This window comes from Anas platyrhynchos, chromosome 5 (assembly GCF_047663525.1).
Source record: "Anas platyrhynchos isolate ZD024472 breed Pekin duck chromosome 5, IASCAAS_PekinDuck_T2T, whole genome shotgun sequence".
Classification (NCBI taxonomy): Eukaryota; Metazoa; Chordata; class Aves; order Anseriformes; family Anatidae; genus Anas; species Anas platyrhynchos.
The window spans coordinates 5875065-6162799 of record NC_092591.1 but is presented as its reverse complement, the minus strand read 5'-3'; the positions used below and the strand labels follow the sequence as shown (position 1 = coordinate 6162799).

General features: G+C 42.8%; 5 protein-coding genes and 3 long non-coding RNA genes across 20 annotated transcripts; 4 read left to right on the top strand and 4 right to left on the bottom strand.

Moving 5' to 3' along the window:
- Positions 1-8567: 8567 nt before the first annotated feature.
- On the bottom strand, positions 8568-42405 carry PPM1A (protein phosphatase, Mg2+/Mn2+ dependent 1A). 3 transcript variants are annotated; one of them, XM_038180040.2, is made up of 6 exons: positions 42264-42405; positions 27760-28611; positions 25921-26038; positions 20814-20922; positions 18692-18749; positions 8568-16463 (listed from the first exon to the last, which is right to left on the bottom strand). In XM_038180040.2, exons 2-6 carry the CDS (start codon positions 28591-28593, stop codon positions 16416-16418), a joined length of 1167 nt encoding a protein of 388 aa, XP_038035968.2. In that variant the 5' UTR covers positions 28594-28611; positions 42264-42405; the 3' UTR covers positions 8568-16415. The 3 variants fall into 3 exon arrangements, with proteins under 3 accessions (XP_038035968.2, XP_038035967.2, XP_038035969.2); XM_038180039.2 differs by lacking the exon at positions 42264-42405 and adding an exon at positions 41328-41616; XM_038180041.2 differs by lacking the exon at positions 42264-42405 and adding an exon at positions 41328-41615 and having other exon boundaries at positions 8568-16391.
- DHRS7 (dehydrogenase/reductase 7) lies at positions 42358-77660 on the top strand. Of its 2 annotated transcripts, XM_027458297.3 has the most exons (10): positions 42358-42498; positions 44029-44147; positions 55244-55409; positions 56394-56461; positions 64293-64445; positions 70036-70142; positions 70979-71218; positions 75044-75166; positions 76521-76736; positions 77443-77660. In XM_027458297.3, exons 3-10 carry the CDS (start codon positions 55351-55353, stop codon positions 77476-77478), a joined length of 1002 nt encoding a protein of 333 aa, XP_027314098.1. In that variant the 5' UTR covers positions 42358-42498; positions 44029-44147; positions 55244-55350; the 3' UTR covers positions 77479-77660. The 2 variants fall into 2 exon arrangements, with proteins under 2 accessions (XP_027314098.1, XP_005027808.1); XM_005027751.6 differs by lacking the exons at positions 42358-42498; positions 44029-44147; positions 55244-55409; positions 56394-56461 and adding an exon at positions 58821-59022.
- Positions 58023-64293, bottom strand: LOC110354152 (uncharacterized). The gene is made up of 3 exons (XR_005266150.2): positions 62923-64293; positions 61657-61811; positions 58023-60318 (listed from the first exon to the last, which is right to left on the bottom strand). It is a non-coding gene; the product is annotated as an uncharacterized lncRNA (long non-coding RNA).
- Positions 77661-79542: 1882 nt separating the features above from the next.
- PCNX4 (pecanex 4) lies at positions 79543-95581 on the bottom strand. Of its 3 annotated transcripts, none has more exons than XM_005027747.6 (12): positions 94809-95581; positions 92427-92482; positions 91056-91782; positions 89239-89418; positions 88633-89147; positions 87729-87829; positions 87457-87579; positions 86952-87315; positions 84237-84340; positions 82746-83782; positions 82072-82258; positions 79543-81700 (listed from the first exon to the last, which is right to left on the bottom strand). In XM_005027747.6, the coding sequence occupies exons 3-12, from the start codon at positions 91775-91777 to the stop codon at positions 81449-81451; spliced, it is 3585 nt and encodes a 1194-aa protein (XP_005027804.2). In that variant the 5' UTR covers positions 91778-91782; positions 92427-92482; positions 94809-95581; the 3' UTR covers positions 79543-81448. The 3 variants fall into 3 exon arrangements, with proteins under 3 accessions (XP_005027804.2, XP_071894263.1, XP_027314096.1); XM_072038162.1 differs by having other exon boundaries at positions 88633-88772; positions 94809-95580; XM_027458295.3 differs by lacking the exon at positions 94809-95581 and adding an exon at positions 94414-94754.
- A 24560-nt stretch (positions 95582-120141) lies between these two features.
- Positions 120142-169194, bottom strand: LRRC9 (leucine rich repeat containing 9). 5 transcript variants are annotated; one of them, XM_027458929.3, is made up of 33 exons: positions 169110-169194; positions 168165-168266; positions 166585-166803; positions 165903-166043; positions 164474-164537; positions 163822-163892; positions 161889-162071; positions 159641-159796; positions 158120-158316; positions 156740-156871; positions 154893-155069; positions 152018-152135; positions 151108-151243; positions 149821-149967; positions 148713-148834; positions 147480-147689; positions 146036-146155; positions 144949-145140; positions 143651-143776; positions 142099-142236; positions 137919-138096; positions 137315-137535; positions 136444-136566; positions 135750-135880; positions 134065-134173; positions 133572-133711; positions 130567-130703; positions 129809-130026; positions 129507-129575; positions 127552-127674; positions 123750-123927; positions 123072-123229; positions 120142-120659 (listed from the first exon to the last, which is right to left on the bottom strand). In XM_027458929.3, exons 2-33 carry the CDS (start codon positions 168216-168218, stop codon positions 120645-120647), a joined length of 4503 nt encoding a protein of 1500 aa, XP_027314730.3. In that variant the 5' UTR covers positions 168219-168266; positions 169110-169194; the 3' UTR covers positions 120142-120644. The 5 variants fall into 5 exon arrangements, 3 of the variants coding, with proteins under 3 accessions (XP_027314730.3, XP_071894260.1, XP_071894261.1); XM_072038159.1 differs by having other exon boundaries at positions 151108-151240; XM_072038160.1 differs by lacking the exon at positions 129507-129575.
- A 72-nt stretch (positions 169195-169266) lies between these two features.
- Positions 169267-179464, top strand: LOC119717149 (uncharacterized). Its single transcript, XR_005266195.2, has 3 exons — positions 169267-169701; positions 169793-169894; positions 178815-179464. It is a non-coding gene; the product is annotated as an uncharacterized lncRNA (long non-coding RNA).
- An 8911-nt stretch (positions 179465-188375) lies between these two features.
- Positions 188376-287311, top strand: RTN1 (reticulon 1). 4 transcript variants are annotated; one of them, XM_072038158.1, is made up of 10 exons: positions 221118-221132; positions 221588-221711; positions 241543-242286; positions 244410-245192; positions 282265-282472; positions 283374-283512; positions 284381-284450; positions 284831-284877; positions 284969-285027; positions 286505-287311. In XM_072038158.1, exons 3-10 carry the CDS (start codon positions 241548-241550, stop codon positions 286545-286547), a joined length of 2088 nt encoding a protein of 695 aa, XP_071894259.1. In that variant the 5' UTR covers positions 221118-221132; positions 221588-221711; positions 241543-241547; the 3' UTR covers positions 286548-287311. The 4 variants fall into 4 exon arrangements, with proteins under 4 accessions (XP_027313850.2, XP_071894259.1, XP_027313852.2 ...); XM_027458049.3 differs by lacking the exons at positions 221118-221132; positions 221588-221711 and adding an exon at positions 188376-188734; XM_027458051.3 differs by lacking the exons at positions 221118-221132; positions 221588-221711 and adding an exon at positions 240734-240758.
- Positions 245217-260191, top strand: LOC140002565 (uncharacterized). Its single transcript, XR_011809420.1, has 3 exons — positions 245217-251646; positions 251864-251915; positions 253524-260191. It is a non-coding gene; the product is annotated as an uncharacterized lncRNA (long non-coding RNA).
- Positions 287312-287735: the final 424 nt, after the last annotated feature.

Sequence of the window (287735 nt, the reverse complement as noted above, 5' to 3'; positions counted from 1 at the left end):
GAGGAGCAGGATTATGTTTGGTTTTGATGTAGCACGTCCAGACATGGATGAACTGGGCACTGACAGGTGTCTAAGTGCTGCCTGCTTAGCCCTGGCTGTGCAGCACAGATGCTACTACACAAGAGGCTGCTCGCAGCAAAATCCCCTCTCACCAGCCTAAATCAAAGGTGCCTCCTGTCTTTCCCTCCCCCAAAAATCACAGGGTCACAGGCCACATGCAGATGCAAATAAACCTACTGAGACAATGATGTGAACACTGTCTCTCCCATCATTTCTCATTGCTTCTCTTCCCTGAGAAGTATGAGCAATAAGCCAATAACCCAACGAGTCCTGGATGCTCAAGGGGGGACATTCCTACTTCTTCAACCTCTGGGATACTCCCTCCATCCCCCAGTCCACCCAACAGTTAAATGGCCAAAAAAAGCCTCCGTGACTTTTCTAATTTTTCAGTTTCTTTTCCTTTTCAATCCGTTGCCAAACACACAAGTAAAATTCAGGGGTGGTCAGCAGGACAGAAGTCTCTTCCTCTGAACATCCCCAGAGTAGTAGCCCACAACAGACCTCAAGAGCTGCATGCTGCTGATGGCACCAGCAGGCAATTTTGATAAATTTGGCACAACTTTCTGCTGAAGCCCCTGCTGCTGTCTGACCCACCCTGCCTTCTTCCAGCGTGCCCGCTGCTTGCTGTGAAATCCGCTATGGAGGCACCTCTCTGCGCTTCCTGCAGATGCTTCTGACTCATGCTGATCTACCAAAGATTAGGCAATCCTGCCTTTGAAGTGCCCCGAAACATGTGCTTTAAAGGAAAATAAATTAATTGAAGCAACACTGGTCTGAGCCCTATCAAGGCAGAAATCAGACAGAGGCAGAGGGAATGGCCTTGAGCCTTTTTTTTTTTTCAGCGCTTCCTCTGACCCGCGGGGCGGAGGAGGAAGTGGGCAGATGTTTCAAATGGCGACATGACATCAGCAGGGTTTTATATCCTCCATCTGTATGAACCGTACGGCATAAATGAGGCCAGGCATAATTATTCTTAAAGAAATTAAGGCATGAGCAAGGCACGTGCACGGCCCCAAGAGGTAGCTTGTGACATGGGGGAAGTTTGGCTTCCCTTTGAGGCCAATGAAGATCTGTCCATCCTGCCCATCACCATCCCTTCTCCCTCTAGAGATGCAGTTGTCCATGGAGCTCCTGGGACACCCAAACAAGCCCCAGACAATCTGTGGCAATGAAAGAAATCCAGGAACGTTGCCATTTCTCTGTGCCACGTACGGTAACTCAAAAGCTTTTCAGAAAACAGCTTTCTTGAAGGACACTTCTCTTCTAGTGCATTTGAAATGACCACCTCAGCCTTGCTGTTTGAAGCAGCAGGTATCTCTCATGTGAACAAGATTTAAATTGGAAAGGAATAGTATTTAAAAAAAAAATAAATCCTGCCTATCTCCAAATTGTACTTTATCTTAAATGCTGTAAGAAACTGGCCCACTGGTGGGATGAGGACTGTTCAGTACTTGAGCCATCACTACGCTGTTGCTTGCCCGTTTCTGCATGTTTTCCTCAAGCCACCACGCAAGCAGCCTTAGAGGTGTCCCTTACCACCAGCTGCTCAAAGGAAGAGTGCAGAAATGGGCATGAAGCTGTGCTGCAGCACTTTTGGACCTTCCAGATTCACTATAAACTGTGCCTTGGATCCAGCCATGAGCTGCTTGTCCCACCCCACCACCTTGTCTGAGCACCTCTCACTGTCTGACTCTTCCAGAAGTGCTGTTTTACAGCCAAAGAACAGAATTAGAGGCATCCTGCCCTTGGAAAGGCTTTGACATCCATAGGTGAAGGCTGTTGCTCAGTAAGGCACTGGTGTAGGTTTACCATATTGCAACATCCTGAATTTTGGAGCACGCTGCAAATGCAAGCTTCTTACTAGAGACTGGAGAATTAGCCTGGAGATCAGCAGGAGACCACTAGCATCTGATTTTCTATTAACTTCTCTGTTTCCTCTGCTATTTTTTTCATCACTACTCATCACAATCAGATGAAATGAATTGACAGTTGTGGCCTCTTCCAATTTATCACATGGGATTGTTTTCTTTTTCATTAACTTGTTTTGATCTTTGCTGCTTTTTGTTCTGGCAAGTATACCCTGTCTGCAAAAAGAAAAAGCAGGTAAGTGAGTGTAACATTTTGACCTTTTTTTTTTTTTCCCCAGATTTCTACTAGTAACTCAGAGGAAGGGCGCTGCTGATGCTGAGATGGCCGGACCTTGTTTTCACACTGCCCACATTTCCAATTGCTCAGTCCTGCAGCAGCCAGCCTTAGTGGCAGCAACCCAGATCCAGCACTCACCACTAACCAGGAGAAAGAGGCCATCCTATTCTAGGACATCTCCCTGAGAACAGACAGACAATTATTTGGAGCATAGGAGGGGAGAAGGCGAGAAAACTTCACCACTGACAGCCTGTTTTACAAGCATTTGTAAGTCCCACTTACAGGAAAATTACAGCAGGAAAATCCAGTGTTCACAGCTGGCTGGAAAAAATCCCTGAAATCCTTTGATTCTCTGCTCTGCAACAGTTGGGACTTGGTCTGAAATTCAAATTAACTCTCATACCCTGCCTAGAATTCCATTTGTGCCCCAAAGCAAAATTTCCTGCATAATTGTGTGTATTTAGGTCAGTTCTCCATTGTTCGCTTGTGCAAAAGAAAATAGATGATTTGCTAGTGGAGAAAATTCCTAATACAGTTTTCAAAGGCATTTTTGCAATTAGAGATTATGCTCCTAAATGAGACCGGGTACTGCCTTGAGACTTTTTGTGTCTCTTTTTGACAGCAGGGTGACTCTTTTTAAGCACAAACCATATCTGACATTCATACAGGAATGAGCTGGTTTGCCAAACTGTGCATTTAAAAAACTCGTCCCATTTCATACTTCTACCAGATATTAACCAATATTATGCAATATGTGCAAATATTACCATAACCAATTCATGTTTAAGCCAAAGAAATAACACTGCTCATCTTTTCCTGTTCTAAGGTTCTTTTCCCTGCAATTTTTTCCTACACTTAACTTGTGTGAAATCCCTTTTATTTCTAAATTTCCACTGTGAGAAGTACTCCATTAGTTTCTTCTGTTTATGTCTGCCTGTAAAGCACAAGCCACACACATGGACAGACATACATAAACATGTATAAAATGTATAAACATTTTAACTTGTGGAGGTACAGAATTAAATCAAAATATTCTGAGCTGAGTGTCATGAAGGAGAAAGCTCTCTTAAATGTTCAGTTAATTGGCTTAGGCCAGGGATCTATGCAAAGCAATATCTTTATCTCTGTATCTTGCTAACGAGCAAGGAGCATGACTCAAAATGTGTATTTTTCTCTACATCCTAGTGGCTTGGTCTTGTGACTTCATCAATATTTTTGTGAATGAGCTGCCAGAACAGATCTAAACAGTCTGAACAAACACATCACAAAAAGGCCCTGTTGGGGCAGAAATTCAGGGCAGTGACACCAAAGGCTGGGCAGTGAAAAGACAAAAGCAGATTCCATGTGTAGATTTCTAGGCATGAATTAAAAAAATAAAAATAAAATAAAAAAAAAATAAAATATATATATATATATATATATATATATATATAATCTCTACTACCCCCTCTCCCCTCCAGAAGCTTGTGAGGGACGACAAAGCATCACAAATCTACTTCGGGATGCTGGGAGAGGGGGGAGAAAAGAATCAGGTCAAAGCACACAATATACAAATCCTTGGGATGCCTTAGGGCACAGAATGCAACGACCTCAGACGGTTTTGAAAATCGATTAGAGAAGGCCTTCAGCTGCATGGAGTCAATGACCCTATCTATGCATATCAGGAGGAAAACAGCTAAATCTCCTCTGAGCTAACACTCGTAAGGGTTTCTGGCCCAAGACCTGCTTGGTGGCTGGCGAGAGGGGACCTAAGGAAACAGTCTCACCCAGCTGATCTTCCTCAGACCAGATGAGGAAAACATTGGCTTTTTTTCCATAAAGATCTGATTTCCACAAGATGAAAATAGACGGTCCCTGGTCTTCCTCCTCCCCTTCAAAAAAACATCACCAGCTGTGCTAGGGGTCACAATGTAATAGACAAAGAACGTGTGTAATTCAGGAACTACAACTGCCTAATGAAATATATGTCAAAAGAGACAGCTGGCCTGAAGGCTCGGGGTGCCCAGTGTCTTTGTCTTAAGGTTTTCTCTAGCTAGAAGCACAGGAGAATTAGGAGTGATGAAAGGGAGTGAGCTTTGTCTGGTATATCCAGTTGCCAATGTTTCCTTTTTTTGTATATATGCTTGCACCCATCAGGATTTGCTAATCCTGTTCAATTAAAGCTGTTCTGCACAGACAGTACAAGCCAGAGCCAGGGCACGAGAATGAAGGGCTTTGCTCCCAGTGAGCAGACCATTCAGACACTGGAGGAAACCACTGAGTGTGATTTGGAGAGCAAATAAATGGCAATATTAAGACTTGCAGTGCTCCAGCAGACACAGAAAAGTGATTCTTGTGGTATGACTGGCAAGAGACTTCCAACAGCTGCTTCAGGTATCCTTAACAGAGCAGAACATAAGAAGTTCAAGGTGCACAGACATGCGTTGGGTCTGCTCCATCCATCAGTGCTTGGACCACAAGCAAGATATTTATGCTAACCATATACAAATATTTTAAAAGAAATAAAGATAAAGGAATTGGGCATAAACTTGGAGACAAGTACTGCTTAACAACAGGTAAAATTGGGGCACGGGGATTACATTCTCAAAAGCCTACATTTTTGTAACACGGAGAACGTGATACACCAGCACTGGTTCACTACATGAACAAACATGTTCCAGGCAGCAGTGCAAAACCTTTTGAAGTCAAGCAATACTGAAGAGTTAATCAAAAAAATAAAAAAGGGTCAAAAGTAGCTCCATTAATTTTCTTCTCCTTAGCTAATGTAGACTGCGCAAATGTGTTTTCCTTTCTTTCTTCTTTCAAAAAACCCCATAGCAACGGCAGGGGAAATGAATTGTGGGTTTAGCTCCACGAAAACATATGGCCAGGCTTACTTTTAAGCACGCGAGCATCTTGCTGGCTTCAGCTGGCACTGAGCAGTCAGTGCCTACTGCAGGACACTGCCAACACCGGGCAGACTGGGTGGAAATGGACAAAGGGTCTAAGCACTGTCAGATGAGCTGAGACAAGGTATTCGCACTACAGCATGAATTAGCTGTCTGTAGAAATGGAAAGAGTTTCGTTTTTTAGCAGTGTACCTAAAAGCTTCAAACCCTCTCAGAGCAGGCGTCAAAGAATGGAAGCACAAACTATTGCTTGCAGCAGAAAATGTACAAAATGCAAGGGTGAACATGGCAACACCTTGAGAATTTGCAGACTTCTCCAGAATACTCTGTGAGCTTCAGGCCAAAAAGAGATGGTTAAGGAAGAAAAATCAAAGGAATCAGGCGTATGCGAGAGGTGGCAGAAAGGAATGCACTTCACTGCCTACAAAGCGAGAACCGACCGCAGAACAAGACCCAACTGATTTGTGTACATAGGGAATATCGAAATTAGGCTAAAGGTTACAGTCTACCTAGAAACACGGTGATAAACTGAGTGCAGCCCCTTATCAAATTTTAATATGAAAGCTTGTTATTAGCTATTAGATAACAAAAGCTGGGCTGTGGCCTGGAGCAGTTTTCTTCTAGCTGAGCTCACATCCATGCTGAGGTTTTCTGGTGCAGGTAAATCAAGACCCTCACCCTCAGCTTAACATTTGAAAATGGGTCAAGACCCAGCCCTATTAGGCTGGCCACCTGCTAATGTTCCCTAACAGAAAAATAAAGCATTTTTATATTGAAACTCCTGTAAGTTTTAAGAGTATAAAATCATTAAGGTAATATATTTCTGTAATTAAATATTGACATTATTTTAATTCATTCTGTAAATTTCATCATTAGTATTTTCAGTATAAGTTTTCTAAAATCAGCCTTCAGGTTTTTGTTGCTGCAATTGGTTCCTGAAATCCAGGCAGTCTTCAGACCATTACTGGGATTCAACAGCAACAGATTAGAGGGTGGAATTGGAATAGGCAAGCAAGCTAAGATAACTGAAGGTGAGCATTAAAAAAAAATATTAATAAAATAAAATAAACAAACAATTGCAAGGACAGGAAAAAAAATCTGAAATGCATTGTTAAGCATAATTATAATATGAAGTAAAAGATATTAGGTTTAATATTGATTTATTTGATTGTGTTACTTCATATTCTTTAAGTAATAGACTCCCACTACACCCATGACGGGGTGGGTAATTTATTACTCTTCTAAAGGACTTCTGAAAAGCTTCTAGCTTTTTAGAAAGAGTAATTTTGGTAAGTAGGAAATGCAGAAAAAGCACAGCTACAGAAGACCTGGAGGTCAGCCATGTCCAAATATCCTATTCCTACCATCTAGATCTTAGTTTAGCGATGACATAGGTTATTTTAAAAACAGACCAAAAAAGATTTTGTTTCCTTAAATGCCTTTTTTTTTTTTTTCATGCTTGTGACATCCTTTGAATTATTTTGTTGAAGTAATTTAAACATAGCTGTTTTATCCTGTACCTTTTTATAGTTTATGGGACAGGATTCAAGTTTCAGAGGAAGGTGACTGTTCCCACCAAGTTATACTTGGTATGCATGAGCCAGCAGCAAACTCTGTTGTGCTATTTCAGAGGAAAGGGGAAGAGCCCTGGTGCAGCTTCGGCAAGATGATACTTCCTCGGAGAATCAGCTGGACGCCAGGCACTGGCACAGACTCTTCTACTAAGGGGTAAAGACAAGAAAAGACATAGAGCTACTTGCGGTTGATTCATAGTTAATTCATATCTGCTCTATTCTACAAGCACACTCGCTGGTTTAAATGTGGATTCAGCAAACTTAATTCAGGACAAGTCTACATTGTAGGTCATGGCAAAGTTTGCAGTCCTGTATAACAGGATTAAAATCCTGGCAAGCGAAAGTTTTCTTAAAGTCGAGGATGAACACCAGAAAGCTGCTAATGGGGCAAAGAAAATAAATCCTTTTCACAACAGCTGTGGCTCAGAAGTAGGATCTTTCAAAGGATGTGGCTAATTTTAAGTCCTCCCACTTCTAGTAAAAAAAAAAATAAAAAAAAAATTGGAAAGTCTCCAATAAAATTGAGGAGTACAAGGTAATTTGATCAATACATGCATTCTAGTTATACTGATGAGATTCCAGTCCTGCAAGCCCACAAATATGAGCCATGCACCAAGTTCACTCAACACCCACTCTCTTGTGTATGCATATTTGCAGGAATAATCGTCCTAATTATTTGTAACAGCAGCTGTAAACAACTCTCTTTGCTCCTCCTTGCCAAACTCGCCTTCATTCCTTCAGAACTTTGTTGCATTAGAATGAGCCCTTGCACTCTTTAAGAATGCTGAAGTGAAATCGCAGTTAAATGATTTAACTGGGCTTCAGTGTTTTACCTTTTTAAAATTAGCCCATGTAGATGGTGTTTGATTGAACTCAGCCACAACAAACTACTTAAGTTAGCTGAAAACATCTGTCTAAACACTGCTGGTGACATTCACATTTATTATTACCTATCAAGCATTACAAAAGCATTTACATGAACCAACACTGCTATTCAGGGGCATATTATTCTTTGCCTCTGAGGAAAAAATATACTAAAACTTAAATTTCTAATCAGAGGGGATAAAGCATTCTTTCCACTAGCTTTGAGCTAGAAATCAAAGGGACATACCTTATCTCTCTCCCATGTTTGCTCCATTACTGTGAACCAAGGCTAACAGCCAATTGTATCAGAGCAAGTTCATTTTTTTAATCCCCAGAAAACATTCCCTCATTTTGCTAGAATCTCATTAGTTTTGATTTTTAATCCTTAAAAGGATGGGGCTGAATCTGTAGAAAAGGCATTGCTCCAGGTAACAGGCAATAACCAGATACCCTCCCACCCCCTTTGCTGCTGTAATTTGTACAGCCTGTGTCAGAATCCTACCAGCTCTCCGGCTAGCATAAAGACTTCGGGGAAGACAAAATGTGAACCGATAACATATAAGATCATTCTCCCTTCAAATTATACAGGTTAAAAGGAGCGTGAGGATTTATTTTATACCTTAACATCATTAAATTCTACAAATTACAGAACTCTGTCCTGCATTTTACAGTACCGAGTCAGGACAGAAGATGCAAATAGATCTCGCTCCTGTGTGACTTGGTTTTCCAAAGGTTGGGCATCCCCAGCTCTCCTGAAAACCCCCGACCAGGTGACTTCTGGGGACGGTCACAGCTGGAGCCAGGCTCGCTGCTTGATCTTGGAATTTCAACATGTGAGGGGAAATCAGTGAAGAGGGGGATTTTTACTTCTATGACTATCCAATGATGACAATAAGCACTTAACAGTCTGTTTTAATAGCACGAACTTGGATTAGAAAACTGAATGAGGCCTGATATCAAGTTTGATATCAAGTTTGTAATTTAGTGACAAAACAGAGGTGAAAATGGTTTATAGCATACCACTCAAATACACACACACGATGTAATTGCCCGTTTTATTTAGTGGAATCACTTTCGTAGATTAGAAATATTTCCAATTCCCATTTACTCCAATGCAAGCCTCCACCATCAACAGGCATAACGCAGTTTGTTCAACTGATTCAAAAAGAAAAAAAAAATACAATCTCAAAAGTTAAGTTAGAAACTAAGTTCACACATTTTCTTTGGGACCAGGAATCTGTACATAGTACAAAATATACATTTATTGAACTTTCTGTAAACACACAGTTTGAATTGTGTAAAACTGTAAATAGTGGGTGAACTACGTGGAGAATAATTTATTATTATATATTGTTATACATTCTACTTAAGGAAAATAGTTATGCTCTTGTATATTACTCTGTTAAATTTATAAATTCCATAACGAGGCTGCAAACATGCTTTTCAAGCTTGAATCTCTCCATTCGTAACACACATTTATACAAGTCATCAGTGAAAAAGTTACACTTTCCACAAAATAGATATAAAGAAGTCATGAATTTTCTAAAAAGACAGGCACAGCATGTCACTACAAACGAGACTCTTTTATGAGACGATGTGGAGTCAATCCGGTGAGAAGACAGGTGAAAACTCTCTAATTCAGCATGTTTGTACAGAGCCTTAGGAACAAGACAGATGCTAAAACCCCAAATCCCTGCTTTGAAATGTTTATAAAGCAGCCGGTTCTGGAAATCATACTCGACTCCGCACTTCTCAAATATCCCATATTCCCTGGCTTGTGTCTTGTATTACCCAAAGCCATTCTTTTTCGTGAGCAGTGATCTACCCGGCACGATTCGCCACGAACATTTGCGTAATTCAGCACTTCCTCTAAAAACTAGATTCCTGGCACCAAAGAGTTAGATCCAGTTAATAAACACAACTCAACTCTTGGTACTCAAGGTCATTGTGAGTCACACCACCACATATAGCACACGATTAAATGTATGCTAGGGAAACCCAGCTGCCAGCATCCGAGTGCCTACACAGCCTGAACCAGCAGAGCAGTGGTAACAGGCACTGCAGCATCCCACGTGGGGGGACTATTTCATAACACCCAGCTTCCAATGTACACGTCTGGAAATTTCAACCTGCAGCAGACTTGAGTCTAGCAGCAACCACTCAGTAAGAATAAAAGCTCCCCTAAAAATGCCGGTATGCCCACTACTGGACATGGAAGCAATGCCATGTGTATTCACAACATGTATTCCTAGAGGTTTTGGGCTTCATTGCTTTCCCATCCAGGTGACTCATTTTGGGTTCCATCCTTTTATCTGTTTTTTTATAGCCAAAAGCACTACATGAAAGACTGAACCTCTTAAATCATGCCCCTCTGATGTTTTAGCTGTTGACTTACACCTTCAAAGAATTAGAACATTGTTACATCCAATTTACCTACCATTTTACTTTAAGATTGCCCCTTCTTCCTCTTTGGCTTTGAAAAGCTTTTTCAAAACCAAAACAGAATAAAGATTATATTTCTCTTTAATTACAACAGAAGTAGGGCAGTTAAAGCTCCAACAATACTTGTGCAAACTTTATATATTGCGAGTGATGCTCCATCCACATCAGCAGGCTGTGAAGTGTATGCCTGATTTTCCCAAGATCATCTTAATTCAGTTTTCCTTTGCAGTTCAAACAAAAATACCATGCTTCAGCCTGAAATCCCAATAGTGAAAATGAAATTGGCTACTCGTGTTTCCACTGCTCAGATTGAGTTGAATTCAGTAATACAAGTGAAATTAAACTCTGAAGACCTCAGTCTACAGGTATCAATAGAAGTAAAAGGATGTAATGTTTTCTGACCTGCCAGTCTCAGTTTTCTCATTTTTCTTCACAAAGATATTTCTCAAAAGAAACAACAATGACATCTCCTTCACTCTGAAGGCTTACTCACAATATGTATCAAGTCCTGTCTACTTTAGCTGCACAAAACCACATGCTCCCACCAGCTCTTCAGAGCCATACAGTTAATGGAAGCAAAAATGAATTTCAGTTTTGGCTCAATGTTATTGAGTGAGCTGAGAAGTACAGATGTAGTGCTCTTAAAGAAAAATGCTGCTATCTGACATAGCACTCACCCTTGCAAACAAATTACTAGTTACGCAGTAGTAAGGACCATTGGGTTTCTTTTCTTTCTTTCTTTCTTTTTTTTTTTTTTATTTATTAATTTAAACAACAAAAAAAGCAGATGCCTAGTAATAATTTAAAAAGTGTTCGGGCAGGAATCAATGAGTTAAACATGAAAATCTGGCTAGGTTAAAACAATATATGCTGTAGAAATCTGACCTATCATCCCATCCCTACTGAAGTTTTGTTACTTTCAGAGTAGAACTATTTCATTACTTCTATAAAAGGCAATCTTTAAGTTAAGCTCACTTTTCCAAACTTTGTGGTTGCAACGGTTATGATTTTTTGCTGTTTTATTTAAAGCAGTCTTCCCTTATAACCCTTTTCCTAAGAAACCATTATCACTCCTGGTCTCTTAGCTTGCAAGCAGACTTTTTTTTTTTTTTTTATAGAAGTGTCTACAGAACAGGGAAAAATGTTTCAATGCTATGCAGGAGTATCAAATGAAAACATAGATAAAACAAGCAATAGGCATAAAACCTAGCCCACTGTAGGTCGACAACTAAGACACAATCAGATTAAAGCGCCAGACTTTTTAATGTACTAAAAGTAAGTCGTAGAAATATTTGTAGATTTTCCTGGAAACTGTTTTTCAGCAGGAGGTGATGTAATCCCTACTTTTAGCATGCTCTGTGTTCTTTTCTACTTGAAAGCTTTTAGCGATCCAGGGCTGTAATGAAACGCTTTACATTTTCCTACAGCTTCTTGAGCTTCTGGGATGAAATGTCGCAGCCCAGCTGACCGCTACCTCATTTACAAAGCAACAACTCTATGAAGCAAAATAAAGGTACAAGAAGCTTCAGAAGGCACATGCCTGAGACCTGCAGACTGTGCAAGACCTCTGCAGAGGCAGCTCAGGGAAAGCTCAGCTGAGAGCAGATTCTCTGGTCAACACTCATGGACTGGTCAGTCCAAAATACTCAGCCCAGATTGGTACCTTTCAACTTTTCTTCATTTTTGCACTGCTTTATAGGCTCACGTTGGGAATCACATGCATTTTATGCACTACAGCATCCTGGAAATAGGATGTACATAAACAGTTAAAAAATCTATTCAGCCAAGTAGAGACTTCACACCCTGTGATAGCATATGAAGGCTCGGGTCATGATCATACATAGCTGTAGGAACAAGGAGCTATACCAGTTATCTTGAAGGCATTTTTACACCTCAAGAAGCTTGGCACAGAATAGCAATTCCATTTCCTACAGAAAACTGTAAAATATAGCTCTACATGGCTTTGCTGGTTCTTAACCTAAGCAAGATATATCAGGTTTGCATTAAAAACCCTGCGTTTGCCAAACGAGGAGGAAAAGGGTAACATTTAATTAAAGGTTAGCCTGTTTCAGAGAGGGCCAACTTTAAATATCAAGAAATTTAAATATCCCAAGTCATTTGTGCATAAAGCAATTCAGGAACGTGCATGTAGAAATGGAGCTGAACACCTTGGCATGATGAAATCCTGATGTACATTTAAAGAAGGTAAACTCTGACAGCCACGTCATTAATCTAATTGTGACAGCCATGCTCACTATCTCTTAAGACGGAGCTACAAACACACAGACAGCCAACAAAAAGCAAGTCTGCCAGCAGGGAACTCGCATACAAGACATTAAAACCGAAGTTTCACGATTCCAGTTTTAAGAAAAAGAACGCTGACTAAACTAAAATGTTTAAGTACAGTGTGGAAAAAGATCTGCAAAGGCTTTGATACTCCCTACACAGGCCCATCATTTATCTGTGCTTTGGGTCCAATTTCTTTGACTGTGGTAGAAGAGGTGGTGCAAGCTTTCCTTCGCTCATAGCCCTGTCTTCGCCCCATGTCCTGCCCTGTGCTAGCACTGGGTAGCTGGAATATCACTTTGTCCAGCTGAGAGTACAGATTTTCTTTTCTGCTCCTAGCTGCATGGCCACAGAAGCGCTACTGCTGGCACAAGAAGGGCAGTGGGAGCAGACTTACAGTGATAGATAGTTCAGTCTTGATATCAACTGACCACAAAACTATAGCCTTAGTTCATAAACAATTAGGAAAATGCAATAGGAAATCTATGCTACCCCAGTGTAACAAGTCAAGATGAGATTCTTAGCAGGGAACGAATTGCAGTGAAAACCGTTCCCAAATTTGGTTCAAATCCTGATGATCCAATTCTTGAACTAAGCAATGTGGCTCAGATCTAACCGATACAGCTGAGACAGTCTCAGTTTTTTGACAAACAGTTTAATTGACATTCAAGTCAGCATCATAAGGAGGTGTTAAAATGATTAGCTTTGGCACCTGCATGAACTGCCAAGGTCAGTGCTACCCTTACTCATCTGCTGCTTAATATTCTTCGGGCATTTTGCTACTAGGAGACAACCTAGGATTACCCCAACTCATCACAGTTTCATGACAAGTAGATGAAATTTCTCTCTCCGATTCTGACTTCTGAGGGAAGATTAAAATGAGTGATGGCCACACATCAAGGCCCGTGCAGTGCCGCCTGCTGACCAGGCAAGAGCAGCCACCAGAAAGGCCCCAGCTCCACGACTCACCACACGTACCAGGACTCCGCCGATACAACGGGTTTACAAGGCCTCGCAAGTCTAGGACCCTGCTTAACATAATTCCGTTTAGCTAATCCAACACTGGTTCTAGGATGTTTTTAGAAAGCCTCTGTCTTGAGCACATTTCAATGCTGAATTAGTGAGAATTGTTTGAAACAGTGGTCTATAAAGCAGTACAGGTAATTTTCCCAGAATGATCAGTGAAACATTTAATCTGACTGTAACAAAACTCACAGAAACTGAAGCCAGTGAAGCTGTCAAATGTAGAAGGAAAACAAAATCGCATGGCATACGAAGTGAAGTAGCTTTACAAATATCATTTCCTCTTAAAAAAACAAGCAGATTGGGACCATCCTAGTTGAACATGTATTTAAAAATACATCTTTTAACATCACACAATTTTCATTTTTGTCACACAGGAATAGTTTTTCCATGAGGGAAATAAATAGCACACAATACTTCAAAAAAAAATTGCTGCCTTGCCCCTGAGGTGCTAATGTTTTTAGCAATTAACAAAAAAGTTTCTGGTGCAAGAAGGAGATGCACAAAGGTGCAAAAGTGCCTTTTTCTTTTTCTTTTCAGAGCAGTGAAAAGTACAGCTTGCCTCTTTTCTAGGATGCTTTATATATTTAAGATTTCATAATCAAACTCTGTATCTAAAATGGCAGTGTTTGTGCATTCATCATAGATTCAGTGCTCTGACCTCATCAAAATGCTGCACGTAGGTGGTAGGGAGAAAGGCCTGAAACGGGCTTTCTTCTGCTACCCTCAAACCTTGTTACAGCACCTGCAGCAATAGCAGAATTATTTTCTTCCTAACCTTTAGGAGACCTCATAGGAAGAGGCTTCAAATACATCATTTGTCACTGAGACACTTTAAGTGATTATGGTTCGAAGTATGGCTTTTCACACCACAGTTTTGCTTCTGATTCTCAAAGTTTTAAACTCAAAGTTTCCACAGTCCAGTTCAACGTTTTGCAGTTTCCAAAACTAAACTTTAGTCTCTACGAAAAAGGACAGAACTTTATCCGCCTAGTCCTAAACTGAGTTTAGCTTTTTGCACTAATACGCCATGTATTAAATACGCTTGTTAATTAGGTGCCTGTGAAGCTATAACTTAACATTATTATAGTTTTGCACTCTACAACAAAATTAGACATTTTAAGCATTTATTCATAGGTAGGTAAGGAACTGGTTCTTTAAGCAAAAATTGCTATAAATTTATAAATACAAATAGTGCTTATGTTTTCTTCATTCATGCTTGAACAGATTACAAACTGAATACAATGAAGTTACGTTTTAAGCACCCCACATAGACAAGAGGGATAAAAGAAAAGTTTGCTGGTATATACTATACTTAGTTCCAAGACACTATAAGTTACTTTTTCACTGTTCAGTGTTCCCTAACTCTGCATTAGTTTTAAGGCTATATATACAAATATGTATATTTCAAAGTTAGGGAAAGACAAATATAGCAAAATGCATTGAACTACATTTTCCTATCAAAAAGTAATTATACACCACGTCTTGATTCTGTTTAACCGCAGTAAATGTTACAATCTACTTGTTTTACTGATTTTCCTTTTGGGGAATCTGCCTACTAAATGAGTAAACTACATATTAAATACAATATTCTCAACCAAAAAGACAATACAAGGTGCACAAAACAGCAGTTTTGCAAACACGACTGACTTGAAAACTTAATTTTGCATGTTCAATGGGAGAAAGCTAGGCTTAAATCAAATTAGTTTATTATCTTATAAAATTTTAAATTAGAATTTTAAACAACGAACAGTTAAATATTGTCAACATGCTACATCTCAAATCACAAGTACTGTTTAACCACTAGTCTCTCATTCTAAGTAAGTGGGTCAATTAAAAACACACACCATAAAACGTTAAAGATTGTCAGGCTTTGACAAATGTATTTTTATCAAACAGTAGGCAAATTCAAACCAATGCACATCCTCAGTGGGGAGAAAAAAAGCCTGAAAAAAACCCACACTCGTAAAAAATAGGGTAACATTAATCCCACTTCATCCTCTAGCATATGGCTATGTCTTGGGCAGTAATTAAAATTCTTCCCATTTTAAAAATGGGCTACCAATTAATAAAAATATTCTTCCACATGTAAAATATCATTTACAATGGCACTGACATTTCAAAAGGCAGGAAAAAAGGAATTACACATTTATGGATAAATTTCTTGTTTGTTAAACCAAGCTTTATTGATAAAATGGAATTCAGAGTATTTTACTTGGAACAGCAGCAGACCCAGCCAATCAGTATTGTAAAAATGCTGCAGACTCCTACTGAATGTAGAAAGCTGCCTGTTCGTGCTCAGTGATTAGTAGTTTCAGGTAAGGGTTAATGAAAAAAGAGGTGCAAAGAATCAAGGCATTCTAATCCCAAGGTTCATATGCGTATGAACACGATACTATTAATAGGGCATGATTCAACTCCCACTGAAGTCAAAATCGGAACTCCCTTTAACTCAATGTGAGAGCAGGAGTGCCTCCAAGAAAACGTGATACGTTTGTTGAAGAAAGTGCACTACTCTTCGCTGTTCGTCCTTTGCCGAGCAAATTCACACACTGATTCCTGGCAAGTTGCCCACGAGTTCAGCTTTCATATAAAACGAGAAGTTGTCTTTACAGTTTTGTGCACCTCTTGAGCACCTAGCTGGCTAGGCTGCTGCTCCTTGCAATCCAAAACCACAACATGAATTTAAAGGGATATATATATTGTTGCATCACACAAGCCAAACATTTCTTCTAACCTTTATAGTGATTTAAAGCAATTCATAATTAAATATGAGCATTTTGTACAAAGACAATTGCACTTTACAAAAACAAAATCATACAACATAAATTGCTGGAGTCTGATTTACAACATGAATTATGGTTTGAAATCACGTTTACAGAAGTCTGTTTTACAAAAAAGATCAGTTCCTGGGCTAGATGTCGTACTGCTGTAGTTTTCTGCTGTAGTCACTCTCACCAACACATCATATTCCCTTCTTTAATTAATATTGAGGATGGATGTTAAGAAGGGTCACTGAGGTTGGGCTGCACTTTCATTTGAAGGATGAAACATGAACTCCACAGCTAGATGAGCAGTTTTACCACATATCATCAGTTGAGGCAGAATCCTTAAAGAAAAAAGAAGGAACCCTTTAAAGTCTGGAGTGCCCATAGTTACAGCAGTTTCTGGATAATCCAGACTGAAAAGGGAAAAAAAAACTTAAATCATTTTAGGAGCTTGTTTTCTCTCCCCTTTCAGAAACAGCAGAAATAACATTCACAAACATCTACAGAAATCATACATTTAATTAATGAAGCACTAAGGTACAAAGATGTTTCAAAATCTGACCACGTATTTTCTAAGATGCTTACCAATTGTCATAACAACATCCCAGGAACAATATTCAAAAGCACTCCCAGAACAGTTCGAAGTAATAACACAAAAGGAATATACTTATTATACAGGTGTGTCAAAAGATCAGGATGTGCCCCATATATTTTCTTATTACCATTACCATCTTTTATGAATTCAGTCCTTCCTCACTGCATCAGAAGACAGTCATCAACTGACACCTTATATTAATTCAGATGAATTTTGCCACTTATAATTTAAAGTTAAATACAGAAGTGTAGTTTTGGTAACTGCAGGAAACCCTGACTTTCAATTGTAATAAAACCGTAAGAAGGAACCACATAAAAATTCCCTAACATAGAACTTAAAACAGAGACATGTCATACTCTAAGTCGTAACTGTATGGCTACACAGCATGGTATTACATCCATGCATCCAATATCTGAGTATCCCTAAAATTTGGCCTATTAGGCCCAAAGACAATACTGGAGCTTATATAGCTGAAAAATGAAATCACAGTAAAAACTGTTTGACTGATTCCTGCTATCAGTTAAAAAAAAAATCCTAGTACAAATCAAATAGTTAAGTCCTAGTGGTTTTTATTCCATTTACCTTTGTGTCCATTTCCTGTTCTCTCGGTTATATAAAGCTGAATACAGAACAATCTAACAGCCTCATTTCACGTCGGGTACGTACGTTAACACCACAGCTACGAAGTGTGACCACAGCTCAGTAGCTGAAGCAGAAGTTAAGTCAGCAACACAGGCAGCAGAGCAAGCTGCTATGTAGCTGCTATGTACAGCAATCTTTGGTTGTTCCAGCATGACAAGCTACCTTCCCTAATAACTAAGAGACATGATGGGCTTTAACAACAGCCTCTGCTGGTGCTTCCATAACTACACTTCCCTGTCGTTAGTGAGACTGCAGGAGGTAGAAATATTACTCTTCTTTGGAAGCACTGCCTTACTGATTCCTTTCAAAGGAAAGAGGCTAATTAAGTCTCTAGCAATGCCACATATGACAATTTTTTAGCATTAACTTTCTGCACCCTTCATTCAAACTTGCACACAGAATTCATTACAAACCCAAAAGAACAGTTGGCACGGAGGTGTAGTAAAAAAAAAGCCAAGATCACTAAAATTACTCTTTGCAAGAGTACCACCTCCAGATTTTCCTTCAAGGCCAGAAGTAGCAAAGGAGAACCATTATACGAAAGACTAAAATGGCTATGTTTGTTCCAATTGCAAGGATGAGGAATAAAAGCAGCAGTGAGTAAAAATGCAGGAACTGCATGCCAGCTATTCACTATGCAAATTTCTGAATCCGACTTGACAACATCATCACAAAACAAAGTTTACTGTACATTCATAGAGCAGTAGCTTACTACAGGATGTATTTTGAAACTAAAGCATCCTCCTTCAGCCAGTATTAAGGAACTGTTATGCTAAAGATACTGTGACAATGGCCAAACAGAAGCACTCAGCTGTAAAGCCAATGTACAGCTTCGTGTTTGGAGGCATTTCACTTTATGTCACATCTAAGCACATAAGGAATTTTAACTGAAATGTAAATCATGAAGTAAATACTACTTTATGAAGTAAAGCACCTTCAGTGACTGAACGCTATTCCCAATAATCTAAATGCAACTGAGACCACTGTTCATATTTAGAGTTGTTCCCTCCATCACCCTGACACTGATTCATACCTGATCACTGACATACAAGAACCTAAACCATATGCTCACTATAAGTCTTATTAAGAGAGTGCTTCCCACAGCATTTGGAAAATGCATATATCCTCAGAACTGAGAGTTATAAATCCAGGCAGGGTTCAAATCACAATATGCCAGAAAACCAGCACGTCAATGAGGCTGGAGTTCTGAGACTACCATCAGCAGAAGGCATCAGAAAACAACCCTAAAACAAACCCTGAAGAGAAAGACCACAAGAAGGTTATCACTTTTTTTGGGAAGGGGTCTTCTAACCAAGAAATGGCAAACTTAAAATAAATAAAGCAACAAAAAGCAGCAGAAATTACTGGGGTGAGAGGAAAAAATGCAGGGGAAAAGATACTTACAGTATCATCATTCCTGTAGGGGTTCAGTCTGTTATAAACAGCTTCAATCACACTCCGTCTAGAGGGAACAAGAAATTCAAGAAACAACAAGATTTTAAGGCTCTGTCTTTTTAAGTCAAAGTCTCCAAGCAAAACTGCAATTTCAAATGCAAACTTTTAAAGGTTTCAAATTCCCAGAATCAAGTTTACTGCTAGTTACTGCTGAGTGTCACTAAACATAGCTAAGATAATCCTTTAAACCCTTATGAAAAACAAGGCTGGATAGCACTCTGCATTCAGAATGAGAAGAGCACAGACATTCAGATGAGGCCGCAGTGCTGCTTGGTAGCATGTCTCTGAGGCTTTGGAAGCGGGCATCTGAGTACGTGATAGAAGTTGAATGCCACGGCGTTTGTGTGCCCAATGAATACTGCAGTAGCACCTTCAGATATTATGATGCCTCCAGAGGGTTTCAAGATGTTTTCTTGAAAACTGATACACAAAAAAATAAGGGAGGCTGAAGGAAGAGGAAGCCTGTGCCTTGCCCAGCACATAAGGAATAAATTTTGGAGGGGAAACCGGGAAGAAAGAAGGGAGCAAAAGGGAAGAGCCACAGACAGGACTTCAAAAGCGATTTTCTTCAGATAGCCTATCTGCAGAACCAAGTATGACAAAGCAGCAAACTACAACTGTGATAGAAAACAAACCTCAAAAACACTTCTTAACTGCTCATGAATACATGCAGAGGAATCACAAAGGAGTGGTTTAGAAGAAAAAAGCAGATGACAGGCTTTATAATCATCCTGCAATGATGAAAAGTCAAGAACTATCAGGCAGCAGTATAAACATCACAGCGAATCTAGTGAATGATTATATAGCACGGAAGAAGAAGTTGAATTTAAAGCAATAAAACAAGCAATTATACACAAAGTACATCGCGCGTATGAACAGGAAAGCTGTTCTCATCTTTCAGCAACAGGTATCTTTGATCCTAAATAAAGCCAGGTTTTTGAAAAGCATTGTTTTCCTTCCAAATTGTCATTACTGCTTTGAGTTATGCTAACATTCAATTAAATCCATACTTTTGTCAATCTCTATTCAAGCTAGCATCACTAAAGCACATAATCACACAGAAGTCAATTGCTTCGGTGACCTCCTCACTTCCCCGCAACCATGATGCTAGAGCTAGCCAAAGGAGCTCAAGATAAGCAATTTGTGTGCCATCTTTCATGAATAACTGACTCATCGATACTTCAAGATGACTGCAACACATCCTAAATAGATGCTACTATTATATATAAAACAGCAATCTCTTTTACTGGTTCATATAAGAACAATTTTGTAGAAATCATCCTTACAACTCAGTCATCATTTACTCACTTATGTGCCCACAGACCATGTTTTGGTGCAATAATATAAAATTATACTCTGAAGCATTAAAAATAGACTGTTCACAGCACATGTGCTCAATCTGCACGGTACAGGTTCATGAATAATCTTTTGAACCAAAAGGCACTTGGTGTGCAAAAGAGCTAAGTACATCCCTCCCTTAAGTGCTGAACATCTATTTATGAGACACAGCACCAGCCCTGAACGCAAGGACAAACCCAGCCTATTTAAAATTTTAAATATAACATTCTACTTAACTTTGATAGACTTCTGTAGAGTTTTCATATTTGTCACAAGCAGAGAGATGCATAAGCAAACTTTCAAGCATTGACAATAGTGCTTTAGCTGCAGACAAGAAAAACTGCCAAGCAAAACATCATATGCACATCTTCCTAAAGTGCAGAACCACATCTCCAAGTAGCTACTACAATCAGTGCATTATTTTTTCATCTTCAGACACAACCTCCCACCCAGATAACCCAGTTAATTACAAAAAAGAGACACTCAGGCCACCCTTAAAAAAACAACCTTCCCCAAAATACATTTTGGCTTTTAATTTTAGTAGTGATCAACAAGTTAACTCTGTTTTGTACTGTCTTTTCTCATTCAGAGCAATTCAAAATCAGAATTGGAGAACAGATCATCTTTTGTACTGTATCTTTTCTTCCCTCCCCCCGCTTTTAAGAGTGGCCTTAAGTTCAAATTTAAATAAAATAAAATAAAAAACAACACATTTACATTGATGTGAACTCACTTGCTTGCCAATTCACCCCCTGGCGGGAGGTTTGGGATGCTCTCAGTTGCTAACGTACGCATCACATGGACTAAGTCTGGTACTCCTTCACCCTGCTTCTTTATGATCTCTGGGAATCAGAAGTACTTTTTTTGTAAGTGCAGTCCAAATTTAACTTACAAAGATTGAAACACTCAGTTTTATAAAAAGGCAGCTTAACGTCTGTTAATATAAGAAATCAATGACAGACCAGACTCAACATGGTAAACGTTAACTTTGGTTCAGTCAGAAAAAGAACCTGCGATGGTTTTGACACAAGTATCCTGCTAACTGTTAACATGCATAATGGTTTTAGAAGTACACAGCTACATAATACAAGTGGAAACAAATTTTCATGGCTTTCCTACTGTATCATTATTTTATCTTCCCAACAAAATGCAATGGGCATGAGGCAAATCTTAATGTCAGCTTTATCACTGCAATAGAAGGTAAAAGATTATTGCCATCATACAAAGCACAGTACTTTCAAGAAACAAAAGTTTATACACATGAAAAATAACTCCTGTGACTGGATGTGTATAAGCCAGCATTTGTACCTTACCACATGACCGCAACATGCAAACATTAGGAACTATTATGTAAAAATTAAAAGCCAGGGACATCAGAGTTAAGAGACAGCTCCATCATTCACTCAGCTTGGGGAATGTGTGACTATTGGGCAGTTATTTAAAGCTGATCCACTCCAACTTCTGGCTGAAGAGACATTTTACTGCAGCCACAGTCATATTTGTTAGGGAATTAGTTCTTTAATTTTATTGAGACCTGTTTTTTTTTGTTTTTAAAGCAAATAAAATTGTGTGCTTACTGAACTCTCAAGAGATTTCATTGTACCACTCCTGGAAAGATTTTATGAAATTTAAACACGTAACTTTTTAAAAATGCATCTCATCAGTTCTTCTGTAACCATGAGCTCAGAAATGAGAGGAATTAAGACTTGGCACTGTTGATCTTCAAGAGAATACTGCAGCCCACATACAATGAGCATGTCTGTGCATATATACACATGCGTATATACACACACACTATTCTTCACTTCGTAAAGTATTTACACAACTTGAAGAGTAGTTGGAATTCACCAGTACCATTTTGAAATAAACAATTTAGCATTTAGCTTTTACCCTAAACAGTAATTCCAGATAGCATACCAGGTTTCCATTTTATAGATTAGTGAGGTATGGCACATTGAAGCTTTTAAAACGAGCACATATCCAGTCCTCCTTAGTAAAAAAAAAAAAAAATAATAATAAAAAAAAATTGTGCATGCAATTGTTTTTCATGGCTACGTGTATTTACAAAACCAATCAGGTCTATTTGCAGTCAGGCTGTGTAAATTATTTGCAATGTACACTGAAAACACTGTCTAGTCTTCAAACAGTGTCAGACTGCAACACAAAGCTTTACCCTGGTCAATTCAAAACCTACATTTAAAACGTTTGACACCACACACCATCGGTACCTTAAAAACTTGCAGTTCCCTCAAAAATCTAAGGCCAAAATTCATTTTACCATCTAACATTTAGCAAATAATCTAACACTCATAAATCTGAATAAGAAGCAAGATCTCAGATTTGGTTTGCCAAGTTCCTTTATTGTGCAATTTTGAACATCTAGTATATTCTACATTGTGCTAGAGCTAGAGTTCTGCTGTACAAAAATAAGGAATTTATATTTTACCTATACTACACAGTTTCACAACCTGTAACTGCAGTACATTTAACATACAGTCTCCACTAAATGAATACATTTATATTTTGAGAAAACTAAAGATACAGACTGAATGAACACTGATGACACAACAAATGGAGTCGGTCTGCTAGCTGTGTTTAATTTATTGGAATACCTTCTTTCAGTACATCTTCCAAGCCCCCCTCCCTCTTCAATTTACTTTTAAACCTTCTACACATTTCCATGGCATCATGTACTGGAAAAATGTACTTACAACCCTAAAGTAAAGGATTTTAAACATATCTGCTTACTTCATATTCTGAATTAGAATTCCACACAAAGTTTAAGAAAAAGCCAAAGTTTCAATGTTGTGTAAATATGGGAGGGCACACATAACAGCTAACTGAAAATTATTTATCTCTACATAGATATAAATATTGCAAGGACTATCTATTACTGTATGCTTATATGTAGTGAACTTAGAACAGAAAAAGAACCTTAGACAAGTGTCTTTTTAGAATCAACACGTCAATAACTCACATATTAGTGCAAATAATAGCAATTCATTTTGGAATGACTAATTAGGATATAAGCTACCAGGAAGTTTACATGACATTTTAGGAGCAACACTGATTTATTGCAAGTAATGGCACAACGATGCTTCTCCACACTTGCTTCTTCTTCCATTATTATCTGTTGCAGCTATGAATCTGGACCACAAACACATCAAGAATTGATAAAAGGAGAGTCCAAGGTGACACAGTGAGTAGGAAGCTCTCTTATTTTTTTAAAAACAGAACCAACTCTCCTTATTCTAAGAATGGTTTGGGCTGGAATGCACCTCAAAGATCATCTAGTTACAACACCCTCTTGTTCAAGAGGCCCATCAGTAATAAGCCCTGTTCAGTCTTATAACTTGCACTACTTCTTCACAGTATAAAGATATGTTCTAGGCCAAGGGAATAAAAGCACAACCAGGAAAAATGCACATTAGTAAGTATCAAATCTCATTACCTGTTAGGTCTACACCGAGTACCAAAGTGCAGAACACATTATATGCATTTTTCACCAGGTTTCTGCTTTAATGAATTTGAACTTTGATATTGCAAATTAGTAAGGGAATTCTAAAAGTAGTCTTTATATTTCCTAGATCCTTCAGCTACAGGTTAGGCTTTTAAAGTCAAGATGCTTTAAGTGTGGCAGTGCTTATGTTAAGAGGAAGAATATTTACTGTAGTGTTGAAAACTTCAGAGGCTGTGACAGTCTTACCTTACTAGCCAATTCTACATAATCCATTTCCACCAAGAAACAATATAATTGCACAAGAATTATCAAGTTAAACATAACAAAATTAATCAACACCTATACTTGAAGTTCTGCTTTATTTCAGCCTCTCAACTTCCCTCACATGTAAGAGCTAAAATGACAAGTTCTGCCTACAGCTGATATAAATCACCGTGGGGTTGAGTAGTGTTTACTACATGTTCATTAATTTAAATATCTTTGTGCAACAATAGACAAAAGATTGAGGACAACTCTAAAAAGAAGTAAAGTCCCTTGAGGGGAAGTACAATGCATTTCCTCAAGTAGTTCAGATAACACATTATTAAATTAGTATTAAAGTGCTTTATAACTACATACAGAATCCTTCTGCCTCTATTCAAGTATGACACTTCACTCATTTCTGAAATGTTATATTTGTATAAATGGAAAGAATTGGCAACCAATTTCATTGTATGTACCATAATCACATACAGTTCCAGTGTTAGGTTCTTCATTTACTGAGGAGTCTGTACAAAGGTGTTAACTTTCCCCACTGTTAATATTCTGAAGAGTACAATGGGGTCAGCTGAAATGCAGCCTAAACTTGAAGCTATCTTCATACTCCATGTCATGGGTTTGTCTGAATTAAGACAAAATAGCTAAGGTATGAAGGTAATGAGGTAAGGTAACTAGGAGAGTTAGCATGCTATAAATTAACGTGTGAATTTACAGCATACTTGCTCTTCACCAGTTCTGTGAGTGGGTCTATATAGTGAGCTCTTCAAATGTCTGCTGTTCACTGCTCTGAAATGGAGAAAGCCATCTGACACTCAACTCATGCAGTGCTACTGTACGTGTGGATACTCCTGCTACGCTGTCAAAAAGATTCACACTGTAGTGCACCAACTTCTTCTGTTAGGGAGAAGTTATATAAAACACAGAAACGTTCTGTGTGGACATTTATTTGGGGGCATTAACAGCTGTAGTTTGCCAAAATTCAGGAACAAGGCCCTCAAAAAAAGCAGTACTTCCTGAAGGAGCACCTACAAGGTAGCAAGTGCTTTAAACCACACGTTAATTTGTCTGAACCCAGAATTCCCACATAAACAAGTCATCTGTGAAACTTCTGAAGTTATACTTCGCGTTACCTTCACACAAGTTAAGGAGGAAAAAAGTGCACAATATATTCCTGTGGTATAGTAATCACTGATACCATGTTGCTAAGTACTGTGTTTCGTGCCACATGTGCTGTTAAGGATTCTTGCAGTATATGTACATAACTAGACTGGTAACATATAGGTCTAGGAGTCCACTTCAAAAATAGACTTAACCTATGCAAACAATGCATACGGTTGTGTCTTACGTTTCAGAAACAAAATCCAAGCTGTGATCATCTTTAAATATCAAAAGGCACTGTAAATCCAGTTTTAACGAGAAATCTCTTAAGTGAAACTGATTTTAAATGCCATTTTTAGTTAGGTGAGCCAAAACACCTAAGATTTGCAGTTTCAGCTAAAAGTTTAAGAACTCCAGAAATACGTATTTAGACAAAATTTTGAAGTTATTATCAAAGATGTGCTCCCAGATTGTGCTCATCAGGAATGCTTAAAGATTAGCTTTAACAAATTTCTGACATACTTTCAAGTAAGTATACATGTTACCAGGTGCCTTTAAGATGACAGTAATTAAGATGTAACCCTACCACAATTGTGTAATAAAATATTTTTCTGGCTAATTTGCAGACAGAGCTACATAGAAAAGTGGCACTCAAATTACCACCTTTGTAGATACCGTACAAGATATTCTGACTATTTTATTTAACTCCATATAACAGGCACAGGGACTGACTGGGCTGAAGTTAGTGCTGTCAATGGACTCACGAAGAACACTGAGTATAAATGAATCCTCTCTGCCATCCTGACCAATTTTCAGAGCTACAGTCTGCTGCACTTTCATAGCAGAATTTTGTCAGGACACACAGCAGCACTGTAAGAGTGCCTTTTTCAGAGATGTACACTAGATGGCCAATGGCACTTGAAAGTCTATTAAAAATCCTGTATACAATTAGTTGTTGGAAAGGGAAGGGGGTCAGGGGGTCTGTTTAAAAACAAAGTTACTTATTTTTTTTTAAATGATCCACCTTCTACTCTGCTTTCCAGGTACTTGTCCAACTCTGCCTCTCTTTTCACCGCCTCTGGTGATACCTTTGGTGCATTCAGAAAACAGATCAATATCACACTCATGTTGTCTCGACTTCCCTGGTGGAAAAGAAAAAACGATTTGAGAATGCATACATACCAGACTAAATCCACATCAAAGCACTTTACAAACAAGAATTCACCAATCATGGTACTAGAATACAACTTTTGCTCCCACAGATTATCATCATCAACCTAATTTTTTTTTCCTTCCAGAATTCCAGAAATCTACTTTTTGTAGTTTGTTCAGTAAAAACTACCTTTTAAGTCATTTTGGTTTTTTTTCCACTTTTATGGTCTGAAGACTATCTGGAGCCAATTAGACAGCCCATTGTCTTTTAAAAAATGATGTTATTAATAAGTGATGTTCAATTACAAAGCTGTGTTCCCTCTTGTTTTAAGTACCATCCGATCATTCTGAGAAAACAGGTGAAATATTAAATCAGTAAACAAACCCTGTACTGCTTAAAAACAGTACATAATAAATTGAATTCAGACAGTTGTTCCAAAAACAAATCAAAACCACTGCTATTGATTTGTTTTTTTTTCCCCTTTTCTAAAAAGACGAATTACAGGTTAGAGGATCTATTAAAAGACCAGCTGGAAAGGGCTCTGGCCTTTACGAAAACATTCTTTGAAATGGAAATGTTTAAAAATTAAATGCAACTCTAATACTCAAGTATATTAGAATACAGACACCTTCTGCTTATCAAAAGTAACCGTTTAGTTTGCTTTCAGTATCCCTGAGCTCTTGTCTACAAACACACATCTATACGCTTAGCAGTTAATGCAAATTAAATGCAAATAAGATCAAGAACAAGCAGAAATGTTTTTAAAAGTATATATGGGTGTATGAGGAGGTGCTGAGAACTGGCTACTGCAAAGGTTACAGCATCCACGAGCCAGTGTTCATTCCCTTGTTTTCAAGGCTACCAGACAAAGTTGTAAACAAAACTATATGCATTATTAATCTTCCAAAGTGTTGGAAAGTGATTCCTTTTTTCCAAATGGGAAACAATGACCTTTGTAGCCACGTGGCAAGAGCTGAGATGCTCTCTTGCCTCTTTAGTATCAAAAATGTTGGGCATTTTGCCTTATGACTTACAGCGTGCCTTTGGAAAATTAAGTAATAAGCCATGAAACTAAATATTTCAAATCTCTTAACTGCACCATCCTACACAAGGTGGAAGTCATTGTACACAAAATTGCATAGATTTGTTAAACAAAACAGTCCTATCTTTTTCTGCGTTAGCTTCACAGCTGTATGACACAACGCTGAATGAGAAGTACAGCAATTAAACCAGAACAAAAGATGACTTAAGAAGTCAGATCTTCATATAGTCGAGAGAAAACTTTAAAATAAGTCAGGGTTCAATCACTCTGCATTTAACTTGATGTAATTACGGCAGTAAAGTTACGAGAGGAAGGAAAAAGCAGGAAGAATATCTTCCAGTCTGATGAAAGAGTTAAGGTTTTGTAAGGTATGTTGTGAAATAGAAAAGGACAGTTATTGTCCTTGGCTTGCCCATATGCTCCCATTAGCTTCTAGTTTCCCAGGTATCACAACATATCTGTACATGATTTTCAACTCTTCATCAAAGATGCCCCTACTGTTGCATGCTTGTTTTCTCTCTATCACCATTTTTATGGGAATTTAATTGGATTCAAGGTCATATTAACATAGAACATACTTATCAACTGAAATCAAAACTTATTATTCTTAACTCATTCATAAACATCTAATAGTGGAAACACAAACTTTTCCTCTCAAGTCTTGCTACCTTGTACAAGCAGGTGTCAACTATCTCATTGCAAACTTTCTCAAGGTCATCAGTGACTTCAAGTCTGGATCTTACAAAGTCACACAGCTCTTCATTTCCCATAACATCCCAGATACCATCGCAAGCCAGTATGATGAATTGATCATCTTCTTCTGATCTCTCAATTTCATAAACTTCAGGCTCGGGTGAGACTAGCTGTTCGGTAGGACCTTTCCCATGGACACATTTGTAATCAAAGTCTCCAAGTGCCCTTGAAACAGCGAGGGAACCATTCACGCGCTGAATCATTACAGAGCCACCTGCGTTCTGTATACGCTCTTTCTCCAGTGGATTACTCGGTTTGTGATCCTGTGTGAAGAAGTGAACCTTCCTGTTTCTACAAAGTAAACCTCTCGAGTCTCCACAGTTGATGAAGTATGTGTGTTGGGGAGAAATCATGACACCCACAGCTGTTGACCCACTTCTGTCTGCGCCATGTTTCTTCTCGGAGATGACTCTCATGTGTTCATCAATTTGCAGAAAACCTGTTCTGATGCCGCTCTTTACACTTTCCACAGATGGGGGCCCATCTGGCCCTTTAAAATCCTGGTTGCTTGTGATGTGATCTAATAAATGCTCACAGCAGTACTTGGCAACCTGGGATCCAGCGTGCCCGTCATATACAGCAAAAAATGACCATCCATCAAGTCCATTTGGCAAACCAATCACAGCTGTATGTGCATCCTCCATTTCAACTCGCCAGCCTTGCATACTACTCAGACCGTAACGAAGCCCATTCCCTTGCCCTTGGGCATTATGCTTCTCCATCTTTGGCTTGTCTAAAAATGCTCCCATGATGACTTTCCTTCAGTTCTGAAAAGAAAGAAAAAAAGGATTAAGATATTATTGAACATAAATAGTAAATACGCTAATGAAAGCTATTAAGTAACAGAAAGTGCAAGTAATGCTAAAATGACAAATACAAAGCCTAATTTTCTCTCAATTCAAATTTGCATCGCTTTCATCTCATTTAAACAAGTACACTGCTACTAGCTTTTGTACTTTTCATGTGTTTTATTTTTTTAAAGTATTTCCAGCTATTATACTTAAAGAACTTTATTCCACTATCATTGTTTTGATAAAAGTCTCTGGTATCAGTATATATAAAAGGAGTTTGATATAAAATGAGATTGGCACACATCTGAATGGTAATGTTCTCTGCAATTACTGGGCCAAGGAAAGAGTTCAATGTTTCCAGGCCAGTGACATTTCCTAGACCCCTACTGCCTGGCCATGAAGTACTGCTCATGTTCTGTTTTTATGTTAGTGATGGGTAAACAAAAGGAAAATGATTAGGTTTTCCTTTGGGAGAGGAGATTTGTTTGTTTATTAAACAGGTAAAGTGATCTGGAGAGTCCAGATGAATGCCAGAGCCTGCATAAAAAAAGTGACAAGACTGGATAACTAGGAGCAAGACACAGAAGGAACAGAGCAGCTGTCCCTTTAGGCAGCAGCAAGCCATTAGCATGGCTCAGCCATCTTGTGAAAGCTCATCCTTAGATTTTCAGTTAAATTACACAGCAAGCTTCTCAGATGTCTGTGCTGCAGATTTACTTAAAACCTTAATGTATTCATGCTTCAGCGAAAGACAACTACCCCTGACAAGTTTAAAGAAACCTGTTTAGAAATAAAAATCACACACGTAAATTCATGCTGCTTTCTTTTTTTCAAGCCAGCCCAATATATTGCACGCCCAATCCTCCTTCACCTCAAATCACCAGGATGTGATGCAGCAAATATTCATGCTTAAGAAATGAAGAATTACATTTGCAAACTGACTGGTTTATCCTCATGGCTCTCACACCCTACCCATCCAACCCACCCTTCTAATCCACATCAGTTTATTTGAGCATTCATTATTAAAAAAAAAAAAAAAAAGAATCACACAAAATAGGTCGCACATTTTACATACTTGCAAATTCAGCAGGCACCAAAGAATGTGCAAATCACTGTTATACAATACAACGTAAGGGAATAACACAAGCTTTGCTATTGGAAGACGGCAGACAAAAAGCAACCGAGATGAATCTCAAAATAAGATTTTACCCGAGGCCCTAGCTAAGCTGCTGTACTAGGAAAGAAGTTGGTTTACTAGGGATTTTAGGAGGTTTTACCATCTATGTGGAATATGTTAGATCAGCTCACCAAGTGATAACATCACTTTTTGCTCGCATGTTATTCCAGCACAACCCCAGCTAGCAATGAAACCGTGTACGCAATAAAGCCTTCCAGCATGTCTCCTCCAACCCACTATCACCCTTTTTGAAACATCTGTACGTGTTAAAATAAACAGGCAAGAAGTGTTTATATTTGATCTCACCACGACAGGGATCCAAATGCGAGGCACACGCGCTGGTTATACGCTTTTGCTCACATGCTTTGCTAACAAAAACAAAAGCCACGCATATTTCAGCTGCATGGGGAGAGATGTCAGCAGCAGCACACCTCTGCTTCCTCTCACGCCAGCCCCTGCTCTTTGGTTCTGGCTCTTCTCAAGGGAGCACGAAATGACGATGCCCGTGCAAAGTGGAACTAGGCAGCAAAACACAGCGCACGCCGCTCTCGTATCCTGAGCACATGCATGAGGTTCACGTTACTGCAGTTGCTAGGAAAAAATACGACTTAGATGTTTTTATCTTGACATACAGCTCTAATGAAGTCAGAGTGATCAAAATAATTACAGAACGCTGCCATAGATCAAACGGGGAATTATTTCACGGAATGGACTTCTTATTCGCCCCTTCGTCAGCAGGAGAGTTTGAACTAATGTACAGCACTTTTTTTATTGTTGAAGAGATCACAAAGCAGAATTCAATTGTCTAACCTGAATTTAGAGCTCAAAAAGCAGAAAGTGCCCTGGCAAATGCCGCATTTTGCAAAGTATTTTGCATTTTTTAATACTCTGTTTAAAAAACAACCAACCAAAAGCATTAAGAAGAAGATATAGTTAAACCAACCACAAGCACTGCCAAATTTGAAGCAGAAAAAGCAGTTTTACTTCAAGTCTCTCACATTAGTAGGTTCCCAATACTCAGAGTTGTGCTCTGGAAGCTGTTCATCCCCCTCAGCAGTTTGTCACCTAAACCACAATTAAAAAAAACTCAAGGAATCTGCTCTCCATTTAAAATCAAGCTGCCTTATCCCTTCCCAGGAGGCAAAACGAAAGCTGTTGCTATTCTTCTAAATTAAGCCTCGGAGGTGAGATGTTGACACATGATTCTTCGAGGGTGTGAGCTACCCACCAGAGATGTGAATACAACCAGAGAGCAGGATAACCACAATGTGGTCACACATACCTTTTACTTAGGAAATTATTCAGAGCCCATGGCATGAAGCATTCACCTTCTGGAAACGGCAGCAACAGACCGCGGTTACCTTCCTCGCAATGCTCTAGCTACTCGTACTTCCACCGTAACACCACTCTACACCTGGAGGCATGCAAGGCCAGGTTCTCAAAATCCTTGTATCTGAAGGGAAAGCATAGTTTACTAGCAGGTGGGATGAACGTGCCAAGCCTTCGAGTCTTCACGAATTTCAGTTCATGTTCAGAAAAGTGGGTTTAGTAATGACCAGTTTGTGAATTCTTAGGAAACGCAGCCTACCTGCTACTTCCCCCTTATGCAGTCTTAAAGTTACCTTTTTTTTTTTTTTGAGTTTTAAAGGAGCAGAAAAAAACACGCAGACTGACATAAAGCTGTGCTGCCTCCCTACTAAAAAAAGAAATCTTAAACCTGCTCTCGAGTCCCTATCTATAGACATCTTTCACACATCAGTGCCTACCTAACTCACCAGTACCTCATACATTCTTTCACGAGGAGCTGCGAGCACTATGCTGCTTAAGCCTGAATGACACCTTTAGTTCAGCATATATAACCACGTATGCAAATCAGGCTGACCTACAGCACTGCAAGCAACCAAGTTACAGCAGGATTTCGTTAAGTAACACCACTAACGAGAGGGAAGTCAGGCCCAGAAGAGTCTGAACGCACCCAGACTCCACGCACAGCTTGGCTCACCCCTCTGCCACAGTTCTTTAGTCACCTGCAGCCATCTGGTCATCTCTGGCACCGGGATACCAAACCTGGATGCCTTCACTTTCAGGATGCTTGAGCAATGTATGAACGACCAAGGGAGACAGACAGCATTCCTGTCCCTACTACAGCCAAAGTCTGAGAAAATGTACTTTAATCTGGATGCTTACCGGTGCATCTATTGGCAAAATGTAAACCTCCTGTTGTTTTTTTCTTAGAGGAAGACGATTCTGAACAGTACGACAGCAGCAGTGCCCTGTAGGAACATTGGAGGTGCAAGATTTTCTTCAGGAGGGTAACCAAAACACCATCAGGCACTGCAACTGTCACAGCAATCGGCCAAACAACCTACAGTTTTAACCAAGGCTGACTTTTGATTCACCATCTCAGTGCCTTGCCTTCCATAAGTTACTCCTGAAAGCAAGAGATTCCTGCAGTCAGAGTTCCTGGGTTTTGGCTCCCAAGAATAATTAGAGGCTTCTGATTTTTATTTTATTAAATAATTTCTTAATTAAAAGAAGTGAGACTGGACCCTGTGCATAAATATGAATGCCCAGGGATGCATCTATGAGTGCATCTGAAGCATGACTTGAGGAATGCTGACTCCATAGAGGTCAAACTGAAGGAGAACCTCTACAGCAAGTGCATGAAAAACTCAACTCGCAGTTTGCAGACAGAAAAGCGAGAGTACTGTACAGGCCTAGAAAAATCAACACAAGTAACAAGATCTGGGATAAAACACAAGAGTGCCAAAATTCAAAGGACTGCAGCATTAGAAACAAAACCGAAATAATGAATGGAGCATGCCAAAGAGTCAGTAGCTAAAGCCCTTGAAAATAGATGCAATTGGAGAACTGAGTGGCAAAGAAAAGGAGGGTAATTAGTATACCAGACCATGGACAACCACGGACAACCGCAGATACACCAGTGGAATGCATGAAATCCCTTTGCCCCTTTATTTGTCCCTCAAATTACACTATCCAGTCAGTGCAACTGTATTAACTCCTGGTACACAAGAAAATAAATTCTACATATGCTTTTTCATTTGCTTGAAGGTTCAAACATCTTAAATCGTTCACAAAGGAAAATCAACGTAAATCCATATACCCCTGCAAAAACCTTATTGATTTTTCCAAAGATCTCAGACTATGAACCAAGCATTTTGTCCACGAAAAGCCACCCCCCCCACCTGCAGCTTGTACTTTAACAATATATAATTTAATAATCCTTTTAAAACAATGCTCGAATTGTACTCCTTCCACTAGAATAAGCTGCTTATAGGAGGCACACTGCAGCCGTAGCTATTTGTCCAACCTAAGCTGAGAAGTGTCCCCATCCTACAGTTTCCTGGAACAATTCTCCGAGTGACATTACGCCCTGTATGCTGTAATGAACACGCATAAAGCGAGATTACAAGCTTTACTTGAACTAGAGGACACAGAAGAAGTCAGCAGCAGTATGTATAATTTGGTGAATAGAAAAGGGGCATCCAAAGCCTTCAGCTCCAACCTGATCCATGGCACTTTGCCCCCCTGCCTTGGATGCAGTAACCAGTCAGGATATAATTGTGCAGGCACAGAAACATTTCTCAAGTTAGCTCCTGCTGAATGAAAATCTTCCATACTGGAAGCCCCAGATCAATTAACATTAACAAATAACATGTCAGAGATCATCCTGGGGATCAGAAGAATGACTAAAATAAAACAGAACACGCGGACGAGGAGACGTAATTACACCACAGTCATGGGCTGAATGAAGTCATGAAAAAGCTTCTTGCCAACGAAAGTATTTCAAAACTATCAGAGGCTATATGACGGAGTCCTGGCATTCATGGCTCGACAACATCAATAAAGTACTGAAAATTAGAGCTGATGTTTCTGAATGTCTACTTTCAAATGCAGGAATAGATGGCCAATAAAGAGACATGTGAATTGTCTCCAAAAAAGAAGTAGGACAAGAAATAAAATGAAGATTTTGGGCTACTTTTTAATAAACCATTTCATTGAGCTTTTATTTATTTAAAGATAACTCCCCTTTGGGTTAAAATCTGCCGTTCATGCTAGGGGCTGACAGCCTTTCTGAATGCCTCCTCACATTAAATAGCAAAATATTTTATCCCACTTGATTTCCTACATCGATGCATTTGTTGTTTGTGTTGGAGGTGATGGTAGGACTATGGAGAGGATTGGTAAAGTCTCCAAAAGTCTTCTGGAACATCGAAAGCAGCCATTCCTAAGCTAGCACCCTGCCTCCTTTCACCTTTTTCTGCTGTTATCTGCCTTTTCTCCAGACAACCAAACCTGTTCCAAGGTTAAACGAGGAGCTGTTCTTCTCAACATGCATGTGTGCTGGCAGAGGTCCAAACTTTCTTGAAAGATGTTTGTAATCTGATTTTCCAAAAAAGACAGTCCTGAACATGGAAAAAGATAACCCGTCTAACAAATTGTTCCTGCAGAGATTTAGAGAGAGGGTGATGCAGCTTCAACATTTCTTTATGGAGTTCTTTTGCTCTGTGGTCAGTTACTGAAGAAAATAACTTCTTCCCAGAATAACTAGGACCACTGTGGGGAATAGCAAAATCACTAAATTGATTCTGAGAGGAGATACAACTTGCATCCACAAGTACCAGTCACTCATCAAGATCCTAACAAGACTTGCATCCTCAGAAAAAATAAATAATATTTCTTGGCCCCAAGAAATTTCTTGATTATTTCTAAACATTTGTACTTCAAAGTAGAGGTGGGAGAGTCTAAGAAAAAAGCACTCGGCAGCAGTATCAAAGTACAAGCAGCCCAATCACTATGAAAAAAAAAATCTCTGAAAATCAATGAGCTAGCTCTGCACCATCATATGCTGCTGCCTGAGCAGTAGGAACAGAATGAAAACCCCAAGGTCCTTGCTTGAAGAAATTAATAATCAGAAAACATCCCCCCGCTGGTGTTTAGCTGCAGCCCCTTTTTGGTTATACAACATTTTCCAAAGATTTCTTATTTAAAATGTGTTGGAAGATAAACAAAAGACACCCATTTTAGACACCGAGATTAAACAAATGCTTTGTTAAGAGCACACAAACTCCTGCAGGCTCCAGCCAAAATTCAAAGCCCCATTGAGGAAAGCACTGTAGAAAGGAACTGTGAGATCCAAGGAAGCTGCAGTCTTTGCAGACAGAAGTTGGGAGAAAGAAAGCCCTTGCTTCATTTTGTTTCAATAAACAAGATGCAGTAAAATTCAAAATCTCTCAAAGAGTAAGGCAAGCAAGTAAAAATAAGAAAATTGGAGCTATATTGTCATGAAGTTGAACTATAATTTTCCCCCTATTTCCAATACCAACAGAGTATTGCCACTAGCACCGTACTATTACCCCCTTCCTAGACACAGTGGCCGTAATATCCAATTCTGGAGTACAAATAAGCCTCAGAAAGTCCAAGAACTGAACAGACCTGAACATATCAAATGCTTCAAGGAACAGCTAAATAAAACTGTTCTTTAAAACTTCATTCTTCCAACCTCTCATTCACAGCTTGAAGTCTCAGCAGCTTTGTTCCCTGCTAGTATTACCAACCAAACACTATTTGCCATTTACAGAAAGATATTCTGAAGATTCATCGAGGAATGTTTTCTTTAGTGGAAGAACTGCACTATTTCACTGCTATTTCTGACTCAGAAAGAAAAACAAAACACGACGGCATTTGCTTTTTATCAACTTCAGCTAACCCCACTCAGAAGAATCAGGCAGAATTTGAGTCCAGCCCTCGCCACCGCTACCCAAAAGAGGGAAATGAAATTCTTGGTAACAGACCTCGAGCCCAGAATGGCTTATTAGGACCAGGACTGCCCAGGTTCTTCAAAGGCCACTGCAGTAAAGTCAAGGGACTGCAGACTCCCCCTCCCAGCACCCCACAGTGTTTTAGCTAAAGTGTTAAAATAAACGAGGAAAAATATGCTGCATGGAAAGAGGTCCTGATGGGATTATTCGCTGAGACTACAAAAACAAAGTGAGGCTTGAAAACAGTAATTAAAAAAAACACCAAACATCAAATGCATTAATTGAACCATTCCTGAAATATAGAAAAAAAATTACACACACTTGTGATGAAACAGTTTCCTACTCAGGAAACTGCCGCTTTTTTTTGAATAGTTAACGTAATTGCGAATTGTCACTGGTGGCAATGGAGATGTAGCTGAGGACAAGCCCTTACAGCACCGCACCACCTTTCTGTGAGGAATGCTCTTGCAGTGTTTAACTGACACCCTCACCACAAAGGCTGCTGTGCTATTGCTACTCCCTACAACCCAAAGACAATCAAACATGTGGAATCACCACCCATCTCCTTCCGAATTTTCAGTCTTTATGTCCCAAGCTGTTCACAGCCAGTACACGCCTGATGATTAGATGTTTCCATGAGGGTCACAAAACCTCCTGCTTCGCCAAGCATTATTATGAAATTATTTAATGTAAGATACATAAGCAGTTTTCCAGACTCTTCATTTTACGAGAAAATATTTGTGGTTCCTATCACAGCAACGTTACCACGATTCTGGTGAGGATATAGGAAAAGCAGCACGCGGGACATCAAACCTGCTGACTACACATGAGAATCAAATGGGAATAAAATAGGAAATGTTCTGAAGTACACAGCTGTAACCTGGCTTTGCTTGCAAGGAAATTACATCAAAACTATGCCAGAAGCACATTAAGACCTGGAAGTCAAATCCTCAAAGCTTAGGAAAAGCTGGAGTTTGTTCATTTGTACACGCCAAGAGCTTTTATTTACAAAGCCATGTTGCCCTGACATCCCCAGCATTCCTATCTTGTTTAAAAAAAAAAAAAAAAAAAAAAAAAAGTAGAGAATGACTGATGGAATAATAGTAGATTTTTTTCTTCCCCATCAAGACAATTTAAAAATAGGAAAAATAGAATCTAAGGGGAAAAAAACGGCCCTGTTGTAGTCCTTATTAATTTTTGGGACAGAAGGCTTTCTCTGAGGGTCCAACCAACTGCCAGGCTCAGCCCTGGTACCAGCAGCGCAGCCAGAGCTGATGGAGTTGCCTTTGATGGCCAAGACAGTGAGGTGATGCTCTTCTGAGTCCAAACCTGAGCTTGTTGCAACTCTAAATATCCTGGTCACCAAACTAGGACACTGTACAATCCTCCTGTTTTTCAATGTCTAAGCAGTGTGAAAAACAGCAGTTCCTGAGCTTAAAGGGCCTCACTTCGCAGCCCCAGAACAGTTCCCTACAGACAGAAGGAATACAAGGTCTGTAAGAAGGGTCTGTCCAAATACTTAAGATATTTGATTAGGGGAACCAGAAAATTATTTATTGATAGAAACTGATTCTTTCTTCATGAAATGTTCCTTCAACCTAAGACTTAACCGCTTACTTGCCCACATTTCCCTGCTTTCTGCACCCCTTCCTAAAGATTGGGTTTATGTAACTTCGCAGACAACTGGTGAATTCCTTATAATCATCCCCAAACACAAACAGCTTAGGCACAGATTACACAGTTCTCATGGCTACTGCATTTTAGGGTATTTCCTTAATCTAAAACCGGCAGAGTGTTGTGCACAAATAGCCACGATCCGCGGCCAAGAAGAATACAGATTGGCATTCAAACTCCAGACCCAAAGCACAGACAGCAGTTAAAATGAATTGCACGCATAGCTACAGAAAATCCTTCAAGTTACAGCTGAGACCCAAACATGAAAGCACATTTCATCCTCTGGGTCACAATCCAGCAAGGCATGTAAGTATGAGGGTTACATCATGCATCTGCGCAGTCCCACATAATTCAGCTGCACATCGCCAATGCGCGTAAGGACCTTTAAGTGCTTTGCTTTATTTAAACCGCAGCTACCAGAGCACAAGGCACATTACGCTTGAGTTTCTGGGCTTTACAAACTATTTTAAGATATTTTAATCAATTAAAATATTCTTACCTGAACTAAGAACTAAGACGTTAGCGATAAAGAGATTAATGCACTTCTCTAGTTGTGAACTTCTAGCATTTCTCTGAATTTCAACACTGGAATCTGATTACTCAGCTTTGTTTTTCCTTTGCATCCCTCTGAGATGCTCTTCTGCTAGTATGCTGCTCCAAAGTTTACACTCTAAACAGTGGAAGCGTACTTTGTTGGTATTATTTATAGATGAAGGAAGTGTTTATTCTGTTGGTTTGGTCACATACGAACACCTTTTTAGACGAGCTGTTAAAAAATCTGAGCAACTGTTTGATATATTTATAAACACGCTGTTCTGGAGACTCCAGCAGCAAGCTGAAATATCCATTAGTTAATTTTACTGGTATGTGAAAACAACAACAAAAAAAATTAAACGAGCACCCAGTAAAACAAAGGCCTGTTCAGTTTAAACACACAAAGAGAAATGCAAAAAGAAGAAACTTGACAGACATCTTTAACTTCGTAGGTGGTTTAACAGGGAGCACAGTTTGGTAGGTAGAAATTCAGAAAAGCAGCCCTTATAGCACTGCCTCAACACCTCCAGCACTCAGCTGGATACTACCTCGATCCAGGAACAAGAATCAGTCTGTTCCCTCAGTATGGCATCTCGCTTTTTTCTCTTCTGCCCTGATTACAATTTCCTTGGACTAGATGTTCTCGCAAACCTTAAGATTTAAATGATTTACTCTAGAAACATGATAAATCTAAAATTGTTCCTTCGCAGACAGATAGGAAGAAGAGCAATGTAAAAAAGCCACAAAGAGATAATGTTATCACCACTCTGATCCCTGCTACATCATGGTTCAAATACATGAAGCCTTCTGAAACAACTGTTTTATGCACCAGCTTTTAAACTACATTTTATGTATGTTCCCTGGATCTTAAAAACACTTTTTTTTTCAGGCATTACCTGTTTTTGATGTAAACTTTAGTTTGCAATTTGTCATTCTTTCAATGAAGAGCATCACAGTTAACTCTATTTAAGTTTTAGAGAAGTTTAATTCTTATCCTAATATTTTTTTAACTGAAATATTGATCGTAAGACTAAAGCTAAAGATATGGGTTAAGATTTCAACAGCAAAACACTATCCAGAAACAGCTGAATTTTCAAAAAGGATAAACGTGACTATAGGTTGCATCATTTAAAAAGAGCTACAGATGACACAGATACACCAACGTTTAAAAAAAAAGTAAAAGTGAGCTATGGTTTAAGAGAAGAGAGGAGAACAATTACAACCACGTGCCACAGTATGAAGAAATGTTGCATGGCTCAGGTGCAGCTCTGCTAAGCCACTATTGTCTTGACTTCAAACATCATTAAAGTCTTTAAAGTGAGTTGAGGTCTGCAGGGACAAACTGAATAGCTATTTTACAGCACTTCCCATTCCAAAACTTGCTTATTTGTAAATAACTCGCAATTATGTAAAAATATTTTGACATTAGCATAGGCTTCAACATGTGAAAACGAAGCCAATATTAATGTCAATATTTTAGTAAGAAATATACCGTTGATAAATGACTTATATGTAGGTCATCCCGTGAAAGCAGCTGCTTTATATTCCCAGTTCCACTAAAAAGGGAAAAGTGCAATGAGATCTTATTGACAGCTGCATTCAAAAACATACCAGTTACATAAGTTTGCAAATTACACTGTGCCAAAGTTAAATATCTAAGCTTTTTAACGATAGTTCTTAAAATGCCCTCTCAGCAAGAATGACTCAACGGCACCGTATAAGCTGCTCTCCAGATAAGAAGCAACCAGCTCGAATTTTATAGAAAAGACTTTTTTTGTGTGCTGCTTTAATTCAAATTGCACCGAGTGAGTTCTGCTTGTTTGGACCTGCAAGCTTCACCAGTCCCTTGGCATTTCCAGCCCTGCTCCTCAGCTCCAACAAAGTATCTCAAGCTCACCTAGACTCGGCGAAGCACTTGGAAAACAGGTATAGTTTTCTGCTGTACCTCAAGGGGAAATATTTACCAGACAACCACCAACCAAAGGACTAAAGCTTTTTAACCAGAGCTAGGCCTAGAAAAACACAGCTCTACCAGAAAAGAGTGAGGGTAAAGACCAGCTCTTTCCAGTACAAGCTACGTTTATCAGGAGGTTTTATCAGATGAATATGGCTGAGGAAAACATTAATAACTGGCACAACGCATCAGCAAGACTTTTACTTTTACAGCAGTCCCCTGCACAAGATGTAGGCCCAGAAATACGGGCCTGGAGGGGAAAGCTTTAGGAGCAGCTCTCCCTGCCCCTGTGAGAAATGCTGCTGTACCTACCAAAGTTGTTCCTCAATACCTTTCCTTTGCTCAGACAGGGAAAATGTAAAACTTCCCTGACCCGTGCTTTCCCCACCCCTTCCCTCTGTCTCTGATCTTATTCATAGAAAACCCATGAATAGCATTAAAAGCAAAGCTGTCAGAGAAGAAATGTGGGTAGAACTTGCTCAATTCCTGTTAATTTGGCAATTCGCACAGGGTCCTGAGTAACAGCGGTCGTCTTTAATTGCACTGGTGCTTCACTAATCCTTTGCCAGCCACCTAAGCAGTGCGTGTACAGGCTCAGCAAAGCGTTACCGAGTTAGAACCAGGACTTCACGAAGTGACTCCACTTATTTTGACGTTCCCCATTGCAACCCATGGAAAACGTGCCACCTACCCCTGGGGAAGAGAGCCTCCAACCTACAGTTCTCAGCATCTCTTTGAGAAGAATGAATTCTTGAAAGAATTAAAAATCAAAAATTCCTCGGTATGGCATGCTCAGCCCTAAGGTTACCACGCAGGTCATCTGAGCCACCACCGCTTTCTCCCTTGACAAAAGGTACAGCTCGATGGCAAAGCAGTTCCTCACAGGTTGGTTTTGCAACCACAGAATTTTGCCACACGCGGGGCACAACCCTGAAACGTTTTAACTGTATGAAATGAAAACAAATACGTATCAGGATAGATGTCGCAGACATCCCTTTGACCTGCAGCCAGCCCCAGAGCTGTGTGGCTACCACAAGGTAACGTAACAGAAGGGTCAGATGGGAGCTCCAGCACACAGCACCGAGCCCAATTACCTCCCACATCTCCGGGCAACTTCTCCACCGAGGACACCGTCCTCTCACCTCCGCTTTCAATGCCAGATCACAGCTCCCCGCCAACCTTTGCTCCCCGCCGCCGTTCCCAAAGCCTGGCTCCAGCTTCTCCCACCCCACAAGGCGAGGGCGAGCTGTGAGGCAAGGCCAGCACCCCCTGTGTGCCCCGCACCTCGGTGGGGCGGGTGCTTTATAAATCAATAATACCCCTTATGGTGCTGAGGGGGTGGTTTTTTTTATTGTTTTTTTTTTTTCCCTCGTGCCCCACGGCTCGGGCGAGGAGGCTGTTTATAGCCTGTGGTAAATGAACTCTGGAGCAGGGAGGGGGCGGAGGGGAGCTGCTGCCGCCTCAGCTCGCCTCCCTCCCCCTCCTCATCCTCCTCACAGCCCCTCAGGGACCCCCACACCCTCAGAACCCCCTCAGATCCCCCTCAGGACCCCCCCCAGTCCCCACTTACCCCTCTCCGGGCCGCGGCGGGGACGGCACCGGCGGCTCCCCGAGGTGCGCGGCGGGGAGGAGGAGACGGAGAAAAAAAGGAGGAGGAGGAGGAGGAGGAGGAGGAGGGAGGAAGGGGCCCGGCCTCGCCTCGCTTCACTCGCAGGCCGAGGGCGGCTGGGTGCGCAGGGGGAGCGCAGCGCTCATGGCGGCCCCGCTGCCCCCGGCCCCTCCCGCTCGGCTCCCCCCCGGCCCCGGCCCCGTGCCCGCGCCCAGCCGCCCCCCGCCGCTGACCGCGCACGCGCGCCGCCTCCCCCCGCTCCGCTCTGCGCATGCGCCGCTCCCCGTTTACCACCCACCCCTCCCTCCCCTCCTAGCGCCTCCCCGCAACGGGGGCCGCCGCCGCCACCGCGCGCGCGCGCACGCTGCAGGGGAATAGAGGGGGGGAGGCGGGAGCGCGCACGTGGGGTGCCCGGATGTAAAGGGGATAAAGGGGAGGGGGGGAGGTATTACATCACCCCGCGCCGCGCCCAGCGCGCATGCGCGAGCTCCGGGGGAAGACGTCATCAGAGCCCTGAGGGGAGCGGGGAGGAGAGGAGCGGGCGGGAGGGAGGCGGCGGGGTGGGGAGGGGATGGCGGCCGCTGGGAGCGGGTTATCGGCTCCTTGAGAGGCTCCTCGAGGAGGGGATGGGCTGAGGGGGCAGCCCTGAGGCGATGGAAGCCCTCCTGAGGGGAGGGGAGGCCGCCCGCCGTGAGGGAAGCGGCCCTGAGGGGAGGCCGCGCCGCCCCCCCCCCCCCCCCGAGGCGAAGGGGAGGCCGCGCTCCCTGAGGCGCTGCCCCCACCCGGCTACACCGACCCCCTGAGCCTCCCCCCTCACTGCAAGCCGGTAAAACCGAGCGCTGCATCCCCCGGCTCGTTTCATAACCCCGCCCCCCCCCCCCCCCCCCCAGGCCCTACCTCCTCCGCGGACGCCTCTCCCCGGCCCTGTCCCATCTTCTGCCTCCGGCGAGGAGTCGGCCGTGGGCCCCCCGGCCCCCGGGAGCAGCTGCCGGCCCTGCCGCCCACCCCCTCCCCTAGCGAGCCATGCGGAGGAGAAAGGGGAGGTGGGATCCCGGCTGGCTCTGGCAGGGAACGCCGTGTGAGGCTGATGCCAGCGAGCCGCGGTTAAACCCCGGGCTGAGGATTTTAAGAGGTGGAGTGGATGTGGGAAGGACTACTTGGAAGGGGAGGGTTAGGGATGCGGGCTGGTGTTTTGAGCCCGTGGAGAAGGAATGGCTGAAGCGGGCGCTTAGCTGAAGAATCAGGGAGGTTGCCTGGAGGGTTTCCATGTTTGACAGGAACCGGAGCGCACAGCCATATGTGAGGGTTTTTCTACCCTGAATGTTCGGAAAGCCCTCAAATTGCCGGTTAGCTTCCTCTGGCCATTGTAGGTAACAATCAGTGTAGCTTCAACCTGCCCGTGCCAGCGACCGAGGGCAGTTAATTGAGGGCTCTTGTGCAGATAAGACCTACAAAAACAGAAAAGCCTTACCTAGAGAGGGCTGGAAAAGCTGTAACTGTAACAAAACCTCATGGTTGTAGTGTTTTTTTGCAACAGCTAACTTACTGTGTCTCAGTGTGATACAAAATATCCAGTTCCCATTGCTGACTGTGAGGGAATGGTATGTTTGGACCTGATCTTACTCCATTCATCCGAATCATGTTAGCACGAGCATGAACATCACTCAGCAGCGCTCAATGTTGTTTGAACTATTTCAGGCCTTGAAGTTGCAGATAAATGCACCATGAGTTGTTAAACTAACCTTTAGGGAAGCTTCACTGCAAAATATTCCAAAAATATATTGGAGGTGGGAGCAGAATATATGAAATCTATTCCTCAAGGGGAGATTTTTGGAAGGTCACAAAGAATTCTCATAACCTTCGTTAATGGTATTTGAAATTTCTTCTTGGTATTCAAAGGCAATTAGTTATAATTTTGATGCAGTTCAGATATGAAAAACTGCATTTTTTTTTTCCTCAACACTTCTACAATATACAGTCAGGGTAAAGGTTACACAATTTTTTTTCCAGAATGCATGTGCTGATGTACATGTACAGTCATGCTTCTTGAACCTCTGCACTTAAACATAAATTCAATAATTTTCATCCTTCTTTTACACTTTAGCTTTAAAGCATTAGGAGAGATTTAATAAATCTCTCAAACTGAGCTGTCTTGGTGGTTAAAGTGGAACAGTCTTGACAGAAAAGCAGTGTGTCATGAGCCTGCTCTACAAACAGGGACAAAACAGATTTAATAAATCTCTCCTAACACTTTGAATTATATGCAATTGCAGATGTTATTGGATTCTATTTGGCGTTACCTGCACCTCAGTTTTTGCATTAAAAAATAAGTGAACAAAAACCTGGCCTAGCTTTTTAGTGATGCCCTAGATTTAAGCCACAGGAATGGAATGACAACAGAGTTTGCTCCTGTTCTTTTTATGTTTTTCTTGGGAAATTGGATGGAGTCAAATTATAACAGTATTTTCTTAAAGTGTAACTTGTATTTAGTTTGCTCCTTTTGCCTGGCCAGTTGTACAAGCAATGGTAATCAGTAGTTACAAGAAATTCAAACATCACATTTAAGTAAGATTAAACAGAGTTCTGAGTAACATGTTTCTATGCATATTTGTAGCTGATGAAGCTACATCTCCCAGCATACAACTCTTCGTTTTCCCTTTAGTGAGACATCAAGATTGGGTACAGATGACTGGGACCTGTAATCACTGGAAACATTGGCTCCGCAGCTGAGGAGACAGTAACAAGAATTGTTGTGAAACTCCTTCAGCACTGCATCATCAGGTATGCCTGGGTTATTAAGAAGAATCACTGTTCATTGTTGGGAACAAGGAATTTTGATTATCTTAAGAAAGCATATTTAAAATAACATGCTGCTCCAATGTGTGTTTTAAAGAATATTTTTCTGCTTCAAACCAGCTTTTAAAAACTATTTAGATGGATGTTTCTCCCCAAAATATTTTAAAATATCTATCTAAATAATAGATATTATCCAACTATGTACACTTGATTACTGCAGGCAGGAGGATGATTTTCTCCAATGTATTCCCTAAAGCTGCCACCTTGAGAAAAGTTCCACGCTTTGATCAAGGTTCTCCATGACATCATTTCTTAAAAACCAGAGCAGAGCACTGCAGTTGCTACTGGGACCACGTGGCGATGTAACTGCCTTTTGGGATCCGTTCCCATTGTACTGGGCATATTCTGTATGAAGCTGCTGTAGTCTGCAGGTTGGTACTGCCACCGTTCCTTTTAATTCTTTTAGTTTTAATGCCAGTTAGAGTTCTGGTTAAACTTTTTGTATTACAAAAACATGAATTATCAGAAGTTTTTATGTTCTTTAAAGAGGGGACAGCTAGTGCAAATATTTATTGTTGTGTTTCATGATTTCAGTTTCTTGATCCCCCAAGTGAAAAAGCTGCACTTCTTTCAGTGTCTCTCATTGTGTTTTGCCCAACAGGTTGGGAAAAGCAGAGAGCCTTATTTTTTCAGCTTCCCTTATGTATCTTCACTCTTTCTCCTTCTGCCTGCCATGAATATTAGGCACAGATGGGAAATAATATATCTGAAGTTACTTTGCAGCCTAAACAGACGGTAGACTGTAGATGTATGTTTTATTTGGAATAGGTTTTGTATCACTTAGTAATATTCATTTAAATAATGGACGTGTAATCAAGCTGTTGTCCAGGCTGCCTTGAAACAGTGGCAGGAGGCTGGCACCTTCAGAGAGCTTTGCTGCTGTGCTTACCCTGGTGTCTGCAGCCAGCTGAGCGAGCTGCCTGCTGGAGGTGACTTTTCCTCTCTGCAGTTTCTCTGACTACAGAAGAAGCTGAGATGACAACCTAGACTGAGTGCTTAACTTTCAGATGGCTCAAATGAATTAATTAGCCATGATGCTCGGAGGTGATCTAATACAAATCTTCATACTAATGTGCTTAGCCTGTAATAACTGCGATCTTGAACTTGCAAGATTTTTGTACTTGACTTGTGAAGTACCCATGCCCTGCCCCATCTCTTCTCCACTGGGCGCTAGCTATTTTTAGAATCCAAAAGCCAGCTGGACGACTATGCTGCAGGCTTTGCATCTTCTGAGAACTATTGCTGCAACACCCTGGTGTGATGACATCTGTAGGTATCTGTTCAGGCAGCTGTGCCATTGGGAACTCCATAAAATGCCAGTGCTGTAGCTATGATTAATAATCACATGATGTTTAAATCATCAAAAGCGCACACCTAGAGTGTATCCTGTATCCAAACTGAATTTATCTGAAAGATGTCACAAAGACTTTGGACTTTTGAAGAACATGGTATGCAAAAGTTCTGCATCCTTGAAGTGCAGCAGTTCTGATATAATTTGCTTTCTGCTGGAGTCTTGAGAAGGGCTAAACAAACTGCCACACTTTGCCTGAAGATTTATGCTGTCTTGATAGTTTCTAAAAACAATGTTCAAACAGCAAGGACATTTTGTAAAAACAAATACTAGTACTTTGCAATCTACGAAATCATTAAGGCATCACAACGTTGTTTTCTGATTGTAGCTTAACAGAAAAAAAGCAATTTTCAGTGATGAGTTTTATTTTTCTGGTGAGAATTTACTGATGGAAGTAACGTGCAGTTCAGGAAAATCAGCAAAAGCAAAGCAGAGTAACTGTCAATAGAAGGAAAACCCTTTAATATAAAAAAAATTATATAAAGTTTTATTCTAGAATATTGTTACTGTTTTTGTCCCCCTTTTTCTCCAACTCTTCATATTCTATTTGTAAATTTCTTATTTGTCAGTATTCATTAGGCACCACCTTTACACTGACACTCCAAATACAAATAAAAAAGCGTATTTTGAATCTTTCCTATTCCAATTCAGCCATCAGTCAGTGGCTCCCAGCCAGTAAGGCGGGGAGCCACCAAGTCTTGTTGGACTGTGCTGGCTAGGATTATTGTGCTGCTATGGGATGTGGTTGGGTATCCCAAACAGAGCTTGGCTATGAAAGGCTTGGGAGCTATGGCCTTGTGCAGGAAACCTCTGCAATAAAGATTTTCCAGATTTAATGCTAGCATTGGTCACTACTGTGGCAGCTGACTAAACACATGAGATTCAGAAGTTCAGTAACACTCCCTCTATTTTCCTTTACTCAGAAGAAAATCTTGCTGGAGATGCCAGACTGACAGCTGTGACTCTGAATCTTTGTCCTTCGTTCTTACAAGTTCTCAATGTGCAACGCATTTTCTGTACGTCCTAAATAATGCATTTTTGTTATGCTATGTAAAGGACAGCTTTAAGTGAAGAAACAAGTCATTTAATTAGGGAAGCAAGTTTCATTTTCAGTACAAGCAGCACTGTGCTCTGTTGTCAATAAGAAAGTCATTTTAGAAAAGGATTTTTTTGTATGTGAAATACAGGAAAGGCATCACATGTCCCAGTCTCTCCCAAAGTCCAAAGCCTACACAAAAGAAGATGACAAAAAATCAGGCAGCTCAGGAGGATAAATGCAGTTAGTCAGGAAGGTTCTCAGAGCAAATCATCTTTGTTTCACATGGCTCCTTCTACCTATAGCAAGATATAGCTATGTAGTATAGAATATAGCTATGAAGTACAGAACAATCAGAATATTTTATCAACTTGGTTTTAGACTATTTCATTCAGTGGATAGTTCTTCTATTTTAAAAATGTGAGGGTGTATTTAAGTTGCTGTTTTCATTTGACATTAGTAGTCCGTGCATGAAGGCCTGTATCTTCACTGAAGTCAGTGACAAAGCTTCCATTGACCTCAGTGTTGCAGGATCAAACCCATCGTCATTAGCATGTTGTAAAAACGGCTGTTGTCCCAGCCAATTTTAGTGGGCTTGCCTACAATTGTCAGTTGTTTAAACTAAAAATTAGCTTAGCAATCACAGCTGAAAGTGCATGTCAGACTGTTGATGTGGAAGAATACTTCATACTGAGTCATTGGGAATCTTATGATGCTCTTAGACTTTTATAATTATTAACACTCAAGCATAGACTCTGAAAATCAATAAAGATGTGAACTTCCAGATGTGGAAGAGATTCATATTCCATAAACTCCATTTGTTCTGTTACTAGTCCTTTTCTTCTTTCAATAGCCATATCTAGTTGCCTTCTTTGTACAACCAAACACAGCTTGCTTTTTGCTAAATTCATTCATACAAATATGGTCATTCAGTTGTCTCCTTTAAGTAGCCTGTTAGCTGAAACACAGCTGAGGAGATCAGGTTTTGTGTATCAATTAGTCACATTAAGCTGGAGATTATTTAAAACCAACATGCCAGAATCAAACGGCCAAGGTCTGGAGATATTGACATCTGAACGCTGCTTAATATTTTGCAAAATAGGTTTATGTAGTACCAAAGATTCTGGAGAATCCAAGTTTGAAAGGAAAATCTGCTTCTGAAGATGGATTTTGCCACTCTTCCCTTTTTAGCTGACAGCATAACTAAGGTTTAAATTTAGTTTGATTACGTAGATGCTGATGTGGTACAATTGTACAAAGTAAGACACGGTTTCATGTTTGCTGGTATAAGGAACACAATAAAAATGGATGTGAGATCAAAGCTAGATATGACGGTTTTCTTAGGAAAGCAAGACAACTTCTAGTAATTTCAATTTTTAACATTTTTATGTCAACCCCTACCCCTGTCACAGTGTTGTGTTTCTCCGGGGATGGAGCAGAACAAAATATTAGCAAAGCAATAGAGATAATTATTAAAACTGCACCTCCATGTTGTGCAGTTCAAACTCAGTTTCAGAAGGAGGAACCTATCAGGGAAGGAAGATCTCATAAGGCAGGATGCATTAGCTTATGTCCTTTTGTAAAAATGTTTCACATCTACTGCAAATAACGTGGTGCAGTTTCATATCAGAGTGTAACTCAAGACATGAACAGCACTTGGAGTTATTCTGAGTCTCCACCCTAAACAGAATGGTATCCTTTCTTCTCAGGAAATTTCAGTTGGTCCAGTGGACTTGGCATCCAACTACTTCTTAAGAGATTTGGCAATGGGATTTCTTTTAGGTATTTGAAATAAGTTTGCTTTCTTGCTCGTTGTCATTCATTGTAGCGTATCGCCTACGAATTTATTTAGATAAATATCTGTGCTATATTTGTGTGTGTGTAAAGGCCTACAACATATTTTTATAAGCACATTTGTTATTATATCTTTGTAGGAATAATCAAAATAATTGGTTTGTAGCTGAAATTTATCATGTCGCATTTCTAATTCCTCCCTTGGGTTGTTTTACTCTGTTTTCTGCTCAAAATAAATAGTATAATCCCTTGTAAGAGATGAGATAAGGAAGATGAAAAAAGCCTGCCTTGCAAAGATGAGAAAAACGATGAGGTAAAAAAGGAAAGGATTGGTGATGCTAATTCACGGCAGTCAGCTGAATACTAGATGGGAGTCATTAGCTCACTCTACAGAGGTCACAAGCTTGCCCTTCTATGACACAAATTTCAATTAATATAGACACTGTCTCAACATGAAAGCAGCAGTCAACCTGAGCTGAACCCAACTTAGGTGAGAGGCTCATTACCAATAGCAGTTAGCAAATAGGAATATTCCTACAAGTGCAAACTGAAAAGCAGAGTGATATACCTTCAGAGCACTGAGCAAACACTTCAATCTGCTACTCATTCTCTAGGTAAAATCTGTTAACACTCAAAGATAGTGGTTGTGGAATGCTTCAAGCTCATCTAGCTGCTACTGAGTAACCCGAAGGAAAAAACAAACAAACAAACCAAAAAAAAAAAAAAACACAACACAACAAACAATACCCTGATGCTGCCTTCAAAAATAAAATTTAGGATATTTCCTGAATGCAAATCTTAGAAGTGTTGAAGTTGATCCAGTGCCTTTCTAGTTAAACTAAAGATTCCCACTAACTTCAGTGAGTCTGGGTTGGATTTAAATTTCTTACTTGCTTGGGGAAGCATTAGTACTGTCAAAATGACTTTCATCACTTTAAAATGGATTAACGATGCAGAATCATAGAACAATTTTGGTTGGAAGGGACTTTTGGAGGTCATCTAGTCCAACCTCTGGCTTGAAGCAGGTCCTAAATGATGGGGTTGCTGAACTGTTTGTTCATGTGAGTTTAGAATATCTCTGAGGTTGGAAATTCCACCTCTCTGTGCACGTTTCAGTCTTTCCAATCAGAATTTCCTGTGTTTTGATTTGTGTCTATTGTCTCTTTGCTTATCACAAGGTAATCCTGAGAAGAGTCTGGCTCTGTCTTCTCTATATCCTGTCAGGCAGCTGAAGACAGCAACAAAATCTGCCCTTATCTTTCTCTTCTTACAGCTGAACAAAGCCAGCTCTCTAAGTCTGTCTTCATCATGGTGGCCATCCACTGCACTTTCTCCAGCATGATGAATTACTTACCCAGGAAGGATAGCAGGAGGCTGCTGACATGACTTCTATATTTAGGTTAGCATCTTGCTCATTGCTGTGACATCTAAAATGCTTGTTAACATCATTAAAAAATTCAGCTATGCAAAATAAGATGTTATCATCTTTTGCAACTCTGCTGATCCTCTCTGGGTTGACACCTGTGCTGTCATATACAGAAAACTGACAGATCTGCAACAAAGCACCAGGTTGCTTGCACTGAAGCTTAATGTCAAGTAAAAGTTGAATTCAGAAAGTGGAATAGGTGAAACTTTCCTAGCGCCAGCATGTCCTACCCTTCAGTAGGTTAAGAAAGCACTGTGCTCTAATTCACTTCTCTGATGTCCAGGGATTTTCTCAGATGAATAACAATGTCAGCTGTTTTATTGTGTAGCTGGAATGGAAGCTATTTACACACTATATTTTCTTAGCTATTTACCCCCTTAAAATATGTGCTATCTATGTAGGACTACTACCTATGATTTTTGCTAACCAAGATAGACAGAGTCCATGGTAGTGTATGCTTCTAGAGCTCCCTACACAACAATGTCATTAAAATGCCAGTCACAGGTTTCTGCTAAGAGTCAGGTCAAACTGTGAACAGCTTCTTAGGCCATGCTCACTTTTGGACTTTTTGCCTGATAAATTCCACAGGTTCACATGCTTGATTATGCAATTATTTTCTTGAATTCATTAAAACACTTCACACACACTGAGTTTACAGCCCTAGAACTGGTCTTCCTTGTAATTTATATTCTGGTAGTAAAAGGTTTAGAAACACAAAAATCTGGATTTTTTTTCCTCTGAAAACCCATTGTTGTGGATGAAGATTCTAATATTTTGTGTTTTGCTTTGGGAAGACCAGCAGAGGGTGCCTGAGTTAGAGAGCAAACCCCATTCCCAGATTTGTACTGAAACTGTTGACAGTATAAGAGTAAAAAAAGAGAAGTAAATTTTAATTTAGAGCTCTTTTGAAACCAAAGAATACATGAATGAAAATAAAGGGAAACTAAATCACTAGGTAAATTGCACTATTAAGAGATTGTAAAATAAATAAATAAATAAATAAAAATACTAAGAATTAAGAAAAAAAAATCATAATTTTGATTAGGAAAGGAATTTCAGTTATCTGACCTGTCATTGGCTACTAAAGGACAGGTTCCCTGAAATATCTTTTCATGGGATTCAGGAGACTTTCACAGGTTCTAGCTTTAATTCAGGAAGCTATTCTGTAAGTGACCTCTGTGTAAGGAGATGGAGGAAGAGAAAATCTTTCAGTGCAGGATTCAGAGCAGGCTCCTACTTCATTTAAGTTGAATAAATGTTGCTTTATATACCTATGTATATATTTTAAAAATTACAAATGTGGAAAATGGGGCCCAAATCTTTCCATTGACTTTGGTGATGCTGGAACCCAGCCCAGGATGATAGAAACAGAATAGGGATCTACGAATCAGAATATAAATATTGAAGATAATGTCCTCCTCTTCACCAACACAAGAGATTTATCCCACATCAAGAAAAAAAAAAAAAAAAGGCTGCTTTTTAAAAAAGAAAAACATGAAATATTTACTTACCCTCACTGGATATGATATATTCATATAACTTGTTATGTTCTAACCTTTAGGAATGTCCTAACCTTTACCTATACCTAGTCCTCCTGGTAAAAGTCATCCATATATTTGTATCTTGACTTCTTCTAATATTGTCTTTGAATAATTGTAAGGAATTGCATAGCAGTAATGTCACACAAACAAAACAACGTTAGCATTAGATGTAGTTTTGTTCAATTAACGTGAACATGTTCTGTATTTTTAGTATTTACATAAACACAGTGATTTAGTCACAACTGTTAATGTAAACCAAAGAAAGTACGTTATGAAAAGTAAATGGATAATACAGCTTATGGACTCTGGGTTCCATTACTTTCCTATCATGCTAAACAAATCTTACCTTCGTATAAATGGCACACGTCTTAGAGAAAACATTGGAGTTTTTCTGGATTTCTCTTTTTATTATTTCTCTGGGTAAAAGTGCTTTTAAAGTCAATAAACAGGAAGAAAATACAGATTAGTGTGGTCTAAAGGAACAGAACTGATACAGTTCTCATCTTAAACTTTTGAATAAAATTCACTGTTATGTGAAGAACCTGCATAACATGTCTGCAATACTGAAGTCACGTTCAAATATCCGGTTAGGGCATTGATGGAAACTTTTTAGAAGTAAACGGCCTTTTTAGTTTTTTTAATGTAGGTGTCAGTAAAAACACGCCAAGCACTTAGAAAACAAAAGGCCAGGCTGTTTATAATCTACTTGAAAAGTCATGGATGTGAAATCTGGAAGAAGGACAGGGCCAAGTATAGCTGCAGGCAGCTGGGATCACTGCAGAGTTTTATAGCTTCAAACCAAATGTCACAATGGTGAGAGGGTAGAAAATGCCTCTAGCTTATTATATTGAGAAAGTCCTTCCCAAAGGATGCCACAAAAAGTGAGTGACCAACAACCAAGAGTCATCTACTACTGTCTATAGATGCTTCCTATATTTTCCTGTCTGCCACTGTGTATATTACAAACTTGTATTTTTCTATGATGATCTGTTGTTGTCAGATGTTTTGTTTGCTACCTATATTTTTTTCTTGTGGAGGAAGCAATGAGGTATAGGGAGAAGAGAGAAGAAAAGAATGATTTACAGACAGTTTCACCAGTTTAACATAGGGTTTGCTTAAATAAATGGTTGCAAAGACTTGTGTAACCATTTTTGCTATGCCTCTGCTAGGAAGCTGAACAGTCTGTCAACTTTCTGGTCCTGAAGCCTTCAGGCTGGACCTGGTTTGTGTCTGTAGCTGATGCCCCTCAGACATACCACATTGTTTGGGAGTGCGTGTGTGGGCAAACCATACAAGGAACGTTGACAACAGTTTAAAAGCATGGATGGTCACGTGCCAGTGCATAACTCTGTGCCTTGGCCCTGTTTGACCTACTGGTATAGATGTAGTTTAGCCTGGCCAAAAAAATGATTTCTGTGGTTTACCTATTGTTGCCTGGGAACAGGTTGTACTGAACTGTAATGCAGTGGCCAAGAAAGCAGTATCAACAGTTTTAATTATTTTTTTTTTTTAAATAGCTAGAAGATACAGCAGTTCAGCTTGCCCTATTTAGAATTGGTTTACATTTGTAGTCTCCAGGTTTTGAACGGGTGCAGGCTCACACACAAAATCTGAACTAAACAGACTGAAATGAAATGGATGGAAGGAATAAGTCAAATTAAAGAGAGATTTGAAGTAAGAAAAGATGGATATTATTACCTTCAAGTAATAATTGAATAATACTCTGGCCAGAGTAGGAAGGCAGGGAGAAGGGGCTATGTGTGAAAAACACGAAGATTGAACAACATGCTAAAAGTTGAAATGAGAAGAGATTAGGGTAGCTAGGAATGCAGAGGCTTAAATGCACAAAGAAACAGAGACCTAAACTCAAGAAGCTAATTCTGGTACAGAAAGGAGAGAGCTTGTGCTCTTTGTATGCAGTAGGAAAAAAAAAAAGTCCCAGACATACTGAGAGCAGAATTGTACCTCAAATCAGTGTCAGAACAAAATGATTCCTCTCATTTAAAGGGTTTGAATAGATGTCCCTTACACAGGGTATGTTTTTACATTTTTTTTTTTTTAAATAATAACTTACAGTTGAAACAGATATAAGACAGAAACTGTGGAAAATGTGGATATATCCACTGTCTGACCAGACAGGTTTATGTAAGAAATATTTTCAGCACTCAGTTACATTTACATGGGGTGGTGTCTGCCTTGATGTGCATTTGTTAGTCTCCTCTTACAGCAACACTAAACCTATGGCACAAGTATCATTCTGATACAGATAGCATGGAGTCAAAACTGGCCTTATTTCACTTGTACTCATTTTATCATGGGCTCTCCCTAAAATTTTGTTTTCCTAAACAGAAGAAAGCTTTTCTCTGTAGAAGTCATTCGGTTTGCTCACACTGGAAGAAGAAATACTGGAAAAGGGAATCCAGTGCTACACTGTATTTTGTTACTCATTTAAATGTTACCATACCTACATAAATAATATAGTGAAGCAAGAGCATTTTTCAAATTTATGTTTTACACAGACGCTGAAATAATCTCAGCTAATTGCACTGGAGCTTTATTTACTATAACACGGATCAAAGAAATTGCATCACATTACTGTGGAAAATATTCACACCCATGCTCACAGTATTATTAACGGGGCTGGCAACAAGTCATCTGAGGCCCCCTTGTGAACAATCAAAGAGGAAGCACTTCACCCATAAACCTGCGAAAAGTTTACTTATTTTATATTGAAGTCTCTTGGCAATGTTGTGTTGTCAGACCTGCTGAAACCTGGTTCATTCAGACTTAACAAAGAAAGTGATTTTAGACCTTAGAAAGAAATGAAAGACCAACTAGCTATGGAGGAAAAGCTTGACTGGCAAAAAAAATCAGCAACGCCTCAGACAACTAGCAATGTATATAGCTGTCAGACAGAAAGTGTACAGAAAAGGCTTAAGCGCAATAACCCATAGGCCCTGCACATCTTTTGTATGCATTTTTGGTTGTAATTCATGCTTAAAGCAAGCAAACTACTCTTACCTATTACAGTATATTGTATGCTATGTATACAGGGGAAGGTGTCCCTGCCTGTGGCAGGGGGTTGGAGCTAGATGATCTTTAAGGTCCCTTCCTATCCAACCCAAACCATTATATGATTCTAGTATTTGAGACCACTTTTATTTATATAATTAGATGTGGATTAAAAGATGCAAGACTAGGCAGGGTGTGTAAAAAATCTGTTTGTTTTCCCCCATTTAATAAGCCAATCATAATTCAATGGAAATAATTTCTCAGTCTTGCTCTGTGATCATGGCAGTGCCTATAGTGTTGGACATACACAGCTGATACATCATAAAACAATTATAAAGCTCTGCAAGTCTTTTACAGTGAACCTAGAAAAAATATATAGTATCAAAGTTATTAATAATTTGGTAGTAGGCCAAAATTATTTCTTTCTGTTTTGGAAATATAACCAAATTCTAAATATGTCTTTTTGTAACTGTAGAACTTGGCTAGATCACCTGAACCTAAGGAAGGTGTATAATTCACTACTGCAAAACTAATTCTTAAAGGTAAACAGCTTAATCAGATTATTGTCACAGGCCTATCTTCAGAAAAATAAATAAATAAAGCATATACTTTACAGATCATGTCCCACTGAGCCGAAAGACATGTAAGTGCATGCATATTGTTTAAAACATAGTTAAGCACCTCACTGAGTAAGGATGGGTTGAGACAGATGCTGAAATGCCTTGCCAAATATGGTTTAAATAATACCCATCCATACTTCCTATAATGCAATGTTTGCAACGTGAACATCATGTTTTTTTAAGCTATCACAGGAGGATTTATGAGAGACTGACACGTCGTTTACTCATTTCTTTTGTGCAGCTGAAACTTGTATATTTTATGCACTATTTCAAGCTGCTTCATCTCCAGCACCAAAAACACAACACCCATCTTACTTCAGCTGAAGTTGGTGGGAACCCTGAAGAAAGATGAATGTCTGTCCAAGCTTGAAATGGGACAAGGAAACAGATACAAGGATTGGAAGAAGGTCCGTACCTACAGCATGAATAAACCATTTCAGTAACAGTATCAAACATCAAAACCAACATGATAAAATCAGTTTGAAAACAGATGTAAAGTAAGGTGCAAAACAACAAGATCATGGGCAGGATGAGAAAGAGGACTTGTCATCCTCCCCAGTATCTAGAGAAAAGCCTATCCAGTCCTACTTGGGTGTGTTTACTTGGCACTATGAAAGAAACCCATATACACCCTGATGATACATTCTGATAGGTCTGATATGCATGTGTTTATAAGCTTATATCTGATAGGTCTATGCATTGCATAAATTTGCTCTAAAATAGGATGAATTTATGATGCTATTCCTGAAATTCATTCCACTCACCTTTGGCTTTGGGCTACAATATGGTTATTGGAAATACAACTAAAATATGAAATTATTACAGTTCACATGACTTAGAAGTTCTAATGTGGTGGCCAGATAAACTGTAAGATAAATCTCCACTTAATCTTTTTTTAGTGTTGAATTCACATCATTCTGATTTTACTTCTTACTCTTTTTGTTCCTGATGGTTCTAATGCCATAAACATTGTCCAACAGAAAAAGCTATGCACATACTTAAATAAAACCCTACCAAAACAAGTCTAATTGGAATCAGAAAGCTGAAGAGCATTACTAGAGTTCCAGATTTTCAGTCTACTGTCACATTTTTTGTCTCCATTTAGCAGCATGAATAATACTGCACATTTATTATTCATTTATGGAGGTCACCCGAGTTTATGTCTTTGCACTTGCGCAGAAGGTCTTCTTAATACTGCATGATTGCAGAATAAATATACAGAAACAGTAATTTAGTCAAACGTATTTCTCTCTTATTGCTTAGGGGACAAAAGGGAACTTATTTTGCTTTTAATTACATCAGGTGCCAATATAATTCGTGTAACTTTCAAGAATAATGCATGTTATCGTGTTATGTTCAGAGTTTAATTGATCTGTTATCTGCTGCCACAGAGTCAACAAAGGGAGCCTCACCAAGGTTCACAACAGTGCATGGAGCAAGACTGTGACCTCTCATACTGGTAACTATTTCCTATTTTGTTTTCGGAGCATTGCACTTCAGCTTCTCTTTGGCTCTTGCACTTCACTATTGCATTTCAGTACTTTGTATAAATATCAGAACATGTTTACTGGACTCCAAAGTGTCATCTGCATAAATCACTGGATAAAGTGCATTCTGTTGATGTTTGGGTTGACTTTGGTAGATTGACTTTTTAATCCTCAACTAGACTTCTAAAGACTTAGCAGTAATGGCCTCTTCAGAAAGTGAAAATTAGTTTTGCACATGGAAACTAAACTCAGGCTTAAAAGGAAAATACTTTTGGTTTTCCTTGGGAACTTAGTTGATCAAATCTAACGGCTTTGTTACATTGTGATCCTTTACGAGATGTTTCATTTTGCTTTGGTACTTTGTCAAACAGCTCTTCTCTAAGCAGTTGCTATCTTTGAAGCAACAAAAAGAGTATATGTTACTGTCAACGTTCAACGTTGTGCTTCCAGTATGGAAAGCTAGAGCACTGCTGGCCATCAAGGTGAGACTGGAAGCAGGGAGCCCTGGGCTCCCATCAATCTTTTGCCTGTTGCTTTGGGGGTTAGAAGAAATCATCTCGTAGTCTGGCATGATGCTGATGGCTTACAGCAAACGTGTAAATGCCACAGCCTGTGGTAGCTTTGCTGCTTTTTAGGATATCTTTGGGTTTCTCAGAAGAATTTTTTCGATAGGCTTGGGTGTGTATAATTAGTATAATTTCTTAATTATCTTTATTTATCATTCAGATAATTCATCTACTAAGATGAGCGTATTTAGTTTTTATAAGTTGGCAAACACTGAGAATGGATATCACCTTGTGAAAGACCTTGTAACTTTCTTCAGTGCTCTTCTTCCCATACTCAGTATGACACTGAGCAAGCACTTCATGTCTGTCTTCGTAATCTTGGACATAGGCAGTAAAATCTCCACTGATAGTGACTGTGCAAGTGTACAAATGCACAAGATTAACAGGAGAAATCTGTTTTACTCAATTTTGTTGTAAAAAGAGGGGTCAAATATGGTGTTATATCATGAATTCTCAGTATTCTCCAACCACGGGATGCTGGGACCTCGTGAGCTTCTCCTACGTATTCTGTGTTCAGCCCGAGCCACTGTACACCTGTCCCTTTGGGGATAACTGGGAAAACTCCACTGGGAATATATTGTGCAGGTGCAGTGTGCATCATCTTCCCATTTTATACTTCCCATTCCAGTATGCTGTGACACAAAGCTTCGCAATCCCATGTGTACCACCTGCACTTACCACAAGGAGAAAAAAGTCCCAGAGTATTTTTGCCAGAGAATATAAAGATCTGGCAAGTGTAGACAGATGAATTTTGCAATGAGCAAATTTGTTCATGTCCTGATTTTCCACAGAGAAGGAAACTATATATATATATATATATATTTTACTTGTTAGTTATTTCTTTAATTAATTACTTGTTAGTTATTTGTTTCATGTGGCATTAAGGTTCCATTATGCTATGTGTTGCGCTAACACAGAATAAATAGTTCAGTAACAGATGAGAAAGAAATACAAAAAAGAGCTCTCATCATGACACACAACTGTCTTTATATAGCAAAGTTCCTGAGTTACTATGGGTTCCCCTTTTATATCTGCCTGCTGCTGCAAAAGACTTTGAAGCACAAAGGTTACACGAGTTACAAGCTCTGCACTTACGCACTAGCAAATCTATGGTGAAGAGCAGCAGGTGAGGCTGAGGTACTGTTCTGAAATGCCAGTTTCTGGCACTCGTGGCTGTCCCACACCACTCCATTCAGAGCCCAGTGTCTAAAACCAAGGTTTGAAGTGTTGGGCAAAGCGTTTGCCTCCTGTCAGCACAGGGGGAGGCTCGGCCAAGAGGAGGATTGCTGAACAGACCTAGGTAGGGAAGACCTCAGTGCTGCGCTTCCAGCTGCAGAAGGGCACTGAGAACCACCGTTGAGCCTGAGAAGAGGGTTCGTAGGTGTCCCCCTGAGGGGAAGGGGGTTCATAGGTGTCCCCCTGAGGCTCTCCTCGTACTGGGCACTGGGTTTTGCTCTCCAGGCACCAACCCCAAACCAGTGCCTGTTCAGCCTGAGGACGTGCGGCATCCAGCGCTGTTTCCAAGCCCGAAGCCAGCCAGCCCTCCACTCCCCTCGGGGGCACGTCAAGTTGGGAAAAAAGAGTCCCCGGCTCCCAGAAAACAACCTTCAGCCCCTGCCACACGCACGGCCCCTGCCCTATAAACCCAGCCCTTATCGCCGCAGCCTTGACTGCGCCAACCCGCGTTACCACACCGTGACGGGGGGGGACCCGCATTACCACACCGTGGCGGGAAGGCGGGGAGGAGGAGGCGGCTCTCGCCTGCCGGGGGACCTCATAAGGGGCGCAGCAGGAAGAGAAGGGGAAGGAAGGCGGAGGGGAGGTGTCAGCCATGTCGTGGGGCTGCGGGCTGTGCCAGCTGCTGGCGGGCGGAGTCCTCTTGGCCCTGCTGGCGCAGCTGGTCCGCTGGCTGCGGGCCGATGGCGACCTCACGCTGCTGTGGGCCGAGTGGAGGGGGAAGAAGCCAGGTAAAAATGACCCCAAGGGAGAGGCTGCCCGCCCGGAGCGGCCGCCACCCCTGAGGGAGGCTGCGGGGCGCCGAGGGGTGGCGCCGCTTGAGGCGCTCCGTGAGGGGGCGCGGGGATGGCGGCGTGTGGGGGCGAGGGGGGACCGAGGCAGCCGGGCTGGAGGCACCTCAGCTCGGCCGATCCGACCACAGCTGCTCCCGGGGCTCGCTGAAGAATAACCCTAAAAGTTATTTTAGGGGTTGAAACACCCGGTGTTTTCAGCCCTCAGCAAGGTGTGGCGATCCTCTCATGCGCAGCTGCAGCTCGCTGTAAGGCGGCAGCGAAGAGACGCGTTGAATAAAGTAACGTAAAAGCAGCCTCGCAGAGCTCGCTCAGCCCCAAAAATGTTGTTTGGCATTGTTTCCGCTCTGATGTCTGGTTCTGGCGTCAGCCTGTGGGATAAGCGAGGCTGTCGGGTGTGTTGTTGCTCCAGGAGGCTGTGGTGTGCCAGGAGAGGCACAGAAGGGGGGACAATAAGAAAAGGGAGTGCTTAATATGAGGCAGGAATGAGTTAGTTCCTCGATTTCTGACCACCATGGAAGGGATTCTTCATGGCACCCCATGCTAGTGTGTGCAGGTGATGCATGTTCCTCCTTCAGGTGCTGCTCAAACCTCTCGGGATCCTGCTAAAACCTGCAGGTGAGGGATGGACAGTGTGGGTCAGAGAGAGAAACTTTCATTTTTTCTGGAAGAAAGAAAAACAACAACTCTTTACAAGATATAAACAACTCTTTAGTTTCTGTTCCTTCTTGCATCTTAAAGCAGATCTCAGTTTCACAGTAGTGCTGAAACTGTTTACAGGATAATAAACATGAATATTAATGCTTGGGTTAAATGGGTTTCCTCTTCAGAGGTTTTTGCCCCAAAAGGTGTGAGGGAGCAGCACCACATGATTGCTGTCTGTGGATTTTCCTCACTTTTCTGTAAGGTGTTGCTTTCCACACTTGTGGTTACAAAGATTCAATAAAACGCCTTCAGCCAGGGATTTACAGCTCTTGCATGTGTTGACCTTTCTAATCTGTCTGCAGTTCTGCTTCCTTGTAGACAGCCAAAGATCTGAAAAAATCCTCAGTTTTACTTGCATAAAAGAGGCTTTGATTTGAAGAGTCATGCATTTCTGAATATCCCGCCTCAGCTTAGCCAGCAGCTGCAATTTGGGATGTTGTTAGAAAGCTGGGTTTGGGTGGTTGAGGTGAAAATGGAGCAGTGACCACGCAGAACCTTCTTGTGTCTGAACAGCTGGGTGGAGAAGCTGATCTGGGAAAAGATGGGATAGGGAACACTATGAGTTGTCCTGTGTATGAAATGAAATTGGATGATGGGTTGAGATGGGGAGATAGGACTGTCTTGGATGAAGGAGGGTCGTTGTGTTGGAGGGGAACTGAGGAGTAAGGATTTGGGCTTGACACAAGGATGCAGTAGGGAATGATGCTGCAGGTACAGGTTGGCATTGGGAAGGGGCTGAGAGAACAGGGCAAGTTCTGTGAAGAGTTTGTCAAGAAAGCCATTTGAAACAGGAATTTGGGATGTTTTTTTTTTTAGTTCTAGCCTAGTGGGCATGCAGCAAACCAAGGGTGAGGATGGAGACCACTGCAGGTTGGACAGAAGAAGTGGGAGAAGGTGGGGATCATCCCACTGTGGAGTTGGGTTGGGAGTGTGGCCCAGACTTTGAGATCAGTCTGACTTCTGTTTTCAGTAGAAACTTGCTGCGAAAGTACCAGTCTGTGTGCTGGAGAACTGGAAAGTGTGCAGAAGTAATCCAGCTCTAAGAATACTAAATTTAAATATGCAACCAATCTGTAACTGTATGCAGGATGAGTCTTACAGCAAGTCCATCAGGCAGTTCCCTCTCTATAAGAAAAGTACGAAAAATACCTGTGTGTGTTGACTTTGCAAATATCATGGAAAGACTCAGGGCAGAGAAACAGGATAAATCTTGATAAATGTATACGGAACTGAAGCTTTGTCTTGAGGTATCTGTGTGTAATGCATGTGTACACTTAGGAGCTCTCAGGTAGACATAGCATTATTTGAAAGTACCTTTCAATCTCACTGGAAGCTTGGAAACCTTTCAGTTAGTCTCTAAAAATTCCCACGTACAGAGCAATGTAGTTTTAGCTGTTTCAATATGTGCTATAAGGAGGATCAGTGAGAATTTTGTCAATGTTTCTTTGCTCTGCAAAGTGATGAACTGCGTTTTCCCCCCACCCTGGGCCTCAGTGCTTGTAACTAACTGAAATATGCAGCTGAAATGGGAGCATTTAAGTAGCATTTTGCCATAAGTTCAGCCTTGCACATATGTGATAGTGCTGTCAGTGCTGATCCTATCTGCTCAGCGACGAAAACAAAAGGGACAAACACTAGAAAAGATCTTTCTTCAAGTATGTTCCTGCTTGTCCTCCTCCCCACATTGTGCAGGCAGCATAGCATGTCTGCAGACATCTCCAGGTGAGTAGCACATGGGTCAGGTGGAGAAAACGTGAATTTTAATCAAAGCTGTTGATAGAGCTGTCACTCTTGCTGTCATTATGCTTTGTTACAGCTTCCACAACATTAGTATGGGTGTTGGAAGTTTTTGCAGATAAAAGTACTTACCAGAAAGCAGACTCTTATCATGTTTTTTTATCTTGAAAACTATAATTATAAAGCACAGCCTTCGCATAGGTAAGACGAGTTCAATTCAGTGATTCACTTCTATAGGGAAGCATCTGGATTTCATCATTGGCAGATGCTGGATTATTTCCCGTGATCTAAGTATTTGTGAGATCAGGAGACAAGGGTTATGGGGTGCTGGGTGACTTCCCTTATGTGTTGTATTTCATTAGCTGATGAGCAGTCATTTTAAGTGGTGCGCTTTTCACAGACACTGTGGTATTACCGAGCTTAGTAGGATCCTTTTACATATGAGTATATACAAACTGACTCTTTAAGGTAATAATAGTGTGATTCTTCACGGGTCTGGGGAAAACGTTCTGCTTTAGACTTCCCCACTCCAAATATTTTCATGAATGAAATGAAGTGGTAACCTTGTGCTGTGGGAGTTATAAAATGATGGAGAAAAAAAATAAATCTGAGCAGAGCTGAACTACAGAAGCACTTGGAATATTGCAGTAGTACTCTGTGCAACCTCTCATTTGCTATGTCTTTTAACACAGTAGTTAATGGTTAGTAAAAGTATAATCTTTTATTTTTCAATTTGGCACAGTTAATTTTTAAACTTATTTCCAGTTACAACAGGACATTTATTCTAGAACAAGCTAGTTGCTTGATAATTGTTCTACAACATTTCAGCTAGGTTTTGCACTGTACTAATTTCCGGTAGATCAGCGTAGGGTAACTATCAGCACTGAGAAATCAGTGAAAAACCTTCCTCATCTCAGTTAATTATTCTGTCCACAGAGCAAGATCCTGAATAACTACAGTGAACCTGCTCAAGGCAGGTTCAGAACAGGGAAACTGCGTGGTGGGAGGAACTGCATTTGTTTTCAGTAGCAAGAGGAGATGAGTGTGGTAAGCAGGGATGAAGGCATATCCATGTGCGCTTCTGTTCAAGTACTGTTTGTTTTGACAGGAAACAAACTGTGTTTCAAGAGGAAACAAACTGCCAAAAAAATAACAAATTAATCTGAGAGGTAAACTCCATGTTCCTTGTAGTTAGTTCAATGATTTGGGAATGTGTTGAAATAAAACACTTGGAAAAGAGTGTGAATAAGCCTTAGTGACAGCAGCTTTCTGATATAATTATTAATAAAACAGTTATTCCTACAACTTTGTTTGGTTTTAGGAAGGTTTTTTCTTTGGCTAAAAAAGTCAGCTTTCTAAAACAAAAAATAAAGAAAATAATAATGATAATAATAATACCTGGTGCCAGTCCTACAAATTCAAGTTGAGCTCTGATAGTCAGTCTTGAAGTCTTCAGCAAGGACGAAGGGAAACAAGATTTTGGTGCTTATCTCTTCAGTGGATTTATCATTAAGACTCAAAAGTAGAAATTCGAAACAGAGTAGTGGAGAGAGAACCAGGAACTGATCCTGAAGCAGGAGGTAAAAGTTGTCACAGCTACTGGCTTCAGTAAAGACGTATTTTTGCTAAACCAAGTGAATGGGTAAGTTTCAGTAAGTTGACAAATGCTATTCTGGCCTTTTTTCTGAATTAAATAGGCTTTAAATCCCAGGAGCTGAATTTGCCTCTGCTATTTGAATTATAATGTAAAATCTTTCTTGGTTGGTTAGAAATAGTTGGAATGCTGTGTACAAATGTGTTAAATAGAAGAAAAAGCCCTTCTCAGCAGCTGATCAGTCCCAGATTTTTTACTGGGACTGATGATGAAGAAGATGTGCAAGTTTTAGTCAGTAATACGTTCTGGAAAGTGCTCTGATATTAGTGATCACTCGTCCTTAAATCGTGTTTCAGAATTAAATGGGTGACTTTCATCCATCTATTTTGTTTTGATGACTTTGGATGTACGTGTGGAAATCTAAACCTTTTCCCAGGTTCTAGGTGTTTCATAGGGTCAGGAGGGGGGAATGCCTGCAAACCAGGGGGAACAGGCTCCAAGCAGAGGAGTGAAGGAGCAAGATACCACGTTTTTTACTAGAGGTTTAAAAAGCATGCCTGGGCAGGAACTGCGAGTACGCAGGAAATTCATAGATGAGCTGACGCCCTGGGAACTCGGTGTACTGTATTCTGAACAATGCAAGAATTAACCTGCATCAGATCTAAAGCAAAGCAGATGAACACCCATTCCGTTTGTTCTGATAAGCCGCCTGTGATCAGAGAATTTTCTTCTGTCAGCAATTACTTAGGACCGTTTTTGAGGTAGAACATCTATTGGGAAAGGTTGGCTTAGGCTTTTGTTTGGATTTGCCATACAGTAACCGTTTACCTGCTGTTTCCAAGAATTCTCTTCTCCATTTTCCTCTGAAGCTCTTTTTGATGAGGTCAGTGGATACGCTCTGCATGGATGAGTTGCAGAAACGCAATCCAATTTCTTCCATCAGGTAGATAATTTGTGTTTATTCAGATTAGCCGTGGAACAAAGTTCAAGTAGCAGAACAGCATGGAACGATTTCACAACTGCACATGACCAAAAAATAAAGAAGTCAGGATTTTGTAACAGCCGATATAGTGGAGCATATGTCTTAACAGTATCAGAGTTTACCTCTGCAGGGACTTAAATGTTTATTCTAGCATTGGCAATGTGTGAACTGCTGTCTTGATTCTCCTGACAGAAACTGAACTACGTGGCAAGGTTGTCTGGGTGACAGGAGCTTCGAGTGGAATTGGAGAAGAGTTGGCTTACCAGCTGTCAAAGATAGGAGCTTTCCTTGCCATCTCAGCAAGAAGAGAAGACGAACTAGAAAGAGTGAAAAAGAAATGCCTTCGTAAGTATAAGTTACTACTTCACGCGAGCAGCTCCACTCTTGCTGTGGCGGGGTTGCCACAGAAATACTCACCCACAAAGCACAGGAATAAAATTAATGATGAAAGTGAACTTTATACATAATTTCACTGTATATTTGAAGCCAATATTTTGTTTTCTTGAGAGAAGGCTTTGTATAGGTTGGTGGTACAAGAGCCCTTATAAGCTGGTGTTACCCTTATTATCAACTGCAGCTGGTTTTGTAAATTACTGAATACATAGAGTGGGGAAGGGAGGTAAGAAATTGAGGGGTGTCATCCTTTTCAGAAGCAAACAATGTGGCTGCATGCTACTGAGAAGTCTTCTCCCTTTGGGTTTGTGCCTCCTACAGTCAGATTGACAACTGTCAAGGAGTTTCCCTTGGAAAAGGAATGAATAGAAATGTTCAGGAAAAGCCGTTCTGAGTACGTGCAGAGAAGAGGATCTCCTGTAAATCGAGAGGAGCATGTATGATGCAGGATGTTTAACTGTGCCAGTTATCTTTCATATGCCTGCTGTGTCAGTAGTGTAACTTCATTCCTCTTCTTTATCTTTTTTCCTCGGTTTTCTGGCAGGCTGTGGGAGGGATAGGCAATAAATTAATGTCGATAAATAGAAGTGTTGAACATGATTAACATATCTCTTTCTGCCCATTTGCCCTCCATATTGTTTAGTGACTGTATTATCACACTGACAGTTTGTTCCTAGTAATGTTGATCAAATGCCTGCAGCGTACTTGGAACGCTTGCTAGTGAATGTTGAAATGTTCATTTGGCTTAGCACAAAAATTCCTTGAAATCTCAAAGTTGCAGCAGGTTACTCTGAAAATCTGACAAGGACGTTTCAAAAATGCACTGCTCCTTATTTCCATTTCCTGACGCTTCAAAAAAGCTGGTACTTAAATAGATGTCTTCAAAAAGAAAGCAGGGCTGTCAGATGATGGTGTGGTTAGACGGTAATTATGGCAAAAGTCAAATGATATGATGCAATGTTTAGTGGTCACTAAAAGCACACAACTGCACTTACGTCTGCGGACGTTTGTTGTCATTATGACACTGATGGCACTGGATATGCTGGCAAGAGCTGCAATCTGGATGTCCATTTTCAGGCAACGTTTGTATAAGAGCAAGGTGCTAGAGAATATTCAGAAAACTTAGTTCAGTTGATAATGTACTGAGAGCACAGATTTGACTAAAATAATTTCTGCCAATTTGAAATAACTGTGAATATCATGGCTGTGCTATGTACTAGTCTTATGTAGCCATGTGTTTTGGAGAAATATGCTACTGAACTTTTTTAGTTATGGGTTAGATTAGTAGGAATATTGGAAACTTCAGCAACATAGGTACTCTGTATTTTCTATAGCCAGCCTTTAAGTAGTGGAAGACAGTAATTGGCTCCCTTGCCCTCTTACTTCTCTCTCTAAACTCAGCCTTCCACCCCTTTCCTTAATTATAAGGTGTGCTAGCTCCTCTAGCCATCGTGGTGGCTCTGTGCTGCAGATTGATGGTATTTGTCGTTAATGAGAGTCCCAAATTGGACACTGTACTCCAACTGCAGTCTTAGAGTTCCGTGTAGTGGCACTTAACAGCCTCTTCCCTCAATCTTCTCTTGCTGTTGCAGCCCAGTAGCATTTATAATTGCAGGAGCTCATAGCTGCACACGGAATATAAATCAGCAGGCTTTTCATCAGGACCTCAGGCCTTGTGTGGAGATCTGATACCTCGCTTTTTGGGCACTGGTTTGCTGTACTGCATAATGCTGTTCTATACCAGCTGCAAATTTTTTCATTTGACTTTGAGCTTAATGAGGTTTGTCGGACCATTATTACAGCTGGTTAAGATGCCTCTGAATGGCAGCCCTACCCTCCAGCACAGCAACTGCTCCTTTGAACTTGATGTTACCTGAAAATGTGCTGAAAACCAGGGGTTTTATCCCATCATCTGGGTCATTAATGAAGATGCTAAAAGTTACTGTCCATGGAGGGCTACCTCTTGGAGCTAACTGGTCACCTCTTGGACTTTGAGGGGTTGGTTGATCCAGCTTGGTTTTCACTTACACTGTAATCCACTCGCCTAGGCCCCTCACATTTCCCCAGCGTACCTATGAGGATGCTGTGGAGGACAACACAGAAAGCTACAGTCAAGATACACAGCATCTGCTGCTCTGCCCTTGGCCACAGAGCCAGTCGTGTCAGTGCAGAAGGCAGTTAAGTTGGTCAGGCCATGCATGTCCGCAGTACATCTATGTTGGCTGGTAGAGTCACTTTCTTGTCCTTCATATTCTTGGAAATCACTTTCAGGAGGAATTGTCCCATTGTTTTCCCAAGGACTGAGCTTAGGCCGTGTGACATTTGCTTTTTTCAGTTTCTGGTGACTTCCTCCAAAGATCAGTAGTGTTGCAGTGATATTGATCAGCTCTCATAACCCCTGGATGCATGTGTTGCTCTGTTTATATGTCAAGTTTGTCCCTAACTTAGTCTTCCTCTGATGTTTGTAGCATTTCTTTCCCCCAGAGGCTAGTGTCAGTGCTGTGGGAGACCTGAGAGATCCTGCCAGTGAAGGTTAAGGCAAAGAAAGCAATGAGCAACTTATGTTTTTCTGTCACTTCATTGCCATCTCTCCTTAGTGCTGAGCTCACTCTGTTTTTCAGTCTTCCTTTTATTGCTGCTGTACCTGTAGGAGCTGTCCTTGCCCTTCACATTCCTCAACAGCTTTGACTTCTGAGTTTCAGCCTTCCTGATTCCTTCCCTGCACACCTGGGCATGTGTCCGAGCGCTTGCTGGGTGTGGTGGTTTCACCCTGGTGGGGCGCAGAGCTCCACGACACTGCTCTCTCACTCCCCCTCCTCAAAAGGATGAAATATGATGGACAAAAAAAAGCTTGTGAGTTGAGATAAGGATGGGGAGGTCACTCAACCATTACTGTCACGGGCAAAATCAACTCAGTGTGAAGGAGATTAGTGTAATTTGTTACCCATTAATAATAGACAAGAGCAGCGAGAACTGAACACAGCACTGCTCTGGCCAGCAGCGGGTCCCCTGGTGCCGGCTGGGGCTGGCCCTGCTCTGACACAGGGCAGCTGCTGGACTCTGCTCACAGAGGTCACCCCTGCACCCCCCTGCTACCAAAACCTTGCCCCATAAACCCTATAAACTGGATGGCTTGTCCCTTGTCCCTGCTCACACCTCCTGTGTGTTTCCGTTTTGCAACTGAGTTCAGGAGTGTTCTGTAAGGCTTGAGCAGTGCGGGATGGGTCAAGAGTGAGCTGCTGCACGTTACATCAACTTGAAGTTAGCTGAATTATATGGCATAATTGGAGCTAATAAGCTTTAACTTGACTGTGGAACGCGGTACACAGCAGCAACATAACTAGATGATTTACATATTAATGTCACAAGCAAGCACAATTATCTAGTGTATATCTAATGTCATAAGAAAATGCTGTTTTAAGTCAGCTTACTTTTACAGCTGTCTTGCAAAAATATACTCAAAAAAACAGCTAGTTGGCTTTGGGTGACTGTAATAATTTTGTAGATTAAAAATAACAAAACTTAATGAACCATAGGAAAAAATGTTAGTCGGAAGACCTGCTGCTTGGTGGTTGGGCAGTTTGATCCTGCCCAGATGTAGCAGCGAGCTGCTGTGTAAGGAGACTTTAAAGGGTTTCCAGAAAATACAGCGTATCAGGAATGTGCACTCACAGCTGTGTGAAAGTGGCTTGTTCTGGGCAGGCTGAGCACTCAGTTTCAGATATGGCATCTGGAAACTGATGCCCACATGCAGTTTGTTTTGCCAGCAGCTGGAGACGTCAGCATAGGATGTGAGCAACATCTGGTAGCATTTGTGTAAAATGGTGAACCCGAACCCAAGGTCTCCCACTTGGGAACATAGTTTTCTTTGCTTTTCTTGAGTAGACAGCAAAAGAAGCATGGAAAAAGGGTAACAAGAATGTGTGAAGTTTTCTGAAAGCTGTCTGAGGAATGACTACAGCAAGGATTCCTCACCCTAGAAAAAAAGTGACTGGAGGAGGCTGATAGAAATCACAGAATCCCAGGTGGGTTTGGGTTGGCGGGGACCTCACAGCCCATCGAATCCCAGCCCCTGCCATGGGCACAACTCCTGCCCGCAGCCCAGGCTGCCCCCAGCCCCATCCAGCCTGGCCTTGGGCACTGCCAGGGATGGGGCAGCCACAGCTCCTCGGGGCAGCCTGGGCCTCACCCTGCTGCCCACACTGCTGCTGGTGCAGCCCAGGACAGGGGTGGATTTCAGGGCTGCAAGCACACATTGCCAGCTCGTGTCGAGCTTCTCATCCACCACCACCTCCAGGCCCTTCGCAGGGCTGGGAGCGTGATGTAGAGGTGTAGTTTAACCTACAAAGATTTTCCTGCTGTCTGTAATGGTCTGAGGGAAATAGATGGAAAGGTAGGGGGGAGGAGGAGGGAGCACTGGAAGCAGCAGTGCATGGAAATATGGTAGTTTTAAACCAAACATGGCTTTATTGTATCCAGTTACCTAAATACAAGCGACCTTTGAGCAGAGGCAATTTGTGGATTTCAGTAACCTTATCTGTACATCACTGTAGAGACAAGGTTCAACCGTACCTGTGTGTGCAAGACGTGGTAATGAAAAAATAAGAGCTTTAGGCACTCTCTAAAGAGCACAGCTGGTCAAAGGGGAGCAGATGTACTTAACTGTGGCTAGGAATCGATTTAAAAACAAAAAATAGCACCATCAACCTAGTATGCAGATATTAAGAAAAAAAAATAGTTCTGTCTGGTTTAAAAAATGGAAAGATTAACATTGAAGGTTTTATTTTTGTGAGTGATCTGCCCCCAGACCCCAGGGGTAGCAAATCACTGCTCAAGAAACGCTTTCTGTGGGAAAGGTCAGATGTTCCAGAGAGTCAGTGGTGAAAACACTCAGCATGAAGGCTTGAACTTGATGACAACTGCCTTTTATTGCAGGAGGTGGATGTGTTGAAAGGTCTTCGTTAAACAAAAACCTTCTTGCAGAATATCCCAGGTTGGAAGGGACCCATGAGGATCATCCTTCTTCTACCCCCTACAATGAACCATATTCTCTAAACTTAGCCCTAAAGCTTGTAACTACTCATGTATACATGTTGTGGTTTTGGTCTAATCTCTGCTGTTCCTATTGTCAGAAATAAGCACGCTTTAATAATTTACCTACGAGGAAAATGTCAAGGCTGCCAATAAGCTGAGCTTCAGAATGGCTCAGTGAAGTTTCAGTATCAAGTAATCCTGTAACAATCCCAACTATTGCAATTTATTTGGAGAATTGAATTGTCTGTGTTGTGATACCCAAGCCTGTTTAATAAAGTCAAGCTTATTAAAAGCCAAAGATAATAATGAGGAAAAAAAAATGGTAGGAACAGATTAAAAATGGATTCTCTGTGTGGAAATTAAAATGAAAACAAAGCATTTTAGTTCCAACTTAATGTTATCACTTCTTGGTGTCTTTTTAGTGAAAATGAGGGGTTTAAAAACCCACTTCCACAATTGTTGTATTAGTGATCTTACTGGTTCCCGTTCACTTTATGGCTGTCTTTAGAGATCAGCACCTTGACTGAAAAAGACATCCTTGTTCTGCGTCTGGACTTGACTGATAGAAGCTCTCATGAAGCTGCAACCAACAGCGTTATTAAGCATTTTGGCAAGGTAAGGTGCGCCTCTGGGGCTGAATTTCTTCTCTATCTCCTATCCCTGCATTTAGGTCAGTATTTCATTTTTATTTTATCATATGGTAAATTCAGCAATGCTTAAATTCACATCTTGCTCAAGTTTTGGTATCAAATGTGACAAAAGTACTTAAATTCTCATCCTTTCTATTGCTTACTTCTGTTTTTCAGCGGGCTCTGAAGAGATGTAGCAAGGAACAACTAATCAACTGGCCAGTACCAAGAATTAAAAATTAACTTGCTTGATTTGATTGATCATTTGCTTGATTGATCACTGAAATTCTGCTCCAAATGGAGCTATCCTCAGTTGTATATTCTGAGCTTGGAGCTGTGTCTGAAAGTCAGAACCTTTAGTTTGTAGTTTTGGTGAGGCACGTAATTTGGGTTCAGAGCCATGTGGGACAAAACTGGACATGAGGCCCAGCTGCTTACCTTGTGTGGTGCGTAGTCTTTTCGACTGCTGGTCCAGAGTTAAGACAACAGCAGTCAGATCTAACACTATGCACAATGGGCAAAGCTTCAAGTTAGGCCTTTAGTCCGCTGGTATTTTGGTGTCACAGAGAAATTATTGGCACCGGATTTGTCCCTTCTGTTCTTTTATCTAATTGGTTTCCAGCTGCCAGTGTTCCTGTGCACTGTTTGGCATCAAACACTGTTCCTTTGTTGTTGTCTCCACTGAAAGTCAGCCAGCCTGCAACTCAAAGGGGGAGGCTAGTGGGCGATACTGGAGGGATGAGAATAGTCAGTTAACAATTGCCTGAGGAAGTGCAAATATTAAAGAAAACGTGCTATATTTATCGCTGTATCTTTCCCGAGATTGATGTTTTGGTCAACAATGGTGGACGTTCCCAACGCTCCCTGTTCATGGACACAAACCTGGACGTCTACAGCGCGATAATGGAACTTAACTACCTCGGCACGATCTCTCTCACAAAGCACGTCCTGAAACACATGATCGAAAGGAAAAGGGGAAAGATTGTGACTGTGAGCAGCGTGATGGGCATCATGGGAGCCCCTCTTGCCTCTGGGTACTGTGCCAGCAAGCATGCTCTGCAGGTAAGTTACATTTCTGAATTTTATTAAGTCTTGTGTGCTATACCAGCATTGGTTTTAATGCTGTAGCAGGGGACTTTATTCTGTGCAGAAAACACAAGTCTCACCTGAAATTGCACACAGCATATATAACTTTCCCAGGTGCTGAAAGTTATATAGAATTGCTCTGAAATGTTCTGAAACTCTTAGAGAATGATTCTGGACTGAAAGAATTAGGGGAGAGTGGCTCTTTCTCTGGTCTCTATTTTTTGCAGCCTCTAAAATATCCTTGAATTGAACTTCAAGCGCTTCTTCAGCTAACAGCCCTGTAAATTCCTCGCTACAGATTCTGTTTTGTTTTTAGCAAAACAAAAGGTGAGCCCAAGGGGACCTTGACTCAGAGCTTAGGAACTGACTAGCCATATGCCCGTATGTCCAGGACATAACCCAATCAAAGCAGAAAGAGATGAAATAGAGACTAATATATTAAAAAAAATAATAATAATTAAAAAAAACAGAGCTCTCAACTGCCTTTTTTTTTCATGCTTTAAGACTCATCTTAATTCAGTTAGGGAAGAAAAATCCCTGGTGAGACGGTTTTAGACTGTTGGAAATCCTTAGGACAGTAAAGTGAGAACAGTGATTGGGAAAGCAGACTAATGAGGAATGAGGCCTCCTGTTCTAGCTAGGAAGCTCTGAAAGAACCTCCCCAACAGTTTTGAATGTTGCTGTGCTGTGAAGAACTGGCAGCTCCTAGTGCCTTAGGAAGGCAGACATTATCTTCTGCATAACACAGAATTTTCAGTATTGGTTGGAAAGATTTTTGAAAGCCATTTCTCTCATGCAGAAAAACATAACAGTTGAGAAAAGTGTCTGGGGGGAAAAAAAGACTGCCTTTATCATTGCGGAATCAGTTGTTTAACTAGCAAATTTATTTAGACATATTTGTCTTTCACCACTGTTTGACTTCCCGCTAATGTACGTTTTGATCTCAGTAAGCTAAACTTCAGCTGTGCTCAGGGATGATTTTAAAAACAAAAACTGGCACGTTCCTACTCCCTGCTGGCTTTAAGCACGTGAGCAGAGTAAATAACTTTGCTAAACCTATTGGATCAATATCTTTTTGACAATTTGACTAACAACAAACATGTAACTAGTGGCTGACACTGCAAAGCCATTAGATGCTTGAAAGAATGAAGATGTAAAAGACTGTGGCAGGTCTCTGCTAACAGAAAATTTTCCGTTAATGACAGGGAGAGAGCTGCTACCCTTCATTTAGGTGGCTGCAATGAAATTGCCCATTAGAAGCCAGCCAGCCTTTGATTTAGGTCTAGTAGATTTAAATTAGAAGGATGCAATGAGCAGAAGTGTGGGCTCCATTTATGCTCCTTTATTTTAAAGCATTCTTTCAGTTGAATTATCTCTTGGCTGTGGTGCTGTTGGAATAAGCACTAATTAGTTGCAGAGGAATTCAGGTGTTGCTTTAAAAATTCACAGAACGTTGAATTTCATGTTAGGATTGAGAATGTGGAAGAAGCTTAAAAGAAATAGTTCACTAAAATGTCAGGATTAGTTAAAAAGAAACTAACTGAACTGCTCATACCTTTGTTATCTTCTGCCTCTGCTCAATAACCAGTCCAGGCTCCAGAACACCTTTCTTGTTTCTTTCACAGTAATCCTGTAAATACTGATTCCAAGGGTTAAAATGTGATTTGCAACACAGATTTTGAAATCTAAATTGCAAATACAGGCTTAGTCTGAGAGTGTCTTACAGTTAGCAGTCTAGCGTTAGGGCTAGGTGTGGGCGTGAACCCCCGCAAAATATTAAAGCTTTTTTGAGATACTAGACTTCACCAGTGCACTTCACATAAAGGAAGCCTGTCAGAACAGCCGTCCTCTGCAGGTAGCCGAGTAGCCCATCTCTGATGATGACCAAGAAGAAATGACTAGAGAAGTTGGGGAAAAATAGCACAGCATAAAGCGATGCTTTTCATGTTGTCTTCCCAGCATGTGTTAACCTAGGGTCTTCTTGAACTGCAGATCAGTATTTTAGCCACTGGTTATTAAATGTATGTCCCCATCTGCCACGAATTCATCTATTAGTGGTTTTTAAAATTCACGCCTTGAAGTCTACCACAGCTGACACAGTTAATGCTGCAGTCGGAGGGGGAAGGACGGAAGGAATTCTGTTAAGAATTAAACTTTGTTCTTGAAACAAGCATGCCTCGAGTCCTGCCAACTGGAATTCTTCATAACAACATTGTACTAATGAAATTACCCTTTACTTAGTTCTGCAAGGAGAGCTGCAAGAGCATGAGTTGCGTCCACAGGAGGCTGCGTCTGACAGTTGCAGTTTCTCTCCTGGTGTGACGATGCTCGTGGAGATCATACACTGTTCATCTAGCTGTAATTCATATAATTGGTGGCATGTGGAGTGGGTCGGAAATGGTGATCTTCAAAATGTTCCTTAATCAGGAACTTGTCTAATAGGCACATGGACTGCACTGAGCAGCAGCTGCCACTGTCTTTGTTCAGCCTCTGATTGCTAGGGGAATTTCTGAAGTACATTTTTGTCCTATTAGAAGTCATTTCAGCCTTTCCCAATCTTTCAGGATTGGGTTCCTAAGCTGACAAGGCCCAGAGATGGGCCTGGGTACTTAAAAGTTTAAAGACATGGTCGGTGTTTTTACAGACTGTTGCTGCAGAGCCTGAATGCAATCTGCAAGCTGAAATTAGCCACCAGCAATTGGGAAGTCAGAGCCCACGGTCCTTTCTTGGTTGGAAGTGTGCACAGGCACGGAGCTTGTTGCCTAGCTGTACTGGGTTGTCCCCGTTGTCCTCTTCCATGTCATCGCAGGAGCGGGCTGACTGATGCTAGTCCTATATTGCAATTTAGTGAAGAGCTCTGGGCCGGCCAAATCATAAATCTGTACTGCAGCGGCAGTTTATCAGCCTGTGCTGGCCTTCTGTCTCTGTTGTGACACAAAATTATGTGCTAGAATAAATACAGGGAACTGCTGCTAGCCAGATCGAAGATAAGCCACGGTATGTTGTTTGCTAAATCATACCTCAGTAGTGCTTGAGCAGCAACTTTGGTAGGTGGCGCATTCCTGAATTGGTCTTGTTCCCCGTCACAGCTGCTGCCTATACATGGATCGCTAGACATTGAGAAAATTTGTATCCTGGTAGTTTAAGGAAAATAAATACTTGCAGCTTTTGTAATTGCAGTTTAACTTAGCATATCCTTGAGCTGAAAAAAGTTTTTTGTCTATGTGGATGCAAATTTAGCACTGGAAGTGTATTCAGTGGTGCGGAAGTATCCCCTTAAAATAGCAGGTTGCTCCTTTGACTTGATATGATGAAAGCTTCTTCCTCTTTCTCTTTTATATATACACCACCTAATGGAAACACTTTAAAAGCTTTCATCTCACCACAAAGAGTAATTGACCAGCAAAAAATAATTTCCCCAATATTGCAGTTCGTGCTCAGCAGGGCTGAACACTTGTGTCCAAGCTACTTGCAGCAGGAGCTAACGATGTGCTGCACCCCCAGTGAGGAGCCCCACGGGGCTCAGAGAGGGGCTGGCCCTTGGTATGGGAACAGCAGAGGCTGGCTGCGGTGTAGAGAAATAACTGTGTGTTTGGGAAGTTGGGGATAAGATTCCTCCCTGATAGACATAATTGCAGACAAAATTGTAAATTACCCATTGAATGTCAAAATAATAGGAATTGCTTTCAGTAGAATACTGCTGTCTTTATGGCAGAGAAATAGAATTAAAATCTGTAGATAGCGATATCTTTCTACATGGGGAAACGCAGCAGATGATCACATTACAGCCTTTTCTTCTAGGGCTTTTTTAATTCTCTTCGGACTGAGCTGACTGACTACCCTGAGATAAGTATTATCAACATCTGCCCAGGACCTGTACAGTCTAAGATTATACAAAATGTCTTTACGGAGAATCTTGCAAAGGTAAGGACTCTGAATTCTATTGTGCTAAAGCCAACTTTTTGCTACAGCCATCCTTTTGTGGTTTCCTTTTCTTTTGCTCCTTCTCGCAAACACAAGCCTCATCTCCTCACCAAGAAATGCTTTGATTAATGCAGAACCCTGTGTTGTTGTGTAGTGCTTTGTGGTATCACGTCTATATCAAATGAAGTTGGGGAGTTGTTATGCCTTCTCTCTTCCAACATATACAGTCCAGCTAGTAAAATTTACCATATGGCTGCCCTGCTGCAATTCTGGGGGAAGGGTCAAGATTTCCTAGACACAACTCCACAGCGCCGAACAGCGTTGTGTCTGCACAGGTAGCTTTTTGTTTGCCCTAGTCACGATGTCCTCTGTTCGGTTGACTTTGGTGCAGTTGTTGGCAGAGCCACTGGAGTCAGCTGAGGCGAGGCTTGCATTCTTTTCCTGTTAGTAGTTCAGTTTTTAGTAAAGGCTGTCTAACAGAAGAGCTGGCAGAAATTATTACTGTGATACATATTGATAAACTGCCATAAAGTCAATTGATCTGAAGTTCAGAAGAACCCAGCAGTAAAAGGGGAGGAAAAGTCTCCCATTGTTCAATGGAGTTCTGAAAGAAATGTTGTCTTGCGAAGCTGCATACTTTCACAAAGATGTACTTTTTCAGCAATCTGGAAATCTTGCAAAAACAAATTCCTCAGATTTCAGCATGGCAAAAGGCCTAGGACGAAGGCGGAATCTAGGCCATAATTGCTTTTGCTCTGGGAAATAGCAGAACAGATGACAGAGCAGTCTGTTATTGCTGGAGTGAAACGCACATCAATTCACAGGGCTGTGGCTTATTTTACTATGGGCTACATATGGACAAGACATCACTGCCACTGAAAAAGCCTCTTGCTCTTCTCTTGAGCGAACTGCATAGGGCAGAGCTGACAGGAATATTAAGTTAATGGGGGACATGTCCTCAGGTACTCATTTGATTACAGAGTAACTTCTAAAGTATAATGGGGCAGACAGCTGGGAAGAGGAAAGTTCACATTTCTCAGAGCCCTCTGCTGCAGAATGGGTAACTTGCTGATACATCTAATTTGAAGTCTAAGTCAGTGCAAAGCAGAATAGATTTTGAAGGTTGTCTTTTTTTCAAACTTTAAGTCATCAGTCAAGACACTAATTTAGAGGTGCTTTATTGAAGCATGCGTGTTAAAGGAAGGTGGTAAGCATTCTCACGCTTACTCAACTTTTGCACTGTGGAGAAACTCCAACTGCGTCTGCTGTGCAAAGCCTGGCCCTTCCTCACCCCCCCCATCCTCCACAAACAGAAGCCTCATTTTACTCCCTGCCCTCTCTCTGCCTCCTCCAGTCACTGGAGAACAGCGGTGACCAGTCCCACAAGATGCCAACCGACCGCTGTGTCCGGCTCACGCTGGTGAGCACAGCCAACGACCTGAAGGAAGCCTGGATCAGTGACCACCCCTACCTGGCCGTCTGCTACCTCTGGCAGTACGCGCCCACTTGGGCGTGGTGGCTGATGAACAGAATGGGCAAGAGGAGAATACAAAACTTCAAGAGTGGTGTGGTAAGTTTATTCCTATCTCCTCCCCTTACTTGCGTTTCTTTACCCTGCTGACAGCCTCTTTAGCTGCAGGAATGTTGGGGCTGCAGTTTTGGATCCATTTCTTTTCCTCCTCCTCACATTCCTAGCAGCTGATGCCAGGCTAGACCCCGTAGCTGCACGCCTCGTAGTCTAGAATTACTGCAGCGCCGTCACAGCGCAGCGCAGCAGCCAGTACATCTTGCAGTGCCAAAGGTCTTCCCTCTGATCTTTATCACACCGGCCACGAGCTGAGAATTCAGCATTAATGCAGAGCTGAGCTGTAAGTCAACGGCCTGAATTATTTAATGCAGGTTGAAATTAAGACTGTTGACAGGCTCTCCCCGAGGTCTGTCTAGTTTTTATGTTGGGCGTGTAATCTGAGCGCCTCCCCAAAGTACGTCAGGCAGCACCACTGCCTGTCAGGTCTCTTCCCTCTCATTCACCTCCCAGAAGACAGCCGTGCAGCGTGGTTTGTTCTCACAGTGCTGCTTGGCGTTCTCCTCACTGTGCTGTTGTACCATGTTAAAGTACTCCAGAATCAAAAAATGGAACCTGTGCAACTTCCTACCTTCACATTGAACTAGTCTCTGACAGCGGGCAGTTATGAGAAAAGTAACACTGGGTGAAGGACTCCAGTGCAGTAGAGGGCAGGGAGAGGAAATACTGACTGAATAAATTCTCACTCCAGGATGCTGATGCCTCTTACTCGAGAAAAACAAAGTAAGGAGAAACGGGCAAAATCCTGCTGTACTTGTGCTAACGCAGAGAGAAACTTTTTTCGTATTGCCTGACTGCAAGCAAAACCTTTTTTTTTTTAAATCTGTTGTACCTTTGTCGTCATATAACTTGACAAATCTATCAAGCTGTATACGCACTTGGTGAAATAAAAATCACTTTCTAAACATACCTGGTTTTTATTATTTTAAGCTTACAGAAATTGAGACAGGGGCTAGGAATTTTGTTTTTCTGCTGCTGTGATACTAACAAATACTTGGTGAGCAGGCTACAAATCACTTACCCACAGGATCCCGTTTCCCTCATGTTCATACCTAATGGACCTTGAGCAAAACAAGCAAACAAAAAACCAAAACAAACCAAAACAAAAAACAAACAAGTAGAAGCTTGTGATAAAGGATCAAGGCAGTGTCTGCGAAAAGATGATATTTGATCTTTGCCACCAGCTGCAAGGCTACTGTACAGTTGGTCTGAGCAAGGTGTGTGTTATCAGGTGTTTGGGGGGCTACATTCCTGAACTTCTGTCACTTGATCTTTAGGTTTCTAAATGCATTTCTGAGGACCACTTCAGAGTCCACAAACCTCAATGTGCTGGTTGTTGGGTCTGAGAAGTGGGCAGTGTAGAGAAGCAGGGAGGAAGGACCAGAGCATGATGGTGTGCTTGTAACCTGTCCTAGGTAGTGCTCAGCTTTGCACTAAACCTTGCAACAACAGTAGACGACCGATGACAACTTTTTAATACTTACACCAGCCAGTTAAAATCCAGTTCAACTGTTAGCTAAAAGTACCTCTCTGTAGTGGTCACCTGTGGGTGTTTACAAGCTTGGCGACCTTCCTGCTGTTGACAAAGGCCCCAGTAATGTTTTGATGCACCTCTACCCACAAACTGTGCAGGTAAAAAAACAATCCTACTTCGTGATATCTCATTCAGCACTAATAAAACCCTAACAACCCAGTTATAAATTACTGAAACTTACCAAGTGTAGCAGCGCTTAAGTCAAAAGTGACATTTTTCCCATGACATTTAACAAAGATGGAAATACTGTCTAGAAAAAAGATGACTGATCAAATGACAAGTGTCTTTCCTCATGCGGTTCTGGGAGAACAGAAGGTTCATTTCACTCCATTAAACTGATTCCCGTTGCTTCATGGCAACGTAAATGGGACTGAAGCAGTCTCCAGGACTTAATGTTTTTTGTGAAGGCTAGAAAAAAAATCTTGTTTGGATCAAAGGGTAGAGATCCTCCAGTAAGCACTGACATTTGTTAGAAAATTACTTTAATTAGATCAGTTTTAAAGATTCTTTATCAAAGACCCAGTAAAGGTGTCTTACGCTTACCTTGCGTGATGAAGGTCACAATCCATAAAGCAGGTAGGTTTTGGTAAGAATGTCAGCACAGCTGATGCACACCTGGTTAAAATGGTACAGCAGGAAAATGGTGTGGTGGCCTGTCAGAAGCTCAGCACCAGATACTCCATCCAGTAGTACGCCATCAGTGCTGTGAGTAACAGCGTACAAGCTTGTGAGAGCTGCAGACACCGCCAGACTTGCAGGTGCCGTAAGTTCTTGATAAATCAAAGAAATGCTCCAAAACAAATGGGACAGTTCGAGGAACGTGCACACAAAATAACACACTTAACAGAGGCAGGCAGTTGCATAAATTTGGTACAGAACAAGAGGCTGTAACTTGTAGTTCTGCCAAAAACAAATCTGAAGAGGGTTAGAAAATCATAACATGAATCAGGGTCATACTGTTGCAAAACAGCCTGAAATGTGTGAATTGGCTCAGTGTACTACTGAATAAGGGACTGCAGAACACGCTGCCTGCAATAGCAGGGGACAGGATGTTACAATGCATTAGAGCCTAGCTTTATATTCCTGTCCATAAACAGGAATTCTGCACGTAAGTAATTCTATTCCTCCATCTGGTACCAATCGAGATCTCGGCTGGAATACCAGGGCCAGTTACCAGCACCGCTTTGTGAAAGGCTGGGTACCAGATGGAGAGAACTGGAGGACAGCAAGAGAAAATGATCACAGCTCTCTTCAGTCTCAGTTCTCAACTAGTTTATTTGGTTTACAGAAGACAAAAAATGAGGGCAGAAATTATAACCATCAAATAACAGACTGCTGCTGCTGAAAAAAAAAGTAATTAAAATTTCTGTAACCACACAGAAGACAAAGTCGGTAGGAGGTGTACAACAAGGCAGGGAGCTTTAAATTAATTTTAGGGGGGAAAAAAAAAAGACAAACCCTCTCCAACCGTTGCAAAAACAGCAAAGAACTGTAGTGAACTACTTGATAAACTCATGCTATACTTGATACTAAATTTTAAGTTGGATTATACATTTGCCAGGAGTAGTTCCTTTTGACAGCGAGCTGAAGCATGAGCTCTCTGAAAGCCCCTTCCAGATCTGTTTCCACAATTCTGCATTGCTGGATACAGTTCGTGGCCAACCAAGGATTTTTTCAGGTTATCAGCACTCGGCTATTTATGCTCCTGCACACCAATCACTTTCTAAAAGCTGATTCCACTAATACTCTGTGTGAATTTTTATGTGCTGTTAGAGGGCTCTACCCTGGGGTCTGATGTTTATTTCGTTACCACTTCTGAATTCCATTCCAAGGTTGGCATATTTCTTTAAAGTAATTTAAGGGCACCAATCAAAACAATCAGTTAACAGCTTGGCATGTAGCACACAGTCCTGTGACAAATTTTATCCAATAGCAAAAGGTCTTAAAGGTGAGGTGTAGAAGTAATAAACATGCTCCAATTAAACAGGACTGGGTTTTATAAACCAATACCAAAACTATTACAGAGCAGATCTCTGTGAAATTGATCCTAGTTAAAGACAGACAATTATTTACATCCTGCTGCGCATACACCAGCAGTAACTACACAGTAACTACTGACCTACAGAGAAAGTACACTCACGTGCTAATGGCGGGTGGGAGTGATCAGGAGAAACATCGCTGGAGAGATGACCCAAACCTGTTTTCAAGGAGACCTGTAACACTGCAAACCAACTGCCAAACTCTGTTCTAACCTTTGCAAAGGTTAAAAAAATAAAAGTTCTCTCAAAGACAGCTGGGTTCCTCTCCTCCCACCCCTCCACCCTCAATCATCAAGCTGTTTTCGTGGAAGACTGGATAGTGGTATGGACACGGGTTACACACAACAACTTGTATATATATAAATATATATGGATACTGGAGGAAGGAAATAAAGTCAATCCATTTGGACTTAAATTTCTTCTCCCCCCTAATGAGACATGTTCACGTTCATCAGTAGGTCACAGGGGTTATCAATGTGTCAGGCCGCACACTGTTTTATACAAATTGTCTTTGACCCCAGAACAAGCACTTGGTAAAAATCTTCCCAACTTCTTGCTAAAGCACATAACTGATAAGTTACTAGAGCTAACGAGGATCACCTAAAGTCATACATATTATAACAAATGCTAAAACTGAACTCAGTCCCATATAAAATGGCCAGAATAAAAAAATTCATATAAATAGTCATATATACACTTTGGTTACCAACTCTGTGGTTGACGGTTCTACAATGAGCTGTAACTTGGCAGCGCAAGTCACCTGTCCAACTATTAAAAAGAAAAAAAAAATCAGAATGCACCAAAAATAGTTAATGATCAGAATCATGCTGCTCTCCTCTAACCCAGAGAAGAGAATTTCAGCATTTCCTGGCTCGTCAGCCACACAGGCAATGGTGTCTCAAATGTTCCAGCAGCAAGAAAACCACTCGCAATGTCCTGCCTGCCGAAGGTTCTGGCTAGCACCATTTCTGTGCAAATTGTGGACGCTGGCTTGGCACTGCCACCCAACGCCATTACGAGAGTAAACTCTTACTTCTAGCGTATAAACGTAGCATGAGCATGTTTTCCAACACGCAGATGGAAAATACAAAACAATAATACTACTACAAAGTGCTACAGAGAGCCTAGAACAAAGGCAGATGCAGAAACTCGGATGAATAAACGGGGTAGCCAAGAGGTGGGTCTGCCGCTTGCACAGTAAGGTTTCTCAGAAGAACTGGGTGTGCCTGGATGCTGTAGCGCTCTTCATCATCATTCGTAGCATACAGCAGCTCCCAGGACAAATTTGCCCACTGACCCCGGATAGCTTCACTGTTCAGTTTTCCCACTTGTACTAACAATTCCTGGAGAGTGAGGACTCGCCCAGTGTAAATTCCCTTCAAAAACAAACAGATCAAAACATTCAGTACATGCTGAAAAAAGACACACAATGCTTTAGTTACAAAGCACTACAAGCAGCTTTGGGACTTCACATGCTACGAACACCAGCCCTCTGAAGTAGCAAGCTGTATAAACTGGTCTCCCTGATTCAATTCTTCCATCTTGGAACACAATCAGCAATTTTTATTGCATCTGACAATGCCTTGTTATTTCCAACAACGGTGATGTCAATTTCTGTTTAGTACAAACACAAATTTGGTAGCACAGCTTCATGTTTTGGAACACAACAATGGGGGAAGGAAAAACAAAAAAACAGTGGAAAGGAAACCAAACCTTGACATTGCTAATCAGTAATTTTTCTTCTTACCATGTTTGGATCATGTCCCAGCGAAAAAAGGTATGGCTTTTCCTGAAGAACTGCTTGCTGCCACTCAAGATCCGATACCAGCCCAATGTACCAATCATTTTCGTATTCTTCCAGATAGTTAACTAGTTCTTTGAAGTTCTCAACTGGCCCCAAGCTTGCTTTGTCAACCATCAGTTTAAAAGTGTATCTGAAACGTACAGAAAGACCTACAGTAAGCACTGCTGCAAAGACAGGAGGAAGAAAGCCTCTCAGCAGTGCCAACTTGCTAAGTTATCACGTGTCAGCAGAGGAATTGGAAGTTAGTAGGCACAACTTTTAGCTAACCCAGATGTGAAACACATTTGCTGAAACATCTTTCCTTCACCTCAAACACTGTTCCCTCTGCCTGATAATGGAAAGTGCCAAACATTGAACTCCATCACAATTCTATTAGATTTTGTGTTTTTCCCCACTTAAGAAGGCAGATTTCCAGTACTAAAGGCAGCTGCAGCGGGAAAGGGACTAAGGAAGGACATCACAGGCTTCACGGCTCAGGGTTACATGCAATATTGATGTAGAAAGAAGCTACAAATATATTTAAATGTTATGGTTTTAAAATGATCTACTCTTAACAAACTGATACCTTCAAAGCCCAGTACTCCTGTATCACTGTTTAGATCTGTGAGTCTGTTTACCTGAATGCTTTCAGGGCAAGCTGGAACAGCTCTGGTTTGCCCGTTAGCCAGTCCAACCCAACAGACCACGGGATGCCACCGGTGTATGCTCTGAACACATGGCTTGGGGCTGGCACAGTGTTATCCAGTCCAAACAGACCAAAGCAACACGACAACACACCGTGGACGTACAAATCTTTCAAAGCTTCATCTTTCATGAGGTCTTCAAGTAAATTGGAAGGCTTTTCTGTCAGGTGAAAAAAGTCCAGCTGACTCAAAATGAAATGGTACCACTCTTCTGGAAACCTCTGCCGCATTTCATTGACTTTCGAAGTAGGCACCGGGGCTGTTCGCCATTCCTCAGGGATGCTCAACAGCTCTGAGTACGAGCAACTGAACTCAACCTGAGGTAATATTTCTTCCTGTTTTCCTTTGTCTACAGCAGGGAGCCCAAGGACAACAGCCCTGTGTAACTTATCGTCTGGTGACATTTCCTGTTGGAGATCTTGGCTCTGTGTTTCTACAGATCCTGGAATAGAGAGATGTGCTTTTGGTGTCATTCCCAGATGTCCAGGTTCTTTTCTGTCTCTCATTTTGCCCCTGGGTTCGAGATCAAAAATGTCACTATCATCAGTCCAGTCCTCAATTGTATCAACAGTAAAGCTATCTTCATCCCTCAGAGGCCTGGGTGTTCCTGCTGCACTGCTGTGCTGATTTTCTGGAAATGATCTTTTTTTGTTCTTGTCTGCACTGCCCAGGTTGTCCCGTGTTTTTGATTTCTTATAACAATACTGGACAAGCATCCATACAAGCACTTTAATGAAATCATCTTTCAGGCGCTTCAAATTCTCATGGGAGTCGATTATTCCAGATAACACATTTCTGGCGTCGGAATACAGTCTCACAGGTAAAACAGTACAAGGAGTCAAAATGTGTCCAAAATGGTCGTTAAGAGAGAGAATCTTTGTGTGCTCCTGGTGTTCGAAGGCCATTTCAAAAATCTCATCAACTTTGTGAGCTTCAGCAGCATGACAGGATGTTTCCTGCAATTCTAGCCCCTAAGGCACAAATGAGAACAATTTGGGTTTAGTCTTCACCAGTACCTATGCTTAAATACTAGCAAGTTCTGTTTTCTTGCAGCATTTTTATCCACAAATGAAGACATGCTCCATTATCAGCATTTCCAGAAGTGAGTTACCTACAAATCTAACCAGACATAATGATAACCCCAAAGCACTCACTACGCTGCTAGGCACAGATAAGAGTCTTAGGAAAAAAGCCAACAACTTTGCCTCATGCAGATCTGTATTAACGAGTTTACTAAAAATGTTATGTTACAAGGTAGATGATAAATAATTTCACAACTGCTAAGCACGTCAGCTCTAAGACCAGTTAATATAGAAATAACACTTATCATAAAAAAAATGACTGTAACATAAGGTAAATTAATGACATTGCATAAGTAACCAGTAAGTTACTTATACAGTGAGTTAATCCTCAGCATGCACTTACCTTAATGTTAACACCACAGTAAGTGAAGCCTTTTTCTAGCACCAATATCCACATCAATCTATCCTGAAAACGGCACAGGTAATGTGATCCAGGTAGAAAGAGACCTAGACAAGAAAAAAAAAAAAAATACCCAGAAGCTGTGGTATAACTGTAGCATTATATCAACAAAAGCCTTTTCCACGCGCCAGCTAAGAAATTGGACTGTGTACACAAAATATTCAACATAAAAAAAATAATTAAAACTGTCTAATTAATACCCTAGAATCTTTAAGGAATTAGCTGCAAAGATACATGTTGAAATTGTGGTGCTATCTTTGAAAACACTGTAGGAAAGCATGGTACCATTACAGAACCACAGGACAACAGTTTTCATCCTGGACCAGGGTTAAGCAACCCCACCCTCAGTTCCCTTTGTGGATGTGACTGTCACGATTGTCTTTGGCTGCATTTCCAAGTGCACAGCTCCCACGGGGGTCACTTGGAGATCTGAAATTCTTCTGACTGCTGAATACAATAAAGAATCATGAGCTAGCACATGGGTACCTTGATGGTCCTGCTTACTGTGAAGTATATTGTTTACTTGTCATGGGGGAAATAAAAATCTAACTCAACACAAGTTGGTACCTACACTACCAGTTCCTACATTAATTTGCCTGCATTCTGGAGTGATTAGAAATATCCCCCAGGATGCAAAATCCAGAGTGCTACAGAACTGTCAGATTACCAATGACATGGTGTTGCACCCATTTTACAGATCCATAAATAGAAGCAGAGAAATGAAGACCTACATTTTCAGGAACACCTATTTCTAAGGGCTTCTCTTTAAAGATATGTGAGCCAGTATCATACACATTGAACACCAGCAACAGATAGTCGGAATCACCTGTGGTCTTTCTGAAGTACCCCCATAAATAAATAAATAAATTCCATCACACTTTCTTGAGTTTGACATCACTAAAAATGCAGCCACACAAGAACAACTGAAATTTCAGAATTAAGACCTGAACAGTTCAGGTCACAGTTCAAATTGATTAGTATTAAAAAAAAAATCCCGCAACCCAGCTCTCACTGTAAAAATTAAGTGACTTATGTCCAAAAAAACATAGTATTGTTTTTCTCTTCTACCTATTTCAGTAGAAAAGGTAATACCAAACTTCTGAGCAACTGGTGGTTATGATCTAAGTTACAGCCTACTGTCAGCTCCTCCAACACGCTGGTGCTGTTCTTAGCACAAGGTACCTTTAGTGCCAGTTTAGAACTTGCTTCTGCTCTCTGTCACGTCCAAGTGATCGCTCACTTGCAGGGAGAATTTCAGCTTTAGAATGTTGTAAAATGGAATTAGTGAAACCAACCATTAATCTCTAGTTAAAATTTAAGTAACCTTTTCTATCCCAGTGAGCTAATGAAGTGCATTTTCTTGCTAACATTTTGCAAAGATTTTAATATTTTTCTTGCTAGCTGTTAAAGCTACTAAAACTCCTTAACATAGAAAAAAGTATGATTTTAAATTAAAATAGAGACACACAAAGTGGTACTTCAAATTTTAACTCAGCTCAGAACACAGCATTTTTTCATGCTTGAAGATGTTCATTCACAGATTTTCCCATTAAAGAGAGGACATTTTTACCATCAAGACTGGTGTTTTAAATTATTGAATCTGAGGTCACCACAGTCATAATGGCAATGGGGAAATAGAAAAACACACACAGAGGCTGATCGAGTAGACAGTGAAGCATCTCTCTATACTTTAGAGAAAAAAAACTTACTAGTTTTTAATACCTTTCCACCTGTACTAAAACTGCAGCAATATTTCCTAGTAAAGCACTTGCATACATTCTTCAGGAAAGAGTGATTAAGGTTAAACTTCCACTCTCTTTAAATATCAGTCCAACTTTTCCAGTTGCAAGCCATTTTCTAAGAGGCTTATGTAAATGTTTATCTTCTGTCAAAATGCAACAAGCTCTTGATTATTTATGTTATACAAAGACTGTTTCCCTAGAAAACGAGCTTGTATTTTAACAGTTATCCTGTCTCCAGCTGGGGAAAAAAAATCAGCATTTCTTCACCTCTGTTTATATAAATCTGTGAAATACCCATCTTGATGTCTTTCACAGGCTTTATGACCAGAAATGTTGTTACAACCTCACCCTGACTGCCTGCGTGAGATATGACACTGTCTCATTAACTGTTTCTGGTCTCAGCTGTGTTAGTCTACAACATGTATTTTACAAATGTCCAGTCCATATCCATCCTACCTAATTAATGTATCAAAATTAACAAAATCACCTTCTTGTCCTTGAGCAATAGAACTGATGAAAACAAAAGCGCATACATAAGCTCAAAGAGCAGTTTGAAACCTCCTTCTCTTCACTGTTAAGAGAACTCCTCAATACACTTGCCTCTAATTAGGTGAGATAAATCCATAGCACCTTTCTTGTTCAGTATAGAAAAATTAGGATTGATACTGTTTCATCACAGTTTTGTTTCTGCTTATTTCAAAGGCAACAAAGAATTATTTTCTTACGAGAACATTTGAAGCAGAGAGGTATGAATAGTAATCACTTATTCTTCAAATGAACAATTGCTCAATATCAGATTTAACCTACGCATTTGAAGTACGGTTTCAATCAGATGCTGCTTCTCATATTCCCCAGAAAAATCATATTTCTCAAAATATTTATATACATTCCATCACAGTGCTGCTAGCACACCTACCTAGGCTACCGGCTGCTAATGCAGACTGCAGAGCAACAGCCAGACTTGGAACCATCTGCTGGTAGTACACTGTATCGGAGCAAACACATGCTGTAGCGCCCACCGGTCCTGGCCAGCTTCGGATAGGCCTAGGAAACCCGATCAAAAATACTGGCAGCGTGAAGAGTGGCAGCAGCGGAGAAGAAAGGAGTGCAGAGAGGGCAATGAAGATCAGCAGGATTGGGAAGAAAACCACATTCAGAGTGATTAAGGTGGCAGTAGATTTGCGACGTTGTTTTTTCTCTGTCCACGATGTCAGAAGAATGGCAATGGCGAACTGCAGCTTGGAGACAAACTGAAGCAGTCGATCCCGTAGGATGCCAACCTGCAAGATGTGTACAACAAGCACGTGCTTATTTATCCTCTGTATCAGAACACATTCAGCACTGCTAAAGCTGCCTTATCTAAAATAACTTTGAGAAAATGAAGCATGATTATCATTGATAATGATAATTATGGCAATTACCAGCAAGAGTCTGATTCCTGTATCAAGGCTCCTGTTCCACCAGAGGTCTGGACTGAGCACCAACATTTGTACCACTGACACAACCACTATGTCCAGCAGGGCATTCTCTGTGTTCTGCCATACCTAAAATGGAGATACGTTAGACATACATTTAAAAATGCCTTTATCTTTTCTCTGCTTTCCTGACCTGGAATATTTCTTCCAAGTCATTTTAATACTTAAACCACATAGAAAAGAATTGCTTAGGCTAATGTAATTAAATTTTGAATTACCATCCTAAATATTCTTGTGAATCCAATGCAAACAGACACAGAATGAAGATTTTGTAGCGAACGGTCTAGTGACAGGAATGCTATCATAGCAAATGGAGACACTGTAATTGAAACAAAAGAGTAACTGATTTCCTTTCAAAAACACAATTCAAGTTTACAGAGGTAAAGTCTTATTGCAGAATGGAAATCTTAGTGTAAAAAGAGAACTCCTCCCTTCATTATTACAAACTCCTCTTTGTGTTACACTTGCAAGATATCAAACAATGTATTTGCACTACTGGCCTGAGATTGCAACCATTTATGTCAATGCTTAGTTTTTACTTATTACTTTGCTCGTTTCCCTAAGGATAATGGGAATACTCATATTAACAAGTAAAAATAAACATGGAATAGTGCTCATCAATCCACTTCCCCAAAATGACACTTTTTTAATGAAATTAAATGAATTTAGGTCTAATTTTGGTTCCTCCAAAGTACACAAATTTGTCCCGATCTCCACCAGCAAGGGGACTGTTCCCTTTAGCTAACAAGTACAGTCAGCTTGAAGACTCCCAGTTCATTTTTATTTACCAAGTGTTTTTGTTAAAATCTATTAGAGACATTTTTTTCAAGTGAATACTGATGTAAACAAAATCCTTTAAAAGGCCTTGCTTTCTGAGCTGGAGGTTTTAAAAGCTCATCTTCTTATGTGTACCTCTTAAAAAAAAAATCAGTTACCACTTTCCAATATTCTGAACCAATATTAATTACCTCAATGCATAATCAAGCAAAATATCAACCAATATTTTCAGCTACTTGTTTTTTCTTAGTTCATTCACAGAGTCTTGCACATACAGTAATTCTAGCGTTGTTTCAATCTCCCTAAAACATCATCTAACAAACAACAGATAGCGTGTATTCCTACCTAGCGTTAGTAAAATCCTCCTGACAACACCAACTTTCATTAGCCTTCTTTGCTTCTCCATGAACACAGTCACAGTCCTGATATCCTTTGGATAAAAGGGGTTTCGGAAGGTTCCAAACAAGTACACTCCCTGAATCTCTCTAAGAATCCACATAATTACAAGTAATACAATCAGGATATAACTTGCTATAGCCTGAGGACTGGCTTTGGAAAATGATGAAAAGCCTGCAAATTGATGCAGCAGGCCAGCTTCTATGAGAGCGAGTGTCAATACAGTCAAATAAAAAATAAATTCCCTCCACCCAAACTGTATTCTAAGACCACTGCGCATATATTTAGATTTTTTGGAGTCTAAATGGCTGATCATGGTGTGTTTGAAGGCAAAACCAATCTCGCTTAGGTTAAGACTCAGTATGAACCCAAATCCAGTCATGAAGAGGATCACACCGAGAGTGCTGGGAATGAAATACGATGCTATTGCTGTTCCAGCAGAAATGAGAAACATTACTAATAACCTGTGAAGGAGAAAATAAAAAAGATTTGCTTGAAAAGAAAAAGGTTATCAACAATATTGCTATATTTTACCATTATATAAACAAAATTTACTTTGTGTTACTTGACATAGGTGAACCTCCTAGTCCAAACTCCAACAGTTGTTCCATTCCCCACAGAAAAAGTGCGTCAAGCGGGGGCAGAATTCCCATTGCCCACAAGAACGGCAGAAAAAGAAATACGATGTGCAAAATCTGGTTTGTCTGCTCTATAATGGGTGCGTTGACAGCAAACCTGGAAAGAAGAAATGTATTTGACTTCTGTGAAGGAAAACATAGCTGATGTGTGGGAAGGCTTTTTGTTTAACTAGTACAGTAAATCCAGAATTATAAACAGTACACATTCAATCTACAAAACCTCAACTGCTATTTTTTTTAAAAGGAAACATAAGGACATAAATTTATGTTTTGGGCAGTAATGCATCAGCTAGAACACTGGAACATTGGCTTTTTTTTTTTTATTAACAAATTTGGAAGCTTTTAAATTACACAGATGAGCCAAATGTTCTAAGTATCCTAGTTATTTTTATACTATTGTGACTATAAACTTAGAAATACTTGTACAAAAGAAAGTCTAGAAGCTCTAAAACCTCAACCATTTTACCAAAAAAAAGTAAAATATCATCTCAAAACTACATAAACAAAACTTTTATGCACGTCCAATATCCAAGATGCAAGATTTAACATTGAAAGAATTGGCACGTTGCTTGCACATCAAGGTATCTACTCTCTTTAGGAACGTAAAATGTAATTTTGTACATAAAAGCTTTTAAATCTTTCTGCAAAAAATATACAAATCAATATTAGAAGTCTGCATACATCCTAAGCCATACATAGTTCTTCAGCAAGCTCATTTACTTAATGGTGGACTGCTACGATACGTGACTTCTCTCTACTTCTTAGTAAATAAATAAGGAAGTCTCAAAAGAATTTGGTCAGGAATTTAAAGGTTTTTGTCCTCCCGAATTTAGATAGAAGAATTTGGTGTCCAAGACCATGTGTGTAATTACCATATTGTAACTGAAGAAGCAGCTAGGGTAAATCACTAGCGAAGATATCTCCAAGTGCAAATCTTGTAAAATCAAACATGCTTTTTTAAATGCATTTGATACAACCCAACTACAAAATACATACATGTGACAAAGTGATATTAATATCACCTGACAAGGAAAAAGAATGCATAAAGTAAAATTAAAAGCATCTTGCTTTAAGAGATTCTACAAATGCTTCAGCTAAGACATTCATCTGAAAAGATGAAATATAAAACAGTCTCCCATTTGCACAATGATGCAGTTCTTCCTTATTACTAAAGCATTTAAAAATCCAAGTTCAAAATCCACATAACAAACACACAGCAAGGTTCACAGTGGTTTATCCACTCATTAAAAGCCAAATTCCTGGTATTTTGGCCTGTAATTTATAACCCTCCACAGTGACTTTGCACAGACTAAATTAGAAAACATTGCAGGACAAAATTTGGATATAAATCTGGTACTCCTGAAGTTTGCAGTGTTTAAACTTACAGTTCCAGATCAGGAACATATTTTGAGAACATATTCTTCAAAAGGATGTTGACGCAAATGCTCTTGTACAAAAATACCGAAATCAACTCTGTAGAAGACAATTTTAGCTGTCCCTAACTTAGAAGCCTCTCAGGGGCTCTCTCAGGGGCTTCTGAATTTATATGGAACACTAAAAAAAATTAAGAACAACTTTTTAAGCACAGTGCAGACATCATTGTCTGCTATGTGTTCTTCTAGCTTCTTTTGGACTTCCTATAGCTGATTAAAACCTCAAATTTCATCTTTCTTATTAAAATACACACACACAATAACCATTCCTTTAATTAGCAAAATGCTGCATTAGCTTTACCTGTGTGCAAGATCCACTGCAATGAAGACAAAAATGTAGAAAGGTCTCATCAGAGCAGTGATTTCGTAAGTATCCAGTGGTTGGAAAGTAGCTGTTTCGGTAGCTGTGTTTATGATTAGTGAATACTCTGCTATACATACAGTCACCCATCCAAATACAAAGATCGTAACAGTTCCTCCAATGTTGCTATACAGCAAGGTTATTCTGTTTGGTAGCAGATACCAAGTTCCCAGCCCACACAATACCCCTGCCAGAAACGAATGAAACATGGTGTTGATTATATACTTCTTGCCAGGAATAATAAATTTTACTGTCTCTGAACCTAAACAGCTGGAAAATTCAAACTCATCTTCATCTGTTAGTGTATTCTGAATTTGTATTCTTTCTACTGTCACTGTTTTCTGTTTTGCATATATATTTGCCATCTGAAGGATAAGTGCAGTAACAAACATCAGTCCTCCTGAAAGTGCTGCAGTGTAATAGTCTTTCATAATGTCTAACTGGTACAGAAGTGTTCCTACTCCTCCCAAAACCCATGGCATCAAGAAAAGAATAATCTGATTCACATATATGTAAGGAGGGGCACAATAGCCTAATTTAAACCGGGGACCTCCCAGCACAGTCTGTGGAAAGCGCTTCAAGAAGAACTCCTGCTTGTAATCATTCAGCAGAGGTACATCTGGACCCATTCTTATTACTCCGTAATGCTGGATGAATATCATTTTTCCTGTAAAAAAACAGAAAGAAAAAGAAGGAAACATTACCAAAACTGGAACTCAAAACTTAACCAGGGATTTTTTTTTGTCCTATTTTCATTTACCGGATTGTAGTGGAAATCTAATATGTTAGTGTTAGTAAACATATCTTAAAGCATCCATAGAATCTGCTACCAGAATACAGCTACTAAGCAAACACCTAAGATAGAAAAAAAAAGATTATTTTATACATAAAGAATTAAAAAAAAAAAATCGTTTTTACCCATCAGCATTTTTAGTGTCCTAGAATCATCACAGAAGAGCTTGGGTTGGTAAGGACCTTAAAGTCCAACCCTGTGCCATGGCAGGGACACCTCCCACTAGACCAGGCTGGCCAAAACCCCATCCAGCTTGGGTTGGAACAATTCCTGGCAGCCTGTGCCAGGGCTTCACCACCCTCTGAGTAAAGAATTTCCACCTAACATCCAATCTAAATCTCCCCTCTTTCAGGTTAAAATCATTCCCTCTTGTCCTATCTGCCTGTGTAAAATGTGCTCCCTACACAGCCTAGTCACAGAACAGGATCTCAGCATGCAAAGCACCACATGAGACAGCGACAACAAACAGTTCACTTTCCGTATCCTAAAACATACAAAAAAAAACCAAAAAACAATACTTGTGAGTTGTAGCAGAATTGGCACATCAACATCTTCTTTATGTCAATGGAGAAAGCTGAAAAAAAAAGGAAGAAAACATTCCTGTAAACCTTTACAGTGAACCATCAAACAAAAATCAGACATTTAGAGGGCATTAGGCAACGCAGAAATAATGAATGCAAGAAGGTAACTACAGTATTCAAATATAATCTTATGCTACTGGTCTCAAAAGCAGAAACCCATGAATGACAAGTATGAATACTGCAGGTAAGACACAGGGTGAAAAACAGCACAAGGAATGCAATGCAAAAGAATTTCATAAACATTACTACTTTAAAAAGAGATGCTGAATTTTGTTGTGCAAGTACTGAAATTCTGACTTCCTTCTACTGCACCTGTATTATCTCATGAACATCCCTTAGCTATCACTGCTGATATAGTAAATATAAACTCTTTACTGCCATGGAGTTTCCAGCCACCGTTGATTTCTTTGCTCTACAAAACCAAATACGTTCAGGTGCTTTTGAGCACATTTTACCCCTCACATTTAAACAGATACTAATGATTTGACTGCAGGCAGATACTGGTTATCACAGGTCTAAGCTAGAAACAACACCAATGAGATATCTTAAAGGCCATTGATAGGCATCATCACAAATGGAAATTTGCTTTCAGGGTACACCAAATCAACGCACACCGCAATGAAAAGCACGACCCTACCGGCTTGTTAACTACTCTCCATGAACACAGTGGATTTTAATTGTAAAAGTTAAAAAACGGAATTTGTAAACATAGAACATGAAACACTGAAACCATAAAGATTTTTTTGGTCTTCCTATTTCAAGCCATTGTATGTTTTTATTTTTAAGGGAAGGAGAAGGCAGTAGTCAGTCATAATGGAAAAGACACATGTTGACAATGGAGAGGGGAATTCATCGCAGCCAATTCAAGAATTTGAAAATGTAACAAGGACACACCCAATTAAAAACAATTTTAAAATGTAATTAAAAAAATATAATTCAGACAAGCTTGTCTATAAAAAGAAACACTGCTTAAAGAGCTACATATGCATGAAACAAAGTTGCTCTGAAAGTTAAACACAGTAGATTTATGTGTCTGTAAAGGACAGATGAGTTTAAAAGAAATGAAGAACCAAAAGGTGCATAGTTTTCCCTTAAAAACAGTTTTCTGGCAGCTGTGATTTTCTGCTCTAAAAAGGTCTGTTTTTGTTTCACATTTTAGCTTGCATTTGTGTTTGTCACTTTATATTGCTAACAAAATGTTAACAACACATTCCTCTCACAGTTTCTGTGTAAACAATAGACATCTTTGTGCGAGACAAAATCTATGCATATAAACAATAATGGTTCTACTCCAAAACCTAAGAGCCATAAAAGGAAGTGAGTTTATTTATAAATGACAAGTCAAAGAAATATGGAAATGATACTGTCAGCTACCCTCCTGGCTTCCAAAGTCAGGTAACGCATTAGGACTTCAAAGAGGCACTTGTGCACGTCTCATTATTTCTGTGCAAAGCCCTAGCAACAAGACTCCACACATTAGGAAGTGTTTACAGGACCTGGCTTCAATATACATTCCTAACATACAGGCCTGGCCCGACTGTGACAACTTGCCTGGTTACCCAAACACCCTGCACGACAACAGTTTGTCATCACTGGCAGGAATCTAAGTGACTTAGATGCTATCGTAACACGGATGATAAAAGGACTTTAACACCATGAAACCATTTAACGTGCTATCCCCGCGATATTCTCCCTACGTCCACATTGCATATAAGAAAGTGAGACAATACAAATCTTGCATAAGTTCAGGCAGCAATTCACATGAAGGTGTGAATTTTTGTCTAGGTAAACATCATCATCCTTCGTATACACCGATGACAGATCGGTGTGGTTTGGTTTTATTTCAAGCAGATTACAAGAGAACATGTGTACAGCTCTCAATTCATCTAAGCCGCTGAAGCGGGTAAGGCTTAAAACTACTTACCTAGGTGGTCTTCTTTTCACGCGAGACTAAGCAAGGGTTATAAGCCACCTGCTAGCACAGATTGGACAAATGCAAGCATGAGGGCGCAGGGGAAGCTGCAGACAGCCCCTGCCTGGGCAAACCCAGATGCACCTTTGCGAACCTACATGCTAAAATGCCCACATTTCCACCCATTTCACCCCTCTGCTGCTTTTTAACAACGGAGAAGCCAGGGCTACCTGGGGGCAGGCACACAGGGCGGGGGGCACCGCCGGTCTGACAGAGCCGGCCCCAGGGAAGGGCCCGGCTGCTGCTGCACCCCCCGGGATGGCCGCACCCCCTCTTCGTCCCCGGGGGGCCGCTGTCTGCGCCTCAGCAGCCGTGATGGAGATCGCCTCAATGAGGCGGGCACCTACCTCAGGGCCGGGCTCGGAGCAGCTCAGGGGATTTGCGGGGCGGTGGGGAGAAGGGGGAACGGGGCTGAGCCTGCGGCAGAAGGAGGAGGAGGAGGAAGGACGGTTGAGCGCTCGCCCTCCACACACACCCCAGACCCACAGATTTCCACAGGGTGCACGAACAGCACAGGCCGCGGCCCAACGCTCCTCCCCGCTGCCGGGGCCCCTCCGCCCGGCTGCTGCTGCCGCTGAGGACGGCGGGGAAGGAGGAGGAGGAGATGATGAAGGAGGAGGAGGAGGCGGCTATGGGCAGCGCCGAGGCCCGGCCTCACGGCGGCGGCGCCCCCTCCCCTCAGCCCCCGCCGCCATTTTGTCTCCGCCTCAGGGCCGAGGCCGCGCGGGAACGCCCGGGCTGCCCGGGGGGGAAATGGCCTCGGCCTGAGGGGAGGTGGTCCGGGCGGCTTCTCGGTGGGGCTGGCACACGGGGTGCGAGGCGGAGGCGAAGGCGAAGGGCTGGCCGCCTTCCCCACCCCGCTGCGGATCGTTTGGTCCCGGGGCTGGCCGGTGCTCAGCGCCACCGCTTCCCTCAGAGGCTCTGTGTGTGCCTTCCCCACAAAGCTGTCGCCTTCCCGCTGTAAAATCAGACGTGTGGCCTTGTGGCGGACCCCCAGAATTAAATGTGAAGAGAATCCCTCAGCCCACACAAGAGCTGTGCCAGGGGACGGTCGCTGCTGCTGTCCTAAATCCTGTAGTGCTGCTCTCCGAGCATTGTCTCCCTTCCTCTGCTGAATTCATCGCCTCAAGCTTCTTTCTGTCCCTCTGAGAGCAGCCGTAAAAATGTCTGAGCCTGTTTTTTCATCACCTATTTTAGTTATTTCTAATCTTCCCATAATAACGGACTTGTCAGACTTCCCGTAATAACCAGACTGGTCTGTTAATCCTTAATTCTGACTTTTTTACATGAATATTCAATATGCAACATCCCAATAGTAAATTAAAACATTTAGCACAAATACTCAATCAACAGCATCCTGAAATCATATTAAAATAAAATGTTTTTATTCACGTGGACGTTAGTCACTTTAATGGTCTTTCTCAGTTTATGTAAATCAAACTAAAGATGAAAATACTGGTTCTAGCCTCAGGTATAGGAAGGTGCGTTCTCAGTTTTCTTTTAGGTTAAATAAATGTTAGCATTCACTGGCAAATTGAAATTTTAATCCTATACTTTAAATACTTCTCTATATATATTTTTATACTTTTCATAATTTAAATCCTTAATGCAATACTATTTAATATTTCAAATTACACATATTAAACATTGAGAATATTTAATAGAGTGTGCACGATATAATTTATAGCTAATAATGATAAAATGTGTAACTGTATTCAATAGGACATGCATAAGTCTACTTTAATATCCATGTTATAACAAACACTATATAAATTCTTAGAAATAATTACATCCATTTTAATCTGAATCTCTAATAAAATTTAACACACTGGCATATGCTTAAAATTTCAGATAGGCCAGAAGGATTTCTGTTATAAATTTAATTTGAATTAGAAGCATTATAACCTTTTTGTAAGCTTGTTAAACTTTATTATTCAGAGACAATAAAAAAACAGATTGGGGTATCCAGTGTAAAACCTTGGGAACGCTACCAAAACAAAATGCTGATTAACATTTACTGAGTTTCTTTTAAATGAGGCTCAATGGTATAAATAATAACAAGGGTCCAGCCTGCTGGAAGATAAATGCACATATCTCAAGCTCTGTGTGTTCTCCAGGTTCCTTGACTTAAGATTTATTCACCCTGACCTTGAAATACATCTCTGGCAATCTGATTAAAACTAAATGTAAGGTAAATAGCTTCTCTGTACAATTCAGTAGGGTCTGTGGCAGGTATTTACTTTTTTGGCTGATGAGTTTCAGCCAGTCCTCATTTACCAAATCAACTACAGTTTTATAAAGGTGATGATTCTGTTCTGGAATATGTAAATCCAAAACAAGAATTGCAGGGGAAAGCAGACATTAGCTTTATTTCTTCACAAGCTCTGCAGTTTGTGTTTCAAAGCTCAGAGAAGGGTTCTTGCCTGCTCTCATTTCCCATAGTTTCTCTTATACTCAAAAGAATAAGAAAGAATTTCAGTCAGTGCAAACTTCAAGCTTTCTAAAGTAAAGGGGAGCATGCGAATTTATTTCTCTAAAAGTTCTAAGAGTTTTCCCAGTCATATAAAATAAAACTTATTAAACAGAAAAGTGTTCAAATTAAATTCTGCCAACCTCTGGCTGCCTTTTCCAGATTTTCATAGAATATATAACTGCAAGCATGTGAATAGTCCTACTGAAACTAATAGGAGTCTTCATCTGCTTAATTTAGGATGTACATAAGCTATTTGCAGCCTTACGACTTGCTTTTTGGCTTGCTTCTTTTTAGTTTGTGAAAGGGCTATTAATCCTGAACCTCCAAGTAATCATTGTGTGTATTTCCATACTTTTTGTGTTTACTTTCTTCAGAATGATGAATGCAGTAGCGAATATTTTTCTTACTAACCTTTCTCCTCTTTAAAGATAAACTGAAAAAGTGATTTTGGGTTTTGAATGCATCTTTATATGTATGGATAATAACACCAGAAACAGGTGCTTTATTGCATTTACTAACCATTAAGGAAGATGGAGCTTGTAGGACATTATTCTTTTTAAAGAGAATTAGTGTAAGTTAAAAAAAAAAGCTTTCTTTCGAGTCAGACCGTGGAAGTTATTTATTCTCTTTCTCCTGATGCCTGAAGTTAATTATTGCTATTTCAAGATCTGTAAGCTGGCTTTCCCAAACAAAAGATGTCAGAATGAAATCTGATTCCTCAGATTGACTCAGTCTTTTTGTTCTCCGTTCCATACCAGACCCATCATTTGTATAGCGGTGTGGCTTTCTGGAAAGCTGTGTGTACTGGATGTATGTTATCCACAACTACTTTTTTTTGTGGCTCCCTTGGAAGTAATTCCTTTAGACGATATGGCCTTAGGCTGGCAGAAAAACGTTGCATACTAGGTAGTTTCCTTCTTTCTGGATGACTATCCCTTTAAAATAAAACCATCTACTTTACAAAAAAGTGCCCTGTTCCTACATGTGCAAGATACCTATGTTTTCCAGGGGGCAAAGGCTTCTCATGGCATTTCTGAACTACTATAAATTGTGCAAGCATAACAGTCATCCATGTAATTAATGAGTTTTATTAACTGAAGTATAACCTTCCATTTAGCTACCCTTCCTTTATGGCAGCTAAACATATACTTCACGTAATTTGAGAGTTGATACATAGCTATTTATTGTGACATTAAATCAAGATACAAGTATTTCTTATCAATTTATTTTTGTGCATAATGTGGTTTGGACTTTTTTGAGAACGCTAATCTTCTTCCAGTATTACTGCCAGTGGGGGATAAAACAGTCTGTGAGACTGAAGATGCCCTTGGCTTTTAGTTTGTATAGGATATTGCTAAAATCAAGAGCTGTGAACTGAATTCTGTTTGTTTAACAAAGCAAGATTTTCCTGCTTGCTGTTAATGCTGAAAACATCTTGATTATGGAAGCAATCTAGTTAAATATTTTACATTTTGGGAAAGACTCACTTGCCTTTGAAGTCTCTTTCAATTGCTGTGTTTTGAGAATCTATCACTGATCTGAGGAGAAGGGGACAGAGAAAGAATTACAGATTGCAAATTTGTGTACTACTTGAATCATAAGTGACAACCCAGGATTGACTATGGGATGTTTAGTCTGACAGGGTGTAACAGTCCTGTGGCCATACAGGCTTCACAGTTGTCATTTATACTGCAGTCCATGGCCACGTAGATTTTGTGGTTATAAATGGAGACAGACTGTGTGCAAGACATGCCACACACACTAGTTATTGAAGACTGCGTTCAGATTGCCTCCATCAGGCATCGAACTTCAGAACAGATTGTTGATCCCCCAAATTAATGCAGAGACCTAAGTGGGATATTTGAGAGGAGTAGGTATGTGTCTGGAGGTCTCCAGAGGATGTCAGCACTCACTAAGTGGAGAGCTGCCAATGTTAGCCATCAGGAAACATCACTCCAGGAGCTGGTCTGAGCTGCTGGCTTCGTGCCTCTGATTCCTGGCTGTCCATAAGGTGCCTCCATGCACGCAGCAGTGACACCCTTGGCAGGGCCAGCAGCTGCTTGTGAATGTTTGTGTTTTTGTTTTTTGTTCTTTTTCAAAAAAGCAGACTGAAGATCTCAGTGTGAAAATTCTCATGTGAAATTCCCACGACGTTTAGGAGTGCAGCTGTTGTTTCTTGGTACACACCGCAATCATCAGTTGTTCCTATGGCAGTACAGACCATTAGGCCCGCTGCTGAATCTCCCACTTCATGTAAAGAAAAGCATTTTTAGCGTAAGAGTTAAAGGCCTAGAACATCCATCCACATGCTTCACCTTGCTAGCAGCAACGAATGGATTTTTGTCACTGCTAGAATCACAGTTAGGAAACAGGACTGTGTTGGGGTGCTAGGGGTTAGGGGAAGAGATTCTTTGTTCTGGAACATGAGCCAACCACCAAAATGCTTCCGAGGAGCAGAGCTCTTACAGGTGACAGTACTTGGACGGTAAATTAATATTTTGGATCAGTTGGTTGCTCTTTAGAAGAAGTTGTGAGCATGCCTGTGTTTAAGCCTGTCCAGGTCTGTCCTAAGTAGTAAAAGTAGTAAAACTATATATATATATATACACACACATATATATACACATATATATACATGCACACGCATAAATGGTAAAGTGCTGTTCTTTACTGGTGCTCAGGATACATCAATACTGTTAATTAAGCTTCATTAGTTTGATGTCCAGCTTTTCTGACATGGGTTTTGATCTAATCTTTCAGAATCCTAAAAACCCTGCCTTTTTTTTCTTTGTATGTGCAAGTACATTTAAAAAGGATTTTCATAATTTCTTTGTGTCCAGCTTCTCTAATAAGGTTGGACAGATTCTCACAGTTTCTGTTGCTAATATGATTCCTGGCAAATAGAGCAGAAGGTTCAGGAGAACAAAAGAAATGATCTGATTTTAGTAATGGTGCAGACTGAGTCTGTCATTTTTCTTTCTTTTTTATCCTCCTACCCTTTCTGAATGTCAGAACCTTTCCCAGCACTGCGTCTTTTCAGTTTGAATTGAATTCTTGTTCTTTGTCAAGGTCTGGGCATGATGAGTTTTTAGATATTCCTCTGAACAGCAGCTGTAGTATTTGAGAGGCTTATCAGTGAAATTCTGACTTGTCATAGGCAATTTTCAGAGAATGAACCACTTCCAGTGGAGCTGTTTTTGGAAGTCAGAAAGCCATATATCTGAAATTTCACTTAATATATTTAAATCTTAAAGTCAGAGTCTAAGAAATACACTACAGTGTGAAGACAATTAGAGAATTTAGCTCCTGAAAGACAAAGAGGGTTACATTTAATGCTGTAGGTCTATTCAACTTGTGAGGTGGTCAGACAGAGGTCTGACTGAGGTTCTCTGCCCTGTGCATAATTTAAGAATTTCTATTAAAGCCTTAACATATTATTTCAAAGGCAATAGGAATACTGTTATGTTTTAAATTAAAGATATGCTTACAAACTTTGCTAGATTTGGATCTAAGGGGATTGTTCTCATGAACTACAGTTATGTTTGTCTTAAGCAACCTTTATTCATGTGCTCCTGTTTTGGATGTGAAAAATTAACAGGCTGTATTTGCAATCTGGAGGATGGCAATTACAGATAACTGATGTGCAGAACTGTACAAGAAAGCAAAGAGTAAAGAGCAACATGGTTTGAAGTGAAAATTGCTTGAGCAGTAACAAAATGCCAACATCTTTTCCCATATATTTATTTATTGAGTAGACTGCAAAAACACCAGTATGATTAGAAATGAATTATAGCTCAACATTTAGAGACATAATATATTCCAAGATGAAAAATAAAGCCAGCATAAAGATTTATTTTGTTCCAGAACAGGTCTATCTAAAAAATTAATTCAGTCTTGATTAAAAATGGACAATCATGTTTTCAAATAAATCATTCCTAAACATCTAGCTTCAGTTGGTTTCATTTTGTTTCATTTCATGTCATCTATACAGAAGGGAGCTGGCAAGCATTGCAATTAAATCCGTAAAACCTAAAACCATATTCATGTTAAAATAACTTCCTTTGATGTAACAGGCCACACTATTAGGACTAAAATTGGGTTTTGGAATACACTCAATGTACTTTAGAATAGTATTTTCAACTGAAAATTCTCAATAAATAATTAGGCAGACCTCTTACCTTAACTGGAAGCTGGCAAGCATCATTCTGATTTTCAAGGGCAAGAAGGAAGACCTGGGTAATTACAGGCTTGCTAGTCTCATTTCAGTGCCTGGCAAAATTATGGAGAAGATTATTCCAGGAGTTAGTGAAAAACACCTGCAAGACAATGCCATCATTGGTCATAGACAACACAGGTTCAAGAGGGGAAAGTCCTGTTTAACGAAATTAATTTTTTTTTTTAATGACAAGACTACCCACCTAGTTGACCAAGGCAAGCCAGCTGTTGTAATTTTGAGGTTTCAGCAAAGCTTTTGATTCTCTTTCTCATAGTACCTTCTGTGCAAAAATGTCCAGCGTACATCTAGATAAGTACATAGTGCAATGGGCGAAACATTGACTGATTGGTCAAGATCAAAAAGTTACAGTAAAATGGGATGGTGGCCAGTCACTACTGGGGCTCCACAGGGCTCCATTCTGGGGCTAGTTCTTTTCAGTGTTTTCATAAATGACACAGGACTTGAGGGTATTCTAAGTAAATTTGCAGATGACATTAAATTAGGAGGAGCCGTTTACTCCCTCAGGGGTAGAGACATCTTTCAGAGTGCTCTTGGCCAATTAGAGGGCTGGGCAATCACCAACAATATGAAATTTAACAAGAGCAAGTGCTGGATTCTGCACCTAGGAAGGGGCAACCCTTGCTATATGTACAGACTGGAGGACAAGAGGCTGGAAAGCAGCCCCACAGAAAGGGATCTTGGGGGGGCTTGGTTGACAGCAAGTTGAATGTGAGTCAGCAGTGGGAGCTAGGAGGCCCAGCCATGTCCTGGGGTGCATCAGGAAAAGCATTGATGGCCGGTCAAGGGAAAGGATTGTCCCACTCTGCTCTGTGCTGGTGTGGCCTCACTTCCAGTACTGTGTGCACTTTGGGGCACCACAGTATAAGAAGGACATAAACTACTAGAGTGTCCAAAGGAGGGCTACAAAGATGGGGAAGGGTCTGGAGGACAAGACGTATGAGGAGCAGCTGAGGTCCCTTGGTGTGTTCAGCCCAGAGCAGAGCAGGCTGAGGGGAGGCCTCATGGCGGCCTGCAGCTCCCTCACGAGGGGAGCGGAGGGGCAGGCACTGAGCTCTGCTCTCTGGGGACAGCGACAGGACCCGAGGGGACGGCATGGAGCTGGGACAGGGGAGGGTCAGGCTGGGGGTTAGGGACAGGTTCTGCACCCAGAGGTGGTCGGGCACTGGGACAGGCTGCCCAGGGCAGTGGTCATGGAACCGAGCCTGATGGAGTTCAAGAAGCATTTGGACAATGCTCTCAGACACGTGAGCTGATTTTTGGGTGGTCCCATGTAGAGCCAGGAGCTTGATTCAATGATCCTTGTGGGTCCCTTCCAACTCAGGATATTCTGTGTTTCTGTGACTATGATTCTAACTCATGTGACTGGTTTAAAAACTAGGCTGAGCAATTTTGAGATCGAAGGGGTATTTCTTCTGAATTTTCTGTCTTTAGGAATATATTTACATTGCTTTTCCTGGAATCATTAAGCCTGAAAAAATTGAAAAGCTTAAATGCATCCATTAAATGAAGCTTTAAAAAGCCCTGTGCTAAATAGAGTTTGCAATGAAATATCCCATGTCTCTTCAATACCTTGTACATGTTTCAGTCACAGGATGATTTTTTTGGCCTAGCTAAGGCATCTATAGCCCTTTTGGTGCAGCAGAGCCTGTGGCATAAGCTCACTCACCATTTCAGCTAGCTCTTCTCATTGCTATCCCATGCGGTTCTCATCAGGGTGCTAATCCTGTGGCTAATGATGTTCATGTTCTTGAAGCACATTAAAAAATACAGCGTATAACCCACACATAGAGCTCAAATTCTGCAACAATAATGTTTACTTTGGCAGGACTTTGAATACAAACTCACTTTGACTCCAGCTGGCTGGTGTGATTCTAGCAACTAATTCAGCTCTTCCAGGGGCAAGAGTTTGTTGATACAGCTTGTTGTTCTTCCTGTTGAAGAACACATCGATAACCTGGAAAAAAAAAAAAAAGTTTAGGCAATCACAGAATCACAGAAGTGCTGAGGGTGGAAGGGACCTTTGGAGGTGTTTTATTCCAAGCCCTGCTCAAAACAGGGTCTGCAAGAGCAGGTTGCTCAGGGCTGTGTCCAGTTGGGTTTTGAGTAGCTCCAAGGATGGAGACTCCACAACCTGTCCGGGCAACCTGTTCCAGTGTTTGACCTCCTTCACGGTATTTTTTTTTCTTATGTTTAAATAGAATTAACTGTATTTCAGTGTGTCCATTGCTTTTTGTCCATGTACTGGGCACCACTGAGAAGTCTTGCTCTATTTTCTTACTCCTTCATTTCAGTTGTTTGTACACATTGATAAGATTCTCCTGAGCTTCTCTAGGCTAAACACTCCCAGCTCCATCAGTCTCTCCTCATCCAGTAGATGCTCCAATCCCTTAACCATCATCATGGCCCTTCGCTGGACTCATCCCACTATGTCCTAGTCTCCTAGTCCTATGTCCTAGTCTCGGCCTTACCTCTGCACAGAGGAGAGGATGAGGATCACCTCCCTTGGCCTGCTGGAGATGCTCTTCCTAATGCAGTCTTGGAGGCTGTTGGCCTTCTTTGCTGTAAGGGCATATTAATGGCTTATGGTGGACAGCTTGTTGTCCACCAGGACCCCCATGGCTTTTCCTGCAAAGCTGCCTTCCAGCTGTTTGGTGCCCATCCTGTACTTGTACCTGAGGTTGTTCTTCCCCAGGTGCAGGGCTTTACAATTCTCTCTGTTGAACTTCATGAAATTGCTGTTTGCCTGTTAAAAGTCTTTATAAAGAACCATTCAGGATAGAGTTGGGGGGATGGAGATTTAATTATCTCAGGTTCTCACGAAATCCACACACCATTAGTTAGCTGTTTTTTTATCTCATGACCTCATCTATAAGACCATGTCATCATCCTGAGCTCTGGATGCTGTCAGAAATCTGAAAAGAAGACAAAAACAATCCATAAAATTATTAACGTCTAAAGTTTATGCAGAAAAGGAACTTCAGGTATTTAATTCTCCATGTTGTTACCTGAGTTCTAAAATATTGTATTTGTAGCATTTCTGTTTTAACAACAGGAAACCTGCCCCAAAATTAGTGTGTGCAAATCAAAGTCTCTTGGTTATGAACGTATTGATTATTTTCTTTATATTTATACAACTGAAAATCGTAGTTTTCTTCTGTCAGCCATGCTTTTTCTGCAAGGCTCTTCCCAACAACAGGGCCTCACTGATTTTGTCCTTGGCTCACCTATGGTGAGGAAGTAGTGTATGTTGTTTCCCGAGTATATGAAATATTGGGAAATGCTGGCTGCAAAATGTCACAGGCTGCTATCTCCATCAGGTTGCCAGATGTCCTGAATACATCCAAGCTTGCCTTTATCATTGTACATGTTGTTTTGGGTTAAATGGGACTTAGAGCCTCAAGGAGCAGACTCAGAGGGCTGCCGTTCTCTTCCTTTACCTTGGCCACTCACACTGGATAGGCATCGATTCCCAACATGGATTTACATCCAACTGTGAAGATTTCTTATGCCGGGCCCTACCTCAAATCCACACTTTCCGGTCTATAATGGAAGGCTCAGACAGTGCATTAAAGACTTTGGGACCATAATCCTGGTTTCTGGGGCTTCAGCAGTGAATATGCCTTTGTGTCACAGGCAGCCTGTATTTTTGACCCATTTGGAGGTCAGGAGTACCCAAGCCTGTTCTTTCATCTCACCGAGAAATTGAAGTCCATTCAAAACCCTCTAGTCTCCTCTCGTCTGAACTCACCGAGTATTTTTAACAGATAAATGTAGTTTACTCACTTTTTAAATATACTTCTTTGGCTTGAAATGTCTTTGGTTTCCTTCAGTTTTTATGTTACAATATTATCAATAACACCCCAAATTAGATTTGTCAGTAAGATATGCAAGGATAATGTTATCAAGTGGATGTATCTAAGAAAGGAAGTAGAAGAGTTGCTAAAATTCATTTGGGGTATTTACAATTAATCTGCTCACTCCTACCTCCTCTGTTGGAGCAGGTCAGGCCATAGGGTATTCACAGCAGGGTGCTATGAATCTCTTTGTGTTAGAATTGTTTAAATTAAAAGCACAAATGCCGCTTCATAGACACAGCTCATTTGTTGTAAGTAGGTCATGGTTGTCACGGAAAGCATAGCAGCAGTCACACTAGCGATAGGTTTCGGTTTGTTGAATAAGTCCTGCTAGCAGTTAAGACTTTCTCCCCCTTTTAACAATCCCATTTTGAAGTCAGGGGATTCACGAATGATGTTTTTCCCTTCAAGGCTGACACGCTGACCTGATATCTCGGCAGCAAAACTACGGAAACCAGGTCCTGCGGTTGCTGAAGGAAGCGCCCATGAACTGGACCGTGGGATTAAGAAGAAAGCAGAGGTTTTAATGAAACAGACTCCATTCTTTGGAGTGGTGAAGGGAGGTAAGGGAAGCTCCTGTTGCTTATGTGATTATTGCTAATTACTGTGATTGAACATCATGACATGAAAATGTAGTGCCTGAGGTAAAGCCTGCTTGCTTCCGTTCCTTTTTTCAACTGTCTCGTGGTGCCCTCTCGAGGTAGGAGAGCAGCCCGTTTCATTTGCTGTTTTGCAGCAGCTGGAACTGAAACTGGAAGCACGGACCTTGGTGAAGAAACTGAGAAATCACCATTTGCTTTGAAAAAAAAAAAAAGATATAACTCCATGTAACATCAGTGGTTTTGGGATCCTGCTTAAAAGCGCATGCCAATCCCTTTGCTTCCAGTGTTTCCGTGAGATCGAACTCGAGGACGGACACAGAAAGCACAGGGGATGCTTTTTTTTTTTTTTGCAGTGCCCTGAGGCCACAAAGGTGCATTCCCCTGTGTGAGCGAGCTGATCATTGCAAGGTTAAAGGCTGCCGGCTTCCATGAAGGAAGGGACGCGTTTCCCACAGTGTGCTCATTTCCCTTGGAGTCTAGCACAAAATGCATCAGGACATATTTGGATACTAAAGCGGATTAGGAAACTTTGACACATTAGGAAGGCCAGCATCTGAGCTCACATTTTAGAGCACTGTGCTTGTGGGGAAAGCACCCTGTGCATGTCCCTCCTGGTGTCACATCTTGCCAGCTGACAGCAGATTGTCCTTCCAAAAATGCAGCTTAAATCCAACAAGGAGCAAGGATTGGCCATACGGTGGGTCCTCTAGAGTCATTGAATTAATTACGTTTGTTTTGGACTGGGATGGGGTTGAAGGTGAGGATGTCCTGAGCAAGGACATCCCATTTGGCAGGTGAGTACACTCTGGGTGCATGCTGAGTTATTGGTAGGCTCCCCTGCTGCTGAGTGAGATAAATTTAACCTCACCGTGCAGCCTCTGCTGTCGCCTTACACGGGATCCTTCTGAGTTACTCCAAGATACTTCTAGCTGATCCCTTTTGGTGCTGGCACAGGGTTCTGAGTCTGTCCATTTGACCCCAAACTCTTTTTCTCTCTTTCTGACACTCCCTTCAGGCCGGATAGCCACAGAGGGCTCGATGCAGCCTCACGTTCAGACCTGGAGCAAGCAGAGGCTGTGGCACCCCGCAGAGGTGGCTCACGCAGAGCCTCTGTAGCCACGCAGCCCACCAGCGTGGTGGGATGATGAGCACGGCTCTCGTTGGTTGCTCTAGCAAACAGTGCAACACCTTTTTTCCTCCTGACAGCTGCGGTTTTCTCAGGCACCTGAACTGGCAGGCACCTGGGGAGCAAGATTTTCTCAACGAAGGGTTTTTTGTTCTGATTTTCCTCCGCTGTTAGCATAGAGGGCAGCCTTCATGAGCTGCAGCCCCTCCTCCATCCCATCTTTTATGTGCAGCTTGGTTTTGGAGTTTGGAAAGCTTTTCACGCATTGATCTTGTGCCCATATTGGACACATTTTAAAAATACCCTTTTTAAAAAATAGCCTCTGCTGCTCATAGATAACTTTTGATGGGGACGGTTGGAAATAAATGTAAACAAATGCTGAACAACATGCTGAATCTGCCAGCATAAATCCCCTCCACAGAGCTGTAAATTGAAGACTCAAAGCTCCTGTTGTGTTGAAAAGAAGGACTCTTGGGCCCAACAAGGGGTAAGATGTTAATAAAACCTTTGTTCACTGTTACAATAGGGACCAGCTAAGTGTGGTATGGGGTTTCTGCCAAGTTAACCCTGACTTATTCCCATTGTCACAAGTACTGCTAAGAAACCCTTCAACATCTTGTTAAAGGTAGAGAATGAAAAACAGTTGATACTTTTCATTTCAAATGTTGTATTTAAATCAAAAGTGTTCATTTTAAAAACATCCTTTATTCCCTTCCCCTGTTGCTACACTAGGTGCCTTAATGAAAATTCACATTTTATGTGGCATTAATTTTTTTTCTTGTGGGAAAAAAAAAAAAGAGCTGGCTTACGTGGTTGAAATTGCCAGTCTTTAATATTGCTGGAGTCTTATTTTCTTTAGGATGAAAGTGCAGGTGTTCCGAGCCCCCCTGAACACATGCAAACCTGGCTTATTTGATTGTTTCCTTCCCTGTGGTCTGTTAGTTCTCTGCCCGTCCGTGGTCTCTTGCCCTGTTGTTGTTGGCTCCTTAGGGCAGCACCCCTGTCCAGCACGTTCAGATCCATGAATGGACAGCCTTGTTGTGATGACATGAATAATACCAACAAAAAGCTGTGAAAAATAAGACACTGTCCAATGAGCATTTCAAATTTTTATTTCTTCGGTGAAGAAAGGTGAAAGAAAGACAGCTTCTGCTAGCTTTTGCAACGATGCTGCTAGGGAATTGGAGGCTACTTGATGCTACATGACCTTGGAAACCCTCTGGATGAGCATTAGGATGTATAAGGCCTTATTTTAGATGCATCTCCACTAGAAGCCAACGGTGGTATGACGGTCAGTAGTACCATCATGACAACTAGGGAAACAAGGAAGGAGAGACGTGGCAGGTGTAACCTGGGCACTCTGGTTGGGTCAGGGTGTCTTGAAGATTAGGGCCACAGAGGTCCAGTGGTGTCATGTTTAAAACCAGGCTGGTATCATAGCTGCACCCCTTCCAACCCTCATGTCCTCCCCTGCTCGCCTCTGTGCCACCCATTTGTCTAAGGAAAGGTGGTATCTTTCTTCTGGTAGAGTTAACTAATCAAAATACACTTCTGGTGAGTTCAATTATAAAGGTTTCCTCCCATTCTTAAAATGTTTCCACTTGTTTTCTTGGCAGGACCTTAAGGATCTCTCCTGAGAGTTCTTTTCACGTAGATGTGCAGAGAATGAATAGTTTATCTCCAGCTCCCGTTGACTTTCATGAATAATTTGATATAAAAAGCTAAGTTGGACTCCTGCTGTCTTGGATAACTTAGGAGTACCTAAGAGTACCTTCAAATAGTCCAGCCACAGACCAAAGCACCATTTCAACTTTTAGGGGCCACTCTGGCCTCCACTTACCTTTTCTTTTTCTTTTTTTTTTTTTTTTTTGGCAATTTTTGCTACCTTACCTTTCCCTCCTTTTGGGCTCCTCTCAAAAACAAGAAAATCTCTAGAGCTTCCAACTGGCAGAACTTCTCTTCTGAATGCACGCTGCTTACTTAAACAAAGACGATTTGGTGGGATGTATGACTGTGATTTTTACTGTTTCTTGTTCACCTCGCCAGGTGTATGCCAGAAAATACGGTGCTCGCTCCTGAAGGTGGGCAGCTGTTTTATGGGGTTATTCATCTGGCCAGTCTCATTGCAGGCAGACAGAATTGCTTATCTGAGTAATGTCGCACATGTGCCTAAATGATTGCAAGAGACTGAAAGGAGTTGGGAGGAGAAATAATAGCACTCCTTCATCTCTCACAGAGCAGCGCCAACAAAATAATGAAGCCATGTGAATAAAGAAACAACATAATAATCAAGCTCTAACCATTTTTGGAAAATTAGCACTTCTTCCATAACAGTCACGGCTGCTGGGAAAATGGTACAAAATATTAACTGTCAGGTTAAGCACACCTTAATCAACATGTGCTGGGTCCCACTGATGTGTCCTCAAAACTGTTACTTAAGTACTTGTTAAGGCCAATTAAATAAACAAAATTTTAAAGCCTAATAGCATAAACCACATAAATAACATAAAAGAGCCATAATGGCTGAATGGGTGGGTGTTTAGCCCTCCCTGATTTAAAACAGTGAAGTGAAAAATGTTGGAGCCCTTGAAGGTGATTTCGAAGACGAGGAAGTGACTGTGCTACACAAACAGCAATCAGAGACAATTAAGAGAACTGGGACAAGTGCCTCATTCTCTCCACAGACTGCATGGGAAATTGCACTTTACATTTCAGTCTCGTTGCATTTAAAATAAGGCCCCCAGCTATGTCATTTTTCAAGTCCAACTCAAATCAAAAGATATTGCTTAAAATCTTCCTATTACTCCAGAAGTGAAAGGAATGATTGTCTATGCTGATGAGCCTCGAAGATTGTCTCGGAAAGAATTTGACAGTTTTGTCTCCTGGTCCCATTATAATGTTATTACTGCCCCTGAAGAAGACTGACAGGGCCTGAATACCAGAATAAGTACTGGGGTAGTGTGGGGTAGCTCTGCCGCTGCAGATTCCGTGTTGTTTCCCTGCACAGGGGAGGAACTGTGTGCTACACTGTGCGTGTGCTTTCCTTTAAAGCTTAGTCTGATGAAGAATCTTAGAAAGACTGTGTAGTAGCAAAAATAACAGAAAATAGGGAAACAGAAAATAAAGGCAAGCTGAAAATAGTCCTTAAAAATGAATGAAATTAGGGAATTTTGGAAATAATATAATTAGATACTTAACTAATTATAGCCCTATTTTATAACCCTATTTATAACCATAAGTTCTTTTTCAAGAACTTTCTGGTAAGCACAGAAAGGTTTCAGTACATAATTGAGAAATGTTCTGATGTGGCAAAGTTTTTGCAGAAACAGGAGCACGTTGAGCTGTCAGATATCTTGTAGCTGGTTTGATTTGTCATAATATGGTGCCTAGAAATGAGTGCCCCAGTTTTTAAAGGCACTTAAAGGCTTAAGTGACCAAGTTTCCCATGATGCAAACCATAGAACCATCTAGGTTGGAAAAGACCTCCAAGATGACCAAGCCCAACCATCAAGACTTCTGCTTGATTCTAGCCAATGCACTGGCTCTGCCAGCACCTTCTGGCTCTAGTGAAGTCCCTTCTTCCATTTTGTTTGGTATTTCATTGGTCTCTGTAGCATTTAGGTATAAATGCATTCTTTTTTCTGCTGCTATGTCATGACAAAGTTATGTTTTTAAGACTAACTACAAAGTCATCCTTTATCAAGCTGAGAATGAAAATAAAAAAGAAAAGGGAAGGGAAGGAGAAAGGAAAAGGGAAGGGAAGGAGAAAGGGAAGGGAAGGGAAGGAGAAAGGGAAGGGAAGGGAAGGGAAGGGAAGGGAAGGGAAGGGAAGGGAAGGGAAGGGAAGGGAAGGGAAGGGAAGGGAAGGGAAGGGAAGGGAAGGGAAGGGAAGGGAAGGGAAGGGAAGGGAAGGGAAGGGAAGGGAAGGGAAGGGAAGGGAAGGGAAGGGAAGGGAAGGGAAGGGAAGGGAAGGGAAGGGAAGGGAAGGGAAGGGAAGGGAAGGGAAGGGAAGGGAAGGGAAGGGAAGGGAAGGGAAGGGAAGGGAAGGGAAGGGAAGGCTTGTTGATTTGTGAAGACTACAGAGCAAATATGCTTCTTGAAACTAAGAAGAGTTTGGGAATGAATGAGGTTGTTTCTGAGGCAAGGATTGCAGAAGTCATTTATAAATTGTGATGAACCCAACAACACCTTTCCCAGCATGCTGTCAGAAAGTAAGTGCATCTAAATAATCATTCATGTACGGAACTACACAAAAGAAAGAGAAGTGCTGAAAAGCCACATGCCCTGCTCTCAGAAGCATCCCCTGATACCCAGACTCACATTGGATAATGTCTCTACCAGGAACCTCATTCATTTCAACGGGACTTCCTTGGAGCATCCTGCTGCTTTAAAACAGCTTTAGCAAAAATAAATTCAGGGGGCAAACGCTGCTCATGGTAAATCCAATGGGAGTTTTGTGACTTAATTTGCACATTACACGATAACAGCTTTTCTTACATCTTCATGTACCTCAAATACATATATAAAAATGCAACGCTTTTATTTTATACTGAGTAGTAACTATGGCTCTGAATTAATCTCTGTCCTTTCCTGAAAGCTGAAAGGCCACCGGGAGCAAGATACCGACCAGGGGCAGCAGTCTAGCAAGAGAAGCAGTGGTGTCACTGTGGAGGGACTTCTGGCAGACAAAGCAGCACTTGGGGTTACCGAGACTGTCAGTCCAAATCCACGTTGCTTCGGATAAAGATCGGGCCAACTTAAGAGCTGGCGCCGTGCCATGCAGGCAGATGGACAGATTGGTGAGCAGCGCAGGGACTGTGCAGGAGCATCAAGTGTGAATTCTGAAGGCAGCGTTCCCAGCTGGGAGACTCCCAACAGCTGGCCAGCCTGAATTTTTTAAAAACAATTTCTGTTTTAGGAAATGTTGCAGTTTGTTTGGTTCTAGATGACGTAACGTACCGAACAAAACAGGGAGAGGAAGGGGGATTGTTAATTTATGTTGCTAGAGTTGGCTTGAGCTGTACAAAAAGAAAGAAACGAAGAATGGGCATTCTCTCTGAGTCCTGAAGAGAGTGAGAATGAAGAACGGCAATGATTTCCCCTTTGCTTTGCTGTCATAGGGCAAAAGAGATCCTGTACACTGCTGTGTACAGGAGTGCCAAAGCTTCTTGGTAGCGATGGGGAGGACGATTCTCACCCTAGATTCAGAAGCTGGAATTTGTCAAACTCACACTTCAATGTTTTTCTCCAAAGAGGGTCAGGGATGGGTTAGGAGCACTGTGGGGCAGCTCCTTTCCCAGGACAAGGGTTGTGTTTACCAGACAGGATACACTTGGACTCCTGCCTTATTGCAAGCTGGAAAACTGAAACTCAAAGGCAAAAATCTGGTGCAAACATATTTAACTTCTGAGGAAAATAGTTTAAAAGAGATTCTCTGAATTTAAAATATTTAGCTTTAAGCAGTTTCTTTCTTGGCACACTGAGCTTTAGACAGGAAAATTAAAGCATTCAGCCCTAGATAAAAGTGGGGCTGCTAAGCAGGAATGTGAATGATTGGCTCTCACATGGATCAGCATCCCTCTGACTTACAATACTTCATCCCTTCTGTTTGCAAAATGGATAGCATCTTCCCAGGTACTCCACTTCTACTCCTTCTCTATAATTCATTTGTTATTTCTTTGAAAGTACAAGGTTGTTCCATATATTTTGCCAATGTTGATGCATGTTGGGCAGTCAGGTTTAGAGTCATCCCAGGTTTCTCTTGTTCGTGCTTTAACTCAGTTTATATTTAACCTGGGAATAATTGACATAAACCAGGACAAAAAAAAAAAAAAAAAAAAAAAAAAAAAGGAGATAAAACACAATCACAAATTGATATCATGTCCAATCACAAATTGGGTTAGAATGGAACAGGATGAGTGAAGAGATTGATAAAGGGCACAAACTTCTAATTTTTGGAAATAGTTTAGATTTACTAAATCAGAAAATCATTACCACTTAAGATTATTAATGTGGGATATGAGTAGGGCCATACATGTGCCAATCACAAAACAACACACTTGGATTGTATTATGTTAGTGGAAAAAAAAAAAAAAAAAAAAAAAAAAAGCAGCAACTTTTAATGAATACTAACATGTTATGGATCTTTTTTTTTTTCTTTTCTTTTTTTCTTCTAAGTTTATGCAGAAAGAAATGCCTTTCCTTTAATGTGCTCTAAAGCAACTGAACCAGGAATGCTTCTGGTACCACCTTAGGACAAGACCTTGGTGTGTTCCTCCATCTTCTGTGACCTTCACAGTTCCCACATAGAGGTAACACGTGCAAAGCCTAGATGGCCGAGTTGTTGTGCTCAGGAGGTGTCTGATTTGGAACATCAAAGGACCAAGACTGTGGATGTAAGCGTGGACATTGTCTGACTGTTGGCCCTGTTTTGGCTTGCAAAGACCAAGTGCAGAGCATTGTGCACTGCCAGCACAGAGAAAGAAAACATCACCATGACCCCACTGTTGTTGCAAAAGGGTGAACCAGGGTTTAAGTCTTCTTTCGCTTGTTTAAGGTCATGGATTCTCTCTAAAGAAACAAAACAACACACATACTTGTGCGTACACACACACTAATTAAAAGAATTAACGCAGGACTTTGTGCCGTAAATCGTGATTCCTGTTAAGTGGAAATTTGCCATATGCTCTCCAGCACTAGACACAAAGAGCAGCCATTTTTCAAAGTTAAACCTCAGTTTTGCTGTGGGATTGCGGCGCACAGTGCTGCCTATTGATTGGTTTAGCTTAGAGCATTACTGTTTGTACCAGGGACTGCATGTCAAGGTTACTTGGAAGAAGGTTTTGGAAATCCTTTTTCTCTCAGGCTGCTGAGCTTTTATTTTGAGGAGAAAGTAATACAAATAATAAAATGCTGGAGGTGCCAGTAGGCTTAGTAAAGAAGACCGGGGGGTTTATGTCTTCTTTTTTTTTTTTTTTTAGCAGTCCAATTATGTACCACATAGCAGCAACTGGGCTAACAACAGCCATATGATGGAATAGCTCGTAATCCGGTTGTGGGTCTAGCTCCATGAGACAGACTCCAAGTAGATGAGTTTTAAATCTCCTTAGAATTAAGAAGGGTTTGGCAACCAAATTAATTGTTTTGGAAAAATCCTCCTTTATGGATCGCGAAGAGGATAAAAAGGGAAAAAAAACATGTCATCTGTAGTGGTTAGTCAGATGTTCTTTTGGAGTTACAACGATTTCCTCTCTAATTCCTCTTCTTGTTGACATTCCCCTTAAAAGAATAATGAGGACTATGTTCGTTGCCTTAGTGCTACTCATCCCTGTGTACATTACGAAATCTTTGCATTAAGCTACCCAAATGGATTGAATCATGGTGTAAGGCAGGCATTAAAAACAACTGCACTCAACTGTAAGCATGCATAAAAGCAAAGTATAACTGATAGGCTACGATACAAGTGATAATAATTGCTGGTACCCTGTAAAGTAGTTTGTTTCAAAGAGGTGATTGGGCCAAGACAACTGAGAGTATGCATCCGTCGGGTTTAGCAAGACTGAATTACTTTAGTCTGGATTTTTAATATTTATGCCATTACCCTTTTACTAGCGAGGTTGTGATGCTTTGGAAAAATATATTATATGTATTATTAATGCTATGTTTAAGTCATGGGAGGCAATTAAACAATCACTGTGTAATTGTTTCCCAGGTGTATTTCTTTTGTGTATGTTTTGCAGATATATAATGTATACTCACAGAGGCCACCTTACTTAATTACTCAATGCTTTTAAGGTATTTTGGTTTTTAAGAAAAAAAGAAAGAAAAAAAGGTGCACAAAAAAAGGTATTATTATTTCACAGGTGGCATAAAGGGGGCTTCATTAAGGAGGCTGGTACTAATAGTCCTTTAATACAGAAAGCCAGGAGATGGTTCTTCACATGGTAAATTGAACAGTGAAATATGCCAATTTTGACTTGATTTCTATCCTGCTAAACTACCCTACATTCATTTGCTTCAGCTTTAAGCCCTTCCATTCTCGTATTCTCTAGCCCCGGTTGCAGAATTGCAGCTTGCTTTTCACCTATCTTCTAACAGTTTAACATAGATGTCTGGGTCCAGTCCATTGTTCCAATTGTATATAGTTTAAAAAGCTCTGCAGTATTTTACTCTTTCCATTATATCTTGGCTTCCCTGAGCGCTCTGCTCACTGCATTTTGCTTGTACTGGCTCTGTTTTCTAAACCCATTTATGCCTTTTTTTTCTGTACACACTTGTTCATTGGGGAGCTTAAATTGACTTCTCTCCATTCTGTTTCCTTAACTAAAAATGCACCATTAAGGTTGATTGAAGTCTTTTGAAAACACTTCATAAAAAATGAAAGGCCACAAGAAATTAGGCTACCAGTGTTTGCAAATACCTGTTTTCAGCCAAATTGATGGGAAAGAATAAGAACTGAAATTTTAAAATGCTACTGATATATATTTGTTTGCTACTTAATTTTATGAGAATAGAAAAAGCATATGTAAAATATTTTGAGGAATAAAATATCAACACGTTAACAAAATATGTTACACAGCAGCGTTTTGTCACAGAAAGCCTTTTCCCCCCAAAACATCAGGCACAGTTCTGAAGAGAGAAAATGGCAGAATGAACAGAAATACCTTGACCAGCTATTTTCATACTATTTTTTTAAGTTCTCTTTATTCTCAAATACTCCTCTTCAGAGAATACTGAAAACTATTTATTTCTACAAAGGATGTTTAAACTATGGAATAACGTGTTTATCAGGAATAGTTCTTAAGAAATCGCTTTCCAAATGGGAGAAAATGAAAGGTTAATTAAATCAGTGCAACTTTGAGTCTCCTTTCAGCACAAAAACATCTGTGCAGTGGTTGAGGATGTTAAGTATGTTTTACATTATTCTCATGTACACTTAATAAACAAAGCAGCCTCATTTCACAAATCACCCAACAGGAATAAGGCAAGTCATTGCCAACAGCATGCTGAATTGTCAGGGAAACTTTTATGGACATATGGAAATGCATCTTACTTTAAAAAGAGAAATATCAAGAGGGATTTGCAGAAAGTTAAAAGCAAAGCAAGTGCTTTAGAATCAAAAGTGATTACACTGAAAATGGCAGCTTGCTTGTCAGAGCAGCTGAGACTGCTCCCTCACCACTAAAATACTAATCGTCCAGCTGTTTCCAGACCCTCCTATTACAGCTGCTTATCATTAAGAACTGTACACTTTGGAAATGTATAAATCTCTAGAAGAATAATTATTCAATTCTGGTTCCATCTTAGAAAAATTGTCAGACAACTGCCAAACATGCTTTATTTATAGGATATATTGCTTCTCTGGCTTTTTCTCTTTTCAGAAATATATATATTCATTCTGACAGGCATCTCACGAAGTGGAGACATCTAAAATGCAGAAGCCTTTCAGTATATAATGTATGTTACAGAACAGTAGCAAAAAAATCTGTAAGTTTTTGCTTACAGAACTGTAAGTTTTACAGTTTTAATAAGAGTTTTTCCAACAAAAAAAAATTAATATGGGGGGGAAAAACTAACCCCAAGATCAAACTTATGCTTAAACTCAAGATCAAACAAACTTATAAATGAAAGCTGTTTGCAGACTTTGCCTTTAATAGTACAATCCATTTAGGATTTGTGTTCCTTTTTATTTTATAAAAGCAAGAGACTAAACCCACCAGACCTCAGATGCAGTAGTATTTTATGGTGTACGTGAACAAAAATTGTAGCATACTGTATCATTCCCTTTAAGAATTCTCCCGTTAATGGAGGAAAAGAGCAGCGAGATCAACAAGAAAAGTAGCTAAGTACAAGGAGGTCATCCAGAAGCTATGAGTTCTGTAGCAGAGGTACAAGAAAACCCTGTCAGCTTCCATCCCATTAAACAAGCTATGAGCTATGTGTTAGACTCGCTGGGATTACCAGCAAACCCCTACCAAGATGTGTGCTAGCTCTTGCTCACATCCTCTATCAATTATTCAGCTCCTTTTATGCAAATAATGTTTCATAGAAGCGATGGAGGTCCATAATGGGAAGAAGAGCAACATCCATTTAGAAGAATTAAATGGCAGATGAAAAGTGTGACACTTTACAGTCAAAAGCTATTGAAATGGTGTGGTACCAGTGCCTCTTGAATGTCTGCACACATACACAGATGGGGAGATTCAAAGTTTTGTCTGCTTTTTTTTTTGACGATCAACTTTATACAAAATTAAATAAGAAGGCAATAGACAAAGACTCCTGCATTCACAGCTCTGCCCAGGGGACTGCTGCAGACGTGAGGCCTCTGTAGCAGATCTGCCTGTGCTCTTCAGGCTCTAAGCTTTCATTTTCTATTTTACAAGGAATGTTTGCAACAAGCCAACGCAAATGGTATTTACACCTTTAGACTCAGGAATCAGAAGAAAAAAGGATGCAGGAGTGGCCCTTAGTTATCAGGAAAAACATCCCATTGATTTCAATGCATGTACGAGATCAAAACTACTGTGCTGCAGCACCACTGCAGTTCACTGGGCCAAATTCACTAACGGTGGTTGCAGAGGCAATGTCATTCCTGTCACTGGAAATAAGCCTGCTGAATGAGATTCAACAAAGACGCTCCGAGAAGGCTTGCTTTCTTCTGTGATCCTTCCCACAGAAGAGATTGATAAGTAAATGCAGACAATCCTGGGTGCATCCAGCCAAAGAACTGAGTGTGTCACTACTGAGAGCCTTTAAATCCTTGTCTGGGATTTTACTCTGAAGGTTTATCCCTTTTCTTGTCAGCAACCTAATTATAGCCTTCCTGCTGAACTGTCTGTGGGCTGTTTGACCACCTAAATCTGGGTCTCTGCTGGCAAGATTGGGCATGGTGATACCCCACTAGTGCCTCACCACTGCCAAGGCTGTGGTGGAGCTCGTCGTGAGCATAAACAGGCAGGTAAGTGGTGGTGAGGAGTGTCCATCATCCTGTGTGCTCCAACATCGTTTAGAGAACCTCAAAATAACCCTGAATTTTACACCAGAAAAGCAGTGATGATATGGTTTGAAGGTACAGAAGCATAGATATAGGACTGCTGTCTCAAGGCTTTTCTCTCTTCCCTGCTGCATCCCCTTTGAGACCTTTTACTCCTCCTCCTCTTCCTCTTTGCATGCTTTGCAAACAATTAAATATTAAATATTTTGACTTGACATTAATCTGTTGTCTCCCTAAATTAAGAAGTTTTTCACTGCTTCAATAAGTATTTCCTGGAACTCACCTCTCTAACTGTTGTAACAGTCTCCCCAACATGGAGAGATCTTTTCTAAAAGCTCTGTAAAACAAGTGTCCTGTATATTTATTGTGCTTCGGCATTTAACTGTCTTTAAGAATATCATTTCTCACAAAAGAATATTTTGCTAAACTAGGACTTACTGGAAGTATGGAGTTCAGTTAGCCCCCAAACCAGAATTAGACTTCCACTGTAAAATACTGCACTTAAAAAAGCCCTGGCAGTCAGCCAAGGTGGAATTTTAAATTGCTGAAAGATACTGAAATTTAAAAGAATGCATTAATGTGGATAAGTTCAGAGAATTAAAACATAAAGCTAGAGGGAGTACGCACATATTTCTAATTTTATGTTCACCACGTTGTGCTTCTACAGCCTACAGAAAGGAAAGCTATTCACCTGTTACAGGCTGTCATAGAATGCTCTCTGTCTTGGATGGAGATAACATGCCAAAGGATACTTCTATTCAGGATTATACAAGGGGTTTTTCTATAGGGTTCAAATTTACATGGAGAACACAAGCAAAAAGCTGCACCGAGCAGTCCCTGCAGAGAACAATATGAGCTCTTTTTCATCCCTCTCCTCCTCCCTTATTCCTCATTTAAGGCCAATTGTTAAGACTTGCCTTAAAATTCAGCTGTGACCTATGCAGGGCTGGGACTGAGCTTGAACAGAGATCAGTAACACAAGGCCATGAGCACCACCACATGCTGCATAAGCAGTCCTAGTCTTCATTTTCCTCAACATGGGACTTCTACAACTGGTTCACTCATTAGGGGCCATCTTCTGTTCTGTGCTGTTGGTCTACATCCAGTAGCAGCACATGTGCTTCTCTCTCCCTCAGGCTCAACTTAAGGTATGAACTCTTTTAGGTATGAAATGTTTCCCCTGTAAACACTACAGTTCCCTTCTTCAGGTCCCTCTAGCTCTCCTGCAATGAACAAACCTGACTGCTAGCTAGCGGTGACTTTTAGATGCAATGTGATTCAAACTGTACAAAAAATAAACTAGACGCACTCAGACCCATTTCCCAAGAAGTCAGCTCCAAATTACTCAGAAAACAAAAACCTTCCTAATGGCTGTGCCGCCACCACAAACTCCTGTTGAGCTCTGCAACACTACAACTGGCTTTTTCTTGCCTTGTAAAATGCAAGAATGGGACCAATTGCTGTGGCTCTTTCTGGTGCAAAGCTGCCTTAACCCGTCTGAAGAGAGAATCTGTTATCCTGGGTAGTGCAGGCACAGCGGCCCTGATCTAGAAAATCAACAGTACAACAAAGACACCTTGTGGCTGTCCAGCAAACCGCACAAGAGACAAAGAAAATTTACCAGCCAGGAAGGGGAGCTGACTGCACGAATGCCCGTGTCTGCTAACAACCTTCACACTTACTACCTGGCATATACTTGTAAGTAAAATTAACACTAAAAAGCTCTTTCAAATCACCTAGGAGAAACAAACAAACAAAAAGTTGTAATATTCTAGATTATAAAAAAAAAAATAAAAAATAAAGCATACGGCTAATAGAAATGTGATGTTTGTTTCCAAATTTAGCATAGAAAATTTTAGAAATAAATAAATACCTACCTTCAGCAGCCATTTAATTTAACCTGAAAGGTGAAAATGCTATGGGAAATTTATCAAGACTGCAAGTAAGCTCCGATAATAAAGATAGTACTCTAAATATCTAAGTCCTCTACTTTCATAGTAATATGGTAAATTACCAACAATTACTTTTAAAATAGTTAGAATTTTATTAGAAATGAGCAGATATATAACGTCTATAATTTTGTCATGTATACCAGTGCTATCTTATATTTTTAAAAAATAATCTGAGAAGTGAAATGCATTTTTTCTAAAAGATCCAATATTAAAGTCCGTAATTTACACTCAGATGTAATTACATTGCTTTTCCTTACATCAGTGCATGCACACACCCAGATATAAATAGATACATGAGATAGGTGCTATAGGTATAGTAAAGGCATGTGTTATAACCAATTTTTGGAATTGTCTAAAACTGTGTTTCTGAACAGCAAAAGAAAATTTTGCGCAGTAAATGTACCAGTGCAAAACCTTGATCTGGTATGCACTGATTTTGTTGCTTTTAGTTCCTCACCTTTTCAAGAAAGTGCACGTAATGTAACCCATGATATTTTCCCAATTTAGTAAAAATCGAACAGTAATTAAGATTATGAAGATATTGGAAGAAAACACCACTACATAGTAAAGATGGAGAGATCTGACTCTATGTATTTTTCCGGTACAAAAATGAAGAAATCATATTGAATTCAGACTTCCTGTCAACTAAATTCAGAAGGTTGACTCCTGACTTATACTGGTGTGAGTTAGAACAAGACAAAGGGATCCAGATATTCTACATGTGTGTAAATGGTTGCTTCATTGAATTAAATAATTTCATTGCTTAATTGACATTTCATATAATTCATTATGCATTCACAATCACAGCATTAAAATGAAAGTACAAAATGCCACTTCTGTAACACCACTCAAGGCTGTGTAGTAATCCCAAGGAAGAATTTTTCCTGTAATTTCTCTCATTTTCACAGTTACTACTGAATCTTATGGTTGATTTAGCTGGGAGAGGCTACTGGCTGGCTTCCTGGAAAAAGAAAGAAAAAAAAATATAAAAAGAAAAAAGAGAATTTCAGTTTTTTTTTTTTTTTTTTTAATATATATATTAACTTAGAGAATTAATTATACATATTTAGCACATTAACATGATACTCAGTCCTGTCATGTGCTCCCATGACTACAGCTTTATTATTCACTCTTAATGGATGAACATAGGACTTTGCTAAAGGAACTCTGAGATCTACTACTAATATAGAAGCAAGATTCTACCACATACTTCAGTACCTTTCTTTGTAAGTATTTTAAAATCTTTTGTGTGTGTGTTATGAAGAAATTATTCACAAAAATATCAAATACTGAAATCAGATTTGTGACCATAGCAAGCTATTGCTCTATTAGTGCTGCAAACCCTAAATATCGTGAAAATTTTAAATCTGCTAAAAGGCAATTATCACTTTGTCCATGCAAACAGGTGACTTAAAAATGACAAGCAAAAAAATATGCCAGTAGGTTCATAAACATCCTGCTGTATCTGTTAATTCCAATCCAACTTGTGGATTTCTCTTGTGGATATGGTGAAAGCTTTTAACCTTGTTCCAGTTGTGATAACATCAAAACCACTGACCTAATGCTAGGGGGCACACGACCTACAATGTGACCTGAAAGAACCCTTTAGATAATAACACATTATCTTATTATCACTCTCATTTACAAGCAGCTGATAGAGTGACCCCCTACTGTTTGGGGGCTAGGAAAGAGTAAAAAGCCAACACTCTTAAAACAAACAAACAAACAGGTGTTTTCATTGGAGTCCAAATTATCTGGATCAGATAATCTCTTTTTGGTGGAATTTGCCTTGTATTGAAATATATAACTACAATATTGAAAGTGGAACACACTGAAGTCTGGAAGATATTCATATCAGGCAAAAAACATTGTTAGTTTTTTCTGCTTTGATGCATCAGTGAATCTTCCCAGAAGTTCGAAAAATACTGACTAAAGACAGAACCTGTACAGTAGAAATAAAGAAAAAATATTGTGCATTCCTGTTTCATTTTTAATTTAGGAATGTATGCAGAATTTATCAGTATTTTTAAAAGTTCAATTAAAATAGAAATTAAAAAGCAAACATCAGTAACTTAAATGGAAAACGTCCTACAAATATCCTTTAGCTATTCATTACAAAGTGAAGAAATTCAAGGAAGATAATATTTCAAAGAAATCTTAATGACAGCCATGTAAGAAGAATGATGTTAAAATACATGAATAGCTTTAACTCTGCCTGAAGCGATGCCATGAGGGAAAAGGAGAAAAAAGGCCTAGTCAGTCCTAAAACATAATTTCTTCTTAATCAGGAATGACATGACTAGTGTTGCTTTATCAGAGGCAAACATTTGCTATATCTACCTGGCTGCCTTTGCAGTGTTTTTCTAATTTTAGCATGTTGAATTTATAAAAAAATAAGATTAAATTTGAATCACCTAGACTCCATGCATAGTTCTGCTATGTTACAACATGCTGAGAGAAATGGGACGAGATCAAAGAACATGTGGCATGAGAAAAAATGAAAACACAATTTCTAATAGAGGATGCTTGCTATAACATTTCATCGACCTTGTTTTAAACTACATGGCCTCCATGTGAGGGTTGCTTGTGAGGATCAATCTACAACACAGGGAAACAGTCGTACTTGCTGCTTTAACTGAAGAAAAACCCACTTTATAAATGAAAAAGAAGTGCCTGTAGAAGGATGCTAAGCAGTATGCATTAAAGGTAGAATACATCCCTGTGAAGAGGCCAGCTTAAATTTAGATTAAGGGGAATTTTATACTGTATAGATCAGTCTTAGTGAGTAACGTCACTTCCTCTGACACCACTGTTTTCTCACCTGTAATATCTGAGACAGTACAACACTACCTGGTTAAATAAGGTTTATTTAAAGTGTTTCACCTCCAGAGCTTTGGCGATATGGGTCTACAAAAATATATAATCCTTTGGAAACTACTTCTATTACTAAACATAATAACCAAACAAAACTAGAATTCAGGCAACAAATACAAAAAAAGGGGGGGGGGGGTAACCAACCAACCAACCAACCAAAAAACAAAAACACAAAACAAACAAGCCCCCCAAAGTCTTGAGCTAGTGACAGAACAGGACTAACCATGGACTTAGGAGATATGAGCTTATCTTTGTTAGATGTCTGACTCCATTTAATAGTCATTGTTCTAATGGTAAAATTTTAAATTGTTTTCTATGATGCTTTCCTAGATGCATTGCAAGTTTTATAAGAAGAAAGAGAAAAAAATTTTGGTGGATGTGGAATTCCCCATCAGGCAAAGGAAGGAGGAAGAGAGGTGCTTTGGTTCTGACACCTATACACCTCCCCTTAACAAAGCAAAGAAAAAGAAGCTGTGCTTAGGGCTGGTAGGAGCCTCACCTGCTGGTTGCTCTGATTTAGTTGGCTGGTCTTAGAAGTAGCACTGTGATGCACCAAACGGTTTAGATTAGTTGATGCTCCTTTGGCTTGCCTAAGAGTTCTTTGTACATGGATGCTTTGAAGATTATATGTTCTAATTCCTGGGATCCTAGACTTACCTGTAACACAAAATGCACATGGATTTTCTTCCTGTACAACCTAAACCCGTCTACCAGTCATCAAGAATTGCACTCATTCCTCTTTTCTTAATTTTCCTAGCCAGATCAATTAGGTTACACCATTTCCTTTCAATTTCTAGCATAGTTTAAGTTCTAGTTTACAGAATTAAATTGGTTAACAAATTAAAAACAACAACAAAGCTTTTGAAATCACTGAAGGGATAATTCATCTAATGGTGATTCAGAATGAATTTGAAGATCCATCCCAATATGAAGAACACCTGACAAAGATGTATATTCTTTCAGAAAACACAAGCATTTTCCAACTTTGGGAAGGCTGTTTGAAACTTATGGATTGCAGGAACTTAAGAAACTTAGACCTGCAAGAGTCATAGGAAAGACAAAAATGTACTTGTTAAAACTGCTCTATACAGGCCACAGAATATACAGTATGACAGAGTATAACAACATTAAGTACCATGGAAAAGGGAAACTAGTAATGATGTTTGCTTATGCTTACTTTTATTTGACTTATTCAGTAGAGGTTCTTTAAGTTCACGGCCAAATGTAAAATCAAAGAAACGGTTAATGTTTTCATTCAGATTCACATTTGCTATTCTGAGAGGAGTTTGTCTTGTAAAATTTGCTGGTAGTGCAGGAAATCCAGAGTTCTTTGGGGAATTTGCAGCTTGGAAATCCTCCATAAGGGGGAAAAGAAAAAAAAAAAAAGAGATTAAGTATCTTGGTCTTTATGATAGAAATGTCTTTTTTTATTTGTTTGCTTTACGGAAGTATAAACAGTAATGATCAACTTAAAGAACTATAGGACCAGTTCTTCAAATTACTGTTGTGAGCTTATGATTTCACTATTGCACTTTCTAGATAAGCTTTCAGACAAACACAGAAGCTATGCAAGTTGTATACCTCAAAAAGAATCAGTAGCTATGAAACCAAAATGCTTGACAGAAAATTGTAAGCCCTTAAGAACAAACCTGTAATGCACGGAAGCTGTTTTTATTGAGAAAGATGGAAAATAATACGTTTTCAAATTTAAACCAACTATAGCAGATGGCTGACAGGGGGCTGATAATAATTAATTTTTGGAAGGTTCTTCATAATATCTAGAAATATTTAGTAGTTCCTAAGTCTCACTTTGAGGCTACCACTTTTTGTAGCAACTGATTTAAAGCTCTATGCCAGTCTGTGCCAATTTGTTAATTTTGATAAGACTGTACACAGTACAATGACAATAGTAATTGATTGCCTCCTGTAAATCATCTGCAATTCAGCAGTGAAAACTTTAAAGGGAGATTTAATCAATAGCATGAAAAGAGAAAATAATATTATGTACAGAGTGTTCTGGTGTCCACCTAAAATAGTACTGAATAAAGTGCTAGCCTACTCTCTGCTGGGAAAATCTCTTTTGAAGCTTAAGATCAAAAGCACTTTTTAAGCTTAAACAACACCATACGGTTTCAATTCTTGCTTTCTAACAAGCACTTTAAAAAGCACAACTAAAATGCAACTGACAAACTTGAAAAATCTTTTGTGTTGTTCCACTTGAATGATCTAATGAGAAAATGGCTCAGTTCTGTTGTAGCTAATGAGGTATAACATCTTCACTGAACCTGAATATAAAACAGAGATTTCTCTAAAGATATAGCCTTAACATGCTTCTATTACTTTACTTGTTCTGCCATGTTTTTATTTAAGTGATGTCCAATGAATGAAAGCACAGGTCAGTTTTGAAATAAAGCATTTACACGTGAAATTACTCAATCTAAAAGTGCTTTGAACTCTTGTATACAAGCATTGTGGCTTCAAGTGGGAAAATGTATTTCACTAGGACACTAAGATACTAAGGTCCTGAGTCTCCAAACAGAGATTAATGTAACTGTGGTAACGCACTCTTGACAGATCAAGTTCTGAAACAGAACCATGTACATGGATTTTAACCTATATGGTTTCATCTGTGACCTACTATCCACGTTAAGACAGATCTGGCAAAACAATAAAGATACCACTAATATCAGTGCTCAGTAATAGCATTTATTCCACTACCTAGGAAGCTATAATGCTAAAAGACTTTATTTATACAGTGACATACTTACACCAAGGAATTTATGACAAGCACTTATAAATTAAGGACCAATATGGGAATAACCCATAGATGGGGAAGCATAAGATAACAGCAAAAGGGTTACATGCAGTGCTGCAAGTAGTATTTTCAACTCAGCAACACTTTAGCTGGGTATGCTGAGGGTACTGTGGCAATAAAAGAAATCTGAAGGAGATAATTAGAGTAGAATAACTTTGTGATGTAGATGTCTACTGGCAGAGCTTTTCTTCTATAAAGAACCATGCAAAGAGGTTTGAGGAAAAGCTGGCCAGGATGATGAGAATAAAGCCAATCTTACTGAAGCTTCTTATCATCCTTAGTACTTGTGTTTCAAATGTGTAAAAGCTGTTTCTGTGCTCCATAAATATGAAAGAGAAATTAAAAGAGAACTGCCTTGTGCAGAGTGGGAGCAGACTCTGGATCTCACCATTAATTTCAACTGATCCTTGTGTGGAAAAGGATGGCTAAAGTGAATACTGCAGTCTTTTGAGCTGCAAGGAAAGAATTCTGTTCATCAAACAAATCTCTAGAGAAGTTTCATGCTGTGATATAGAAAACACAGGTCTGCTGTGGTGACAACAAACTCTTTCAGTGAGTGGAGTCCTAGTGATAAAGAGAACCACAGAGACAATGAACCTTCTGTTTGTAGGAGACACGTGCTGAGCTAGCCTTCTCTCTGACTCTTTGCTGTTGTTATAGTTATTATTGTATTTAGAAAACCTAATAGTGAATCCTACAAAAAATCTCTGTTCCAGTGAGTTTACGTTGTAAAATGAGATAAGGCACAACCAATGAACGCAGACAGACTGACAGATGGATGAGCACAAGAAAATAATGAGCAATAAATTTGGTCTGTGTGACAGACAATGGTCAAAGCAGATGCAGAACTGTTTCAGGCTTTATTCTGGTTCCATGGTCAGTGAGAATTTCAGGGCAGGGTCTGCAGGAGAATAACAAGGTAGCTGGTCCAGGGAGCCCCTTCTCAACACCACAAATACGGCAATGAAAAAGGCATGCTGATTAATGGTAACACTACTCAGCTTAAGGTATACAATTGCATTTCAAGACATTAGGAGATGACCTCACTGTCAGTAAGCACGGTGATATGCAGGACTGAAACACAAAGATGGAGTACGTGCACTTCCATGAGGAGGACAGGGAGAGCTAACACAAAACAACAGGCTTATAGGCAAAGGAATAAGTGAAGAATACTATCTGTGCCAAAGTATTTCCAATGGATGCAGATGGTACAAGATGGACTCTTTAAAGACTAGATATGATATTGCATTATCAAAATATGCTTACATTCATAACTATTCTCAACTATCATCAAGAAGAAAAACTGTAATAAACTGTGGTAAGAATCTTATTTACCAAGGAAAAATAGATAGAAGTTACAAGTGACTACTGCACCTTGAAACTGTAGTTTAAAACCTTCATACAGCATTGCTGATACTGCATTACGTAATAACATTATGAGTTAAGAGAATTGGCTTTCACTGAAAGTTACAAAAATGTATCAAAACCCTATGAAATCATGAATACTTATAAATACGTATGTTCTTGTTTACCATAGACATATTTGAATGACATTGGCACTGCTTCTGCTTAACCTTTGTATAAGGTTCATCAAGCCTGAAGCTACAAAATGAATTTCTCCCCATGGCCTCATTCCACCTGTGGTCTAGACCATCCAAAAGTTGTCTAACTGCATGTATGAACTGAGGGTGAACCTGGCTGGAAAAATGAATGAATTTGCTGAAGCATAGAACCTCAGGATAAATACAATTTACTACCAGGGGTAAAATTCACATTTCTGGACCATAAAATCAATGGTGTCCTGTATATCTATAAAGAGATGAGCCTAAGACTCTAACAGGTCTTGTACAGCTTTTAAATGTTTCGTTTGCATTGCAGTCCTATCACAGGCCACTCAATGAAGGTAGCACAACACCCAAATTGTAGACATCTTCCTGTCCAGATGACAGAAAAGAACCTGTTACATGTTTGTACGCTCAATAAATTTGCTGATGAAGAAAGGGAGCAGATATGTCTTTTCTTTTTCTTGACTTTACAAAACCTGAGAGAGGTTCTCTGAAGAAATGTAGAAAGAATTCTATTTTAATGTTACGATAACCACATTAGGCACCCATTATAGGTGACATTAATATTGTCTTTGGAGTTTAAGTAATATTTGCTATACTTGTTCTAGGCACTGATAGTCAGCTTTCAACCTCTCTTCTGCATTTACTGCTGTTCCATCGAGCACTTGTAGCACTGGCAGTCGAATCACAAGCAGCGAACGATAGTTCTTCTTGAGAGAAACCTGTATAAAGAAAATATAAATTAAACCAAAAACTGGCTCCTTGTCCAAAAAAATGATAGTATCTCAGCCACACTACTAAATGTCTAAACTAAACCTTATACCCCTTCTCTCCTAGAAACGTAATCCAAGCTGGGCATAAATGACTGTTCATCTTGAGAAATGGTTTTCAACTTTAAGCGCCCATGTACTGACAAAGTGGCACTCTGTGGGAATATTTATACCTTTGTCATCGTGTTAGCCTGGACCCCAGCAGCTTCTCATGGCTCTCAGCACATATGAGAATTCAAATGCGCTGTGCTCCCTGTAGAGAAGTGACTAGGAAACTTGGCCTTACAGAAGGCCAAGTGTTGAGATGCAGGCTGTGCTGGAGGCAGAAAGCACGAGCAATATTTTTCTATTTTAATATAAAATGTTATTGAAAAGGAAAGATTATATAACACCTCAAGTGTGGACCACAGTGGCAGATAACTGACACTTACTAATACACTTGAGACATACTTCTCCTCAATGCCATGTTGTATGGGAAGAGTTGAGACTACCATCTTCATCCCCTTAAGGGGGAAGTCTAGACCTACAATTTTAAAGAAGTAAACTCCAGAACAGCAATTTCCCAAAAGGAATCGCTATTCTGGCCATTAGTGGGTGACATTCAGTTTGCTCGACACGCTCCTGCCATTTCATCATCCATTTCAGAAACCAATTAATTTACTACTCTGTATAAGACTTTGAAAGTTAGTTTGAAAAATGTCCTAAGTGTGAAAATATTCTTTTGAGTCAATCACTGAAAATAGAGTCCATGACTACACCATGCCTATCCAACATGCCTATCTTCTCTCTTCCATGTGCTTCTAGCTGTTGTTTTATACCATAAGCTGCAGAATTAGTTAAAAAAAAAAAAAAAAACAAAACAACAAAAAACATAAGAAGCATTTAGAACTTGGGCTTTCAGGCCAACCTTCAAGGGTCCATTTACGAAAACAAGCCCTATGAGCTATATTTTTAACTGAAATTTAGAAAGCCATATTTGTTCTCAAACTAACTATATATATTGTTTAGTTCTCAAACTAAATATATATATTGTTTTTATTTACATTTAATGCTACTTTAAAGCTCAGCAGTGCTAAGATACATCAATACATAAAGCTGAGATAATACAAACTTTATATAGTTGCCCCCACTGAGTTGCACTTCAGAAATAAAGCCTTTTCCACTGTGTGAAAGTACATGTCTTCTGTACCATATTCTGCATTCATAAAATCAGAAGGGCTACAGTCTTCTTTACCATGTTCTAGTAGTTTGCCATCAGAGAGAAAGAAGGTAAACCAACAAATTCTACACTGAAAAATAGTAGCATGTCTGGAAAGAAAGAAACCTCAAACTTCCCTTCAGGACTTTTTCAAGGAGTGCTGTGCAAAACAACAAAAAAGATTGCTATTGAGCCATTTTAAAAATAAAATCAAGTATTTCAGAGATCCTTTAACGTTCTTTGATCTTTCTTCACAGATCTGGCCTGTATTGGAATATTGAAAGGACAGCCCATCACTGCAATACACTCATGCAAACACATGCATTTTAAATTTATCTTGCAGCACTATGAAGAACAGTATGCTGAAGAATAAGCGCCTTCTGATTACAGTAGGGCACTGAGACACGCAACAGTGAGGCAATGTCATCATGCATGCTATGAAGCTTTCAACCTTAAAACAGTAATAGCAGAATGTGCTGCTTATGGGGAAATTCTTAATAGTCTCAATTATTATAAAAGAGTAAATACTCTGTATGAAGTGAAATACATACCTGGTTTATGTAACAATGCAAACTAACATACTCACTGGATTTCCACGTACTGAGAGCACCTTGAGACTTGGAATAACTTGAAGTTTTTCTAGTTCAGATAACTCCTGTCCAAAAGTTAAAAAAAAAAAAAAACAAAAAAAAACAAAACTTAAAATAAACAATAAAAAACCAGCAACACACATCAAGAATTCTCAGAAATCTTGCAGCTGGTGTATATATTTTAGGGAAAACACAGGTAATTTTACTGAGGCAAATCCACAGAGGACAATGGGAATTTGTCTCAAAAAGTGGACATTTAGTCCACTGAATCTACAGCATTAACAAAAATAAACTGTACCTTAATTCTGTTGAAGTCCAGAAAGAGTTCCTGTAATTTTACTAAGGGTTGTAAACTCTTCAGTTCTCGTATTTGGTTTTGCTTTAGATGAAGAACCAAAAGACTACTCTGTCCAGCAAAGGAGTCCTGTGAAATTGTTTTAATGCGGTTATGGTCCAGCACCAACTCCTGCAGAAACTGGAGACCTTCAAGTCCTTTAATGCGGCTGATGTAATTTCCTAACATACCAAGAGTAAATGCATGGAGTTGTCTCTAATGGATTTGGAGTCCTTTCTAGCAAAAAATCACCATAAGCAAAAGCAGCTCAAACTTTCTGCACTACTCATTTTTTGTTTTGGACCACTTCAGTGACGCTAGAAGACAGTGTATTTGATTTCTTCTATCTATGGGCCACATCTATTTAAAGCAAATCAACTTCCTCATTCAAATCCGGGCATCTTGAGATGTGAATCATTATCTTCACTATTACTTATAGCAAGGAGGAAATTTCTTACGGTGGAACTTCTTGCTGGCTATAATATGACAAACATGTAAAAGACAAGCGTGACACACTGGTGCACTATGGAAGAATTTCACTGTTCAATAACTAAAGGATCTTGGAACCAGGGCGAGAATTAAAGCTACAGCATAATTGTTACTAGGGTCATGACCAGAGAAGACCATCTCCCACAAATCCAAGACACAGAGTGAAGACTGGGCATAAGGGAAGTACTGTCATATGCTTGAATGAATGTACAGAAAAAGATATTATCACCTACCCTGCAAATACAGAAGCTTCAAGTTTTTTAGCCTGCTAAGCTGTAGCTGGGCCATGTCAGTAATTCCATTATGACCCAGATGAAGAACTTCCAAACTCTGCATTATTGGAGGCAGGTTTTCTCCAAATCTTGCATCCCTAAACCAATAAAGTAAACAAGAGTGTTAACACCACAATATCCCTTGAACAAAAAAACTTCCAGCATTTCCCAAAAGAAAAAACAATTACAAAAAATATAAATGGATGACTCCACTTTCACTAATCACTAAAACAGGTTTTGTAAGAATTACACCCATATACAGAAAAAAAAAACACTGATGAGAAATGAAAAATCTACTACTTGGAGTTAGAATTACTGCATACACTAGGTCAAGTTTTCTGGATCCAGACTATGGAAATCAAATAAATACAAAAATCACTTTTGCATGAAACCTGAGGACATGAAAAGAAAATAGCTGTAAACTGCTGCTTAATTTAGGAAAATATTTATGACAACTATTGGGTGTATTCGCACAACAGCTGGATGACAGTAGGGCAAAATAACATGCACGGTTCCACCAATTTGCTTGTAAAAGCTCCATTTCAGTTACCTCTGACCTGTAATTAGGTAGCATGAGTTGTTAAACTGAGAAAGAGAAGGGTAAAAAAGGTTTCAATTTTAGCTTTGTTACTTCGTCGCAACCCAGCTAATTACACAATGTGTTTAGCAACATCAATTTTCATAAAAACACTAAATATTGGTGATCACTGAGCAGCTAATGATCATGACTTGATTATATTCATATACTACAAACTGATATCCCAACTGCATGTTTGTGTGTAAAATTAATTTGTGTTTAACATATGTTAATATGTAATACATATGTTTCATCTTTTACACAAGTTTGTCTCACAAAACCACAAAAAAAAAAAAAAAAAAAAGAGCTAATTCAACTTGTGGAGAAAATGTCAATGAGGAAACTGTCAAACGTCAACTGGGGAAAGCTTAAAAACATTTTTGTTCCTAGAATGTCCCACAACTGAGAAAGAATGCAACTGTCATTAAGAAGCCAGTATCCACCTAGTGGGAAATTAAAAGCAGCTATAATAAATAGGAAAATAATTGACAGTGAGAAGTAAGAATATGTTAAAAAGTGATGAAAAGAGCAAAAAAAAAAAAAAAAACTTAATGGGATATCAATGGCTTGTAGCATTACACACAACAACAAAGCTTATAAGTGTATCAATTACAAAAGCAAACCTGACCATGGTATTGGATCATTGTTAGCTGAAGATAGCAGAACTATCAATAAATAAACCTGAAACAAAGCATAGGTGTCACTAAGTACTTCTGTGCTACAGCTATGGGGAAAAAAAAGGGGCAATGTCATTGATATAATACAGTAATAATGAAATAATTTCAATTTCAATATTGACTTCAAGGATTTTAAGTAGCAGCTATTGAGCTAGAATCTAACATGGTTAAGTCAGTGACTCTGAGTAAGTCACATTTGAGAAAGCTGGCTGAGAAACATTACAAACTATTTAAGTTGACTTGCACTAACTTATGAACCAAGCAGCCTGTTCAGCAGCCTGTACAAAAGCTAAAGTTATCAATATTTAAAAAGGAAAAGGGGAGAAAGCTAGAAGGTATTGGTATAAGCAAGTAAACAAAACCAACCAACCAAAAAAAAAATAAATCAGAAACCCTTCTGTTGACAAGAAGGGCATTCCTACAGTTATTGAACAATTATTGCAAGCCCTTTTTGAGTCCCCAGTCTACGTAAAGAACATTCATCTCTCACAAGGAAGCAGACGTGCAAAATGAGCACACTATGAGGGAAGCCCAAATAACCTATATCTACATATGCTTCTGCCCATGTCCATTTCCCACAGAAAATCTGAAACCAATTCATGTTTTCCTACACCACAGATGTTGTGCACATGCAAAGAATAAAGATAAGAGCTGGGTGAGCTCTTGAGAAGCATGCACACAACTGCTAGGTTTTCCAAGATTCTCTGATGTTCTGTTACTTTCATAAAACTTGACCAAAGGATAGATGGAACTCTGCATAGTGCCTTACAAGACTTGTCTGATACGATAAAACTGACTTTGATTATGGGTCTTGCCTTATCCGTGCAGAAGAAAGTAAATGGATCCTGACAGATTTCAGAAATTTTAATCCTGAAAGAGTATACAGATGAGAAATGCAAACTGAAAAGTAATTTGAAAATGCTCTTTAGGACACAAGCTGACCTACAGTTGATGGAAAAAGAAGTAAGTATAACCATCTCCTTCAGAAGATGGATAAAAGAACCTCATTTACAAAATGAGTAAAGGAAAGGAGATTTAATGGCCGAATAAATGACTAGACAACGCTGCAAAAGAATGTTGGCTGAATACACAAAAGCCTTCTTTTGGGTCACAAAAGTACTGTATCCTGAACTGGCTGAACTCATTGATTCTAATAAGTGGTTGTGACTGCTATCAGAATACTAGACAGCACAAGACAGCTTTATTTTCACAGATCAGGCTCAAGTGACTGAAATGCTACCTCAAAATATTTCTTATACTGATAAAATTTTGTAGTTTAATGTTGTATAATTTTATCTAAAGAACACAAACACAGAACATCAATGATCAATCTGATCAGACATACATGTCCACACTGCCCCTGATCAAACGAGCAGCCAGAGAAAGGTAGATGGTTCTCTTACTTAAAATTAAATTTTTTGTAAGGAAGGTGAATAAACTTCAACATATTCATAAGTGTCTATGTAGCAAGATTCAAAGAATGGGGAGCAAAAGCCTGGTATTGTTATTTTGATGAAGAACTAGCCTAACAAGTTGTGGAAATTTGGGAAAGCAAAACCAACAAGATTATATCAAACATGCCACACGTGCAAAATGAATAAAACAAAAAACAGAAAAACAAACAAAAACAGCAGATCTGACTCTGAAGAGACCTCTTTCCTCCTCAATGGAGTGAAAGAGAGATACAAATATATTTTAAAAGCTGGTGGTACCTTCTTTCTTTGGCAAGTTCTTGCTGTCCATACCCGCTAGAGGCCACCCTTCGGTGCAGGTGCTGCCTATTTGTTACCTGATTTGGAAACTTCTGTCCAGGCAGTATCGATTCAATCTGATTGTAGTTCAGACATAATACCTTACAAAGGAAACACAGTAGATCAAATGAATGCTTCTCTGCTAACTCATTAGCAGAACTGCCAATTACATTTTTCTGATCCAGAAATTTCATTGTATTTTAGAAACATGATTGGTCAACCTGCAGCATTTAAAAAAATCTAGTGCAGTTCATTGATTTTTTGAATTAGTTTACTGCAACTATATTGTAAAATTGCAGTAGTAGTTGCAATCAACTTCGGGCTGATTGACTACTGTTGTTACAAAAACACAAACAGCATATTAGTGATTAAAGATACATTTTCAATCAAAGGAAATTAGTTTATTTATTATTAATATTATTACTAAAAAGAGAAAAGACTGTCATGAACTCACCTTGACATTAGGAAGGAAGATTAAACCACTGAAAGATGTGAGATTATTGTTCTGTAAATTTACACTGTAGACGTTTCTAAACTGATCTGCTGGCACCAGCTCTATGGCTCTGAATCAAGGAAAGGATATAATCAGAAATTTAGAATACACATAACAGAAAAATAAGCTATAAACAACATACGTTGCATGAGATCCTTAACATATTGTCTTTTTGTTAAGAAACGCAACAAGCTCCTATGAAAGATGCACCCTAATGAAAGCCTCACAACAAATTCACAGTTCTTTTTCCACTAATAAAAAATTGGCTTGATTCTGACATCAAAGGCAAGGACTTGCAACAATCTGCTCTGTTTGCTTGTACAGCTCATTGCTGGAATACCAGCTCCACACCTCATAGGCTGTTTTCACTGCTTCTAACTGCGCACCTCAGCTGAGTCAAAGACTGCTTTCATATTGTTTGTTCCTAGTTAATAGTAGAAACAGGATACTCTACTGGTCAGAGAGACATTCCTCAAGTGATTTTAGGGCATTCATAATTGAGCTTTTGATAAATCTCTTCAAGAGCAATCAAGGTTGGCAATCTTAATACCCTAAAAGGCACACAGTCGATGTGATAGAATTGCTCTACAACCTTTTACAGAAACTTTGATGGAATTAATGTCCTTGAAAATAATTCTGACATTAGTGTTTAAATATTTGCATCTGTCCTCACATCTTAAAACAGTCTGCTGAAACCAACAGTCAAATTTAAAGGACATGCAATCTCATTATGAGCAAGATCCTTCTCAATTCCTCCAGAATATTGACTCTGATATTCCTGACATCATGGTTCCACTGTTGTTGAAAGTCTTCTAGGCTGTTTAACATCAACAGATGAAGACTGTGGCCTGTGCCATGATAAATGACTTCATGTTATGTGAAGTGCAGGACTTTCACTGACAGATTTAAGATACTGGGAAAGACGAAAATCTAAGTATATCTCTAAGACAATAAATATGTGGACACAACCCATTGAAATACTTTCCTAAAGATTATTATCAGGGATGATAGCTGCAACTTAGTGTGACTAGGGCTCTGTAAAATACTTTGCTGTAAAACAGTGACCATCCTACTATGAATATATACTATGAATATATACTAGTGCTCAGTTAAGAATGCAATTAATGCAACCAATCACAGCCCATTCTTGCTCTAAATGCTTTTATATCTACAACGGACAAGCAGCTTTTTAAAAAATCCAAAGACTGGAGAAGCAGCACTGAACATGTATAAGTGTCTGTTTTCACTTTGACTGAAGTTGTTCTGAAAGGAATCAGAGCAGATGGGTTCTGATCAAACAACATTTCTCTTCTTGATATTCTTTGTCTAGAGTCAGTATGCTACCTCTCCTAGACATTTTCTGTCAAACTGCATACAAGCAGTACCACTCCCTAAATGAGAAGTAGAAACGTCTAGGGAAAGAATATTTCTTCAGTAAAACTCTAGACAGTAACTGTTTGTGATGAAAAAAACTCTCATTTTATGGGTAAGTCGAGATAATTCAGCCTCCAAACAGTACAGAATTATCAGGCGCATTTGCTAAATGTAAGTCCTAACTTCAGATTTTCACATTCTAACCACAGTATTAGATGACACTTTTAACAGATAATGCATTTCTGCAAACAAAACAACAACAAAAAATGTACCTAATATTAGAGGTTGCCCAATTTAATTCTTGCATTTCTGTGAAGTTTGAATGACCCAGTCTGTCTGCAATCATATCAGAGGTGAGTTTGCCTCCAAACAAATCTCTCGCACTTTCTCCTTCTGTTGGCTCCTGTTAAATGCATTTCAATTGATTTCTGCTACATTAAGACAGATCTAGAACTATTATAGTAATATAGGCAAGACACTTTTTAATAATTTTAATGATTTTAGGATAATCAATGATTTAAAAATGTTTAAAATCAAAGTAACTTAAAAAGTGTTATTTAGTCTTCATGACCTGGCTAACATTTTCCCTTGTGCAACAGATTAATGGAGACAGTCTGTGTTCTCTCAGTTCATCCATAAAGAAGATTTGTAAATAATACATACTGATTTCATAAGTGTTAGAAATGCTGATGCTCCACAGTTACACTTAAAGTCCCCAGAACTCTAGCAATGTGTCAGGACACTATTGTGGTTGGAACTTTTACAAAAAAAGAAAAAGAGGGGGGAGGGGGAAAAGCAATTTCTACCCCAAAATGATTTTAAGAGACAGAAAGAAAATGGTGTATTATTAAGCACATTAAAGGATTACACACATGATATTAATAAATCTGATTATTTGTTAAAATTGCTCTTCTATGAATCAAGACCTGAAAATTGTAGTAATAATTGACATACAGAATAACTTACTACTCTGATACCATCTAAAGCTTTTAGAGAGGGAAGATGGAACAATACAAATAGTCGGTAGTTATCTTGTTTCCAGACTATTGCATTTCCACTTATGTCCAAAATTATCAGATTAGTCAAACCCTGAGAAAAGAAAAAACACACATTTATTAGTATCACTTTATAATATCCATATATACATGCTTTCAGGCTATTTTTTCAGCTATTTATTCTCAACCTCCTCTCCTCTCCCCCCCCCATTTTTAGCTATTTCTTCAGCTCTCATCTGCATGAAACACCAAGAAACCAATTAACAGAACCCAGATATTTTCATTTAGATGAAAAGCACTTGGCATCACTTAAGCCACAAATAAAGCCCTTAATGTAAGTGAAAACTATTCCCTAAAAAAGCCTTTGTGATTTCACAAAGTTTTAAGAGTGTCTGAACATAAATAAGAACCAGGGCCTCCGTCTCCCATTAGTAAGCGTCTGAATCCAGCCAACAAAGTTTGTCATGCGTATGTTAGTTGAAAAGAACTGGAACTGCTGCAGGTGTGGTTTGTTGTTATCTGACATGAGTTGTAGAATTATTCCATGTTTTTTAAGCCTTAAAGCCTATGCAGTGTAAGTGATGTTTAACTGTAGAAAATTTTGAGCCCAGTCCAGCCAGAAGGTTTAGTACCTCCTTCTCAGGAGTAAGTATAATCAATCAAAAGAGGTTAGAGTATTGTTTGTGGTTTTTTTTTGTTTTGTTTTTTTTTTTAATCACTTCAGATTCAGCTATGTTTCGAAGTAAAACTTTGCCAGTTCCAAGTGGTGGAAGACTGTACTTATAATGTGCTAAAATAAATAAATGAATAAATAATCTCTGAAACAGTAAATCTATATTTACCTTTAAATGATACATCTCTTGATTGGTAGAAACACAGTTATTGCTTATGTATAGTTCTATTAGGGAGCAGGTTTTCTTTAAACCAACTAAAGATGTGATCCTGTTGTTCTCAACGGAAACATAATGAAGATGACACAGATTTTCAAACACATGTATTTCGAGGCTGGTAAGATGGTTATTATTTACACTAAGTCTTGTAAGTTTGGTGAGCTTTGAAATTCCTCAAAAAATAAACAAAATGCACTTAGTGTAAAGTGAGCTGTAATAGAAAAAGGTCTGATACAGATGGTAAAACACATTATAAGTGACAAAGGTTATGCTAGTAGGTCCAACTATAACCAGATTATTAATCTTTAGATCTAATGGCATATTTATGTTTAATTAAATAATTATTTTGCTGCAACGTAACTGCTCTACCTCCCACCCTTACTTCAGTTCTGTAAAAGATACACTCAGAAACTGAAGATCAGATTTTTCAATATTTGAAAAACTCACACAGTTGCCAGCAAATAAATCATAGCCTCTATATTTTGCTGTAAAGAAACATTTCTACTGAGACCTGGCTTAACAGCCTGAATTACCACTACCATGGTAAATATAGTACCATCCAGTGTTGAAATACAGTTTTCATCTAAAGTGAGTTCCTCAAGGTTGAGACAAGAGCCCAGTCCTTCTATTTGTGTGAGATTGTTGTTGCTAAATGATGCCCATCTCAAGTGCTCCAATTTTTCCAGGTTTGAAATTTTGAAGAGATGTTGGCCATCCAGATTTAAAACAGTAATCTGCAATAAAATAAAATAAAATAATAATAACAAAAACCCTTAGTATTAGAAGTGAAAGAAACTGACCAGTCAGTTAATCTGTAATTTAATTCCACCTGCTTACTCTGTGCTGTTTCTGCTTGCACATTTCCTACTGCTACCAATAGCAATTTATTAGATGCAGGATGTGACGTTTCCTCATTATGCAACAGAAAAAAAAAATCTTCAAAAAACCTCAGCTTCTCCTCCAAAACCAAGGGCTCTATAACATAAGAATGCCAGTTCCCAAATGTACCTTTGCAGTTGAAACTATCTGAACATAGCTTTTTTTTTTTTCCTCATTTGTGTCAGACCTTAGATAGCTTTGGTTGACTTAAAATCTTCTGTAAATGTAATGAGATTCTTGATTGGTAAGTATGCTTTACAGATCCAAATTCTACAACAGGACTGCAATGGGAAAAGGATTTCCACCCTAGTGCTAAAAGATTGTTATTCAAACTTAGATTTAGCAGAGGCTGAGTGAGATCATAATTTTTCCTAAGTTCGTAGTACTTCATTGATTTTATATACAAAGTACTCTTTATATCACAGATTAACAACTTCAGTAATTTTCTTTACAATGGTCTTGAACAGAAACAAATAAAAGTAGATAGCAAGTAGATATCTTGCTGCCCACATTGTCAAAGGACTTTCTTACACAAGATCTGACTTCAGACACCAGGCAGCAAGCTTCCTGAGCTATTAACAAACCTATCCACAACCTGTCTGTATGACGATGACTCCCCTGCTTTTTGATGATATGCAGTATGTTAGCCGACCATTGCACAATGAAGAAACAAAAGGATCATAAAGCCCCAAACAAAAAAATCAGATTGTGTGGTATGGACCCAAAATATCAAGGATTGTATTTAGCCTAAGATAAATAATCATGAAAACACTCAGTGCCAGTGGAGTTATTTTGCTGATGACTGAAGAACATATTTGAACTTTTTTTTTTTTGCTATAGTATTTTATTTTTCAAAATATGTATCTTACCCTCTATGAATCTTTTCTCTCCGATGTCACAAAACATATATGACATGCTAAAGCATTAACTTTTCTGGCAATTTCTGTAAACATGAATTCCCTAATGCACAGAGAATGAAATGCTACGCTCATCAACAGAAATGTGTTTTCCTCCAGCCATTCCACATTCTAATAACAAATCAAACTGACAGAGAAGCTTTTAACTTTTCATACTGGGTAGCTTAACATGATTTCAACTGATGGGTCACAACAGGTTAGGATGACCTTGAATCTTCCTCCACAGACTCTTATGGCTTTCTGTTAGCTCAGTTTCCTGAGAAAAAAAAAAAAGCTAGCATGATTGTGCTGCCTGCATATCCATCTGCTAACCTTACAACTAACTTTCAAACCTATTGGTGATGTTTGGCACAATCTGTCAGACAAGCACTATGCTGAAAGATACTGACTTCCTCCAAACTCCATGAAAATGAACAGCTGAGCAAAAGACATAATTTTATGATCCCAGTGAAGGAAAGGCTCAGCTACAATGCTACACACTAGAGAATCCAGAAGAGACCTGTTATGAATGACCTAAGAATTTCTGAGAGCAAAGACCCAATTAGGAACTGGTTAGTTACTGCTTAATTAGTTCACAATTTGACATAATCTTTCAAGGTGAGAGAATATTCAAAGGGTTGCTGTCAACGTTTGTTAGTTTGAAATTAGACTTATTGGCTCTTTTCTTGCAAGACAGTTTTCATGTTGATATTTAGTAGAATTCTCCAAAAACGTTAATCCTGCCTGACCACGAGACATTGATTAGTACAGGGATAAATATACATGTGGAAAAGATCATTTGGCTTTAGACTTGGAATATGATTAAGTGTCTAAATTTTAGTGCAGACTGTATTTCAAGGGGTAGTATTAGAAAAATTGTGTCATTGTATGTAGTAGAGATTTTAGGATTATATAATTTACTGGAAGAACTCATACTTCAACATGTTTAAATATTGTGCTTTTGTGACATCAGAAACAGAAAGATTAAAATTAGCAGAATAACTAAGCTAAGCATAGCTACTGAATTTTCTAATGAAAAATTCTTAGAGCCAACCTCTACTGATCAGGGAGATAATGCAAAGGAGCTGACTGCAATTTCCCAAATCAGTCTGGTTCTCTCATCATCCTTGCCACCAGTGTCCTTGCTCTTTAAAAACTTGCTCAATGTTTGTGAAGCTTTATTGTCACTTTCATTTGAAATACTTATAGAACATTTGGGATGCCTTGAATTCTTAAATGAAGCAAGTAGATTAGGGACTTTGTCTTGCCTTTAGAGATAGTTCTTTGGAAAAAAAAAAAAGACACAAAAACATCAGCACCACAGAACCGTGGAAGTGCATAAAGGACATATATAAAGGACATAGCATGTCCTTTATATACCCTTATTGTTGTAGGAAGGGCAACTTTCATACACCAAAAGCTGTTGAGCAAAATGAGTGACACAAAAACGTAACTAAATATGTGAAGGCTAGTTATGAGAGGCTTAAATATGAAGAAGTTTAAAAAAAAAACAGTTCATTATTACATACTTTTTCACTTACAGTTAAAAAAATCTTCATCCTTTAAAGTTTATAGACAAAAGCAAATGTTCATGAGCCCTACTGGATCAGGCTTTGGCCCTTTGTTTCCAGTAGAGCGGAAACAAATGAAAAATAAGAAAAATGACAGCCATGAGAATAAAACAGTTGTGACAAACAGATTGCTGATAATGAAAGCTAAGAACATCAATAAAAATTTAACAGCCAATATAATCAGAGACATCATAATCAGAACCTAATGAAATTCAAGCAATGCTACAGGCTTGATCCTATCTAAGGATTGTAAAATAGTCAATCAGAATACAGAAGAGAAGGATAGTTTCAGTGTATGTTTTTCTCTGCCTTTGGGGAGAATCAGAATGAGATGCTCATAACTTACATGGATAAGGAAATACTTTGTACTTCGTCAGCTACTAAAAAGAACCCAAACCTGGAACTACTCACGTTAATGTTTCTAAAAGACATTTTTCATTTGAGGACATTTATGAACCCTGAGCCACTCATCAATTCATTTAATTACAATCATAGCATAACTCAAGAAATTCTAAAGGTTTATGAATAAACTGAAGTTATACTAGTAGTAAGGATAAATAGGATGACCAGAATAACTCAGTTAGCTTGATGTAATCCTTAGGTACCATAGAAAGTCTTGTATGCCACAGAGTAAATAATCAAAAGCTAATGGCTTTATTACTGGATTACAGCACAGTTCACAGGAAACAAAAACTAATATTGAATTGTTTTTAACGATATTTTAAGTGCATTAAAAAGTTTAATAGCTACTTTCTGAGAATGTAATAAAAAGTAATGATATCCAAAAGCAAACTTATCTCTGTTTAATAGAGAAAAACTGGTTAGAGGATGGATCTTAGGAAGAAGTGGGATGATGTGGGTGAAGTAACAAAAAGATTCCTGGTCCTTTAGAACATCTAGTTCTAGTCCTTTAGAACATTGGAAAGAGACAAAATGAGTGGGTGAAATTTGATAGTAGCCAAATTTGTTTCAGAAAAAAAAGGTAGAAATAATAGAGAGATAGGAGAGACCTGGTAGATCGACTGTTACTTGAAATGGACTCAGTGATCCTTGTGGGTCCCTTCTAATTTGGATATTCTATGATTCTATGAAAATCAGTCTAGGGTATCTTTTTGGGTCTGCTTGGTCTTAAAGATCTATTAACACTCAAAAGAAAGCTGCATTGCAAAAACAGCAATTTAAATGCCCTCTTCAGGGTATTTGGAGCTTCCTGTGAGGCATCTGGAAATGGCTACCAGAGACAAGATAACTATTGGTTAGACTTGCAAGTTTTCAGTGATATATATATAAACAAACAGCATAAAACTTTTAAACTAACATGACAAAAGAAAGCTTTTATACAGATTAATCTAAACTTGGACATAAGTATATTAAACAGCCTCAGCCTTACCATTGAATACCAGTTGTTATGATACATCTGTGAATCCAGTTTGTTTTTGCTGATTTGAGACAGAATTGTAGCACAGGAAAATACACTGAGAATAGGGGGTCTCTCTTCGTCAGTCCTAGAATATTTCAGTAGTGATGCCTGGGGGAAAAAGAAAGAAAATACTGTATTAAGTAGATAATATAACAAGATTTACTATATTGGAGCACCTTTCCTATGAAGAAAGGCTGAGAGAACTGGGGATGTTCAGCATGTTGAAGAGAAGACTCCCGGGAAACCTCATTGTGACCTTTCAGTACTTAAGTGGGTCTTATAAAAAAGATGGAGAAGTTCTCTTTACTTAGATAGATAACAATAGGACAAGGGGGAATGGTCTTAAACTAAAAGAGGATAGATTTAGACTAGACTCTAGAAGGAAACTCTTCACTGTAAGGGTAGAGAGGCATTGAAACAGGTTGCTCCATCCCTGGTGGTGTTCAAGGCCATACTGGATGGAGTCTTGGCCAACCTGATCTAGAGGGTGGAATCCTTGCCTATGGCTGGAGGGTTGGAATTAGATGATCTTTAAGGTCCCTTTCAACTCAAGCCATTCTATGATTCCATGATACATAGTTCATATCTTAGCATATAGCAAAAAGCATAAAAGTTCTGCTGTTCTTGAAAGGGAAAGGTGATATCAGCAGATAAATAGATTATATAATAAATCATAGATTTATTACACTTAATAGTTTGAAAGATTCCTATAGAACCTTCACACATATATATATATATATATATATATTTAAAAGAGTTTTCAGTACATAAAACAGAGAAGATAGACTGTATTAAACATTCTGTTTTAACTCTAGTCAGTTTTCTGGGAAGACATTTGTCCTTTTCTTTGCAGGAAGTCACAACCTTGCTCAGCATTGACTCAGCAGACAGTTTCATTGGGACTGTGTTCTGATCATATAAATGTTGTGTCAGCATGATATTGAGTTCCAACCTAGACAGCTCATGAAGGGTGTTAGCTTAGGCTCAGCCTAAGATTCAGGAGAGTATATAGTCCAAAGCTCTAATAAAACAAGTTTGTGCTCAGGGGTTGCAAAGAATTGCTTCATAAATGCTTGTAAAATACTCTAAAAATTTACCCATTGAAAAGACCTTCAAGCAAGGGATTAGGCAAAAGATATTTAAAAACAAGCATACAGTACGATTGTTTTAGCCTGTTATTTTTCCCTCTATTGTTTCCATTTGGCAAACATAGTAACTGTCTTGCATTCTGAATTCAGCAGATCCTAAACACGGATTCCAACATCATGCCAGAATACAATTTTTGGTACCAAAGATCTTTGTAAGATATGTGTTTATTGAATAATTTCTGGCCTACTGCTAGAAGCAAAAGACAAAACAATTGCTTTCAGAAAAAAAAATCAGAGAGCCAAGTTGTCTTTAAAAAACAAACAAAAAAAAACCACAACAACACAGCATAGAATGACATCAAAAATGTATATATTCATAAAGCTTTCCTTTTCTGTAGTATCCATTGTAAGTTTCAAGAAAACAGATATCAAACCTGGGTTATATTTGATCCTGCAATGTAGCGTAATGCTTCTGCAGCTTCTTCATTAGTAATCATGACTCCATTTAGATTAGTGAGAGCTTTTAATTGACCAATGACACTCAGCCGCAAAGAGGCTGGCTTGAAGAGAGAAATAAACCGTCAATTATTTAAAAAAAAAAAAAAAAAAGAAAGAAAAAAGTGACAGTACATAACAGAGACTTCTATTTCCTTTCTGCTTAGCATACTGTCAGCTCATGGATGTCAAGAGTTAGAGCTTTGTAGTGATCTTCAGCAGAGCCACTGTGTCATCCCAGCTTATGTAGTTTGCCAAAAACACATAAGACAAGGTACCTTTGGGCCAATTTTGATTATTCTGATTTTATGTGACACTGATGGTAATAAATTGCTCTAAAGTCACATGGTCTAACTCAGAAGGTTACTAATCCTACAAAGCTCACTAATATATGAGCTGTATTAGTGTTTATTTTATAATCTGAGAGTTTCATTTATGATCTAGAAATATTGCAAAAGACAAAAGCTTCATAGGACATATGAAAGATGTTTAAAGGATTTAGAGGTGCCATTGAAACCTCAAGACATCACCACAAACTTACTGTATACATAGGGAATAGGTTAGCCTGCCCACTAGTTTAACATAAAATAAATGAAATACACATTTCTCACATGCTGAATAATAATGTTTTTATGGATGGCATAAAGATGTATTTTGACAGTGAAGTAACCCAAACGCAATCTTTTATGAGCTAGATGGTAGCATGCGTCCTCTGAAAGGTAATAAGGATTTTCTGCTTTGCTCTGAACTGATGTTTAAATGTACTGATTCAAAAGGAATAAAGAACAGAGAGAAACATTTGTTCCAGAAGCTGTTTGGGCAATATAAATGTACAAGAATCAGTAAAAGGACTGAGTATTGGCTCTCTCTCTGAAGCTCCAGCCAACACATCTGTGCTGCTGCTGAGAGATGCATGCAGTAAGAAAGAGACAAACTGTATGTAATCAGCCCCAATGCTAGGAAGGATCTCTGGTCCCATCCCTTATTCAGTGCAGCTGAGCCAGCAAAATTAAAGCCATGGCTTGATTTTTGATATCTGGCACCAATAAAATTCTTATTGGAAACTGAAAAGAAAGAAATTATGCCTCAGAGACATCTCTGAATAGAAGTGCCACAGAAGTGCTACAGAATGAAGTCCTCATGAGAACAAAGACTCCATAATATGATCATAAGGCTTTTTTCACAGTAAGGGCCTTAGAAGTATTAAGGTGCAGGACCAGATTTTAAGCCTACGTACCTTATACCATGGGTTGTGTGTGATGTCAAGACTTAGTAAATTGGGAGTGTGTTCATATAAAATTTTTATAACTTCCCAGGATTTTTTCAGCCGATTCCAGCTCAGGTTGAAGAACTGCAGTTTGGTTAAGCCTCTTATGCCCTCAAGAGTAATCACATGGTTATGGCTTGCATCAAAATACTCCAGGTTGGGCTGCAAAACAACAAAGGTTTGAAAATAGTTGCATGGCCAAAACTGTAGCAAGATAAACTTCAGCTGAAGTCATCAGACATGTTTAATCTTTCAACAGACTTCATCAAATCTAATGCTTTGACTCCCTCAACAGAGACACTTATGAGTGAGATCTTGCATGCTCCAGCCATGTCCCAGTAAAGACAACAGAGGAGCCATTACCTGGCAGAGCACTTTGGCTTACCATGTCTACTTCACTGCCTGCCAGGAAGTTGTTGAAAGGGGAAGACCATATCTAGAGCTCATATCAAAAGCCTCCTAAGTGGCCTAAAGACAAGCTAGGAGCTGGATCCCTGAATCCCCAGTGGTAATACAGAAAAGCCCAGAGGTCCTGGCTAGGACTTATCAGCCATGTACCATGTAGCATTCTCAGGCTGAAGATGAATTACTTCTTAACCGTCCTGCTCCAAGTCCATGTAGTTCAGCTTTTTATTCCTATTAATCACCTCTACTTTGATATGTTTTGCACTTATTTCATTCCACATATTTGGAAGGAAGGGGGAGAAAAGCAGTGAGACCCAAATCATCAAGTAGGCCAATGCTAAACCAGGTGGAGAATTCCGTTATCCCATTCACCCCAAATGTCACTATTTGTTAAAATGAAATGACAGCTACAAAGGACAGATGGGTGATAAAGTGATACCACTGTAATATTGTGATTCAAACTGGAGACAGGCATCAACAGGCACCAAAACTGCTGACAGCATTCACGATTCTAGTTCAGCCCTAGCCCTCTGTTTTGTTCCACAGTGCACCTCCAGGCCCAATTCTATCCTGTAAGCCCACTCCACGATGCAAGCATATTTATGTGAGTAAATGTTTCTTTTAAACAAGAAAAAAAAGCTTAATTTCTCACCAAGTCATAAACATCCATTAAGGAGGTAAATTCATTAAAGCTGATGATAAGCTTTCGAAGTGCTTTAAGATTAGAGATGTTCTGCAGCTGACTCAGGCTGTTCCCGTGCAAGTTCAAAACCTAGGTCAAAAGTACATCGGAAAGTGTGATTTTACTAGACATGCAGACAAATTCTGTAATACTTCACTGCTGCCTTAAAAATGAAAAAGCTTCAACCATTGGAGTGCAATATAAACACTATCCTACTGGCAAACCATAAAAAGACTACAAAAGGTGAATGCAAAAGGTGAATGTAACATAAAATAATGAAAACACAACTGAAGGCTATGATTACTCTTTTTTTGCTTATTTGAAGACTATTTATTACTTCCCAAAATAAAAATGGCCTGGGTAAGATGGAGAGTCAGACAGTCAATCCGTTCACAACAGAAGGAAACAATCAATCAGTTCTCTGTTTAATGGAGATGCTGAGAAGGAACTGGTAGCTTTTCAATTCTTAGAAAACAGGATAGGAAGAATGGGGCCAAGCAGACACAGGGAAGGGATCCTTAGAAAAAGGCTGAGTGAGGGAGAATTGCTAATGTTTCTCTGCAAACAGATCACTGTACAGATGGCATTTTGATAAAACAAGAACAGAATTGTTATGCTCCTTTTTCTTGTCTCCAAATAAATTTTAGAAAATAAAAAGTTTATTTGAAGATGTATAAAAATGGGATCAAAAACATAACCAGCAGGTATAAGAAACAGTATTGGCTCATAAACTGAAGTTAAAAATGTGACAGTTTAGAAACTATTTCATAATTTCAAGTATCAGATATTTAGCAGGGCTACTTCATCAGAAAAATGGTGCTACTGAAGAATCCACACAATAGTTATGCATATGAATGCAATGTCAGAATTATGCATACGAATTCCCATCTGAAAAAGTGTTTTTCTGTGCAGCTACCGTAACAACATACACTTCTTAAGCTTAAATCTGCAGCTTTTTTTTTTAAAAAAAAAACTAAAACAAAAACAAACAAACAAACGTGTTTTCTCCATGGGTTACATTCTTTTGATGTCAAATCTCACCCACCCCCCACTCCCAAAATCTTTTCAAGAACAATCTCTATAATGGCATACAGTCACATATTCCATAAAATATGATGGAAAGGATAATAGGTCATATCCTATTCTTAGATCCATTCTTCTTAACCTGTTTTTCATTGAAATTATTTGGCCCTCAAACAACAGGAAAAGCAATTGTTATTCTCATAACTGACAGGCAGAGGAACAGAAGTTCTACTGATGTCAAGGAAATGTAAGCAAGATCAGAAACAAACCCAAACAGAAAACTAAAACGAACCTACTGTCTTTGGTTTAGGTCATGGGCCAACCTGAAAAAAAAATGGTAACAACTGCATAATACATTTCTTGTACTGCAAATTTGACAGCAATACCTCACCTGTACCTGATTGTAGATATTGACCTTAGCAACTGAAAATAGTGCTTTTTCATCTAAGTAAGCAATCTTAGGCCTCACTTTTACTGTCGGTTCCATGTTCAAAACGTCATCATCACGTTGCAAATCATGAGACAGAATAAATATTTCTGTGCTTCTCTTTCCCTCTTCCACAATTACATTGCATGTGGAAAACAGAGACTTGTCTTTGACCTATATAAAATAAGAGACACCAAAATTTGTAAACCTTACATTTTCGGCTTAAATAATAAATCTAATACTCAGCATAAAAAGAGAAGTTTGATTAGGAAATTTATGGCAATTAAGTTAGGAAATCATCTTTCTGTAACACAGACCTGCTAAAAACTGGGTTTTAAATGCCTCCTAATCAAAGCACTGCACAGTTTTTCCTTTTATAGGTTACTGTATGCCACGCATAACTCTGGCTAAAGTTAAAAGTAAAACTGTACACTGGAATTCCTTAAGTCTAAGAATTACAATGGAGCAGTCTACAGCTGGACCATGGGCCAGGTAGACATCAGTGAATTCCACACTTTTCAACTTCCTTTCCCCGGGGTAACTTAGAGTCTGAAATGGCCCTTTTCACCTTTCACCTTGGCAGCAAGTTACGAAGCTAGATGAGTGGAAGAGGAGCATTATATGGCTTACAAAAAGGAATAGAAGCAATTCTTACAAAGAAAATTTGTTCAAGAAACCAGCTGAGATTAAAATATATTTATTTTTATTTTTATTTTTTTTTATTTTTTGCAAAGCTTCGTATCTCACAATTTAAATCAAACAACTAAAAATCATTTGCTCCCTAAAGACTCCATGAAAACAAGATCTTTTCAACAGTCAATACTATCAGTTTTACCTTACATGGTACCTCAAAGAAGGGAATTCTTACTGAGAGAGGACGTAGTTTTCATCTACGTTTCCTTTATCTGTTGAAACTTACGAGGATCTTTGCTTCCTTTGCTATACCTTTTACAGCTACAAAATAAAAGCTTCCCCTAACTTTCACTATGAGTAGAAAGTTTCTCACTGATTTCCACACAAGTTTTATCTGTATCTGATAGATTAGAAAGAAGAGAACCAACCTTAAACCAAAGCTCGACAGGTCCTGTGAGTAAAACAGGATTTCATTTTACCTACTTGCCCTTTTTTTTTTTTTTTTGAGCTGTGAAATCTAAGGCGTGCCCTCTACTATCACTAGTAGGAAAAAGAAGTTCATACCAGTGTAATATACTCAAACTCAGCAATGTATTCTGGCAGGACCAGCTCATGGTCAAATACAAACCACTCGCACTGCCAGCTGCTGCAGTCACAACTTTTCTGTTCCAAGGAAGCCCACAGTCCTGAAGTGGAGGAAACAGAACAAATACATTATTGCTTTTAAGCTAAGCTTGGTATTCATTTCAGAATGTTACTAAGTCAAAGATATCTCCTTCCATAAAGACCCTTCAGATTTATTCCTTTCTGCCATTAGACTTGCTTTGCCATACAGATTCACGCAGGCTAATAAAGGAGTTTAAACTGGTTATCTAAACCCCCATGTAGAATACATTACTGTCAGATTCCAGTACAAAGATCACAGCCTGTGAAAGACTAGCTTAGCTTCTGAGATCACCAACAGCTCTCCTGCATTGCTTTCATTGCTGCACTGTCCTAAACTACTCCAACATACTGTGGTATGATCACCCTCCGAATTTGCTTTCACTTCCTCCTAAGAAATCAAAACAATCCCAATTCCCTTATAAAGGAACAGACTTTGCTCTCGGTCAGCATCTGAAAGTTTGGAAGACATATCAGAAAGAACAGGTAATATTATTAGTCAATTCCCACTTGGTGTTCTCTTGCAAAAAATAGCATAAAGCAGAATTATCACTAAGAGTGCACACGATATGAAGATTTAATCTCGATACTTGTAACATTGCATTTACCAGCAGCAACCGTTTTTATTTTGCATAAAAATAAGGGCTGTTGATTTTAAGGCTGAAGCTTTCTTTTGTGGTATGTACAGGTGACCCTTTGCAACACTTACTCAATCCCCCTGCATGACGTGTTCATATGAACCTCCATGAATTAAGTTGCACTTAGCGTGGACTGACGGCTAAAAGCAGCATGGCACAGCTCACTTCCACTCTTTGAATAAATATTTGTTCGCATTTAGTTCACAGAAAGATCTTCTTATTTGCTATTGCCTTCAAAAACACGCATTTCAGCAGAGACTGAGTTCTCAGGAATGAAACCTCTTGACACAACCCAAAGTGAATGATGAGTTTGGAATACAAATGTTACTTTAACCTTAACTTTATGCTAACAAGTGCCTACAAATACATACCATTACTAGAAGTAGATGTATCACTTCCTAGGAATTTCCATGGCCTGAATACAGAATTAGCTTCTGGGTAGTTGCTTTGACAGATAGGACTTGCTGCACAAACTGGAGCACTGCAGCCAAGGAAAACTTTCGCAATTATTACTGTCCCTAAGTGTAGAGAGAAAAGACACTTAATGCTTCTAATTCTGGCTTGGGGATGAGGACAGAATAATAAAACAAAAATGGTGCTTAATGTTATTATAAGCAAGCTACATCTTGGTCTGGATGATGAATGGTCTAATATGTGTATAATACATATATATATATATATGTAAAATAAACACTGAATCTTTATTAATATTTATGTTTTTCATGAAAACAAATATTCTTTGGCCAAAAAAAAATAATGCAGTGATATCCAAAGTTTGTAACTAGCTAATATTTAAAGATGTGAAACCAGCTATCACTTGGATTTGTGACCTCCAACACATAATCTTTCTCCAACGAATGGTCTTTCTTCCATACTACAGCAAACCCATTTTTTCCAAGCTCTCTAGATCACCAAGGCCAAGCAAAAGGTAGTATATGCTGTGGATAGTTTCAAGCTATATATATGCTAAGAGATGTGTTAGAAGTCCACACTGACTGCCCTGCTGGCTAACACTAAAGGAACCCTAGATGCCTCTTCTTTAGTGGGGAGCAGGGCTGGAAGAAGGAGGGGAGGTGACCTAACTTAGGTTAAGCCACATTTCTACAAAATGTTTATATTTTATAAATAATTATCTTTGAGACTTCATAGCTTCTTTCTTTTTTTTTTTTTTTTCCCCCAAATTGCCTGAAACTTGATTATTCCTAAGCTACTAAAATGACAGCGTCACACAGCTTGATTGCCTAAGCCTTTTCTCTAGGAAACCAGGCTAAAAAGAGAAGGCTGGTATTTTTCCTTTCAGTGTCCAGTCCTAGACACAAATTAACCCAGGGTATTTGCACCTTTCTTCACTCTGCCTTTTTTAGAGATGTTGGATCTTGAAAAGATCAGACATATCTAATTATATCTCAGATGAGGACATTTCCCATAGAGGCTTCAAACTCCTGTTTGGGAATTACTCCTAGCAGCCCAAGCTCTTTCTGGAGCTTCCTAATACATAAAAATGCCACTGGAACAGTTTTCGGCAGTTTCAAAGCTCCTTTCAAGTTACTTATGCCTACTCATGGCCACTTACAGTATTTACAAAATGTCCTTTGGCCTGTAGCACAAAATACAGCATTTATCATCAATTTTACAATATTGTTCCAACTTTGAATTACCATGTCTGAATGACTCGTCAGGATCTCTCTTGTTTTTGCCTTCAGCCTTGGCTTGTTGTTTCAGAAACTTTATTCTGGGACATTCACATATGCTTAGACTGTTACAGAGAGGAACAGCTTCATTTTTCTCAGACTGCTGCAAAAATTAAAGCAATGCCCAAGTATCTTTCAATAAAAGCATCCCTTAAAAATGCAAAAAAAATTTAGGCATGTAAACATACACATGACTTACAATAAGGGATGGCAGGCAGGAAAACTGAAGAATAAAGAGTAAAAAGATGATCTGTGGTGTTACTTTAATAGTATGAGAGAAACAGATAAGATCAGATTGTTGGGGACAGGGCCCATTCTTCTGTATGCTTATATAGCATGCAATGTCACAAGAAGGGATCTTAAATCCATGATATGCTTTCGGATAGCACTAGTAGGAAGAATAAAATAGGAAAATAATATTGTGTCCAAACAAATAGTAATGACAATTACAATGTAAGTAACTGACAAAACCATTGAAACAACATGTTTCAGAGGCAGCAAACACCTGAAGCTGATACTGTGGAGACTTCCAAAGGAGTCCTGCATCAGTCCCAGCAAAATCTAGAGTGTGTGGGGATTGATGAGAAGTGGTGAGTAAAAACGGATGATTGGCAGCAAAAAGAGAAGGGGCAAGGAAGGGACAAGAAGATGACAAAGAAGTAGAAAGCACTAATCATGACATGATGGCATAAAGATGCGAAGAATGAAGCAGAAGTAAAATGGAGAAATATGATAAGAACAGAGGAAAAAAAACAGAGGACTCATGAATAGAAAAATCAATGAAAGAAGAGAGGAAGAAAGAGTAGCACTTTTCTGCCTGCTCTCTTTGCCATCCTTTACTAAGCAATAGCATTCTTCTGTCCACAATGCAGCATACCGTATATACTTCCAGATCCTGGAAACCATCCTCTAGTATGTGCAGCAGCTGCTTTTCCTTAACTGGCAATTTAGGATTAAATACATAAAAGAGATAGTCCATCTTCTCTTTGTGGTTTCTTAAGAAGAAAAGACAGAGGGAAAGACTTCAGGTTTTCATTACGCTGTTGCAAAAGCAGGCACAAGGCAAAAATAGCTATTCTAACCAGATATCGTTTACACATGCGCACAATATTTACTAAGAATAACAGACTATAATTAATGCTGATTCTGTAATATTCACATTTATAGTAATCACAAGATCACTTGCAAGAGAAATTTTTCTTTCCTGACTCTTCATAAATGGTAAAAGCAGTCTCCATCCCCTATATTATATTAAAAAATAAATAAATAACCTATTTAGCTTGTCATGGTTTTGGCTGGGATAGAGTTAATTGTCTCTGTAGAGGTTCATATGATGCTATGTTTCAGTTTTTTGATGAAAACACCATGGATAACACACAAATGTTTTATTTGTTGCAGAGCAGTGCTCACACAGAGCTCCTTGTCCAGCTCCTTTCTGCTCCTTGTGCTCTTTTTCCAACAAGGGAGCTGGGGTGCACCATGAGCTGGGAGGGGACGCAACCAGGAGCTGGCCTAGGCTGGCCAAAGGGATGCCCCCTGCCAAGTGGCACCATGCTCAGCAATAACTGGTGGAGGAAAGACGGAGGAAGTGCAGGATGTTTAGAGTGATGATGTTTGCCTTCTGGAGAACCTGTTACATGCAATGAGCCCTGCTTTCCTGGAAATGGCTGAACTCCTGCCTGCTGATGGGAAGTAACAAATTAATTCATTGCTCTGTTTGTATATATGGCTTTTGTTTTACACGATAAACTGTCCTTATCTCAAGCCAGGAGTTCTCACACTTTTATCTTTCCAATTTTCTCTCTATCATTCCACTTGGGGAAAGTGAGTGAGTGGCTGTGTGGTACTTAGTGGTCTGCCAGGGTTAAACCACAACACCTCTGGAAGAACAAGTCTTAAATTTGCTTAGATCCCTAGCAGGAAGACAGCAATAACTCAATATGAAGGAGAATAATGCAATTTATGTTGACAGCAGATCTGGAAAGCCATACAAACACTACATAGCTGTTGGTAACTGCTCTTTCCTTCCCAATTGTTTTTTTTTTTAATTTTTTTCCTCATGAGTGCCATTTCTGGTGACTTATGACACTACAGTTTGAGTGTCAGCAGGTTAGTTTGAGTATTTGATTAATTCTTGCAGGACTTCTCTGCCAAAATGAGCATCAGACCACGAGGTTTCAATTTAAGAACAGTGGCCTAATCCTTGTATAACTGCATTTTAGGGAAGATGTATAAATTGTTTGGGATCAACAAGAACAGGCTGTAATACACATGAACAGATCTAATCTGGCTAATCCATTCTAGGAGCTAACACATGAGAGAGTTCTTCACACATACAGGAGGATATCCTACCAACATTTTACAGAATGCATTGAGGAGCTACCTGAAAAGCTTTTTTCTCTCCAGGTAATATGAAAAGAACTCCCAAAACCATTGGCTGTGCCAATCTGACTGTCTCATGGCCAGAAAAAAAATCACAGGAAGGGGGTAATAGAATAATCTGATATTGATTAATAGCTTAAATAATTTAAGTCAGGGTTATTTCATGTTTCCAATTTTATGTGAAGGGCAGCAAGGGATGAACAAATCAATTTCTTGTTGTATTGGAATGAACCAGAAGCTTAATAGTGGTGTTTCAGCTATGGGGGTAAATAACTTTAAGCTACAGACTTAAAGGAAGAAAACAAGTAGTACAATAAGATCATCTCTGCCCTCCTCTGACTGTTTGTCATGGTTACACTTCTGTAAAAGGCAGCTTCTGTCTCCCAGGACCTGCAGAACTAGGAAGTATGTCCCAACTTTCTCACGCTCTTTTGAAGGCCATGAATTTTATATTTAACTTGTTTTATTTATTCACACATAGAAATCACACACACATCTATATATAACGTAAAATAGGCTTTCACAAACACATAACATAGTAAATGCACATAAAAAGATTAAAAGCACTCTATTAACTGTACTAAAAATCATAACTTACATAAATAAGACACGTCAAATCATCAAACTCCTCATTATTGCAAAGAAAGAAATGGATGCAAGCAGGAGCTCTGTCTCATAGTTACAAGTGGGCAACTGGGTGTCTTAAGACAGTGGAGATGCTGTGCTCCACTGGAGACACAGTTCTACAAGCAGCTTTGGGCAGATAATTAACCAGTGCTTACAATAAAAACCACAGCTGCATCATGTCTCAGTTTGATTCTTAGAAGGCAGTGAAATAAATTTTGAAATTTGTGTCGTCGTGCTCATTAATATTTATATAGAAAAACTGGGCTAATCTGCAAGGATATAAATCAACATCTCGATGTGTATATGCTGTCCTGTGATACAAACGAAATACAGATGCGTATACATCCAGGTGGGCTTTGTTTTGTTTGTTTCTGCATGGTTCATTTACTGCTGCTTTCAGGAATCTGGCCGTTCATAACAACACTTACTCTGTTTTCACTACCTTATTAGGAACAGATTAGGTAAGACCCAGATTCTAACGTAAGTCTAAACCAACTCTCCTATCTGGTATTTTCTATCAAGACACGGACCTGTGAAGACCAAGAGCCAGTCAGAGAAATACCAAACACAGGGACTGTGGCAAACTTTGTCTCACCTTTATGTGTGCAAAAGTGGCCCAAAATTCTTAATAATCCTAAATTATTTGATGCTTTGCAAAATCTTTCTGTTCCTTGAAATCATGAGGTTTACTTTGATCACTTGCCAATGCTACAGTAAATAGCACTTAGAACTTAGGCACTTACTCTGCTACACGCAAAACTTCTTTTTCCAGGAACATTTGAAACTTCTCTTCAAATTTCAGCCTCAGAATTTGATTGTGCACTCTAAAGACGCGGTTTATTTTCACTCCCATGATACCATACGCTCTGAAGTCCCAGGTACAAAATCGTGATTGAATTAGTTCACAGCAGGAACTAAACCTGTGTGCAGAAATGCACAGAGGAAGACAGTAAGTTAATAATATTTTGTTCTGGTTTTGCACTGAATTTTTCAGTGCAACCTACGCTATTTTATTCTTTTTCCTATCCAAAAGGAAGAACCACAAACAGTATCTCTAGCCCATTTCATTCCATTCCAACTTTATTCGCTCAAAGGGAGACACAGAAGTTTACCTAGCTTTATTTGAATGCCGTATTCAAAGTTAAGCATCAACCATCAATACATAATCATCTGTGACTCAGTGTTCCTTTCTTCTATTTGCACTGTTTTATTAAAACCTGTTTAAGTCCTACTGCACTACTCAAATGAGTAGTTTTACCATACTAAGTGCAATCATGCATCAAGTAAGCATGGTTTGCAAGAACCTACAACAGTTTCTAGAGTAAAACTTGAGGAGGAAGAGATGGCCCATTGGCTAGCTGGGAACCTGGAGACAAAAGCTCGGTGTTCTGTTCTGGCAGAAGTCAGGTCACTTAATAAATACGTACAGAAGTCAGGTCACTTAATAAATAATAAATAAATAATACCAATAAATAATAAATAAATAATACCAATAAATAGGTACAGAAGTCAGGTCACTTAATAAATTTTAAGTGACCTGACTTCTTAAGTGGCCATTTTCTCTGTGTCTCACCAGTAAGGTGATAAGCTCCTGTGCTTTCATCTGGTACTGTAAAATTCCTTAATAATTATATGATAGTCAGACACCTTAAGAAGAACTCCAACCCTGAAATGCAGGAGGTTCCAAAGTTTTTTAAATCAGTCGATTTCAATCAGTGGAAAGTTCTCTTTTAGAAAGAAGATATACAAACAGCGAGAGTTATTATCTTTATCAAAAAGATTCTGTACTAAGATTACTCATTCAAAAGCCTTGGGATTGGCTTTCACCCCTACAATAGTAATTTATTAATTTTAAAGCAAAAACATTTATTAGTTGTCTAAACAAGAAGATTTTTGGCTTTAGAAAGTAGCATAAAAAGTAAGTAGAATGCTATTTATAAACAACATCAAAGTACATACAGGACTACCTGCAGCTCTAGTAAACATCCCTGAACACAAAAGGAAAGCTTAGCTGAGGTGGACAAGCTTGGTGTACTCAAGCAGAAAACAGTCCTTGAAATACTGCCAACCTAAATTTGAATCTCCCCTCAACTGAGCATCAAGGTTATTCACACAGAGATTATGTAAGCAACTTCTAATGCTTCTTCACAAGTAAAGCTCTCTAGGAACTTGGAATAATCACTATCACTACAAAAATACTGGGCAGCTTGCTTATTCTTTTGTGTTGTGTCCACCCTTAAAAAAAAAATTAAAAACAAAATCAAGGCCTTCAGAAATTGGTTATACATACATACATATATATACACGTGTGTGTATATATATATATATATATATATATATATATACACACACACACAACACTGGCCACCACCACCAGACTTTGTGGACTCAAAGCCTAATACACCCCTGAGACAAGCAGAAGGATAAGTTTCCTTTCTCTTCAGCTACCTTCAAACGGCATCTAAGTTTGAAAATGGCACAGAAGTTTCAGAAAAGTCCAGATCCTTTCAATATGCTTACTTTGTTAAAAAATGATTAACTTGGAATCATAAGAAACCTGTTCTAGTTTGAAGTATCTTGAAAAGTTTACCAGGGATGATTTGATAAGCCTTCTTCAAAGCGAACGTTTCCCACTGTTTCCAATTCCATCAACAAAAATTGTACTACCAAATTAAAACTCTTCTTCTTCTTCTTAATTTCCATTTGATAATCTTTTTCAATTCTGCAAAAAGAAACTAGAATTTTGCTGGAATAATGTATCAAGGACATGCATAAAAAGAGAGAGGAGTTATTTTTTTTTTTCCTTTTCTATCTTCTCTTCCCCCCACCCCCAAACAACAATATTTAAAAAAAATAAAAGTGACAGATAACAGATTACAACTGTGGATAGCAAGGTCCTGTAGTGATCACAACAGGAAACTTTATCACTTTTACCCTCGACACTGTGCTGTAATCCTTAACTTATGAGAATCACCTCTTTGAGTGAGAGGTGTTCTCAGTTTGCTATTTGGTATTCGTGATCTCAGCAGAAATTGCAGTACTAATAAGACCATCCTGGGCTTGAGTTCAGTGTGAGGCACTGGACTGGAATCAGTGACAAGCAAAGGCAACAAGTTTCACAGTATGTTTAAGTTCTTCCACTTCTCCACCAGTTATTCTATCCTTTCCTCCTCTTTATAAGCAGGCTTTTAAAACGTGCTACTTCAGGATACTATTTCTGCTCAAATACAAAAACCAAATGGTTCAATTTTTTTGGAGCCTGAGGCATGACAGACTCTTTCTACTACATTTGCCAATAGGAACAGTCTTTCTTGGTCTTTTATATCAAACCAAAGCAAAAACTAGACTTTCTACCCTTCAGAAGAGAGCCAATTCTTCCTTCATGAAAATTCTGTAGAATGAGCTTCAGCCCCATGCTGGCATCCAACACCAGGTCTGGTATCACTGATACCCTTCACATGCCCTACTGTGAGGGACTGTGTGCACGCCTCGTGCTGGCAACTGACTTTAGAGTGTATCTGACTCATGAAGTACTTAGCCAGAAACAACAATGACAAGAAGCTGCAGCCATTAAAACCACATTGGAATTAAAAGGGGGAAAACAAAACAAACTGCAGCATTTTGCTAGATCTCTCGTTTAAATGCCCAGAAATCTTCTCCAAGCACCAGTCCAATCTAACTACTTATCCCAGATGTTCTTGTTCAAACATTTCCACATATACTAAAACCACTGACAGCATGAATGGCAACATCTACCTGCTAGAAACTGGCTTGAATCTAATAACTGAGACCACGTAAGAATTGCCACATTAACGATATTTGCAATACTCAGTTTGGACATCATCCAAAACAAGCAGGAAACAGGCACCATGTCCTGTTGTTAATTTCCTAACCATCAACCACAGTCATACCCAATTATTAATGTTTGAAAATATCAGACTTCTGTTCTTACACAATTCAGTAAACATACTCATCCAGTTTTCTGTTCCAGAATGTTATTCTTTCCTTCATGGCATTTATTTTTTGTATGAATGCCTTTTCAAGGCATGCCTTTTCTGTATCTTCAGTATCATGAACTGGATTTTCTGTTTCCAAATCCTTACTCCTTGGAGATTCGTTCCTTGATGTTTTATCCAACATTTCCAGCTTGGCCAGTTCACGTTCCAGCTGATAAAAATACCATACCATGATTCAGAGGCAAGAGACTAACTTAAAGTATGGCAGGAAAATTATTTTACATTTTCTCAATAGATAAGCCCTCTAAATGTCTACTATAAAGCATACCTGTAAACATTAAATCAGAAAATTATTTCTAAAAATTCAAAATCTTTTGTCAATAGAAAAAGCTGAATTACTCAACCAAAGGGACAGCTTTGCTCTGAGTAGCTGCATGTATTTTTCCGTTGTATCCTGGCTCAAATCCGAGTTCTATTCATATCAATTAGACCATTGTTTTTTCCAAGCAGGACCAATTCCTCAATGTGACTTCATCATGATTCAAGTATCAGCAAGTAAAAGAGAATTAGAGGGTACAGTTAAAATGGAACTGCTGCTTTTCTTCAAACACCTAAGGGCAGGGATCATTTCTCTCCCCATGTTTGATCATTATGCGACAGCAATTACTCACTGTTGAGTTGAAGCAAAACTCTTTGCATTATTTTCTAAAAGGTAAACCTTTAGAATCTGTTGACTGCTGATCAAAGCACTTTTAGGGGGTCCTATTTATGCAATCAGTAATATTTTGGTTAGTTATTTCTATACAGACATATGTGCAAAGTGCCCATGCAAAGTGCATTGAAGACCTACTAGGAATGTTTACAAACTGCTGTAGAGAGTGGTTGCACCAATGCAACTGGAATCTGATCCATTATGTTGATTATATCATTCTTGAAGAGGAATAGAGTACTCAGTTAGAAATCAGAAAAAAAAAAAGTACAAACAAAACAAAACAAAAACACACACAAAATCCAAGCTTAGGTGAGGAAAAAAAACAAACACTTCCCAACATGCAAAAGCATCCTATATCAGGATGAACACAGACCCTTCATAAATGTTCTTGGTATCAACCAGAACAGGCGATAATCACAATAATCTGGGAACTCAGCACAAAGGTCCTTTGCAAACACCTGTACTGGATGAATAAAAGCAGCAACTTGAAATTCAGTTGTCACTGAATCAAATCACTGGTCAAAGCACTCACTTAGGGCTTAAGACAGCAGACTAAAATTATTATGAACCTGCCAGAAATGAAGCTGGAAATATATCCGTTGCAGTAGTTTAAGTGTCCCATATGGTTGACTGTTGGCTACTCTGAAGAAGAGCTATTTTTCTGGCAGAAACTGAGTCCTACAAACTCCTGGATTACAAGGATTAGTAAGAGCTGATGTACTTTCATTAAATAATTTATTGAACATAAATGAGTATAAGCTTTTTTTTGGATGATGATTTAAATGATACATTTCTGCTGACATTTCAAGCTGTTTCAACTTACATGCTTTATGTTGCAGCTGAACAACTTCATCTTCTTTTCTGGCAAATTCTGCAGTCTGCATTTGCTTTCTTTTAGCTCCTCAAGCCTGTCACGGAGCTGTCTATGAACACTTTTTACACGCATATGATAGTACATTATTTTTTTCAAAACTGTGGTCTTAAAAAAAAAAAAAAAAAGGAAATCATTTGTTATTAATAAGTTGTAGCTATTCACAGAGCTTATTCCTGAAGAATATAGCAAAACACAACATTATACCTATGAATTACACAGAATTTCTAGGTTGGAAGAGACCTCAAGATCATCGAGTCCAACCTCTAACCTAACACTAACAGTCCCCACTAAACCATATCCCTAAGCTCTACATCTAAACGTCTTTTGAAGACTTCCAGGGATGGTGACTCCACCACCTCCCTGGGCAGCCCGTTCCAGTGCCTAACAACCCTTTCAGTAAAGAAATTCTTCCTAACATCTAACCTAAAACTCCCCTGGCGTAACTTTAGCCCATTCCCCCTCGTCCTGTCACCAGGCACATGGGAGAACAGGCCAACCCCCACCTCTCTACAGCCTCCTTTAATGTACTTATACAGAGCAATAAGGTCACCCCTGAGCCTCCTCTTCTCTAGGCTGAACAAGCCCAGCTCCTTCAGCCGCTCCTCATAGGACTTGCTCTCCAGGCCCCTCACCAGCTTCGTCGCCCTTCTTTGGACCCGCTCAAGCACCTCGATGTCCTTCTTGTAGCGAGGGGCCCAAAACTGAACACAGTACTCGAGGTGCGGCCTCACCAGAGCCGAGTACAGGGGGACGATCACCTCCCTAGCCCTGCTGGTCACAGTGTTTCTGATACAAGCCAGGATGCTGTTGGCCTTCTTGGCCACCTGAGCACACTGCTGGCTCATATTCAGCCGACTGTCCACCATCACTCCCAGGTCCTTCTCTGCCTGGCAGCTCTCCAACCATTCCTCTCCCAGCCTGTAGTTCTGCTTGGGGTTATTGCGCCCCAGGTGCAGGACCCGGCACTTGGCCTTGTTGAACTTCATACAGTTGACCTCAGCCCATCGGTGCAGTGCATCGGTGCAGTGAATTGTGCTTCACAAATTGCATTTGCATTTTAAAATATCATTTTAGTTTATTTGAATTTGACTGTATTTGAACATCAGCCATTGAGTGTTGTCTGATGAACATATTCTTGTAATTATTTTTCTTTTTTAAACAAACAGCCAATAATACTATTTGTATGAACATTCTAATTAATAATTTTATGCTGTAGCTACTGATCAAACTATGGACTCATTCCACATACCTCAGTTAGCTCTAGTCTACATTCAAAACTGTTCAATGACATCATTTAGATGTCATTGGACATCTAACGGAAAACGTGCTCAGTGTTCTGGATAAATCAACAAAAACATTTCTCATCTGAGACCAGTTGCTGTTCTGAACACTTTCTCTCATGTATTAGCTTTTTTTCCCCACCAGGAACATTTTCCAAAGCAAGAATTAACTGCCATGTGTTTCTGCAGATGAGAGTCTTAACAGCTACCCATAAGATTGATGCCACATATTCCACATTAAAATAATTTTATGACTTGCTTCATTAAACTGTGGAATTTATTCAGAAAGTTTTTCCTATACTCCATTAAGCATCAAGTTAAATTTCCTGTGATTTAAAGATACTCTGCTTGGATAGCAAGACATCTGAAAGTAAGTTCATTACATGGCAAACCAATGTGAAAATGAATCTGTGATGGTTTTTGTAAAATATTTGGAACGCTTGAAAACGTGACACACAAACCCATATTTTCAGTAAATTCTCCCATGTTCTTTAAACACTCTGGTTTTGATATTAGGTTACTGACATTTAAGATGACTAATATTTAAAACAAAAATGTATGTAACTTCACGTGCAATTTTTCTGTCATATTTTTTGTTTCAGTATTAAATAGCAACAGCCCGAAATGCAACAACTCTATGAAAAAGTACTGACACTAGGTAAAAAATTAATATTTTTAATGGCAGTAAATTGCATACATTCAGATTTCAGTGAGACAATGTATATTATTGCAATCCAATACTATACATAAAGAGAAGCGTACAGAAATTGTGAGACCATGATAAAACTCAAAATTTTGACAACCTAACAGGGTATTGAGCAGTAACATAAAACACTCATTGTAGTTGGCTGAAACTCAGCTTTCACATAGTAACGCTTATCATCAGTAACAAATTTATTCATAAAGTCTGAACTTACCTCTACCAGAATCTTGATATGCTTTTCAGAAACATCATATGTATCAAACCTTTGAAGTTGTGGTATATGATACAGCACATGGATAGCATAATTAGAAAGAAGACAAACAGGGTTGGGCCCATACTGAGGATCATTTAGGCCCAAATCTTTTAAATTAGGTAGTCTTGACAAACTAGTGAGTTCCTGCAAAACAAAATGCTATCACAACAATATGCCAATACACCTTATTTAAAAAGGGAGTATTTCAGCATATTTTAGCACAAAGATCAAACGGGATATTAATCGCTAAGGGGTTATATGGAACAAAAAACGTACAAACTGAGGGAGGAAGGAATATAGCACAGATGCAGTAGCTTTCATGAGCATGGGCTCGTGCAACTTTATAGACCTTTCAGGATCCATGTAGAGTATTGGGGATTCTTCCCCCCCCTCCTCCCCCCCATGGGGGTTGCATAAATTCTGGGAAAAAACAAACTACAACCAATCAGTGAAAGAAAGCGAAGCAAATGTGTGAAATAAAGGTCAGGCTCTCATGCTCTATGAAGAAATAAATCTAGAAAAAAAGTGAATTTGTCCTCAAAAGCCTTTATCTTTCTCAAGTTTAAAATAAAAACATGTGGCCATTGACAAAAAACTTTTGAAATCCTTATGATAAAGACAAGATTTAAAGGACTTTCATTAGAAGCGAGGAATTACATGCAGGGCTACATACCTAAAGTACAAAGTGATCAGCTAAATGTCATTATGGTTAATTTAACATTCTAAATTCCCAGGATGAATTCACTAATCATTCCTAAAATACCTCCTAATATCCTACAATCCCCAGCACTTGGCTAAACTTACAGTCTCAAAATTAATATGTCACTAGTGTCATTGTCTGTTTATGTGTAATGTTAAAAATATCCTCTTCCCCGTTCAATTTACCTCATATGCCCTGTCCCTACTGAGCCCTGTTCCTACTTCATGTTAGCTGTCCTTCTTCCCCATGTAACTCTCCTAGGCTCTGGCTAGCCTGTTTGTTCTCTTGGCTGCCATTCTGGTTCGCCATTCTGGTTCACCATTGCGTTTGCCCCATCTAAATCCTCTGAGTTTTTCTACCTCCTTTTTCATGTAACCTAGAATCATAGAATCATAGAATATCCTGAGTTGGAAGGGACCCTTAAGGATCATCAAGTCCAACTCTTGACACCGCACAGGTCTACCCAACCTCTTCTTTTCCTTTTTCTGCCTTTCCTCTTGACCCTGTGTTCTTTGTCCCAGGCTATTTCTTAACATTTTCAGCTCCAGTTTGTTCCTTCCTTAAGCTGGTGACCTTCTCTAAAAGAGTGCTTAGCAGATGAAGCAGAATGTATTTTGATCCAAACATCATTAGCAGAAGACAGGAATTAGACTAGAGGGGAAACTCTTGCTGAGCACTTGTATCCATTGCCTGAAGCCTGTTTGATTTGTAAACTAATTCATAGTCTGATTGCATTTAGGAGCTGAGTGAGGAATTGCTCTGTTTGCTAGGACAGTGAGCAGACAGGTTAAAAGAGGCTGGATTCTTTTAAGATAGTAGCTGCTAAACTCTGAACAGTCAATACTGAACATGTGCATGCTGTGATTTTTATGAGATTTGTAACGTAGCCACACTGAACAGGAAGCATGTAAATGAAGTAAAAACACATAATGGGTATTTTCTGACAAATTCCAAGTCTTTGTAACAAGGTTTATTTGGAAGCAATAATTTTTGCAAAAGAAAAGAGCTAAAAGCTGTACAAAAACAAATAAAAGTTAATATTAATGTCTTTTTTTTTTTTTAAGCCATTTGCCATCACCGCCATGTTACTGGTCCTCTAATATCGTAAAGAAAGGTCAACTCTCTTCCCAGTAACAGATAAAAAGCCAAACAAAACCAGAACACATCCAAAGGAAATGTAAAGTGTGAACATACCTTGAAGGAAGATAATTTGTTACCAGAGAGGTTTAATATTTCAATTTGTATATTGAAGTCTAAGCAACTTCCTAAAATTAAACAAAGACAAACAGTAATCAAGAAAAAACATTTGTGTTGTCAACTGGGATATCTACATTTTCATCTTCTGGACTAGTTTTCATCACACGAACAAACCCACTCAAATGATTATTTCATTAACACAATGACATCATACACATAATATATTATTTTCCATTTTCACTCAAAAAGTAGGAATAGTATTTGGAAGATCTTTTTTATTATAGATTATAGAAATGCAGAAATTATTTACATCTCCATTTATAAACAAACAGGCTTACTATAGATTTAAACTAAAAGTCATTTATACAAGAGGTGGTGAAAAAAATGCATAACTACCACTAATACCTATTTTCTGTCTTCTTTGATATGGCTACAACAGAAAAGAGTTTGGTGTAAGCAGAGATGAGCCTTAGGGAGTTCTGACACAGACTTTGGGATGATCAGGACTGTGTATACTGGATATGGCTCTGAACCGTGTAAGTTGGTAAGAATTTTTCTATTAGAATGAGATAAGGATTAAACTAAAGACATAAATCCTCAGTAGTAACCAGGATGCTCATGCTAGAAATGCCAGACTGACATCACTTACCTATTTTTTCTATTAAGTTTCCAGCAAGGTTGACCTCTTGCAAATTCTGCAGAGTATGTAAGCCCTGTGAATGTTTTAAACAATACAGTTTTAATCTAATATAGCACTGCCAATGCTGAAAAGCCTGTAGGCTATGAGGCAGATCATTCAAATGTAAAAATAAATTTGACTGGAGTCTAAACAATGTTTGCCTCTGTTGTAAACTATAGCTTTATTTTGACATGCAAAGAGAGAAAGCCTTTTGCCCAAAGGGAATGAGCTTGGAAAGCCTTTGTAAATGATACTGCAATGGAAATAAAATTAGTCCCCCAGCCTTAGTTTCACAGCTGTGTATGAGAGATATAACAGATCATGCCCTATGTCATAAGTACTCATTAGCTTTTGGCTGCAGCCCATGTCTTGGCCTAGGGATATATATCATAAGAACTGTATCACTGATGTCAATCATTTCTCCCCATGATGACACTGCAGTTCTTTGCAGAGGGATGCCACTACTGTTTGCAGTGTCCCCACTAATAAATAACAACTTCTACCTTGTAACATTCTACTGCTTTTATATTTTTTCTCTGTCAGGTGTAATATATCAGTATCTCCTTCCTCTCCACATCAGCATGCTCAACTTTGATTTCTCTTCCCTCCCCTTTCTGTCTTTGGAGAGTCACAATAATCTGATCCTTATCACCATCTCTTCTGCTCTAACTACTTTTATATTGATATCAGTATCTCCTTCTGCTTTGTTTTCTTGCACTCTCTCAAGTTAAAGTGGACTGGGCTGCAGCATTCTGTCCCCTGATGGGAGTCTGGTAAATCAGAATGCTATGTGGTCTTTTGCTAGAAAAGGCCATCTATATGTTTCTTCTCCCTTTATTTGGTAAGCTGGTAATCTCAGAACTCTTGCTGGTCCTGGAATAACCTCCAACCCAAAGGTTAGAATTTTATTTTGAGGGGACATAGGGGAAACCAGTTTCCTTTGGAGCAAACCATATATAACAGCCTGAGGAAAACACAGGATAAAAGTTCTCCTTAATAGGAGCTCATCCCTCCAAACAAAAATGGCAAGCACTAATATTAGAGTTAAATGGAAAACCTTTTATGTAATACTTAATGTAATACAGGAAAAGGCTGCAGTTACAAAAAAAAAAAAAGCTAAAAAATATAATAAAATTCTTTCCTCATCAGAAGTCACAGAGGTCTGAAAATGGTTGATTTAGATAACTCTGCATATGAAGAAAGCCTTGACAGTCAACCTATTCCAAATAAGCACATATGAGTTGAGGCTGAAACTTTAAGTTTAACATTGCTCTTTCTGTTTTTCAATTATTCTAAAACTTAGCCTTACTTATTAACACATTTTGATTTCACATAATGAATATACAATATACTAGATAAAATAGAAGACAAGAAAACATAACAAGGACACCAGACTCACCTCTATGTTCTTGATCATATTATTATTCAACCAGAGTACATTAAGCTTTGTTAAAGATTCCAGATTTTCAATCCTGGAAATTTCATTGCAATAAAGGTAAAGCTTTTCTAAATGTACACATTTTTGTAGACCATCTATTTTCTGCAATAGAAGAAGATGTATTTGCAGTACTGAACAAAAGAAGTCACTCTTTTTGTCAATATGCTATCAACTTGCACAGAAACTTAAGTAGTTCCAAACAATTTAAGATCATACCCTCAGAAGAATCTTGATGATTTAGAAAGCTTTTCAATTAAGCCAACAAATAAAAAGTAGCAGCAGCTGCAATAGTTCCTGAAAATATGTGCTTTCTTTAAATACAGTGTTATTTTCATTAAAATTTCTTCATTCTAACTAGTGTCCTGGAAAAGGTTTCAATATAACTATTCTAGTTATTAAAAAAAAAATTCTAATGAAAGAAAAAAAATCCAACAGCAGGTTCTAAAATAAATTAAAAAAAAGTTAATTTGATACATATCAAAAAAGGGATTTTATATACTTAAAAGTCAAATCTAGACTCCTTCAAAAGGTGCCTTCTCCCTTGAACAAATAAAAGGAGTGCTTTCAAAAGAATCAGACTGTCTTTGCAAAGGACTGGAAATTGGCTAAAGCTGTCTAGAAAGAAAATTCATACTTCACTTACCACTAAACAACATTCAGCAATCCATAGCTCTTTGAGCAATAAGCAGTGCTCTAGATCTGTAATGTTTTGAATACTTTGCCCAATGAGAGTGAGAGTAGTTAGATTGGGGAAATACTCCATGCCTACAATTCTGGAATAACCTGAGAAAAACATCTCCAATGCAGTTGTTTTCAGTCCCTCTTGATCAATTTTCTCATAAGGCAATCCATTACATATGCACTGGAAATGAAACAAAGCCATTATTCTCTTTATGTTCATGCTGTAAAAAAATACATTATGAAACACAATGTCTTACTGACATTACAGTACTGCTTAACAGCAGCTGTGTCTTTTAAAACTCTCTTTGCATTAAAATGTTTTTGCAATTTTAACCACATTAAGTATGTAACAGTTAAGAAACATATACTTCTGCTCACAAAGTATTACACAAAATCTTCTTATCAAACCTCAAAACGTACCTTAAATTTAAAACAACAGTTTTCAAGTATCTAATTTTAATTTAGATTAAAACCCAGGAATCCATAACTTCATCTATAAACTAGAACATGCATGTGTTCATGCATATGTGTGTATGCAATTAGCTGGTGGGTTTTATCAGTCTTGTAGTTTTCCACTTCTAAAGTGGTTGTATCAAGTAAATGCAATGCAAGTTTTTGGCCACGATAAAAATAAAAGTTTACATGGAATTTCATTCAGGATGAGAAAAAAAACAGTAGGCACCTACAAAACAGTAGGCACCTACACGCATGCCTCTTGTCCAAGCTCTCAATGTTAGTCAAGGGATTCAATCAATATAGGCAAAGCCAAAAGATCCCAGAAATCCATTCTGATGATCATACAGGAGATATTTACACTAAATTGACTTATTCTGTTAGTTTCCTGGACAATATATACTAAGGATGGCATACAGTTGGCCACGTAGACTATCTAGTGCTAATTCAGAGGCCTTAAAAGTATCCTGCAGCTGATATTCTGGACACATTAAGTCAGTAAAACAGCACTAAACAGCAATATCTATGCAGCTGAATCCTATCCTTTAGTTCCACTGCCTGTAATAAGCATATGAAAACACGTAAACACCTAAATGAATGTGGAGTGGGACCCCATTTTAAAATTCTAACCACTTCATAGTAAACAAAGATATTGGAAACTTCAAGTATCATCTGATTCTGTTCACAATTATCTGATATCTACAAAAAGATGTGACTGAGTCAAAACTAAAAGATTTATTTTGGCCAAATGTATATAACAAGATTGTTTTTGTTTCTGTATATATATTTCTGCAAGGTAGTTCATGAGAAACAGACAAAGCAGGGAGCTATACATTAAAAGTTATTTATGTAAAGATATTCTCTTAAGACAAAGAACCTCAAGTATTAATATGTTTGCTACAGTTCATTCAGTTCACCACAGACTCTTATTAATGCATGCCCTATACCACCTCTGGGGTATTCCAGAATGGAGGCTACGCTACAAATGGTACCTCTAGAAAAGCAAAAATAGCTCTATATTCTAGCAAGAACACTGATATTTACAGAAGTAGAAATGAAAAAAAAATAAATAAAAATTGAATATCTTACCAACTTCATAATCATCTCCTCAAGGTTCTGGGTTTGGTTATCACTTTGTGCCATTTCTTGAGTTCTCTGCTGTGACTATTATTTCTTAGTAACTTTTTTTTTCTAAGAAGACATTAATATTATTAGCTGTGTAGCCACCCATACAGAGTCACAGGATTTCCAAGAAGTTTGTAAAAATCTAAATTCCTGTATTTAATTACAGAATCTGTATTTCTAATGGACTCACAGTGGAGATTATGACAGAAGAAAGCTGAAACTGCTAGAGATATTTTGATTTACTACTTTTTTGCTTCACATTTTTAGATTCTAAAGTTCCATAAAGCACTGTAGCACAAGTTATTATGATCACATCCATAAAGAAGGATGAGGAAGCACACCCATTTACTCGTGCATTAGGTTCATTAAGTTATATTTGCACAAATCATAAAGATAAGAACGTGCCAGCCAGAGCTCATAATTCACCACAAAAACCCTCAGTAAAAGCCCTTTTGCACAAACATTGCAGATATCAGAATACAATTGAGACTATAAAAAATTTGCTACAAATTGTTAGTTAGAAAGCTGCTATGATTAATCTTTAGCATCATCAAACAGCAGGTAAAAATACAATTGACACAGCAGCTTTTTGAATCCCTTAAATGGCTGTGTGCACAGGATGCACAGAGCATACCCTTAATATGCCACATTTCTGCTGATTTGGAACCTTTGCCACAGCATTTGATGACAGACAGCCCCTCTAGTGAGTATTTGGGGCTGGAAACGGAAAATGTATTTTTCCAGGTGCAACACTTGAGGAAGTTGGTTAGGTTGGGTGCACACCAGCTCCTCTGGGCTCTGCCTGGGAGCCCAGGGAAGCACAGAATTTTCCTCTACCTCCCCTACGGAAGGCACAGCTTCGCCAGCACCACCCCTGGAGCTCAGAGCCCACAGAGCGCCCCCACACACCGAGCCCCTGCCCGCCACCGTCGCGATTCCCCCTGCGGCCTCCTCGGGGCCCGGGCACCGCCAGAGCCCGGAGCGCCACCGGCGGGACGCGTCGCCTAGGAGACCGCATAGCCCCGCCCACCGGGGGGCCGGCAGCCAATGGGAGGCGAGAATGGCAGCCCTGGCGCCGGGAGCGCGGCCATGTCGGTGGGCATGGCGGCGGCCATGTTGGGTACCTGAGGCAGCGGGGCACGGCACTAATAATCCCAGTTAGGGCTGGGGTACGGCACCAGTAATCCCAGTTAAACGGGGCTAGTGGTCTGATACAACACTATAGAGGCTCTTCCCAGCCCTTTTCCATCCACCTGACCCTGTGCTGGTGCTTAATTAATTCACACTGCAATGACTTTAGTGTGAGTAGTGGCGAAGAGCTGCTAAGGTGCTTTAAGTGAAATGTGAAAAGAAGGGCTTAGAGAGTTTTATTCTATCCCACAAACCACTCTTGGTCAGATGGATTTTGTATCTGTGCAGAGGTTTAACTTCAGGAGAATGTAAACTGATTGTGCCAACTTGCAACACAGAAGCTCTGGCTTAACTAAAATCAACTACAAATGTGAGCATGAGATAAAACACACCAGTCAAACTGAAAAAACTGCTCACCCAGCCTTTTTCCCTTAATGTTATCTTTTTATTTCTCCATGCAGTGAGGCTAGATGAACATTTACCAGCAGTAGGATTTCCCAGCAGAAAATTGGCTTCCTGCTGACTCAGATGTCGTCAGAGATGACCGATTTGGGAATAAGAAGGTTAGATTAATTGAAAATTTCAAGGGTTTCTGTTAAAATCTTTGCGTTAATGTTTCCTAACATTTTTAATTGAAGGGGTGGAAATGGCTCAAGCAGCTTCTGTAGTTTTTCAAAGGCTGATCAGTTGTTACTTGCGCTGCTTTCCGATGTCACCAGATGTCACTCCAATTCCACATAAGGCAGCCCGTTTCCATCTGTTTCTCCATTATAAAAGATGCTGCTGCCTGGTCTCAGGCTTCCCTGTCTATAGGTGCTGCAATTCATTTACCCAAAGACAACAATTTAGTAGGTTTCTCTTAGCAGAAGTCTGTAATAAGGTAAAATTATGCATCCAAATATCATCTGACAAATTAACATACTGTAACAAGTACATAATGGAACGATTTTAAATTAAAAAGGGGATGTTAGTGCTCTGAAAATTGTGCTCACTTTCTGTTTCAAGGATAAAACCAACACAGTCATCTACTCTGAGCCTCCTGCAGAGAAGCTTTTATGTAATTTTGTTTAAGGGAAGTGTGTTGTGTTATACTGGATCTTGCAACAAAGCTGGTCTTGTTTAGCAAATTACTCCTTTTCTTTCCTTTCCTATTGACAAAGAATCTTATGGGCAACCCTCACAGTAATGTAGCTTAGGCAGCTAGGCCTGTTGATGCCATTTTGTGATCTCCTTAGTATTTTCGAGCAAGCAGTTGAATGATGAAGCAGTAAAACTGGACATTGCATCCAAATCCAGATATTCATTGGTACTCTCAGTAGCAAAATGCAACTGCTTTTGTTTCTGAGCATGTAAGTGAATGACTCATTATTGGCAATGAGGAATGCCAAATGATCTAATTTGGGTGTAGGGATTTCTGTTTGACTGGAAAACACTCCTCTCTTACCAGAAGGGAATAATTACAAAAATAGACATTTTGTGGAACACCTTTATTCATTTCTAGGTGACTGAATCATCTCAGGGTGCCCTGCTTTGGCAACCTAAAATCTGTGTGCATATAATATCCCTAATCTCTTCAACTACAGCAAATATGCAGGGCGGTATTACAATATTAATTGTTAACTCAGCTCATTAAGAGCTAGATAATGTTACTGCTAGATAATTTGATGTTGTTTTATAAAGATGTTAAAACGTATATTTGCACATATATTTAAAAAACGTCTGGTAGCAGTTACTAGGTTTTTCTTTTAACATAAAGGATTTTCAGACCTATCTCAGACTGAATTAATCATTTCAAGTGTGTTATCTTTCACCTTCTGCTGTGGCACATTCTGCTCTAATTCTGCTAAAGCCTTTCAGTATAATTTTAAATCATTTCAGAGCATAGTCAAAGCAAACATTTAAGTGCTGATGGTGCCTTGCTGCTGTACATTTACTTTTGGAATTGTTTTGCTGACTGTCAGTGAAACTTTTTGAAACCGTTGTTCATTAGATTCTTCTTGATCACTGTGTATCGCCGACATATGTTTCTGCCTTTGCCTTCTACTGATACTTTTATGGGGTGGTAGACAACTTGGTTTCTCTGGGATTGTTAAAAGTGATTGGTACATTTGTTTGTAGAACAATTTCCATTGCTAAAAAAAGTGTTGTTTGTAAGCTATGAGCAGCTTTTTGGCTGCTTCTATTTGTATCACTGGAATATTTCTGACTTTCACTGTGTCATTTATTAATTCAAGTGCTTCCAGTATCATTTCTGCCAACCAATGCATATTTAGATCAAGTATCAGATTAAGTGCCAAGAAGCAGTGATGATAGACCTCATGTAAATGTTTAAAATAGATTGCATTTTAGAAGCTAGGCTCTCTGTTCTTTGTTGCTAATAAAACTGTACACACTTTAGCTTTTACTATCAGGTAAGATAAATGAGACAAATTAGGGAATTTTTATATAATTTTAGTAGTCTGAATATTTTGATGTGAGATGTGTCTATGCTTTTTGAAGTTTTAAAAATTATAGACTTCTCATTGTGCCCATGTGATCAGAAGTTGGTAGCTTAGCAGGTTAAGCACTGCCAGTAGTTGGAAACATGAAGCTAGCTACGTTGATGTCTCTCCCTCATAAGGCACAGTCCTTACTCCTCCTGGGGTCAAGAAGAACGTTGTTAAAATGAGTCTGAGAAAGGCTTCTGGTCTTTGACACAGCACTGGTGATGCAGTCAAATATGACGGGAAGCAGTGCACTTGCTTACTCTTGGCACTGCCAAAAATAGGTGTTACCTGGGCAGTGTGTATCCCCGGCTAGTTACAGTTTGACCTGCAGGATGGAATGGGATAGAAGTGTGTTGAATTAAGTATGTCAGTAGTGACAGACAGAATTGTGGCTTTAAATGCATATGCATGAGTATTTTATCAAGAATAACTCCTGATTGCCTGAGTTCTGCATGGACAAGGCCATTTCCCTGCAGCTCTGGCTGCATCCCTTTGACACAGAGCGCAAGAAGCAGAAGGGATGCCAGTGCTGCAGGGCCCTGCCCTCTCTGCTGCATTTAAATGATTTTATAGACAATTGTTCACCACCTTTTCTAAAGTAAATGAACTAAATAGGAGCATAAAAATGAATATGTGTGTCTGTGCTTTACATTTTACATTGTGCTTTGAGATTATCTGAATTACTGTATTTTCTCAGTGCTTTTTAAGACAGGCCACAAAATCTGAGGAGTGAGCTCAGATGGGCACTGGGCATCTGTATGAAATTTCCCTGTGGTACAGGGCAAGCTGCTTTGTGTGTCTATGTCAGTAACGTGTAGGAAGAAAAAATTTGAGTTATCTCAGATGACTTTGACTTGGGAATAGCTGCTGAAAGTCTCCTGCAGGGAGGTTAAAAACAAACAAACAACGACAAAAACAAAATCAAGCTGATAAAACTTCATTAGTGCTTCTAGAAACACTAGGTAAGGCATTATTTATAGGATGTTTTATTATTGCAGTAACTTCTCCAGCCAGCTCGACCGGATGTTATGCTAACAGACAGAAATGAGCTCAGCATTGATCTATAAATTAGCAGTTGCCTAGTGACTCATGATCCTGGCACACTTGCTTTACGCAAACAAAAAATAGCACTATGCAGTAATAGATATGTGCCTCTTTTTATTTTTTTTTTAATTTCTTTTTGTTATGGTCATTGTCCTGGACTTTACAGCAATTTCTGACAAACAACAGGGGGCGTAACTTGAAAATATCAAAGAAAGCAGGGAATTGTTCAGAAACCAGGTAGTGTGCTGGTTTGGTTGGGACAGAATTAATTTTCTTCTTAGCAGCTTGTATGGCACTACAGTTTTGGTTATGTAATGAAAATAGTGATAATAACATGCAGAGCAGTGCTTATACAGAGTCAGGGACTGTTCAGCTTCTCATACTGCCCCGCCAGCTTCTCCTTTTCTCTTCTCCTCTTGTCTTTCTCATTAATCTGTCTTTATCTTAACCCATGAGTTTTCTGTCTTTTGCCCTTCTGATTCTTTCCCCCTGTCCTGCTGGGGTGGAAGTGAGCGAGAGGCCGTGTGGTGCTTTCCTGCCTCCCAGGGTTAAACCACAGCAACTAGGTACTCACAGGCGAACATCACCATAAACATAAAATATATGAAAACAAGCAGCGTAGCATAAAATGGAATTTGCAGGGCACACATTAAATGGATTAGAAATTGGCTTAAAAGCAGATCTCAAAATGGGGGAAATCATTTTAATGATTATTAATCAGTTTAATGAAACTATCTAATCTATCCAAATGGTAACGTAGGTCTCAGCCAGTTAAATCTGCAGATGGCGCAAATTTGTTGAGTAGTAAATAATGAAGTTATACCTCCACGATGATCTGAGTCACCTAATTAAATGGTCACAGTCCAGCAATAAGCACTTCAATACAGCTAAATGGAAGCTGCTGCTGGATGGTCTACGGCTACAGGAGGAGAAACCCCATCTTGAAACACTCTGACTCAGGAAAGGAATACAAGGGCATCACAGCACACCGCTTCAGCCTGAGCTGCCATTGTAAATCTCGAGTGAAAATTAACCTACCCACATGATCCGTGGATTTATCAAGTAGGTGGACACAGGGAATAAGACAGAAGGAATTTTTTTTTTTGTATGCAGCACTGGTAAAACAGCTCCTGCAATGGTGTGTTCATTTGACATGGCTTCATTCCAGGAAAGGAAGCTACAAACTTAGCCATGGACGGGAAACTAAAGCTGGTGATGCACTGCTGTCAGACTCTCACTGATAAAAGGAAGCTTAAGACTGAGCTGAGTAACAGTATGTAGGTATTTGCAGAAAAATACAGATGGTAGCACACGCTTTTGAGTTTGATGGAGGAAGGTACAAGAAGATCCAGTCACTGAAATTTTAAGTTGAACAAACTTTTGTAACATCCATGTCGTTTACTGACAACGTTGGTGGGGGGTAGTGTTGTTCCCTTGTTGAATTCTTCTGTACTCTGAATCTCACTGGGGTCTGATTTAGGATAGAAATCGGCACCTATGAAACACCTTCGTGATATTTTCATGGACAATCTTTAAAAAGAAGTTTCTATTTCTATTCTATTTTATTTCTATTTCAATTGATTTTTTTAACTTTTTCATTCCTTGTAATCTATCAATAATATCCAAAGCCATTAAGCTCTTTAAAGTTTACAATATTTATTTTTTACCGCTTATGAATGGTGAAGTAAATCCTTTCTCCAGGAGGGGGATCAAGTTTTTCATCCTTGCTGTAGAGGATCTGCAGAAATGCAGAAGAAATCTACAGAAATGCAAATTCTGAAGGAATGAAAATGTGCTTCTCAGTTTAGTGGTGAATATTTTCCAATTTTTATAATAGAACATACCCCACTTGCATCAATACTTTATAAAACATCATCTTTTTCTGCATATGTCCTTTTCTTCTTTCACTTCTATGTATCAAGGGCCTGAACGAGCTCCATTGAAACAAAAGTAAATCGTCCATGAGACAGTATCATTATAGGCTCATCAAGCTACAAGGGAAGCAATTTTGGCTCTAATCTGCGGCTTGTGTGTGCTCCTATAGCTCCACTGAACCCTACAAAATGATGCGAGTTACGTGGCCATAACTGTTTTATGGTCATATTCTCGCCTGCTATTGTTATTATTATTTTTTCCTTACACACGGGGAATTAAACCTTTGAAAACCCAGCCACTAGAGTAGGTGTGGTAGAATCACTTTAGTCTGACCACAGCAGAATCCTTATGAATTACCTTTTCCCAAAGCCTGGTTACGCTGAGATCAAGACCACGAGTTACAAAGAGCTAGGGAGAAACAAAAAAAAAACACAACTGTTCAAGAGAGCTCTTGAGCACGTCCAGCAGTTAGACTGTAATGTCAGTCACCAGTGGTCTGTAGGAAATATGAACTCCCAAAATGTCACAGAAGTAGCACTGGAACATTTTGACTAATATCTGGGGCAAATGAATTGCACTCAAAAGCAGTAATGAAATGCAGTGAGGAATTTTCACCTACTTTTCTTCTCTTGCATTTTTCCATGGTGAGTAGCACATCTCTTTGTCTCTGATGCACAATGGAAATTGAAAACCTGCTGGGCTGGAACCAGCGCAGTCAGCTCTCCAGGATGAAATAACACCTTAATCGGTCTGGCTGCATGGATGAAAAAGGGCCAAGCCCTATCCTCCCAGTCTGAGAGAGATGATGACAGAAGCATTCTAGATGTGGTATCAGCGAGTCTTCTTTGAGGTATTTGGATCTTGTCATGATGAGATCTGTTAGCATAATTCACAGTAGTACAAGGTTACTCTAAGACTGATGTATCAAAAGATGGAGTTGAGTAATGGACTTCCTACATCATCAGCTTAACGGAATCCTAAAAATCATTTTTCTTTCTCATATTTCTTTTTTTCATCTAACCTTTATTTTTTTTTCCTGCATCACAGAACAAGACTAGCAACTGCAAAGAGTGCAAAAAGGACCTCATAAAATTTGAGGAACTGGTTGATGAAACACTAGATGAAACTGTAGTGGTAACTGCAGACTGCTGCACATGAGGAGAGGCAGCCATGGCTATAGATACACACTGATGAGCTCTAAATCAGCTATCACATCTCAAGAAAAAGGATCTCAGAGACATTATGGATAATTCAATGTTGGATAATTCAATGACCAGTGCCATGTTTGGAAGCAATAAAAGAAGCAGACAAAATGTTAGAAACCACTGGGTGGTGGGTGGGATGACATAACAAAACAAAAACACTGTAGCAGTAGATTCTGAGTGTACCCACACCCTGCACCGTGCAAGCAGTTTGGATTCTTCACAGTCCCTCCATCACGAAAATAAATAGAGCTAGAAATGCTAAGGGAAGAGTACTTACCGTAACCAGCAGTATGGGATAATTTCCTTATGAGAACTTGTATGAAGTGGTCACCTTGGTAAACAAATGACTAAATCACAGGGGTATATAAAATCACAAGCTGTATGAAGATGTAAACAGGGAACAATAGCCACCATTTCTTGCTGTACAAGCTCTGGAGCACATCGTGAAATCACCAGGCAGGTTCAGAACAAATAAAAGGAAGTATTTCTTCAACGGCCTATAATTAAATTGTGGAAGTCATTACTACAGGATGTCACGAATGCTGAAAGCATAAACAAATTACAAATGCGATTAGACAAATTTATGGATATACCTCCATCAAAGGTTGTTAAGCAGCAAGATGCAATTTCAATAGCTGGCTTGGGAAATCTTTCAACACATATTGCAGGAAATCTGCAAGAATATATTGAGGAAGGAGGGCAGGGCATTTCCAGTCCCTGGGAATGGAAGTGATTTTCACTCCTGGTTTCCCTGTTTGTGTGCACTTTCCCTAATAATCTGCAACCAGACCCACTCAGAGACAGGATCATGAGTAATCCTTTGGCTTGACCAAAGGCTCTTTATATAATTCTTATTTTATTTCCTCTCCTCTTTCCCTTTATATGTCTTGATTTCTTTCTAACCAAACCATGGGATTATTTTAGACTCAGTTGCATGGCTCCTGGCAGACCGGGGTCTTTTCAATCCTTTTTTACTCCTAGGAGTGTTGGCTGGTTTACCCACGTCTCGTCTTAAGGCTCAGCACCTGCAAATAAATGGGGAGATTTTTATTAGCTCCTGGCTACATGAGATGTAGAATTTGTTTGCCTTGACACATTCCTGAAAGGTTTTTGCATACACCTCTGGGCAATGTGGGCAGTGATCTGAGATGTGAGACCGGAGTTCCAGCTCTGCTCCGTGGTGATGTGCTGCTGGAGGGGCACTGGTAGTGTGCAGGGACAATAGTGAGTGAGTTGAACTAGGCTGAAAAGAACTTGGAGCTATTCTTCAGGAATGAATTTCCATTCTCTAAAAGAGCACTTAAAGGCAGCATTATAAAACGTGTAAATGATGCAGCTCTGGGACAGGATGCAAACACCAACTGGAGGGAAGAAGAAAAAGCAACCAAGGAAATGGAATCTGGAAATTAGTTTAAAAAATGAGCTCTTTTGTAAGCTGATACCTCTGGGAACCTCCCTGTGCTCCTCCTCCTCAAATTCCTGTTCTCAGCGGGAAGGAGAAATGTTAGTGCATACATAGAAAACCAGAGGCTAAGTGAAGAATAACATGAAAATGAAATGGCAGTGGTGTATTGAAATGGAGTTAGGGATGGTCAGTTTGAGCTGCATATGCAGGGGCATGAAGTCATGAGGTCTCTTTTGATAAACCTGTAGTAAACACATTTCTAGAACACTGCAGCTAATTTCAGAGGACAATTAATAATTGCAGAACAAATTGCACAAAGTTTAAAATCTGCAGCAAGCTGAAAAAAAAGGAATGACTTATGGGAAGCTATGAATATCTCAGCAAAGAAAACAACAGGGAGGGAGGAAAGTTGCTTAAGCTAAAGTACACTGTTGGCTTGAGAACAAATGGCTGTAAGCTGGCCATAAATAAATTTAGGCTGGAAATTAGAAGAATTTGTCTAGCACCAAGAGGAGTGAAGTTTTGGAACAGCTCTCCAGTAGAAAGAAGAGGGACAGAACACTTGACCTTATTTAAAGATGGCAGTGAATAGTTTATGTCATACTGTTGCCTAAAATAGAGAAGGACTGTACCTGGCAAGCCACTAAGTTCCTTACATTTTTGTGTTTTAAGCAGTTATATATTATAAGATGAAGATGAAGATAGGTTTGAGAACATAAACATTTGAAGGGCAGAGGGAGAACTCTCCTGAAAAACTTCTTGTGAGTGAAGTGGCTGTGCAATATTTACTCAAAGGGGCTCATGGATGACTTACTTGGGTTGTCTAAATTGAGACTGAATTCATAATCAGGGTACTGCCCTAATGTATCCTGCAGTGGCTGGTGTAATGAACGAGTCTGCCTTTCTCAGAAGTCATGGAACAGGGCCCTGACTATTCAAACCCTGGAGCACAGTGACTAAGAGATGTACACAGAAAGATGGATTCTCTTCACCCAGCGCTGAAAGAGGAGAAACAGTGACTGAAAGTCATGGCTCTCCTCTGGGGACTCCTAGCTGCACACCTCGCCTCGAGGGCAAGTAGTGTCAGGCTTCCATGTGGCTGGCAGTAGTAGGGTCTGCGTCCTGGAGAAAAGCCTGCAAGGAAGTATACGTTTCAAGAGGAGCTTCAGGACTGACATTTCCAGCCAGATGGTTCAAAATGTCAGGAAACGTCAGATTCTGAGACCAGCTGGCTTCAGCAAAGTTCACATAACTATGGCACTAACCATGAAAGTCAGTACTTAAAAATCAGACCTTAGGTATAAGCACAAAGCAGTACTGGCATCACGTTTTACATTTATCTTTAAACAGCTTACTTTTTATCTCTGAAAATGACCTTTGAATATTAAGTTGCCATCTAATCTTGTGTATCACTTTGGGTAAAATATGATGTTGAAATGGCTCAGTGATTCCCTCTCCTATTTCTCAGGCATGTGGAAAACTCACGGTCTGACCAAATGACAAAAACAGCAGTGGGTTTTCAGTGCAGCACTGCTGGAACACTGTTTTCCTGAACAAAGTGATGGTATGGAGACTGGAACACGCAGAAGATACAGGAGGACAGAGGAACAGGTCAAAATGTTTACTTCCTACAAAAACAGTCACTGGTGCTTAACTTCAGTGCATCTTTGAAAAATAAAACTGGCTCCTTTATAGCATATCTTTGTGTCACCAGGCACAATGCATGTCCTAGAGAGTGCCATTAATATACCAGCAGGTAATGGCTTCACAGTGGGATTTTAGTGAGACAGAATAAATCTTTAGCATGGGATGCATATACAAATTTTAACTTAACTGATTGTATTTCCTGCTTTAGTGGAAAACAATCCATAGCAAAATTGTACATCTTTGGGAAAATATGCTCTCTGAATGAATTTTCTAATGAGTTTTCTGATTTTAATTGAAACTAAAGTTTTGAATCCTTACATTTTAAGAGTTGTTCCTGTGCATATCAGTAGGATGTTGTTTCATTGCCTCAGATCTTTTAATCTTCCCCCTTGACGTTTGCATTCCTTGATTAAATAAACATGCAGTGGGGGTATTTAGTGTCTGGCCAAGCCCACCTGCAAAACAAATGTCAAGCTGATACCCTTTATTCTTAATATACAACAGAATTTGTAAAACCATTGATATTCTGGGCTCTATCCAACACCTATGGATGAATAATTAAGGTAAAACCCACAAAGTTCTCACATTCCTTTTTCATGAGCTCACTTGATGTAGCTTTCAATACAGAGAATACCAGAGCTGGACAAAGCCCCGTCAGCAATACTTTCCCACAAAAAAATGCAGTTTCATAATCATGAATTATGTGCTATTGATTCTGCTGAACTGTTTCAGCTGCAAGATAGAAATTCAAATCCAGTGCCCAAAACGCTATTTTGAGATAGAGTTATATAAAAAACTGAACTTTCACAGAAGTTCTCATACAAAATCAAAATTATTGCAGAACTTATTTTATATTATTTAAAAAAATGTAGAAGAAATACATGTATGTGCATTAACGAGCACAAAGTCAATTAAGCTAGGGAACAGCTGCAGGTACAAGATGCTTAGAAAGTTCTGAGAAGTCAGGAAGAACAACAAAATCACAAGTGAGTCACTCCAATTCCCACAAAGCAAACCTCAAGCAGTCTCCTCACACCATTTCCATTTTGAAGTCTATATTGCATGGTCACGTATTATGTGTTCGTGTCATCTGGATTTCTCACTCCTGTCTGGAGGGCCTCAAAGTCCTCCGTTAACCCTCCCACACCTTTTTCAGAAGCCTCTTTGGAAATTTTACAAGAATTGTGCATCTGGTACAGAGGGCTCAATCGTCTTCCAGGTTAATTTTGTTGAGAAGTGTTGTGAAACCTCTCCTGCTAACAGAGACGCTGCAGTGCTGATCTGAAACGCTTTCTGTTAGTATCACAGTCCCCCATCCACCTGGAGTCAGCCTTTCTAATGCTGTCCTGGGAGCGCAGTTTTCTTGTTTCCACCCCTCCGCTTTGATCCTGTCTCCTGTTTGCTCTATTCATTGAGGTCCTGGAGCTGAAAAAGCTCCTGCTGCTTGTGATAGGTGACAGGGTGATGGGACCACGTGCTCCTTCCACCACTAGAAGGTGATCCTCACAAAGGGTTGATAAGACTTCCACATCTGAAGCTCAGAAAGTATTCAGCTGGTTTCATTTGGCTGAATTTTTCTTCTCCCCGAGCTGTGCAAAGGGCAAGAGCTCATTTCCTCTTACAGCATCTTTCCCTGGCTTTTACAGAGCTTTTTGTTTTCTTATCTATTTCTCTACCATGTTCGGCTGTAAAGAGCTGATAAGAATTCAGATTAGGAAATTACAGTGAACAGGGAGGTGGTTTTTTTTTCAGTTTGAGCACAATGAGGAAAAATTCTTGATGCTTTATTCTGGGAAACCTTCCCTGTAATGTTGTTTATGAGTGGTAAAATGCCCTTTGTTACCACTGACATGAGTGAAACCTGGAGTTCTGTTTGCAAAACACAACGGTGATGGCCAAGGTTGTATGCTGAGGCGTGCTATGAACTTTTCCAAGACCGTGATTCATCTCAGCTCTCTGGGGAAGGAGATACGTTCTTCATAACCCAGCAGAGGGCCCTGGGCATTATTTCACTATTTTGGCAGAAGATACTGGCTTAAATTATACAATGGGATGGTTCATGGGAAACCAGCAGAGCCCTCTGTCAGTTTGGGTTTAGTTTTTTGCAAATGTCAAGTTACGTTAAGAAAAGAGCCTGCCACAAGTTATAAAACCCCGTAGCTGGACTTGTTTACTCCACTGCAATAAGCTAAGAATAAAATTGATGATTTTAAGGGCTGTTTATAGCAGGGATTACTCCTGCCTGGTTTTGCTTTTTCAGCACTGACATCAGCTAGAGTTTGAGGAATGTAGGCTTGTGTTCACTACAAACATTTAATTCAGGAAATAAAGCCACAGATGATTGGAGCTGGTAAGGATTTGCTGGTTTTTCTCTCCAATTCCAGCGATGCGATACACAGAAAGCACTACAAAGTGATTTTGAAATGTAAAGCAATAATGTTCCCTTTGAAGTACTGATATCAAGTGCTAAATGATGTATCAATTAAATGCAAAAAACAAATCCCAGCCCTGCAAATATTGTAGAAAAACAGCTTCTTTGAAGTTGATAGGGCTAATTACAAATATAAAATAGAGCCTGGTTCTACAGCGCTTCTGCTAACGGGAGCTTAATTTCATAAATTTAAATAAAAAATAGATGAAAGGTCTCCGAACTGATCTTCCTTGGCTTCATGCTGGCAAAATGCAGCCCCTGCCTGACTCAGCTCTTTGGGGGTCTCCAGCACCCGAACACCTTTTGGCTGTGAGGGTCAGGCCTTGCTGCGTTACACTTTTCTCACATCACAGAGGAGGTGTGTGGACACAGCCAGCAAAGGGCTCAGCTCAGTGTCACAGCCTGACTACTCAATATTCTGACACCGAACCTTCGGGCAGGTAGAGCCAGCTCAGAAGGGCAGCCAGACACATCCAGCCTCTGCTGTCTGCTTTGAGATAAGGGCAGCTGTGCTCAGCCTGTGCTGGGCACGAGGCCACGAATGAACAGGTGACGGCCTCCTGCTCGGATAACTTCTTCTCATAAGAAATATTGACATGAGCAATTAGAAATGAGGAGTTCTGAGCCTGATTTTGATTTATGGATTGCCCTGAGGGGATGCTGTTAAGATGTTCTTGGTTCCCATTTGTGTACAAAGGAAGAAAATCAGATCTGTGCTGTCAAAAATGGAAGACCAGGTGAGGATGTTGCTGAATGCAAGGCCCGGCTATCACGGTTACACTGAGACAGTTTCTGCAGTGCTCAGCTTTATCACAGGCAGCCTTACCTGTCCTCAGGCCTCTTACACAGGGCTCGCTCTCTCGGGTTACCTATTATTAGCACCGTGTTTTTCCATGAACCTATGGCACACGTAGACACCTTCCTAGCAGCTCTTACAAGCACTGCTGCTTACTAACAGGTGATGATTGCTTCAAGGGCACAAAGCCTCGTGTCTATCAGGATTGTGTTCCCTTTCATTGCACTTCTGTCCATAGTTGCAGTAGTTCTGGGTCCTAGAGATGGCGAATGCACCTCTCAGTTACACTGCCAGGTGTGATCTCTGGGGTGTTGGAAAAGTGATTGCAGGTTTTGTCTCCACAGGTTGATTCTCTGATACCCTCTGTGCCATGCCGAATCCTAAATGAAAGCATAGCAGGCTGTTTCTCTTTCCTCTAGCACGCAAAGTGTAATTTTTAGCCTCTGTGAGTTTCCAGAGACATGCAGACAGTGCATAATCAACACTCAGAGTCAGATAAATGCATGGACAGTAGCAGCATAAATCAGGACTCAAATGGTAACCTCTAATGGGCTGGCTGTAGGGCTGGGTAAATGCACAGAGCACTCTGTGCATGCTGTGTGATGTAATGCAAGCGAATGAGAACTCATAAAAAAAAAACCTGCTTCTGCTTCTCTGGCTGTTGGCTGTGCCTTTTTGGTACCGATGTAATGTTCTGTGGTGGAAGCAGCTCTGGCTAGGCCTTTGCCTCAATTTCTTCAGCTTCTCCCAAAAGCAGATCTGCAGATAGTTTGAACGATGTTGTTTTTGTTTTGCTGTATCATCAGTATCAAATCACTGTGCACATAAACTTCTGGCCCCTGTCTGACCTGTTCAGAGCTCGCAGATTATCTTGTCTGATGCTCTCTTTTCAGCCGGATCCTCAGCAGTGCCATTAAATAGCAGCAGACACACTGGTGTTAGTCTGAGCGTTTTTTCTCAGCAATAACCAGCCTCCAAAACTGCCCTGCCAGGGCTTGAAGAAGGAAGTCCTGTTCCCTGCAGCTGGGAATCTCTGAGAGGCCAAATTCTAATGCTTCTTCCTTTAATAACCTTGGGCTAGGCTCCTGGGATGGGGACGAGCACTGCAGGAAAAGATTGCTGCTCTGAAGATGCTCGGGAGCAGCGCTTGCAATAGCACACGGAGATCCTGCTGCCACACGGAGGGTGGAGGGTGTGCTTCCAAACAACATCGCCGTCTCACATCATAGATTCAGACCCAGATTCCTGGTTCTCCAGGGCAGGGGATCGTTTTAAGAGCTGTATGTTCTGGAGGTGAGTGCAGAGCCTTGCAGACGTAGCTCTTGGATGGCAATTCAGCTACCGAGCACCGCCGAAACTAGGCCACTACTGCCTGCATCTTGCAAATGCAGAGCTCCCCCTCCTACTCACCCGTCTACTCTGCTCAGCTCTCCTCTGCACAGGGGCTGGAGCTGGGCAGAAGGGGGAAATAGGATCTGTTGGCCGGGGTCCTGCTGGTGTGCTCCTCTCTGGTACCTGGTGTGTGCACATCACATGGCTGTGCCTGCTCACACAGCCAACAATTGTGCTGTTTAAGCTCCTGTCGCTGGATTTCTTGGTAAAATTCCCTTTTCAGAGAAACAGAGGTAATCCTCGCTGCTCCTAGAGCGACTGCTGGTGTGGAGGGGATGAAGGAGCGAGCAGTCAGTCAGGCTTAGAGGGGGAAGGCACCGCCTTTAATCACATTTCATTACAGCGGAGGGCTGGGGATGCTGAGAGCTCTCGCATGATGTGGGAATTAAAGGGCCAGGCTGGGGCTTTGCATCCTGCTGCAGCACAGCCACAGCCAGGCAGCCCCTCAGAGCAACGAGCTGTCTGCAGAGACTGTGCCTGTGAGCTTTGAGAGTGAAGGAAGGGTAAATTACACAATAAGCAGTGAAAAAGCCTCTATTCAGACTAGTTATTTTTGCTGTTGCATTTACTAGAGGCTCAGGTTGAAGCAATCTCCCTGTTTTACAGCATGCAGTAAGAGGAATCTCTCTGTCAAGGAGCTCATTTTCAGAGCTGCTGTTTTGGACCATGTACCTGCCTTATCTCTGCAGTTGTTCATTACAAAGGAGAGCAGCCCCTGGGTTTGCTCAGGAAGGCAGGTGGTATTACCCCAATACACAAACTTCTGCCTCTCCCGGGCTTAACCTGCTCTGCTGCTGCCTTTCTGGCACTGGGATGGTTGTGCTTTTGGGAGCAAAACGGCATCTCACACCCACGGGCTGACGCAGGAACTTACTGCGGGTTCCAAAGCAGAGCTGGGATGTGACCTGTGTGTGTGTGGTTGGCCCCCAGGGTGCTGCGGGGGAAGTGGGGATGTGGGTGACGCCTTGAAGCTCTGCAGGAGGTTGGGGTGCCTGTTCCCAAACACGCCTGAAGCTCTTTCCTTGGCAGTTGTAGCAACAGGAAGAACGCACAAAAAGGACCTTGAAGAGGCTGCCTGGCCCTGCCTCATCTCCAGAGCTCGTGGAGATGGAGAGAGAAGGTATGGAGACCAAAGGTCCGAGGGGCACCCCAGGGAGGATCGCTGTGCTGGAGCTGCTTGGTGCACTGAAAGATGTAGGGGGTCTTTGGGGTGGCAACTCAGCAACTCAACCCAGGACAGCGCTGTGCACACTTCTTGGTTTGCCTGGAGGACAGGCTATGGGACATGCGTGGAACCCAGGTGGCCTGTAGGGCCATTGAATTGAAAAACCAGACGTTAGGTGCTGCAGTGCTGGCATCTTTCTGTGGGGCAGTGAGAGGTTGTTTTATTTATCTTTGTTTTCCTGCTTGTATCAGAAGCCTCTTTTCTTTCTCGTGTTGCTTTTCCTAATTAATTTATCCTGAAACCTCAAGAATAAATCCTGAAAGAAGAGAAGGTTATTTTTAATATTACTAAATCAGTTGATATACTCTGCCAGGTCCCGTCCTCTTTGCTGGTAATGTTACATCTGGGGCCAAAAACCCCCTCGAGGCTCAAAGTCGCTTTGGCCCAGCAGCATACGTCAGCCCCAGAGCCCAAAGGACTCTAATGGAAAGAGAAGCAATTTGTGTGTATGTGTTTGCAGACTTTGTGCATTCAAAGACTTACAACGTCCACAGGGAAGAGTGAGAGAACTAAATACCAATGAGCAGAGAGAGACGAGCCCAGCACAAGTCTCTTTTCAACACCATACACACAAACCACCAGGAGCTTTCGTAAATTCATTGAAAACAGAAAGAAATCAGCTTTGGTCCTTTGTGCCGACTGTTACTTAAACTCACACCTCTGTTAAGCAGGCGTTTGATTAAATCTTCATGCAGTCTGACCTTCCTGGGGGGATCTTAAAAAAGTCTTTAAAATCTCTCGTGACTTAACCTTACACACCACAGCCCAAGTTGTGTTGATTTCCAAGTGTTTTGTTCGAGCGTGCAAAATGGATCAATCAAGCTTTCGGAGTATCTCTTCAGTTGTTTCTGTTATTTTTTTTTTTATTATTCATTCAATTTTGCTGTCACAAATGTACGTACCCCACCTGCAGCAGTCAGCAGGAGCCCAGGATTTGTACCCGGGCTTTGAAATGGGACTCGTAGCTCCCCACCCAATATAAGGAGCAGGGCTGATGATATTGCAGGAGACTGTTCCAGGTCACCTGGGATGTACAGGATGTGGTGAAATGAAGTCCTGGGTTACTCTCCCATTGGGATCCCTGAAGCAATTGTGCTTTATTTAGGCACTTGTCCCTCCTTGTCCCCACTTTTCTTCAATAAGCCGGGGACACAGACCGCATGCTCCGCCCTCCACATCTCCTACTTAGTGACACTGTGTTCATGCCAGCAACCACGATAACCTTTTTGGTTTGCAGGTATGAATAACTCCTAGGGTGTGCACACGTTTCTGATGATGCTGCATTATCAGAAGACCTCTGTGATTGCAGATTGCTCACACAGCAAAGCTGTCAGGGGCCTGGCGCTGCAGCTGGCCTTCTCCTCAGCCCTCCAGCCCATCACCAGCTCCTGCACACAGCATCGCAGGGCCACCCCAGAGAGTGAAGGATATAAAAGAAAATTGGAGAGTTATAAAGAACATGTATTAAGCTCTCCAGGAAGACATATTTTTGAGTACATCCTGCATATCATTACCATTATTAATAGTAACTTTGAAATTGCCAGGATCTTGCCAGAATCATAATCAGACAGTGCACCATGCATGATGCATGCCAAGGGGGGGACAATGGATGAGTTAAATTTGTCTCCATTGCTCATGTGGTGAGCTCTAGATGTGGGATTTGGCAGCGAGAACACGATGACTAAAATCATGCTACCAAACTGGAGCAAACACCACCTCATCCTGACAAAAACAAATAAAGAAAATCCCGTGAGCCGGCGCACGTAAGACAACTGGAGCACACAGGAGGGACGTGTTTTCACCATTGTTCCCCGAAGATGTTGGGACTGATAAATGCTTCCTGGGTGAGGTACAAATGAGTCAGCCTTCACAACGAGGGGTTCAGAGGAGCTGCACGGAAGGCGCTGGTGGGAGTCAGGATATTGCTGAGCGCTGTGGGAACGCAGACAAGTTAAGCTCTCCGTGTCTTGCAGATACACAAAGATCTGCTGCATCCAGAAATTGGAGCTGGAAGCAAAGATGCATTTTCTATCTCAGGTGGCTTTGGAGAATGGATTATCTGGAACTAGATGTAAAAATTAATTTGGTAGACTCTGCTGTGTGACACAGACTTCTGTAAATGCTTTTACAAAGCCGGGACTCAGCAGGAGAGTCACTGATAGCCTTTACCCTCTGGACAGCCACCTTTCAGCCAGGTGGTTGGGAGTCATTTCTTTCTTCTAGCCCAGGTGGCATCGCGTGTCGTGTTAGGGCAGGAGCTGCCCTGAAATTAAAAGACCTGTACAACAACTGCTGATCTAGAAAGAGCGGCAAAGCAGAGCAAAGGGAGAAGTGGGTTTGATGCCGTGTCTTTTCAGTAACTGATCAGGCTAGGGAGCTCAAAACGAGGTGGTTATATTCACACGGTCTGTTGAGGTCTGCCCCAAGTACTGGCAGCTGTCAAATCTACAGTAGCTGCATGCTAAGGGCTGTACTGTGGAGCCCCAGCCTGAAGAAATCTTGTTGTTTGCAACCACACTTGCCACTCAGAGCTTGATAGCACACAGTTTGCCTGAATTCACAGCAGTCACTTGACTCCCAGCGTGATTTTGTTAAATCTTGAGCACATTGCTTGTGCTGGCACCTTAGTGCTTTGGTTCCAAACCTCCCCAAAGACCCCCCTGTGCCTGGTCAACGCCACCGTGCTGAGGAGCTGGCCTGTGAAGGGCCCTGGGGAGCTGGCACTGAATGGCACCGACTCAGGTGGCGCAGGATGGCTCCTGGGAATAGGTCCTGGAGTCGGGAGAAGAGTGGAGATTCCTTGGGAAGGCAGCATGGATGGAAATGCCGGAGCTAATGGTGCTTCATCTTGCAGCATGGGCTTACCCCTCTGCATGGGGAGAGTAGAAATAAGTTTTCAAACCCAGGGGTAAGCATGGTTTCCTGAAGCTGGGGAGGAAAAGTGCCTGGGGATGCCGTGACATTAAGATCACAGAAGGAGATGCAACAAGCAAAGAGCCAGACTGGGGCGAAATCTTCAGGCTGGGGCAGTTGCTCTCTTCTCAGCGCGACTTGCTGCACCACGAGACAGATCCTGGGGAAGCCCCGTCAGCAAGACCTCAAACTCCTCTTCCTCTGACCTCTGGTCACAGCCCCTGCCCCTGCTCCTCTCACTTGGTGGCGGGTCCCACCACCTCTGCTGGCTCCTGCGAGTCAGTAAGCAACAAAATACAACACAGAAAAAAAATAAATAAGAAAAATAAACCCAAATAAGAAAATAAACCCAGACACCCACCACGAGTTTGTTTTGCCAGGTGCTGCGTTTCGATGCGTGGGATGCTGGAGAGGGGAGAGAGGAAAGGAGAGGAGGAAAAGGGGAAAGGGAAAAGGGGAAAAGGGGAGAGGGGAGAGGGGCTGGGGCACTTCATCCCCGCCGGCCGCCCCCCCAGCCGAAGCGGTTAACAGGAGAGCAGCGGCGGGGCTGCCCTGTGCTGTGCCAGCCACAGGGTGACGCAGGGGCTGGAAGGCTGCTCCGAACCGAGCCATTTCCACCTGCGTAATCCGCCGGGGGAGCGCCAGCAGCAGCAGCGGCACCGCCACCACCAGCAGCGGCTCCGGCATCACCGGCTCCGGCTCCCCTCCGGGCTGCCAGAGCCCCCGGCCACCTTCTTCGGCTTCCTCTCTCCTCCTCCTCCTCCTCCTCCTCTTCCTCCTCCCCGGGCCGGATCGCAGCGGCCGCCTGGGCACGGAGCATGGAAGCCCCCCCGGACCCCCGGGACCTGCCGCTGCCGGCCGCGGGGCTGCGCTGGGCTGCGGCCGGGCCGGAGCGGGATGGGGCCGGGGCTCGGCAGGGGGAGCCGCTGGCTTTTGGGACCGCCAGGGACCAGCCGCCAGTCGCCATGGAGACCGCAGCCCCAGGTAAAATAAAAGGGGGGAAATCGGGAAAACGGGTCCTGGGTGCAGCATCCCCGGCGGGGCTCGTCCCCGGTGCTTCCCCCGCTCGGCTCCCAGCCCGGAGGTGTCACTGCGAGGGAGGGAGAGGGGGAATAAGGAGCAACCGCGGCCTTTGCAAATAATGCTGGGTGCTGAGCCGGGGGAGCTGGGGCTCAGGACCAAGTTCCCTAAAGCTCTGTGCAGTTTGCTGGGCGTGCAGAGCCTGCACTCCGAAGGGCGTTTGGTTGCAGCCTGGCATTGGGGCTCTGTCCTCATTTGTCGCACACCTGTGCACAGCTGGAGTGGCACATTGCGGAGTTACTTCGGGTATCCCCCAAATCCCCGCATGGCCCCGTCTGTTACCCCGGCGTGCAGATTCAGTGGAGTGCCTGTTTTGAAGTGCTGCTGTATTTTCTGTATGCTGTTGAGACGTAATCCCTTTAATCATGGATGTTTTGGTTGCTGGGTTTTCCTCCTTTTGCTTTTCGGGTGAACTGAAGGTGCGTTTAGTTGAGGTAGGCTGTGTGGGTTCATGGATTTTGCAGTTTACTTTTGGGCTGTATTTGATGTCCCTTGCTTCAGGGTTTGTTTCCTTAGTGGGTGTGTTAATAGCAGGTGCATCTCTCTATGAAACCCACAAGGCTTCAGCTTCCAGCAGGTCCAGGTAGAAATATGAGGGGGAAAGTGGCTCTGTTTCCTTCTTGGTGACACTTGCCCACTTGCTTTCCCTCTACTGCCCATCTGGGAACCCAAATGAGCAAATAACCCAGCCCCTGGGAAGCCAGTGGATCCCACCTAGATTCCTCTTCCCTGGGAAGGAGCCGTTTCCATTATGCAACCTGACAGCATTAAACTTGCGTTAAGTTGAGGGTCAGAGCTCGGGACGGGAATCAGCCCGTGTTATGCAATAGCTGCAGGAGCATTAGGAACTGCGTTTTTGGGCTGAGTCCTTCCTAATCCCCCTCAGTCAATCAGCACAAAGAGTAGCTGGCCAGAAACATCCGAGCCTGCGTGGCTCCGTACATTATTCCACTGATACCCGTCTGGATTTTTTTTTTTTCTCCAGGATTTGACTGTGCGTCTGTGCGCGCGCGTGCTCTCACCATGGATGTTTCCCTGGTGCTTTTCTGTTTGCTCGCTGCTGCCGAGTTCAGTAGTACAATGGGATCTAAAGCCCATCGGCTGGTGTGGGAAACGGTTTGCTGTTTTCTAGCTCCGGGCAGGCAGCAAATCTGCTGCTGTGCCGCTCGTTTGCGGATCCGAGCACGAGTTCACGGTTGTGAAACGTGACTTTGGGCTGGAGAGGGAGGCAGATGGCTCGCGTCGGTGCAGGGCGTGTGTGTGTGGAGCAGGGCAGCACCGGGGTCCCTAGGTAGGGTCGCCCCGACGGCGTAACGACAGGAAGAAGGGGGAAGAGATCTCAGGAGCTTTTGTTGTTCGCTGATGGATAAAAATATGGCCATGCTGGATCTCAGCATGCAGAACAAAGAGGGGTGGTCTCTCAACTAGTGTAAATGCCCAGTAAGTTGAAGGGCTGTGCTACTGCGTACATGGAATGAAGGCTGCTGCAGGCTTAGCCTCGCCGGTGGATTCAGGCTCACGGAAGGCAGAACAGAAAGAATGAGAATAAAAGAAAGAAAGAAAAAAGGAAGAAAACAACAAAGAAAGAAAAGGAAAAAAAAAAGAAAGAAAATGTTCTGCTTTTGGAATCATCCGCAAGGGGACTTCAGATGTGTTTGTTTGCATGTGTCAAACGGCGGCAAGGCAGTGACAAAGTGAGCAGTACAGACCTCTGCCGATTTTTAATAGCAGACTGTCTGATCAGCAGCATCCTGAGCCTAGCAATATGTTAGAATCACAGAACAGAATGTTTTACATATTTTCATTTTGTTTTACCTGTTTAATAGATAGCTGCTGTGTGTGTGAGTGCCTACCCAACCGTGCCAGCCGGAGCAGCATCCCGACCAGTGAAGCCCTGCGCACGCAGGCTCTATTTGTGGCTGCAGCACCTGCATTTCTGTGCCACTACCTACACAGCTCCAGCTGCCCTCTCCCTTCACAGGGGAAGTAAAGCGTTTCCCTGCTCTTTCTGTGGGACTAAATGTTCTCAAGTTGCTGAGTAAGAGGTCTGTCATACTGCTGAATATCTAAAACTGTCAAGTGTGTCAGAAAATTCCTTAATTTTCATGCTTAGAGAGTATTCCTGCATGCTGCAAAGCTGTAGGATGGATGCAGTGAGGGATGCCTGCCTGCAGCAAATCCCATAAACTTACAGCTCTCCCTATATAATGGGGCACCTGGGGACACTTTAGACAAGGAGGAAGGCATCCAAACAAGAGCAAACTGATCCATCTGTTTTCCAGGTAGCTCCCTGACACATCTTCCTTTACAGCTCTCAGACAAGTCCTTTCTGTGGGAAGCAGTTGTGCTCTTTGAGGCAAGAGCAGGGTCTGGAGACTGTGAGATTCTCCCAGCATGAAAATAAATGATGGGAATTTACACACAACATGTACAGAAGTTTTCTTACACGACCTAAAAATTTGCAAACTTTCCCTGATCTGGGCTTTTGTTGTAAGTTTGAAAACCGGCCAGGGATTGTTGAAAGGTTCAGGAATATTTTCAAGCTGGCCTTGGGCCCGGCTTTGAGCCAAACTGGCTTCGTGTCAAAACCTTGCGAGTGGTTTCTGAATGATGAAAAGCAATGGATTTCGCTGCCTGTTCTTCGGATCAACCCAAATCAGCAGTGGTTGGGATTGCAGAAAAAAAATTCCCACAAGGAGTGGAAAGCTCGGAGATTTCTGAAACAAAGCCATGGTAATAAGGAGCTCCAGATCCCACATCTGCTCCTCCTCCAGCAACATACATCGACTCCGGTAGCTTCTGGGCAGGGGCAAGGCAGAGTTCCTCTTGCTTTTATTCTTGGCCCCTAGTTTTTGCTGAAAACGTTTCACTCCCTCAGACTGCTCCTTCCCAAAGACGAATTTGGTTTGGGGTGAGCGGAGCTTGCAGGCAGCTCTTGCAAGGCCCGGCTGAAAGGCTGGTGAGCAGTTGTGTGGTGGGGAAGAGAGCCCCATGTCACCCAACACACCATCTGGTCGCAGATTGTGTTATTTGTTTTTATACATCAACAGTGATTAAAATTCCTTGAAAGGCATTATTTCCAAAAATATTACACAGGCTAGCAGGCATTTCCCAGAATAAATAAATGCGGTTTCCTTTAGAGAAATGGCAGAAGGTAAGAACGGGCTCTACCTCCATGGTGCAGGTATGGTTAGGGGGAAAAAAGAGGGAAAAGAGGAGCTCATCCACGTGCTGATTCCTATGGTAGGATCCAGGAAGGTTGCCACGGCCTTGTGCTCTGGTGGATACCTGCCGGGTGACTTACAGGACGGGTGGTGTGTCCCTTCATCCTTGTAGAAAAGATATTTCTAAAAAACGTTTCCATTTTACATGCTTTGTAGGGCAGAATGTTGAAAACGCGTGCCAGGTACCCAGATATCACCGTAGGCTGGGCCACCAAAACACCATGCCAGTGAGGACCTGCAGTGAGGTGCTCCTAGCACAAGCCTGTGTTCATGCTGATATCTTTCACCTCTGTATCTCTGTTTTTTTCCAGCTACTGGAGAGAGTGAGCTACTGGTGGCTTTACTCCTCGGCATGAAGGAGGTTTTGGGTGGTTTTCAGGCAGCCTGAGAGCCCTCTTGTACACCTGGGTGGAGAGGAGCGGGCATGAACGTGAGCGTCCTCACTTTTTGGGTTAGGCACCAGCACTTCTCAGGGATGTCAGAGCACAACCAAACGCAGCACGTTACCAAAAACACCAGGCTCAGCTGCTCTTTGTGGCCTTCCCACCCCTTTCCAAGTACTGCGTTAACAAGAGCTCCCCCTCCCTAAGCATCCATGGCAAAATACCGTTCAAGGCCGTGTGCGCTGTAAAGGATGAAATCGCAAACTGTATTTTTTTATTATTATTTTATTTTTAAAGTTGCTGGAGAAAGAGTTTTTGATCTTCACTGACCTAAGCATACGCCACAGGGGAGTCTAAGCCATTGTATGTAAATACGTCCACAACTGCCAGGCAGTCGTACTCAGATTTAGCCAACTGAGGCCAGGTTTAATCTCACTTTGGGAGAATATAGACCTACACCAATTTTCATATTGACTTTTTTAGCCCTTCCTGATGTAGAGAATTGGATTTGTTGTTTTTTACTCCGCTCTCTGGACTGGGCCCTCAAAACCTCCAAAATACTGCTGGAGTGAGGGTGACAGAGATCATTTGGTGGAGGCTCTCCCTGGTGTTGTATGAGTGAGTGCAGATTTTGCAGAGATGTACAGAAACACAGCGGATTTCTCCTTGGACCCTTCTGTTCCTGTAATCCTCATAAAGCTTGACAGAGGGGCCATTTTGTCCCGGTCATCTAGAAAAAAATCCTTTGGAAGTGACATCTTTCATCAGCACGTGGGTAAAGTAGGAGCAATGGCTCCTGTTGGGCTCCTCCAGCAAGAGCTCTGCCTCTGGGGGTGAAAAGTGCTCTTGGAGGAGCACAAAATCTTGCTTACAGTCCATGAAGCGATGTAGTTCTGAAATCCTTGCAGATCAAAACGCAGCTGTCCTTGGCTGTTCCCTGCAGGGATGCAGGTGACTCCGTCCCCCTTTGACCCCGCGCCGACGGATTTCATTCAGCCTTCGGGGCTGCAGACGGGTGGAGGAAGAGGATGAGGTGGGATGAAAGAGAGAAGTAGCACCGGGGAGGGTGACTCACCTGCCGTCTTCTATTCTTCGTCACTCGGTAATGGAATGTTTTATTTATAGGCAAGGACAGAGGAGGAAGGTTGAGCAGCGCTGTGGATGTTCCCGTTGGGTTTTGCGTGTTGCAGCAGCTCCTGGGCTGCGTGGTTCAGCACGTCCCATCGGCGTAAGGCTCCCGGGAGGCACATCTGCCTCCTTTTTGTCTGCAGCTCTGCACAATGCCATTTGGTGCCATGTCTCACACCTCTGTGCAGCGGGGAAGGAGGCAAGAGCAGCACCTGCCCTCGCTCTGCCTTTGTGACCACCTTGTGCTGCATCTGGGCTCAGTCCTGGAAACCTTTGGGCAAACCCCCACATCTGCTTGTCCTGTTCCCACAAACTGTCCCACAAGGGGACATGACCCAACCGTGTGGCCTGGCCTGACCCCGCGATGCTCAGCACTGCTGCGTGGCTCTGCTTCAGGCCCTGATTATTTTGTGCGTGCATGTTTTAGCTCAAAGCTCCCAAAATAGCTAAGGAGCCGTGCTGGGGTTTCACATCATTAACAGGGAATGGAGGTTTTTAAACGGGGGACGGAGGAATTTGCCTCACTTGCCCTCCTGAGTAGCCTGTACCTCCAAAACGGGCCAGGAACTCACTGAGCCGTTTTCATCCTTAGTGTGACATTTACACCCTTCTGTCTGGTTTTCCTGTGGTGTTCTCTTGCTGCCAGATTGGAGATGCTTACAAAATTCTGGGGTTTCTTTGGTTGTGGTGTTGTTTTTCGAAAGAAAGCTGTCACTTGGCAAGCAGCGAGTAATGAAGCGTTGTTTGTAATTAGTTTTCTAATTCAGGGGAAGTAAATCTACGTGCTGCGGTAGGCTCAGCATGATTCAGCACCGAGGGACACATCCCACATTTTGTATTCGTGTTCCTGAACACACGTCTGCTTTAAAGTCAGCCTGACCCTCTCAGAAACCCCACAGCTTTGCCAGTGAGAAGATTTTTGGCACTCATCTGCAGAACCAGACTTGAAATAGAGGGCACCACAATCGCCTGTTTCAGACCTCATTTCAATAAAGTATTTAAGGTTCTTATTTTATGAAACTGAAGCACATTCCTAACTGCTTAAAAAATTAGGGTGGTCTTCAGCATATGCTTAAAGGTGAGCGTGTGTTTTGCTGAATTTAGGGATAAATGATGTAAGAGATGTATCACGGGTAAATTGGCTTTATTACCCATTAGGCCAGACTGCTTCGGGTCACTTGTGTGTAAAAAGGCTGCGTCAGCACTTACCTACCCCATTACTGCACCACGAAAATTAACGTTTATAGAAGACACTGAAATTTGGGGATGCAAATCATTCTAATGTTTGAGATGCTCACCCAGGTACCGCCGAGGACAGCGCCCAGGAGGCTGCTCGCCGAAGGACGAGCTTTCCGTGCCGGGGCAGCTCTGCAGTTCTGTCATCTCCAGGCTTTGCTGTGCCACCCGCCTCCGTTCGCTTTTGCAGCTGTGCTGAATTTAGGTACTGCGGCCGATTTGGTGTCCGGAGTCTGAAAGACATTGGAGGGCTTGTTAACTGCAGCTGGTAAAAAGTGAATGTCTGGGGCAGCCTTGGCAGGCCGGGAACCTTCCCACTGCCAGCCCCCAGGGATCTTGTGTTTGTCTTGCCCCAGAGGGGATTTTCCATGCACATAGTGGTCGGTGTTTGGCTGCACACATGGGCACCCCTGGGTGAGTCCCGCAGTGCCCTGGGTCCCAAATGCAGCCCAGGGAAGCTGTCCCCACCCCTTCAAAGCCACAAATGCTCAAGATACAAACCTGACCGATGCCTTCCACCTAAACAGCCTAAAAATCCTCGCCCTCGGCAGCCTCTGCAGCAGCTCTGTGCAGAGCAGGGCTGCGGGCAGCCTGAACCAGTGAAGTTTGAGCTGATTTCCTTCTGCTCAGCCGTGCCTCTTGCACGCTGCTCCCCAAAGCACTCACAGGCACCGTTCAAGGAATCGATGGAGAGACTGCAATTACGGCTGGCAATCAAGAGAGTTTGACCATTTGCAAGCCCAGTCCTGCCCCCCAGCTTGGAGGTAGCAAGGCTGAAGGAAGAGGGATGGCTGCGCCACCACAGACAGCATTTTGCATGTCGGGGAGGTGAGGAGTCCCTCACCCCATAAGGATCCCGACACACGTGGCAGACTGCTGATGTATGGGGGGGGGCTAAACTTCAGTAAGTCTTTATTAGGTCTTCCCCTTGATGTCCTTAATTGTGAGGCAAAAGAGATGCCCTTGCTGCTCGTGTGCGTGGGGAATGTTTTGCAGTTCAGGGTGTTTTCATTCCTGTTGACTTCAGCAACAAGGTGCAACGCAGCAGGCTGGAAATCAGACGTGCACTTCAGCTGAACTGCTCTGCGTGCAGGTGCTGCTGTACGATATGCACTGCAATTGTACAATTGTACCTATTTCACACTTACTGTAGGAAAAAGGGAAACGTATTCTCCCACCCCTTACAGAACTTATAAAAATATGGGTCCCAAATTTGCTCATTGTTCCCCAGTTCCCTGCTCTGGGTGAGGTTGTACCGTGTTGGTAAGTTTGCTGGTGCTTTTATTTTTTTGTCCTTTTATAACAAAGGTTCCTATCTTTGGTAAACATCACTGACCAAGTGGATGCTCTGCAGTGGAATAGTGCTGTGCACTAACCTTTAATAGCAGGAGAGTTTCCTTCGGTGCAGGGTTAACCCAGAGCTGAGGTCGGTTCCTCTCTTCTGCAGCATTTGCAGTTCTTTAAAAAGTCATAATGCAGCATTCACATCGCTGCTGCTTCCTGTGTGCTCTAGCAAAAATCCTGTTATGGTTGAATATAGAACTGATTTCTCAGGACTTCCTCGTTACCCTGAATGCCTGAGCGTGTAATCTGTGATTCTCAGACGAATTAATTCATAGGAAGGGTGCTGAGCCTGCAGGAGAAGCTCCAAGAAGATGTGTGAGAGTCGGGAGAAGTCCCAGAGGAGTCAACCTCCTCTGAAGACATTGTTTGTGAAAGAAAACAGGCTTCTGGAGCCTCCATGCTGTAGCTGTTTATCATTTTCACTAGTCAGAGGCCATTATATCAACATTTCTGGTAAGTGGCATCTCAGTTACAAGCCAGATAGCATTGTTACATAGCTGAAATACTTGGAGTAGATCTTTAGTAGGTGGTACCGAATTCACTACTTAAAGTTTTACGTGTGTTTAATGTGGGTACGGAGTGTGCAGGACTGAGAAGTCAAGCAAGCAAATCATTTTTTGCATGCACAAATGTGGAATCACCAAACTGGGTTATTTTTACATGGGTGAAGTAGGAATCTGCCTTTGAAAATGCATACTGTGCTCTGCTGATACCAGGAAAAAAAGGGCTGGACTTCCTGAAATTTATTTTTATTTTTTGATAAATTCTCCACCTGGCAATAAATCTCCACACCAGAGATACATGGATCAAAATCGTATTTAGAAAACAGCAAAATCTTAGCAATCAGTGTATATATTTTCAAATTCTCCCCAAATCAATGTGTACATTTTACACAATACGGCTTCCAGCAGCAGTCAGAAATATACCATGTCTACCTTTGGTTTTATAGCAGGTTGTTTATTCCAAATACACCTAAATTATATCTTAAAAGGATTAATTCTGGCCTGTAGAGTTCTCTATTCTACTTCAGAATTGCAATGTCATGCACACTTTGTTGTGTGTTTTTTTTTTCTTGCCTTAAAAAATAGCAGTGCAGATTAGGGCGGATCATTTGATTAGCTATCCCTGTAAAAGCCAGTTGCCATTTTGAGATTTATTTTTTTTTCTTCAAAGTCTGCCTGATGTTAGCCTTTATAATTCAATTGCTGTGTTGGAGAAGTTCAGGTCAGAGCTAAGGAGACAGGCTCGGGGATTTACGCTGTGTAAAGTGTGTGCAATCTGCTTCCACTTTGAACATGGTAAACAGACCACGCATAATCCCTGGAATATTTAGTAGATCTGCCAGGCCATGAAGATGGCATTTGTAATATTCGTCTAGCTACATGCATTGTTACATGGCTGTCCAGCCCCGCGCCATCCAAACTCTATTCAAAAGCAACCTGAGGAGGGGCGGGCTGAACAAAGCATAAGAAAATACCATTTCCCAGGAGGACGTTTTGGAGTTTGCGCTCCTTTTGCCTCCCTTCTCTCTCCGCTGTTGCTTTTGAACGAATCGTTCTTCTAACCTACTTTAAAGCGAGCATCTAGCATGCTGGATGTTTTGCAGATGAATCATACTGTGCCATGCACTTATGCATATCTGCTGCGCAAGTACGTTGTCAGCTTGTATTTGATAACCTACCAGCAAACAAGGGTGTTTGTTTTTTTTCTTTTTTTTTCCTGGAAACTTGGGGTACTAGCGGCGCTCTCCAAACGAGGATAATGCAACCACTGTTAATAAATCAAGCCGGGTCCGAGGATGTTTCACCACTTTCACTGCCTCCCTGATTAGCATTATCCTCAGAGGTATAAATTAAAGGGGAAAATGTATAATCTGGGAAGCTTTCCAGCATCATCTTTGAAAATGGGAGCTCAGTGCTTCGCCGAGGTTTCTTTGGTGGAGGAATGCTAATAGCGATGCTGAAGCTGTGTGCTGATTGCGCCCTAAAGAGTAGGAAGACGCACAGAACGGCTTCCTTTCTTTTTCCTTTGTCATCAAGATAATTTCTAACGCTGTCTGCGCAGGATGAATCTCGAACTGTTTCTCTGCAGTTCTGTGAGCTGGTCCCAGACGTACCGTTTCGGTCTCTCCTTTTCTACTACTTGTTCTCTTATTCTGACAGCCGCATGAAATATGTTACGTGTTTTCTCATCTCAGCCTGCAGATAATTGCTTTCAGCTGCAAGCAGCGAGTGGCCACGGTCCCTTTGCTCCACTGGTCAGAGCCTGGGCTTCAGCAACGAGGTTTTCAGGAATTTCTTCGGGCTTTGCTGTGATCTTCTGTGGGCAGTTCCTACGAGGTGGCATCACGGCCAGGTGGTAACTCATGGTGCTGCCCTGCCCACCGAAGGGAGGAGAAGCGTGCTGCAGCATGTGCTGATCTGAAAAAAAATATTTCACAGGGAGGGTTTGATTCGAGCAACGTTCCAGCTGTTCTGAGTGGGCAGAAAAGGGATTTTTCAGCATATCAGCAACGGCTTGGAAATGGAAATGGAAGTGCCACTTCTTCCAGCACTTTCACAGCAGTCGGTTTTCCCCTTCCCCTCCCCATATCCCGCTTGCTATTTACTGGAGCTAGCGGCTTAGCAGGACTGGAGCACTTGGAGCTTTGCTTTGTAACATCTGTGTTTCTATTTGCTTTCCCTCTGCCAGCTCTCTGCCAACATCATCCTTTGCTTTCCAAGAGATGGTGAAAAGCACAGGCTGGAAGACTGAGCTAGTGTTCCTCTGCTTGTGGCCGGGGGAGGCGTGAGGAAGAGGACACCGTTACTGGTATCTTGCCAGCGGGACAGCTGATGCATGGTGTGGTGAAGGGCTTACAAATAGCCCCCATAAACAGCATCTGAAGTAGATGTGGCTCAGTTGAGGACCAGGGAGCACCAGGCTGCTCCAAAGGGAGCAGCTTCATCATCAGTGCTTCGTCTCGGCTTCATCATCAGTGCTTCGGGTTGTGGGGCCCCTCAGGTTGAGGCTCCAGAAAGTCATTCCTCTCTCCTGAAAAATGTAGGGCAGCTATTTTTACTTAGGTGCGTGAAGGTAGGGATTTTTTTTTTTCTGCCTGTTTTTCACTCTTAAATTCTTGCTAAGGATTCTTAGTTACATTTTGCAAAAGCATTCACCCTTCCAGCTGAACAACACAGAGAGAATCCTATAAGTACTATGCATTATTTACAGCCTCTACTGACATTACTGAATTTGCTGAAGCAACCTATTTCAACAGTTCGAAACGCTTTTCCTGTGGAGCTTTCTCTTCCATAGAAAGGTTTGCTCTTTCCCCTTCATTTGAGATGAAAAGAAAATTGAAAATAATATGAATTTTTCCCACAGGACAGAATTTCTTTTGCAGTAGCTCCGCTTCCAGCTAATGTCAGGACAAACACAAACAACCACACTCGGCATGCTTAATTTCAAGCCCACATTTATGCCTTATTCTTTGCCATTGCTGTCTGAAAAGCAGCGAAACCAGCACACCTTACTCTCAGCTTGAAAATACCCATTGCTCCGAGAGCAAGTGGGATTTTTTAGGAGCTATTTCGTGCACTTAGCAGGAGCGTGCCCTTGGTTGGTTGTGCCCTTACCTGCTTAAACCATGACTTTCATATTGGTGCCAAGCAAGGGAAGGAAAACCAACGAAGGCAGAAAATCTGACTCTTTCTTCTCAGACTCTGTACAAAGACAATTTCTTTTTTAGAAGCCCCCTCTTCTCACTTTGTGTATCAGGAAAGCAGTGCAGGCTCCTCTGTGAGCAGGATGAGAAACCTTTAGGTGCCGTCAGGTTCCTTTCCCAACCCCACAGGAGCTGCGGAGACAAATGCTTCCTCAGCCTTGCTGGGCTGTGTGTTTTAACCAGCATTGTAGGAAAACTAATCAAAACAAAACAGGCTGTTCCCAAAGATTTTAACCAATTCCAGCCCCATAGATGTTTATGGCCTTTGGAAATGGAAAAACTAGCTGTGGGCAAGATCCACGTTGCCTGCAGTGCTGCTGGCCCAGGTTTGTGGTCACCTCTGTTCTGCTGTGCCACGTCCAGTTTCTGAGATGTGTTAGAGGAGATGGTTTCTGGCTTCACCGGGCAGAAAGCTAAAAGGGAAGTGGATTTTTGCTCCTGGTGCTTGGGGTGAGCAGCCAGAAGAAATGGGCAAGGCTAAAAGTCAGTGCAGGCACAAGGACAGAATTGTATAAACGGAACAGGAGGGTTCAAGGGAGGAGGGGAAGAGAAGACAGAGACAAATGAATACCAGGAGGAAGAAATCCAAACTACTTTCAAGAGAAACGTGAGGTTTATGGGGGGAATTGAGAAATTTGATGCTTGCAGCAGTAGTGTGTTAAGCTTAGAAGCTCAGCAGGTGCCTTCTGGTCGGCTGCTCCCACATTCATCAGCTCTGGAGACTTCCTAGCAACCCCCACACCCCCACACCCCTCCATTTACTTGGAGCTATTAATGTAATTCCTCTTAAAAAAGCTTTTGAATTAATTTTACTTTTCCAGTTACTTCTTTTACTCAACCCGAAGGGCTTTAAATCCCCATTCCCCAGGGCAGGGAGCGCTTTGTACAGCCTTTGGCTGTGGAAGTGCCACCCAGAGGGGAGCCGTGTCGCAGTGAGCAGGACCTGGCTTCTCAGCAGGCCTAGCCAAATTCCTGAACACAGAATCACAGAATCAAGGAATCACAGGATGGTTTGGGTTGGAAGGGACCTCACAGCCCCCTGCCATGGGCAGGGACCCCTCCTGCCAGCCCAGGCTGCCCCCAGCCCCATCCAGCCTGGCCTTGGGCACTGCCAGGGATGGGGCAGCCACAGCTCCTCATCACTTTGGGATGGGATCACTTTGGGATGGGATTGCTTTGGGACGGGATCACCATCGCTAGGTGATGCCTTTCAGGCCTTTCTGGACTTATTTTTCCAGGAGTCTCTAAGCTGGGGTGAGCGATGGCAGCAGGAAATAAACAGAAATTACTCCTTTTCTTGTCTTTGGTCCCTGCGCCGGTCAAACCAGCAGCTTGTGTTGTTACCTTGAAAGTGCACGCCGAACGTGAGTCTCAGAAAGCTCGGAACGGCTGCTATTTTTGTGTTTCAGTGCCTTTTGATGTTATTTTTTTTTTTCTATAAAAATAGCTTAGTGTTTGTTTTGCAGGAAAGCCCTGCTTTCCTTGGGGGGTGAATTGACTCCCTCAGACAAAGCTAAACATAGCATTTGGTGGCTCACGTTGGGTACACAGAGCAATCTTCAGCTGGAAATAGTAATAACAAAGGTTTTCAATAAATAAAATAAAGCAGGTTTGACAGGAAGAAGTTACAGGTGAAACGTGCAGTGGTGGTTGGAGATTAGCAGCACAGAGCCAGCGTCCAAGGAAGTAGGAATGGGTAAAAGATACAGCACATACTAATTTGATCTAATTAATATCATTAAAAACATTAAGGTAGATGGAAATGGGAAGAATACAGCATTGATTTATAAATGCGGGCTGTGAAGACAAGCCTGGTAGTTTGCTTCAATAAGACCCCAATTATTTTATGATGGGATTTCAGTGAAACGTAAAACCCAGCACTACAGAGAAAAGCTGGGCAGTCATGGGTGAGGGAAATGCACCCTGATACCCTATGAGGATGAAATCAGCGGCACTTGTTGAGGTGTATCCTTTTGGGAGAGGTGCAGGGCCTTTGGGCATGTGCTGCTGCTCCTTCTGCTTCGGCCTCAGCAGCACCGTCACTCCCTGCCAGGCTGTCTCCATGCTCGGGGCGTGCTGGAGGCTCTGCTGCCCTCTGACAAAATGGGGAAAGCAATACGAGTAGCCTCAGGGAGAAAAAAATGAAGTGAAATGCTGAAAATTTGGCAGTAGGTTTCAGCGTCTTCCAGAAATCCCCAACATTTCCTTGGAAGCTATTTTAATTTGACAAAAAAACATAAAAAGGTCCTGTTTTGACTTCTCCCAGCCAATTCTTCCAGTGAAAATTATCCAGCCCTTTCTAAGGGTGAGGAAATAATAAATAAAAGTCATTTTGAGAAATGTGGCACCTCTTCCCAGCACTGTTAGGATCAGTGATCGAGCAGCACTTCCTTGGACCGACACTCTCACCAAACCTGGAAGCAATTCCATTTATATTTGGGCTCTGGCCCGACCATAAATATTTGAAAGGTGAGTCTTGGTGCTTCGCTGTACCCTCTTGTAGGAGTCCCATGATTATTTGATGAGGATCCTTGACTGGAAGAATGAACAAACACTTCTTGTATACATAATTGATTGGGCCATTTTTGGTGCTTGTTTTCTCCTGGTGCTGATACACGCAGATTTGTCATCAGCCTTGGCAAGCCCTTCTTTGCTAAAAATCACTTCTCAAGCATTGACGGAAAACGAGGTATGGATTTAGCTAATAGAAAGTCATTTAAATGCGTGTAATATCCGCTGAAAAATGTTTATATCATCCGCTCAGTACCAAAATTGAGAAAATAAGCCTAAGATTCACCGGTGAGTTACGTTTGGGTGGCAGCTTTGTGCGTGCCCTGCTGTGGAGGTTTCATGAGGTGGAGTCAGAGTCAGCTTCTGGACAGACCGAGGGCTCGCTGAGCTCTGCTGTAGGTTGGAGATTTGGGGTTTTTGCATTTCTTGTGTGGTTAGGGTTCTCCGTGGTGCTAAGGCAGCTGTAATTCTCTCCTCCCTGGAAGCAAGAGTGGGTGCTGGGGCACTGAATCAGCTGCTCCAACGCCACAGCCCCTGCTGGTCCTGAGTCCTGCCTTGCCTGCAGCACTCACGGTCCACAAAAAGTCACTGCACAGCCTGGTAGTTTTACCATTTGTGTTACACCGCTTGTTGCAACAGTTGTTCACTGAGAGTTTGTTCATTAAATTGGGGGAAAAAAGCCTGTCTTTCCTAAGATCTCATTAAAGCATTCAGTTACAAGCAAGTTCAGAAGAGCCTTCCCTGAAGGATGTTTTCAATGAATTTAAAGATCTGCTTCATGAATATAAAGCGTGACATATGTGATCTTCCTTTTGTTCAGCACTGAAGGCTGCTGCTGATGTAAAACAGAGGCAGGGTGCTGCCTGGATTGAGAAATAATCTCCATTTTTCACGCTGTAAAGGCCGCTCCAGCTGCAGCAGTCCAAGGCACCTGACCTTCTCGATCCCTGAGGTTGGAGGCTTTTTTGTATCTAGTACAAATATGTGACTTTATCTGCTTTGTCTGTTTGGATAGTGACTCCATGGGTACAACACGCTCATCTTCCATCACAGCAGTGATTCCACCAATGGTTAGTGATGTTTTTTTCCCCAATACATTTTTTAAATTCGTCTTGGTAGCACAGATGTTTGCAGAATCCCTTGGTCTGTGTCTTGCTTTAAATTATTAACAAGCTGCCCTGCCAAACGCCACTGCCAAACCAGCCACAACCCCTTGAGCTTCACAAAAGGCAAATTCTTTCCCAAAACACAACACTGTGTTTTGAATAGATCCGCTCGCTGACCGAGGAACAAGATACCGAGTGAAAAGAAATGGGAAAGAAATAACAGGCTTGGAAATCTGAAGCTGGGCATTGATAGACAAGAGGGGATCGTGGCAGTCCTCTGAGCACGCAGACAGCACACATTGGGGAAAAAAAAGGAGAATGTTTAGGAGAACATCTGGAAGGAGTGGTGCCAGATGGCTGTTGACATTTTGATAGGACTGGTAGTTTTTTCATGGAGTATGAAGACCCAATTTTCGTGTTTGTCAATATTTACGGCTCTCAGTCTTTCTGTAAGGAGGAAAATAAAGTCTCAAATAGCACTCCGAGCATGCTGAAAATAAGCCTGATATTCTGTGCTGTGCTGACTCAACCTAAATGGCCTGAGATTTTGGAGCGCTGGGAACGCCCAGCTCCTTTGCCAGTTGGTGGCATCCGAGGATGCTACACCCCTGCTACAGAAAGGCTTTTAGTCGGAGGAGCAAACTCCAGGCACCCGTGATTGGAGGATTTCAGCTTCTGGTCCTGCCACAGCGAAATCTGGTGGGAAAGGGGATGAAAGTTGGCCTGTGCTGAACATTTCATCGTTAAAGGATTGCAACTGCAAATGGACACTCCCCATCAACCGCTATGATAAGCCCAAGCCAAAATCCTTTTTTTTTTAAAATATAGCTCCCTTGATTTCTGTTATATGGCTTTGGGGTGATGTTGTTTTCCACGTAGATAAGCAAACACATCCATTTTGTGTAACATTGAAAAGCTACAATTAGCAATGGATGTGTTTTCTGCCTCGTGTTTGGGTTTTCTTTTACAAACCAATAGTTTTCAACTTTTTAAAATATAAAAAGTATGGGGATTTCTGCATTTCATTGTATGCAAGGTGTAAGACTTCTGTTCAGTTTGAAATGTAAATGTTGGAGTCTGAGGGGGACTAATGGTTAATGCTGTTATCCCATGGGGCAAAAATACGATCTCTGAAGAGTTTGCCAAACTTCTTCTGAAGTTGGTGGTCCTGCCCTGTGCCATGTCCCTAATTTTATTAGGGACATTTTCTTTTACTCCTCGTGTGCCCTGATTTTATTAGGGGCTTTCTTAGGATCTCGCTGGATTTTATTCATTTAAAACCCGTTAGAATTTCGTTAGCACAGCCTGAATAACGCATCTCTTGCTCAAACACGTGTGCATGCGTTGCAAACACATGGTGCGATCGTTTTGTCAGAGGGAAGGGGAAGGCTCGGGGCTCCTGGTGGTGAGCTGAGCTGGAGCTGGCAGCACGGGTGATATTAGCAAGAGCAGAGCCAGCGAGTCGAGAGGAGAGATTGTGACCTCTGGTCAGCCACAAGTGGATAAAGGGAAACAACTGAGCAGCCTGGGCTGGCCTTGAAATAACCTGCTTTGAGCTGGGGTTGGGCTGGAGACCTCCAGACATCCCTTCCAGCCTGAGTTTTTCTGTGATTCTGTGACTTTTAAGACCTTGTTATAGCCCTTTTTTTTGTCTCTGCTGTGCTACTATCTAGTATTCCTGACCACTTCCACCTGTTTTCCCCTTATATATACGGTGCTTAGGGCTATTTTAAAAGCTGGCTGCCAGCACTTACGGCTTTTCTGCACTAACCAAGGCCTTGGGTCGCTTCTGAAGCTCAGCTGGGTGCCTTGTTGCTCTGCTGAGTGCGTCCCTTCTCTCTTCCTGGTTCACTGATTGAATTAATGAATTATAAATATTTTTGCAGGTCAGCCCAGATAAGGAATTTTGAGTTTGCTCAAGAAAAAATACAAGCCTGAAGTTGTTTTTATTAAATCCCAGGCATTCAGTTTTCTCCCCCCAGTTCTGTTTCACTTCACTTTGGAAAATTTTTACTCTTTTTATGAAAAGTCAGCTTTGGCTAAAGGCGCTGTTGGAACATAAACAAATGACCGCACGCTTTGCCACAACCACAGTGCAGTAAGTGTAGCCCTTTTCCACAAAACCTTTTCTCTTAGCTAAAATTACTGGCTGAACTTGGCAGAAACTTCCAAATGCTGGCGTCAGTGAAGTCTGAGCTTTTCCCCAACTGAGCTATCGAACCCCAAATCGCACCCGTCTCCCGTTCTGGCGGTGAGACCCATACCCCAGATTTGTCCTACAAACCGCATTTTTTTGCAGGGTGAAACAGACACTTGCACTGGAGACACTGCTACTGGTTTCAGGGAGGAACAAGATGATACAAGGAGTCTTTATTCTTGTCCTTTATGGGTTTGAAAAGCTGGAGTGAAGCTAAGGAGAAAGGTGCAGTGAGTTTTCTGGGGGCCAGTTTGACCAGGGGACTGAAACGGGGGCAGCTGCCCCCTGTCCAAAGTGCTAACAACTTCTGAAAGTCTTTAAATTTAAGGTTTGTGCCGTCTTTCTCACTTTTTTCTCCTTCCTCCAAGCTAACTAGCAGTTGCCTCTCGGGGCTGGAGCTCCTCGCCAGCAGCATTTTGCACGGATGGGTGGTGATAATGGAACGAGGGTGAGGTAGAAGCAAAGAGCTGCTGTTTTCCCATGTGCTGTGCTATTGGCTCGTGGATGCAAAACTCAATTAACACCCGAGCAAGCTTGATTTCTCCAGGGGAAAAGGTGTCTGGCCGTGCATCCGCCCTCTCCAAAGGTTCCTCCGGTTGCACAGCAGTTTGCACCGGGTCCTGGGGCTGCTGTGTCTCTCCTGCCGTGTCTCTCCTGCTGTGGGCTGGCTTCTTCGTTTGGTGGTTTAATTTCCAGGAGCAATGTGTGATTCTCCTTTCCTGAGCAGGACAGAGTCGCTGAGGCTTGGATAGAGGAATAAGGTATGCCAGGAACCACTACAGCACTTTGCTGCTGGTTCACAGAAGCTGCGAGGTGTGCAGCCCTGCTCTGTAACATTTCATTCAGGAGTTCAGTTTTCCAGAAGTCAAGCTGTGCTCCCAAGCCTTAATCTCCTAAGTAACCTAATACAGCCTGCCCCAAACATAAGCCGCTGTGCCACTCAGCTGCACAAAACAGATCGTTTTCTAATAGCAGAAATCTGGGAACCCTTAATGGGGTGGAGTGGAAAAAAAACAGATATTTGAATTCTGAGCGAAGTATGAAGCCTATTGTTAAGCCCCAAACATGTTTCGAAAGGGGGGTTAAATAAAGCAGAAACAGTTACCACAGATATTTACAGCCTCTTTTTGCGCAGGGCTGCATCTCTGGATGTTTCCTTGGAAAAATCTTTGCTGGATCTCCTCCAGTAAGACCAAGAAATTCATCACCTCTCTGCCGCCCCAGCATGGGCAGCGCCTCACTGGAAGGACTGAGGGTGACGTGGGGAGGCGGACCCAGCCCCTCAGCCATGGTTTTGACTTTTCCCTACTACTTTCCCACTTTGATTTTTCCTAGAGGACATTTGGCAATCGCCTGGAATGCTTTTGGTGTCCCCCCTTTCTATTTCCTTTGGTTTGCAGGCAGGGAAGCCCACGTGCACGATACGCGGAGTACTTTCAGTCATTTCACACTGTCCCTGAGTTGCTCTGTCTCCTGACCTGTCACGGCAGCAGATTAAGCCGGGGTTGACCTTTCTCTAAGCTGCAAATTGAGAAATCTGTCTGATGTATCTCGTAGTTATGAAACTCGGATTATTCCAGCAAGGATAAAATCTGAAGGCCATCAGCTGCTCTGGCTGCACTCCGCACCAGCAGCGAGCAGGAAAACGTCCTCCCTCCTGTAAAATCAACTGGGTGCATCCTGGGGAGTGTTCACCCTCTCTTTAAAATGCTGTGCTCAAAGTCAGGACGTTCATTGTTTATGTTCTAATGGGGAAGGTAAAGCCCCCGGCACTGTGCTCTGTTGCTGTAGGAGTTAATACCTGGTGTGGTATCCGGGCCATTTCCAAGGAGATGGGATGTCTGCAGGTCATCAGTGATGTGCTCAGATGTGCTCTGGTGGTGAGAGGAGGACACGTGTGTGCCAAGAAAGGAGAGGAAAGGCAAGGTAACCACCATCCACAGGCCTGAATGAACTGGGAACGCTCCCACGCGGGAGATCTGGGAGCTCAGGGACATGACTTTGCGTCACGTTCACTGCTCTATGTACTGAAGGACAAGAAAACCCTCCCAGATCACCCCATACAGAACTGCCTGCCCTATGGCAGTGGCTGCAGCTGAAGGCACGTGCTGTAGGACGTAGGAGTAGGATGTCAGGGACACCTCTATAGAAGCAGGAATGGTTCGTGTGGCCTCCCAGACCCACCTGGACAGGCACCTGGGGCTTCCAAAATAGTTGAGTGGATGTGCAAGGTAAATCAGGAAAAATAAATGGCCCTTGAGGCCTGAGGGCAAGTTTTAGAAACGTGCCTGCTGCTTTCTGTGATGTTTGAAAGAGGAATCGGCTATTTCTGTTTGGAAATAAGCTGGGGAAAGGTGTCTCATCCAGAAAATATGGAGCTGTGTGTGGGGGAAACCCCACTGCAGCAGGCAGAGCTTGGAGAAGGGCGATTTTCCTGCCCCCCTCCCCTGCTCCTGCTCGTACGCAGAGCCGCTGAGGATCCCAGGTTGGTACCTGGATGTGCCTCATAGCATGCACAGCATCACTGCCTCAGCAGTCACCACAGGCATCAAAAACCATCCCTGTAAATGCAGCAAGGGGGTGTTCTCCCTGCCTGTTATGGGGAAGGCTCCTGGAGGTGTTTGAGAAAACACACTCTTTGCCATAACTTCTGTGTTGATGTTTTCCACAACATGTTTCATGTGGCTTGCTCCCAGAAGCCCAAATCTCTGGTTATTTGCTGCTCAGAAAATGGAAATGTGTTGAGCTAGGGCTGTGGGGAGCACATGCAGCCAGCGTGGGGCTGGGAGGGGAGTCAGAAATCCCTAGGGTAAGAGGGACAGGCTTCCCAGGTTAGTTTCCATGGCATCAGATTGCAACTTTTTTTGTGGTTAGAAGGAAAAAAAAAAAGCAGGATTTGACTTGATGAAAGCTGAAAGTCCAGCCTGGAATGGCTGCTTTTATTTGCCGTGCTTTTAGGTGCTCATCTCCATCCCTGCTAGACTACGGACACCAGGAAACAAGCGTGCGAGGGGCACTGCGTGTCCTCAGGAGCCACGTCTGGTGTCTCGTGGGAAGGTCTCACAAAAACCAGCAGGGTCCAGGGCTGTGGCTCTCCTCGTGGATGAGCCAGGTCCCCCTGGATGCATTAGTGCCCGCTCTGTGGCTGAGCCTGCAGTGCTGGCCACTAGCATCTATCCTCCGTGCACCGCTCCGGTACCATTAACGGGAAGCTGCTCTTAAGGAAATGTCTCGAATACCTTTTTAAAGGGAAACAATGCTAGATGGACTGCTTTTCCTGCCATTCAGCACCAAGGGGTGTAGTTAGGAAGGGATGTGTCCCCGCAGGCTTCTAATCCTGATGACTTTAAAAGATGCCCATTGTAGAGTTTGCACGGAGAAGGGCTTTTATAGGAGAAAAGGGCCCCGTCAGGCCCCAAATCAGAGAAGCTGATCATGAAACGAGGGGAGGGATTTTTCCCCTATTGTTTTTAGTTGAAGTGTATTTCCCAGCAGCAGTGCCGCCGGATCCTCTGCTGCTTGCAACGAGCTGGACTGCCGTAATAATAATAAAATAAAAAAAAGAGATGGGTGGAAATGAGTCTTGGGCTTTTGTTCTGCTTTGGCACGCGTTGTGTCTTTTGACCACCATTCCTGGTGCGATGGGAGCTTCGCCGCAGCTTTACGGTGCTGGCACTGCTCCTCTTCTCCATGCCCTTCGTCACATCTTGTGCCTTTGCAGGTGGATACCAGAAATACCTGGAATATGGAGACAGCAGCTCCTCTGGGGAGCACATAGCAGATAGCAGGCACATTGCTCAACATCCCAGGGACAAACACCCTCGCCTGCCCTCCCAGGGAGCGGAGGGGAAGGCTGGCTGGATGCAAACCTGCTGCGAATCAGCCCAGGTCTGGGAGGCTGGGACGTTTCCTGAGACGATCAGAGCAGTGGCAGGCAGGGGTACGCGGGTTTTGGGGCTGCCTGTGCCGCACACAGCGCTTCTGCTGCCAGGAGAGCATCCTCCACACGCAGCAGCGTGGGGAAGCGCAGCCTCCGTGTACCTGTCAGCAGAGATCAGCCTCCTCTGCCTCAATGAGACGCGGGTACAACCTCCATGCCTGCAGCTCGTGCAGCGTTTATGCGGCAGGTCTGGCCAACAGCCTGGTTTTTGCTCTTTGTAGGTGGAGGGGAGCCCCTCAGCCTGCCCAGCCTTGTCCCCCCCTGAGAGCTCTGCAGCTGAGAGATTATCGAGCGTTGTTTCCACAGCCCCGTGCGTGATAAGGAGGTTTCAGAGAGCTCACACACAAACGAGTGCTGGGTTGGGAAGAGGCAAGTTGGCAGTGCTGCGGCTGGAGAAAACCTGGGGGGCAAAGAGAGAGAGATGTCAGCTGGAGCTGTTTGACACCAAGGGGGAAGGGATCCACAGCGAGCAGCAGGAGCCCTTCCCCAGCACAAAGAAAGACCTGAGAAAGGAGGAAAGGGTGGCAGTGGGGACAGAACCGTCCCTGCTGCAGGGAGGAGGAGGAAGAAATCCCCGTCCCCAAGGACTCCCCTGCAGTGTGGTGCGGGGGTGTCCCCAGAAGGTCCCTTGTCACCAATTCATCCTGCCTCTTGCTCTTCCCTTCGCTGTGCCATGCCAACACCTCGATTCCCTGCTAGCGCTCAGCGCCAGGCTGCTTTCTGCGGCGGCGTCAGCAGGAAATGAATCCCTGCCCCATGCCAGGAGTGGAGGTGTGGGAGAGCCCCTGCCTTCACTCGCTGGGCAGGGACCAAGCTGCTAATTAGGAGCCCAGGCTCAGGCTGTCAGGGCCACCCCGAAGGGGATCTGGAGACGTGCCTCGTGCTGATCCCGTTGCTGTTGAAACCAGCGGAAGCACCTGAGTTTAACACGGAGCCCTGTCTGTATCTTAATCTTGGAGCTTATCCTCAGCGCTGCTTCTCCGCCTCTCCCAAAATTTCCTTCCCTCCTGCTCCAGCATCCCTCAAGCTGCACCACGGCCCTTTAAAGCCAGCTTCCCATCCGGGGGGAGGCTCCTGAAGTGATCTGGTGGTGAGCAAAGGGACCCAAAGAGCCCGTGCCCATCCAAATGGAGCCTTCATCTAACAGGGAGTGCAATGAAGCGTGCTGGATTTCCACTCCTGTTTCTTGCTGTTCACCCAGGGAGAGGAGCAACCACGGCCCACAAATCAGTTGGGTGCTTCTGCATTTTCCTTTGGTCTTTTTTTTTGCAGCCCTGTTGCACCCGACAGCTGTAAGACAGAAAATGCTGCTGCAATAACAAATTGTTGGCATGTTTTGGGTTCAAAACCTTGCTGCCAGTGACTCCCTACGGCAGTGGGGAGAGCCCCTCGCCGGCAGCACACGAAGAAATGATGTTGAATTTCTCTCCAGTGAGCAGAGCCCTCCGAACCAGAACCCTTATGCAATTATGTGAGGGTTTTTTTTTCTTGACTCCAGATCCTAAGAAACTGTCTCTTGAATAGTGTGTTTCTTGCTGGTTCATTCGTCTGTGAATTTCCCTGGCAGGTAGCGTATAAATAGCTCTGAGGCACAAGCGATTCACGAGTTCTTTTCAGAATGCAGCATTGAGTCATTGCAAAGCCTCCTACTGTAGCTCTTTTGGAGATGCGCTCATTATTTGAAGTGTAAGATTCATGCCCGAGAAAGAACGAGACAATCCTGGCTGCTCGAGTTTGTCCTTCCACCAAAGCACCTTGTTTAAAAAGCGGCGAGGAAGGAAATCTTGTGCCAGCGAAGAGAGCAGGAGGCATCTGCGCGTCCCCGCCGCAGGCTGTGCTGCTCGGCAGCGTTGTGAGGCCAGGAATAGAAAGCAGGGTCCCTTGCTCCCCGGAGCCCTCTGCCATGTAGGGCAGAGCCAGCCAGCTGGATCCCCCCCGCCGTCCTTTCCGCCTGACCCCACACAGCGTCGGGCTCTCCGTAATTAGGGCAGAATTAGGGCAAGATCCCCAGGGCCGCAGGCAGCGGGAGCAGGGCTCACACAGAAGGGCAGAGCTCGTCTAAAGATTGAGCTGAGCCTCCCTTCCCACCTGGAAGTCTGGTCCGAAAGGAACTGGGGGATTTGATGCACGCGAACGCCTGGCAGCCCGCGGGTTGTAGCAACAGCTCTGCCACGACCACTGGATGTCGAGGAACATCAGGTGTGTCTGCAGAGCACGTTCAGATAAACACTTGCTGCTGGCTCACAGGGCATCCAGAGCTTCCTCTGACATGGTCTTAAATAAAAAGCAAGGAGGAAAAAACAAAGAGACCATTTTTCTGGAGCCGCTGCCGTGCGGTGCAACGTTAAGCTGCCCGAGGAGCAGTGCCACGGAGCTGTGGTGCTGACCGCATGCATCAGAGGGGTAACACATCCATCTCAAACAGCAGGAGAGCTCCACACAGAGCAAAACAGGAACCACCTGAGAACCTTCTTCCCCTGTGTAAAAGACCTCTGCTGCTCCTGCGTACGTCATTACAGGCTGTCTCACACTGGTTTTTGGTGCGGATATGTTCCGAGCATGGTTTTAAAGAGTGAGTCAGGATTTACCTCCCCATTCAGTCAAACCAACACCATTTATTCTTTTGGCTCTGAGGTTGTATGCAAGTCTGAAGCAGGCTTTGTGACCAGATTAAACCCACAAAGGGAGTTTTGATAGGATACCTGGGTGGAATTTCTCTTTCTTTTGCCCTCACAGCATGCCTGACTGCCCTGCCTGGAGCAGCTCCCCCCTTTGCTGGTGTATTGTGCTCCTGCTGGGTCTTCAGCCCAAATCCCTGCAACGTGGCACCCAAATCCTGCCTTTGGGGTGGGTACCAGTGATGACCTGTCACTGCTGTGTGATCAGGGGGACACGGGCAATCCATAAGCCATAAACATCTGTAACTTCTCTTAAAGCTCAAGGTGAGAACTCCAAACACTCCTGTGACACCCGAGACTTTTGATGCATTTTTAGCACGGGGCTCTGCTGGCATCAGCCACGAGTGCAGCTGGAGTGAGTCCCTGCTGCCACCAGCACCCTGCAGCGTCCCAGCACACCTTCAGGGGTCCTTCTGGGGCACTTCTGTCACTGGCAGGGACTGAGCCAGGGAGCACGGAGCAGCAAGGTGCAGTGGTGGTGCCCACGGGGACGCAGTTTACTTGTGGGTCTTGGGCTGGCGCTGACACTGTCTAGGATTAATGTGTCATCCCCCCTGGGATGCCCATTAGGGCACCGGTCTTGGCTCTGGTTCACGCAGCTCCAACACATGATTACCTTCCTGGGGAGGTAAGGAACCCAGGACAGCTGAAATTACGTTGGGAATTGCCACGTGTGACTGTGGGGGCTCGGGATACAGCAGAGATGAGATGGGGGAGCAGGTGATGAGCACACGGCCTTCTGCGCTTGCTGCAGTGGCTGGGGAGTAACCTGGAGAGATGGAAAAAAAAAGGAGGATGAAGCAAAAGATCAGCTGCATTTCATGGATGGAGGGTTACTGGTGGAGGGAAACGTGCCTTCATGGATTTAAATCAAAAGAAAACATCACATCCTCTAACCTGACATCCCCCAGGACTCGTGCTTAAAGATTTCCTCTTACGGTGCCACAGCAAGGTCAAACTCACTCTGCAGGTGTTACCTTGGGAGTAGGTATGTGTTTCTGTGCATGTCCATATCCGAGAGGGATGGGAAAGAGAAGAAGCCTTTTCTTTTCTTCCTGGTGTCTGGTGTATTTGATAAGCAACCCCCTGTTTTGTACGATTCTTTGGCCATGATCTGCAAGGTCCTTTCCAACCTACATGATCCTGTGATCCCGTGATTTTCCTACGGATTGTGATTCACACGTGATACCTGGTCCCCTAGCAGGTGTGGAAGTACTACGACCAACTGAAGAACCAGATGGAGAAGTTAGGTGGGGTGCCCAAAGCTACACAGCTTTCCCCAAACCAGGCACAGCACGAGGGGTTGCAGCCCTGCACCGTGCACTGACCCCATCGCTCTCCTCTGTACCACGCACAGGAATTTTTTCTTTATCCTCTTCTGCTCCCTGCCTCAAAGCTGGAAATGATTTTTCCCTTTAATCTTCTTTGACGACTTCTGTCTTGAAAAATAAAGCAGGTAGGACAGTAGGATGGAGCAGCGCTGCGAGGACCGGCTCAAGTTCTCATCAAGTGCTGGGCGGATCATGCAGACCCCGAGCACCAGCACGAGAGCAAAGCTTCCCTCTGTTTGTACAGGGATAGGCCTCCGTGATGGGGAGATTTGTTATTCATAATCTGCTGCCGGTTATTCTCATCATCAGTTGAAGGAGACGTCGTGTGAGTTAATTATTCTGTTCCCCAGCAGCTAATGAGGGGTGTATATATTCCAAGCTAACAATTTGCCATAGCTCGGCGGGAGAGCGAGTATTAAGCGTTCAGCGACAACACGCAAATAATGAGCACATTTATGGAAAGCACAACTGAGGGACAACAAAAAGGCCCAGGTGTCGGGGTAATTTATTCCGAACTAACAATATGATAGTAAAGGAGATACAGATTAAAAACCTACATACGCCAGTTGGGAACTGAAATGAAATCCCCAGCTTTTCAGAAGTTCAAGCCTTTTGCAGGTCCTGTTGAAAACAGCGGGAGGACATCACCTGTGAGAGCCGTGGTTGTTCAGCGTCTGGTTAAAAGCGATCCAGCCCTTTCATCTGGCACAAATGATACAGTCCCCTCCCAAGCAAATTTCTTGCTGACAAGCTTTCAGCAAGGCAATGCCTGATTCTTTTGTCCAGCCCTCAGAAAAACACGGATGCCAGGTGAGCACATATTGAGAAGATTTCTGGCTTAATTTTATCCTAATGAGCTTATAACATCAGTCAAGGTCGAAGCACAACTGAGGCTGCTACTCTACAGACGTGCAGTAAGAGAGATCCTTCCTCCGAGATGCATACAGCTGAAATAGCAAATGGTCCCAGTTCCCCTGACACAGCTTCTCGGAGATCCCCTTTCCTCCTCTGGTGTCTGCCTCTGACTTTTCAGACTGAGCTGTTTGGGGAAAGACCAGCATTTGCTCAGCATTCAGCATATAGGAGTCTAAGACACCGTTGGGACTCTTAGAGCTTATTTCAATTCTCATAATTAGTAATAACAGTATGCAAGCCAAAATTAATGGTAGTGTGCTTCACAGAATCACAGAATCACAGAATTTCTAGGTTGGAAGAGACCTCAAGATCATCGAGTCCAACCTCTAACCTAACACTAACAGTCCCCACTAAACCATATCCCTAAGCTCTACATCTAAACGTCTTTTGAAGACTTCCAGGGATGGTGACTCCACCACCTCCCTGGGCAGCCCGTTCCAGTGCCTCACAACCCTTTCAGTAAAGAAGTTCTTCCTAACATCTAACCTAAAACTCCCCTGGCGTAACTTTAGCCCATTCCCCCTCGTCCTGTCACCAGGCACATGGGAGAACAGGCCAACCCCCACCTCTCTACAGCCTCCTTTAATGTACTTATACAGAGCAATAAGGTCACCCCTGAGCCTCCTCTTCTCTAGGCTGAACAAGCCCAGCTCCTTCAGCCGCTCCTCATAGGACTTGCTCTCCAGGCCCCTCACCAGCTTCGTCGCCCTTCTTTGGACCCGCTCAAGCACCTCGATGTCCTTCTTGTAGCGAGGGGCCCAAAACTGAACACAGTACTCGAGGTGCGGCCTCAGGTCCTGGTGCACCAGAGCGGGAGATAACATTTCTCTTTAAGAGCTGGGGCTTAAGAGTCAGACCAGTCTACTTGGCAAAAAGACAAAGAAAGAAAGAAAGAAACAAAAAAAAAAACACATTATGAACGTGGGGTTAGGTGATACCTCACCTTTATCAATAACACCAATTTTTGCTGCTCCATCTCCTCTTTTAGGCAGCACCACAGAGCCTTTGAAGGGCTCTTGGGCTTCCCACCTCACCTTTTAGGACATGGGCAAGTCTTTTGGGGCTGATCAAGAGCTGTTAGCCACACCTGACAGGGTGACAGCCGCTGTCTTCAAGGTGAAAGATAAACGAGTTAGTCGGATGATTGCTTGCTTTTTAACACCCAAGCCAGAATCAATCATTATAGTGACAAAGCTTAGTGTGCTGAATTCCCTTGGCATTACTAACTCACTTTTTCTTTCCGCATCCCTAAAAAAACCCGCAGGCAGATATAGCTAATGCTGTGTCGCGTCCCACGCACTTGTGTTGCTCCTGCAGTCTGTTGCTTTTTCAGAGTCACACACACACATTTGCATTTGCAAGCGCCACTACTGCTCTGCAGTAAACACTGCTCTTGCCTCTCTCCTAAGAGGATCCAGATGTCTTTTTCCCAGGATGATGCATTTATTTTTAGTTGTCCCTTGCTGAGTACACCGGGCGTTCCTTCCTTCTGCGCGCAGGTCGTGGTTGTCATCACAGACACTGCGTTCGGGGGTGAGGACGGTGATGGGGAGAGAAGGAAGTTTGTCTTCCAGAAAACAAATTTTCTTTTTATTCTCCAGATTCCGTGAGGTCCCCACAGGCACGTCTATGTTCTGAACGTTTTTTCCATATGGCACACTTTGCCTCTGTCAGCTCTTTGGTTGGACGTGGTGTGAATAAGAGGAAGATTTTATTTGTTTGGTGGTTGAAGTGAAAAAACGAGAGAGAAAACTTTCAGCTCGTATTTTTTTAGCAAATGGAGGAACAACCTGGGTGAAGGAAGGGCTCAAACTTCTCTTGTTGGGAGAGGAGTGATGAGTGAACCCCAATCAGACCTACGAGAGACGTGATGAGAATGTCATCCTGTGAAGTTTTACAGCAACCTCAGTGAGGTCTGGAAAATGACGCACAGATCAAGAAACACTTTTACTCTTCCTTCCCCTTCAGCCAGCATTGATGTCATTATTAACACCTCATCTGTACTAACGTGGCCCTCAGAGCTGTTTGCAGAGTCACGGCAGCGTTGCAGCTGTGCTGGCCTGAGGACACACAAGGCAGGGCTGGTGAGGAGAGATAACAACTTCTAATGGACCAGCAAAATCACATTTGGTAGGGAAAGCAGACAGGCTCCCGGGCACAAGCACCTCCTCGTGTCTCCTTCTGTTTGCCAGGGGCTTGTCTCCATCGTGGGCATTCAGAACGAGGATGTGCAGCTTCAGGGCACAAAGTTCCTGCCGACAGGGATAAAGGATCAGCTCCTCAAGCTCAGCAAAGTGAAGGATGCTCTTGCATTCCTGGGGAGAAACCTTTTTTCATGGGGTTTCTCAAATCAGGAGCCTGCTTGAGTTCAAATGGCTGATGGGGGCAGGCTCACGAGAAACTTCTTTTCTCTGTTTTGCTATAGTAAGGGATAGGAGGAGGTTTTTTGGCAATCACTGGGCTTTTCTTAGTCCTGCTAGGAGAGGTGTGTGCATCTTAGCCCCATTGGTACATGTCTTCATGGGGGTCTGGAGTTATCAAAAAACAGTAGAAGATGTAGCAAAATAGTACAAGAGACAGCGTTATATATAAAAAAAAAGCCAGTTGAATGGTGGCATTGTGCATAGTGTGATGTGTGCTTGAATGCAGTTATAAATACTTTTTATGAGTGTACGAGCATTATGCCTGCTGAACGAGAGACGTGAGTAAGGAGGAGATCAGGCCAAGAGATGACTGCACAGCGCAGGCACTCGGGGACATTGGTTTCACACGAGGCAACTGCAGAAAGCGAGAGAGGAAAAAAAAAAGTCACGTCTCACCCCTCCTGTGCTGCTTCTCTTGGCCATGGTCTGCGTGTGTCTCAGTGCTGGGGCTGGCCGTGCCACCAGCGCTTCTCTTGCCTCCCTCAGACCCTCCATCTCCTCTTCCCGTGACTTTCACAGGAAGGAAATCATCTGTGGTCTGCTGGAGCTTGGTATTTTGGTGTGGGTTTTTGGATGTGGGTGAAGAGGGGAAGCGAGAGGGTGATTTGATTTTTCATCTTCCACCTCTTTGTCTGCTTTGTAGCCTTGACCTGCAGGAGAGGACCGAGAGGACTGAGACGCCTGGCACTGGGGCTGGATCAGGGAAAGTTAGCCCGCCCTTTAGCACAGCAAGTTTTTGCTTGGAAAATATTTGATGTCACTACCTGAGGCCAGCTCTTTCCCTCCTGTACAGACGGTGACTTGGCTGGCCTCGTGCGTGTTGGAGATTGGGCTAAATGGGGGCTGGACTCAGCACGTGCTGCTGTGTCAGCCCTCAGCTGCTATGCCTGGCTGCTGTAAGCTCACAGCTTACCCAGACACCTGCCTGGTCCTTCACTGGCTTGTTAGGCTTCAGATGGGGATGCTGTTGAGATAGCATGGCTCTGGGGGAAGGTTTTCCATAGGAGAAGTGCCAAAGCTGCCAAAATGGGGAGCTGATGTTTTCAGTGCATCACCTGTGGATGGAGCTGCATGCAGATTTACTGGTCCCCTTCGCTCAGTCCTGTAACGTGGAAACCTTCAAGAGCACCTTAGGTCCTTTATTTTCCTTAAGCGGTGTTAAGAAGCACCACATTTGGTTATACAAGAATTTGTCTCAGCCTGAGCTTTTTAGTAGTTAATGAGTCAGGGATTGGGGGCAAAAGATGTCTCAACTATTGAGTGTTTGCTTAGTGGCACGCAGATTGCTTTATTGTCTTGTAGCTGCTGTTTCTAAAAGCCTCAAGAAAAAAAAATCTTCAAAGACTGAGAAAAATCCATGAGAGCGTTTTCAGCTCCTGTGTTCAGAGACCGAGGGCAGGGAGGGTGTGAGAGGCTAACGGGGGCGAGCGGGGGGCACACCAGTGCTGGGCCAGTAGGATCTGCAGAGCCTCTTCCACCCAGCCGAAGGGATCCGAGCACTTCTCTTGCTTGAAACACTTTTCTCTCCCTGCATATCTCAGGCCAAGCACTTCTGTACCCCTTGGTGTGGCTCCAGAGAAGAGGAACACGAGCTCTGCTTCATACGAGCTCTGCTTCGTGCAGCACCTGAGACCAAAACCATCCGAAGCTGTTGGCACCAGCCCCTGAGCCGTGCAACAACCTGCTCCAGGGGCCAGCCTGTTAAAGCTGCTCTGTCCTAACGAGCATTGTAAAACCTTCGGGAGCTGCAGGTGAACTGCGTGGGACAGGGTCTCATTCGCTTACCAGCCTCTCCCACCAAACCCCTCGTCACAGGAGAGGAAGAATTTCTGGGATTCCTCAGCTGAAAACAGGTACCTATGTTGTAGGTACCTACAGACACAGCTTCCAAGGGACAGCTGCATTTTTCAGCCTAACATACGCTCTGCTGAGGTTCTCCATATCCTTTGGGAGGTACCTTCACTTCTTCCTCCATCCCGCTCCCTTTTCTGTGCTAAAAAGGGAGATAAAGCATCTTTATCCCCTAACCATTAAAGGAGCACTCCAACTTTTGAGGCTTTCCTTCTTATTTTTGCCTTCAGACACCGGCTCACAGCAGTGTGACGAGTGGGTGCTAATTACGGAGAAATACATTTCGACAACAGAGCCTTACTGCTGGTGAATACAGAAAAATTGCTCATTAGAGCAACATGCTATTTAGTCAGATTGCCTTCCCTAGATATTATCATCCTGGCGTTAATGCAGACTGGCAGCGTAACACTTGAATTAAACAATCTCAAGATAACACATGCAGGGCTTCACAACTGTTGGCCAGCCTTTGGGGGGCTCCCACATGCTGCTTCCACAATACACCCCATCCTGGGGTTCAGTAACTTGCTTATACAATTAATTGGGGTTTTGTTTTTTATATATATATTTAATTAAATACACCTCATAGGGCACAGTGCATCGCACATATGATCTATTTGGGTTTAAACATGCCGTGCCTGATTCTTTTCCCAGACATTCACCTTTTACCTGCATGGTTTGGGATGACTGTGCTGGTTGCATGATGCAGGCAGTGTCCCTGTCTGCTCGGTGGCTCCCTGCACACATCAAAATACACGAGATGTTGAAATCACACTGGAAAACACCTCGTAGCCATTGCACAGAATAACATGATAAAGGAAGCACAGCAGGAGCTGTTGCAGAAATGCAAAGGCTGCCTGCAGCTCCAGGTGCCTTGTCGTGGTGCAGGGAGGCTCTGGGGTGGTAGAAGACCGCAGCACCGAGGCTTTCACGTGCAGCCTGGCAAACAGCAAATGCAGAAGCTGCAGTTTGGGTCCATGGAGCTGCAAGCAAGAGGTGCCTTTGCTGGGACACAGCTACATGGGGCTCCACCAGCAGCAATAACATCTGAAGCTCCATGTCTCTGCTTTGTATAGCTGCCTGCATGCAAGGGGAGCTAAAATCTCACTGGGTGTAAGGGCCAGTGCCTGCACAGACAGCATTGCAGCAGCTGTAGCCACAGGAGGTTCCTCAACCCATGTCCTGTCTACTTCTGCCAGACACAGCCACTCCATCAGGCTAACCTAAGTGATAAAAACATGCACAGAAATAGCATAACTGCTCAGGACAACAGCACTCATCTATCTACACCAGGATTTCCTCTTCTGCAGCCCTCTGGGCCCAGCCTTTGACTTGAACGCCAGCTTTTGCTAATTAGCTCAGTTTTATCTAATTAGCACCCGAATGGGAGTGCCTCCCCCAGCTGCCTCTGGGCTCGTGAAGAGCCCAGAGCTAGGGATATAGGTGAAGGAGCCAGGAAGAGCTTTTCCTTGGGGGGTTTGTATGGTGTGTCCTCACCTCTGTGTGCTCTGAATATACCCTTAGGCTGGGTTAGGCTGAACTGGACAGTATCTGCACCAGATTTTCTTTGCAACTGACTTATTTGTAATACATTTCCTTCCTTTAAGCTTGCTATGAATGTGTTTTTTAATATTGGCCACGGTATTTTGCTCTTAGTTTGCCTTGGGAAATGGAGTGTGTCCTACATCTGTGTCTATTTTAAGGCTGGGCTTTGTCGCCGGCTGGGGATGTGGCCGGGAGGAGCGCTGATAACGCGGGCACTGCTCTGCTGTGCTGGGTGCTTCTGGGGAGCCCCAGCCATGGCCTGGCTCAGATCCTGCGTGTGCTGCTGTGCTCGTAACCCCAAATACTGTGCTGTAGGGTAGTGCTCAGCCTGCCTGGCTTCAGTAGTTCAAAAGCTGCTACTGTGGTTTAATTCGATTAAATGAGGTCTGTTTGCAGGTAGTAACAATAAGGCACACCCAGAAAGCAAACTTGTTGTGTTCTTAGCATCTCTCTTAAGTTGTCAGTGTTATTTTTTTCTCTTTGTGTTAGTTCTGTTCATTAATTTGTGCTTTGGGGGACCAATAGATGTTTATGCTCCATTAACTATAAGGAAAAGTCTGTTCACTCAGAGCAGCGAAAGGGAATTGGGATTTGTCCCTCCAGGTGGTTTGGGTGCTCTTCATAATGCTGCAGAGGGGAGCAGAGCCCTGCAAGGCAGTGCTGTCCGTGTGCTGCTGGCTGCTCGTGTACATGGGTAGCACACCTGGTGCTTCGAGTCCAAGTGTGTCTGCACAATTCCCTTCTTCCTGCTGTTACCTGAAGGAAACTCCTGCCTAGTAGTGGCCAGGTAGGTGATGGATACCTGCAGTGTGGTCACCTTAACCTTTACCAGATAAGGAAGGCTGGGGGGCTCTTACAGCCTAGAAGGTTTTAGGGTTTTATATCCTCAGCCACCCCGGGTGCCCTCCTGCCACCCTTCTGAGTGTGCAGCCTCGGGTGATGCGCCCCTGGAGCTCTGCTGCATGGCACGGTGCTTGTGTTGGCAGATGCTCTGCAAAGAGAGGTTCGAACCCCAAAATCTCTGCGGCTACAGATGGGTTAAGAGGAATGGCAGGGCAAATGCTGCGCGGTGACTTGGTTCTTGTTTTATTTAGTGCTGTGCTCTGGGTGATGAGAGAGCAGAGGAATAAATGTGACTTTGTGCCTGAGGGATGGGCAGCCACTTGCTAAAGCAGGCCTAAGTGTAAGGGGGCTCTTGCTTTGGAGTGGCTTTTCTCTGAAACACTTCTCGTGGTTAAACAGTCTCAGCATCACAAGAGCTGGCTGGGGAGATTGCTTCATGCCAGGGCTGAAGGCAAAACCCAGGACCTGGTGCTCCGATGGTTCCTCTGCCTGCACCGATGCACAAACCTCTCCTCCTGGGCAGGTTGGTGCCACTGCACTGGACATGGCAGGGAAGGGTCGTACTGGTTGTACTGGGCTCATCCTAGAGGGTGGCGTGGTGCTGTGAGCTGTGTCTTGCTGTATTCGATGACTTTTCTCTTCTCCTCCTCTGGGGAGGTCCTGCACCGAGCGCTTGCATGCCTGGGGAGGGGGAGAACTTCCTCAGCGAGACGGTTTCCCATCCACTTTCATGTAATATTTAAGGCTCAGCTGAAGAGTTATCGTTTATGCAGTAGTGCCGGGGAGTGAATTTCGTATTGATTTAAAAATTAGCCATTTTTAGCTTACTATTTTATTCATCAGAATATAAAAAAAAAAGTCTCAGCTTCGGCAGGAATGTGCTGTGTGCTACTTGTCTGCAGAACCGTGCTCCTTAATTTGTTCTTGGCATGGGGCTGGTAAAAGCACTTAATGCATCGTCCTGTTTACTCTACTTGCCTCACCCCCCTGGCTTTAAGGACGTTGTAATAAGTGTGATGGGGAGCAGGGCTGTGCTCCCAGCCTCGTGCTCCTCACCCCCTTCTTCCTCTGGGTCTGCTTGTGTCTCTGGACCTGGAGATCCAGCACCGTGGGGCTTCTGGAGGTGCTGGGCTCACCTGGTTTTGGTACGAGGCCACCTGGGAAACCCAAATGTTGGTCGTGCAGCTGGTTTGGGCTGAGGAATCTGTCCGTGCCCAGGTGTTGGTGCCCAGGTGTTGGTGCCTTGCTGGGGGCTCAGGAGCACTGTGCACAACCCAGAACCCATGGGGGTGAGAGCACACACCTGTGAGCAGTGGGTTGGAGATGGAGGGTGTGGAGCCAGAGGGAGTTAGTGCTTCAGGCAGGCCTCTGGGGCCATGGGCCTGAATTTCAGTCCCTATTCATACGCTGGTTTATTTATAAGCTATTAAAGATGTATAAAGTGATTTTTGGAGCAGGCGGCAGAGCCCGTGTCCCTGCTTCCAAGTGTGCTGGCTGGTGCCAGATTCTGCTTGCTTTCCCGTGTGCCTTTCTGATGCGTTTTCCCATGCTGGGCGCTCTGCTTGTTCCCCTGACACCAGAACAGAGCCTGTGTAGTGTATGGCTCACCTGAAATAATGAGCACCAAAGCTTTGGTTTTGTTTTGCCCCCCACTTCATCAGCAAAGAAATGCTTCCTGGCAAATCTGCTCCTGTTCTATGTGGGGTATTTTATGGGGCACATTCCAGCAGCACTGCTGGCGGCTGTGGTCACACAAGCTGGAGATGGCTCAGCCTTGCTGGTAAGTGGCAGGTGTGATTTCAAGGGCATTGTTGGCTTAAATTTTTCTCGCAAAAGAGCGGTCACTTCAGCTGTACGTGTGTATTCCTAAAATTAATTTGCTGCTCACAGCCTGTGTGGTTAGGGTATCCTGAAAATCAGGGTTTCTTCTCTGTTGGTTTGCAAATGTAATCAAAAGGATGATATAACTAGGGGACCTGCTGCATCTGAAGGGTGTTACCTGCTCTTCTATCAGGAACAGGTTTTATACAGGTGTGTGATATTGTGCCTTTTAAAAAAAAAAAAAGGTAGCAAACTTAATGGGCATCATGTTGCTTATGAGCTATTTGCTGAAGTTGGTTGTTGCTTAAATACTGAGGTGTGAAATCTGCTGGGGCTGAGGTGTTTTTAACTCTCGCATCCTTGAAGTCAGCTCAGGACAAGGGGCATCGTGACAGATGGCTCCGCTCTAATGGCTTGAGGAGTGCTCTGTGCAAGGTATTGATGAACTCCAAATCTTCAAATTGGACTCTGAAAGCCTCTCCAGCCCGCTGCAGGATGCTTGGCACTGCTTACAGCTCAATGTGCGACACCTGGAGCAGTGCTGCAGCTGTGCCACTGGGAGCAGCCGGTGATGGATCGCTTTATGCTCCTGAACACGTGAAGGTGCACGCGGCAGGCGAAGTGTGTGAGGCTCACTTTATTGTGGCTCGCTGTCGTGTGGCTTTATTGCTGCAAAGCCCTTGTAGTAGGAGTCACGGTAAGCCCTGGTGTTCTGCTCCAGGTCCCCTTGAAGCCCGTGTAATGGCTGCGTGGAATTTGAGCAGCCTTTGAGTTGGGTTTCCCGGTGCAGGAGGGCACTGATCAAAACCTCGTGCTCCAAAGCGATCTGAAACAGCTCTCACTGCTCTCCTGTTCTCCTGGCAGTTGTGAGCGCAGACACCACCAGCATTTAGGCTGGCTTAGATCTATTGATGCAAAGGACTGCCGAAGAGCCAGGTATTATTGTGCTGCTGTCATGTGTCAGGTTAGTGGGTTACGAAGCCTGTGCTGCTTTGAGAGCTGCCTGCTTTGGATGCAGGTATGAGCCCATTCACCTCCCCTTTTAAGTGATGGTGCCAGAGCTCTCCTTTTTGGGAAAAAAAAACTCTGCTTTAATCACTTGGGTACCAAACTCAATAACCTCCTATCCATTGCTGCTTTATCTCAATGTCATAGCTCTGCATTAAGACATTTTGAAATTAAAACTTGCCTTTTTCAGGACCCGGAGTGGATGCAGAGCTCTGTGGCTGTGAGGAGTCCTCCTTCCACAAGGGCTCCAGAGCTCGGGAAGAGAGGATTCAGACCCAGGGCACTGCCTCAAACAGCTGCGACTTCCCCCGAACCTGGTTGTGGTTTTGTGTGGCTCAGCGTTAGAGGTGTCTGAGTGCATTGCTGCCTTTGTTGCCCTCGCTGAGCAGCAGGCTGTTAGCTCTTTTAACTGGCTTTCTCGCTGCAGTTACCCGTGGCTCGGTGACACCTGGAAATGCATTTGCCAGCTTGATTGTTCCGACAAACCCAATTACCGGCTGCTCAGGGAGCTCCCACCCCGCACTTAGCAGAGACGCAGCATTGATCCAGGGCGGATTTTCCTGAGGCTGGGTTCAACAAGCAGCATGCCCCTCGTGAGTCCCTCTCCTTGGTCAACAACAGCCAGGGGAAGGTTCCCAAACCCTGAGCACAGGTTTTCTGGCTGCCTCTGAGCTGTTCACATCGTCCCAGGGGATCCTGTAGCTAGAATGTCTTTGTACCACTTCTGGGCTAATTCCTGCAGAAACCTATTAATTTCTGCCCTGTTTTGTTCCTGTAGGGGCTGGATGTGACCTGATGGAGAGCTCTAGCTAAATGGAAACAACTTGAACAGCTTTGTTGAATTCTCAATTAGCTTGCAAATAAGGGAATACCTGCAAAACTGATCTCCTTCCTCAAAATCACTTTTGCAACGAGGTCTGGTCATCCAGCACGAGTCCACAGGCAGCTAAATACAGTGCTGGGGCCTCAGGATGCCCGGGCTGGTATTGTCTGCCTTTTTCTCATAGAAACCTGCTGCTGGTTAGCCCTGCCCAAAATCTATGCCCAGCCTCTGCAAGCAGAGACCGCGGGGCCCACTTTGGAGGACAGCATGGGTGAGATGATGCTGTGGCTGCTTCTTTATTTACAGCTCCTCAGGTCGCAGCAGACAGCGTGTAATTAGAGCAATTGGCTCTGAGAGAGAGAGAGATGATAACCTTGTCGATCAGCGTGTCGGAAAGGCACGAAAGTACAGGTCTGATGGGCTCTAGAGAGAGGAGATGATGCTCTTGGAGAGGGAAGCAGGATGCGTTTGCATCTTGCTGTCATTATGGGTGGAAGGAAAAGTCTTGCATTAACGGGAAGGTATTGAACAGCTGCAGCTCAGCTTCTTAAGGTGAAAAGGATAGGGAGTAAGTCGAAGGCTTTTGGGGATGGGGAATGCTGAATTTGAGCTGCTGTGAAACACAAAGAGGAAAGGACAGAGGAATGAAGCAAAAAAATGTGGTGGTGCTTGTAAATAAGGTAAATGTGGCAGGGTAATAGAGGGAGTGCTCTGGCAACCCACAGAGGAGGTCAGAAACTTGCTCTGACTCCCTGTAGGTGATCCTCATCTCCTTCTCATCCTTCATAGAGACAAGGAGTTGCCTTGGGTCTGGAGGCTGTTCCTGTGGGGTCCCATCCCCGTGGCTGCAGCACTGCACAGAACTGGCTTGCAGGCTTTTAGCAGGTCTGTAGCTGGCTGCCTCTGGGTTTTTTGCAGAGGATCCATCTGCTGGAGGTGGTGGTGAACACAAATAGCCTCGGATGCCTTGAGGCGTGAGCTTGGTGGAAGTGGTGTGTCAGTGGGCCTGGTGATCTCTGGAGCAAAAGGGCAGTGAAAATGGGGGGGTTGGGGTGCTTTATTGAGGTCTGCTGGGTGAGGAAATAGCCTGAGAGCAAGGAAGATCTTGGGCTGGGAACAGTGAAGGAAAAGACTGGGTAGGATGGATTTGTAGGAAGGAAAGATCTCAGTTCAGCCGGTGGGTCACAGCTCTGCTTGCTCTGTTTTAACAAAACCCGGGCTTATGTTCTGGCTCCTCCTGTCTCTTACCTTAAACATGCAATTAAGGGGTCTGAGTCAGGATCCGAGTGCTCTGCAGAAACAAGCCAGCTGCCTCAGACCAAGAAGGGAAGCAGGATCACCAACACGAGGGTTGGAAGCAGGAGCAGGGCAGCACAGCGAGCTGCAGCCCCCATCCACCCCACCTTCCAGCCCAGGTGCCACAAAGCACTGCATGCCTCCTGAGTCTGAGCGTGGGGCTGCATCTTAAATAATCCATGGGTAGTTCCTGGAAAAATCTTGGGGGTAACCTGGGGGCAGAGGAGGGAATTTCAAGGTGCTTTTTGTCACCATTACCCAGTCTGTCCCCCAGACCCAGTTCACAAGGACATGGGGCTGCCCCCTACAGCACCCGCAGATGAGGTTGGTGGCACAGGAGCTTGCAGGTGAGTGCAGAGCTCGGCTGCCTGGGGAGCTGAGGGCCTGGATCCCATCTATCCGTGCCCTTCATCTCTTCAGGTTGGTGAAACAACTCTCTTGGAGTTAGGGCAGGCTGCCCTAGCACCTCCTGTGGTCTGGGACATGGAAGGGGACAAGGAGCCCAGCCCACAGCCCACTGGTTGTGGTGGGACACCCCAGGGTGGTGCCACCTGCCAGCAGCTCAGATCGAGGGGCAGGGGCCAGGCAAGCAGCCCCCGCTGCTGGCACAGGCAGCTCCTCTGCATGCCCAGGGAGGTGGTGCTGGGGTTGCTGGGCACTTTCCCTGCAAATGAGGCTTGTGGCTCTGCCAGAAATGACATCACCTGTTAGGCAGATTTCTTCATTAGGAAGCTTTCTAATCTCAGACACGAGCCACTCCAAAAATCCTCCCCCACCCCCTGAGCACGGAGCAAACCGAGCTGCTCTGCCGGTCTCTGCAGCGCGCTCTGCTTATTTATCATTCATGGCATCGTGTTTGTTTTATGACAAATGAACTTAATCACGATTTTCACAGCGGAATACCCAGGAAAATACCCAGGATAGCCGTAGCTGCAGGTACAGAAAACCAAACTTAATTTAGACAGGATATACGGGAGCAGTCAAAGGAGCTGAAGAATTGAATTCATCTAATAAAAAGACGAAGCTCTACATAATTTTTCATGCTGGCACAATAGCCTCATGAGACAGGCTGGTGCTCAGCTTCTGCATTAAACTCTTCTTGTGTGCTTAATTCTGAACCAAATCATTATCATCATTTGTTGCTGAAAGTGCATTCTGGTGTTGGGAATATTTTTTCCCCAGTGTTGTGAGGTGGAGGAGGGTAGAAACTGCAGATCATTTATTAATGCTCTGCTCCGTTGTGCTCCTGATCTCCACCAGCTGGGTCTGGATGCTCTGGCTCAAGCTCAGCGTGAGCATGCTGACTCGCACAGAGCTCTCCATGCCCATACAGCAACGCAGGGACTGGGGCAGGGTGCTGAGCAGGATGGTCATCATCCTGAACTGAGATCCCTGAACCTCGAGAGGCTGAGAAGTGATCACTTCAGTTCAGGAAAAAAAAGGTGGGCATGCAAAAATGTGGCTGTGCTTTGCCATATGCTCAGGGTTTGGTTCTTTGATGCTCCTGCACCACATCAGACCTGATCGCTGTCCTTTCTCTTGTGATATCAGAGCAGAAACTCTTGGTTGGACCAAGAAAAAAATGCTCCAAAAGCTGACCTCCTGCTGCCAGGGTGTTTTCCTGCTGCCCCAGCCAAACAGAATAACAATCTGAGTCTGCCCTGCTCATCAGGATGTTGTCATGTGCTTTAAAACACCCTAAAGGTATTTCCAAAGAAGAACATGAAAAGTAGAAGAAAATTCTCAGTGTGGTACCAGGCATCCCAGGCTCTTCAGGAGATTTAGGGTGAGGGCTGCAGAGCTTTCCTGAGGAGAGTACAGACAGTAATTTGTGCAGACTCACTGAATGAGAGCCGCAAAGGAGCGATTGCTTCCTATAAATATGTTCAAGTGGCAAAGGGCACTGCTGGCAGAGCTATGGGATGTGGGTTGGTGATGAATAAATTCAGGCTGGAAATTTAGGAGACTCCTAAACAGCAAAGCAGTCATGCTCTGGAAATTTTTTTCTGGACAATTATTAAGCAAGAATCTGTCTTCTGGAAGAGTAGTATAGGGATTTGGGATCCTCACCTCACTTTACTGAGTATAAACTGTGTGGGCACTCATAATGTGCATCAATCTGGGTATTTTTAGTGTCAGGGCTCTCAGGAAGATGCATCCTTGATGGCCCAGCTGCTGTAGGAGTCAGATTGCAGATGGACAAGTGGCTTTTTTCCACCTCTTGTGCAAATGAAGCATCCAGGGCCACCTTACAGAAAGTACCAATGTCTTTCACATGCTCCCAGGTGAATAAGGCTGCGTTACACGGCAGTAAAATACAGCTTCTGGAGGGGGGGAGGGAGGTAAAGAGATACTCAGAGTGTTGGTGTGAGTGCTGCCAGACCTTGTTTTAGTTCCTGTGCTTCAGCTCGGGGCTGTCCCCAGCCACGTCCCAGGGTGGGGATGCTTTGCAAAGCAGGCTGCGTGCGTGGAGTAGGATGGTCAAATTGCACAGGGGGCAAGGTACAGGAGCTGGGACTGGCTCTATGCACCTCCACGTGCTGCTGGTTGGAGCAGCATTGAGGCAGGGCGAGGTTTTGTCAGCCACAAACAGCCCTAAGGGGAAGAAACCAGTCCCTGCCTTCCTTATGGCCATGCCCAAGAAGGGATCAGTGCCGCAAGCAAAGCTTCTGGGTTTCCCCCCTGTAAGTGGATAAATCAACCCAGGGTGTTGCATATGGTGAGGGGCAGAGCAGCTGGAACGTACTGGGAACAGGATTTGGCTGATTCAGGAGTGGAGATGACGCTGGGAAAGGCCCAGCCTTCCCTCAGCACATTTCTGCCTTAATCCCGCTCTGTGCTGTGGCCTGAGAGCCCTGCTGCTGTGGATGACAGCCTCCTGCCTCCACGTTCCCTCCAGCAGCGGGGCTTCTCCGTCCTCATCCTCACTCCTGAGGGCCAGGGATGGCCGTGGTGTAACGGGGAGCCATACAACACCTTGCAGGTGGGTCAAGTTGTTCTGCTCTTGTGCTCCTTGCTGGTCCAGACTTGAAAAGCTCCTTCCCTTCAGGGGACACATGAAATGCCTGCAGCCATGCAGGGTTTGAGGCCACCACCTCCTCGTTCCTTTCTGAACATCCTTTTTTAAATTTTTTTTTATTTTTCCTTTGGGGCTGCGCACACATCTGAGAATAGCTCCGCACCACAGCCTCCTCCGCAGGAACAGAGTTATTTATTCTTGCTTGCTCTGATAGTTTTTCTGTATTTAATCTAAAAAGAGACTTGCCTTGTGCCTGGGAAGTGCCTGGCCCTACCTCCAAAATGGAAGTGCGAAAGGCTCCTGGTGTGTTTTTGTTAAAAAATAGTGTCCCAGAGACACGTGATGGGTAAACATGAATGAGGGAAACACAGCTTGGGTATAGAACCCTTCAAACTGCCTGGAGACAGGTATGTGCCTCCGAAACTTCTCATCCCCATCTCATGCTTCAGTCCCTGCCTCTTCACCTCTCTCATCCTTTATTCCCATCACTTTTTTTTTTCTTCCTCTGCTTCACTCTCTTGTTCCTCTCACCACATCAGTGTCCTTTCCACCCTGCTCCCACACAGCCCCATCTCGTCCCTCTCTGCCAGTTCCTCTCCCCTGTTCTTAGCACTGTTCTCTCTGATCCCTTCTGCTTCCTTTCTCGGCTGTTTTCTTCTCACCATGAGCCAAAATCAGAGCAGCCCCTAGGCAGGTACCAGGGATGATCTCTGGTGCAGTTTAGCTGCAAAACTTGCAGTAAACCTGAGAGCAAGCTGAGAAATTCAGACTGGGTGACCTGTGCTGGGGATGGAGTGCCTGTATCAACGTGACAACCCATGGTTAGGACAGAAAACCTATTTCTGCTGTCCTCTGCAAAAAAATAAAATAAAATGGTTTTACCTTGGTCTGCAGATTGGGTGGGAGCTGAGAGAGGTCTGGGAGTGAGATGGGGGCTGTTTTCCCCCCAAAGTGGGAGCCTGCTGTGTGTTGCCAGCCCAGCCTTGGATTTGGGAGTTGGGTTGGCAGCCCTGGGACACGTTTCTTTGTGTCCAGGGCGTGTGGACAGAAATCTCCCTGGAATGCCTGTTTACATGCGTCTTGGTCAAAAGCAGGCCTAGAGTCCCAGAGCCTTTCTCCGATGTGCTTAAGTGGATGAAAACGCTCAAAATGAGGAGTCTGCCCATATGTTGTGAGCGCCTTGGTGACAGACCTGAATGCTCATCCCCACGAAGGCGAAACAGTGTTAAATGGCTGCAGGGTAAGGGAAAGCTGAGCCCGTCGTGGTATAAATAGCCCACTGGAAATACTCTCCCTGCAGCCTCTCATCTTTTTGTTACCGATTTTTAAAGGAGTGAAATATCATTTACTGTCTTCGGGCTGTTTCAGACCGGGCTGGGAGCTGTGCAGCCTTCAGAAGCCCTTTCTGCGTTGTGTCCCCACGGTGGTGGGGATGTCTGCTGGCCTCGGGGCTAGGAGGAGATCACAGAATCACAGAATTGTCTAGGTTGGAAGAGACCTCAAGATCATCGAGTCCTACCTCTGACCTAAAACTGCTGCACCTGAGCTGGGTGGCAGCTGGATAAAAAGGCGTTTATAAACAACGCGCTTATTTATTGACCTCCTAATCTGGAGCAGAGCGAATGTCAGTGAGAGCTTGTAAACTGAAAAACTAGAAGCTAAAATTGAAATGAAACAGCTTGGTTTTGTCAAGGTGAGTGTCCAGGGCTCCCACACCCCATCAGTCCCTGGTGCAGGGGGACACCTCCTGGTGCTGGGAAGGGTGGTGACCCCAGGAGGGGACCGGGATCAGCCTGCACCTCCCACTCCAACTACTGCAGCGTTGTTAGTGTGTTACTCTGAGACCTGTCCTTCTACGGTGAAATTTCTAATTTATTTTGGAAATCCATTGCCTAATTGACTGCATTCCAGCAGCTAAATACAGTTTGCTTCGTGGAGGAGGAGTTTAGCGGAGTAATGTAGGGATTTGTGTCCTAGAGCAAGGTGCAGCCTGGTTCTTCCCCAGTCCAGTCCTCTATGTCCATACTTGGCCCTATAGTGGATTAATTTCACTTTCTTAATGAATGAGCACTGTTTTGGCATTAAACTGCAGAAAAAAATGTTGGTAGTTCTTGTTACCAAATGTGAAATGTTCAGCAAGGTCTGCTGCACCTTTTAATCCCTGCAAGGTCATGCAGTGAAGTCCTGTGGATAGCAGAATGGAACAGCTCAGATTTTCCTCGTTTGCTTGGGCTAAAAAAAAAAAAAAACAAACAAAAAAAACATTGTCTGCATTTAAATTGGAGCATATTTTGTTCGTTCACCCCTAGGAAACGTGGAAACAAGTTGTGGTGAGGAAGCAAGGCCAGCTAGAAGTGGGGTGCATGCTGGGGTAAGAGAGAGCCTGGTTAAATCACCGCATCCACCAGGATGAAGGGGAAGCTGTGCACGCAGGGATGGCTCCTGGCCCTGCTGCACAACCCCTTCGATATATGGAATTTGGGGACGCTGATTTCTAATAATACCCAATATGGTGTTACTATAGCAACTATATGGGGTGGTGAATAATGTCGCGGGCTCAAATCCAAAACGCTGGGAGCTAAAATGGCTCTGAGCGGGATTTAGGGCTGCCTGCGATCTTCGGTGGTGCAGGAGGTCTAGCCCTAAGCGGTTGGACTTGGGAAGAAGTTAGGGAAGAAGCTGAAAAATGCTTCTCCATCGGCTCTGAAGGGAGCTGCAGCCCAGGAGGGACTGGGAAATCAATGGCACGTGTGCCACATTGTGTGTGCTTCCATGAGGGTCCTTGGAGCATGGTTCAAAGGGGGTTTGCTGTAAACCAGATCTGTGACATTTAGCCTCAGGTCAAATTAAATTGATTTGTGTTAGAATGATTTTTTTTATTGGTTTGTCTTCCCATTTAACTGGAAAAAAAATCGTTAAAAAATCTGTTACAGCTTGGTTCTAAGCAGAATTACTTCCATTTAATTTTCTCTCCTGGCAGACCGAAGCGTCTCTTATTTGCCCAGCTTTCAACTCAAGTGCTGCTGTACAAGAGGCAAAATCGGGGCAGCCACAGTGGTGCCAGGCAGGCATCTGCAACCTGCTCCCAGTGCAGGGCAGTTCGTTCCCTGCTAAGATCCTGTAGTGTGGGGCAGGAGCCTCGCACACCCCGTGCTCCCTGTCCCACTCATCCATCCCTTTCCATCAAGAAATACACCCTGACACGTAGCCTAGTTTTATAGCTTAACTTCAAGCTCTTGCTTTTCCTTCCCAACCTCTAAGGCTGTGACTAATTCCTCCCTTCATCAAAGTCGGTACCTTGCGAGTATTTATAGCCTGATCCTGCTCTCCCCATCCCTTCTCCCCCTACAATATTAATTTATCTCCTTCGTTCCCTCCTCCATGCTGGTCCCAGGTGTCCTGCCCTCCAGTTCTTATGCCGTCAGCATTTTTCCTCCTGTAGCTCTTCAGCACCTTTTGGTGCTTTTCCTAAGTGAAGAAACCCACAGAAGTACCCAGCTCTTGGTTCATTTGTGCCAGAGGAGAAGCTACGGTCAGGTAGTGGGAGTCCCTTCTTGCCCTGTCCCTGTGTGGAACCTTCTTGATTTCATGCTGCAGAGAAGAAACAGCTTCCATCAGCCCTTATTTCTCTTGCTCTCTGTTTCTGGGCTGCCTCCTGCCTCCTTAATGCCTTAATTCCCTCACTAACATTTTGCCCATCTAACCAATTTTCCATATGTATGTTAAGAGTTGCCTACCAGGGAGGACTGGATGCTGAAAATACGAGAGAAAGTGGGCTACCTCCCAGTTGCTCCTTTTCCTTTGCTTCCTAACACCAAGCTTGTAGCCAAGAAGGCTATTAGATGATTTTTTTTAGGACAACCTGATGCTTAATCTCAGTAATCGTGTGCTGCTCTTCCAAATGCCCTTTGGCTCACTCGCTCTGGTAGACTCTCACAATGGGCTTTCCCCAGAGGACGTAGTGCTTTGCTCACCATGAAGTCTTCTGGCCTTACCCTTCCATCTCTCTGAAAACACAGCATTAAAACAAAGCCTTCTTGCCACACTTGCTCTTTCTTTTTAACATCACTTGTAACCTATGGGTATAGTATAGGTGCCCCCATACCCATAGCATTCAAGAGTTCCTGGTGTAACTTCTCTTAAAAGCCCTGATAGTTTAGGATCTGAACCTTTCCCAGGCTGAAGAGGAAACTCTCAGTGCTTTCTGCTGCTTCTGAGGCCAGCTAGGCAGCAAAGCGGGACATTTTCAGGTCTTGGACCTTCCCCTGGGGGGTGGGACATGTTTTGGAGGAAAGCAGACCTCTGTGTGGCTGAAAAAGCAAAGTCTTCAGTGTGGCTTTTAATAGAAAACTTGCAGCACCTGGCAGAGAGGTTGGTCCTGGCTCTGCTGTCCGGCTGCTGCCCCCCTCCTGCTCTAACAGCGCCTACCCCAGCAAATGGATGGTTTCAGTCGAGGTCGCTCTGCCACGACCTGGGAAGCTTTCAGCAGCGCAGCCCCCCTGGCCCTAAATGAGCAGAAATGCTGGGATTTAGCCTCCAACTGATCGCAGGGAGCTGGGTCTCCCTGCCAGCAGCAGAGGCACGGCTTTGCCTCTGCTTTTTCTCTCTTCCAGCAAATTGGTGGCTGGCAGCTGCTGCCCTACAGCAAAGCGTGTGCCCCATCCTGTCCCTGCGTGAGCCCACAGAGGGGAGAGGAGCTGCTCCGTTCCTCCCTGGGGACATCCAAGCTGTCTGTGGAAGGTGAAAGCCAACATCTTGAGCTCACCGCAGAGATCCACATCACCCTTGCAGGACTTCAGGCTTGATGAATAAAGAGATGGACACTGCCACGTAAGGAAGGAAAAGGAGCTTCCCTGGGCTTTCAGGGGAAAAAAGCACTTTTCAATTGTTCCCCCAAAATCATCATGCTTCCACTCAAAGTACAGACTTCAAACTTGATGCTGGGCTCCTGGGTGGGCAAATATTGGTGGGGTCTCCAGGTGCCACGTATTGGCAGTCAGGAAATGGAGGGGTTCGTAGTTCTGTGGGCTCTTTGAAGTAGAGCAAGGGATGGGATAAGTCTTTGAAAATGCCCTTCAGGGAAGTGAGATGTCTGGGGAGGATTCTTCCAGTCTCTGCTTGGCATGAACTCCTCTTTTGCAGGAGAAGAGCTGTGGTGGCAGGTAAATAAAGGAGAGACCTTGAAGGCGAGGACATTTATAGCATTAGTTATAGCACATCTGGCCCAACCCTCCTTAAGCACAAGCTGGAGCCAGCAGGTTGATGCTGATTTATGACTGCAGTGGCTCTGCCCCATATTCTGCACTGCTGCGAGAGCTTTAACTTTTAATACACTTTTGATAACTTTTTGATTGACTTTCAGACATACCCGAGGTGCCCCCACAGTCTAGAAACAGGAGGAAAACACTTAATGGAGAGGGAAAACCACATTAGTGCTTGGATCAGATCCTGCTGCCTCCCCTGCCTCAGCAGAACCTCTGCAGTGTCTCTTTTTGAGCCTTTTCTGATGCTGCTCGTGTGTTATACCCTCGCTCCTTGATGTTACAGGGTCTGGGTCCTCACTGGGGCTCTGCTGGGTCTTTTCTCCTAACACATCTATTGCTGCCAACACGAGAAGCCAGCAGGAGCCAGCACACACCGGTCCTCTGGGCTTCCTGGCGCAGGTCATGTTGAGATAGGGAAACTTTGGGTGAAAAGAGAATAGGAGGGGGCTTCTTGAGCTCCAGCTCTTTGCCTGCATCAGTCTCATGCTGCTGTGTCCTCTCAGACCTTGATTTCCGTGGGGTATTAGACGTGATCCTGATTTGTGGCTGATAGCATCTTGTCTTCAGATGCTCTTTGCTGACTCCCAGAGCCTCGTGCTTGTGTGCCCAGGGAGTTTCATGCAGGTTTCTCTCTCCTGCCTTGCCCCAGCCCTCGGTGCCCGCTGGCTGGTTTTCTCCCCGAATTACCGTGCCTGACACATCGCTGGAGGTGTTATGTGTTGCTGCAAAATTAATTTTCCTCTTGAGAGCTCTCAGTGATTTCTTCACAGCTGAACTTCATTGCAGCCGGCGCTCTGTCTCCCTGCAGGATTTGTGCTGCTGGGCTGGCCGCAGCCTTGGAGCACGGGGAGCCAAGTACAAGATGCTTCATTCTTCCCTTCCTTCTTCATTTTTAAGAGCAGGATTTCCACGAGATGTTGCAGTCGGGTCTGAGTGAAAACCCAGCAGCGTGTATCACGTTCTGCCTTAAAGATTCATGTTTCAGCACAAGCCCTTCTCCACTGCCAGCTCTTACCCCCTGCCACCGAGCCCTCTCTCCCCAGCTCTAGAAGAGCCTCAAGCTGTAGGGCAGCAATTTCTGTCCCAATTTCATCGCGGTGTCAGAAGCCACCAAAATGGGCATTTCTGTCTTCTCCAGGCTGAGTCTGAATCTGCTGTGGCTTGCCTTAGGGCAGCCGAGGGAAGCTGGGTCTGTCAGAAACTGGGAGCCAGCAAAGTGGGGCTGGGGGGCAGGGGCTCTCCAGGGGATGGGGGCTGTTTCAAGGCCTTCAAAGGATGACCTAGTCCAGGTTTGGTGAGCCACCGACTGCCTGGGGATAAAAGCAGTGAAGAGCTGGAGTTCCTCAATCACGTCTGGAATGGAATTTCAGTATTTGAGAGCTTGTGGAGAAATGGGACTTCTGGAAAGCGTGATTTAGGTGCCAGTTCACTTCGTGCTTGGAAGATTGCTGTTGTGGGACTCGGCGGAGTTTGATCTTGCAGGGGAAATGTGAGTCCAGTGAAATAAGAATGGATTATTCTTATTAGTGGGCTTTAATAAGCCTTAGCAAAGTGCATTTGATAGCGTCTTAAGCAGTGCCTCAGTGTCACTGAACCCTGCCGACCAGGCATGTACTCCCCGGGGTACCACTGCAGCAACCCACTTCTTTTTTTTATCTTCCTGAAAGTGATTTTTGTTTAAAATTACAAAATGCTGTTTGTATCCTGGTCTGCCTGGTGTGGAGATCTGGTGCAGCTGTACTTCGGGCAGGAGCACTCGCGACCTTGTGAGCTTTTAAACTGGCTTTATGCTACTCCAAAGGTGGTTTGTTTTTTTTTTATTTTTTATTTTTTTATTTTCAGTGTTTCTCATTTTTCATGCTGCCCAGAGTATCAGGGAGGGTCGTCAGGGACTTTAGTGCAGGTTTTTCCTTCTGGGTTGAATGGGAGCTCTCTGAGGCTCTTTATTGAAGCAGAAAGCCTGGAGGGCACGTGGAGATGGGAACTGCTGAGCCACCTGCTGTGGGTTCTCTTTGCAAGGCTTTGGGGCACCCACTGAGCACCACCAGCGAACTCAGTGGGTGTCCTTGGGGGCTGAGGGCGTTCAGCATCACCAGACCAATTTCTTTGAGTTTAGGGCTTGCTTTCCATCTTGGACGGAATGAATCCGAAGTGGTGCCGATGAATTCAGTGGATTAACTGGAATGTAACGAGAATGAAGGCTGCAGGGTTTTCTGTTTGGTGGCTTTGGGGTTTTGTTTCCCCTCTCCACCCTGTCCTTTTGCCCTCCTACCTGCGCAGGAGATGACGCCTGCCTCTCCATGTGCCTTCCTCTGGGCTGCTGCAAAGGACTGAGGACAAGCCCCTTGCCCAGCTGATGCCCTGACCCCCTCCCAGGACCCATGCAGAGAGCCAGGGAAAATACTAATAGAATAGGAGCACGCATCCTTCTGGTACATCCAATTTTCTTGTGTCTGTGATGCAAAGGAGCCCCAGAATGACTCCGCTCACATCTGTAACCGCCGTGCCCTGCAGAGCTGTGTCCTTCCCGCATCAGGAGAGCTTTGGAGGAAGAGGAGCTGCCAACCTGCACGCCGGCTTTGCAGACCCTGAGCTAGAAGAAAGAGCACCATCTCCTGGCAGCTGGGGCCGGCCGGCACCGCCTGTGCTTGGGGGGAAGCTGGGCTGCAAGGAGCCCTCTGAGCTCCTCACCTGCAGCATCTCCAGGTAGCACAGCTCGGGGCTGGCAGCTGGCTCCACGGTTATCCATGAAGGCCAGTCCAGGCTGGTGTAGGAGTTATCCGCAGCACGGTGACAGAAGAGCTCTCAGAAATTTGGGTTTCATGCTGTGTTTGAACCAGCCTGCAAGCACCCAAGTATTTGTGAGGTTTGCCTGGGCGCCGAAGTGTCTTGGGTTAGAATTTGGTGGAGAGGTCACGTAAAAATCGAGCGTGTGGCTCCCAGCTGGTGTGCTCAGATATCCCCGGGGAGATCAGACCCAGCCTGCTTCAAAGCTTTGTGTTATTTGTCATCGGGCTGAGGGATGTCTGCCACTGGGGTGTCCTGCTGGGAGCAGGACCAGTGAAGGGCGTCTGGAAATCTCCGCAGTTTTCCTGAGGCTTGAGGTTGGGCTTGAAACCAAGCAGGGAGGGAGAAGCAGCTAGGCTTGGGTCTAAGATGATGTGTGCTTGGAATTGGGAGAGAGACATGGGGCTACCAGTCTGTGTGGGTACTGCAGGATGGGGAAAAGGGATGAAACATTGAACATCGGTACAAAAATTCTACAGAGGAGAACATGGGAATATCAATTTTAAAAAATTAGATTTTTTTTTTTTATTTAAGAAATGATCATATGTGAGGGTCAAAAGAATAGGGGAAATCTCATCCTCTTTATTTTATTTTTTTTGCAAGGAAGCATTAGGAATAAGAAGCAGCAAAGGTCAAACACAGGCTTGTGGCTTCCAGCTGATGCCAAAATTGTAAGGTTGGTACAGAAGAGGCAGGACTGCCTAATAGCTACTGCTGTCATGTGCTCGGAAGAAGGCAGGAGGATGTCTCTGGGATGTGAGAGAGGAGCTCAAGCAAGGATTTGCTTTCTGGGTGCAGGTGTTCAGGTGGTGGCAAGATCTGGCAAAGGGACTGGGGGTGCACCGGGATTCTGTGACAGGTCCCTGGGGTCGGACAAAGTCAGCTTTGGTATGAAGTCAGATTTTTGAGGAGAGAGGGCAATGGTACAACAAAGAGGTTGGCAAAGCGCTCGGTCATTTCCTTGAGCCTTTAAGACAATATTGGATATCCGATTAAGAGCCAGGCTTCAGGCTGAGTGCTGAAGGGAAGGCGCTGCCCATCCCTGAGCTCTGTGCTGCCTTCGGGAGCCCTGGAGCAGAGCAGAGTGAAAGCTGGAGAATGCTAATTGTGTGGTTTTGGCAGCTCGGCTGTCTGAAACCTCTGCGTGACACCCAAAGGTGCTGGGACCCGGCTGTGGCACCGGGCCCGAGAGACCTCCTGGCAACATTTGGACCAGTTTAACAGCAGCGGTCCCCTTCTTCATGGGGTTTGTGTGTTATTGTCTCTACTTCAGAATTGCCCCAAGTTGGAGAGTGCCCAAAGGGGATGGAAGGACCTCGGTGCATGGAGGCTGTGATCTGTGTGGGCATGGGGCAGAGCTGGAGCCCTGCAGCACTGGGGCAGCCAGGATCATCTCCCGAGACTCAATATCCCCAGCAAAAGTCAGAACCAACTGGTTAAAGGACCTATGGGAATTTGTTGGAAGCCTCTTGCTGACACTGGTCTACTTCTGTCTGGGAAAGGTCGCTGGAGCCTGGACTCCTCAAAGAGCACCTGAAGATCCTTCGGCTTCTTGGTGCAGCTCCAGGCTGTAAAAATATCATCAGCTAATTAAAGACCAGTTCCCCCTCTCCTCTTCTGAGAAATGAACTATTCTGACTGAAGCACTGGCACAATAAGCACTGAACCTTGCATCACAGGGTTGCCACGTCCCACATCGGTCTGTCCATGCCACCAAATGTCCCTGGAGCTGTGTGTGGTGGTTGTGAGAGGCAGCTCAACACGGGGACTGCTCGGCATCCAGGTGACTTCAGGAAATCGAACACGATTTTTGGAAGTGATCGATTTGAAGAAGACTGAGCCAACTCTATTTTTTGGAAAAAAAATATCATTCTCATTTAAATTAGCTGTTTTTAACTATTAACCTCAGCTAACTTCTTGATTTCTTCTTCCAGTGTGCCGGAGCACCTCAGCTTTCATTGATCCCAATCGGCCTTCAGCTCCCTTCCTTCAATGAAGAGTTACCCTGCGTGGAGCCAGCGATTTCTTAATTTTATTTTCGTGTGTCAATTGCTAAACCCTAAATCTAGCGCTGCAGGGGAGGACTTCTGGAGCGTTCAATTTCTTATTCCGGGGAAAGAAAACAATCATTTTCCAAAAAAAAAAAAAAGAATTCTTTGCAGTTGATGAAAATGCACGCAACGTACCGAGATCTCAGCTGTGCTCAGAGTGGCTGGAGCAGACCCGTTACTGCTTCGCTGCCTGCAGGAAGGGAAATTATTTCCCGAGGGCTTCTGTTACAAGAAAACACGGCGGCTGCTCTCTGCACTGAATAGCTTTGCTTTACCTGAATTGGCAGGCAAGTTTTCGGGCGCGTTTGAGGGACGTGCACTTTTTAAAAAAACCCTTTTGTAACAAGGGTAACTTCAGAGCCGATACTGCCACCCGTCAGCAGTGCTATTCAAGGCGTCTCCTTCCCACGGATATTGAACTAAATAAACTTCAAATCGGGGAGGGCATTGCTTAATCACCGGGCTCTGAACTCACCGTTCTGCAGCAAAAACATGCTCAGCTATTGCAGGTTTCTGTGTCTTTAACAGCCGGCCTAATAGCTGGTGTATTCACACTTCACCACGGAGAGGCATTTTTACCCATGGCTTTAAATCACTCCCTGTGGAAATGCGGAGTTGCATTAAATCCTCGTAATTAGGCACTTTCAGCTGTCTTAGAGCTTTTGACTCTGCGGTTGCCTTGAGAGCCAGGCCCGATCTGTCCTGCTGACGCGAGCCCTTCCTGCTCACGCGTGTGCAAGGACATGCTCAAACACCCTTGAACTCCTTGCCCTGAACCCCAAAAGAAACACATTTATTGTTTCACCAGTGTTTGCAAACCCGCTGCAATGAAAATAAAGCAGGGTTATGATTGATGAGTCCATTTTAGGTCTGCTCTTGTGTTGGATAAATCCATAGCACAGCTTTTCCTACCCCTAGTGACTGTGATGTTTCTTTCAGTGACCACTGCAGGCTTATTTTTTCCTTTCTGCTCAGGGGCAGCCAAGAATTAGGATGGCATTTTCTTAGGCTGCCCGTGTGAGCACCCAGAGCACCAAGTATTGCCCAGCCACCTTGAGCTGATTCCAAGCCACTCAAAATCAGTGGGATTTTTTTTTTTTCCCCAGTGATCTCGGTGGGCTTTGGATCAGCCCCAGAAGGCACCGAGGAACCAGCTGCTGAAAGAGCAGCCCTGAAACCTCATGATTTAGACAGCCGCTCACCCCGCACAAACAGTAAATTACAACCAGCACGTACTGGCAGCAACAGGCACGAATAGGCTGCAGTCAGCAATTCACAGCCTGAAATATGTTGGCATGAACAATGCCTCAGATAATTTCAGCTAACCAACACATTTGTGAAAACCCAGACCTGTTTATGGATAATTTTCAAAAAGGCTAGCTCAGCAAGAGAAATACGAGCGAGAAAAATAACCTGTCCCTTTTTGCTTCCTGATGGCTTTGAGATGTTTTTGGCATTTTGTGTGGATGAGCTGTCCTTTCGAGGCACCAAATGAGCTCAGGTAGGACCTGATGAGGTACTGGGCAACACTTTCAGGTTGCATTTTCTCTCTGTTACCACGTTTCTCTTTGCAAAAGGGGGAGCATGCCTTTCCTGCTGCAAAGGCAGTCTGGGGAGGAGGAACCGCGTGCTGCTTGCAAATCATCACAGCGCTGAGCAATGCAAATATATGTGTGAGGGAGCTGGTCATTCCGCCTTTGTGCAGCGCTGGGACTGTGTGTGTGAAATCCAGCAAGGCTGAGCAGTGAAATAAAGCCTGTGGTTACATGCTGAGTCGTGCTAAGGGGAAAAAATACTGCTCAGGCTCACTGTATGAGCTGTGTGCGCCTAATGCACGGAGTGTGGTGGGACAGAAGTAGTTGCAACTGTTTTTAAGGATGGCGTCGTTATGCATATGCAAAGAGAAAGAAAATAAACATGTGCAAGAAGCTCTGGAGCTTTCTCACTGATATTTTGTAGTTTCTGGCTTTGCAGCTGCAGCAGCATCCCCTAGGGTTGCTGTGAAGGTTGCCTTGTGCTTGGTAGCCCAGGGACACATGGAGAGGGCTGGGAGCTCCATATTTACTGCAGGGTGATGAGCAGAAGTTGGGCCAGAAGGGGAGGGAGGCTGTGGGATTGCCATCACCGGAGATTTTTATGCACAGGCTGGGCAAGTATTGGCCAGGAACACCGTGGTCGAGCCAATGACAAACTCAGTCTAACATCGCCAGTGGGCACGTGTGGCTTTGCAGAAAGACTGGTGGCTCTCATCTCCTCACCATGTCGTTTTTCTGTGTTTGCTTTAGGTGTCATGGCCTTGTCACACCTCTTCGACTACGGCTCCAGTGCTGCCAATGGGGCCGACAGCTCCTTCTACACCTCTCTGATCTCCGACGTCCACTACACCACTCCCCGGGACAGCACCTACTTCACAGGGATCTACCAGCAGGAGAACAGCCCCATTCCCTGCTCGGGCAGCACGGAGGGGTTTAACACGCTGGGGCATCCTGTTCAAGACACGACTAGGTTCGAGTACCGCGGCTTGTTTAGCTCTGATTCGGGAATAGAGATGACTCCTGCAGAGTCTACCGAAGTTGACAAAACTTTAGCAGATCCCATGAAAGTAGAAGGTTATAAATACATGGACATAAGTAGATCAGAAGAAATAAAATACCAAGAAAAACATGACCCAGAATCAGAAGATGAAAGCCCGGACCTTATCGATGAGTACCGGGGAGCACCCATTGGGTCCAGCCACGCTGCCGAACCTCTGAGGACGCCGACTTTGGAGGGCAAAGAGGCTCCCAAAGAGCAAGCCCCTCTTGAAGACAAAAGGTCTGGGGACCAGCAAAGTGCCTCCCTGGTGACAACCCCTGTCAAGATCACGCTGACCGAGATACCCAGCACTGGGGAAGCTCCCAGCAAAGAGGCGAGTCCCACTCAGCCCGAGACCGGCCTGAAGCCGAGCCACGAGGTGGTGCCCACGGTGACAGTGTCAGAGCCAGAAGATGACAGCCCAGGGTCTGTCACACCGCCCTCCTCCGGCACAGGTAATGCTGCCACCAGCATCTTTTTTCTGCTCCTCAGCAAGTGGTTGCAATGTTAGCCCTGTGTGCTGTGGGATCTGTAGTGTCTCACAGGTAGAGTTGTTTCTACTCTGGTCTTGCACCTCTTTGCGGGGTTGCCATCAGGGCTATCATCAGCCAGGCAACAGTTTGGGTCAGATTCCTTTGATTTTGGGGTCTTCTGGTCACCCTAACTGACTGTGCTCCACAGAAGAAATGGGGACATATGGGACCAGGGTGCTGTGAACAGCTGGGTTAACTTTTTAGATTTTAATGGTTGCTTAATGCCCTTTTGCCCTAGTAGGACATTGGGATGTTAAAAGGAGCACTGCTTGCAGGTGCAAGTGCTGCTCCTAGAAAATGCAGGTGAGGGAAATGTCGTCTCATTTACAGAGGGACAAAGGGCCAATTTCTGTTAGAGGTTGCTGATTTCTACTCTTGGGTGTGGGGGTGGAAGGCACCAAGATCCCTCTCTTATCATTTCTGTCACATTTTCTTATCATCTGATTACTGCAGTGGTATATGATATCTGTTCCTCATTTCCCATATTATACATTGCTCTGCACCACTGAAATACGGGAGCAGTATAACATGTGAAAAAGGAACAAAATTCTGTGACAGGAAGCAGAGTTTTGGGGCTCCAAGTTAAATGTCAGCATCCTGGATCAAACCCCTGATATCTGACAATGAACATCCGCAAACTGAAATTTCCATTGCTTTGATGAATTCTAGGAGCATTTATAAATCAGGAGGGATTTCCATAAAATGGCAGTTTGGGATTTCCACCCACACTAACACCTACGCTTAGAGAAACACCTTCCAGAACTGAGCGTGCATTTGCACACTTTCCGGAAAAAAAGATGGAAGGAGTTCCCAGCAGCTCTGAATTTATCCTGCCTGTGTAAGCCAGAATCTTTAGGTAATATATAGCCTTTAAAGCATCCCATTTTTCTTCTTTTATTTGGCTGGATGACATCACACGCTACATCTGCAGCGTTCCTGTTTTTATTGATTTACACTTTTGGCACTAAGAGGCAATTAAGAACTTCAGGCGCTAATTATTATTTATGCGGTCCTTGGCAGCTGTAAAAGGGCTGAATGGCACTTGATAACTGTATCTGATCGTACCGGGTGAACGGCACGTGGCATGCCCTGTCTGCGTGGTGGTGTGGAAACGTTGCTCTCCATGGGCACAGCCGATGCCCAGCGCTGCCTGAGCAGCACAGAGTCCCATCACCACGTCCCATCGGGGTGTTGGAAGGCCAAAAGCATCACTTGAAGAAGCAGGCATCGTCCCGTAGGGGCTGGCTCTTGCAGGGCTCCACTTCCACAAGCAAAGAAGAAATGTAAAACCTACCCTAACTATTTCTACCCAGTAGAAATCTGCGCACGTGGGCAGCACTGGGGTGAAGCAGAGGATCAGGGCATTGCTGTGCTCTGAGGGCTGATGGTCACATACCTGTTTGGATGTGTCCCAGATTAAATCATCTCACAGCAGCTCAGGGAGCAAGTACTTACGTGGTTTAATGCAGGGGAGCTGCACGGCTCACACACACGTCCTGCAGCTGGAGGGAAAGGATGCAACAGGACCTTCCTGGCATCTAGCCAGCAGTGTGGTGTGGCAGTCCCAAATGCCTGAATCCTTTCTGCTGCCTGTCCCTGGCTTGCAGAGGGACTTTCTCCTACAAGATGGGTGTGTTACAAGCGAGCTGTTGTGTCGGCTGAGTTGCAGATCTGCTCATGATATGGCAGTACTGATGTAAGTGTGTTAGCAGATCACACAATCCAAAACTTTTTGGAGGGCAGAGAGGAGGTAATTCTTCTTGCCCATCTCCCAGCGGGACATCATGGCTCAGGTGCTGTCACTAAAACCTCTCTGTTTCCCAAGGAAACACGAGGGGCTCTTTCTCTTGTAGGTTTAATTGAACAGCTAACACCTATAACCTGTTATCAGTCATCGAAGTCATCAGACTTTCTGCCTGTGTTACCAGCCCTGCTAAAGGGCTCCGTGCTGGTGTGAAATTTATTGTTGGTTCCCCAAGCAGCCAGAAAATATAGTTTTATTTTTATTTTTAATTTTTTTTTCTCCCTTTCTTTCTGTGTGGCAGAACCGTCGGGCTCAGAATCGCAGGGCAAGGGCAGCCTGTCGGAGGACGAGCTCATCAGTGCCATTAAGGAAGCAAAAAGCTTCTCCTTCGAGACCCCGGAGGCGCAGCGCTCGCCAGCCCTTTCCGCCGAGAAGCAAGAGCAGCGAGGCAAGCCCGGGCGCCCTGCTGTCCCCGCACCCATGGATAACGAAGCCAGCAGCGCCGAGTCAGGAGATTCGGAGATCGAGCTGGTGTCGGAGGACCCGCTGGCCGCCGAGGAGGTGCTGCACTCCAACTACATGACTTTCAGCCACATCGGAGGGCCCCCTCCGTCGCCCGCCTCCCCGTCTATCCAGTACAGCATCCTGCGGGAGGAGCGGGAGGCTGAGCTTGATAGCGAGCTCATCATCGAGTCCTGCGATGCCTCGTCGGCCTCCGAAGAGAGCCCAAAGAGGGAGCAGGACTCCCCGCTCATGAAGCCCATGGTGATGGACATTATCAAGGAAGAGAACGGCTCGCGCGCCGATGCCTTGGATTATGAAGCCAGTAAAACGACGGAGAGCAGGATGAACAGGGAGAACCTGGCAGACTCCGCGTCCTACCTGAAATGCTCCTTTGTTGCCCCGAAAATAAGCGCTGAGCCCCCGACCTCTGCCGTCAGCACAGAGGAGCTGAAGGAAAGAATAATCCTGAAGAAACCCATCGAAGAAACTGTTGTTAACCAAAGCAAAGTGTCTTCCAAGGACTCTGGGAAAAGAAGTCCCTTGGCTTCACCCCTACTGCCGTTTTTAAATAAGCAGAGAGGTAAATGCAGATGTTTATGCTGATTTTCGCGGTGCTGCTGAGAAGAAGGGGGAGGAGGGAGAAGCTCCTTGCAGGGGAGGTGTTAGAGCTGCTGACCAGGGGATGCTGCTGGCACTTGGTAACCGCAGCTGCAAGGGTCAGGCTCTGGTGATTTGGAGGAGGAGAGGGGTTGGGGTTTGGTGAGTCTGGGTGTTTCTGAAGCTGGTGGAGCTTCAGTATCTCCGTGGTGGTGGCTGACCCCTTCCATCCACAATAAACAGGGTTTTATGTGCAGCTCTGCGTGCCTCAGGGGACATCCTGGGGCCCCTCTGAAAGCCTAATCCAGCTCCTAATCCAGTGTGCCCCCAGTTTTGCAGGCTGGCACAGTAGGGAGGGACTCTCCGCTGTCCCCCTGGCTGGGCTGGGGGACAGAGGCTGTGCACAGCTCCTCCGTCAGCTGGGGTTTGCAGTTCAGAGAGCTGCAGCTTCCCTGCAAACAGCTGGATACAGGTCAGGGGGGCAGCCCCCTCTCCTGCTGCTCCGCGAGCATCTTTGTCATCCCTCCGTGTTTGCGCAGACGTTTGACCACATGATGGCCTGGAGACGTGGCGGGCACGTTTGGGGCATGCTTTTACAGCTGATTTATCTAGCGCTGTGAACCCAAGCGTGCAAGTCTAGTAAGGAAACAGCCTGAACTTTCACAACGTGCTGGGGAGCCCACTGCAGGAGCTGCGGTGCAATTAGGTATGCTAATACTGCTGTTCCTAGCGATAATGAATTGATGACATTAATAGGCTGAATAAGAAATGTGATTATTGCTTTTTGGTGTGTTTTCCTGCCAGGCTCTCAGAGCACACAGTGTCGTGCTGTGCATCTCTTAGCTCTTTCAAAGGTGGGTGAGCTCCGGTCTTTTCTCTCCTCCCGTCCCAGATTTCTCCTCTTGCAGGACTTGCCCAGGCCCTGCCCAAACACTCCAAGCTGCAGGGCTGGGTGAATTTCTCTTGCACACCCCTGCTGCAGTGTCAGACATTGGGTCTCAGCTGACCTCTGGCACCATGACATGTCCTAATTTGTCCGTCCTGGGATTTTGAGATTTCAGGGCCCAGTAAAATTTGCAGGGATATGTACGCTTATCAACAGACAGGCTTTCCTGAAAAATCCCTCATGCTGCCTTACAAAGCTTAGTGCAGCTACACACAGTATGAGTCCAGTCTCCCTTGATCATATTCATGGGTTTTGGCCTAACTTTTGCCTTTCTTTTACTTTCTGTCCTTATTTCAACTGATGCTAGCAGAGGCTTGTTCCCATGAGGTGGTCAGAGAAAATCCCGTGTGCATGACTCTCTCCCTGTGTCACAGTGTGTCCATGTTTCCTACCTATGTTCCCGTAGGTCAGCAGGAACTGGCAGGAACATTTCTCTCAGGACAGATGCTAATTACTGTGTGGTGGTGCATAAGGACCACACTTACAGTATGTGCTTTTCTCCCTCACGATGCTCTGGTGCTAAAACCAAGGAGAACAGAAAGCCTATCAAGATGATTATTGCTAAAACTTTTTTTTTTTTTTTTTAACAGGTTTAAAGGTAGGGGGAGATGGGCTCAAGGTATGAAAATGTGGATGGTCTTGGGGTCTGGCTTACATCACCTTCCTGTCATGGGTTATTTGCTGTACAGGTCACTGTGTCTGGGTGCTGGTTAAATTTTTATGTTGAGGGAAGGTCATGGGTCTCTCCAGACTTGGGGAAGGGGAGCTTGTCCCTCATTTGGAGAATTCACAGGAATTCACATGAAGCCCTTCAGCTGTTTTTCGGGGTCATTAGAGGTGAACTGGGGCCTGGTGGAACCGCAGCATCCCCACTGTGTGCCGCCTGGCTCCGTCAGCCTGAAGCTCCATCAGCTGGCAGAAAAATGTCAAGGCAGAGCACATCCGAGGGGGCAGCGACTGCCTTCGTAGCACTGAATTGAAATCTTGGCAGAGCTTTTCAACAGGGGCATCAAATACGTGCCCTACGCCAGCTTCGATTCACCCGCCAGGCATTTGGCATGGACCAGGCTCAGCCGGAGCGATGAGAACAGAGGGAGGTGCTGCAGTGCCACTCAGTGGAAGTGCGGCAGAACGATGCCACCCGAAGCAAGAACAGAATCATCATTAAGAGAATTACCTTAATTGTAGGTATCTATCATTAAGTGAAGACTAACGAGATGAGACTGTTTAGATAAAAGACAGAAGACAAAAACTTCAGTGTTTCGTGTTACCTCCTTGCTACCTGTCACCTTGTGAGTGCTGTGCCCCTGCCACACATTGTCATTAAGACAAAATGGTTTCAGTGAGGTTCACAGAGTCCAGGTGGGGTCTCACTGACCCCCCTATGGCCATGCCAAGTCCCACCTGAGCTCTGGTAAGTGCAAGCCCAGCACTTCTGGAGATTCATAGGAATGCGATGGATTAGATTAAGCTGTTCGACACGCTTGGCTGTGCTTTGGACACCCAATTTCAGATCGTTCTGTGGCCCTTGACCAGCTCATAGCCAGGTATATGAAATTTAAAAATAGCCAGCTGTCAGCTTCGTGTGTAAGCATGAACTATCTCACCATGTGATACTGTGATTCCTTCAAGGCAGCAAGTGGACGTGATGTTTGCGCAGTGATATCTCAGTGCCTCTGCTTAACAGCTGTTGCCATCCAGTGGCAATAACAAAAACGGGCAGTGGCTGCCTGCCTCCATTTTACGCGGTTTGAAATAGAGGATGGAGCTATTCCCGTGCCGTTAGCTGCTAGTCAGCCTCACTCACTTTTGCCATGGTCAGAAAGGCTGCAATCCTTGCTGCAACACAGGCTTTGCTTTGGCCAGAGCTGTGCAATTGCTGCCTATGTTAGCATTACCAATTCCCCCGCCTCCTGCAGAGCAAAGAGGGGAAGGCAGAGATACAGCAAGACATTTGCTGCTCAGCTCTCATTGCCCCCGCATCTCCTCCCAGAGGTGGACACAGCCTGTACCCAGCAGGGCTTGGAGCCCGTTTGGTTGTGGTTCTCTAGGAAGGAGGTTTCCAGCTCAGCTTCTTTTTTTGTGTTTGTGTTTGTTTTGGTTGGGTGGGTGGGTGGTGTTTTTTTGTGTTGTTGTTTTGTTTTGTTTTTAAATATTCAGCCACAAAGAAGTAAGACCAAATGTATTTGTGCATTCCAGCAGCCAAAGCAAGAGATGCGGATTTTTAGGTTTGTTCTAAGAAAAGCAATAGGTTTTCACAAACTTTGGAAAATATCATGACTGATTGGTACGGCCTACACAATGCTGTGCCATTGTGTAGCTCAGGTGATGCCCAGGCTGGGCTTTCACATGGTCTGGGCGTGTGGGGAACTTCAGAAAAGACCTGCTCTCCTGGGAGCGCATCTCTTCTGAAGCAGAAGATGCTTCTTGCATCTCTTGCAAGAAGCCTGAGAGAAGTCTGGACCAAGACAGACAGAGAAGAAACATTTTGGCTGGGTGCTTTTGTGCCTTCTCTTGCTGTCCTGTCAGACTCTCCGTGCCAGCTCGGGGTGGCCTGGCTTACTGCAGACTGGTGACCAACAGCCTGGGGGCTTTGTCCCAGTCAGAGATCTCCCTGGGGCTGGGACATTGCGTCTCTCTCCAGCCTCTGCTTCAATGACAGTGTTAGCAGATTCCTTCTGCTTGGTCAGTTTAATGGAACATGCAGCAGCTTGTTGCCCTTCTGATCAAATGTCTGAGCCCAGGTTTAAAATAAAATAAAATATGGGAATTCATAGTAAAGGTCGCAGAAATTTGCCAGTGTATAAATGAGCATAATTTGACCGTGCATAGGAACATGTTTGCAACCTGCCGTATGCTTAGATTTACCATTTTATAAATTAAATTTTTGTTGCACTTCAGCTCTTCTGTGGTCAGCCAGGACTACTGACGTGAAACTCGCTGTGGACATCTCTTGAGATGCTTGGGCTCACAAAACCTGCAGGGGATACATCGGGCCTCTCCGACAGCCATGCACAGGTTTGCCTGAGGTGCAAACAAAGAGCCTGACACTGCACGGGTCTGTTGGAAATGTGGTAGCCCTGGGAGTTGTTCTTCTAAACCGGTCAGTTGCTTCTGAATGACCAGGAGCAGAGCCAGAGTTGTGTGAACGTGTGTGGTGTTGAACACCCACTGGTCTCCAAATTTGCCCCAAGCCCCTCTTCTGTGCAGTCTCAGTGGAGGCTTGTGGTGCAAGTCAGTGGCCACACACAGAAGCTGCCTGTGGTTTTGGGTGATATATTTAGTTGCAAAACGCTAATGAAATACATCTACAGCGTCACTTGTGCCTGCTGTTATCACTTCAGAGCTAAATCGTACCTCTAGTGTGACCACATTCACCTTCTGGCTTGCAGGGGGGATATCATAATGCTCTGAGTTTATTTTCCTTTTATATTTCTTGGCAATTCAGTGTAGGAGAAGGGAACCCCTGGCCTGGAGCTGCACAGTCATGCTGTCACTCACACACTAGATGGCACAACGGGCAGGGCCAGGCTCCAGGCAGGTCCCCAGCCAGGAAATACAGTCAGATAAAATTCAGCATTTTAAATGCACACCCGTTTTGTGCCTCCTTTTGTGGCTGCTCTGGCTCCAAACACCCATGAGGGACACCAAGGCTGATGGCCACCTGTGGCTGGTGGCCTCCAGGCAGTGTCACAAGCCACAGTCAGAACCACTTCTGGCTTTGGGGTGGCACAAATGCCCTTGGTCAAAGAACTCGTTCCCATCCTCTTTGGTGCCTCCTGTGTCACCCTGTGTTGCCCAGAGCTATCACAATGGACATGCACAAAGCAATGTGGGCTTTTTCCCTCTGCGTCCACCTCTGCTTGCTGCAGCAGAGAAGCACAACAACACGATTTTACACAGTGTCTCAAGGAGATTGTTTTCCAGCAGGGATCTGGGAGAGACCTTAAGTTATTCTGAATGGGTTTTGTTCATCAAAACATAGCCTGCACCATGTTAGCGCATCCCTGCTGTTGGGGGAGTCGCTGGTGAGGCATTTTTCTGTGGGAAGGGGATGTTGGGCAGGGTAATTTAGTGAGACGAGGCTCATTTCTCATCTGCGTGTTTTCACCAGGCTGTCTCTGCAATCAGCAGCAAGCCAGGCCACGGCTTAAGCATACGGTAATGTTAGTTTAATATTTGAGTGCCATCTGCTGTAAGTGCCTCCACACTCCGGCCCATCTGTTTTGCCTGTTTCAGTTTGCTTTTTATGGGGCTGCGATAGCTTTGCAGCCTTTGAAAAGTCCCTGCTTGGAAAAGGCGTGGTGGGGAGGGACGTCGGGCCTGGCGCCGGAGCCTTTTCACACCTAAAACCTGCCAGGAGAGGTGAACGCTTTGATCAAGGCCTGGCCTTGCCTCACAGTTGTGGAGCACACCGATGAACCTCTACACACTCGCTTCCCACATGAAACAATTTAGGTGGGAAGGGACCTGTGGGGGTAATGCAGAGCAGATGAATCTGGGGGGGGACTGGCATTTTACAAATGGGTTTTGAGACTTTTGGCTATGCTCTTTCCCAAGACCCATGAGCAGATATTGAGTGAAAGAGGTCCTGCAGACATGGACCCCACAGCCCTCTCAGTTCGCAAACCTCCTCTTCTCCTCTTACTTTGCAGTTGCAGCTCAGTGAAACATCTAAATAAAGAGGGTCTTGCAGGAAGAAATGACACCTGCATTGCTAAACCCTTTGCTGGGGCCACACCTGGAGCCCTGGCAGTCAGTCTGCTGGCCAGGCCAATTTTTTTCCTTCCATAGCTCTGCCTGACTGGCCTGATGTGAAGTCAGAGATGAATTTAAGACCAAGGCAGTGGGTAGGAGACAATGCAGTTAAGGTAAGCTCCAATCTTCTTTTGTCTCTCTGCTCTTCTTGGTCTTTGTGGCTTAGCTATCCACAGTTACGGTAAAAATGGCTAAAAATAACTAATAAACAGTAAGAGGATAGTTTTAAGTGAAAGTATCTTGGCATGCAGACCTGCAGCTGAGAGTAAGAGGTGATTTTCTTATTGAAAATTGTTTGATACCAGCAATCCGTGTGTTCTTAATATTTTGGGAAGTTTTGCAGTAGATTGGTAGACAGGGTGGTTTTGAGAACCAGTTGCTTTGCAGTTCTGCTTTTGGTTTAGTGGGTGACATTGGTGGCAGGGGGATGGTTGGACCAGATGATCCTGGAGGGCTTTTCCAACCTTAACGATTCTGGGATTCTGTGATGGTGTGCTGGGGCAGTAGCTGGGATCAGTAACCACCATGGGCAATGGTGTCTTCTTATGATCAGCACACTGCACGTACACCAAAACATGACCTTGATGTGACCTTCAGAAACATCTCAATAAGTCTCATATCCTTCAGGTCTCAGCCAGCGTTGTCCATAGCTTGAGCAGTTTGAACCATTGCACCTCTGGTACCTGTTCCCTGATTTTTCGCTGCGCTCTTGAAGATTGATCCCCATGTGTTGGTAAGGCCAAACTTGTAATGCCTGAGTGCCAAAGCATCTTAAACACAGTGGCTGCATACTCAGAGGTGCTTTTAAAATTCGATGTAGCTTAATGTAGGAAGATCATATATCTTCTCTCGGGACTGTCATCTTCTCTACTGCCTGTGCGTGAGCTAAGTACAGAGCTATAAAAATTTATAGACCTTATCCTTCCGTTCTCATATATCTTCCCTTTTAGAGCAAAGGACTGCCTCTGAAGAGTCATCAAAAGTCAGAGCACTCAAACGCAGGTATGCAGACCTCCCCGAAAGATATGGCACAGAACAGAGTTCGTAAATGTTTCTGTAAGGTCAAGATTATGAGATTACCTCCTGACCAGTAAAAAATAAAATTAAAAAGAGCTACTTGTGTGACTGTATGCAGGTGCCGAATGGTTACGTCAAATATTTCAGTATCAGAGACATGAATGGCAGAGTCTAAGCCCTCCATGCCCTCCCAAACTGAGCACCCAGGGATGGCTCAGACCTGCTCCTGGGAAAGGCTGCAAGGAAAAAACCGCCCTGCTCACAAGTGATTTTCTGTTCCTGTGGACAAGCCTCGACTGCAGAGTCGCTCATAGCTGAAGCAAATTTTATAAGCTAAAATCTTGACACCGTGTCCCTTTTGGAGTCTCTTGGCATCAGCAATGACTCAGCTTTTGGGCAAGGTGATTTTTTAAGGCCAAGTTGCTTGTTTGTTGTGGCTGTGACATTGATGATCTGATCGCAGTGACAGTTTTTCCCAGATGCCTCGGTGTAGCAAAGCTTTGCCTGGATATTCTGGGCAGATCTCAGAGAAATCTAGCACTTACTGATAGCTTTTCTGTGGCTATATATATGGCAAAGAAAAATACTTATATTGGTTGTAAAGGAAAAAAAAATATATATGTATAAAGAAGTTATACCACCTGCAAGGCTTTTTTTGTAAATGATGTTGAAGAGCTTTCTCCATAACAATTCATGCTTTTAGCTCTGACTGTGCTTAAGGGAGTTTATATACTATAACAGAAATTAGGAGAAGTAAAAAGCAAAATATACCATTTTGGTTTTATTAACACAGAATATTTTGCCTGTTCATATGATTTTATTATTATTATTATTATTTTTGACGTAGTGTTTTGCAGGAAATGTTTGGCGTAATTTGTTTTCTTATTTGCCAGAAATGCTGCTTCTGAACCTCTGCAATGATTTGAGAGCTGGGAATCATGGGTTTTCACCAGTTTTATTGATTAATTCTAATGAAGTGTTTAGACTCATTTCGGGTCAGATTTAAATTTAAGATTAAGGTCTGGTAGTAGAAAATACAACCCTAGTTCTCATGATGAGGTGAAATATCAGCCTGTTTCAGGCTTAATCCAGTAATTCTTCAGATGTAAGGCAGAATAAGGACTTCCCTGGATGTTGTTATTTGTCTGGCAGGTAGCATGAGGTTAAAATTGATGTGTTTGATTGCACTGAAGGTCTGGAAGGGGGTGCGTGATGGGAGCTCCCCTCCACTGGGAATAAAACCTGGAGGTGGGTATTGATTTTACCGGCACTTTTCCTTCGCTTCTGAGAGTGCATTGCTGACTGGGACATAATGGCCATATTGACTGAAAAGGGGATTTTATTTTCTGGGGAGGCTGCTGTGTTCGTATGAATTCAGAACCACATAGGAAATAAGAGATACGCAGTGATCCAGCAATTGAAAGGGCTTGATTTGTTCTCTGAAGACACAGCACCTGGTGTTTCTGTCATTTTGACTCTTAATCTTATCTTGATTTCCACTTTCTTTTGTTTAGTCCTCTGCAGTGATTTTTTTTTTCTAACTCTCTTGACCTTTACCCAACTCAGGTAATTTTGCCCACTGATTTTTTGCAGGTAGATATCACAGATTTCTTCTCTTTTCCGTCTGTCTCCGACAGCAGCTCAGTGGTTACTGGAGAACTGTAGCAGTGAGACGTCATTTTGGTGTTCTGCTTTCACAGCACTTCATTTGAGGAATACAAATAGGTATGGAAGAAATTACTGTTACAAGAGGACAGGTTGCTTTGGATGGCAGTAGTCACCTACCTGCACCACAGGTCTAGCCTGGCTGTGGTGGGGATGTTTGGTGATGTCAAGGTCACTGAAATCAGCTCTAGCAATGACAACAAAGGTTTGTCATTTTGGTAGCGATGACAAATTTTACAAGTGCCATGAGGCTGGGAGGGTTCTGCTCAGCATCACTGATGAAAACCAGGCATACCTGGATCCTCATGCTTCTGCAGCAGGCATTCCTCCATTCAAGAGGACTGAGCATTTGTCTCCTGCATATTCAGGGCTTAGCAGACACCAAACATTAACATTTTGCAAGCGACATCAGGTGGCAGTGAATATTGCATGAGGAAAACCCCTGGCAGTGGGATTGCTTTTTGCTTTCCCAGAAGCCTCCTTTTTTGGGTTTATTTTCCTTGCAATTGCAGCTTGACTCACAGCCCTTTGATATCACCTGCTCACAGTAACCCTTTCCCACCTGGTGCCACGTTATTTTATATGGCATCAGCAATCTCGTCCAAAAGTTTCAGCTGATGTTGGAGTTTCTTACACCACAGCTCCCCTTAGGAGGTAAGGTGGGCACTAATTAAGTTGACCCAGGTGCTGCCAGTCCTCCAGTACTCTCCTGTGGTTCCCCAACACCTCTGGAAAAGACGTGCCAGCTTTTTCACAGTTCATGTGGACACAATCCACAGCTCAGGTCATGAGAGTGCAAACTGCTGAGAGGTAACCTCAGGAGTCCTCTAGAGCTCGGGTAATTTGAGAGGAACAGAAAGGATACAGATAATCAGTCCTGCCTTTGCAAAAAGCTGTGTCTTAGAAAGGGAAGGCTTTCAAGGCAGCAAATTGAGCTTGCATTAGGGCTTTGACATCAGTCCATCCAAATTGCTGGGTAAAGTAGGTATCTCAGTAAAGACCACCCCCCTCCAAACTGGATCCTAAAGAATAATTTGTCAGGGAAACAGCTCTTGGCATTGCTACAGCACATCTGGCTAAATATAAACACTGCCGGGGCAGCACATTTCATATAAACGTGCAAAATGGAATATTTTAAAATTGCCTCTTATCTCCTGAACAGCAGGTGCATGAGACTGCAGAATTTAAAGGGAAAAAAAACCAACCGCAGGTTTCCGAGGTCTGACAGCACCCACAGCCTGGCTGGCATAAACCTCTGCCGTGTGCGAAGTTCCTTGGGATCCGCAGTGGTGTAAGATCAAAACCCAGCCTCTGACAGTCCCGGAGGCACTGTTTTCACAGTGTCTCATTTAGAAGCAGCCTAGGAGCTACACTCGCTCGGTGAGTGCTGTTGGCAGAGTCAGGCATAGCACAGACAGGGCTTTCTGCTCTCTCTTTTAGAGAAATATAAAGTGCTCCTTACAGAGGCAGGGGGGAATTACTGCATACGTCCTAATGAAATGCTGTCAACATCCACAAAACAAAGTCTGTACCTGGGCAACCAGCAAGGAGCGGGGTATAAGAGCTTATAGAAAAGCCAGCAGAGATTAATAGCCAGGATTTCTGAGGGTCACTTTGCCAGCTAATATATCATAGAGACAACAGCAGCTAATGCTTACTCACTTAGGCTGAGTGAGGCACCTTTTCTGGAGCACGGAATTAACTTCCTAAATCACAGAATCACAGATTTGTAGGGGTTGGAAGGGACCTCAAGAGATCATCAGGTCAAAACCCCCATGCCAAAGCTGGTTCCCTAGAGAAAAAAGGGGAGAGAACAGGCTGCATCCATGGCTTGTCTCAGATGGCTGCGCTGGAGCTTTGCTGCTGCTGCTGAAACAGCAGGCCCGTGCATAACCTTAGCTGAAAGCACAAGGTTTACAGCTCCAGCCAGGGAGTTGTAAAGCGTGGGATTTAATAAAAGCCGTAGTAGCAATTGTGCCTTCTGAAATGAGCCCTCACCTATACGGTTTATTTGCACAGGCAGTTACGGCGGCTGGATGTGATGTGCTGACTGTGCTGCCTGGTGCTCTCAGACGCGGTAATTGCACACACAGCCCAGGTCAGAAGTTGTGTGGGCAATTATGGTCAGCATTCAGAGAAACAGCCCTAATTCCTCACGGGGAAAGGGTCTGAGTGGAGCAATTTTGGCAGACTGAGAGATGGCTCCGTCCTGGTGACAGCGCTGGTGGGTTTTATCCATATTCAGGGCCTTGCTTGTTTCAGTGCTGGTTGGCAGTGAAACAACGTAAATTTCCAGACAAAGCAAGAAAGGAGATGATATTGTCTTTATTTTACAGATGGGATGCTGAAACACGTGCACACCCATCTTACAGCCCCTTTGCCTAGGAAAGCTGGTTAGGAAGGGCTTGTGAATGACTAATTTATCATATGATTAATGGGTTCATTGAGTGTGGTGAATTGATTTCAGTGCAATAACACCACGAATACAAAACAGAACTGGGAAACAACCCCTCTTTTTCCCAAATCCTGCTTTGTGAGCTCATCCTTATTGCTTGGTCACTGACCCTTACATCCGCTGGATGTCTGTAAAAAAAAATCAGCAGGTTTCACCATCAGTCAAAGTGGCAGTGACCATGCATCAAGCAGAATGGTGAGCTGCACACCACTTCTATCCTATGGACGATTTCCATATATATAGGTGTATTTCCATATATCTGTGGCAATGTGCTTGCCACTTGTAGATCTTGCTCCTCCAGCAGAGGTGAAGGGGAGATTATGCTGGAATGCAGTTAAATAGAGAAAAAGAGCCAAAGAACCAATCCTCCTAAGTGCCCTGGCGGCTTTGACACGTGCTTAATGGCGCTGAATTATTCATGGAGCTGGCTGGCCAAGCTGACATTGCAAAGGGAAATAAATGAGGGTGCTGGAGAGAAAATGCCAAACGACATGTCAGCCAAACGGCCGAGTGTCACGGACTTCATGGAGGGTCTGGTGTGGGATCCCACCCCTTCTGTGCCGGTTGCTGCCTGGTGCAAGCCCTTTGTAGGGCACTGTGAGCATTTTGGCCATGCGTTCAGGTGTGATTTTGGTGATGCTCATGGGACTGGGTTAGCTCTCCTTGTGGTGGGATGATTTTCCTTGAAGGGAGGTGTTGCAATGGGCTGGCCCCATTGATGGGGCATCTGCAATGCAGCAAGTAAAGCCTGAAGTCAAAGATTAACTCCTGTCTGCTGCATCTCTCTGAAGAACTTGTCATCTCCCCTTATTCCCTTTTTAAAAAGTCGCTTTCTGCTGTTCCTGCCCCACTGGGTAAACATCAGTCACCCGTTGTGCAGTGTCACTGCTCCTGCTGGAGGTGAGAGCCCCTTCGTGTTTTTTACACGAAGGAGTGCCTGGGATGAGCAGTCGCCGCCCAGCACATGATAGATGGCTGAATGATCAGTGGGATAATCTTGGGCTCACAAACCTGCCTACGTGGTGGTTTGAGCCCTGCCTGCAGAGCAGGACTGTTCCCTGGCACCCCTCTGTCTCCTACGACAGAAATGTTGCCTCAAACACCACACAAATGGCTCTGCTACATATGGCTGAGCTCTCCTGGGTACTCTGCAAGAAAATATTCAGAGAACTTGGCTTCAGCTTCTGTTGTTGTTGCTCTGATCTGGAAATGCTGGCAACTGAGATTTGGTGCCCCGAGTCAGGATTTATTCAGATGCTGGCTTTGCTTTTGCTCCGTGGGCAAGGGTGGAGTTAAATCTGCAGTTACTATTCATGGGTCTGAATCAGACGGGTACATTCACTATACCTACAGGTATAATTTGATACCGAAGCCTTCCCATCTCCTTTTGCCTGCTCTGTGCCCGCTCAGTGGGAGGGTTCCTGGTGCTGTCCCCAAGTGTGAGCTCTGTGCCTCTGTTAGGCCTCCAGAGCATCTTGTGGGTGCTGTGACTTGCCAGAGCTGGAAGAGTCCCAATATTCAGTGATCCCCCATTGGTATTCTCCCCTCCTCAGGAACAGACCCTAAGAAATGCGGAGAGTTCATCTCTGTTAGCCAATTGCTCCCCGCTGAAGTGCAATGAGATTTGAAGAATTGAATCAATGGAGAAGATTCTGCCGCACACTTTGGTTTTCTGGTTTGTTTTTTTTCTTCTTTTTTACAAGGTTTAGCTGTGGTAGTTGGATTCTTCCCAGAAAGGGGAGAACGCAACATGCTCTCAGCGGCATAATCCTGTGGGATTTTGCTCTTGCTGACAGAGCTGAAGAATCCATAAAATGCTGAGGTAACCCCCGTGCTTCCTTTCAGCGCATTTCTAAATGAGAATAGGAAGGAAAGGGAGGTAACTATTTACTAGAACTGTGGATTGGACAGCGCCCATGTTTGGATACATGTTTGGATAACCTGCATTGCAAGAGAAGTCAGGGGAGCAGCAGGTGACTTTGAAAGGCTGTCAGGCTGTCGTGCTAGGCACGTTTGTTAGCACATACAGATTGCTCCCTGACTTCTCGAGGAAATAGCAAGCCCTGCGCTTATTGTTTTCAGACCTTATTTCAGTGGTAGTGTCTGGAGGCCTGGTCACAATCAGGATCTTTGTTTGGCCAAAATACATGAAAACCCTTTTGGCCCATTTCTTGTTGGCGATGCGAGCAGGGGATGTTATCTGCAACCCTTGCACAGCTGCCTGGCTGCTGTGCAGTAATCGGGGCTGCCTTTACTCCTCAGGTCCCTCAGCAGCCTGATCTGAGGATGCTCAGCTTCTCCTTATACCTGCATTTGGTGTCAGATCCACCTCATGCAGCAGGATGGGGTGGTTTTGGTAGGAGATGAAGCACAGCCAGCCCTTCAGCTGTACATTAGAGGAATGGAAATACATAAGGGCTGGCGGACCAAATGGTCTGCTTTAATTATTCATCGTTAGAAGCAGCTATTATTAAAGATATACCCTTCTTGGTCTGAAGTAATAACTGCTAGGCTGTTTCTTTCCTCGATTGCTACCGCCTGCCATCCTGCTGCACTCACTTTTGAAGCAGGCCAGGTCAAAGGCCTCCTCCATCAGGTCCAGCTCCAACCCATTGCCACCCACAGCAACCCCAGCCCTCCTGGAGCACCCCTTAGACCTGCTCTTCACAGTAATTCATGAGGGGCAGCCAGTGCTTTGCTCCTCGTGCTGGTCCCAAATGGGTGCTGGGCTTCCCTTGCTGCGTGCTGTCGATTCCCCCTGAGCCTGACTCAGCTGCTGAGTACCCAGGGGAAAAGTTCCTGTGGCGGTGCCAGCACGCTCACTGCCATCCCCTTTCCTCTCTGAGAGGCACAGGCATTGTTTACTCTTCTTTTTAATAACACAGATGGGTTTAATAGTTCTCTGCCTTCGCCCCCAGTTCCTTCTCCTTGTCTGTAGCCTGTTTAATGCTTCCTTCTAAGTGATGGCTTTGTCACTTAATCTCATTAAAACTTCTCTTCATTGAACCCCGTGAGCTGCTTATCAGACCGTAAGCCTAATCGCCCATTTGTAATTAATTTGTTCTGTGCCTCCTACAATTCGGCACCGTTAGGTAATGGCATCAGCCTCAAGGTCACGGATACGCGGTGCAAGGCTGCAGCGCTACCTGCCCCGCAAGCCTCCCTCCTCCTGCCTCCTCCCTGTGCCTCACTGCTTTATTTCACTGACAGCTTTCTCCTTTTCCCTCAGCCAGTTTTTGCTGCATTTTGGCTGCCTCCTGTCCGGCTTGTGCTGCTGTGTGACTCTGCAAATCGATCTCCTGCACTGCCTAGAGGCAAACGCTTTCCTGATATCCTCTGGACTCACCCGCGCCGTTTTCCCTCTTGCCTTCCAGTTGGTTCCTGTGTAGTCCAAGAATTTGGGTGCACTGTTCTTCCTTTGCTGAGTTACAGGTTGTAAAACTTTAAGTGCTTCATAATTTGATGGCTGTATTTAAAAATACAAACAAATCCTGGATCCCCAGGATGGCACAGTCTGCTACCACCAGCCCGTTCCTCTTGGTGGGATGCAGAAGGAAACCAGGCACCAACTGGAGTGAAAACCAACCCCGTGATGCTCCCTGCATGTTGATCCTGCTGCTATGCTGGGACTCGGCACCACCACAAAGTTTGTCTCCAGCTTGTGCATAAAGGAGTTTTGGGGCCCTGCCCTGACTGGGTCTGCTGGCTTGAGATAAATTTCAAGGTTAGGAAAGGCAAGAATGATACCTTGGGTGACGTTGCAGTTTTCTCATTGGGAATTGCTGATACAGGGTTATCTTGGACCTTTGTGGGCTCTTGAAATAGGGTCAGTCCTGCGCGAAGCTGAAGCACTTCATTTTCCACAACAGATTTAACTTCATCTCATCTATTTCCCTGTTCGGATGTAGAATCTAGCATACTTGAGTTGGTTTGGCTCATTTCTTCAATTTTGCTGCTTTTCCCCTGAAAACCACCTACTGAACTTAAGTAATAGACCTACCCAGAGCTGTCATTAGATCAGAGGTATCAGTGCTCAATACAGTATTGATCGCAGTGTTCACAAATTCAGCGTTCAGGCAGCTCCACTGAGCAGCTCCAAACCCATATAGTTGAGTCTGCAACTATAGATTTGTAATTTGTAGTTTTTGTAAGTCCACTTAATTTATTATTATTATTATTATTATTATTATTATTATTATTATTATTATTATTATTATTATTATTATTATTATTATTATTATTATTATTAGGCTTGATATTCAAGAAAGAAAAAAAAAATGGTGAGAAATTCTGCTGCCTCTTGGGAGAAGGCAACCAGCCATAAAATGGATATATTTTTGGGCAGGGGGGAGTTGATGCAGGAAGGACATTTTGCATTTGCTCCTGTAATGGCTGCACACATATCAGCTCTGCTGCCTCGCTGGGAGCCGGTGAGGCGCCCGGGCACATCGAGCTCCGTCGCTCGAGAGGGCGCAGCGTTTTGGGCAGGAGGCAGCTCTTACCCGAGGAGGTGCGGTAATTGCTCCCAGTGCAGCGCTCCTGGCTCAGCAGCACGATGCAGCGTGCTCGCAGGCTGCTAGTCACGGCGTGTTTGAATGAAGTTACACCTCGAGATGCTAGTTAAGGGCAGGGAAACTTTGTGTTTGTGGTTGTAGTCACATAAAGTCACGCTGTTGCACGGAGAGGCTGTGGCTGCCCCATCCCTGGAGGCGTTCAAGGCCAGGTTGGACGGGGCCCTGGGCAACCTGATCTGGTGGGAGGCATCCCTGCCCACAGCAGGGAGTTGGAACTGGATGATCTTTAAGGTCCCTTCCAACCCAAGCCGTAATTCTGTGATTTTATGATAAGTTTCTGCTTGGGGGTCACATCGATAAGACTGAGTGACTTGAGGAGACTCACTCCTGAGGTCTGAACCAGGTTTGGATCAGCAGATAAGTTGTGTTTCCTAAACTGTGCTCATTTCCCAGACCATCCTCATTTCAGTCTCTCTCTGCAGTACAGTTCTTCAAACCATGCCGAAAACATCTTTTTAATCCATTTACATAACTCCCTTTGTGCGCTGCGCTGCCTTTCTCTGTGCTCACACAATCATTACACCGATGCGATCAACAAAAGACCACAAATCATTTTATTCGGCGCATTCGCCGTTTCCTCTGAGAATGAGCCAAAGTTCGGTCTCGTTCAGCTGTAATGTGCTTGGACCCCGCAAGCACCATTGCAGCACTGACTATCAGCTATCTGAAGGGGCTTTTTTTTTTTTTAATTTCGATTTTGTTTTATTTTTAATGATCCATTTGTCTCTTCAGGCTCGGGAGCAGGCGGCGAACTAGCTGCGATTTGCAGCCGCAGGCTGCCCGCTCCCTCCTCTGCTTCCATGGAAACACGTGTTGGATGAGGCGAAATCAGGCACAGGCTTAGAGCAGATGATTTCCAAAATAGTTGCTTTTCCTTGCAAGGAGTCATGCACCTCCTGTTTGTGCAAAAATTTGGGTGAGGAGAAAACCTGGTTAAAGGGAGAACTTTGCAAGGTGCCCGGCTGCTGTTGCCGCAGGGCTTGGAGCATCCTCCCTGAGCCCCTTTGCTGCTCAGGACCCGATGCACGAGGGGTTTGGAGCTGCTGTCCTTATGGCCAGGGCATATGGGGTTGGGAGGGTTCAGCTTTGATGTAATCCCTTCGCTTTTCCTTCATCTCCTCCCTGGGGAGGTGGAAATCATCCTCTGCTCTGCACTCCGGCACCCCGAAGCTACCCAATTTGCTCCCTGCATCCCCTGGGCAGCCTCTCCCCTCCTGGGTCACGGTGAAAAACAGATTATTTGCAGTTTGAGGGCAAAACAAGGGAGGGGTGAGGAAAGGGCAGGGGCTTACACAAGGCTGCATGGCACAGGCTGTGCCCGAGACAGCTTTTACAGGTGGCTGGTGTGTTTTGCAGGAGAAGCGATTCAGAAAAAAAATAAGCTTTGGGGAGAAAAAGGGCCTTAAGCTGCAGCTGCCAGGGCTTGGGTAAGCGTGGGCACAGCTCCATGGGGACTGATCCTGCTGTGGGACCCCAGGTTCTGCTGAGGGCTGAGCCCAAGCCCTGGCAGCAGCACAGCCCATGCCTTCTACTTGCCAGCGAGGGGGCAAAAACGCTTGGAAAGGCACAGAGGCGAGGGAGGTGCTGAGTGGGACCTATGCGAGGTGTCTCTCCAGGATGGAAAAAGCTGTGTTTTATCCTCCATCACATGCAAAGCGTTCAGATTTTGAAGGTTTCCTCTCTCAGTGGCAGCCCAAGGACAAAACAGGGTGGAACATCATCTTCCGACACAACCCCTACGCCAAGTCCTTCTGGCTGCAGCGGCCGGAAAGCCCATCCTCTTCACCAAGCTCTGTCTCAGGTGTCAAGAGGTAAAAATAAATGTTGGTCCACACTGCCTGCTGGTTCCACACTAATCAGAGCCCTCCGTTAGTTATTTAGCTTCGGGGAAATGTGCCACAAGAGTTCTGACACTTCAGACGTGCAAAGTAATTGCTGCGTTTACTTCCCGGCTAATTGGAAAGCCGAAATAAATTGTGGTGGGATGAGCAGTGGTGCCCGGGGTGGGTGGGGGATTGGGGCTGGGACCTTTCCTCCCTTGTGTGTGGCTTCACCCAGAGCCCAAGGGGTCTGCCACGGCTGGAAGGGCTGGGGTTGTCCCCCTGTGTGGTGGCATGGGCTGGGCACCTCACACATAGCCGTGGCCACCTCCATCCTCCCCTCCATGCAGCCCTACAAGCAGCAGGTCTCCGTGCATCACGCCTCCCCTTGCTTTCTGCACGCCCCTCTCCGAAATAAGTAGGTCTTGTCTGCAGGTTTGCAACCTGGGGAAAACAAACAAACACAGAGCAGCGCGGCTATATTTATCTGAAACTCAGAGGCTGTGCTTTGCAGGGAACTTTGATCACTTTGAATGCGAGACAACCTGGAAAAAAAAAATAGAGGGAAAAAAATTAAAAAGCAAGTTTTGGAAAAGGTAACAGCTGCAGCTTCCAAAATGAAGTCTCTTGTCTTGTCTCTCCTGGCCCTAGTACCAGCCATCCTAATCTAGGGGGCCGTTATCTCCTGGCTTTGTGCTGGGGCTGCTCAGAGGCTGAGGTTTCCAAAGCCTGGAGCCACGGGTGCTGGTGAACAGTGGGGCCCAGGACTGGGATGGCATTCAGCAGCAGCTGCCCTTGTCTTGTTCTACCTGTGATGGGAGAGGTCCATCCAAAGCAAAATGCAGCACTTGGGGTTTGGGTTTGTTTGCTTGTTTGTTTGTGTATACAAAGATTGTGGTTTTCTTGAATTTATCATGATTCAAATTAATGTCACGTCATTTTCTCTCCAATTCATTTACAAAAAAAAAAAAAAAAGGAAAAATAATTTTAAGTATCTGGCATGTGAAATGCAAGAGGATGGGATACAGGGATGTGGTTAATTCAGAACCTGGATGATTTTGTTTAGAGTGAAATATCTGATAAGTTACAAGCATGAAGTGGTACCTGTCTGAGCTGGGGAGTTTCAGCAAAGCCTCCCATGCTAAAATGCTTGCAAGGAGTGAAAGACGTGGGGGAAGCAGCTCCTTAAGTCCCCGCAGACCTTTTGCAATGCTCTCCCCATCCTATTTTGCTATTTTCTTTGCAATTCCTCAGTTTCTGCAAAACCTGTGGCAGGGAATTCAGTACCCATGCAGAAAACGCGCTCTGTTGTTCTGCCACCCTGCACTGTTCACATGCAGTGTGCTGGGACAAGGGCTGGGGCTGTACCCCGTACACCCACAGTGCCACTCGGAAATTGCTGCTGCTTCTGCCATACCCACATGCTATTCGGTATCGAAGCAGAGAGGTTAGACGTCCTGTGATACAAGGGGAATGTTTTCCCTTTTTCAGTTTTGCCCAGCAAACTCCCATCCTGCCCATCCTCACAAAGATAGCAAAATAAATCCATTTTACATATTAATTCAAACTCGCTCAATACCTCCTATTACATATTCACCCCCATCCGGAGCAGAGGGTTATCTTTCCTTTGCAGAAGCGATCAGGAAAATGTGGTGTGCGGTGTTTAGAGACGTCGTCGGGCACATCTGAATTCCTTTGCCCTTTCAGCTGGGTTTTCTAAACGGGAAATGGTTTTGCCGATGTATCTTTAATCCCTCGGCCTTGAGAATGGAAAATGAAATTGTCCTCTCTCCGATACTTGACATCAGCCTCCAAATCAAGGCTTTCTCATTGTGTGCAGAGAGGGGGAGTGCAGAGAGGATGCGTGTTACTTGAGTACTCAGAGACGGGATCTGTTTTTCAGAGAGAAACCCACTTCCACAAATTCGGTGGATTATTCTGGACTCTGCATTTTATTTTCCTTCTCTTTTTCCTCATTCTGTGTCTCCGTCTATAAAATGCCTCATTTTAGGGATGACTGATGTTAAGTCCCTAATGAGCTGGCTTCAGGGTCTGGATTTGCATTGCATATTTTGCAGATGTGATGCTGGAAGGAAGCTTGCTTGACCTTCCTTATGGTATCTTCTGACTCCCTTTCCCCCTGACCCTTGTGGGGGATGTGTAGGGCAGGGCCACCCCCCTATAACCAAGCTCTGGCTGTTTTCCTGCTTAGCTGCTCTTTCAGCTGATAGCCTAAAATGTCCCACAAAACTAATTTCCCTGCGCTTTTCCCAGCAAACACAACTCTAACCACTTTCTTGGCACATCATTTCCCAATGCAATTCTTCTGATTACCCTGGGCTGGTTGCCTTCTGACCTGTTCCCCCTCCTCAGCCACTTTTTTTCCTGTATAACAGCTGAATCCTGTGCATCCCCCCAGCCTGCGAATGGACTCAAGCAGCATCCCTCCCCGTGCAGAGAGCATTTTGGTCCCCAGGTGCCTGCGGGCAGCAACAGGGCTGTGGGATAAGCTGGGGCCGTGGCTGCTGCATCCAGCAGCGTGTTCATGGTCTGCTGCTGTTTTCCAGGGAAAGCTGGGGTTGCCATGACAATTGTGGGATGGTCGAGTGGTGCTTGCGTGGCCACAGCATCTGCAGACCTCTGGCACCAGTGCATTTATCCCGCCTGCCCCCGCGTAGCGGATGGGGGAAGCGGTGCAGAGGGGTGGGCAGCTGAGGGCCTGTTAAATGACCCCATTCCCCAAAGAAAATGGCTTTTCTGGGGAATGGGAGCTGAGGTCTGCTCTGTACCTTCACCTGCTCACTGGGGTCAGGCTGGCAGGAGGGCTGGTGGGTACAGGAGCCAGCAGAAACAGTGCAAACCACGGCCCGTTCACCAGCACCCCTGGGTGCCTGCGAGGATGCCAGCCTGAACTAGAGGCTTGTGGCACCGCTGCAAAAGAAACCTCTGTCTCCTGAGCCTCTGCCCGTGGGCTATTGGTTTAATTTGCAGTTGTGTTTGCACAGCTCCAGCATCAGCCCTGGGCACCACTCCACCTACAAATGGTGATGGAGACACCCACAGGACAAGGCATTTTGGGAGGTAATAATAATTGTGTCCTCCCCTTTTCTGCGGGGCATGCTTGGCCAAAGGGGAGGCTCCTCTGTCTGCAGCACCAGGCAGGATTTCGCCCCTTCCAAGAGCCACGCAACCCCAATTCGTCTTCACCATCTTGCTTGGTCTCCGCTGGCCCAAGAACGCCAGCCAGCAACACTTGCCTGCAACTTGTTTACAAAAATGCACGAGGCTGCTTCACTCGAGCAGCAGATGTTGTGCCAGGTGCTGCAGAAATAAAGCTTTAAAAGCAGATGATGACCCAAATTTAAATAGACCAAGCGGACCCAGAGACCCAAGAGAGAGGATTCCCAAGGTCACGCAGGAAGCCTCTGGCAGGCGTGAGGGCTGAACATAGATCTCCCGAGGCCCAGCCAACGCTGTGGTCTCAGGACTGTCTTCTCTTTTGTCTTCCAGTCCATTAAGAAGATCAGTTAATGAAATGGAATTAATAATGCCAGCTGCAGCACCAGCAGTGCTGTAAGGGAGATGAATTTAGCAGTACAGACTTAAAAGCACGGGCTTGAAGACAGGGGTAGGCTGCAAGCGGTGCACGAGCCTGCTCTGACGGGGGAATGCAGGAGGTCAGACAGAGTTCTGGGGTCTCAGCAGCTTTACTGATCATATGTTGAAGAAGGGACGAAGACGTAACAATTGCCTCCCCCAGAGGAGGGAGATGCCCAATTTTAAGGTTCCCAGCACTTGCAAAAAGAAGTCCCACTGGAAAGAAGCAAAAGACTTTTCTAGGTCAATGGCAGGAATAGAGCCTTCATTCTTAGGATCCTTCTGGTTCAAAAATAGCATTAAAGAGCTAAGAGAAACCATCCACTGCTGAAAAGCCAGGAGTAAATCACAGCTGATTCCTACATCTTAGACGTGCTGTCACCCGCATTAGTCAGCAAGCTCTGGTGACACTGCAGGGGAGCCAACATCCCTGGGATGGTTGGTGAAAAGGATCCGTTCCCATCAGTGGTTCAGAATCCAAAATGGAAAACTGCTTCTTAATAATAGACCCAAATCTCAGGGTTTCCCCCCACATGGCTCTTCCACTGGGATTCAAAGGAAGGCTGCCTCGCTCCCAGGCAGGGAAGCAAGTGCAAAATGTGTTTCACCTGATTTTTCTCATGTCTCTTTTGACTCGTGTCACAGGGCTGTTGCCTAATGCCTTCCGATAAGCTCAGACTTGGAGTAAAAATGGGCATGAGGAACAGTCGTGCTGAGCAGAGAGAGAAACAGAGGCAGCAGAGCAGAAGCTTAGCTACACACCTCAAAACACACTTCTTGTCCCTGCGAACCACCCAAATATTTCGACTGATGGTTTTAAAAATCCTGATAAACCCAGGCACTCCAAGATATCTCCAAAAAATAAAAAAATAAAAATTGCAGGGAAGCTGGAACATGATGTGATGTGCTGGGGCACGGCATTTCTTTTGTTGTGAGCATTCAGCTCTAGACATACATTTCAGCACTTTGAGACCATATTGTCTCTTTAACAGCTTATCGATTCCTTTGGTGGCCTAAAGAGCTGAGAAAATAAGTAATTCATCACTGTACAACATCTCCTAAGAGAAACATCAAAGCCCAGGGCAAGAGACACAAGGACAAAGCCGTCCACGTACCACCTAGACTGTGAGTGGTGATGGACCTGAAATAGCCGGCAGCATCTCCCAGCTCCTGACCTTTTCACCTGAGCTGCCTCTGAGCAATTCTGCAGCCCAGAAAATGTGTTGAGCACGAATGCGAGCAAGACAGCAGAGCCAGGATCTGGCCCATCCCTCCGCTATTGATGGCCTCCTCGCCAAAATGTGATCGCTGGCTGCCCTTGGCTTGGAGCACTCGGGCAAATATTCCCCATTGCTCTTTAGAGCTTTGAGGTATATTAATGGGACTTTTAAAATAGCATCCTCTGTATATTTGTTGCAAATCATCTAGGAAAAAAACAAACCGAAAAACAACAGAAATGTCCCTTAATGCTCTTGTTCCCCCAAGGGCTAAGCATTGGGATCTTCCAGCACCACACTGCAGCCCCAACACTGTCCCCAATGTGTCCCACAATGTGCTGACGTGGAGTGATGCAGAGCTCTGGTCTGAAAAGCATCGTCAGTCCAAAGTGTCTTCAAAGTCACGGCACTTTGAGCAGAACTGGTGACAATTTTAGCTCTATCTTTGAATTTCTTCTCGTAAAATATTCTTTGAAATCAGTGCTGATTTCCACCCCTGTCCTCCAGCAGGGTTGTTAAGGGGCAGCCCTGGAGGTTAAGGCTGTGTCTGATCCTTCTTGTGGTTGAACACGGTGAGTCCTGATGCTCTGAGCTCTTATGTTGATTCAACTATATAAAAAAAAAACATAAATACTGCTAACCCTGACCTCATCAAAGCTCACCATGGAAGTGAGAGGACCTCTGGAAAAGAGCGAGATAGGGCTGGTAGAGAACCAGTTTGGACACAGGGCTTGTCGTGTCCCCATGCCCGTGGCAGGGTGCCCGTGCCCCTGGCTGAGCTGCAGCCCCCACCCCATCCAGCACTCCCTGTTGGGGCCGGAGGGATGGAAATAAATGAGGCAGATGGCAGTCCTCTACTCATGAATTACTTGAGGTTTCTTTCAGTGCAGGGTTAGGAGGAGCTGAAAATACACAGATAATTAATTTTACTGAGTCCTTCCCCCTAACTTCATCATACGTGGATCGTTATCTCTAGCAGAGATACGTAACAGGCAAATACTGATGAGCCCACTTGGCTCGTGGCTGTGCCATCAACATTAAACTTCAGGTGACCTCACTAAAACATCTAAAGACCTTCAGTCATTCAGTAATGTCCTGCGGCAGGAGGAGGATTGCTGTAGACCATGCTCTGAAGGGAAGGAAGCTCCACTTAGTGCTTTTAATCCTGCTTCTGCTCATGATGACAGCAAACTTCTCCTCCAACACTGCATTTATCCAGTGGCTCGTGCCAAGAGCTCTGACCTGTGCACGTCTCGCCTTTTTTAGATCCAGGCAGGCTTGTTTGTGCCTTCCTCTCTGCTCAGTACAGATTTAGTCGATGGCCCTGGTTTAGCTCTACTGCAAGGAAATAGTTCTAGGAAATAGCTCCTCAGTCTCTTGATGGCCAACTGCTTAGTCCTAATTCTGGCTCGCTCCTTACCGAATGCATAATTTAAATTCTCATTATAGAGATGCATTTTTTATCAATTGCAATTTTAGCTCTGTTTCCAGCCACTGCTGACTGTGATCCTGTTAAACTTTGTGTGCAAGTCTAGGTAGACACACGTACGGCGTAATGCCAGGTGCTGCCTCTCTCCCTCGCTCAGCTCAGCACTGGAAGCTCCCCGGATGAGTTAGTGTGCACCACAAGATGTTCTGATCTCATTTCTATTTTCTAATTTGGTTCATCTCACAACACCGGTTGGGTCCTGGTTCTGACACAAGCGTGTTCTTCTCACTGTTGATAAAGCAGCAGGTTCTGGTGCCCATGAATTAAAATAGCCCTGGAAGTAGTGTGGGACAGGAACTACGTGGGCCAGGTCTGAAGAGACATTTTTCCAATGGGAAGCAGGAATTGAAGCAGGAAAACTATGGTAGGGTTCATTTTGGTAGCCTGGAGAATCACAGAATCATTCAGGTTGGAGAAGACCTCTAAGATGACCTGGTCCAGCCTTTAACCTAGCACTGACAAATCCACCACTGACCCATGCTACTGAGTTCTACATCTAAATGTTTCTTGAAGTCCTCCAGGGATGGTGACTCAACCACTTCCCTGGGCAGCCTGTTCTGCTGCCACACAGCCCTTTCTGTAAATAAATTTCTCCTAATATCCAACCTAAACCTCCTCTGGCACCATTTGAGGCCATTTCCCCTCATCTTATCACTTGGTGCTTTGGAGAAGAGTCCAATCCCCACCTCACTACAGAACCACAGCCTTCTTTAAGGTAACCTTCTTTGTAGGTAAGCCCTACAACCTCCTTTCAGGTAACTGTAAAGTACAACGAGGTCTCCCCTGAGCCTTTTTTCTCCAAGCTAAATAACCCCATCTCCCTCAGCCCTCCTCATAAGACTTGTTCTCCAGAACCTTCACCAGCTTCACAGCCCTTCCTTGGACAAGAAGGAGGTGGAGACCTAAGTCTGGGGCAAGGAAAATCTCTGCTGACAATGAGGGAAAGGAGGAATCACCACAAGACCAGGGTGTTAAAGGTACAAGGACCACTCGTCTGTGCAAAGGGAATTAATTAGTCTTTCATAGCTGGCTAAGAAATGCAGGTTACAGTGAGATTTTGTTTCTCCTTACTGCAGTGTTGCTGGTGGTCCATGCACAATAGCCATCAGTTTCATTGCACCATTCTTGGAGGTTTATTTGTGTTTCTTTTTTCAGGGACTCCAGGATTTAGGAGTTTCATATGCGTGGTTTTCATATACGTTACTTGTAAATGCCTTGTATTGTGGGTTGGTGCTGGGGACCTTGTTGCAGGGCAGAAAGCAACAATAGGGATGTTTTCTGCTTTTGTGAAGGCTCTAAACCAATCAGACCATGTTGGGAAATCATCCCTTGCCAAGTCCTTTCTTCCTTTTTTTAACTAAGCCAGGAAGCCTGCAAAATCAGGACTTGTAATAATGTTTGTAGATTGTTTAATCTTACTACATGCAATGACAATTGAAGCCAGTTCTGCACCAATTAGTTAATTATTTCTCTGTTAGGGGATTTAAGCTGAGCACAAGCCGTTCTGGGATTTCAGAGATGCTTTTGAAATGCAAGCAATAGCTGCTGCCCTCCATAAACCTAGCAGACCTCCCTAGGTAAAGGTTAAGATATAATTGTGGTGAATTGCTCCCTAAATTCGGGCTTTCTTCTGGGGGATGAGTTACCTGCAGGAGGGGTAAGTGACCCGGTAGTGCCATTTGGGGAGATCTCTGTTAACTTAAGTGTTAAAAATCTTCTAATTTCGGAGCCAAAAACACAGAGACGTTCAACCTCGGTTCCCCATGCTGCTTTGTATGGGACCCACTGTCTCTGTGTTGCTGTCCATTTCCTTATTAAAAGCATAAAGTCAATATAATATGGCTAAAATAAAAATATTTAATAAATTAGTAAAGCCTGCCAGAAATCTGAAAAGGCAAACAAGCTGGGTGAATATAAAGCATTTCTTTTCCCAGTTTTTGCTGAGTACCGTGTGGCCATGGCTTACCTGTGACACCCCTGTGAGGCTGCTTTTTAGTTTCCTGATGGGGAAACTGAGGCAGAGTCAGCATCTTCCGTGGGGCAGGAGTGCCAGGGCTGGTGTTAACATTCAGCCAGCAGTGTGCTGAATTACTGCAGAGAACTTTTTTCACAAATTGTCCCATAAACTTGCTGTCTCACCCCCTGAATCCTGATGTATGCAGCGTTTTGGGCAGCGTTTGCAGCCCACATGTCCCAGCCCAGGAGCAGGCTGCTGTGCGCAGCATCCCACCATGGCAGGGCTTGGTGCACGGGGTGTGGGTGCTCTGCTATTTCTTGCTGTTTCTGGAATAGTTTCTGGGGAAAAAAAAATAGTAAAATGGGGGTTGCTTTGATGGGATCGGGTCGCTTTGATGGGATCGGGTCCTGCTTTTGGTTTTCTCCTGCCTGCTCCAAGACCTCACCCAGCCAGGCAGGGGAGAGGGGGCACCAACACCTGGGGGTAGACAGGGAAATTTGGCCCTCCCCAAAAAAATGAAGAAAACACCAGATTTCATCACTCCCAAGAAATTTCTGGAACATGAATAGTCACAACCGTGCAGCCGTATAGGAAACGGTGCCCCCCCCACACCCCCCCCCGCCTCCACCCACCCCGAATTTGTTTTTATTTCTCTGCCGTCAGGTTGCCTTAACCATTTCGATGGCTCGGGAGGCTAAGCCGCCGAGCCAGCGCCAGCTTTTGATTTGAAAGGGGACCGCATCCCCTTTTTCAAAGGAGCCTGCTCCCTAGGGCAACCACATCACACCGCTGATTTGCTGCAGTGGAGACCGCAGCGCGTACAATATGCCCTCCCCCCTCCGCCTGTGCTGCTTACAGCATCAGTCCGGAGCCGAGCGGGGAGACGGGAGCGATACCCGCTAACCCAACCCATGCTGGGGAATGCCTGACTGCTAACAACGCAGTGCCTCCGACCGCAGCACCGGCCCTTCCCCAACCCTCCGAGATGCAAGCCAGCGCCGACTCCACCAAGATGGACTGTCTTTGGAGCAACTGGAAATGTCAGGGTATTATATCTGTTCGAGTGTTGCATGCTAGAAGGACTGCATGGCAGAGGAGGCAAAGGCAGGATCCATCCATTTTTTGCATTGTTCACCTGTGGGCCTGTGCATGCTGTTTTATCTCCCTCCCCGCGAAGCTTTTATTTGGGGGTAATTTAAGAAGGAAAGGACGAAAAAGCCCTTAATTGTGTCGTTTGAATGTATTTCTCCCATCTCCAGCTGTCTCGCCCTGAAAGCATCCAGGATACAGGACCTTCCTTCCCACCTCACAGCTCATTTCCCAAGCATCCACCCTTGCCTTTAGCGGTGTCATTCCTCACCCCGGAGTCTCTGGCAGGATTTTCAGACCTTTCGGGCTTTAGGAGAGCCGGGCGATGGTGAATTTGTGCCGGCTGGGGCTGGCGAGGGTTCGAGGTGGTTGCGTTGGGTGCCTCGGTGCCTCCTGCCCACGGACACACCCATGGCCAGGGCTTAGCCTAGCGTCGACACAAAGAAAACGCAGCCCCGGCGAGACGTGCGATAGCACCGCGGCATCGCCACCCGCCTCGTACTTTGCTGTAGAGTTGCTTTTTTTTTTTTAAAAAAAAAAAAAGCCTTTATTGTGCTTTCGAGCACTCCACTGAGCCCCCTTCATGGGTAAAAATATTGCGATGCTGTGGTCTGCTGCCGCGTAGGCGAGAGGAACAATAGCATCTCCCTTTTGGGTTTATTTTCTGCTTCTTTGGAGCGGGTCGGTGGCTGCGCTGGGTGGGGCTGGCTACCTTCCGGGGCGCCTCGGACAGCTTTTCAGCCATTTTTAGTCGGCTTCACACTTCCCAGCCAGCATCCAGCCTTTGTTTTGATAAAAGACAGTCTCTGTGACGCTGCTCGGTCGGCAGATTAGAGGGAGAAAAGCTAGCGGCTGATCCTGCCGGGCAGCCTGCTCTCTGCTTTGGGCAGGATTTGTTGGAATGTATTTTATAATTTTAAGGTGCGTGTTTACACTGAATAGATGGGATATGATGCTCACAGCAGGGTTCCTGGGAGAGATACTCTGTAGCATCATCCAGGATGCTTGCAGGCGTAGTTTCATAAAGGCAGCGACATGTAACCGAAGGCAGAAAACCTTCCTAAGGTGGTTTGGGGCGGGAGGAGGCAGGGGAAGACAGACATTCAGACCCTTGTCTCTAGGGATCGTGATATTTTTGCAGTCTTAATTTGGTTATGGTCTGAGGTGTTTTGTTTTTTTCAGGAAAACGAGTAGCAGGAAAGTAAACAGATGCACCTGTTAAATGCCAGCCTGCGGCAGCTCAGGCTTTCCATACCTTAATCAAGGGCCAGGGTTTTCTATAGGATTGTGTGATTCCTTAAGCTTATACAGGAGAGCCACAGCCAAACTTGGGAGCCTTTTCACATGAGATTCAAACGTGGACTTCCTTGTTAGGTGGGGTTCAGGTTTTTGTTTGTTTTGTTTCCAAAAAGGCTAAGTATTTTGCTGATCCTTCTAAAAATATTAATTTGCTGAGTCAGGTTATTGAACCACCTGTATTTAGAGGCAGACTGAATCTGTTCCTTTTTTAGCAGAAAAAAATATTTACTCACAAGGTTAAAAAGGGGAGGATGACAAAGGGTGTGCTGTTATTGTTTAATTAATAATTAATAATCAATAATAATAGTAGTCTTTCTCTCCTTCTGTGTTCTGTTGGAAATCAAGAGGCAGATTTGCTGGAAATTATATGACACAATCTGACCCATGCTGATTTAAAAAAAAAAAAGATCTGAAAAAAAAAACGCAGCTGAAATAAATCACTTGCCTCACTTCCACATCATTTGCATATCTTTCTTTTTCTTGGGTGGTGCTTTATGCTTTAAAAATGATCCTGCAGAATACACGAAATAGACAGAGTGTTATTTCTGCCACTGAAATTCTTTGATCAGTCCGAGATAAAATAGAAGAAATTTAAAATTCAGGGGAATGAAGACTAAAGGCTCGATGCACTGATTCTTTTAATATCTGTTATTCACGTACTCTCCGGCTCAACCTAGAATATCAGTTTCATGAAAATCTGGAATTGTATAATTTTGCCAAGTTCATTATCAATGGAATTATGGTTCCTCCCTGAAAACTCTGGAATATGGCTGTGAACGTAACAGATGCAGTCCCAGACCTCAGTAAATACTGAGCATATTTTTACTGAAATTATGGAAATAAAATGTTGAGGTTAACATAAGCTTTAATTAATAAACAATCATGCCTGCGACTAGCTATATCACTGGTTTGCCCTTATACTACTGAAAATTGGTGTAAAATTTGGTAGGGGTCTTGAGAAGCTGCAGGGATGCTTGGTGAGGCTTTGGCTTTGCCCCACTGAATCTACATATCATTACTCTCCTCGAAACGAAGCAACTGGTGCTGCTAAATACATTTAAAAGATTGCAGTGTGTTTTAGCGACCCATGCATCAAGTAAAGCATGATGTGTCAATGGTAGATCATGACACAGCCTCTCGGGGAGACTGGGAGAGTAAATCGCCCCTGCTGGGCATCTGCTTCATTCAAAATATTGTCACGGGAGGCTTTGGGGAATGGCAGCTGCCTTCCACACCCATCTTTTCGCACTGGTAGGCGGTGCATTTGAAGTAGGCCGGGATGGAGCCAAGCATGAGGCATGGGTGTGCGGAGAAATGTCTCCAGCTGGGCACGCTGGTTGGCCTGGACCTTCACACAGCAATGTCATGGTGCCCGGCTCACTGAGGGGAGCTGTGGGATGAGGTGGGCCTCTGGGCTTGGGAGGCTGGAGCAGGTCTCCTTGCCTAGGGACTAGGCCCAGCTCCACAGGCCTCAGCCCTATGAGCCCTATAACTGGAGAGGTTTCTCTGGATTAGGAAGGTCTTGGCACCCCAGCTCGTTGGAGCTACTTGGTGGCAGCTCAGTTGTCCCCACGAGTATTTCCTCTTCCACTGTTTCTTCTACTTTTTTTTTGTGTGGCCTGCCTAAGTGCCACGCAGTGTCCTGCAGTGTCACCACCCTGCAAGACGTATTAGGAAAGAAAATCTCAAAAGATCAAGAGAAAAAGGCCTGTGAACTGCTTGTAGGAATGATCCTAAATATTATCTGCATTATGATATAAACTAATGTGGAGAAGGACTGCAGATTTCATCACATCCACCTAGCTGACGTAACTCCTCTGGAACTGGAGTTGTTGAGTAGTGTTGTTTTTTTTGACAGCTGTTTCCAGAGAACCGGCTTCCTTTCTTGATTGATATACTGACTGCTTTCTAAAGGGTGCCAAGAAGCTCCACCAGCTTTTCATGGCAACAATCCCCACTTCTAGAGTGACAAAGAAGTTCAATAGCAATCATACGGATGCGTGCTATTAATGTATAATCTTATTGACAGTTCTGAAGTCTGTTTAATTATAGCTATCACCATGAAAGCATAATTTCAGCCAATCGGTACCTTCATACTGTCAGTGCTTTCCTGAAAGTATGGTGGGCTAAACTTGTAAAGTATTGTGGGATCACCTTGTTTAGCTCAAATGAGTGCTTCTTCTTTGCAGGAGCTAAAGATCTGTCCCAGAAGTTGGTTCTTTTGTTGGACCTTGGTAAAGCTAAAATCTCGGAATGAATTTATCATTTGATGTAACCAATTTTCACAAAAAACAGAACTAAATTGTGGGTAATTGACTTCCTGATTTCACAGGTGATTTCCTGTGAAATTTGAATGAAATTTGTCAATCTTTTTTCCACTTTCAGATTCGCTTTCATTTTTTTTCATCAGTCCTTCCTCAGGCACATTCCTGTTGATAGCAACAGGACTGCAAGATCGAGAGCTTCAATCTAGAGGATAAACTCTCTTAGATGTGAGCTTCATGCCAACCATGCCAACAAAAACCTTGACTGAGATGATATCAAAAGTGAGATTTCAATAGCTCTGCCAAAACATGCTCTGTACACATCCTGGGTCATGTCTGAGTGTATTGGTTGTTTTGTTTTGTTTTGTTTTTTCTTTTAAGAATAGATAAACAATATTCTTCCATTGCCTTAACAAGGAGAAAATTCCCCTAAATTAAGATTATTTTAATATATTCCTTATGGAGTAATTTAAACTCTATGAAGAAAGTGATGATGGGGCAGTAGCTGAAGGAAGCTGAAATAGCTGGGGGCTGCTTTTGCTTTCACCAGGTCTCTAGAAAGTTTAACAGTGAATTTGATGGGGCTGTTTTGGCATCAGAAGGGATAATCTCTCCATGTCATTCTCATGACTGAAGTAGGTCTGAGACACTGATTTTCTGCAGTTTTTCAAATGTTTGGGTAGAGTTAGAAAGGGTCTGGTTCTGTTATTTTGGTCCAGGAGCATCTCAAAACAATCTTAACATTTCCATAGCATCATGCGCATTCAGAGAGTGCATTCAAGGACTCTGCTTGGTCTCCTTGCTCTCTGCTCTCTTAAGGTAAGAGCAATAACATCCTTCATGGAAGCTGGCAAAGGCAAGTAGTGATATGGTTTGATGAGCAGGAGGTGTGTGAAGGTGGCTTTCTCTTGCATCTGGGTTAAATACTGCTCTCGATCCTCTCTCACATGAAGATAATAACAAGTCACAGAAGACTCATGTGAGGAGAGGTTGCAGGGCTGATTTCTTTATTGCCAGCCTTGTTGTGCTTTCTTCTGTTTACCCAAGCCCAGCCTGGTGCCTCACTTAAGGCCAGAAATCCTTATTTTTTTGCTCACATAAGGCAATCCTAATCTTGCAGATGGAGGAGGATATGACCTGGAGGGCATCTCGTATCAAGAATTTCCTTTTCCCTCGTCCTATCCCATCTCCAGGTCTTCTTTCATCAGGAATTGGGGAGCAAGCAGGTCTAAACTTTCAGGTTGAGTTTTGGAGCAGAGAGGTGATAAAGCCACGCTGAGGATGGGAAGTTCCTGGACAAAATGTGTACAAGAGGTAGAAGTATGGAGAGATCGCTCAAGGCTGGCGATAAAGACTGAGGAGAGAGGCCTCATAAAACAGCACAAATACGCTGTTTTGGCTCTGCTGTTAATCACAGCAGTCTCCTGAAGGCACCAGGCTGCTCAGTAAATGTTGTATCCATCTGTATTACATTTGAATCAGATCTGTCATGGGGAGCAGAGCAAGGGCCACGTTGGATCCTCCAGTGGGGAGAAGAGGGAAAGCCTGGCTCTGCAGCCTGTGGTGAAAGCTGCAAAATGACATTTCTTTCAGCATGAGCAATATTTACTTCAATACAAAGACTCATCTCCAGCAGTCCCATTTGTTAACAAATATTGTTACAACAATGCTATAAACAGGACTGCCCTTCTTAAATTGGCTTTCCCAGGCTTTTCACTGCCACTAGGCCTGAGACATGAATCATGCAGTGCCTCTATATTACACTGCACCATATACAGAATTGAAGACTGTATATAGACAGCTTTTTCTTACTTCTCATTAATACTAACATTACATAAAGAACGAAGCTGTACAACCCATTGATTTTACCTCCTAAGGAGGCCCAGTGGGGCCTCAATTGTAGGGAGGGCAGCTTGATCACATCCAAGGGCATATTAGTATGCTGAAAGCATCTAACCTTTATTCGATCCTCAAGGTCCATGGGCCTCATTTGAAGGCTGGACACAAGGTTTTTGCACACACTTTTTATACTTACTACCATATGAATGCTGCTTCATGCATGCTTATTTTTCATGCAGTTGTTGCCGCGAGGAACAACTTGCAAAGTCAGAAGGAGAGAATAAAGATTTTCAGAGGAAGACAGGGAGAAGCTGTGGAAGATGCAAATTGCCCAGCCTGTGCACAATTAATCTTCATTGATTTTCATCTTAAATTGCTCGCTTCAAGACATGGAATGAAAAGATCCTTGTTTCTCTTACAACAGTATTTTTCAAAAACATAATCATGCAGAAGTCTGAGGGGAGGAGGGCATCTCAGCTACAGGTTGGTTTGGATTTGGCTTCTCTAGAATCATCTCCCAGGAGCAGCTGCCCCACATAACGATGCTTCTGGGGACCACATAAACCACCACAGCCCAACCCTCACTGTTTCCACCAGAAGGGATTCAGAAGCATCATTTCTTAGGCTGCCTCAGCCGTCTCAAGCCTTCCGTCCCTTGCCCTCAGCACTGCCCTCTCCAGCCCCCAAGTCTCTCTGCTGGCTTTTGTGATGCCAAATATCCAAACGTTTTCAGCTGAAAACTGTGATGTGAGCTGGGTGAGCTTTCAGGCATCATACTGGCAAGCAGTTCCTTGCTGGCACAAGCATTGCACACTGCTGGTTACTTATATTTTGAGAGGTTACTTGTAATTTGCCTCACAAACACTGGCTGCTCATACCCACAAGTGGCTGTTTGTATCAAATAGTTTTATCTTTGTGCATCATTAGTCCAGGGGATGGCCCCAAATGGAGAAGTCCAATTCATTTAATGAGATGGAATTATACCATGAATTGTAGCTGAGATGCTGCTTGGCATCCTTGAAAGATTTTTCTTTCAGATCCAAGGCTACTTGACTAACATTTTACAAAATCTGCTGTCAGTTAAAAAAAAATATATATGGACAGGCAATGCTTTCTGATAAATAGCTCATCAAAATGCATTTCTCTAGAAACACCCTTCAAAGATGGTTGCAGTGACCTGCGTCAGTCTGCAACGTTGCTTTCTTAGAGATTGCTGGCAAGTCCCTGTAATAAATACAAAGACTTTGAGTCTGAGACTGTTCTGGCAAAACCCAGAGTCCTTTTATACCTCCACAAATGAGCCAGAGCTCTGGTGCATTGTGCTGGAAAGAGAGCAAAGTGACCGAAGGAGGGACTCTGCTTCCCTCCTTCCAGGAGGTTGAAGGGAGATCATGGAAAGCTACAACTGAACAGCTTCTGCATGTTAATGGGCATGCCCAGGACTTTAGAGTTGGGATTTTCAAAAAAGAAGGTTTTGAATGAAACAGAGGCTGATTTCAGTGCCTGTTGTCCAAACCCCTGTTTGCAAATACTCGCTACAAGCCGAAGGTGCTCTGAAGTCGGCGTTTTGGCTGTCAGAAATGTGTCTTGCTTAGCCAGACAGATTGACCCCCTGTCCAATTGCATGCACATCACATATCGACAGGCTCACATGGCACCAGCCTCCTGCTTCATGCATATTCAGCTTGCATCACTCAGAATCATGCCATTGTAGTTGAGGACAGGCACACACACGCACGCACGCACACAGTCTGCAACATGCCCAAGGCTTGCAGGACCTTTGCCTGCACCAGGACCTTTTATTCTTTCCCTGTGGGCCAATTTTTCACTAAGCATTGACCAAAGCATCTAATTATTACTTCATTAATTCATGCCCTCTCCTCTGATTTCCCTGGGGACTGATGTCCCCGTGTGAGAGCTGGACTCAGAGCCTGTTGCAGCCTGGCTGAGCAGAGAGGTGGGTGTAGATGAGCAGCTCCAGCTCAGCTCACACTCGATGTGTTCCCCATGCACTGGGGAAGCCAGCCTGAGCCTGGGTGGTCAGTAATTTGGCATATGTAGGGATGAACAGGCAGCTGCCCTCTCTTAAAGACTCAGGCCACCGTTTGTATGTCCCAAGCTGTTGAAGGGAGTAAACCCATGGGGCCAGCAAGTGTTCGAGGTCGCCATTTGCTGCCTGAGTTGGTTTTATATGAACATAGGATGAGATGAAACATGACGCAGACACATAAATGTGGCTGACAACTTCACCTTTCATTTTCATCCTCATTCAGAACGAACACTGGGGTGTGAAGGAGGTTGATGTATCCAGTCTTGGGCTCACCTGATGGTGAAGAAGATTTCTCATTGCTTTGCCTCTTGGCATCTGTTGACAATGCCAGACACCGATGGGACAGGTATTACCTGGGCACCAGGGCAGCTGTGTAAGAACCCTTAAACCCCTATCTCCCTCCTCCTGGGGTTTCCCACCTAGCAGTTGGCATGTTTTTTTTCCATGCACATGGGAATACTCGCGTCAGGTCTAAAAGACACAGGATCCCTCCCTCCCAGGTCTCGTTTGGCTGGCGAAAGAGGCCAGCTGCCTTTCATCTCCTCTCTCACGCATGCACACAGCCCCAGAACTGTGTCATTTGGCCTCTCTCCATCTCGCTTGGAGTGGTGGCGAGGCTTTCCTTGCTGCAGCTTAGTAAAAACCCCAGTCACCTCACAGCAGGAAAGGGGCAGGTTGCAGGATATATACACACACAGACAAGTCTCTCTTGGGTCATTCAGCACCTTCCCTGCCGAGAGGAATGAGAAAATGCAATTTAGAAAATCTCCCAGTCTGAGGGGATGTGAGGCAGAAGATCCTAGAAAGAAGGTGAGAGTGCTTAGTTGCACATTTTGAGTCTTATCAGCAATTGGTAATAACTCAGGGAACTCCACTGAAATGGCCTGCTGGAATTTTGTGGCTCAGCTCTCATTTGTTTGCCTGTCCACTGCCTTTGTGCTCGGTGCGTGACCTTTTGGTTTCATCAGCAGATGCTATTCCACATACAGCACCCTGAGCTGGCTCACCTGTGCTCACTTCATTTAACACGGATGTATTTTGTGACATAAAATCTAAGTGCCTCAAAATGTGAGATTTGCATAAATTTCCAATGCTGTCTTCTGACAGGAATTTTTAAGCATAAAAATGATGAAGCTGTGAATAATACCTCCTGTCCAAATGCTCGCGGGTGAAAGCACACCAGTTGCCGTGCTGTGCTGCAGAATTTTGCAGCGTCCTCGCTGAAAAAGAGTATGAAGAGTGGTAAACACCACACACTTGTCATCTGGATGCCATTTTGTAAGGATGCTTTGCAAGTCCCGCTCTCCAACCTGCAACCCTGCAAGCAACCTGTGGAGCTCCAGCTGCCTGTGGGGACACAGCTGGGTCTGCTCCACATCTCCGTGGTGTGGGTGCATGTCCTAGGATGTAAGTGCATTTTTGGAGCATCCACCAGTCCATACCTTGCAGTATGGGCAGGATGGAGACATGGCCATATGACTGGAAAGGCTCTGCTGTGGTCCCTATTTTGTGTACTCACACCCAGGACCCCACCACGTGCCACCCATCTTGTTGTGTGCACTCATGATCACAGGTCCAGGGCTGAGCACTGACACGTAGAAATATCAGAGTTATTATATTGTGTCTATGGATGCAGATCGTAGTAGGACGTGAACGTTGCATGAAGGGACCAGAGTTCAGGAACGCAACAGCAATTTCTGCACTCAAGCCCATTACTTTGAAAAGCAATGCTAATATGTGTAATAGTAATGAGTAATGGCTCATTGACTCAAGGGAAACAGGCAGTGGTGACTCACAGTTTCTGGAGATTAGATGATACGAACTACTACGCTGGATTAATTTTGCTTCTTTCTGTGTTTGTGAATTTTCTTTTTGACAGATTGCATTTTTCCTGAATTTACTCTTTGTTCAGAATTATTTGACAAGTGGCATCTTTGAAATCTGTTTGGCTGGTGTTGTGCTCAAGCTGTTCATGAGGACAGTGTGTGAAATTAGCACTGCCTTGTTTAGATTGTCATGAGCCTGTTCTTCAGCTGGCTGAAAAGCCTGCTTAGAAACGGGTTATCGGTGCAAATGCATTAAATTTACCTTCGTGGACTCGACATCCTATGATCATTTCTTAACACTTTGCTTTTATAGTGCCTATTCCTTCAGTAGGATAGTCTGCTGGAGTAGCTAGGATAAGTTATACAACTGGAATAATGGTCAAAACGAACTCTTTTGCAAATGCTGGAAAATGTTTTTCTACGCTTGCTTTGTTCTAACTAACACCTCCCCTGTATCTAGACAAGGAAAGTTATCTACAAAATAGAAAAGCTTTTAAAAATATTTCTGAAATGTTCAGATTTGCAGCAGCAAGAGGAATTATTCCGCATTTTAAGGTCCCATATGTCCCTTACCCATGTAACTAAATGGTTTCCTACACATATAACTATTAAGAGGTGGCAAAATCAGGAGTTTTTTCCTTCCTTACAACTTCAGAAATAACAAAATTATATTGTCATAAGTTTGAATTGGAAACTGGTTTATTGTGGCAAACCCCAAACTATCTCATTCATTTATCAACAACCAAAACTTGAACACGTTTTGATCCAGAAGTGGAAAAAAATTGGCATTTGGACTTGTGACCAAACAAATAATAACAATTCTGAATTTTAATGTACGATAGGAACTATTCTTAGATGGACAGTAGGTAAATGCAGTTGGGGTGCAAATTTCCATGCAACCCTACCAACAACACAAACCCCAGTTTGCATTTGCCTTGCCCTTGCAAGATTACCACCGTGCTATGGTTGGGGATAATCATCCACTTTTAACACAAGTGCATGAAATACAAGGATTTCAAGCAGGTGATCGATCCTCATTTCCTCCATGCATCCCTGAAGTCAGGAAATTCGGGAAATTCAGACGTGAGCAGGACCATCTCCTCCTTTTCTCGTCCAGCGAAGGACCCGAGCATCGCAGCGGCCTTGATGCCCTCCCAGCTCCTGCCTTTAACATGTTGGTCTTCTCTCCCCAGCTATCGATCTGTTGTACTGGCGCGACATCAAGCAGACAGGGATCGTGTTCGGCAGCCTCCTCTTGCTGCTCTTCTCCCTGACCCAGTTCAGCGTCGTCAGCGTCGTGGCCTACCTGGCCCTCGCCGGCCTCTCAGCCACCATTAGCTTCAGAATCTACAAATCGGTCCTACAGGCCGTGCAGAAGACGGACGAGGGCCATCCCTTCAAGTGAGTGCTTTGTACTTGTGGCTGGGGGCCATTTATCTTGTGGAGGATCCATTCCTTGTGGCAATTCACGTTTCTTCAGCTGCTGCTTTTATACCAGATAAAATCCTTGCTCATAACAGAGGAAATATTTTGTGCTGCTGTCCAGAGTCTCAAGAGCTGTAAGGCAATATTGACTTAGATTCTGGGGGGGTGGGGGGGAAGAAAAAAAAAAAAGAAAAAAGAAAGAAAGAAAAAAAGAAAATAAAAAAAAAGAACAATTACAAAAGCAATCATCCTCTGAGACACAGGCTTTTTTTTTTTTCTTGAAAGTCAAAAATCATAAAAATTATAAGCAAATGGAGAAAAGGAGTTTCACTAGAGCTACTGATAATACAGTATCTCTGCAAGTAGAATGAGAATTGCCTCAGGGCATGCTTTATTGGGCAAGTAGGGGAACTGTTTATATCTTTTCTCCAGCCCTGCTAGGCCGTGATGGTGCTGGTTAAGCTCTCCCCACCCTCTGCAGGGTCTGGGCTGTTTGCCCCCACAGTGGTGCTTTCTCCTCTGCTGTGCCAATGAGCAGTGACCTGTGAATCAGATCAGCTTTGTGGGGAATCGCCCCAGCTAGGATTTGTAATCCCCTTTGGGAATAATAAAGAGAGAGAGCATCCAAACTGGGCTCTGCGTGTGGACAGGGCATGGCTGCAAGGAAACAGCCCCAGCACAGAAATTGCCCTGGGAGACTGGTCGTGCACGGCAAAAATGGTGTGTGCTGGTGGCTCTGTGCCCGCAGGAAGGGGACGCATTGCTCCAGCTGCAGAGAAATGAGGGCTGGGGAGGAGGGAGTGATGGGCAGACAGGTATGAGTGTGCAAGGCAGGTGAACCTGGCTGGGTTTGTAACCACACCCGTGTTTCTGGCAGAGCCTACTTGGATATGGAAATGAATCTCTCACAGGACCAGATCCAGAAGTACACAGACTGTCTCCAGCTATACGTCAACAGCACAGTCAAAGAGCTGAGGAGACTCTTTCTCGTTCAGGACCTCGTGGATTCTTTAAAAGTAGGATTGCTTTAAATATTTTTAACCCCTCTCTGGAGGATCAATTTACATTTCAAAGTGCTGCTTCCCTTGTTGACACTGTCCTTATAAAACCTAGTTTTGTGTAGCTCCAGATATCAAAGTTGTTTTCCTACTTGGTTTCCAATCTGCTCGCTTCCAGTACCTCAGAGGTTTGGCAATCTGCAGTTGGAGTTATTTATCCGTAATACAGGAGTTACAAAAGGTGCAGGACCAGCTTAATGCCACTGCAGGTCTGGAAGCATCTCTGTCTTGTGCTCTCTGTGACCTTGCCACAAAATGGTGTGTTCCCCTCTAATCCCTTTGGCACTCTGGCTTTCCTCTAATGGTGGCCTTTCCTGCTGTGGAGGAATGCCCTCTTTCCCTCCCTGCTGAGATAGCAATTTATTTTCAGCCTTACATCCAAACAGGTGTTCTCCAGAGCAAAGGGATGATCATTAAGGGAGCAGACATGGGTTAGGCTGCTAAATTACGAAAGGTTTTTAGAAAAATGTGCCCATCTCCCAGCCCTCAAGGCTTTTCAGTCACTGGGATTATCACTGTGGGGTTGTGATTAACTTGTGTGGGATGACCCTTGCCTTCATCAAAATTGGATGCAGGGTCCTAAATGTATGCAATTAAACACTAAATATACAGGAAAGCTCAGCTAAGAGAGTATGAAGCAGTGATCTGCAGGAGGGAAAATGGGTTTAGACACTCAGAAAAAGTACCTAGTTCTTAATGTGCCTTACTTAACAAGTCCCTTTACACATTAAAAAAGGCTAATGTGCCATTATGTTAGCTAGTTAAGTGAACTCATTTCTTCTTACACTGACACTGGAGGTGATGTAATGATCTGTCCTTAATTTAGTTTGCAGTACTAATGTGGCTGCTGACTTATGTGGGAGCCCTCTTCAATGGCCTGACTCTTCTGATAATGGGTAAAAATTATCATTTCTTTTTAAATCTATTTTTAACTCTAATTCCATGGTGATTTTTACGTAGGCAAAACAACCTCTCTTTGTTGTGCCTTCCCCACAGTTAAACCATCAGCTCGTATTTTCTCTTATTCATTATTCCTATTCTGTTGTCTGTCCTCCTAGAACCAATTTGCGTTTTACGGTTGTGCAGCTACTGGTCCCAGAGAACTGGGAAAATCCGTATTTGGGAGGTTTGAGCAAAGTTCATTTTTAATAGGAAGATCCCTGGTGGATCAGCTGACCAAGTGGCATGATACGTGTTTGTCCCTGCTCAAAGTAGGTCTCTTCTCTGGAGGGATCTGATCAGCAGGAATTTAACACTGTGCTCTTTTTCTCCTCAGCTGTGGTGTCTATGTTTACTCTCCCTGTTGTATATGACAAGTACCAGGTAAGTCCACCCGCAGCTTTGCAGTCCGGGTGCATGGGTGGTTGTACATTCCGGATGCCCCACTGACTTTGTCTCCTTTTGCTCCTTGCAGGCACAGATTGATCAATACTTGGGACTTGTGCGGACCCACATAAACACTGTTGTGGCAAAGTGAGTTCAAACGTCCTGCTGTGAGGTTGTGGTATACTGGGGTGGCTAAGAGCTGGGTGGTCCTGGGGACAATGTGTCCCGTGAATGATGCCCTCCCCAGCTCCTGGCATGCAGGAGCTTGCAAGAGGGTAAATCCCTGGAGGATCGCAGTCCTCAGATGAGTATAGGTTGAGGTAGAGCTGTGATCCTTCATCCTTCTCTCCCCTCCCCTGCCCTTTGAGGGATGAGGATGGAGCAGCCCAAAGAGCAGTGATGTCTGTACCAGACCAGACCCCAAGAAATGTGTTCACTCTTCCTCATTGACTGCCCCAGCCTCCCTTTGTGCATGCAGGGATGCAGTCCATTAGAGATAATAATAATGTTAATAAACAAAGTGGGAATTAGAACAGCACCCTGTTAGAGAAAACAAATTTCTGGAATCACCATGACTTGGAGTGTCACAAACCACCACAGCATGGTCAGAACTGGATGACATTGTTGATGCAGTCTGCTCTGGGGCCTAATGCATTGCCTAGCAAAAGCTTTTGTGGGATCCATAAGAGGAGAGTGAGGGTCTAAGCATAATTCTTAACACTTGGGAATAACTGAAACAGGATGGATGGACTGAAGGGTGGATCTGTACATCTCAGCAGCTTGAATACATGGCTCTGCAAAAGTTGACTGAACAACAGGTGCCCAGTGGAAGGCTACAGGATGGTGAGGGAAAGAGAGCAAGTGGCCCATGTGGAGATGCTGAGGAAACTGGGCTTGTTTTGCCTGACAGGGTGGGAGCTAAGTGGTTATTGCATAGCAGCCTGTAATTACTTGATGGGAGGTTACAAGAGGATGGAGCAAAACTCAGCAGAGGCAAAAGTTATAGCAAGAAGCAACAGCACAAATCTAGCTTAGAAAGTTGATGCTGGACATTTGGAGAAACTTCTTCTTTTGGAGGTTAATATAGCACTGGAGCAGGCTGCCCAGGGAGGTGCCAGAACTTCCTTCCCTGGAGGTTTTCAAGATGTAGCAAGACAAAGCCATGGCCAAACTAATCTAGCATTGGCGATAGTCCTGCCTCAGGTAGGAGATTGATTCAAAGGCTTCCAGGGGACATTTCCAGACAGTATTTTTGCAATGTTGCAAACCCATAGCCTTAGGCAGGACTAAAAGTCTGTACTGATTAAAAAAAAAATAATTAAAACTTCTTTTCTGGCTTCCAGTAGACAATAGCCCACAGTAGAATAAAAAAAAAAGGGTGGGAGAATACCGCTGAATATATCCAATGAAAAAATGAGGCATTTACAACTTGGGGCCTATAGGAGCACACAGATGGACATCACCTCTATTTCTCACTAGACTATAGCCCACCAGTGGCAGCAACGCACAAAATGCAAGCTAAGAAAATTACCCCTTGCTAGGACTCCAAGTGGGGATCCACTGGAACAGAATAGCTGCCTGACCATATAAACCTTTTTTTCTTTCTTTCTTTCTTTATTTCTAGGATTCAGGCTAAAATCCCAGGTGCTAAGAGAAAGGCAGAGTAAAGCAGACATCAAGAATTCATCAGCTACAGTAGTGAATAATGGGGGAATCTGGAGTGAAACAGCTCTGTTCTTACACTTTACTGCAAAATTATTGTTCTTTTTTTTTCTCGACACCATAATATTAGAAGGATAAAACTCGGAAGCAGTGCTTTTCCCCTGCTGCTTCTGCACTTAGAATATTTGCAATCACTTGTGTCAAGCACTAAAGTATAGTAAAGAGAAAAGTGTACTAGATGTGGTTTTTTGTGTTGCTTATAAAGTGCATGATGGTGAGAGCCTAAATAATATTGACCTTTTTTATTTTATTTTTTTAGTGTTTTTCCTTCTTCTATTGGCATTGCTTCTATAACTTTTAATGTTATATGTGGCTAGGGGCTTTCCTGCTTAGCGCACTGATGCAATAGTTAAAATTGCTTCTACGTCACTGGGTTGCTGGTTGGATTCATCTTTATTAACTATATAGAATTGTAGACTGATGTTTTAGTGTTTTCCAGCACAAATAAAATAAACAGTAATCGGTACTTATGGTAATCAGTTTTGTATAACTCCAAAAAAAACGAAAACAAAACCCAGTACTTTTGTCGTAAGGGATTGACAGGCTGATTTAATGTATGGTAACTGGAAAGTTCCAGCTTGTTAAATTTATTACAATTTGTATTACATTCTCTGTAGTTCCTAATGGACTTAATTATGGACTCTGAATATTTGCACTTATGTACTTGATACCGAATGCAGAAATAAATGTTACTAAATGTAAAAAGTTCTCCCTCTTGCTGCCAATGGGATTCTCTTGACGTTTGCAAACTGAACACATCCACACACGCCTTGCCTCAGAAAATGGTTCAGTCTAACATGATCGTCTGCATTACATAGCTTATTCGTCAGTTTCACATCTTGATAAGTAAAGAACAGAAATTACAAAAAGATCTTAGTACATCTTAGGAAAAGTTCTAAGCCCAGAGGCTGAGAACTGAAATAAAGATTTGCTCTTGTACAAAGGTGAAGGCTTTTAAATGTCAGCATCTGTATAAAGTTCTTCAAAACAGATTGGTTAAGTGCTGAATGATTTTCCAATTTGTAAATCATATCAGTGGAAAATCTTTTATTCTCTCTCTCTTTTTTTTTTTTTTTTTAATAAAAATGTGAACATCAAAACCTTTTCCACCAAATTGCATTTATTTATTTTCT

Excerpts from the sequence above, each read along its gene's own strand:
- PPM1A (XM_038180040.2), bottom strand. The coding sequence starts at position 28,593 with ATGGGAGCATTTTTAGACAAGCCAAAGATGGAGAAGCATAATGCCCAA. Across the intron at positions 20,923-25,920 it reads CCTGGAAAGCAGAGTAGAAG|AGATCATAAAGAAGCAGGGT; the intron begins GTGGATCATTTA and ends TCTGATTCCCAG. Across the intron at positions 16,464-18,691 it reads CCTACAGGAATGATGATACT|TCTGGATTATCCAGAAACTG; the intron begins GTAAGTATCTTT and ends TTCCCTTTTCAG.
- DHRS7 (XM_005027751.6), top strand. The coding sequence starts at position 58,887 with ATGTCGTGGGGCTGCGGGCTGTGCCAGCTGCTGGCGGGCGGAGTCCTC. Across the intron at positions 64,446-70,035 it reads AGTGAAAAAGAAATGCCTTC|AGATCAGCACCTTGACTGAA; the intron begins GTAAGTATAAGT and ends GGCTGTCTTTAG. Across the intron at positions 71,219-75,043 it reads CCAGCAAGCATGCTCTGCAG|GGCTTTTTTAATTCTCTTCG; the intron begins GTAAGTTACATT and ends CTTTTCTTCTAG.
- PCNX4 (XM_005027747.6), bottom strand. The coding sequence starts at position 91,777 with ATGATATTCATCCAGCATTACGGAGTAATAAGAATGGGTCCAGATGTA. Across the intron at positions 89,148-89,238 it reads CCTATGTCAAGTAACACAAA|GTTATTAGTAATGTTTCTCA; the intron begins GTAAATTTTGTT and ends TCTCCTTCACAG. Across the intron at positions 81,701-82,071 it reads TGGGACATGATCCAAACATG|GGAATTTACACTGGGCGAGT; the intron begins GTAAGAAGAAAA and ends TTGTTTTTGAAG.
- LRRC9 (XM_027458929.3), bottom strand. The coding sequence starts at position 168,218 with ATGGCACAAAGTGATAACCAAACCCAGAACCTTGAGGAGATGATTATG. Across the intron at positions 159,797-161,888 it reads ATATCAAGATTCTGGTAGAG|ACCACAGTTTTGAAAAAAAT; the intron begins GTAAGTTCAGAC and ends TTTTTTTTTAAG. Across the intron at positions 146,156-147,479 it reads ATATCTACAATCAGGTACAG|GTTTTGAACTTGCACGGGAA; the intron begins GTGAGGTATTGC and ends CTTTTGACCTAG.
- RTN1 (XM_027458049.3), top strand. The coding sequence starts at position 188,569 with ATGGAAGCCCCCCCGGACCCCCGGGACCTGCCGCTGCCGGCCGCGGGG. Across the intron at positions 242,287-244,409 it reads ACCGCCCTCCTCCGGCACAG|AACCGTCGGGCTCAGAATCG; the intron begins GTAATGCTGCCA and ends TCTGTGTGGCAG. Across the intron at positions 284,878-284,968 it reads TTGTATATGACAAGTACCAG|GCACAGATTGATCAATACTT; the intron begins GTAAGTCCACCC and ends TGCTCCTTGCAG.